At 29.5% G+C, this 281126-nt stretch overlaps 5 protein-coding genes and 1 pseudogene across 12 annotated transcripts; 3 read left to right on the plus strand and 3 right to left on the minus strand.

Annotated features, from left to right (window-relative positions):
* Positions 1-23091: 23091 nt before the first annotated feature.
* On the minus strand, positions 23092-85757 carry Gk2 (Glycerol kinase 2). Of its 4 annotated transcripts, XM_075305622.1 has the most exons (4): positions 85561-85757; positions 85114-85457; positions 29526-30224; positions 23092-24932 (listed from the first exon to the last, which is right to left on the minus strand). In XM_075305622.1, exons 3-4 carry the CDS (start codon positions 30160-30162, stop codon positions 23824-23826), a joined length of 1746 nt encoding a protein of 581 aa, XP_075161737.1. In that variant the 5' UTR covers positions 30163-30224; positions 85114-85457; positions 85561-85757; the 3' UTR covers positions 23092-23823. The 4 variants fall into 4 exon arrangements, with proteins under 4 accessions (XP_075161737.1, XP_075161736.1, XP_075161735.1 ...); XM_075305621.1 differs by having other exon boundaries at positions 85114-85757; XM_075305620.1 differs by lacking the exons at positions 85114-85457; positions 85561-85757 and adding an exon at positions 67354-67597.
* Positions 85758-87860: 2103 nt separating this feature from the next.
* On the plus strand, positions 87861-88930 carry LOC142233643 (cytochrome b5-like; annotated as a pseudogene).
* Positions 88931-96587: 7657 nt separating this feature from the next.
* On the plus strand, positions 96588-214122 carry drpr (multiple EGF like domains draper). 5 transcript variants are annotated; one of them, XM_075306554.1, is made up of 14 exons: positions 96588-96767; positions 97375-97520; positions 128697-128723; positions 167531-168229; positions 168296-168497; positions 172375-172538; positions 187994-188125; positions 194835-195081; positions 195220-196259; positions 201710-202249; positions 202318-202485; positions 205095-205394; positions 205461-205613; positions 210862-214122. In XM_075306554.1, the coding sequence occupies exons 5-14, from the start codon at positions 168373-168375 to the stop codon at positions 211137-211139; spliced, it is 3147 nt and encodes a 1048-aa protein (XP_075162669.1). In that variant the 5' UTR covers positions 96588-96767; positions 97375-97520; positions 128697-128723; positions 167531-168229; positions 168296-168372; the 3' UTR covers positions 211140-214122. The 5 variants fall into 5 exon arrangements, with proteins under 5 accessions (XP_075162669.1, XP_075162671.1, XP_075162670.1 ...); XM_075306555.1 differs by having other exon boundaries at positions 96589-96751; XM_075306556.1 differs by lacking the exon at positions 128697-128723.
* On the plus strand, positions 143147-160201 carry LOC142233980 (uncharacterized). Its single transcript, XM_075305042.1, has 6 exons — positions 143147-143324; positions 143486-146248; positions 150899-152176; positions 152250-152442; positions 159384-159641; positions 159710-160201. The coding sequence occupies exons 1-6, from the start codon at positions 143252-143254 to the stop codon at positions 159966-159968; spliced, it is 4824 nt and encodes a 1607-aa protein (XP_075161157.1). The 5' UTR covers positions 143147-143251; the 3' UTR covers positions 159969-160201.
* A 15942-nt stretch (positions 214123-230064) lies between the features above and the next one.
* On the minus strand, positions 230065-270227 carry LOC142235935 (uncharacterized). The gene is made up of 3 exons (XM_075307184.1): positions 270158-270227; positions 257893-259041; positions 230065-232598 (listed from the first exon to the last, which is right to left on the minus strand). Exons 1-3 carry the CDS (start codon positions 270225-270227, stop codon positions 230107-230109), a joined length of 3711 nt encoding a protein of 1236 aa, XP_075163299.1. The 3' UTR covers positions 230065-230106.
* Positions 245968-251941, minus strand: LOC142234771 (lipase 3-like). The gene is made up of 3 exons (XM_075305954.1): positions 251518-251941; positions 250725-251456; positions 245968-246421 (listed from the first exon to the last, which is right to left on the minus strand). Exons 1-3 carry the CDS (start codon positions 251602-251604, stop codon positions 245984-245986), a joined length of 1257 nt encoding a protein of 418 aa, XP_075162069.1. The 5' UTR covers positions 251605-251941; the 3' UTR covers positions 245968-245983.
* Positions 270228-281126: the final 10899 nt, after the last annotated feature.

The following is a 281126-nucleotide window of genomic DNA, read 5'->3' on the forward strand; positions in this document are numbered from 1 at the left end:
ATTTTATTTCTATAGAAAATTTTTTCAAAATTTTATTTCTATAGCACATTTTGTCAAAATTTTATTTCTATCCAAAAATTTTGTCAAAATTTTATTTCTATAGAAAATTTTGTCACAATTTTATTTCTACAAAAAATTTTGTCAAAATTTTATTTCTATAGAAAATTTTGTTAAAATTTTATTTTTATAGAAAATTTTGTCAAAATTTTATTTCTATAGAAAATTTTGTCGAAATTTTATTTCTATAAAAAATTTTGTCAAAATTTTATTTCTATAGAAAATTTTGTTCAACTTTTATTTCTATAGAAAATTTTGTCAAAAATTTATTTCTGTAGGAAATTTTGTCAAAATTTTATTTCTATAGAAAATTTTGTCAAAATTTTATTTCTATAGAAAATTTTGTCAAAATTTTATTTCTATAAAAAATTTTGTTCAACTTTTATTTCTATAGAAAATTTTGTCAAAATTTAATTTCTGTAGGAAATTTTGTCAAAATTTTATTTCTATAGAAAATTTTGTCAAAATTTTATTTCTATAGAAAATTTTGTCAAAATTTTATTTCTATAGAAAATTTTGTCAAAATTTTATTTCTATAGAAAATTTTGTCAAAATTTTATATCTATAGAAAATTTTTTCAAAACTTAATTTCTATAGAAAATTTTGTCGAAATTTTATTTCTATAGAAAATTTTGTCAAAATTTTATTTCTGTAGGAAATTTTTGTCAAAATTTTATTTCTGTAGAAAATTTTGTCAAAATTTTATTTCTATAGAAAATTTTATCAAAATTGTATTTCTATAGAACATTTTATTTCCATACAAAATTTTGTTAAAGTTTTATTTCTATAGAAAATATTGTCAAAATTTTATTTTTGTACAAAATTTCGTCAAAGTTTTATTTCTATCCAAAAATTTTGTCAAAATTTTATTTGTATAAAAAACTTTGTCAAAATTTTATTTCTATAGAAAATTTTGTCAAAATTTTATTTTTAAAGAAAATTTTGTCAAAATTTCATTTCTATAGAAAATTTTGTCAACATTTTATTTTAACAGAAAATTTTTACAAAATTTTATTTCTATAGAAATTTTTACCAAAATTTTATTTCTATAGAAAATTTTGTCAACATTTTATTTCTATAGAAAATTTTCTCAAAACTTAATTTCTATAGAAAATTTTGTCGAAATTTTATTTCTACGAAAATTTTGTCAAAATTTTATTTCTGTAGGAAATTTTGTCAAAATTTTATTTCTATAGAAAATTTTGTCAAAATTTTATTTCTATTAACAATTTTGTCAAAATTTTATTTCTATAGAAAATGTTGTCAAAATGTTATTTCTATTAACAATTTTGTCAAATTTTATTTCTATAGAAAACTTTGTCAAAATTTTATGTCTATAGAAAATTTTGTCAAAATTTTATTTCTATACAAAATTTTGTCAAAATTTTATTTCTATAGAAAATTTTTTCAAAATTTTATTTTTGTAGAAAATTTTGTTAACATTTTATTTTTATAGAAAATTTTGTCAAAATTTTATTTCTATAGAAAATTTTGTCGAAATTTTATTTCTATAAAAAATTTTGTCAAAATTTTATTTCTATAGAAAATTTTGTCAAAATTTTATTTCTATAGAAAATTTTGTTCAACTTTTATTTCTATAGAAAATTTTGTCAACATTTTATTTCTATAGAAAATTTTCTCAAAACTTAATTTCTATAGAAAATTTTGTCGAAATTTTATTTCTACGAAAATTTTGTCAACATTTTATTTCTATAGAAAATTTTGTTCAACTTTTATTTCTATTGAAAATTTTGTCCAAATTTTATTTCTGTAGGAAATTTTGTCCAAATTTTATTTCTATAGAAAATTTTGTCGACATTTTATTTCTACGAAAATTTTGTCAAAATTTTATTTCTGTAGGAAATTTTGTCAAAATTTTATTTCTATTTTATTTCTATTTATTTTGTCAAAATTTTATTTTTGTAGAAAATTTCGTCAAAGTTTTATTTCTATCCAAAAATTTTGTCAAAATTTTATTTCTATAGAAAATTTTGTCAAAATTTTATTTCTATAGAAAATATTGTCAAAATTTTATTTCTATAGAAAATTTTATCAAATCTTAATTTCTATAGAAAACTTTGTCACAATTTTATTTCTATAGAAAATTTTCTCAACATTTTATTTCTATTAAAAATTTTGTCAAAATTAAATTTCAACAGAAAATTTTTACAAAATTTTATTTCTATAGAAAATTTTGCCAAAATTTTATTTCTATAGAAAATTTTGTCGAAATTTTATTTCGACAGAAAATTTTGTCAAAATTTTATTTCTATCCAAAAATTTTGTCAAAATTTTATTTCTATACAAAATTTTATTTCTATAGAAAATTTTGTCAAAATTTTATTTCTATCGAAAATTTTGTTAAAATTTTGTTTCTATAGAACATTTTATTTCCATACACAATTTTGTCATTTATTGCTATCAAAATTTTGTGAAATGCCTCTTAGCAGGAGAGGAATAGTTTGCAAAATCTACCAAAACATCGAGAATTCTTCCAAACAGTAAAAAATCTACCATTTTTGGTAGAATTCTATTAACTGTGGCAACCGTGATTGGGACACTTTCGTTCCCAAAAATCCCAAATGTATGTTAAAATTCCCCACAAAAATCCCCTATAAGTTTTTGAAAGTGTTTTTAAAAAAAGTAAAGGAATAAATAAAGAGTCATCGAATTTTTATCGTCTTCTAAATGGACGAGAAATAAAAATGGGAGTCCAGTCAACATGTGTTGTATTAAGTTCTATTAATATGGCGTTTTTGGACCGATATGAACTTTATTCTCCAAATCCTTACGAAATAATTTCACAATGGTAAAACAATTTCTTACGAAAGCAGAGTAAATTGAAAGCTAGCACTTGGACCCCAAATAAATGCCATGGAATAAGAGGGAGAAGTTTTGTTTTGTATTTTGAAGATTCGCTGTAATTCTTTAAGCATGTAGAAGTAAAGAATTTCATATTAAATATAACTCTAAATCTGATTTAATATACCGAACAGATTTCCCACAAAAATTCCCACATTTCTGGAAAAATCCCATCAAATCCCCATGTCCCAAACTCAATTTCAATTTCGTCCCCATCCACGAAAAATATCCCAAATTTGGAGAAAAATCCCCAATTCTGGCAACACTGATGTTCATAGACTTTAACGCAATCTTACAAGTTTTGCCACTTCTAACCTCTGGAAAATCTTCTTCAGAGTTATTGAAGTTGCTACTTCGTTGGACTCCAACGTTTCATTGGTGAATTCTTCAATTTTCACTTCTTCTCAATCAACATCCAGATCCTGCTGAGCTTTTTCTGCAGACTTTGAGATCTAGCTATAGAAATACAATTTTCTGTAAAAATTAAATTTTGACAAAATTTTCTATAGAAATAAAATTTATACAAAATTTTCTACAATTTCGAAATAAAATTTTGACAAAATGTTCTATTGAAATAAAATTTTGACAAAATTTCCAATAGAAATAAAAGTTTGACAAAAATTTTTATAGAAATAAAATTTTGACAAAATTTTCTATAGAAATAAAATTTTGACAAAATTTTCTATAGAGATACAATTTTGACAAAATTTTGATAAAATTTTCTATTCAAATAAAATTTGGACAGAACTTTCTGCAAACATAAAATTTTGACTAAATCTTCTATAGAAATAAAATTTTGACAAAATTTTCTATAGAGATAAAATTTATACAAAATTTTCTACAATTTTGACAAAAATTTTCTATAGAAATAAAATCTTGATATAATTTTCTATAGGAATAAAATTTTGACAAAATTTTCTGTCGAAATAAAATTTCGACAAAGTTTTCTATAGAAATAAAATTTTGACAAAATTTTCTATCGAAATAAAATTTTGACAAAATTTTCTACAAAAATAAAATTTTGACCAAATTTTCTATAGAGTTACAATTTTGACAAAATTTTCTATAAAAATACAATTTTGACAAAATTTTCTACAAAAATAAAATTTTGACCAAATATTCTATAGAGATACAATTTTGACAAAATTTTCTATAGAAATAAAATTTGGACAAAATTTTCTACAAAAACAAAATTTTGACAAAATGTTCTATTGAAAAAAAATTTGGACAAAATTTTCTACAAAAATAAAATTTTGACAAAATCTTCTATAGAATAAAAATTGGACAAAATTTTCTATTGAAATAAAATTTGGATAAAATTTTCTACAAAAATAAAATTTTGACAAAATCTTCTATAGAAATAAAATCTTGACATAATTTTCTATAGGAATAAAATTTTGACAAATTTTTCTGTCGAAATAAAATTTTGACAAAGTTTTCTATAGAAATAAAATTTTGACAAAATTTTCTATTGAAATAAAATTTTGACAAAATTTTCTATAGAAATAAAATTTTGACAAAATTTTCTACAAATATAAAATTTTGACAAAATTTTCTATAGATACAATTTTGACAAAATTTTCTATAAAAATAAAATTTTTACAAAATTTTCTATAGAAATAAAATTTTGAAAAAATTTTCTATAAAAATAAAATTTTGACAAAATTTTCTACAAAAACAAAATTTTGACCAAATTTTCTATAGAGATACAATTTTGACAAAATTTTCTATAGAAATAAAATTTGGACAAAATTTTCTACAAAAACAAAATTTTGACAAAATGTTCTATTGAAAAAAAATTTGGACAAAATTTTCTACAAAAATAAAATTTTGACAAAATCTTCTATAGAATAAAAATTGGACAAAATTTTCTATTGAAATAAAATTTGGACAAAATTTTCTACAAAAATAAAATTTTGACAAAATTTTCTATAATTTTGACAAAAATGTTCTATAGAAATAAAATCTTGACATAATTTTCTATAGGAATAAAATTTTGACAAATTTTTCTGTCGAAATAAAATTGTGACAAAGTTTTCTATAGAAATAAAATTTTGATAAAATTTTCTATCGAAATAAAATTTCGACCAAATTTTCCATAGAAATAAAATTTTGACAAATTTTTCTACAAAAACAAAATTTTGACAAAATTTGCTATAGAAATAAAATTTGGACAAAATTTTCTACAAAAATAAAATTTTGACAAAATCTTCTATTGAAATAAAATTTAGACGGAATTTTCTACAAAAATAAAATTTTGACAAAATCTTCTATAAAAAATTTTCTATAGAGATAAAATTTATACAAAATTTTCTACAATTTTGACAAAAATTTTCTATAGAAATAAAATCTTGACATAATTTTCTATAGAAATAAAATCTTGATATAATTTTCTATAGGAATAAAACTTTGACAAAGTTTTCTATAGAAATAAAATTGTGAGAAAATTTTCTATGGAAATAAAATTTTGACAAAATTTCCAATAGAAATAAAATTTTGACAAAATTTTCTATAGAAATAAATTTTTGACAAAATTTTCTATAGAAATAAAAATTTAACAACATTTTCTACAAAAATAAAATTTTGATAAAATTTTCTATTCAAATAAAATTTGGACAAAATTTTCTATTCAAATAAAATTTGGACAAAATTTTCTACAAAAACAAAATTTTGACAAAATTTTCTATTGAAATAAAATTTGGACAAAATTTTCTACAAAAATAAAATTTTGACAAAATCTTCTATAGAGATAAAATTTATACAAAATTTTCTACAATTTTGACAAAAATGTTCTATAGAAATAAAATCTTGACATAATTTTCTATAGGAATAAAATTTTGAAAAAATTTTCTATAGAAATAAAATTTTGACATAATTTTCTATAGGAATAAAATTTTGAAAAAATTTTCTATAGAAATAAAATTTTGACAAAATTTTCTATAGAAATAAAATTTTAATAAATTTTCTATAGAAATAAAATTTTGACAAAATTTTCTATAGAAATAAAGTTTTGACAAACTTTTCTACAAAAATAAAATGTTGACAAAATCTTCTATAGAAATAAAATTTTGACAAAATTGTCTATAGAAATAATATTTTGACAAAATTTTTTATAGAAATAAAATGTTGACAAAATTTTCTAAAGAAATAAAATTTTTAGAAAATTTTCTATTGAAATAAAATTTGGGAAAAATTTTCCTTAGCAAGTAAATAGTTTTTTTCAGTGTACACACAGAGAAGGAATATGATCACCCCAAAACAAAGTGTTTCCTATTGTTTCTTTTGAAATGTTCATGGGAAATTCCAAATGTTCTACCAATTATATAATCCCAAATCGATTACTTGTCATAATCAATTAAATGTTTGTATGAAAATAAAAAGAAAGACACAAGTGAATGTCATACGAGCGCATGTCATTATGTCAATGGCAATTTAAAACATGGAGACCCAAAAAATAATTGCAGTGATTTCAAAATGCTTGCCTAGTCGATAAGAGAATCATTCAATTCCATTTTTGTTATGCATTTCTATATCAAATTATAAAAGCTAAGCAAATTAACAACAATTACAACAAAAATGCTAATATCAGGACAATCCTCAAAATCGCAAATAATGAACGAGTTGGGGCACATATCAATATAGAACTTTATTTGATACCATATCTCTGATATGATGAAGGGGGTGGTGGTACTGTGGTTAATTATTATATCATTTTTCAAAGAAATAAATACAAGAGGGTGTGGTCCGACCTCCACACAATCGACGATAATAAGCAAAACCATAAGTCCACCACAACTTAAAGATATTAGGTTAAGCAATTTATACACTGAAAAAAAAAACATTAAGATTGCGATTGCTAGATTTGTCAAAAAAAAAACATTAAACTAGTGACATGCTCCGTGGTCGGTAACAAGATCCTCAAGTCGCTTGACGGCAGCATTTGGGGTACGGACGACGAAACCTTACTTTTTGGTAGATTGGTATAATTCTTGATGTCAAATTTTCACCAGAAATTAAATTTTCACCAGAAATAAAATTTTGATAACATTTTCTATAGAAATAAAATTTTGACAAAATTTTCTATAGAAATAAAATTTTCACAAAATTTTCTATAAAAATAAAATTTCTACAAAATTTTCTATAGAAATAAAATTTTTACATAATTTTGAAATTGTAGAAAATATAGATATAAAATTTTGACAAAATTTTCTATAGAAATAATATTTTCACAAAATTTTGTAGAAATTTTATTTTTATTCATAGTAATAAAATTTCAAAATAAAATAGAAATTTTATTTCTATTTTATTTTGTATAGAAATAAAATTTCTACAAAATTTTCTATAGAAATAAAATTTTGACAAATTTTCTATAGAATTAAAATTTTTACAAATTTTTTTTTTAGAAATAAAATTTTTACAAAATTTTGAAATTGTAGAAAATATAGATATAAAATTTTTACAAAATTCTCTATAGAAATAACATTTTCATAAAATTTTGTATAGAAATAAAATCTTCACAAAATTTTCTATAGAAATAAAATTTTAACAAATTTTTTTACATAAATAAAATTTGGACAAAATTTTATATAGAAATAAATGTTTGCAATAATTCTCTATAGAAATAAAAATTTTCTATAGAACTAAAAATTTTCAACAAATTTCTACATAAATAAAATTTTGTCAGCATTTTCTACAGAAATAAAATTTTGTGAACATTTTCTATAGAAATTAAAGCTTGACAAAATTTTCTATTGAAATAAGTTTTTGCAAAAATAAAAATTTGTCAACATTTTCGATAGAAATAAAATTTTGAAAAATTTTGTAGAAAATATAGATATACAATTTTGGCAAAATTTTCTATAGAAATAAAATTTATACAAAATTTTCTACAATTTTGATAAAAATTTTCTACAGAAATAAAGTTTTGACATAATTTTCTATAGGAATACAATTTTGACGAAATTTTCTATCGAAATAAAATATTGACAAAATTTTCTATCGAAATAAAATTTTGACAAAATTTCCAATTGAAATAAAATTTTGACAAAATTTTCTATAGAAATAAAATTTATACAAAATTTTCTACAATTTTGACAATCATTTTCTATAGTAATAAAATTTTGACATAATTTTCTATAGGAATAAAATTTTGACAAAATTTTCTATCGAAATAAAATTTTGACAAAATTTTCTACGAAATAAAATTTTGACAAAATTTTCTACAAAAATAAAATTTTCTAAAAAAATAAAATTTTCTATAAAAATAAAATTTTGACCAAATTTCCCATAGAAATAAAATGTTGACAAAATTTTCTATAGAAATAAAATTTTGACAAAATTTTCTATAGAAATAAAATTTTGACAAAATTTTCGATAGAAATAAAAGCGTGACAACATTTTCCTATAGAAAAAAATGTTTGCATAAATAAAATTTTGACGAAATTTTTTTTTAGAAAAACGTTACACAATTTTCTACAGAAATAAAATTTTGACAAAATTTTCTATACAAAAATAATATCTTGACAAAGTTTTTGCAAAAATAAAATTTTGTCAACATTTTCGATAGAAATAAAATTTTGCAAAAATTTTCTATAGAAATAAAATTTTGCAAAAATTTTCTATAGAAATAAAATTTTGCAAAAATTTTCTATAGAAAATAAAATGTTCACGAAATTTTGTATATAAAAAAAAATTTGACAAAATTTTCTATAGAAATAAAGTTTTCACAATATTTTCTGTTGAACTAAAATTTTTCAAAAATTTTCTACATAAACAAAATTTTGTCAACATTTTCTATAGAAATTAACTTTTTTCAACTTTTTATCGAAATAAAATTTTGACAAAATTTTCTATAATAATAAAAGCTTGACACAATTTTCTATAGAAATAAAATTTTGACATAGGAATAAAATTTTGACATAGGAATAAAATTTTGACAAAATTTTCTATCGAAATAAAATGTTGACAAAACTTTCTATAAAAATAAAAGCTTAACAAAATTTTCTATAGAAAAAAGTTTTGAAATTTTTTTTGCAAAAATAAAATTTAATTTTTTTTTTTAGAAAAATGCTACACAATTTTTTACAGAAATAAAATTTTGACAACATTTTCTATACAAAAATAATATCTTGACAAAATTTTCTTAAGAAATAAAATTTTGTCAACATTTTCTATAGAAATAAAATTTTGCAAAAATTTTGAATAGAAATAAAATTTTGCAAAAATGTTCTATAGAAAATAAAATGTGCACAAAATTTTGTATACAAATAAAATTTTGACAAAATTTTCTATAGAAATAAAAGTTTGACAAAATTCTCTATAGAAACAAAAGTTTGACAAAATCCTCTATAGAAATAAAGTTTTCATAAAACTAAAATTTTCATAGAAATAAAATTCTATAGAACTAAAATTTTTCAACAACATTTTCTATAGAAATAAACTTTTTTCAACTTTTTTATAGAAATAAAATTTTGACAAAATTTTCTATAGAAATAAAATTTTGACAAAATTTTTTATAAAAATAAAAGCTTGACACAATTTTCTATAGAAATAAAATTTTGACAAAATTTTCTATAGAAACAATTTTGAAAAAATTTTTCATAAATAAAATTTTGACAAAAATTTTTTATAGAAAAATGCTACACAATTTTCTGCAGAAATAAAATTTCGACAATATTTTCTATACCAAAATAATATCTTGACAAAGTTTTGTATAGAAATAAAATTTTGTCAACATTTTCTATAGAAATAAAATTTTGACATAATTTTCTATAAAAATAACATTTTGACAAAAAAATTTTATAGAAATAAGTTTTTGCAAAAATTTGTACAAAATTTTGAAAATATAGATACAAACTTTTCTATACACAGAAAAAAATATCACCAAAATATTTCCATTTAAAAAGTTAATTGAAGTTGAAAATTTTTTCAATTATAAATTAATTGATACAATTAACTTTTTAATCATGATAGAAACATTAAGTTAATTAAGTCAATGATGGAAAATTTTAAAATTTTTAATTAAAAAAATAATTGATACAATTAACTTTTTAATCAAATTCGGAAGACTAATTCAGTTAAAACAAGTATATACGGCCGTAAGTTCGGCCAGGCCGAAGCTTACGTACCCTCCATCATGGATTGCGTAGAAACTTCTTCTAAGCACTGCCATCCACAATCGAATTACTTAAGTTGCGGTAACGCTTGCCGATGGCAAGGTATCTTAAAACCTCCTAACACCATCTTTTAAATTGTATGTAAGTTCATACGTGGTATATATTAAATCAAAAAAGATCGATCCAATACGCATATAATTCAGTTTGACAAAGTAGACATCAAATTTTGACAAAATTTTCTACAGAAATAAAATTTTAACAAAATTTTCTATAGAAATAAAATTTTCACAAAATTTTCTATAGAAATAAACTTTTGACAAAATTTTCTATAGAAATAAGATCTTGGTAGATTATTTTTGGTTCGAGTGGCAACCATGATTATGAACCGAATAAAATTTGAACAAAATTTTTATAGAAATAAAATTTTGACAATGATGAAAATTTTATTATGAACCGAATAAAATTTTAACAAAATTTTCCCTAGAAATAAAATTTTGACAAAATTTTCTATAGAAATAAAATTTTTACAAAATTTTCTATAGAAATAAAATTTTTGTAGACTATTTTTGGTTCTAGTGGCAACCATGATTATGAACCGATGTGGACCAATTTTTGTGTGATTGGATCAATTTTGGTATGGTTGTTAGCGACCATATACTAACATCACGTTCCTAATTTGAACCGGATCGGATGAATTTTGCTCCTCCAAGAGGCTCCGGAGGTCAAATCTGGAGAACGTTTTATATGGGGGCTATATATAATTATGGACCGATATGGCCCAATTCTGGCACGCTTGTTAAAGATCATATACTAACACCATGTTCCAAATTACAACCGGAATCGATGAAATTTGCTTCTCTTGGAGACTTCGCAAGCTAAATCTGGGGATCGGTTTATATGGGGGTTATATATAATTATGAACCGATGTGGACCAATTTTTGCATGGTTGTTAGAGACCATATACCAATATCATGTACCAAATTTCAGGCGGATCGGATGAAATTTGATTCTCTTTGGGGCTCCAGAACCCAAATCGGGGGATCTGTTTATATGGGCGCTATATATAATTATGGACCGATGTGGACCAATTTTTACACGGTTGTTAGAGACCATATACCAACACCATGTACCAAATTTCAGCCGGATCGGATGCAATTTGCTTCTCTTTGAGGCTTCGCAAGCTAAATCTGGAGATCGGTTTATATGGGGTCTACATATAATTATGGACCAATGTGGACCAATTTTTGCATGGTTGTTAGAGACCATATACCAACATCATGTACCAAATTTCAGCCGGATCGGATGCAATTTGCTTCTCTTTGAGGCTTCGCAAGCCAAATCTGGGGATCGGTTTATATGGGGGCTATATATAATTATGGACCGATGTGGACCAATTTTTGCATGATTGTTAGAGATCATATACCAACACCATGTACCAAATTTCAGCCGGATCGGATGAAATATGCTTCTCTTAGAGGCTCCACAAGCCAAATCTGGGGATCGGTTTATATGGGGGCTATATATAATTAAGGACCGATATGGACCAATTTTTGCATGGTTGTTAGAGACCATATACCAACATCATGTACCAAATTTCAGCCGGATCGGATGAAATTTTCTTCTCTTTGAGGCTCCGCAAGCCAAATCTGGGGATCAGTTTATATGGGGGCTATATATAATTATGGACCGATGTGGACCAATTTTTGCATGTTTGTTAGAGACCATATACTAACACCATGTACCAAATTTCAGCCGGATCGGATGAAATTTGCTTCTCTTTTAGGCTCCGCAAGCCAAATCTGGGGATCGGTTTATTTGGGGGCTATATATAATTATGGACCGATGTGGACCAATTTTTGCATGGTTGTTAGAGACCATATACCAACACGATGTACCAAATTTCAGCCGGATCGGATGAAATATGCTTCTGTTAGAGGCCCCACAAGCCAAATCTGAGGGTCCCTTTATATGGGGGCTATACGTAAAAGTGGACCGATATGGCCCATTTTCAATACCATCCGACCTACATCGATAACAACTACTTGTGCCAAGTTTCAAGTCGATAGCTTGTTTCGTTCGGAAGTTAGCGTGATTTCAACAGACGGACGGACGGACGGACGGACGGACGTGCTTAGATCGACTCAGAATTTCACCACGACCCAGAATATATATACTTTATGGGGTCTTAGAGCAATATTTCGATGTGTTACAAACGGAATGACAAAGTTAATATACCCCCATCCTATGATAGAGGGTATAAAAAGTGCTGATTTTTTTTTTAATTTTTAATTAAAAATGTATTTCAAACAATCATTTGTTAATCCAAATAAAAACTCTAAGCCAATTCAGAAAGTAATTAAAAATAGTTACCTTTTTTAATTGATAAATTAATTGAGTTTTGCAATCAACATCAATTAAATTTTTAATTGAATCAATTAAAAAATTAATTGAAATTTGCTGAAAAAATCAATAAATTTTTTAATCAAGAATTTTTTCTATGCCAAATTAAAACTGTGATTGATACTATCATTTTCGTGATTGAAGACATTTCAATTAAAAAATTAATTGGATCAATTAATTTGGTGATTGAATCAGAAAAATTTTTTTTGTGTGTAGAATAAAATTTTCACAAACTTTTGTGTAGAAATAAAATTTTGATAAAATTTTCTATAGAAATAAAATTTTGATAAAATTTTCAACAGAAATAACCCTACGGGAAATTGGTGCAAATTGCCACTGATGGACCTATCTCAGAACTGGTACCTATGCTCCAGTTAGTTGGTATTTTTAAGTAGTCGTAATTTATTTATTTCCGTAGTCGTTTGATATTAAAATTTTAGATCCATTAAGATTTTAATATCAAGCATTTTCCCATGTAGTGAAATTATCAGAATAATATTTCCAAAGTTTTTTTTTATATCCTGCGCCACACTGTGGAACAGGGTATTATAAGTTAGTGCATATGTTTGCAACACCCAGAAGGAGACGAGATAGATACATGGTATATATAGCCATGTCCGTCTGTCCGTGAACATATTTTTGTAATCAAAGTCTAGGTCGCAGTTTTAGTCCAATCGACTTCAAATTATCTCCCGGGTTGCTATCGCCGTGGCCATCCAAATCACCATCTTTTGGAGAGGAATGTAAGAGTTGACTTTACCTTCTAGAGGGCGAGATCCACGGTTACAAAAGATAAGGCCCCAGATCAAGGGAGCCACTGTGGTGCAATGTTTAGCATGCCTGCCTTGCATACATAGGGTCGTGGTTTCAACCCCAGTTTCGATCGAACACTAAAAAGTTTTTTTCAGCAGTGGATTACACCCTCTCAGTAATGCTGGTGACATTTGTAAATGTTTCAAAGTTTCTCTAAATAATTTCACCGCAATGTGGAACGCCATTCGGACTCGGCTATAAAAAAGAGGTCCTTTGTCATTAAGCTAAACATAGAATCGGCCAGCACTCAGGAATAAGAGAGAAGTTCACCACTGTGGTATCATAAAGGACCGAATAGTCTAAGTGACTCTGAAATTTCGGACTGCCTCTATACCTAACCTAGATCAGCCAGCATACCAGTCATGTATGAACACGGAGCTCGACCACCACCCATAACACCGGAGGAAAGAGACCTTCACACAGGAGACCAGCCTGGTTTTGGCCCAACTGAGATCAGGCAATCCTATCTATGTTATTAGTGACTGATAGCAGCGAAACTAACGTGTGTCCCACCTATAACCAAAAGCCAATCGTCCCCTTTACGCTCGTATGATAGTAATTTTTCTCTAAGTGTAATCTCAAGAGTATATTATAGTTTAATAATGATCATAAAATGGGAATGTGTTGTATTAGGTAAGTATATGAAAGTAGAATTTAAGGAATTTCTGTAGTTTAATGAGCTCAATAATTGACTGATAAATAATAGTGTCATAGAATTTATACTTTTCGGACATAGTAACTTGGGGGAGTGTTCCCCTTTAGAGATATACAAATACCGCCGCGTTAGATATAATAATAGTATACCCAGCAAAATGAATTACTAAGAATAATGGACTTTAAACTATAAAATGTCGAGTATTTTTCTCTTGATTAGAGTCCATTTTGATGGACACTTAAACAAAACTAAATGAAACAATTGCAAAACCATCCGAAAATCTGTCCAATCGAATTTAACCTAGAATTTAAGTTACGTTAAAAAGATGATTCAGGTTGATTTACACCCAAAAATTGTATAGAAAATTTTCTTAAAAAATTATTTCAATTTTTATCTATAGAAAACTATGCCAAAAATTTATTTCTATAGAAAATTGTATCAAAATTTTATTTCTATAGAAAAATTTGTCAAAATTTTATTTCTGTACAAAATTTTTGCAAAATTTTATTTCTATAGAAAATGTTGTCAAAATTGTAGAAAATTTTGTATAAATTTTATTTCTATAGAAAATTTTGTCAAAATTTTATTTCTATTGGAAATTTTGTCAAAATTTTATTTTGATAGAAAATTTTGTCCAAATTTTATTTCGATAGAAAATTTTGTCAAAATTTTATTTCTATTAAAAATTTTGTCAAAATTTTATTGCTATAGAAAATTTTGTCAAAATTTTATTTCTATAGAAAATTTTGTCAAAATTTTATTTCTATAGAAAATTTTGTCAAAATTTTATTTTATTTCTTTAGAAAATTTTGTCAAAATTTTATTTCTATAGAAAATTTTCTCATAATTTTATTTCTATAAAAAATGTTGTCGAAATTTTATTTCTATAAAAAATTTTGTCAAAATTTTATTTCTATAGAAAATTTTGTCAAAATTTTATTTTTGTAGAAAATTTTGTTAAAATTTTATTTTTATAGAAAATTTTGTCAAAATTTTATTTCTATAGAAAATTTTGTCGAAATTTTATTTCTATAGAAAATTTTGTCAAAATTTAATTTCTGTAGGAAATTTTGTCAAAATTTTATTTCTATAGAAAATTTTGTCAAAAATTTATTTCTGTAGGAAATTTTGTCAAAATTTTATTTCTATAGAAAATTTTGTCAAAATTTTATTTCTATAGAAAATTTTGTCAAAATTTTATTTCTGTAGAAAATTTTGTTAAAATATTATTTCCTAGAAAATTTTGTCGAAATTTTATTTCTATAGAAAATTTTGTCAAATTTTTATTTCTATTGAAAGTTGTGTCAAAATTTTATTTCTATAGAAAGTTTTGTCAATTTTTTTTTCTAAAGAAAATTTTGTCGAAATTTTATTTCTATAGAACATTTTGTCAAAGTTTTATTTTATAGAAAATTTTGTCAAAATTTTATTTCTATAGCAAATTTTGTCAAAATTTTATTTCTATAGAAAATTTTGTCAAAAAATTTTATTGCTATAGAAAATTTTGTCAAAATTTTATTTCTATAGAAAATTTTGTCAAAATTTTATTTCTATAGCAAATTTTGTCAAAATTTTATTTCTATAGAAAATTTTGTCAAAAAATTTTATTGCTATAGAAAATTTTGTCAAAATTTTATTTCTATAGAAAATTTTGTCAAAATTTTATTTCTATAGCAAATTTTGTCAAAATTTTATTTCTATAGAAAATTTTGTCAAAAAATTTTATTGCTATAGAAAATTTTGTCAAAATTTTATTTCTATAGAAAATTTTGTCAAAATTTTATTTCTATAGCAAATTTTGTCAAAATTTTATTTCTATAGAAAATTTTGTCAAAAAATTTTATTGCTATAGAAAATTTTGTCAAAATTTTATTTCTATAGAAAATTTTGTCAAAATTTTATTTCTATAGAAAACTATGCCAAAATTTTATTTCTATAGAAAATTGTATCAAAATTTTATTTCTATAGAAAATTTTGTCAAAATTTTATTTCTGTACAAAATTTTTATTTCTGTAGAAAATTTTGTTAAAATGTTATTTCTATAGAAAATTTTGTCGAAATTTTATTTCTATAGAAAATTTTGTCAAATTTTTATTTCTATAAAAATTTTGTCAAAATTTTATTTCTATAGAAAATTTTGTCAAAATTTTATTTCTATACATAGAAAGTTTTGTTAAAAGTTTATTTTTATAGACAGTTTGTTTAACATTTTATTTTTATAGAAATTTGGCAAAATTTTATTTCTACAGAAAATTTTGTCAAAATTTTATTTCTATAGAAAGTTTTGTCAAAATTTTATTTCCATAGAAAATTTTGGCAAAATTTTATTTCCATAGAAAATTTTGGCAAAATTTTATTTCCATAGAAAATTTTGCCAAAATTTTATTTCCATAGAAAATTTTGTTAAAATTTTATTTCCATAGAAAACTTTTTCAAAAATTTATTTCCATACAAAAATATGATTTCTGTAGAAATTTTTTGCAAAATTTTATTTCCATAGAAAATTTTGTCAAAATTTGATTTCTGTAGAAATTTTTTGCATAATTTTATTTCATTATTGTTGTTTTTGATTTCAGATTAAAACCATATGCATTGACTAAACTACAAGTGTAGCTTAACCAACAGAGGAAAAGTATGCTTGTTAAATTTATTTGGGCAAAGCCCTATAGACTGGAAGATGGTTGGATGTACCGCTGTTTCGGAATTACCACATTTCTCATCAGCATCCTCTACTTGCAGCAAAACTATCAACCAATTATCAGAATAAATTCAGGTAATTCACTCAACCCAAAGTGAACTACACTTGAACCTCCCGAAAAAAAGGGCTACTGCCTAAACAAATTTGCAAGCAAATTTCTTTTTCTTTGCCAAACTCAAATCATCGATTTGAATGCAGTTGTCTGGGTGGTTGTTTTTGATTTCAGCTTAAAACAATGCATTGACTAAACTACAAGTGGAGCTTAACCAACAGATCTATATCTATAAAAAATTTTGTCAAAATTTTATTTCTATAGCAAATTTTGTTAACTTTTAATTTCTATAGAAAATTTTGTCACAATTTTATTTCTATAGAAAATTTGGTCAAAATTTTATTTCTGTGGAAAATTTTGTCAAATTTTTATTTCTATAGAAAGTTTTGTCAAAAGTTTATTTTTATAGAACAGTTTGTTTAACATTTTATTTTTTTAGAAATTTTGCAAAATTTTATTTCTTTAGAAAATTTTGTCAAAGTTTTATTTCTATAGAAAATTTTGTCAAAATTTTATTTCTATAAAAAGTTTTGTTAAAATTTTATTTCTATGGAAAATTTTATCAAGATATTATTTCTATAGAAAATTTTGTTAACATTTTATTTCTATAGAAAATTTTGCTAAAATTTCATTTCGATAGAAAACAATTTTATTTCTATAGAAAGTTTTGTCAAAAGTTTATTTTTATAGAACAGTTTGTTTAACATTTTATTTTTTAAAAATTTGGCAAAATTTTATTTCTGTATAACAAATTTTGTCAACGTTTTATTTCTATGGAAAATTTTGTCAAAATTTTATTTCTATAGCAAGTTTTGTTAAAATTTTATTTCTATAGAAAAATTTATTTCTATAAATTTGTTTTTTTTTTTAATTTTATTTCTATATAAAATTTTGCTAAAATTTTATTTCTATAAAAATTTTGTCAAAATTTTATTTCTATAGAAAATTTTATCACAATTTTATTTCTATAGAAAATGTTGTCACAATTGTATTTCTATGGAAAATTTTGTTAACATTTTATTTCTATAGAAAATGTTGTTAACATTTTATTTCTATAGAAAATTTTGTCAAAATTTTATTTCCATAGAAAATTTTGTTAACATTTTATTTCTTTAGAAAATTTTGTTAACTTTATATTTCTATAGAAAATTTTGTCACAATTTTATTTCTATAGGAAATTTGGTCAAAATTTTATTTCTGTGGAAAATTTTGTCAAAATTTTATTTCTATAGAAAGTTTTGTCAAAAGTTTTTTTATAGAACAGTTTGTTTAACATTTTATTTTTTTTTTTAGAAATTTGGCAAAATTTACTTCTATAGAAAATTTTGTCAAAGTTTTATTTCTATAGAAAGTTTTGTTAAAAATTTATTTCTATGGAAAATTTTGTCAAGATGTTATTTCTATAGAAAGTTTTGTTAAAAGTTTATTTCTATATAAAAGTTTGTTAACATTTTATTTCTATAAAAATTTTGTCAAAATTTCATTTCTATAGAAAATTTTGTCAAAATTGTATTTCTATAGAAAATTTTGTCGAAGTTTTATTTCTACAGAAAATTTTGTCAAATTTTTATTTCTATAGAAATTTTGTCAAACTTTTATTCCTATAAAAATTTTTGTTAAAATTTTATATCTATAGAAAATTTTGATAATATTTTATTTCTATAGAAAATTTTGTTAACATTTTATTTCTATAGAAAATTTTGTCGAAATTTTATTTCTATAGAAAATTTTGTCAAATTTTTATTTCTATAGAAAGTTTTGTCAAAAGTTTATTTTTATAGAACAGTTTGTTTAACATTTTATTTTTTTAGAAATTTTGCAAAATTTTATTTCTATAGAAAATTTTGTCAAAGTTTTATTTCTATAGAAAATTTTGTCAAAATTTTATTTCTATAGAAAGTTTTGTTAAAATTTTATTTCTATGGAAAATTTTATCAAGATATTATTTCTATAGAAAGTTTTGTTAAAAGTTTATTTCTATAGAAAATTTTGTTAACATTTTATTTCTATAGAACATTTTGCTAAAATTTAATTTCGATAGAAAAAAATTTTATTTCTATAGAAAGTTTTGTCAAAAGTTTATTTGTATAGAACAGTTTGTTTAACATTTTATTTTTTTAAAAATTTGGCAAAATTTTATTTCTATATAACAAATTTTGTCAAAGTTTTATTTCTGTGGAAAATTTTGTCAAAATTTTATTTCTATAGAAAATTTTGCTAAAATTTTATTTCTATAGAAAATTTTGTCAAAATTTTATTTCTATAGAAAATTTTGTCACAATTTTATTTCTATAGAAAATGTTGTCACAATTGTATTTCTATGGAAAATTTTGTTAACATTTTCTTTCTATAGAAAATGTTGTTAACATTTTATTTCTATAGAAAATTTTGTCAAAATTTTATTTCCATAGAAAATTTTGTTAACATTTTATTTCTATAGAAAATTTTGTTAACTTTATATCTCTATAGAAAATTTTGTCACAATTTTATTTCTATAGGAAATTTGGTCAAAATTTTATTTCTGTGGAAAATTTTGTCAAATTTTTATTTCTATAGAAAGTTTTGTCAAAAGTTTTTTTTATAGAACAGTTTGTTTAACATTTTATTTTTTTAGAAATTTGGCAAAATTTACTTCTATAGAAAATTTTGTCAAAGTTTTATTTCTATAGAAAGTTTTGTTAAAAATTTATTTCTATGGAAAATTTTGTCAAGATGTTATTTCTATAGAAAGTTTTGTTAAAAGTTTATTTCTATATAAAAGTTTGTTAACATTTTATTTCTATAAAAATTTTGTCAAAATTTTATTTCTATAGAAAATTTTGTTAACATTTTATTTCTATAGAAAATTTTGTCAAAATTTTATTTCTATAGAAAATTTTGTCAAAATTTTATTTTTATAGAAAATTTTGTCAAAATTTTATTTCTATAATTTTTTAAAATTTTATTTCTATAGAAAATTTTGCTAAAATTGTATTTCTATATGAAAGTTTGTTAACATTTTATTTCTATAAAAATTTTGTCAAAATTTTATTTCTATATAAAAGTTTGTTAACATTTTATTTCTATAAACATTTTGTCAAAATTTTATTTCTATGAAAAATTTTGTCAAAATTTTATTTCTATAGAAAGTTTTGTCAAAATTTTATTTCTGTAGAAAATTTTGTTAAAATTTTATTTCTATGAAAAATTTTGTCAAAATTTTATTTCTATAGAAAATTTTGTCGAAATTTTATTTCTATAGAAAATTTTGTCGAAATTTTATTTCTATAGAAAATTTTGTCACAATTTTATTTCCATAGAAAGTTTTGTCAAAATTTTATTTCTATAGAAAGTTTTGTTAAAATTTTTTTTCTAACGAAAACATTGTCAAAATTTTATTTCTATAGAAAATTATGTCAACTTTTTATTTCTATAGCAAACTTTGTCAAAATTGTATTTCTATAGAAAATGTAAAAATTTTATTTCTATAGAAAATGTTGTCAAAGTTTTTTATTACATAAAATAAAACAAAGTTTGGTTCATTGATAGAAACTGTCAAGCTTTTAACTTTTATTTGTGTTCGATTTTAAATAACATAATTAATATTTTAAATATATGTATATACAATCTATATAAATATAGGTAACTATAACTATTTACAAAGTAACAAAATAGGAAACAAATGTAAGCATCAAAAGATAAAAAATTAAAATCTATTAAAAAAAAAAAACAATCATTATACAGTTGTATAATCTTTAGTCAAGGAAATATATAAAGAAAAAAAACCATGCGTAAAAATATTTTATCACATATGGAGAGACGATGGCAATTTTACAATAAAGGTAATACAAACAAAGCTATAATAACAAAGATAAAAATCAATAAAATAATAAACGAATAATAAAATAAAACGTATTATCATTAATTTACACAAAACACACAATGTAAAACTTTTATGTATGTATGACAAAAAAGTCTAAAAATAAAAAAAAAAATGACAAACTAATAAAATTTCTAAATGGCTTTCGTCTTTTCGATCTTAGAACTTTATAGAGTTTTAATTAATTGTAATTATCTCTTTAATAAAAATACTTTATAAGTACAATAAAGTTGCATTTAAGTGTGGCTAGCTATAGAAACATTTGTTTGGTTGTTTTTGGTTTTATCTGTGTTTATAGGTATTTAATGATTATACAATATCCTTTATGTAAAAAAGAAAAACTATAGAAAAATAATAATCCTTGTATGTTTTAACAAGTTTAAAAAGGATATTTATTTTTATCCTTAGGAAATTTGAAAAATGTCTATAATATTTCTTTCAAATAGTCGTTTCATTAGATGAATTTATGAGGTGTTTCTGGTATTTTTTTTATATATAGAATAATCTTAACCTAAAAAGATTATGACTTAATCATTTGTCAAATTCTATTAAAATACTTTAAAAGTAGAAAAACAACACACTAATTTGTATTTAGACTAGAAATGGATAGGTGGTAGATTTTTTCGAAACATTTGGCACAAATAAAAATATAATTGTGGGCCCTTAAGCATAAATCTATGAATAATCGTTATTGTTATGGACTTGTAGGTACACAGCAACATTTTCTGTGTATTGGCTTGATTCTATTGCTATCGAAATTAAAAATCCGATTTATATGATTTTTAATTTTTATTAATTTGGTAATGCAGACTCAATATGTTGACTTTTCGATCTCTTCAAAATTTATAAAAATCATTTCATCTAGAAGAAAGGTAATTGGGTATGAAAACATATTTTCTTAAAAATTTAATTGATGTATTTTGAAAATTTCAATTAATGTTTTGATTGATTCAATTAAAAATTTCTTTGATTAAAAAAAATATTTCATCAATAATTTTTTTAATTAAAGTCGAAAAAGATAATATCAATTAATTTCTCAATTAATGAATTGTTGATTGAAACGAGCTCGAGGTCTGTATTTTTTAATTTATTTTTTTATTCAATATTTCGTCTTTTCATTGAAAGACTTCATCGGGAAAATTATTGAAAACAACAAAAATATTACACCCACTATTGAGTAGAACCTAACGACACAGCGTCTGTTGTCATAATTTCTTTATTACAAATTAAAAAAAAAAAAAACTTTTTTAAACTGACTTAGTCTTCCGAATTTGTTTAAAAAGTTAATTGTATCAACTAGTTTTTTAATTGAAGGGTTTTAAGCTTCAATTAACTTTTTAATTGGAAATATTTTGGTCATATTTTTTCTGGGCTACCTACACACAAAAAAATTTTTCTCTGATTCAATCACCAAATTAATTGATCCAATTAATTTTTTAATTGAAATGTCTTCAATCACGAAAATGATAGTATCAATCACAGTTTTAATTGGGCATAGAAAAAATTCTTGATTAAAAAATTAATTGATGTCATTAGCAATTTTCAATTAATTTTTTAATTGATTCAATTAAAATTTTAATTGATTCAATTAAAATTTTAATTGATTTTGAATGCAAACCGCAATTAATTTTTTATTTAAAAAAGGTAACTATTTTCAATTTCTTTCTGAATTCTGAATCTGAAAATCGATTAGCCGATTTTGATTATTATCAAAAGTCGATTAAGAGATTTTAGCCAACATCAAAGTTCGATTACTCGATTTTATTCAATTTTTCAAATATATCGAAAGTCAAGTTGAAAGATTACAAATATCGACTTCGAGATTTTTGATTCGTAAATTTGATTTTCGATTAGTTGAATGAAATTTATTTAGTTGAGTGAAATTTATTTAAAACAATAACTAATTTTTAATTGAAAATTTATTTAAAACAATAAATTTTTCAATCAAACTAAAAAGTTTTGAAAAATAGTTCTAGAGAGTGATTGAAATATAGACACAAAAAAAAAATTTCGCGAAAATTTTTCCAATTAAAATTTTATTTGAGTTTTAAAAAATATTCAATTAAAAATTTAATTGATTCAAAAAATTTTTTAATTGAAACAAAAATCAATCACAAAAATAATAGTATCAATTAATTTTTTAATTGGATCAATTAACTTTTTAATTGACCTTCAATTAATTTTTTAATTGATACTATCATTTCTGTGATTGAAGACATTTCAATTAAACATTAATTTGATCAATTAATTTTGTGATTGAATCAGAAAAATTTTTTTTTGTGTGTAGTGATTAAAAATAGTTACATTTTATAATTAAGACATTAATTGAATTTAGTAATCAATGTCAATTAAATAAAATAAATGAAAAAAAAATAACTGAAATTTTCTAATGAAATCAATTAATTTTTTAATCAAGTTTTTCTTTTGTTTTGATGCCCAATTAAAACTGCAATTGATACTATCATTTTCGTGATTGAAGACATTTCAATTAATGAATTAATTGGATTAATTAATTGGATCAATTAATTTTTTGATTGAAAGATTACAAAATTTGATTGAATTGTATTTAAAAATAAATCAAGGTACGATCGGCCGAGTCGGAAGATTGCAATAAGTCGACGTTACCTTTTTTATCTAAAGTTGAAAAGTCGATTTTAGAGTATAGCCAAAAAATCCATTAGTGGATTATGGCTATTAACAAAAGTCTGATTTGATTGAATTCTTTTTAAAAATATAAAATCTAGGTACGATGGGCCGAGTTGGAAGATTGCAATAAGTCGACGTTACCTTTTGTTTTCTAAAGTTGAAAAGTCGATTTTATAGTATAGCCAAAAAGTTCATTAGTGGTTTATGACCATTAACAAAAGTCTATTAATCATTTTCGGCCCAAATGAAAGTTTATGTAAAGTTTGAGTTTAAAATAAATAGTCGAGTTGAAAAATTATAAAAGTCCACTTCGAATAAGTGGGTTGTCGAATCGGTCCATCTTCGAAATCTCTAATCAAACTAGACCCATTTTATCACTTGGGATGTTTTCACAAAGCAGATGGTTATCTTTTTGACCTTGTGACTCAATATCTATATATATAACAACTTGGAAATTGTTCTTGTTTAGCAAAGACATCCTCAGATCCTCAACTTTCGAACATCAAAGATTCACTATACAGTCGTGATAAATATATGCTTATTCTTCTTCGAAAATCTACACATATCCATTTCTAGTCATATGCCAGCTTTTGAAGATTTTCCTTATCTTTGTTCCTTTTCCAAGGAATAAGTCTTACGATCCTCCCTTTGCCGTCTTCTTTGGCTTTAAGAAGATTTCACATATCTCAGTGAATGGGCCAACATGGCAAATGTGGTAATTAGGAATAAACTAGCCGGTACAGATGATAGCATGCGATATCTTTCTTCAGTCATTTTCTTTTTGGGACCACGATCAACCCAATCGAAACTACGTTCTACAGCCTTTTTCCATTTGCCATAACGCTGTTGGCGTTCCTCATCGGTGCTGGTGGGCAGGAAGGTGTCATAGTAGATATTATCATAGTGTCTTTTGTCAGGATCAAATTTACACAATTCAATACCCTCGGCTTGAGCTGCACACATAGCCGCTCCAAAGGCAGTAGAGTCTAAAAGTTGAGAACGGAATACCGGCACCCCGGCAGTATCGGCTTGTAATTGCATTAGCAAATTATTGGACGACAGAGCTCCGTCGGCATGTAGTTTATTGAATTTAAAGCCGCCCTCTTTGTACATACATTCCAATATATCACGAGATTGAAAACATATGGCTTCTAGGGCTGCTCTCACTACATGATGTTTGGTGGAGAATTGCGTCAGACCTATAAGCATACCACGAGCATCTTTACGCCAATATGGTGCATAAAGACCTGTAAAGGCTGGCACAAAATACACATCTCCCGTTGTATGAACTGCTTCGGCAAATTTTTCCGCATCCGAGGCATTGGGCATTATGCGTACTTTATTTTGCAACCAATCCAAAGCATGACCGGCTACCGCCACTGCACCTTCTAGGGCATAAACTGGGGGAACTTTTGGTCCCAATTTATAGGCAACTGTTGTGAGAAGACCTCGTGAGGAAATTATGTGTGTGGGTCCAGTGTTACACAGCAAAAAACATCCAGATCTATAGGTATTTTTCGTTTGTCCTGGTTTTAAGCACATCTGACCCAATAGCGATGCCTGTTGATTGCCCAAAATTCCACTTATTGGTATACCTTTAAGTACAGAACGCTCATCACTAACTTTGCCATAGATTTCAGAGCAGCTGCGAATTTCTGGTAACATATCAACGTGTATCGAAAATGTTTTCAACAATACGGGATCCCATTCGAGATTTTCGATATTCATCAATAGGGTGCGGGAGGCATTTGTAACGTCGGTTATATGAAGAGAACCTAGAGGGGAAAGAAAAAAGAAGGCGTAACATTAGAGGAGTAAAACCTTAGATATAGCGGATAAAATAAATTTCAATATCAACATGGGATCAATAGGGTCTATATGGTAGACACGAATGACTGGTACATGGAATATATCAGGGGCCAAATCACCGCATTCGTCATCGAGTTCTGTTTCGTATCGAGAAACATTTCAATCGCTGTAAAATTTTGGATCACCGCATTCGATCGTAATTTATTTTGTCTACTACTTTTTTTTACATTGCTGTAATAAGTATGGTAATAAGAAATTGGAAGCAAAAGATGATTTCAAAATAACTTTTTGTGATCAAAATATGTATATGTGTAAAAATTATTATGAATCCATGTTTTTTTGTTTTCCTCGTCTTCGGATTCAGAGGATGAGTACAAAGTGGCATTAGTAAGGAAAAATATTCGAGACAAAATCAGTCGTTTGCCTGAGGTGCATTGCCTGTAAGTGATTCTATTTTGAAGTGAGTGCTTTTAACTAATTGTGTTTTTAACATCCATAGATTTAAAAGACTCTTTCGTCTGTCAAAAGAAGCTTTTAAATATGTTCTTGAAAAATGAGTTTTTTTTTCAAGCGGCTACTGAGCATTCCTTTCTTTGTTCCGTTTCCCTAAATGCAAGTAATATTATATTTTCTTAAATGTATTTTGCCAAAATATATAAATAATACATCCATTTTCACCAACTACTTGTTTCTTTTTGTTTACCTTTTTTCTGCTCAAAAATCACTACATATTTCGTTTTCGATAGCATGCTACCTATCGTGTTCAACTTCGAGTAGAAACAATTCGATAACGACTGCGGTGAGTCGCGTAAACTACATTACGACGACGAAGTACTCGATTTCGACTGAGGTGATTTGGCACCAGGTCCGGTACAAATAGAAATAAAATTTTGACCAAATTTTCTAGAGAAATTTTGACCAAATCTTCTAGAGAAATTTTGACCAAATTTTCTAGAGAAATTTTGACCAAATTTTCTAGAAAAATAAATATTTGACCAAATTTTCTAAAGAATTAAAATTTTGAAAAAATATTCTATCGAAATAAAATTTTGACAAAATTTTCTATAGAAATAAAATTTTTTGACACAATTTTCTATAGAAATAAAATTTTCTAGGGAAATAAAATTTTGACAAAATTGTCTATAGAAAAAAATTTTCTAGAGAAATAAAATTTTGACAAAATTTTCTATAGAAATAAAATTTTAAGAATTTTTTTTTTATAGAAATTAAATTTTGACACAACTTTCTAGAGAAATAAATTTTTGAAAAAATTTTCTATAGAAATAAAATTTTAACAAAATCTTCTTTAGAGATAAAATTTTCTATAGAAATAGAATTTTTACAAAATTTTCTATAGAAATAAAATGTTGACAAAATTTTCTATAGAAATAACATTTTGAGAAAATTTCCTATAGAAATAAATTTTTGAGAAAATTTTCTATAGAAATAAACCTTTGACAAAATTTTCTATAGAAATAAAATTTTAACAAAATCTTCTTTAGAGATAAAATTTTCTATAGAAATAAAATTTTGACAAAATTTTCTATAGAAATAAAATTTTAACAAAATCTTCCTTAGAGATAAAATTTTCAATAGAAATAAAATTTTGACAAAATTTTCTATAAAAAAACTAATTTTTATAGAAATAAAATTTTGACAAAATTTTCTATAGAAATAAAATTTTAACAAAATCTTCTTTAGAGATAAAATTTTCTATAGAAATAAAATTTTGACAAAATTTTCTATAGAAATAATTTTTTTTTGACAAAATTTTCTATAGAAATAATTTTTTTTTTGATAAAATTTTCTATAGAAATAAAATTTTGACAAAATTTTCTATACAAATAATATTTTGACAACATTTTGTATAGAAATAAAATTTTAACAAAATCTTCTTTAGAGATAAAAATTTCTATAGAAATACAATTTTCTATAGAAATAAAATTTTGACAAAATGTTCTAGAGAAATAATATTTTGACAAAATTTTGTATAGAAATAAAATTTTGACAAAATTTTCTACAGAAATAAAATTTTGACAAAATTTTCTACAGAAATAAAATTTTGACAAAATTTTCTACAGAAATAAAATTTTGACAAAATTTTCTACAGAAATAAAATTTTAAGAAAATTGTTTATAGAAATTAAATTTTGACAAAATCTTCTTTAGAGATAGAATTTTCTATAGAAATACAATTTTCTATAGAAATAAAATTTTGAGAAAATTTTCTATAGAAATAAATTGTTGACAAAATTTTCTAGAGAAATAAAATTTTGACAAAATTTTCTAGAAACATAAAATTTTGACAAAATTTTCTATAGAAATAAAATTTTAACAAAATCTTCTTTAGAGATAAAATTTTCTATAGAAATAAAATTTTGACAAAATTTTCTATAAAAAAACAAATTTTTATAGAAATAAAATTTTGACAAAATTTTCTATAGAAATAAAATTTTAACAAAATCTTCTTTAGAGATAAAATTTTCTATAGAAATAAAATTTTGACAAAATTTTCTATAGAAATAATTTTTTTTGACAAAATTTTCTATAGAAATAATTTTTTTTTTTGATAAAATTTTCTATAGTAATAAAATTTTGACAAAATTTTCTATACAAATAATATTTTGACAAAATTTTGTATAGAAATAAAATTTTAACAAAATCTTCTTTAGAGATAAAAATTTCTATAGAAATACAATTTTCTATAGAAATAAAATTTTGACAAAATGTTCTAGAGAAATAATATTTTGACAAAATTTTGTATAGAAATAAAATTTTGACAAAATTTTCTACAGAAATAAAATTTTGACAAAATTTTCTACAGAAATAAAATTTTGACAAAATTTTCTACAGAAATAAAATTTTGACAAAATTTTCTACAGAAATAAAATTTTAAGAAAATTGTTTATAGAAATTAAATTTTGACACAATTTTCTAGAGAAATAAATTTTTGACAAAATTTTCTATAGAAATAAAATTTTAAGAAAATTTTTTATAGAAATTAAATTTTGACACAATTTTCTAGAGAAATAAATTTTTGACAAAAATTATCTATAGAAATAAAATTTTAACAAAATCTTCTTTAGAGATAAAATTTTCTATAGAAATAAAATTTTGACAAAATTTTCTATAGAAATACAATTTTCTATAGAAATAAAATTTTGAGAAAATTTTCTATAGAAATAAAATTTTGACAAAATTTTCTAGAGAAATAAAATTTTGAAAAAAATTTTCTAGAAAAATAAAATTTTGACAAAACTTTCTATAGGAATAAAACTTTAAAAAAATTTTCTCAAAAACTAAAATTTTGACAAAAATTTTTAAAGAAATAAGTGGCAACAATAAAAAAAACATCACCATTGAATGACTACCCACCCCAAAATTTGGAAGTTCTTCTCAACGCACAACTTTAAAAGAACTTCCAAAAATGCCTTCCCAAAGATGTTCTTTATTTTAACTGCACAGGAAGTTCATTTGAGTCAATTTTTTTATAACCCGTTTTTTCATATTTTTAATGCGAAATTATTAAAAACATATGAAGAATTAATAAAATGGCACAAATTATTTAAATTTAGCCGAAAAAAAATTAAATCCTTTCTAGAAAAATTGCAAATTTTTGAAAATATTTGATCCAGACAAGCGGTTTAAAGCATTAAAAATCATAAAAAAAATTTTAAAAATTATTTATTTGTCAAAATATTACCAACAATTCTTAATTCACATCCAAAACCTTGAATTCACCTCACACCTTAAGAAGTGATGCAAATTTAGTGCAGCGGCTGTTGAAATGGTGGACATCCGTCCTATGACAAGTCCATGTTGAATTCATCGCTTCTGCGTCAATTTGGCACCACTTCCGGATCCAAAAAAGTAGTGAAATGTTCTTTTTGGATCCGGAAGTGGTGCCAAATTGCTGGGCAGCAAAAAAGCGTCGCCAAAAAAGTAGAGAACATGTTCTTTGTGGATCCGGAAGTGGTGCCAAATTGACGCAGAAGCGATGAATTTAACATGGGCTTGTCATAGGACAAAAGTCCTCCATTTCAACAGCCGTTGCACTGAATTTGCATCACTTCTTTAGGTGTGAGCCCAATTCCATGTTTTGGGTGTACATTAAAAAATTCTGTGATATTTTCTCAAATAAATAATTTTTATAATTTTTTATAATTTTTAATGGATTCTAACGCTTGTCGGAAACGTTTCACCTTAAATATTAAAAAAAAATCACAATTTTTTCAGATTGGATTTAGCATTTTTGTCGACAAAATTTAAATGATTTGTACCATTTTATGAATTCTTACTCTGTTTTTAACCTATTTGAAACAAAAAAAAAAGTTAAAATTATCCATTAAAAGTATGAAAAACCAAGTTATAAAAAATTTAATTAAAAGAACTTCCTGGGTAGGTAAACTAAAGAACATCATTGGGAGTACATCTTCTGGAAGTGCTTTTAAGTTGTGCCTTTGGAAGAACTTTCAAATTTTTTTGTTGGGTAGTTGTAAAACTACTCTCTGATATCCAACTAAACCCAATGTAATTTTTTTCGATTCCAGCTCTACATACCTTTCGTCAAATTCCATACAATCCAACTGTCTATGGTTCCAGCTTTACATCTCTTTTCACGACATGCCTTTCGTACCGCTGGTACATTATCCTTGAGCCAACGAATTTTCAAAGCGGAAAAATATGGTGATACTGGTAAACCAACAACATTTTTAAAATGATTCTTATTTTGATCGGGTATCCGTGCAAGAATTTGATCCACAGTCGTGGTGGTACGTATATCATTCCATACGATGGCATTGTACAAAGGTTTCCCCGTTACACTATCCCATACCACAGTGGTCTCTCGTTGATTAGTAATACCTATCGTAAAGATATCTTCTTTGCGATAACCTAGGGAGGGTAACATGCTCACGGCCACCTCGCAGCAGCGATAAATGTTATTGATAATGGCCACGGGGTCCTGTTCGAACCAACCCTCTTTTACTGTTATCATTTGTTTTTCAATACGATGTGCAGCGATTTCTTTGAATTCGGGTGTGGTGTAAATCGAAAAACTCACCACATTTGTACCCTCGTCTATCACACCCACCAAACGATTAAGACTTAGTGATGTTTTACGAAAATCATGACCACGACGAAAGGGCACTTCAGCACTGGAGCTGGGTGTCGTTGGAGGATTTTTTCCCTCAGTCATGTCGTCTGAATGGAAGTGTGGGTCGTGATGGGTTATGTGCTCAAGATCTTCGGTCGATGATTCTAAAAGAGAGAAAGAGAAAAAATGTGTTATTATTATCTATGGAATATGTTATTGGGTTTAATCCGGAAATTAATTAATCCAGTTATAATGGAATTCTAAAATCATATTACCAACCATATTTAAAAATCTAATTAATTGAATATTCAGTCTATTGTGATAAAACAGAGGTGAACTTCTGGAGATCTACAACTCGGACGACATCTATTGAAAAAATGCGAAAAGGCCTTTTTTTCGTATGGCTACCATTAAGATCTTAATTAAAATTTTAAAAAATAGTTTTCTCAACATTTTATTTCTATAGAATTTTTTTTGAAAACTTTATTTCTAAAGAAAATGTTGTCAACATTTTATTTCTCTAGAAAATTTTGTCAAAAATTTATTTCTCTAGAAAAATTTAGTCGAAATTTTATTTCTATAGAAAATTTTCTCAAAACTGTACTTCTATAGAATATTTTGTCAAAATGTTATTTCTATAGAAAATTTTGTCAAAATGTTAATTCTATAAAAAAAAAATGTCAAAATTTTATTTCTATAGAAAATTTTGTCACAATGTTATTTAGAAAATTTTGTCACAATTTTATTTCTATAGAAAAATTTTGTCGAAATTTTATTTCTATAGAAAATTTTGTCAAAATTTTATTTCTAAAGAAAATTTTGTTAAAATTTTATTTCTATAAAAACTTTAGTCAAAATATTATTGCGGTTAAAGGTCAACTATCAAACAACAACAAATATTACTCCTATAGAAAAATTTGTCAAAATTTTATTTCTTTAGAAAATGTTGTTAAAATTCTATTTCTGTAAAAAATTTTGTCAAAATTTTATTTCTATAGAAAACTTTGTCCAAATTCTATTTCTATAGAAAATTTTGTCAAAATTTTTTATAGACAATTTCGTCAAAATTTTATTTCTATAGAACATTTTGTCAAAATTGTATTTTTATAGAAAATTTTCTCAAATTTTTATTTCTATAGAAAATGTTCTCAAAATTTTATTTCTATAGAAAATTTTGTCAAATTTTATTTCTATAGAAAATTTTAGAAAAATTGTACTTCTATAGAAAGTTTTGTCAAAATTGTATTTCTATCGAAAATTTTGTCACAGTGTTATTTCTATAAAAAATTTTGTCAAATTTTATTTCTAAAGACAATTTTGCCAAAATTTTATTTCTATAGAAAATTTTGTCAATATTGTATTTTTATAGAAAATTTTGTCAAAATTTTATTTCTAGAGAAAATGTTGTCAAAATTTTATTTCTATATACAATTTTCTCACAATTGTATTTTTATAGAAACTTTTCTCAAAATTTTATTTCTATACAAAATTTTGTCAAAATTTTATTTCTATAGAATATTTTGTCAAAATTTTATTTCTATAGAAAATTTTGTCAAAATTTTATTTCTATAGAAAATTTTGTCAAAATTTTATTTCTATAGAAAATTTTAACAAAATTTTATTACTAAAGAAAAATTTGTCAAATTTTATTTCTATAGAAAATTTTGTCAATACTTAATTTCTATAGAATATTTTGTCAATATTTTTTTTCTATAGAAAATTTTCTCAAAATTTTATTTCTATAGAAAATTTTGTCAAATTTTATTTCTAAAGAAAATTTTGTCAAAATTTTATTTCTAGAGAAAATTTTGTCAAAATTTTATTTCTATAGAAAATTTTCTAAAAATTTTATTTCTATAGAAAATTTTTTCAAAATTTTATTTCTATAAAATTTTTTGTCAAAATTTTATTTCTATAGAAAATTTTCTCAAAATTTTATTTCTATAGAAATTTTGTCAAAATTTTATAGAAAATTTTGTAAAAATTTTATAGAAAATTTTGTAAAAATTTTATAGAAAATTTTGTCAAAATTTTATTTCTATAGAAAATTTTCACAAAACTGTACTTCTATAGAAAATTTTGTCAAAATTGTATTTCTATCGAATATTTTGTCAATTCTATAAAAAAATTGTCAAAATTTTATTTCTATAAAAAATTTATTTCTATAGAATAAAATATTTTGGTAAAATTGTATTTTTTATGGAAAATTTTTTCAAAATTTTATTTCTATAGAAGATTTTGTCAAAATGTTATTTCTATAGAAAATTTTATCAAAATGTTATTTCTATAGAAAATTTTATTTCTAAAGAATATTTTGTTAAAATTTTATTGCTATAGAAACTTTTGTCAAAATATTATTGCGGTTAAAGGTCAACTATCAAACAACAACAAATATTATTCCTATAGAAAAATTTGTCAAAATTTTATTTCTTTAGAAAAAGTTGCAAAAATGTATTTCTGTAAATTTTTTTTTCAAAATTTTATTTCTATAGAAAAATGTGTCAAAATTGTATTTCTATAGAAAATGTTGTCCAAATTTTTTCTAGAAAATTTTGTCAAAATTTTATTTCTATAAAAAATTTTGTCGAAATTTTATTTCTATAGAACATTTTGTCAAAATTGTATTTTTATAGAAAATTTTCTCAAAATTTAATTTCTATAAAAAATGTTCTCAAAATTTTATTTCTATAGAAAATTTTCGAAAAATTGTACTTTTATAAAAAATTTTGTCAAAATGTAATTTCTATAAAAAAATTTGTCACATTTTATTTCTAAAGACAATTTTGTCAAAATTTTATTTCTATAGAAAATTTTGTCAAAATTGTATTTTTATAGAAAATTTTCTCAAAATTTTATTTCTATAGAAAATTTTCTCAAAATTTTATTTCTATAGAAAATTTTGTTAACATTTTATTTCTATAGAAAATTTTCTCAAAATTTTATTTCTATAGAAAATTTTCTCAAAATGTTATTTCTATAAAAAATTTTGTCAAATTTTATTTCTAAAGAAAATTTTGTCATAATGTTATTTCTATAAAAAATTTTCTCAAAATTGTATTTCTATAAAAAATTTTCTCAAAATTGTATTTCTATAGAAAATTTTCCCAAAATTTTATTTCTATAGAAAATTTTGTCAAATTTTATTTCTATAGAAAATTTTGTCAAAATTTTATTTCTAGAGAAAATTTTGTCAAAAGTTTATTTCTATATACAATTTTCTCAAAATGTTATTTCTATAGAAAATTTTGTCAATATTTAATTTGTATAGAATATTTTGTCAATATTTTATTTCTATAGAAAATTTTGTCAAAATTTTATTTCTTTACAAAGATTTGCTAAAAGTTTGTTTTTACACAAAATTTTCACAAATTTTTATTTCGATAGAAAATTTTCTTAATTTTATTTTTATAGAAAATTTTCTCAATTTTATTTATATGTAAAATTTTGTTAAAATTTTATTTATATATAAAATTTTGTTAAAATTTTATTTATATATAAAATTTTGTTAAAATTTTATTTATATATAAAATTTTGTTAAAATTTTATTTATATATAAAATTTTGTTAAAATTTTATTTCTATAGAAAATTTTGCCAACATTTACCAAAAATAGGTTGTACTATAATTTCATTTGGAAAAATTAATTTTTTTGTTGTGTGTATGTACTAATAATGTGTGTGGGTAGACATATTTACGTGGTGTGTAGCTTATTTGACCTCATGGTCTGCAAATTCTCATAATTTTTTTTTCTTATTTAAATAAATCACAAATATTTGCAAAAAAACCTACTAATGAACGAGCCCCTTTTTCCAGATGGAGAAGACGAAACCTGTTTCTTTATCAGTTCAATATAAATGAGTAAGTTTCTGTATTGTCAAAACGTATGTCTGAAGAAGAGCTTCAAGTCGTCTATTAGTAAAACAAATGAAAATAAAAACAAAATGCCTGTTTGGTTTTTTGTTCCTAAAGTGTTTCCAAGTAAACAATTTATCATTTGTGTGAATACTTTAATGAGATTCAGTCCAAATATGGCACATTTAGTGGCTTTTATGGTGAAGCTGCTGCTAAGCCTAACCTAAGGTTATATGAAGGTGAGCTTAAGAGAGTATTTGAATATATGTTTTATTTATTTCTTTTTTTGTTTTTAATTTGACAAATATAATATTTTAATGTTACGGCCAGTTTCATAGAAATTAATCAACATTTATAGGCTTGCAGAGATTATATTATAGAACGACAGAATAAGTTATCATTTCAAAATATATAAGTATGTTAATACTTATGTTTCCATGGTAATAAATGAGAAAAAAAACATGGCTCATCCATTGGTCAAGCCCAATTTCATTTGTCATCCCAAATGAATTTACAATGATAGATTCTGAAAGGAACATAAGATTGCTGTCTTTTAACATGCGATATTGAAGGATACACAGACAAGAATATTTAGATTTTAGGAGGTACCGTAGGTCAGATCTGGGGGGCTATATACAACAAAATGTTGACAAAATTTCCTGGGGAAAAACTGTCTACAAAAATAAAATTTTGAGAAAATTTTCTAAAAACTTTTTCTACACGCACAGAAAAACCATGTTTGGACATGTTTGCCGCATCCAATTAATGCTTATCTAGAACATGTAACTGTCGCGAAAACCATGTATTTTGTCTTTGTAAAATAAAGTTTTCGAGCGGAGAAAAATGTATGGTGGCAATAAGCATCTGAATGGTTCTCAAATACCGCAAACATGTTCTATCATTTATATGATAGAATTTGAGACCATTAAATGGTCGGGACAATCATGTACCTGACCATTCAATTTTTTTACTTTTTTACAGGGAAAAAAGTATTTTCATAGGTTAAGTATAGACATGCCTAGAACCATTACATGGCCATAAAGACCATTTACATTTTTTTCGTGACCATTTAATTTTTTAACTTTTTTGCAGCGAAAAGAATTTTATAAAAAACATTGAGCAGGTACACACTATTTTCATTTTGCGCGTCAGTCGTGTGTTGATTGTTTCTTGGAATGGACGGAGAATACGGATTTACTGCGTTTTGTTAATTTATTTATTCAGAAGTGGCACGTGGTTTTATGTGAACACAAAAAAGGAAAGTGTAATTGAAAAAATGTACCTGTATGATGTAAATATGAAATAATTACTTATTGTTGAAATTGAAATAAAATAGAGTGTGTAAAAATATATGATGTTTGCTTGAACGGCATTATAAATACAAATAAACAATGAATTAGTTTATAACTAAATAAAAACAAACAAATAAAGTTAGTTTTGTGTTTTCTTTTCTCAAGTGGCGTCCTTTTGTCGACGATGAAAAAAGTTTTTTCATAAAGATCAAAACATTTTGGTTGTGATCATGTTCTTTTAACTAGGAGAAAAACATTTTTAATGAATACCATAACATTTTAAATTGTGACCATTGTCTTTTCATTCAAACAAAATTGTTTTTATCAATATAATAACATTTTAGATGAGGACAATTATATTTTTCTTAGAACCATGTTCACTGAGCCAACATGGTTGCAGGTTAAATGTTACATGGTCGCCGAAAAAATAGCTCCTATCATATTATTTTGCTCTTCGAATATGATTATGACAATCATGTTTCTTCTCTGCGTGTATAGAAACAAAATTTTAAGAAATTTTTCTATAGAAATAAATTTTGACAAAATATTCTATAGATAACAAATTTTGACAAAATTTATAGAAATAAAATTTTCACAAAACTTTCTATAGAAATAAAGTTTTGACAAATATTTCTCAAAAAAAAATTTGTTGCTGTTTTGATCTCAGCTTTAAAACCATTGTGTTGCCTAACTTCAACAGTAGCTTAACCAACAGAGGAAAAGAATGTTTGTCAAAATTATTTGGGCAAAGCCCTACAGACTGCAAGATGGTTGGATGGACGCACGTTTCGGGATTACCAAATTCCTCATCAGCATCCTCTACTTGCAGCAAAACTATCAACCAATTATCAGAATAAATTCAGGCAGTTCGCTGAACCCAAAGTGAACCACACTTGAATCTTCCGAAAAAAGGTTTATGATAGCCGGCTTATGCCGAAATAAATTCATACAAACATCTCTCTTTTCCTTTGCCACCATCAAATCATCGATTTGAGTGCAGTTGGCTGGGCTTATTTTGAGCGTTCTTCCTCTTACTTGACGAAAAAAATTTGCAAAATTTTCAAAAGGAATAAAATGTTGACAAAATTTTCTATACAATTAAAATTTTAGCAAAATTTTCTATAGAAATAATGTTTTGACAAAATTTTCCATAGAAATAAAATTCTGAGAAAACTTTCTAATGAATTTAGAAAATAGTAATAAAATTTTGACAAAATTTTCTTTAGTAATAAAATTTTAACAAAATTTTCTATAGAAATAAAATTTTGACAAAATTTTCTATAGAAATAAAATTTTGACAAAATTTTCTATAGAAATAAAATCTTGACAAAATTTTGTATAAAAATAAAATTTTGACAAAATTTTCTATAGTAATAAAATTTTGACAGAATTTTCTATAGTAATAAAATTTTTACAACATTTTCTATAGTAAAAAAAAATTTGACAAAATTTTCTATAGAAATTTTGGTAGATTATTTTTGGGGATCGGCTATATATAACCATAGACCGCTATGGACCAATTTTGGCATGGTTGTTAGCGGCTATATACTAGCGCAATGTACCAAATTTCACCACGTACCAAATTTCAAGCGGATCGGATGAATTTTGATCTTCCAAGAGCTCCAGAGGTGAAATCTGGGGATCGGTTTTTATGGAGGCCATATATAATTATGAACCGATGTGGACCAATTCCTGCATGGTTGTTAGAGACCATATACTAACATCATGTACCAAATTTCAATCGTATCGGATGAATTTTGCTCCTCCCAGAGACTCCGGAGTTCAAATCTGGGGATCGGTTTATATGGGGGCTATATATAATTATGCACCGATGTGGACCAATTCCTGCATGGTTGTTAGAGACCATATACTAACACCATGTATCAAATTTCAATCGTATCGGAAGAATTTTGCTCCTCCAAGAGGCTCCGGAGTTCAAATCTGGGGATCGGTTTATACGGGGGCTATACGTAAGAGTGGTCCGATATGGTCCATTTGCAATACCATCCGACCTACATCAATAACAACTATTTGTGCCAAGTTTCAAGTCGATAGCTTGTTTCGTTCGGAAGTTAGCGTGATTTCAACAGACGGACGGACGGACATGCTTAGATCGACTCGGAATTTCACCACGACTCAGAATATATATTTATGGTGTCTTAGAGCAATATTTCGATATATTAGAAACGTAATGACGAAGTTAATATACCCCCATCCTATGGTGGAGGGTATACAAATTGATTTGTTTTGAAGATTTCAATTAATTTGTTAATTGATTCTATTAACAAATTGATTGATTAAAAAAAGTATTGCATCAATTAAGTTTTTAATTAAAGCTGTAACTACTTGCAATCACTTTCTTTTTCAACAAAATCAATTATTTTATTATTATAGAAATAAAATTTTCTATAGAAATAAAGTTTTGAGACAATTTTCTACAAAAATTAAAAAAAAAAATTAAAATTTTGACAAAATTTTCTATAGATAGAAAAATTTGACAAAATTTTCTATAGATAAAAAATTTGACAAAATTTTCTATAAAAAAATCAAGATATTTGGAAAATGGTTCTGGAAAAATGTTGAATTGTATCGATTAATTTTTTAAATGAATAGGTTTCCAGCTTCAATTAACTTTTCAATTGGAAATATTTTGGGTGATATTTTTTTTCTGTGTATGTGTTATTAACTTAATGTTAAAGTTAGCACTATATATAACATAAGGGCATAAAAACGTTTTTTTTTCTGAAAGGAACAGGTTATCGGCAAGCCATTTTTACAACAAATATTAGCAAAGAAGAAATAAATACACGTCGTGTGTAAAAGATCAATTAGCTGTAATTAAACACAAGAAATATTTACAATATTTGCCACAGTCAAAGTGAAATTTTATTTTGAACAAAGTTCATTTGCCTCATCCACAGACATTTTGGGGGGGGGGGGGGGGGGTTTAAATTCCCCCATATACATAAATAAGGTTTTTTTATTAATTTTATAGATAAAAAAAAATGAACAAACCTATAACTCACTGTACATATGATATTTAATAGTTTATAAAGTTGACAGGTTAAGATTTCAAAATGAGTAACCACAATAATAATTTCAATACTTTTTTCCAAAAAAAAAAAAAAAACAAGTATATACGGCCGTAAGTTCTGTCAGGCCGAATCTTATGTACCAAATCTCCACATTGCAGTGAAACCACTTAGAGAAGCTTTGAAACCCTCAGAAATGTCACCAGCATTACTGAGGTGGGATAATCCACCGCTGAAAAACTTTTTGGTATTCGGTCGAAGCAGGAATCGAACCCACGACCTTGTGTATGCAAGGCGGGCATGCTAACCATTGCAACACGGTGGGGGCTATATATGATTATGGACTGATATGGACCACTTTTGGCATGGCCGTTAAATATCATATACTACCACCACGTACCAAATTTCAACCAGATCGGATGAATTTTGCTTCTCCAAAAGGTACCGGAGGTCAAATCTGGGGATCGGTTTATATGGAGGCTATATATAATTATGAACTGATATGAATGGTTGTTGGATAACATATACTAACACCACGTACCAAATTTCAACCGAATCGGATGAGTTTTGCTCTTCCAAGGGACTCCGGAGGTCAAATCTGGGGATCGGTTTATATGGGGGCTATATATAATTATGGACCGATTTCGACCAACTATTGCATGGGTGTTTGAGGCCATATATTAACACCACGTACCAAATTTGAACTGAATTAGATGAATTTTGGTCTTACAAGAGGCTTCGGAGGTCAAATCTGGTGATCGGTTTATATGGGGGCTATATATACTTATGGACCGATGTGGACCAATTTTTGCATGGTTGTTAGAGACCATATACTAACACCATGTACCAAATTTCAGCCGTGTCGGATGAAATTTGCTTCTCTTAGAGGCTCCGCAAGCCAAATTGGGTGATCGGTTTATATGGGGGCTGTATATAATTATGAACCGATGTGGACCAATTTTTGCATGGTTGTTAGAGATCATATGCTGACACCATGTACCAAATTTCAGCCGGATCGGATAAAATTTGCTTCTCTTATGGGCTCCTCAAGCAAAATCGGGGTATCGGTTTATATGGGGGCTATATATAATTATGGACCGATGTGGTTCAATTTTTGCATGGTTGTTAGAGATCATATGCGGACACCATGTACCAAATCTCAGCCCGATTGTATGAAATGTGCTCCTCTTAGAGGCTCCGCAATCCAAATCGGGGGATCGGTTTATATGGGGGCTATATATAATTATTGACCGATGTGGACCAATTTTTGCATAGTTGTTTGAGACCATACACTTACACCATGTACCAAAATTCAGCCGGATCGGATGAAATTTGCTTCTCTTAGAGGCTCCCCAAGCCAAATCGGGGGATCGGTTTATATGGGGGCTATATATAATTATGGACCGATGTGGACCAATTTTTGCATGGTTGTTAGAGATCATATGCTGACACCATGTACCAAATTTCAGCCGGATCGGATAAAATTTGCTTCTCTTATGGGCTCCTCAAGCAAAATCGGGGTATCGGTTTATATGGGGGCTATATATAATTATGGACCGATGTGGTTCGATTTTTGCATGGTTGTTAGAGATCATATGCGGACACCATGTACCAAATTTCAGCCGGATCGGATAAAATTTGTTTCTCTTAAAGGCTCCGTAAGCCAAATCGGGGGATCGGTTTATATGGGGGCTATATATAATTATGGACCGATGTGGACCAATTTTTGCATGGTTGTTAGAGATCATATGCTGACATCATGCACCAAATTTCAGGTGGATCGGATCGGATAAAATTTGCTTCTCTTATAGGTTCCTCAAGCCAAATCTGGTGATCGGTTTATATGGGGGCTATATATAATTATTGACCGATGTGGACCAATTTTTGCATAGTTGTTAGATACCATATACATACACCATGTACCAAATTTCAGCCGGATAGGATTAAATTTGCTTCTCTTAAAGGCTCCGTAAGCCAAATCGGGGGATCGGTTTATATGGGGGCTATATATAATTATTGACAATTTTTGCATGGTTGTTAGAGATCATATGCTGACACCATGTACCAAATTTCAGCAGGATCGGATAAAATTTGCTTCTCTTAGAGTCCCCGCAAGCCAAATCGGGGGATCGGTTTATATGGGGGCTATATATAATTATTGACCGATGTGGACCAATTTTTGCATAGTTGTTAGAGACCATGTACATACGCCATGTACCAAATTTCAGCCGGATCGGATGAAATTTGATTCTCTTAGAGGTTCCGCAAGCCAAATCGGGGGATCGGTTTATATGGGGGCTATATATAATTATTGACCGATTTCGACCAATTTTTGAATGGTTGTTAGAGATCATATCCTGACACCATGTACCAAATTTCAGCCGGATCGGATAAAATTTGTTTCTCTTAAAGGCTCCGTAAGCCAAATCGGGGGATCGGTTTATATGGGGGCTATATATAATTATGGACCGATGTGGACCAATTTTTGCATGGTTGTTAGAGATCATATGCTGACATCATGCACCAAATTTCAGGTGGATCGGATGAAATTTGCTTCTCTTAGAGGCTCCGCAAGCCAAATCGGGGGATCGGTTTATATGGGGGCTAATATAATTATGGACCGATGTGGACCAATTTTTGCATGGTTGTTAGAGATCATATGCGGATCGGATGAATTTTGCTCCTCCAAGAAATTCAGAGGTCAAATCTGGGGATCGTTTATATGGTGGCCATATATAATTATGCACCGATGTGGACCAATTCCTGCATGGTTGTTAGAGACCATATACTAATTTGGTCAATATAAACTTGACGTATTTCTTTCAATTTTGCATTTAAAAAACCTGAACACCTCACTCACTTTGAAGGTGTGTGTGTAGAATGTTGCTCCTATTTTGATTTTGGAATGCACTCTTCAGTTGTCAAAATGCCGTCCAAGCAAGAAGAGCAGCGTATCAAAATTTTGCTCGCGCATCGCGAAAATCCGAGCTACTCGCACGCAAAGCTGGCAAAATCGCTAAAAGTTGCCAAATCAACCGTTACAAATGTAATTAAAGTGTTTGGGGAACGTTTGTCGACAGCCAGGAAGTCTGTATCGGGGGGAAATCGAAAACCAGAAGCCGCTGAGACGACAAAGAGAGTTGCCGGTAGTTTCAAGCGAAACCTTAACCTCTCTCTCCGAGATGCCGCAAATAAGCTGGGTGTATCGTCCGTCTACAACCGTGCATCGAGCCAAAAAACGAGTCGGACTATCGACTTACAAGAAGGTAGTGACTCCAAATCGCGATGATAAACAAAATACGACGGCCAAAGCGCGATCCCGGAGGCTGTACACGACGATGCTGACGAAGTTTGACTGCGCCGACTACAAGCAGCTTCCGGGACAGGAGTTTTATACGGCAAAAGGAAGGGGAGAGGTAGCAGATATTTTCAAGCACATAAAACTGTCAAAGTTCGCAAAGAAATATCTGGTTTGGCAAGCCATCTGTACCTGTGGCTTGAAAAGCAGCATTTTCATAGCTTCCGGGACTGTCAACCAAGAAATTTACGTGAAAGAGTGTTTGAATAAACGTCTGCTGCCTTTCCTGAAGAAACACGGTTGTTCCGTACTGTTTTGGCCGGATTTGGCATCTTGCCATTACAGTAAAAAGGCCATGGAGTGGTACGCCGCCAACAACGTGCAGGTGGTTCCCAAGGACAAGAACCCTCCCAACACGCCAGAGCTCCGCCCAATTGATAAATACTGGGCTATTGTCAAGCGGAACCTAAAGAAGACCAAAAAAACTGCTAAGGACGAGCAGCAGTTCAAGGCAAACTGGCTTTCTGCGGCGAAGAAGGTGGACAAGGTTGGTGTACAAAATCTGATGGCAGGTGTCAAGCGTGAGGCCCGGCAATTCGGATTTGGAAAAGCGAAAGCCTAACTGAATATTTTTCCTGAATTTTATACTAATTGAACTTGAAAAAGAAATTTAATTTGATTTTTTAAATAAACGATTTCACAGATTTACACGCGTTTTCCCTTGACCAAATTTTGACCGTATCACACTTTAACACCATGTACCAAATTTCAATCGTATCGGATGAATTTTGCTCCTCCAAGAGGCTCCGGAGTTCAAATATGGGGATCGGTTTATATGGGGGCTATACGTAAAAGTGGACCGATATGGCCCATTTGCAATACCATCCGACCTAGATCAAAAACAACTAGTTGTGCCAAGTTTCAAGTCGATAGCTTGTTTCGTTCAGAAGTTAGCATAATTTCAACAGACGGACGGACGAACATGCTCAGATCGACTCAGAATTTCACCACGACCCACAATATATATACTTTATGGGGTCTTAGAGCAATATTTCGATGTGTTACAAACGGAATGACAAAATTAATATACCCCAATCCTATGGTGGAGGGTATAAAAAAAAATATATATGTATTTTTAATTACATGCATAATGTATGAAGGAGGTTATTTAAAATTGTGTAAATCATTGCATATCCAATGAACTGAGAATTAGTAAAAATTCAGAAGCATTACTTCCGAATTTTTCTATTGTTGTTTTGCTTCATTTAGAATAAAATGTTAAAACAAAAATCATAAAAAAAAATATGAAACCTACATTTAGCTTTTGTTTTCAAAACCAGATGTTAAGATCTTAATGATTTTCTGTTTAAATTTGTAAATAACTTGTTGTGGGTTTTATGTACTTTTTTGCTTTTTAGTTTTCTAGTAATTGTCGAAATAAATGAAAACTATTTTTAAATTCATCAACACCAGTTGTTCAATTTTTTTCCTTTAGTTTTTTTTTTTTCTTTTTTTTTATAAAAACAAACAACCAATTAATGCAAATATCTCGCACAAAAAAAAACACCGGTCCTATATAATATTGAAATTAATTTGTTTTCGATTCGTTTAACAAAACACTATACCACTATCTCAACTTTATAGTATCGTCTTCACATCCACTGTCATGTATTTCGATTTTGAATCAATTTTCAATTTTCCCCGAAAAAAAAACAAGAGGGAAAAACACGTCCGCGCCGTTGCAGAGTTATAGAGTATCTGTGTGAGCTATAGGAATAAACTGGACTTCAGACGCTTCAATGTTTCAATACGCTTACACTATATATATATATAGATTGACTAATAAATGAAAAAAAAAACGCCATAAAAAAACCGGCTACATTGACGAGTAGCCGCCAATTCATTTTGTAGTACATAACATTTGTTATCAAGCCGGTCAACGTTGGTATTAATTTTTTTTCATGAATTCTCCTTTCTTCCATTTTAGTTCTGAAACGAGCCTTCGATTCCGAAATGTTTTTTGTATGTACATTTATAATGGCCATATGTGGAGAAATCCAAAATGAACAGTACATTCCACAAGAATGTTGTTAAGCAAAGAGCTAAAAATTTTTTGTCATCAGAGTTTTTTTGTTTCTTTTTTTTTTTGCATCAATTACAGAAATGTTAATATCACCACCATAGACAATTAGAAAAATAATTGATCCAACTTAAACTTTAAATGACTCAATTACATTTTTTTATGGAGTTTTGTTTTGCTTAAAAAAAGAATTAGATCAATCAAAGTTTTAAATTAATATTTTTAGATTCAATTACGATATTAATTTATACACACAGAAAAAAAATTTCAAGAAAATTTTTCCAATTAAAGTCTTAATTGAGTTTTAAACAAGTAAGGAAAGTCCAAAGTCGGGCGGTGCCGACTATATTATACCCTGCACCACTTTGTAGATCTAAATTTTCGATACCATATCACACCCGTCAAATGTGTTGGGGGCTATATATAAAGGATTGTCCCAAATACATACATTTAAATATCACTCGATCTGGAAGAATTTGATAGACTTCTACAAAATCTATAGACTCGAAATTTAAGTTGGCTAATGCACTAGGGTGGAACACAATGTTAGTAAAAAAATATGGGAAACATTTAAATCTGAAGCAATTTTAAGGAATTTTCGCAAAAGTTTATTTATGATTTATCGCTCGATATATATGTATTAGAAGTTTAGGAAAATTAGAGCCATTTTTACAACTTTTCGACTAAGCAGTGGCGATTTTACAAGGAAAATGTTGGTATTTTGACCATTTTTGTCGAAATCAGAAAAACATATATATGGGAGCTATATCTAAATCTGAACCGATTTCAACCAAATTTGGCACGCATAGCAACAATGCTAATTCTACTCCCTGTACAAAATTTCAACTAAATCGGAGTTAAAAATTGGCCTCTGTGGTCATATGCGTGTAAATCGGGCGAAAGCTATATATGGGAGCTATATCTAAATCTGAACCGATTTCAACCAAATTTGGCACGCATTGCAACAATGCTAATTCTACTCCCTGTGCAAAATTTCAACTAAATCGGAGTTAAAAATTGGCCTCTGTGGTCATATGAGTGTAAATCGGGCGAAAGCTATATATGGGAGCTATATCTAAATCTGAACCGATTTCAACCAAATTTGGCACGCATAGCAACAATGCTAATTCTACTCCCTGTGCAAAATTTCAACTAAATCGGAGTTAAAAATTGGCCTATGTGGTCATATGAGTGTAAATCGGGCGAAAGCTATATATGGGAGCTATATCTAAATCTGAACCGATTTCAACAAAATTTGGCACGCATAGCTACAATGCTAATTCTACTACCTGTGCAAAATTTCAACTAAATCGGACCAAAAAATTGGCCTCTGTGGTCATATGAGTGTAAATCGGGCGAAAGCTATATATGGGAGCTATATCTAAATCTGAACCGATTTCAACAAAATTTGGCACGCATAGCTACATTGCTAATTCTACTCTCTGTGCAAAATTTCAACCAAATTGGGGTAAAACTCTGGCTTCTGGGACCGTATTAGTCCATATCGGGCGAAAGATATATATGGGAGCTATATCTAAATCTGAACCGATTTTAATAAAATTTGGCACATTTGATTATAGTACTAATTGTTCTTCTTGTGCAAAATTTTAAGTAAATTAGGGTAAAACTCTGGCTTCTGGGGCCATATAAGTCCATATCGGGTGAAATATATATATGGGAGCTATATCTAAATCTGAACCGATTTCTTCCAAAATCAACAGGGTTCTATTCTGAGCCAAAACACATACTGGTGCCAAATTTGAAGTCGATTTGACTAAAACTGCGATCTAGACTTTGATTACAAAGTCTAGATCGACTCAGGAGCCCACCCTGAGGATTTTTGCCAAAGACACCATGTGTCTATCTCGTCTCCTTCTGAGTGTTGCAAACATATGCACTAACTTATAATACCCTGTTACACAGTGTTGAGCAGGGTATAAAAAATTCAATTAAAAATGTAATTTATTCAACAATTTTTATACCCTCCACCATAGGATGGGGGGTATGTATATTAACTTTCAGTTCCGTTTGTAACACATCGAAATATTGCTATACGACCCCATAAAGTATATATTAGAGGTGTGTACGTGAGTAATAGTTTACTCACGCTCACACACACTCACGAAAAGAAAATGTGTACTCACGCACACTCACGAAAAGAAAATTTGTACTCACGCACAAAAACATCGTGACTCACGAATAATTTGATGATTAATTTACCTTACCGAAGTGTCTGAAAACATGAGCATTTTTAAAATTGAGAGTGTTATTAAACTCTTAACATCCCAGGTGTCACTAAAATTGTAATTGAATTTAACTCTTAAGCGTTTTATGTTGGTGAGCAGGAATATTTTCGTGAGTGTAATATTATAGATATTATTTTCGTGACTCACGCTCACGCACGACATTTTGGTTTGCTAATCACGCACACTCACGCTGTTGTCATGAGCGTGACTCACGCTCATGAGTCACGCTCATGACAACAGTGAGAGCCCTCTCGAACCCCGCTACAAGGGATGATGGGATTTCAGTTACCTTTGGCGATGTGACTGTGACTGATCCGAAGAGATGCGCCAAATACTTCAACCGACTGTTTGTCGAGCATCCCGAGAGTGATAGAGCGAAAAGGAGAGCCACTCGTGGTCTCCGAGCCGACGACACACCACAATTTACCGCAGCCGAAGTTACCAATGACATCAACAGCGCGAAACCATCTAATGCGCTGGGCCCCGACGGAATTTCAATGCTAATGCTGAAGCATCAGGGAATACTGGGAGTTGAGTACCTGAACAGACTCCTCAATTTGTCCTTGGAATCACTCATTATACCCGATGTCTGGAAGGTGGGAAGAGTGATTCCACTACTGAAGCCAGGCAAAGATTCGAGTAAAGGTGAATCGTACAGACCGATATCCCTTCTCTCGCCAGTAGCCAAGACACTTGAGGCACTACTCCTCCCCAGCCTTGGGGAGAATTTTCCAGCTGCCCACCATCAACATGGATTCCGTAAGGTACACAGTACGACGACAGCCTTACATGCCATTTCGACACATATCAATAGGGGACTTAATCAGCCCAAGCCGTGTCATAGGACGGTCCTCGTGGCGCTTGACCTATCGAAAGCGTTCGATACGTCAACCATGCCACATTATTCGAGGACATCGAGAACACGTCCATACCGGGAGGAACGAAGCGTTGGGTTCTGAATTATATGTGTGGACGCCAGTCGTACGTGGAATTCAGGCACAAGAAGTCAAAACCCCGTAGAGTTAAAGAGGGAGTTCCCCAAGGCGGGGTGATATCTCCGGCACTGTTTAACCTCTACCTGTCCTCGATTCCACCCCCTCCTGACGGCGTTGAGATTGTGTCTTATGCGGACGATTGCACAATCATGGCATCCGGGCCCATTATTGATGACATTTGCGATCGATTAAATGTCTACCTCGCTGATCTTACCAGTTATTTCACTGCAAGAAATTTGAGGATATCTCCCACCAAATCCTTAGCCACACTATTCACTACATGGACGGCGGAAGTACGCAGAGTCGATGTCGAAACAATTCCGACAACAAATTAACCCAAGATTCTCGGGGTCACATTCGACAGCCTTTATAAGTCATCCGCCCATGCCACTGCAATTTGTGATAAGCTCCGCGGTAGAAACAAGGTCCTCAAGTCGCTTGCCGGCAGCACTTGGGGTGTGGACAAAGAAATCTTGTTAACTACATATAAGGCAATTGGCCGGTCGGTGGTAAACTATGCAGCGCCAGTGTGGACACCTCAAACGAGCGATACGCAGTGGAATAACATACATACCTGTCAGAACGCTGCCCTTGGAACCGCAACAGGATGTCTCCGCAGTACACCCCTGGATCACCTTTATGCGGAGATCAAGATCATCCCAGTGCGTCGACACAACTACATGTTGTCTAAGCAGTACCTCTTGGGTTGCCATCGAAGTTGTCATCCGAATCACCATCTTGTGGATAGACAACCTCCACCCAGGAATGTAAGGGTTGATCTTCATCCAGCGTTACAAAAGAGAGCCTCTAGATCAGGCAGCATACCAGACAGGTCTGAACAGGATTCATGAGGACACTGTAGTTGAAGCGGTGAGAAGCTACAAGGTTAATCCTGTTTTCGGAGTCCGACCGCCGCCCATTGCACCGGAGGAGAGAAACCTCCCACGGCAGACAAGGGTAGTTTTGGCCCAACTAAGATCAGGCAAGTGCATCCACCTCAATTCATACTTATCAGTGATTGATAGCAGCGTAGCTGACGTGTGTCCCATATGTAATCAAGGGCCACATGACACTCGTCACCTTTTTGCTTGCCCAGCTAAGCCTATCCGTCTCACTACCAGATCACTCTGGACACACCCCATCCTTGTCGCAGAGTTCCTTGATCTGGCTACCAGCTGAACTACACAAGCATAGAACAAAATGGATGAAACTACATTAAAAACTGTTTTTCAACAACAACAACAACGACTCACGCACGAATCACGAAAATGTTCGTGAGTCACAACAATTTCGTGTCACGTGCACACCTCTGGTACATATATTCTGGGTCGTTGTGAAATTCTGAGTCGATCTAAGCATGTCCGTCCGTCCGTCTGTTGAAATCATGCTAACTTCCGAACGTAACAAGCTATCGACTTGAAACTTGGCACAAGTATGTCCGTCCGTCCGTCTGTTGAAATCATGCTAACTTCCGAACGAAACAAGCTATCGACTTGAAACTTGGCATTTGTTGGTATTTGTTATTGATGTAGGTCGGATGGTATTGCAAATGGGCCATATCGGTCCATAATTATATATATCCCCAGATTTGGCTTGCAGAGCCTCTAACAGAAGCATATTTCATCCGATTCGGCTGAAATTTGGTACATGGTGTTAGTATATGGTCTCTAACAACCATGCAAAAATTGAACCACATCGGTCCATAATTATATATAGCCCCCATATAAACCGATCCCCCGATTTGGCTTGAGGAGCCTATAAGAGAAGCAAATTTTATCCGATCCGGCTGAAATTTGGTACATGGTGTCAGCATATGATCTCTAACAACCATGCAAAAATTGGTCGACATCGGTCCATAATTATATATAGCCCCCATATAAACCGATCCCCCGATTTGGCTTGGGGAGCCTCTAAGAGAAGTAAATTTCATCCGATCCGGCTGAAATTTGGTACATGATGTAAGTGTATGGTCTCAAACAACTATGCAAAAATTGGTCCACATCGGTCAATAATAATATATAGCCCCCATATAAACCGATCCCCTGATTTGGCTTGCGGAGCCTCTAAGAGAAGCAAATTTCATCCAATTGGGCTGAAATTTGGTACATGATGTCAGCATATGATCTCTAACAACCATGCAAAAATTGGTCCACATCGGTTCATAATTATATACAGCCCCCATATAAACCGATCACCCGATTTGGCTTGCGGAGCCTCTAAGAGAAACAAATTTCATTCGATCCGGCTGAAATTTGGTACATGGTTTTAATATATGTTCTCTAATGACCATGCAAAAATTGGTCCACATCGGTCAATAATTATATATAGCCCTCATATGAACCGAACCCCCGATTTGGCTTGCGGAGCCTCTTAGAGAAGCAAATTTCATCCAATCGGGCTGAAATTTGGTACATGATGTCAGCATATGATCTCTAACAACCATGCAAAAATTGGTCCACATCGGTTCATAATTATATACAGCCCCCATATAAACCGATCACCCGATTTGGCTTGCGGAGCCTCTAAGAGAAGCAAATTTCATTCGATCCGGCTGAAATTTGGTACATGGTGTTAGTATATGGTCTCTAATGACCATGCAAACATTGGTCCACATCGGTCCATAATTATATGTAGCCCCCATATAAACCGATCACCAGATTTAACCTTCGGAGCCTCTTGGAAGACCAAAATTCAGTTGATTCAGTTGAAATGTGGAACGTGGTGTTAATATATGGCCTCAAACACCCATGCATAAATAGCTCGAAATCGGTCCATAATTATATATAGCCCCTATATAAACCAATCCCCAGATTTGACCTCCGGAGCCCCTTAGAAGAGCAAAATCCATCCGATTCGGTTGAAATTTGGTACGTGATGTTAGTATATGGTATCCAACAACCATGTAGGAATTGGTTCATTCAAAAAAAAAAATAAATAAATAAATAAAATAAATAAACCGATACCCAGATTTGACCTCCGGTGCCTTTTGGAGAAGCAAAATTCATCCGATCTGTTTGAAATTTTTTACGTGGTGGTGGTATATTATATTTAACAACCATGCCAAAAGTGGTCCATGTCAGTCCATAATCGTATATAGCCCCCATATAAACCGATCCCGAGATTTAGTTTTGGAGCCTCTTGGAGGAGCAAATTTCATCCGAGTCAGTTGAAATTTGGTACATTGTGCACAGAAAAAAATTTCACGAAATTTTTTCCAATTAAAATTTTAATTGAGTTTTAAAAAATATTCGATTAAAAATATAATTGAATCAACAAATTTTTAATTGAAACAAAAATCAATCACAAAAATTAATAGTATCAATTAATTTTTTAATTGGATCAATTAATTTTTTAATTGACCTTCAATTAATTTTTTAATTGATACTATCATTTCTGTGATTGAAGACATTTCAATTAAAAAATTAATTGGATCAATTAATTTCGTGATTGAATCAGAAAATTTTTTTTTTGTGTGGGTTAGTATATGGCCGTTAACAACCATGCCTAACTAGGTCCATATCGGTCTATAGTTATATATAGCCCTCAGATAAATCGATCACACAAAAATTGGTCCATATCAAGTTCATAATTGCACAGAAAAAAATTCACGAAAATTTTTCCAATTAAAATCTTAATTGAGTTTTAAAAAATATTCAATTAAAAATTTAATTGAATCAACACATTTTTTAATTGAAATAAAAATCAATCACATAAATTAATAGTATCAATTAAATTTTTAATTGAATCAATTAATTTTTAAATGACTGTCTATTAATTTTTTAATTGATACTATTTCTGTGATTGAAGACACTTCAATTAAAAAATTAATTGGATCAATTAATTACGTGATTGAATCAGAAAAAAAATTTTTTGTGTGTGTATATAGCCCCCATATAAGCGACCCCCATATTTCAATTCTGGCTCCCTACGTACCGTGCAAAAGTCCATACCGATTCGTAATTATTTGTAGACTTACCCCAATCACAAAAAATTGGTCCATATCAAGTTCATAATTGTATATAACCCCCATATAAGCGACCCCATATTTCAATTCTAGCTCTCTACCACGTATGGACTAATTCACAATTTAGAAAACAATGTTAAGAAGTTTTAAGATACCGCAACCCAAGTAATTCGATTGTGGATGACAGTCTTTTGTAGAAGTTTCTACGCAATCCATGATGGAGGGTACATAAGATTCGGCCTGGCCGAACTTACGGCCGTATATACTTGTTATTCTGTAGTATAGTGGTACATAAATATAGGAAAATGTTAACTAATATATGGAATGAATTCTGCCTAAATTCTAGGAATATCACATCGTGCAAACAAATAAAAATTTCTTTGGCGTTATACGAAGTTAAATTTTCTTCACAATGAGTTCATTTTTTTTTAACTTAAAGAAGGGATCACTTTTTTCTGTCTGCAGAAGTAGGAGTCTTCCTTTCTGAGGAACGGCATTTTAAACAAACGATTTTTTTTTTGAAGCAACAAAATTTTAATTAAAAGCAAATAAAACAGCTTATAAAATTATTAAATAAAACAATTATATGTTAATACATTCTTTTGAAGATATTTTTAATATTCTTTAGAGAAAACATGGCTTACAGAACGCACTGTAACCGATTGGACCCTGAACACAACATTTAGATACCGATAAACATTACCCATTTTCAAGATTAAAACATATTCTACGTAAATTGATAATAAGCGACAATATTATCAGACAGAAATGAAGTGTGTTTTGCTGAAGATAGGAGCACACAACACTCATTCTGTTTCCCATAATAGAAAAAAAAAACGAAAATCGATTCTATTTCGATTAACATTTTTTCAAATTTCACTTTTTTTTTCTACAGCTGATAAGACAACGACCGAAACAAAATGACGGAGATCTTTTTTCACTGATTTCAACTTCAAACAATGACAAACACAACAATGTATTGAACATATGAAAAAGAGAAAACCAGTGAGAGAGAGATACAGCGAGAAGGTGTGAGCAGGGCTGCCAATTTTGCCGATTTATTGACATTTTGACGATTTTTTGACTCTTTAAATAGCAGTTTCAGATTTTTGCCTCGAAAATGACGATATTTACACGGTTCAAAAATTTGGGAAAATCATACGAATTCGAAATCTGAACCGATTTTGATAAAATGTTGCTTACTTTAAGGGTTCCTAATTAGCTTGCATTAATTTTTGAAGAAGACCGTTTAGTAAATAGGCTTAACAAGACCCCATTGGTTGAAATGGGGCGATACATACATATAGGGGGGCCTTATCTAAATTTGATCCGATTTTTCTCCAAATTCAATAGCGCTAGTAGTTTCATCAAAAGAATTGGACCGGAATCCTGCGAACAATACATAGACAGTCCGACCGATGAACGGACGAATACGAATATATCGACTCAGAAGATGTCTCTGAGTCGATCAGTATGTTTTGTGGAGTCTAAAATCAATATTTCTGGTAGGCACATTTTTGTTCGGATCAAAGTTATTATACCCTAACTACTATGTGAGGTGGAATATAAAATCTGGATGCATTTATTGTTTTTAATATTTAGAAGCTGGAATTTAGAATATTCGAATAGTTACTGGATGGCGTTCGCGTACTTTTCGGCTATGCTTACTAAGAATGCGTAACCAAAACATATGTTTTATTTTAATATTATTTAAATTCCCGATTTGACGATTTTTAAAATGCAAGTGCCGATTATGACGAACAAGTGACGATTTTTCTTAAAATTTTATTGGCAGCCCTGGTTGTGAGCAATGGCGATAATATATGGCAGAAGAATGACGAATTATACTTCAATGTCAATATTGACATTTGTAGTGCGAAAACAAGAACCTGGATTTATGCGAATTGATAAGATTCGATTTGGAATAAATGCATGATGTATCTATGGTATATGGGTTGGCAGCACCGAGTAGTGAGAGATATGCCATTTGTGGGCCAAACAATGTAAATACCCACTATGAATTATGAAATAATCGTAAACATTTTTGCAAAAACAAATTTGTAATGGGAAAAAAATTTATAAATTGACAGCTTGAGTATTTTGGATTCCACCGGCATACTAATGTCCCAAAAACATCTAACTTGGGATGTTTATGTCCATTTATTAAAAGCACAAAGAATATCTAATTAAACTGGTATTTTGTATTTTATTTCTATAGAAAATTGTGTCAAAATTTTATTTCTATATATAAATAAAATTTTGTCAAAATTTTATTTCTGTTGTTGTTTTTTATTTAAAACCATACATTGACTAAACTACAAGTGTAGCTTAACCAACAGAGGAAAAGAATGGGCTTTGCCCAAATAAATTTGACAATGTATGGTTTTAAGCTGAAATAAAAAACAACAACAATGCTTAAAAAAATTTTATTTCTATAGAAAATTTTGTCAAAATTTTATTTCTATAGAAAATTTGGCAAAATTTTATTTTTATGGAAAATTTTGTCAAAATTTTATTTCTATTTTGTCAAAATTTTATTTCTATAGAAAATTTTACCAAAATTATATTTCTATGGAAAATGTTGTCAAAATTTTATTTCTATGGAAAATTTTATCAAAATTCTATTTCTATAAAAAATTTTGTCAAAATTTTATTTCTGTAGAAAATTTTGTCAAAATTTTATTTCTATGGAAAATTTTACCAAAATTATATTTCTATGGAAAATTTTACCAAAATTATATTTCTATGGAAAATGTTGTCAAAATTCTATTTCTATAAAAAATTTTGTCAAAATTTTATTTCTGTAGAAAATTTTGTGAAAATTTTATTTCTATGGAAAATTTTGTCAAAATTCTATTTCTATAAAAAATTTTGTCTGTAGAAAATTTTCTCAAAATTTTATTTCTATAGAAAATGTTGTCAAAATTATATTTCTATGGAAAATGATGTCAAAATTTTATTTGTATAAAAAATGTTGTCAAAATTTAATTTCTATAGAAAATTTCTAAATTTTGTCAAAATTTTATTTTTGTAGAAAATTTTGTTAAAGTTTTATTTCTGTAGAAAATTTTCTCAAAATTTTATTTCTATAGAAAATTTTGTCAAAATTATATTTCTATGGAAAATGATGTCAAAATTTTATTTCTATAGAAAATTTGTTAACATTTTATTTCAATAGAAAATTTTGTCAAAATTCTATTTCTATAGAAAATTTTACCAAAATTCTATTTCTATGGAAAATGTTGTCAAAATTGTATTTCTATAGAATATTTTGTCAAATTTTTATTTCCATAGACAATTTTGTCAAAATTTTATTTCCATAAAAAATTTTGTCAAAATTTTATTTCTATAGAATATTTTGTCAAATTTTTATTTCCATAGACAATTTTGTCAAAATTTTATTTCCATAGAAAATTTTGTCAAAATTTTATTTCCATAGAAAATTTTGTCAAAATTTTATTTCTATAGAAAATTTTGTCAAAATTTTATTTCTATAGAAAATTTTGTCAAAATTTTATTTCTATAGAAAATTTTGTCAAAATTTTATTTCTATAGAAAATTTTGTCAAAATTTTATTTCTATAGAAAATTTTACCAAAATTCTATTTCTATGGAAAATGTTATCAAAATTGTATTTCTATAGAATATTTTGTCAAAATTTTATTTCCATAGACAATTTAGTCACAATTTTATTTCCATAGAAAATTTTGTCAAAATTTTATTTTTGTAGAAAATTTTGTTAAAGTTTTATTTCTGTAGAAAATTTTCTCAAAATTTTAGTTCTATAGAAAATTTTGTCAAAATTATATTTCTATGGAAAATGATGTCAAAATTTTATTTCTATAGAAAATTTTGTCAAAATTCTATTTCTATAGAAAATTTTACCAAAATTCTATATCTATGGAAAATGTTGTCAAAATTGTATTTCTATAGAATATTTTGTCAAATTTTTATTTCCATAGACAATTTTGTCAAAATTTTATTTCTATAGAAAATTTTGTCAAAATTTTATTTCTATAGAAAATTTTGTCAAAATTTTATTTCTATAGAAAATTTTGTCAAAATTTTATTTCTATAGAAAATTTTGTCAAAATTTTATTTGTATAGAAAATTTTGTCAAAATTTTATTTCTATAGAAAATTTTGTCAAAATTTTATTTCTATAGAAAATTTTGTCAAAATTTTATTTCTATGGAAAATGTTGTCAAAATTGTATTTCTATAGAATATTTTGTCAAAATTTTATTTCCATAGACAATTTTGTCACAATTTTATTTCCATAGAAAATTTTGTCAAAATTTTATTTTTGTAGAAAATTTTGTTAAAGTTTTATTTCTGTAGAAAATTTTCTCAAAATTTTAGTTCTATAGAAAATTTTGTCAAAATTATATTTCTATGGAAAATGATGTCAAAATTTTATTTCTATAGAAAATTTTGTCAAAATTCTATTTCTATAGAAAATTTTACCAAAATTCTATTTCTATGGAAAATGTTGTCAAAATTGTATTTCTATAGAATATTTTGTCAAATTTTTATTTCCATAGACAATTTTGTCAACATTTTATTTCCATAAAAAATTTTGTCAAAATTGTATTTCTATAGAATATTTTGTCAAATTTTTATTTCCATAGACAATTTTGTCAAAATTTTATTTCCATAGAAAATTTTGTCAAAATTTTATTTCCATAGAAAATTTTGTCAAAATTTTATTTCTATAGAAAATTTTGTCAAAATTTTATTTCTATAGAAAATTTTGTCAAAATTTTATTTCTATAGAAAATTTTGTCAAAATTTTATTTCTATAGACAATTTTGTCAAAATTTTATTTCTATAGAAAATTTTACCAAAATTCTATTTCTATGGAAAATGTTATCAAAATTTTATTTCTATAGAATATTTTGTCAAAATTTTATTTCCATAGACAATTTAGTCACAATTTTATTTCCATAGAAAATTTTGTCAAAATTTTATTTTTGTAGAAAATTTTGTTAAAGTTTTATTTCTGTAGAAATTTTCTCAAAATTTTAGTTCTATAGAAAATTTTGTCAAAATTATATTTCTATGGAAAATGATGTCAAAATTTTATTTCTATAGAAAATTTTGTCAAAATTCTATTTCTATAGAAAATTTTACCAAAATTCTATTTCTATGGAAAATGTTGTCAAAATTGTATTTCTATAGAATATTTTGTCAAATTTTTATTTCCATAGACAATTTTGTCAAAATTTTATTTCCATAGAAAATTTTGTCAAAATTTTATTTCCATAGAAAATTTTGTCAAATTTTATTTCTATAGAAAATTTTGTCAAAATTTTATTTCTATAGAAAATTTTGTCAAAATTTTATTTCTATAGAAAATTTTGTCAAAATTTTATTTCTATAGAAAATTTTGTCAAAATTTTATTTCTATAGAAAATTTTACCAAAATTCTATTTCTATGGAAAATGTTATCAAAATTGTATTTCTATAGAATATTTTGTCAAAATTTTATTTCCATAGACAATTTAGTCACAATTTTATTTCCATAGAAAATTTTGTCAAAATTTTATTTTTGTAGAAAATTTTGTTAAAGTTTTATTTCTGTAGAAAATTTTCTCAAAATTTTAGTTCTATAGAAAATTTTGTCAAAATTATATTTCTATGGAAAATGATGTCAAAATTTTATTTCTATAGAAAATTTTGTCAAAATTCTATTTCTATAGAAAATTTTACCAAAATTCTATTTCTATGGAAAATGTTGTCAAAATTGTATTTCTATAGAATATTTTGTCAAATTTTTATTTCCATAGACAATTTTGTCAAAATTTTATTTCCATAAAAAATTTTGTCAAAATTGTATTTCTATAGAATATTTTGTCAAATTTTTATTTCCATAGACAATTTTGTCAAAATTTTATTTCTATAGAAAATTTTGTCAAAATTTTATTTCTATAGAAAATTTTGTCAAAATTTTATTTCTATAGAAAATTTTGTCAAAATTTTATTTCTATAGAAAATTTTGTCAAAATTTTATTTCTATAGAAAATTTTGTCAAAATTTTATTTCTATAGAAAATTTTGTCAAAATTTTATTTCTATAGAAAATTTTGTCAAAATTTTATTTCTATGGAAAATGTTGTCAAAATTGTATTTCTATAGAATATTTTGTCAAAATTTTATTTCCATAGACAATTTTGTCACAATTTTATTTCCATAGAAAATTTTGTCAAAATTTTATTTTTGTAGAAAATTTTGTTAAAGTTTTATTTCTGTAGAAAATTTTCTCAAAATTTTAGTTCTATAGAAAATTTTGTCAAAATTATATTTCTATGGAAAATGATGTCAAAATTTTATTTCTATAGAAAATTTTGTCAAAATTCTATTTCTATAGAAAATTTTACCAAAATTCTATTTCTATGGAAAATGTTGTCAAGATTGTATTTCTATAGAATATTTTGTCAAATTTTTATTTCCATATACAATTTTGTCAAAATTTTATTTCCATAAAAAATTTTGTCAAAATTGTATTTCTATAGAATATTTTGTCAAATTTTTATTTCCATAGACAATTGTGTCAAAATTTTATTTCCATAGAAAATTTTGTCAAAATTTTATTTCTATAGAAAATTTTGTCAAAATTTTATTTCTATAGAAAATTTTGTCAAAATTTTATTTCTATAGAAAATTTTGTCAAAATTTTATTTCTATAGAAAATTTTGTCAAAATTTTATTTCTATAGAAAATTTTGTCAAAATTTTATTTCTATAGAAAATTTTGTCAAAATTTTATTTCCATAGAAAATTTTGTCAACATTTTATTTCCATAGAAAATTTTGTCAAAATTTTATTTCTATAGAAAATTTTGTCAAAATTTTATTTCTATAGAAAATTTTGTCAAAATTTTATTTCTATAGAAAATTTTGTCAAATTTTATTTCTATAGAAAATTTTGTCAACATTTTATTTCTATAGAAAATTTTGTCAAAATTTTATTTCTATAGAAAATTTCTTCAAACTGAATTATATACGTATTTAATCGGCCTTTTTATACCCTCCACCATAGGATGGGGGTATATTAACTTTGTCATTCCGTTTGAAACACATCGAAATATTGCTCTAATACCCCATAAAGTATATATATTCTGGGTCGTGGTGAAATTCTGATTCGATCTGAGCATGTCCGTTCGTCCGTCCGTCTGTTGAAATCACGCTAACTTCCGAACGAAACAAGCTATCGACTTGAAACACAAGGCACAAGTAGTTGTTATTGATGTAGGTCGGATGGTATTGCAAATGGGCCATATCGGTCCACTTTTACATATAGCCCCCATATAAACGGACCCCCAAATTTGGCTTGCGATTGCTTTAAGAGAAGCAAATTTCATCCGATCCGGCTGAAATTTGGTACATGGTGTTAGTATATGGTCTCTAACAACCATGCAGAAATTGGTCCATATCGGTGCATAATTATATATAGCCCCCATATAAATCGATCCCCAGATTTGTCCTCCGTAGAGGTGTGCACGTGACACGAAATTGTCGTGACTCACGAAAATGTTCGTGATTCGTGCGTGAGTCGTGAGTCACACTCATGACAACAGCGTGAGTGTGCGTGAGCGTGATTAACAAAACAAAATGTCGTGCGTGAACGTGAGTCACGAAAATAATATCGTCGTGAGTGTGTGTGAGTAACGAATTACACTCACGACAATATTCCTGCTCACCAACATAAAACGCTTAAGAGTTAAATTCAATTACAATTCTAGTGACACCTGAGATGTTAAGAGTTTAATAACACTCTCGATTTTAATAATGCTCATGTTTTCAGACACTTCGTAAGGTAAATTAATTATAAAATTTTTCGTGAGTCACGATATTTTTCGTGATTCACGGTATTTTTCGTGAGTCACGGTATTTTTTGTGAGTCACGACGTTTTCGTGCGTGAGTGTCCGTGAATATAAATTTTCTTTTCGTGAGTGTGCGTGAGCGTGAGTCCTACCAAAAAATATCGTGCGTGAGTGTGCGTGAGTATGATTTTTCTGTCGTGAGTGTGCGTGAGCGTGAGTAAACTATTACTCACGTGCACACCTCTAGTCCTCCGGAGCCTCTTGGGGGAGCAAAATTCATCCGATACGGTTGAAATTTGGAACATGGTGTTAGAATGTGGTCTCTAACAAACATGCAAGAATTGGTCCATATCGGTTTATAATTATATATAGCCCTCATATAAACCGATCCCCCGATTTGGCTTGCGGAGCCTCTAAGAGAAGCAAATTTCATCCGATCCGGCTGAAATTTGGTACATGGTGTTAGTATATGGTCTCTAACAACCGTGCAAAAATTGGTCCACATCAGCCCATAATTGTATAAAGCCCCCATATAAACCGATCCCCAGATTAGACCTCCGGAGCCTCTTAGAGGAGCAACATTCATCCGATCCGGTTGAAATTTGGTACGTGCTGTTAGTATATGGTCTCTAACAACCATGCAAGAATTGGTCCATATCGGTCCATATCATCTCTATAGAAAATTTTGTCAAAATTTTATTTCTATAGAAAATTTTGTCAAAATTTTATTTCCATAGAAAATTTTGTCAAAATTTTATTTCTATAGAAAATTTTTTCCAAATTATACTTCTATAAAGTATGTTGTCAAAATTTTGTTTCTATAGGAACTTTAAACTTAATTATATACGTATTTAATCGGCCTTTTTTAGTTTAATATATACCACGTATGGACTATGTGGTATATATTACGGTGTTAGGAAGTTTTAAGATACCTTGCCATCGGCAAGTGTTACCGCAACCCAAGTAATTCGATTGTGGATGACAGTCTTCAGTAGAAGTTTCTACGCAATCCATGGTGGAGGGTACATAAGCTTCGGCCTGGCCAAACTTACGGCCGTATATACATGTTTTTGTTTATTATATACCACGTATGGACTAACTTACAATTAAGATGACGGTGTTAAGAAGTTTTAAGATACCTTGCCATAAGCAAGTGTTACCGCAACCCAAGTAATTCGATTGCGGATGACAGTCTTTAGTACAAGTTTCTATGCAATCCATGGCGGAGGGTACGTAAGATTCGGCCTGGCCGAACTTTGTGCTGTATATAGTTGTTTTTTATTAAAATTTGATTTGAAATAAAAAAAATTCTGAATCCATATTCTCGAATATTCTAATTTAAAATATCTTGCACAACAATATTTTTCGTTGCTTTTATCTATCAAATGATTTTCATAATTCATTTATTGATCTAAGGCGCGTGCAGGCGATAACTACATCGATATCTTTATGGAAACACTTTCCTCATATTTGTTAATATCACAAGATATACAAATACTTTGCAAATAGATTTAAATTTAACGATTTCGTAAAACCCCATACCAAACAATAACAAACAAATTTAAATTTATTGTTGAAGATAAAAAAAAAACAAAACAGAGAGAGAGAGCCTTTATTACATATCGGCACATACAACAATAATCAGAAAGACGATTAGCAATGTATGAATCGGTCAATTGCCATCAGTTACAATTAATTTTCTCACGTGTTTTTTGAATGGGATTTTTTGCAAGTCACACAATATACATGCATACAAAGTACATTCAATCATACAAATATTTTACTCTGTAATTCAATTGTAATACAATACGATCAAGAAAATCTAAATTCATATTTGATTTGGCGTTGTTGGTCTATATAGACCTGCATGGGTTAATGATGATTTCATGAGCTATTGAACCATGAAATAAAAGTCCATTTTCTAAGAAAGCGACGAACTTTAGTGTAACGAGAGAACCTTATAGAGAAAATACACACAAAAATAAAATAATTCATTTCTCCCAAACGAAATTTTCATTTCTTCCGTTACTGCTTTTGTCCCCAAAAAATTTAGTTTGTCCTGAAATAAATAACTTTAACAATAGAAGAAATCGTCGTTTCTCTAAAATTTCGTTTCCGAGAAGAGAAATTATTATTTTTTTTTTTTTGCATGTAAAGTGTTAGAAGCACGGTTGCCACAGTTGGTAGAATTCTACCAAATATGGAAGATATTTTCTATAGGACTACAATTTTAACAAAATTTTCTATACACATACAATTTTGACAAAATTTTCTATAGAAATAAAATTTTGACAAAATTTTCTATAGAAATAAAATTTTGACAAAATTTTCTATAGAAATAAAATTTTGACAAAATTTTCTATTCACATAAAATTTTGACAAAATTTTCTATAGAAATAAAATTTTGATAAAATTTTCTATTGAAATAAAATTTTGACAAAATTTTCTATAGAAATAAAATTTTGACAAAATTTTCTATAGAAATAAAATGTTGACAAAATTTTCTATAGAAATAAAATTTTGACAAAATTTTCTATAGAAATAAAATTTCGACAAAATTTTCTATAGAAATAAAATTTCGACAAAATTTTCTATAAAAATAAAATTTTGAAAAAATTTGCTATAGAAATAAAGTTCTGACAAAATTTTCTATAGAAATAAAATTTTGACAAAATTTTCTATAGAAATAAAATTTTGAAAAATTTTCTATAGAAATAAAATTTTGACAAAGTTTTCTAAAGAAATAAAATTTTGCAAAAAAATTCTATAGAAATAATATTTTAACAAAATTTTCTATAGAAATAAAATTTTCTTCTTCCAATTTCGCATAATCGAATATTTTGAGAGCCTCCTAAATTTTGCAGAATATCAGTCAAATCTGTTCAGATCCATATATAACTCCCATATCTAGCTATCGCCTAATTTACACTCCTATGTCCCCAGAGGCCAATATTTTGTGCCGATTTAAAATTTTCTATAACAATAAAATTTTGACAAAATTTTCTATATAAATAAAATTTTGAAAAAAAAAACAAGTATATACGGCTGTAAGTTCGGCCAGGCCGAAGCTTATGTACCCTCCACCATGGATTGCGTAGAAACCTCTTCTAAACACTGTCATCCACAATCGAATTACTTAAGTTGCGGCAACGCTTGCCGATGGCAAGGTATCTTAAAACCTCCTAACACCATCTTCTAAATTTTCCCTTTATGTAAGTCCATATATATAAAATCAAAAAAAAAACGATCAAATACGTATATAATTCAGTTTGACAAAATTTTCTATAGACATAAAATTTTGACAAAATTTTCTATAGAAATAAAATTTTAAAAAAATTTTCTACAGAAATAAAATTTAATTTTTTTTTTATAGAAATACAATTTTAACAAAATTTCTTAAGAAATAAAATTTTGACAAAATTTTCTACAGAAATAAAATTTTGACAAAATTTTCTACAGAAATAAAATTTTGACAAAATTTTCTACAGAAATAAAGTTTTAACAAAATTTTCAATAGAAATAAAATTTGAACAAAATTTTCTACCGAAATAAATTTTTAAAAATTTTCTATGGAAATAAAATTTTAACAAAATTTTCTATAGAAATAAAATTTTGACAAAATTTTCTATAGAAATAAAATTTTGGTAGATTCTATAGAAATAAAATTTGAACAAAATTTTCTACCGAAATAAATTTTTAAAAATTTTCTATGGAAATAAAATTTTAACAAAATTTTCTATAGAAATAAAATTTTGACAAAATTTTCTATAGAAATAAAATTTTGGTAGATTATTTTTGGCTCGAGTGGTAACCATGATTATGAACCGAATAAAATTTTAACAAAATTTTTTATAGAAATAAAATTTTGACAAAATTTTCTATTGAAATAAAATTTTGAAAAAAATTTCTATAGAAATAAAACTTTGGTAGATTATTTTTGGCTCGCGTGGCAACCATGATTATGAACCGATATGGACCAATTTTTGTGTGATTGGAGATCGGCTATATATAACTATAGACCGATATGGACCAATTTTGGTATGGTTGTTAGCGGCTATATACTAACACCACGTTCCAAATTTGAACCGGATCGAATGAATTTTGCTCCTCCTAGAGGCTCCGGAGGTCAAATCTGGGGATCGGTTTATATGGGTGCAATATATAATTATGGACCGATGTGGACCAATTTTTGCATGGTTGTTAGAGACCATATACCAACACCATGTACCAAATTTTAGCCGGATCGGATGGTTAGGTTAGGTTAGGTTATGTGGCAGCCCGATGTATCAGGCTCACTTAGACTATTCAGTCCATTGTGATACCACAGTGGTGAACTTCTCTCTTATCACTGAGTGCTGCCCGATTCCATGTTAAGCTCAATGACAAGGGACCTCCTTTTTATAGCCGAGTCCGAACGGCGTTCCACATTCCAATGAAACCACTTAGAGAAGCTTTGAAACCCTCAGAAATGTCACCAGCATTACTGAGGTGGGATAATCCACCGCTGAAAAATTTCTTGGTGTTCGGTCGTAGTAGGAATCGAACCCACGACCTTGTGTATGCAAGGCGGGCATGCTAACCATTGCACCACGGTGGCTCCGGATCGGATGAAATATGCTTCTGTTAGAGGCTCCACAAGCCAAATCTCAGGGTCCCTTTATATGGGGGCTATACGTAAAAGTGGACCGATATGGCCCATTTGCAATACCGTCCGACCTACATCAATAACAACTACTTGTGCCAATTTTCAAGTCGATAGCTTGTTTCGTTCGGAAGTTAGCGTGATTTCAACAGACGGACGGGAGATCGGTCTATATGGGGGCTATATCAAAACATGGACCGATACATCCCATTTTCGGCACACCTATTTATGGTCCTAGAATACCTCTAGATTTCCAATTTCAGGCAAATCGGATAGAAAATACACTTTCCAGACGCCCAATCAAGTATTTTTTCAAGTATTTTTTATGCCCAAATAAAATTATGATTGATTGACGACATTTCAATTAAAAACTGAATTGGATCAATTAATTTCGAGATTCAATCAGAAACAATTTGTTTTCTGTCCGTGTATGGGTGTGTCAAGATGAGCCAAATCCGATAATGCGAGCACAGAAAAACAAAATTCACCATTTTTTTTTTTAAATTAAAGTTTTAAAAACTATTCAATTAAAAATTTAATTGATTCAATACATTTTTTAATTGAAACAAAAATCAATAGTATCAATTAATTTTTTAATTTGATCAATTAATTTTTCAAATGGCTTTCAATCAATTTTTTTAATTGATACTATCATTTTTGAACACAAAAAAATTATGATTCAATCACGAACCCAGCAAAAAAATTTGGAAGTTCTTCCAAAGGCACACCGTTAAAAGCACTTCCAGAAGATGCACTCCCAATGATATTCTTTTTGTTACTACCCAGGAAGTTCTTTTAATTCAATTTTTTATAACTTGGTTTTTTCACACTTTTAATGGATATTTTAACTTTTTTTGTTTCAAATAGGTTAAAAGCAGAGTAAGAATTCATATTATGGTACAAATCATTTAAATTTTGTCGACAAAAATGCTATATCCAATCTGAAAAAATTGTGCATTTTTGAAAATATTTGAGGTCAAACGTTTCCGACAAGCGTTAGAATCCATTAAAAATTATAAAAAAAAATTTATTTTACAAAATATCACAGAATTTTTTAATTTTGCATCCATTGAATTCGGATCACACCTAAAGAAGTGATGCAAATTCAGTGCAACGGCTGTTGAAATGGAGGACTTCCGTCCTATGACAAGCCCATTTTAAATTCATCGCTTCTGCGTCAATTTTGCACCACTTCCGGATCGAAAAAGATCATTTTCATAACTTTTTTGGCGACGCTTGTTATACCCTCCACCATAGGATGGGGGTATATTAACTTTGTCATTCCGTTTGTAACACATCGAAATATTGCTCTAAGACCCCATAAAGTATATATATTCTGGGTGGTGGTGAAATTCTGAGTCGATCTGAGCATGTCCGTCCGTCCGTCTGTTGAAATCACGCTAACTTCCGAACGAAACAAGCTATCGACTTGAAACTTGGCACAAGTAGTTGTTATTGATGTAGGTCGGATGGTATTGCAAATGGGCCATATCGGTCCACTTTTACGTATAGCCCCCATATAAACGGACCCCCCAAATTTGGCTTGCGATTGCTCTTAAAGAAGCAAATTTCATCCGATCCAGCCGAAATTTGGTACATGGTGTTAGTATATGGTCTCTAACAACCATGTAAAAATTGGTCCATATCGGTCCACTTTTACGTATAGCCCCCATATAAACGGACCCCCAAATTTGGCTTGCGATTGCTCTAAAAGAAGCAAATTTCATCCGCTCAGGCTGAAATTTGGTACATAGTGTTATTATATGGTCTCTAACAACCATGCAAAAATTGGTCCATATCGGTCCACTTTTACGTATAGCCCCCATATAAACGGACCTCCAAATTTGGCTTGCGATTGCTCTAAGAGAAGCAAATTTCATCCGATCCGGATGAAATTTGGTACATGGTGTTAGTATATGGTCTCTAACAACCATGCAAAAATTGGTCCACATCGGTCCATAATTATATATAGCCCCCATATAAGCCGATCCCCAGATTTGACCTCCGGAGCCTCTTAGAGGAGCAAAATTCATCCGATCCGGTTGAAACTTGGTACGTGGTGTTAGTATATGGTCTCTAACAACCATGCAAGAATTGGTCCATATCGGTCCATAATTATATATAGCCCCCAGATAAACCGTTCCCCAGATTTGATCTCCGGAGCCTCTTGGAGGAGCAAAATTCATCCGATCCGGTTGAAATTTGCAACGTGGTGTTAGTATAAGGCCGCTAATAACCATGTCAAAATTGGTCCATATCGGTCTATAGTAATATATAGCCGATCCCCAATCACACAAAAATTGATCCATATCGGTTTATAATCATGGTTGCCACTCGAGCCAAAAATACCTACCAAAATTTTATTTTTATAGAAAACATTGTCAAAATATTATTTCTATAAGAAATTTTGTCAAAATATTATTTCTATAGACAATTTTGTAAAAATTTTATTTCGATAGAAAATTTTGACAAAATTTTATTTCTATAGAAAATGTTGACAAAATTTTATTTCTAAAGACAATTTTGTCAAAATTTTATTTCTATAGAAAATTTTGTCAAAATTTTACTTCTATAGAAAATGTTGTCAAAATTTTATTTCTATAGAAACTTTAAACTTAATTATATACGTATTTAATAGGCATTTTTTAGTTTAATATATACCATGTATGGACTATGTGGTATATATTACGGTGTTAGGAAGTTTTAAGATACCTTGCCATCGGCTTCAGTAGAAGTTTCTACGCAATCCTTGGTGGAGGGTACATAAGCTTCGGCCTGGCCGAACTTACGGCCGTATATACGTGTTTTTTGCTGGGAAATTAATTGATCCAATTAACTTTTTAATTGAAATATCTTCAATCATAGAAATGATAGTATCAATTAAAAAATTAATTGAAGGTCGATTAAAAAATTAATTGATCCAATTAAAAAAGTAATTGATACTATTAAGTTTTGTTTCAATTACAAAATTTGTTGAATCAATTAAAGTTTTAATTGAATATTTTTTAAAACTCAAACTTTTAATTTAAAATACTTTCGTGAAATTTTTTCTGTGTGTGATTGAATACATTTCCATTAAAAAATTAATTGGATCAATTAATTTCGTGATTGAACCAGATTTTTTTTAAGCTCGCCTCAACATTTTTTGGGCACTCGAAACATCAATTTGATGTGTCGCCTTTCGCCGTATAGTCCTGACTTGGCACAGAATGACTTCTTTTTATTCCAATACATAAAAAATAAAATGAGAGGTCTATGTTTTTCATCACCGAAACTGAGGCAACACCGAAGGAGTACTAACAAAATGGTATCAAAAAATTGGAAGGTCGTTATAATCGTTGTACCGCTCTTGAAGGGAACTATGTTGAATAATAAAAACGAATTTTGACAAAAAAAAAATGTGTTTTTCTTTATTAGACTGGGGACTTATCAGCCAACCTGTTAGATCTTAATGGGGAATATTAAAAGAAAAAACAATAAAGCGATTTTCGATTATTAATATTTGTTTTTGTTTTCTAATCCCGAAATATAATTAAAGGATATTCTTTCAGGACAAAAATATAACTTCGTTGGTGACAAATATGCCGCTATAGTTGCCATAAATTCAGGTTCACACCATGCACTTAGGGAATAATTGAAGAACATTTTGGCTATAATTTTTTTACGGAACAGTAGAACTTTGTTGCAATTTTTTTTTTTTTTTTTGTAAGATAACTTTTTTGTATTAAGAACATAATAAAATATTAGCAAACATTAATTATTCATGTTTTAAGCACATGTACGAATTTAGTTAAACAATCAATTTTCTCACATGGCAGTAGATAATTTCGAAAAAAAACTGAACTTAATAACCGGTTAAGCACATGCGGTATAGATATTTTTTGTAATAAATTATTATAATGATTTAATTAAAACAAATTTCAGGGGCATTTTGTTTTGCAAAAATTATGATAACAAGTTCAGTTGTTATAGAGCACTTAATGTACAACTCTGTTATGCAATTTTTTTTGGAAATTCAAATTTTTAATGATAAATGGGATGTTGAGGGGCTTAGCTTATAAGCCAAACTTACCCATTTTTCAAAATAAACGTTTTAAACACACAAAAACCAAATTGCACTAAATTAAATTTCAATATAGGATTTTATTTTTCTTTTTTTATGTCTTCGTCTTATTTCCTTTTTTTGCGATTTTTTTTACGATTTCCGCCCCGATTTGAATTATTTATTTCGGCGTTGGCTCAAGTTTACCAGGCAACGTTTTGAAAGCAACTGAACTCGAATCGACAGCGCCGTCAATGATCAGTGATCATTCGTTGCAGAATAACTTTTTTTATTTCGAAACGAAACCGAAATAAAAAACAGAAAAAATATTTAAACAGCCACGCCACCAATATAGACCAAAAGACGGCTATGTTATGGCAAAACCTTTTATATCAGGTGCCGGGGGCTATCTGTTAGGAGACCACCAAATAGCAGAACACAAAGTTGGCTGAGACTATATCAAGATCATGATTACGATCACACCGTTGTTGTGACTGTGATAATGATGATGATGATGACGATGATTGACAGTTAACCACCAATAGAAATTAGAAGAGAATTTAAAATTTAACTATTACAAAAAAATAATTCACTGTACTGCTGGACATGCGATAATAATCATTATTTTTTTTTCTAGGTAATGATGCCTGATTTCTAATGCTAAATTTCTCGGAACTTTATTTACATGGTGCGCCCCCAATCACAATAATCACGAGCACGATATTAGTGGTCATTGTCCTAATCATTGCACAGTGCTTTGATACCTTTCAAATGGGGACAAAATTTTCTATAGAAAAAAATTTTGAGAAAATATTCCATAGAAATACAATTTTCACAAAATTTTCAATAGACATAAAATTTTAACAAATTTTCTATAGAAATAAAATTTTAACAAAATGTTCTATAGAAATAAAATTTTGACAAAATTTTCAATAGAAATAAAATTTTGAAGAAAATTTCAATAGAAATGAAATTTTGAAGAAAATTTCAATAGAAATGAAATTTTGACAAAATTTTCCATAGAAATGAAATTTTGACAAAATTTTGTAAAGAAATAAAAATTGGCAAAATTTTCTATAGAAATAAAATTTTGAAGAAAATTTCAATAGAAATTAAATTTTGACAAAATTTTCTATAGAAATAAAATTTTCTATAGAAATAAACTTTTGACAACATTTTCTATAGAAATAAAATTTTGACAACATTTTCTATAGAAATAAAATTTTGACAAAATTTTCTAAAGAAATAAAATGTTGACAAAATTTGCTATAGAAATTAAATTTTAACAAAAATTTTTTAATACAAATAAAATTTTGACAAAATTTTCTATAGAAATAAAATTTTGACAAAATGTTCTACAGAAATAAAATTTTGACAAAATGTTCTATAGAAATAAAATTTTCTATAGAAATAAATTTTTGACAAAATTTTCAATAGAAATAAAATGTTGACAAAATTTTCTATAGAAATAAAATTTTGACAAAATTTTGTATAGAAATAAAATTTTGACAAAATGTTCTATAGAAATAAAATTTTGACAAAATTTGCTTTTTTGTATAGAAATAAAATTTTGACAAAATTTTCAATAGAAATAAAATTTTGACAAAATTTTCTATAGAAATAACATTTTGACAAAATTTTGTATAGAAATAACATTTTTTTCTATAGAAATAAAATTTTGACAAAATTTGCTATAGAAATAAAACTTTAACAAAATTTTTTTAATACAAATACAATTTTGACAAAATTTTCTATAGAAATAAAATTTTCTATAAAATAAAATGTTAACAAAATTTTCTATAGAAATAAAATTTTGACAATATTTTCTATAGAAATAAAATTTTGACAAAATTTTCTATAGAAATAAAATTTTGACAAAATTTTCTATAGAAATAAAATTTTAACAAAATTTTATATAGAAATAAAATTTTGACAACATTTTCTATAGAAATAAAATGTTGACAAAATGTTCTACAGAAATAAAATTTTGACAAAATGTTCTATAGAAATAAAATTTTGACAAAATTTTCAATAGAAATAAAATTTTGACAAAATTTTCTATAGAAATAAAATTTTGACAAAATTTTGTATAGAAATAACATTTTTTTCTATAGAAATAAAATTTTGACAAAATTTGCTATAGAAATAAAACTTTAACAAAATTTTTTTAATACAAATACAATTTTGACAAAATTTTCTATAGAAATAAAATTTTCTATAAAATAAAATGTTAACAAAATTTTCTATAGAAATAAAATTTTGACAATATTTTCTATAGAAATAAAATTTTGACAAAATTTTCTATAGAAATAAAATTTTGACAAAATTTTTTTAATGCAAATAAAATTTTGAGAAAATTTTCTATAGAAACAAAATTTTGACAAAATTTTCTATAGAAATAAACTTTTAACAATATTTTCTATAGAAATACAATTTTGACAAAATTTTCAATAGAAATAAAATTTTGACAAAATTTTCTATAGAAATAAAATTTTGACAAAACTTTTTAATACAAATAAAATGTTGACCACATTTTCTATAGAAATAAAATTTTCTAAAGAAATAAAATGTTGACATAATTTGCTATAGAAATAAAATTTTAACAAAATTTTTTTAATACAAATAAAATTTTGACAAAATTTTCTATACAAATAAAATGTTGACAAAATGTTCTATAGAAATAAAATTTTGACAAAATGTTCTATAGAAATAAAGTTTTGACAAAATGTTCTATAGAAATAAAATTTTGACAAAATGTTCTATAGAAATAAAATTTTGACAAAATTTTCTATAGAAATAAAATTTTGACAAAATGTGCTATAGAAATAAAATTTTGACAAAATGTGCTATAGAAATAAAATTTTGACAAAATGTTCTATAGAAATAAAATTTTGACAAAATGTTCGATAGAAATAAAATTTTGACAAAATTTTCTGTAGAAATAAAATTTTGAGAAAATTTTCTATAGAAATAAAATTTTGACAAAATTTTCAATAGAAATAAAATTTTGACAAAATTTTCAATAGAAATAAAATTTTGACAAAATTGTCTATAGAAATAAAATTTTGAAAAAATTTTGTATAGAAATAAAATTTTGACAAAACTTTTTAATACAAATAAAATGTTGACCACATTTTCTATAGAAATAAAATTTTGACAAAATTGTCTATAGAAATAAAATTTTGTATAGAAATAAAGTTTTGACGAAATGTTCTATAGAAAAAAAATTATATTATGGATGTTTTTATTATATTCGATCTGTATAGACTTTTCCCATTGATAGTTGTTGATAAAAACAGACCTCGACAATTATCAATTGGAAATAAAATGTTGACAAAATTTTCTATACAAATAAAATTTTGACAAAATTTTCTATAGAAATAAAATTTTGACAAAAAGTAACAATTTCATAAATATTAACTCAAGAAATTATTTGTGATTTTCTGGCTAATTTGAGGGTTCAGTCTATAGTACTAACTATGATGCTGAAGTTTGAGATATTAATTATGTGGATTAAACTATGGAAAACCGAACACTGTGCATTGTAGGGTTTACCTTTTTTGTGATAACCTCTCGAAAGGGTGAATTTTTGATTTTGCAAAATGAATGCAATGACAGCGGTAAATATTGCAGCACATTTGTCATCACGTTTTCTTTGCATTGTATTTGAGGAATTGCTTGCACTATTTGTTTATTGTTTTTCAATTTGGCTATCGTACAAAATTCCTGTTGATGATATAAATTCTTCTGTCAGGTATTTGACATTGCACTGTGGTGTGCAATGATTTAGTTTGTTATGTATTTTTTCGGGGCAAAGTGCCTTAAATATAAAATAAAATAATATTTTGCTCTTGAAACATGTTTGTAGTGATCATATTCCTTCCCTAAGCGTGTTTAATGGAGCGCTGTCCAGCAAAATGGACTCATAAGCAATGAATTTTATATGGGTTTTTCATAGGGTGGAAGTCATATTTTTAAAGATCCGTAGCATTTATTTCGCATTCGTTTTTCAAGAATTTCGAATTTCATTAAAAAAAAAATTGCAAAAATATACGAAAAACAAATTGACTGATATGGATCAGCACACGTTTCAAATATTTTTTTGTAAAATTTTGTCAACATTTTATTTTATAGAAAATTTTGTCAAAATTTTATTTTTATAGAAAATTTTCTCAACATTTTATTTCTATAGAAAATTTTGTCAACATTGTTTTTCTATTGAAAATTTTGTCAAAATTTTATTTCTATAGAAAATTTCCATAGAAATTTTTGTCAACATTTTATTTCAAAATTGTATTTCTAGTTATGAAGTTCCTCTTTGTTGGAGAGAAATGTTGTGTAAAATCTACTAAAACATCAAGAATTCTACCAATCTACCAAACAGTAAAACATCTACCATTTTTGTAGAATTCTATAAATTGTGGCTAACGTGATTACTATCCCTATTTAGGTTAGGCAAACAAAATTATCTACTTTAATAGCAAATAAAAGAAATTAGTTTTTTTCTTTCAGTGTAGGAAAGCGCATACATTTTATAGAATAGCGAATCTTCAAAGTATTTTTGTATACATTTATATTTGCCTAATCTGAAGGTATAAACCACAGAATGTCAAATATTAAATGACATTCATCACAAGTAACATAAAGTCAATCAAAATGGAATGATAGATATTCTCCACGAGTTCTAAGAATTCAGATTCAGTTTATGAGATAATTTGTACAACATTTTTTTTTCTCTCTTGATATTCAGAGTCACAATAATGCTTATCGAATATTTTTGGTTAATTTTAACAAAAACACTACAGTGCTTGTCAATCAATCGTACGAAATTTGATTAAAGGTAGACGATATAGGAGGCACTCGAACAAGTGTTTTTTTTTTTGTATCTTCGTATCTATTATTTGCAAAGTGTATATGTATGGGAGATGTCAATGGTTTCGTTGCTTTCTATAATCTAATGACGAGCCCACAATTTTCGTTTGCTGATTGGTTATTTCGATGTTAGAATAAATTTAAATGTGTTTGTGGAAAAAGATGCCAGACTTTGATAAAAAATAAAGTATGGGGAAAATATTTGTTATCAAAAAATTAATTAATTAATTTGGTAAATTAATTAAAATGTGCAGTAACATTCCAGAAGAATTTTAAACATAGGAAAATATGGCTTTTCGACGTTTTCAAAATTTGAAAAGCCGACATTTGACTTTTGCAAATGTCTTATTTGTAAAATTTTATTTCTACAGAAAAATTTGGCAAAATTTTATTTCTAAAGGGTGATACGGTCAAAATTTGGTCAAGGGAAAACGCGTGTAAATCGGTGAAATCGTTTATTTAAAAAATCAAATTAAATTTCTTTTTCAAGTTCAATTAGTATCAAATTCAGGAAAAATATTCAGTTAGGCTTTCGCTTTTCCAAATCCGAATTGCCGGGCCTCACGCTTGACACCTGCCATCAGATTTTGTACAGCCACACTGAAAAAAAAGCATACTCGATTCCAAAGATTTTGTCTTAACTTTAAAAAATGTTGTATTGATTCCGAGCCAAAGAAGCGGAGAATACAAGCAAGGATACTTTTAAGACACAATTTTCTTTTAAATTTAGGTTTTGTGTACTTGCTTGTAGGAAGCAAATTTTAATTTTTCGCTTTCTCAGTTTTTTTTTTCTTCATATGCTATCAAAGTCCTTTAAAAACGAGTTAAAGGCAACTTTATTTTCCAAATTAGGACTCGACTTCCAGTAGAAATCATGCTATGTTTGAAGTAAAAAACTTCTTTAAAATAAAGTTTTGAAAAACATGTCCTATATTTGAACGATTTTTTGCTTTGTAGTCAAGATGCAAAAAGACAAAAATTTAAAGACAATTTCATTAAATTTAAAGAATTTTTCTGAATTATTAAAGTCAAGTTGACCTTAGCCTATACATTTTTTCTTTCATGTTAAGATACCCATTTTTAAGTCAAATCACTTAATTATAAGTACAATACGACTTCATTGAAAAGTTTATCGACTTTTGGACAAGGAAAATAACTTTATTTTAGAGAAATGCGTCTTCTATGCTAAGTAAAATTTGTATTCGTATTTTAAACACATGAAATCTTTGACCTCACGACAATATTTTTTTCAGTGCACCTTGTCCACCTTCTTCGCCGCAGAAAGCCAGTTTGCCTTGAACTGCTGCTCGTCCTTAGCAGTTTTTTTGGTCTTCTTTAGGTTCCGCTTGACAATAGCCCAGTATTTATCAATTGGGCGGAGCTCTGGCGTGTTGGGAGGGTTCTTGTCCTTGGGAACCACCTGCACGTTGTTGGCGGCGTACCACTCCATGGCCTTTTTACCGTAATGGCAAGATGCCAAATCCGGCCAAAACAGTACGGAACAACCGTGTTTCTTCAGGAAAGGCAGCAGACGTTTATTCAAACATTCTTTCACGTAAATTTCTTGGTTGACAGTCCCGGAAGCTATGAAAATGCTGCTTTTTCAAGCCATAGGTACAGATGGCTTGCCAAACCAGATATTTCTTTGCGAACTTTGACAGTTTTATGTGCTTGAAAATATCTGCTACCTTTCCCCTTCCTTTTGCCGTATAAAACTCCTGTCCCGGAAGCTGCTTGTAGTCGGCTTTGACTTAGGTTTCGTCGTCCATTACCACGCAGTCAAACTACGTCAGCATCGTCGTGTACAGCCTCCGGGATCGCGCTTTGGCCGTCGTATTTTGTTTATCATCGCGATTTGGAGTCACTACCTTCTTGTAAGTCGATAGCCCGGCTTGTTTTTTGGCTCGATGCACGGTTATAGATGATACACCCAGCTTATTTGCGGCATCTCGGAGAGGTTAGGGTTTCGCTTGAAACTACCGGCAACTCTCTTTGTCGTCTCAGCGGCTTCCGGTTTTCGATTTCCCCCCGATCCAGACTTCCTGGCTGTCGACAAACGTTCCCCAAACACTTTAATTACATTTGTAACGGTAGATTTGGCAACTTTTAGCGATTTTGCCAGCTTTGCGTGCGAGTAGCTCGGATTTTCGCGATGCGCGAGCAAAATTTTGTCAAAATTTTATTTCTATAAAAAATTTTTTGAAAATTTTACTTCTATAGAATTTTACTTCTATTCAAAATTTTATTTTTATAGAAAATTATGTCAAAAATGTATTTCTATAAAAAAATTTGTCAAAATTTTATTTCTATAGATTTTTTTTTTCAAAATTTTATTTCTATAAAAAAATTTTGTCAAAATTTTATTTCTATAGAAAATTATGTCAAAATGTCCTCAAAATTTTATTTATAGAAATTGTTTTTCAAAATTTTATTTATATAGAAAACTTTATTAAAATGTTATTTCTATACAAAATTTTCTCAAAATTTTAGTTCTACAGAAAATTTTATTTCTATACAAAATTTTCTCAAAATTTCATTTCTATAGAAAATTTTCTCAAAATTTTATTTCTGTACAAAATTTTGCCAAAATTTTATTTCTGTAGAAAACTTTGTCAAATTTTTATTTAACCGGCTGACACATAGATGACGTCGTTAGTATTAAAGGCGTATTATTTTTATATAGTACCAACCTTCAAACGATTCGTGTCAAAATTTGACTTCTGTAAGTCAATTAGTTTGTGAGATAGAGCGTCTTTTGTGAAGCAACTTTTGTTATTTTGAAAAAAATGTAAAAAACAGGAATTTCGTGTTTTGATCAAATGCTGTTTTCTGAAGGGAAAAAATACGGTGGCAGCCAAAACTTGGCTTGATAATGAGTTTCCGGACTCTGCCCCAGGGAAATCAACAATAATTGATTGGTATGCAAAATTCAAGGGTAGTGAAATGAGCACGGAGGACGGTGAACGCAGTGGACGCCCGAAAGAGGTGGTTACCGACAAAAACATCAAAAAAATCCACAAAATGATTTTGAATGACCGTAAAATGAAGTTGATCGAGATAGCAGAGGCCTTAAAGATATCAAAGGCTCGTCTTGCGAGCTCACATTTGACCAAACACAACAACGTGTTGATGATTCTGAGCGGTGTTTGCAGCTCTTAACTCGTAATACACCCGAGTTTTTCCATCGATATGTGACAATGGATGAAACATGGCTCCATCACTACACTCCTGAGTCCAATCGACAGTCGGCTGAGTATACAGCGACCGGTGAACCGCCTCCGAAGAGTGGAAAGACTCAAAAGTCCGCTGGCAAAGTAATGGCCTCTGTTTTTTGGGATGCGCATGAAATAATTTTTATCGATTATCTTGAGAAGGGAAAAACCATCAACAGTGACTATTATATGGGGTTATTGGAGCGTTTGAAGGTCGAAATCGCGGCAAAACGGCCCCATATGAAGAAGAAAAAAGTGTTGTTACACCAAGACAACGCACCGTACCACAATCCCACGGCGGCGGGTTCTACGCACCGGATTGACCCGATGGATACCAGCCATCGGCCAGCGGCTGCCACCTCAGTGTACGTGTTGTCTCGTCCATTTTTTCGTGTTGGAGAAGGTGCATCCCGGGGAGCCTTCTCCGCCTGCTTTTGGTCCGAGCCGGGATAGAGGAAAACCCCGGACCATGGTACTGTGCCGTCTGCCGAAATCGAATTCACCATCGCTCGGTTTCGGTGAGGTGTAACCGGTGCATGGAATGGGTGCACTTCCGGAATTGCTCCGGCCTAACATCGCTGCGGGAGTATAGTCAAACTGACTTCGTGGCAGGATGCTGTGCCAATGACAGCAGCAGTGGGTCATCTGATTATGTGACCCCACCGACTTCTCCCGCACAACAATATTCTCCGCCGCAGCATCTTACACCGAATATTGTTGTACCAGTTCCGGAGAGTGCATCATTTTTGCAATTTAATTGCAACGGGCTCCGTGGTAAGATTAGTGAGATCGTAGACTTTATGAATCGGAAAAGGATAAGGGTCGCGGCGATCCAGGAAACAAAGCTGAATCCCACCTGCAGCCTACGACATTGTGATGGGTACAATGTCCTACGGAAGGATCGCACAAGAAATGGAGGTGGTGGCCTGGCTTTCATATTACACCGTTCCGTGCAGTATAGACCTATCACGCTTGTGCTAGACACTAATGACCCGTACATGGAATGTATGGGGGTAGCAGTTAAGTGTGGGGCTGCCGAGATAGAGCTATACAATGTGTACATACCGCCGGTTGGTAGCTGTGCTCCTGGTTATAGCCCAAACATTGAGTGGTTGTTGAGCGGGCATAACCGATTGGTTCTAGGAGATTTTAATGCCCACCATGAACTTTGGCATTCTCTCCTGGGTAATGACCAGAGGGGCATAGCTTTGGCAGAGCAGATAGACGACTCCACATTTTGCACGGTGAACGAAGAGGCCCCCACGAGAATTATGGGTGACTGCAGCAGTTCGCCAGACTTATCGTTAGCATCGCCTGGTCTGATAAATGACGTCTCCTGGCAACCCGTCATTTCATTGGGTTCGGACCACCTCCCCATAATTCTCACCATCAACCGACCCTCCGATTTCATAACCTCTGAACGCCGGACGTTTATTAATCAAAAGAAAGCCAACTGGGAAGGCTTCAGAGAATACACCGATCGCCGCTTCAGTGAGCTCCCGTCCCCCTCACATGTTCATGTTGCCCAGAGGGAGTTCCGGGACATCATCAACGCAGCAGCCGCTCGCTTCATACCCGCTGGTCGAATTGCCCAGGTGAGGCCCAACTTCCCAGCCGAAGCGGCGGGACTCGCAGACGAGCGTGATGAACGCCGTCGTGCTAACCCTGCTGATCCTAGAATCAGAGAACTAAATCTAGAGATTAGTAAGATAGTCGACGAGCACAAGCGGAACACTTGGTTAGAGCACCTGAAGCAATGTAACTTAGGAACAGGAACTGGTAAATTGTGGTCAACAGTTAGAGCCCTCTCGAACCCCTCCACAAGGGATGATGGGATTTCAGTCACATTTGGCGACGTGACTGTGACTGATCCGAAGAGGTGCGCCAAATACTTCAACCGACAGTTTGTCGAGCATCCCGAGAGTGATAGAGCGAAAAGGAGAGCCACCCGTCGTGTACGTGGTCTCCGAGCCGATGACACACCACAATTTACTGCAGTCGAAGTTACCAATGTCATCAACAGCGCGAAACCATCTAAGGCGCTGGGCCCTGACGGAATTTCAATGCTAATGCTGAAGCATCTGGGAATACTGGGAGTTGAGTACCTGACCAGACTCGTCAATTTGTCTTTGGAATCACACATTATACCCGATGTCTGGAAAATGGGAAGGGTGATTCCACTACTGAAACCGGGCAAAGATTCGAGCAAAGGTGAATCGTACAGACCGATATCCCTTCTGTCGCCAGTAGCCAAGACACTTGAGGCATTACTCCTCCCCAGCCTTGTGGAGAATTTTCCAGCTGCCCACCATCAACATGGATTCCGTAAGGTACATAGTACGACAACAGCCTTACATGCCATTTCGACACATATTAATAAGGGACTTAACCAGCCCAGGCCGTGTCACAGGACGGTCCTCGTGGCGCTTGACCTATCGAAAGCATTCGATACGGTCAACCATGCCACATTATTTGAGGACATCGAGAATACGTCCCTACCGGCAGGAGCGAAGCGTTGGGTGCTGAATTATATGTGTGGACGCCAGTCGTACGTGGAATTCAGGGACAGAAAGTCAAGACCGCGTAGAGTTAAACAGGGAGTTCCCCAAGGTGGGGTGATATCTCCGGCACTGTTTAACCTCTACATGTCCTCGATTCCACCCCCTCCTGACGGCGTCGAGATTGTATCATATGCGGATGACTGTACAATCTTGGCATCTGGGCCCAATGTTGATGACATTTGCGATCGGTTGAACGTCTACATAGCTAATCTTACCAGTTATTTCACTGCGAGAAACTTGAGGATATCCCCCACCAAATCCTCAGCCACACTATTTACTACATGGACGGCAGAAGTGCGCAGGCAGTTGAATATCAGAGTCGATGGAGTAATAATTCCGACCACAAATTACCCCAAGATTCTTGGGGTCACATTCGACAGCCTTTTTAGGTCATCTGCCCATGCCACTGCAATTTGTAATAAGCTCCGTGGTAGAAACAAGGTCCTCAAGTCACTAGCCGGCAGTACTTGGGGTGCGGACAAAGAAACCTTGCTAACTACTTATAAGGCAATTGGCCGGTCAGTGGTAAACTATGCAGCGCCAGTGTGGACACCGCAGACCAGTGATACGCAGTGGAATAACATACAAACCTGCCAGAACGCTGCTCTTAGAACTGCGACTGGGTGTCTCCGCAGCACACCCCTGGATCACCTTTATGTGGAGACAAAGATCATCCCTGTGCGAAGACACAACTACATGTTGTCAAAGCAGTATCTCCTGGGTTGTTATCGCAGTAATCATCCAAACCACCATCTTATGGATACACAACCACCACCCAGGAACGTAAGGGTTGATATACATAATCTAGAGCGCGAGATCCAGCGCTATAAAAGAGAGCCTCTAGATCAAGCAGCGTACCAGGCAGGTTTGAACAGGATTCATGAGGATACTGTAGCTGAAGCGGTGAGAAGCTACAAGGTTAATCCTGTTCTTGGAGTCCGACCACCGCCCATAGCACCGGAGGAAAGAGACCTCCCACGGCAGACTAGGGTAGTTTTGGCCCAATTAAGATCAGGCAAGTGCAGCCGCCTCAATTCCTACTTATCGGTGATTGATAGCAGCGTAGCTGACGTTTGTCCAATTTGCAACCAAGGGCCACACGACACGCGTCATCTTTTCTCTTGCCCAGCCAAACCAACCCGACTTACCACCAGATCACTCTGGACACACCCCATCTTAGTCGCAGAGTTCCTTGATCTGCCAACAAGCTGATGTACCAAGCGTATAACATGAAATGGATGAGATCACAATAAACTGTTACAACAACAACAACAACAACAACAACCGTACCACAAGTCTTATCAGCCTACCTGTTATATAAAAAATTTTATTAACATTTTATTTCTATAGAAAATTTTGTCCAAATTTTATTGCTCTAGAAAATTTTGTCAAAATGTTATTGCTACAGAAAATTTTGTCAAAATTTTATTGCTACAGAAAATTTTGTCAAAATTTTATTTCTATAGAAAATTTTGTCAAAATTTTATTTCTGTAGAAAATTTTGTCAAAATTTTATTTCTGTAGAAAATTTTGTCAAAATTTTATGTATATAAAAATTTTTATTAACATTTTATTTCGATAGAAAATTTCGTCAAAATTTTATTGCTATAGAAAATTTTGTCAAAATTTTATTTCTGTAGAAAATTTTGTCAAAATTTTATTAACATTTTATTTCTATAGAAAATTTTGTTAAAATTTTATTGCTATAGAAAATTTTGTCAAAATTTTATTTCTATAGAAAATGTTCTTAATAGTCTAGGTCATAAATTTCCTCCATTTTGACACAAGTTCCTATTTTGGATCAGAATATGACTCCGATTTGCTTAAAACTTTGCACAGCACGTAGAATTGCATTCATGCTATACATGCCAAATTTGGTGAAAATCGGTTTAGATTTAGATTCATTATTTATTTAATCAAGTCGATGATGGGATTTTTTAATTAATATCATCTTTTTAACACTCTATAGCACAAATATTTGCGATGTTAAGAAGTAGTTTTTCCCTACTAATTAAAAAAAAGATATTAGACTTTGATATGACTGTAGTTATAGATACTCTAAAGACTTTTTTATGAATTTGCATCACCAGAATGAAAATATGCAAAATTATTATTGTCCAAAATATTATATATAAATAAGCGTAAATTCTTTATATACATTATTTTAAAAAATTATATACATTTAAAATTAAATAAAAAATCTAACAACAATACACGCTCGTTTTACAATTATACCCCATAAAATTACATTAACCCCCATTTTCATGAAGCTCCGTTAGTGCTACGTTAGCTAACGAACTTTTAAACCGTGATATCTACATGTCCGTCATCTTGCGTATATATTCCATATGCCAGTTAGAAACTTAACTGCTGAAAATTTTTCAGTTAAAGTTAACCGGTGAAAATATATTTCCAGTTTTCTTTCTGTTAACTGCCAGTTAAAGCCTAACGGAGCTACATGAAAATGGCCGCAAGAATATTCATTGAATATTATAAACGCACAATCGACGACACAAAGAAGTGTAAACAATTCATTGACCTTGACTCTCGTCTATATATATGTATATATAAGTATGCTTTATTTTTTTTTATGATCGTCTATATATATGAAAAATGTTTTGTATTTTGGATCATTTAAAAAAAAATATTTCGGCAAATAAAATTCATGAGATATTCATATTTCCTGCATAAAGGCCGGCGGTGGGTACAAAAATCAGTTTATTAGTTTATTTCCGCAATTATTTTGTTCGAGTGGCAATTTCGATTGCAATAAAAAGTGTAGCATTTTCAAAATTGGTTCCAAAATATAAATGGCTTGGATAAAAATTTTGGGTTTAGAGTCTCTCACAATATGAAAAATTAGCAACAAGTTTAAAATCGCTCTAAATCGCCCTAAATAAAAAATATATATAACATATATATGAAGACAGGCGTATTCGTGTTAAAATATTTTCAAAATCTAAAGTTAAAATTTAAATGAATTTTATATAAAAAAAAAAATTACAAAATCGATAGTCTCATGTACAGTATTTGAAATATAGCGTCGTCAGATATCGGCTATATATAGCCCCGATATTGGATCGTTAATATATCGAAAACGGCTCTTGGTGAATTGACCAGACAAAATGCCAATGGGACATATTGACGACCACAAAAAATCAAAATTAAAAAATAAAAAGTCTGATGTACACAATTTGAGATATAGCGTTGTCAGATATCGGCTATATATAGCCCCGATATTGGATCGTTAAAATCTCAAAAACGGCTCTTGGTGAATTGATCAGACAAAATGCCAGTAATAGATATTGATGAGGACAAAAAATCAAAATTAAAAAATGAAAAGTCTCATGTACAGTATTTGAGATATAGCTTCGTCAGATATCGGCTACATATAGCCCCGATATTGGATCGTTAATATCTTGAAAACGGCTCTTGGTGAATTGACCAGACAAAATGCGAGTGGGACATATTGACGACCACAAAAAATCAAAATTAAAAAATAAAAAGTCTCATGTACAGTATTTGTAAACAATTGACGGTGTTTGCTAGTTTTTCCACCACAAAATCGCCTCTTTTTAAGAAAAAAAATGTGTTTTGGAATACGTTCCACAAGATGAATTCGTCCCACAAAGTTAAATTCGTTCCACAAATTTAAATTTGCTTAGCCGAGACACAATCCACGAATTTATCTTCACACCCTTCCTAACCTAATCTAACATTTTCTGGAATATTCTAAACAATCAATTATTTTTATAATTGCATTTCGGTAAATGTGTAGATCCGAGAGGTATTTATTATCAAAAGAATATAGAAATTAATAAATTATGGGACATTTAAAAAAGGTGCTCTAAATTTGAGCAGCAGTACCATTCTCGTAATAGGTCCGTCTGGAAAATTGTGCCCCAATATCCAGTAGGACTATTTCTCGCATTTAACTACGACCCATAGTCCGGGGAAGCATTACTTTCCCTCTATTTCTTCAACGTTGAGAAAACTTTCTAACATACCACCTGGTATCATCAAGATTCACGATTTTATTTGACGGTACTTTGAAAATGCTTTTATGTTACTTAAACCGTGTTTGCCGTTTAAAATTTTAGATATATTTCGTAGTTCTTCGACGCCATCTCGTATGGATTAATGCAGCCTTTTCAGATTCATTCATAAAATTACAAACTAATCCAATATGGAACAAATTTTGGATTTAATCATTAACATTTTCTTTGTCACTTTTTTCTTTTTTTTTTTTTGATTGGGCCTTCAATTTAGTTACTTTAATTAGGAAAAAAAAACTAGAAATGAGCCAAAAAAAAAAAACAAATTTGGAGCCAAAGTAAGAAAGATCCAGAAAATGACCAGCAGTTCAAAAAGAAACAAATTTGGCTCTTTGGAGCCAGCAACAGCAATGCTGCTCAACACCAGATCAGATACGAAGCTAACTAAATTAAGAAAAAACAAGTATGTACGGCCGTAAGTTCGGCCAGGCCGAAGCTTATGTACCCTCCACCATGGATTGCGTAGAAACTTCTTCTAAACACTGCCATCCACAATCGAATTACTTAAGTTGCGGTAACGCTCGCCGATGGCAATGTATCTTAAAACCTCCTAACACCGTCTTCTAAACTGTATGTAAGTCCATACGTGGTTATATTAAATCAAAAAAGATCGATCAAATACGTATGTAATGCAGTTTGAAAAAATTTTCTACAGACATAAAAAAAATTTAACAAAATTTTCTATAGAAATAAAATTTTCAGATAATTTTCTATAGAAAGAAAATTTTGACAAAATTTTCTACAGAAATAAAATTTTAACAAACTTTTCTATAGAAAAAAAATTTTAAAAAAATTTTCTATAGAAATAAAATTTTGACAAAATTTTCTATAGAAATAAAATTTTAACAAAAATTTTCTATAGAAATAAAATTTTTACAACATTTTCTATAGAAGTAAAATTTGGAAAAAAAACTCTATAGAAATAAAATTTGGGAAAAATTTTCTATAGAAATAAAATTTGGAAAAAATTTTCTATAGAAATAAAATTTTGACAAAATTTTCTATAGAAATAAAATTTTGACAAAATTTTCTATAGAAATAAAATTTTGACTAAATTTTCTATAGAAATAAAATTTTGACAAGATTTTCTATAGAAATAAAATTTTAACAAAAATTTTCTATAGAAATAAAATTTTAACAAAATTTTCTATAGAAATACAATTTTGGTAGATTATTTTTGGCTCGAGTGGCAACCATGATTATGAACCGTTATCATGTGCTGACACCACGTACCACATTTCAACCGGTTCGGATGAAATTTGCTTCTCTTAGAGGTTCCGCAAGCCAAATCTGGGGATCGATTTATATGGGGGCTATATATAATTATGGACCGATATGGACCAATTCCTGCATGGTTGTTGGATACCATATACTAACACCACGTACCAAATTTCAACCGGATCGGATGAATTTTACTCCTCAAGAGGCTCCGGAGGTCAAATCTGGGGATCGGCTTATATTATATGGGGGCTATATATAATTATGGATCGATATGGACCAATTTTGGCATGGTTGTTAGAGACCATATACTAACACCACGTGCCAAAATTCAATCGGATCGGATGACTTTTGTTCCTCTAAGAGGCTACGGAAGTCAAATCTGGGGATCGGTTTATATGGGGGCTATATATAGTTATGGGCCGATGTGGACCAATTTTTGGACGGTCATTAGAGAACATATACCAACACCATGTACCAAATTTCAGTCGGATCGGATGAAATTTGCTTCTCTTAGAGGCTCCGCAAGCCAAATCGGGGGATCGGTTTATATGGAGGCTATATATAATTATGAACCGATGTGGACCAATTTTTGCATGGTTGTTAGAGACTATATACTAACACCATGTGCCAAATTTCAGCCGGATTGGATGAAATTTGGTTTTCTTAGTGGCTCCGCAAGCCAAATCGGGGGATCGGTTTATATGGGGGCTATATGTAATTATGGACCGATATGGACCAATTTCTGCATGGTTGTTAGAGACCATATACTAACACCATGTACCAAATTTCAGCCGGATCGGATAAAATTTGCTTCTCTTAGAGCAATCGCAAGCCAAATTTGGGGGTCCGTTTATATGGGGGCTATACGTAAAAGTGGACCGATATGGACCAATTTTTGCATGGTTGTTAGAGACCATATACTAACACCATATACCAAATTTCAGCCGGATCGGATGAAATTTGCTTCTCTTAGAGCAATCGCAAGCCAAATTTGGGGGTCCGTTTATAGGGGGGGCTATACGTAAAAGTGGACCGATATGGCCCATTTGCAATACCATCCGACCTACATCAATAACAACTACTAGTGCCAAGTTTCAAGTCGATAGCTTGTTTCGTTCGGAAGTTAGCGTGATTTCAACAGACGGACGGACATGCTCAGATCGACTCAGAATTTCACCACGACCCAGAATATATATACTTTAGAGCAATATTTCGATGTGTTACAAACGGAATGACAAAGTTAATATACCCCCACCCTATGGTGGAGGGTATAAAAAACACTACACTGTCCCAATAACAAGAAAGTAGCAAATGTCAACACGTATAATAATATCATATATGACTCATATTGTCGCATAGGATGCCAAAAGTAAATCAACTCAAATTTCATGGAAAAGCAACGCAATACCAGAAGGCTAGTCAATGTGTAATACAATTCACAAAAAAATATATGTCAATACAGCTTACCTCAAATACTGTGATTTTCTACATGGCCTATAAAAGTCGAGAGGTAGCGATGTTTAGACGAAGCCTATAGGAGTTGTGTACTTTAGTCATACCATGTGGTTTCAGTTTTACACGTGGAATGGGGGCTTTTTCACTCTGTAATATATGCTGAACGACCTTCAGAATTAATAAACATGCTGTAAATACGACAGGCTTATCATCTTCACAAAAAAAAAAGTTTTCCTAATGTAATCATCATCTACTCCATCATCTACAGTTAAGATTCATATAAGTTCATTTTTTATATCCCATTAAATGTATACAATGAACACTACCCTCACTACTCATTCCATACATTGCATTGACTATGAATGATTTATAAATTAAAAAGCAAATAAGCAACAAAATTAATTATGGTCTTACCTCCACTTAAATATTCGAATCAATGGTTTTCGTTAGAGCGTGTGTGTGTCTGGTCGCTTGTTATTGCCCCCTTTATTATTTGTTTATATTTATTTTTTTTTTATTGTTTGTGTACTTTGATTTGTTTAATAATTTTGTTCATGCCGTTTTTCATTATCTACTCTTCCGACCTCTCGCTTTCCATAGTTCACTCTAACCTCCTTTTAGAGGTGTAATTGAATTTAAACAGTGGGTGTGTTATGCTCGTTCTCGTGTGTGGGGTAGGTTTCGAATGTTTCAGCTATGTTTGATTGTGTGATGCTGTTGTGACGTAATAGGACGAGCCCACCTTTTTCCCGGTGTATCTATAGAATATCGAATTTGGATAGTTATATTTTGTTTTTGTCGAATGAATGAACACGCCACTCGTTAACATTCCCCACTAAAATTTAAGGTCACCGTTGTTACCTTTTCACTTTGCTGTCATCGACCAGATTGAATAAAATAACTAAATGTTCTTTTCACTTTCACTTAAGATCATCTCGGTCGTTTTTATTGAAGAATTTGATGCGTTGTGTTGCTTATTTTAAGATTGCAATAAAACAAAAATAATATAAATTTCCGTCCACCAACAAAATTGTTGAGCACTCACACAGCCGCACGTGTAAGCAAGAAACAGCTGATTATACAATGATGGTGATGCCAGATGTTCAAATAACTTTATTGATTAAACTAAAAGGTAACGCAAGTTAATTATCAACATATAGTATCCTAGGGGTACAAATATCGAAAAAATCTATGTCGGCTTTGAACAATTTTCCAGTTCAACCAAACAAGAGGAGTTCATCACTGTGGTACCAGAATGGACTGAATAGTATATCAGCCTGAAATATCGGTGTTTTCGGTATAACTGACCTAATTTACTATCCTGCCAGCATTTCAAAGTTCCATTTCCTCCTCATCGCTACCACAGACTCGTAAATTTCACTACAACAATCGCCAACTGTGATGGGGGAAGCATATCAAAAAGTACAAAATGTACATGAAAGTATTTTGCCATCACAACTGTTAGAAGAGCCATTTTATATTTTTTGAAACGCCAAGCGCAACTAGCTTATTATAATTTATTTAAATAAAAACACAAATAAAGTGCTGAAAACATATAATGTGCACAATATATGGGATATGCTCGACACTAGCAGTGTCGTCCGGAATAACTGATAGTCTGTAAAGCGCATAACTTCGCGTGGTACAACTTCTCAATAGTGATGGCGCTTTTAAGACGAGTTTTGGATGTCGTATACTATTGTTTTCGACATAGTGGGGATTCTCAGAAACGCCGTCAAATTCGACTAAAATGCAACAGCTGATTTTTGGTTATAAATTCAGCTGTTTGTTTCCAAACTTTTTTGTAGTAACTTGGCGTGGTACAACTTCCCAATAGTGACGGCGCTTTTCCGAGGAGCTTTGGATATCGTATAATACTGTTTTCGACGTGGTGGGGATTCTCAGAAGCGAGGGCAATTTCAAAAAATTTTGACAGGGCATCGCTGTCACAGACTCGTAATGCGTCCAACAGAATATAAGTTTTTCCGTAAAGGCCGGTACTATGTTCATTCTTGCGAAAAATTTTTATGGAAACCATTATTTCGCACATAGAAAGCGGCGTTTTTTTAGGTAGCTTGGAGCGCTATTTTACAGGGAGCGATATTGGATTAAGTTGGTGGTTGTTGCTTGTTTTTACAAAATAACATTTTATTTTTCCTTGGGCAATTGATCTGCTATTCCTTTGATCCTTTGTATAGTTTCGGAATAAAAATATGGTCCGCGTTTGATTTATAAACCCGCACAAATATTTTTTAATAAATAAATTATTTCTTAATTCACATTGCAAATGGCGCCGTGCTATAAACGTCAGTTTTTCAACACGAAAAAACAAAGTATCACAAATGGAAAAAATTTCGCAAATTTTTCGCATTTTTTGGTTTTGTATGGAGTTTCAACGCGAAAACCGAACAGAGTACCGGCCTTAAGGAATGTCTGTGTTGGTAAAGAATCTTATGCGCTTTACATACTGTTACGTTTTTATATTTAGGCGTTTTTAATTACCCGACAATTAAAACACAGTTCTTTTAAATAACGACAATCTACAATTTATTTACTATGACTTCACACTTTACAATTCGTTCACACTGAAGTTATTCGTTTGACGCTTTAATTAAGACTGACTCGTTAGCAGCATGCGAGCGCTTTTATATATGACGGTGTGGCAATACGAGAACATTCTGGTAGCACTACAATATTCTAGCAACGCCAGAACATTCTTAGACAATGCTAGAAGGATCTACGACCATTAAGTAATTCGTCTGGTGGCTGCCAAACACATACACACTCACATAGATATATGCTCGCATTACTACAACAACAATGACAATAGACAATGAGATGAAATGAGAAAGCAAAATAACAAAGCAAAGGGGTTGTTATTCTATGAGAGAGTAAAAACTAACATTTCGGTAAGCAAACAAAAGAACATAAAAGAAATTCAGGAAAATACTAGAAAATGAATAGATGATTCCAACAAGTGATAGCGAAATTTTATCGTTACAATTTTAAATTTTAAATTAACGGAAACTAATTTAAATAAACTTATATCTATAATTATCAAATTCGTAACAATACTAGGGCTGTTTTCTTTTTGCACTGATAACCAGTGCTAAAATAAAACGCAAAAAAAAATTCAGTTCAAATTTCGATTTTGATTGGCAACACTTGGTCGTCAAATGTCAAAATCAAAGTTATTGTTTACAAATAAAAATAGGGGGTATACATTTAATAATCAATTTATAGAAATAAGTGTACCAAAAACGAAAGAGTGATTATTAATTTTAAAGGATTTGCTGCTTGCCTTTCAAAAACAAATGACTGCTGGCAACAGCTACGTGCGTGGAAACAGATTCAGTGCGTCATGTTTATCAACCAAACGCGTGGAAATATGGGAATTTGCTCAAGTGGTGGATTTACAAGTGGCTAATACCACAAGCATGTGTGGTATAGAAATGGATATGCCAATTGCATCAAAATCACAAAAGCCTAGTTAACGTAGAATTACAGACTTCGGCCAGCCATCACAAGAGGGAGAGAATATACAGGAAATATAATTCAACTTAATACCACAGGAAATATAATTCAACTTAATACCATGTCATCGCAAAATGTAAAATAATTTACCCACGCCGAAGTTGCCAAAAATATTACAAAAGAAAAGAATTGGTTCATAATCCACAACAACGTGTATGACGTGACCCCTTTTCTCAATGAGCATCCTGGTGGTGAAGAAGTCTTGATCGAACAAGCTGGTAAAGATGCTACAGAAAATTTCGAAGAAGTTGGTCACAGTTCATATGCCCGTGAAATGATGCAACAATACAAAATCGGTTAACTAGTTGCTGAAGAGCGTACAAATGTTCCAGAAAAATCCGAACCCACATGGAATACTGAGCAAAAGAACGAGGAATCGTAATGAAGTCATGGCTGATGCCTTTTGTCTTGGGTTTAATAGCCACCTTGGTTTATAAGTTTTTCTTTGGAACGAAATACCAATAATTGTAGGCAGAGAAAAACATCACCACCACCAGCCACAAACAAATATCGCAAGTTTATTTGTATATACAAGTCATACAAAAAACAAAAACAAAACATATACAGTGACTCACAAAAATATTCTTTTTTATATCTTGAAATCGCAAACCGCTTAACATTTATATGAAAAAGTTTTATTAAAATGTTTCCATGGATATACATAACAGCAAAACGTAAACAAAAATCGTGAAATTAATTTTATTGTATTATTTTTAATCATTAAATCAAAAAACTACAAAAAAAAGCTCACAAAAGTATTCGTCGTATCAGTAATCACATTGTATGATACATTATTTTGGTCCACTTAGTATTTGGAATAGTACCCTTTGTTAGCGCAAATGGCTTCCAGTCGTCTTGGCATCGACACGTTTCTTGAGAGATTTTGCCCCATTCTTCTTGTAACACTTTTTTTAAGGGCTGTCCAAGATGAAATTTGGTTTTGTCCGATCCACGGTTCCAAATGAGATCCTAGTTTTCAATGGGGTTGCTACCTGGGCTTTGTGGTTGCGTTTTGAGATATTTAGTGTTGTGAAGGAGCCATATTTTCACATCCCAGGCCGTGTGTTTGAGGTGTTTGCTCGTTGGAACAAGGAGTCTTTATCACGAAATCCCATTTTAGAGGCGCTGGAGTGAAGATTTTCTTTCAAAATTTTTAAATATGTTAAAAAACATTTAGGCGTTCATGGTTCCATCAATAAAAACTAAGTTTCATTACACTTGTTTTTACATTTTTTATTTTCAAGGTTTCCCTAAGCTTTCGCCGTGAAAATAAAAAATGTCGAAAAGTGTAAGACAAAAGTTTTTATTATTTTAAAATGTATTAAGAAAATGTAAGCATTAAAAAAATTAGGTTTATTTTAGTTATCGGAATTATTATTTCTTCAGCAAATTAACTTAACTTTATTCATTTTTGGATTATGTTTGTATAATTAACCCTCTAATGCCCCAATTTTTTGGCCATCTGAATAAATATTTAATGTTAACGACACAAAAGCAAGAAAACTAAACAAGAAAATTTTATAGCTAAAATTCAGTATATGCTGCAAAGCCTCTTGAACAGTTCCAACTGTTTTCTTTTTATTTTACCCATTTTTATTGTGTTAAGGTGTGTTTTACTAAAAGCTTCCTTATTTATTGAAGCCCGCATAAAGGCGGGATTGGGCATTGGAGGGTTAACTAAAGAATAGAAAAGTTATACACAAATGAAGCGTAAATATCTAAAAAATTCATGAAAATTTTAAATTTTACCGCAAAATCCAAACCAAAATCATACTGTCTTGGTGAATATTTTCTAAATAATGATGAAGAAGGCAATTTTATTATTATATACTATTCCAAATGCTATTTTTATACCCTCCACCATAAAATGGTGGTTTTTTAAGTTTGTCATTCCGTTTGTAACAGATCGAAAAATTGCTCTAAAACCCCATAAAGAATAGGGTGGTTAAATTTTCAAGGGCCGATGTTGATTTTGAATAAAACACAAACTATTTAGGACATTATTGTAATTTTATTTTATTATGATATATTCGTATTACCCAATTATGTATGGAACAAACTATAGGCCAAATAGACGCCGCGACCTCGGTGGCACACCTCCATCCGAAGGTCCAAATTTTCGATGACTCTGGGGCATAATTGAGGTTCTATGCCGTTAATGTGCCGAATTATCTCGTCCTTTAGCTATTGAATTGTTGCTGGCTTATCGACGTACACCTTGTCTTTCAAATAACCACAAAGAAAAAAGTCCAACGGTGTCAAATCACATGATCTTGGCGGTCAATTGACATTGCCATTACGTGAGATAACACGGACATTAAATTTGTTGCGCAAAAGAGCCATTGTTTCGTTAGCTGTGTGGCAAATTCGGGCCATACAAAGTTCGTTATCATCTTACGATAGCGAACACCATTCACAGTAACTGCCTGATCGGCCTCATTTTGGAAAAAATACGACCCGATGAAGGTCGGTCCGTCTGTTGAAATCACGCCAACTTCCGTTCGAAACAAGCTATCGACTTGAAACTTGGCACAAGAAGTTGTTATTGATATAGGTCGTATCTTATTGGAAAAGGGCCATATCGCATTACTTTACGTATAGCCCCCATATAAACCGATCCCCAGATTTGACCTTCGGAGACTCTTGGAGGGGCAAAATTCATCCGATACGGTTGAAATTTGGTACGTGGTGTTAGTATGTGGTTTCTAACAACCATACAAAAATTGGTCCATATCGGTATTGGGCGGGGCCGACTATATCATACCCTAAACCACCCCATGCGAATTAGTAAACATAAGCAAGGGTATCATTGGTATAGGTTTGGGAGATGAACCGAATTTCCTTATTTATGAAAATTATGCAGTATACACTCAAAAAAAGGCATGTCCTGTTACAAAGATTTTGTCTTTACTTTAAAAATTTACTTTTTCCCTTACCTTTTTTCCTATTTTTTAAAAAATCTGAGCCAAAGAAGCGGAGAATACTAGTAAGGATATTTTTAAGACACATTTTTTTTTAAAATTTCGGTTTTGTGTACTTCTTTCTAGGAAGCGAATTTTAAGTTTTCATTTTTTCAGCTTTTGTTCTCCATATGCTATTAAAATCCTTTAAAACGAGTTAACAACTTTATTTTCCAAATTCAGACTCGACTTCCAGTATACTCATAGAAAAAGTCTGCTAAAAACAGCAGTAGATGTCTGCTGTTATATTTTTGTACTTCACGGCCTAATGAACAATAATTTATAAAATTTTATGCGCCACACTGTTGAACAGGGTATTATAAGTTAGTGCATATGTTTGCAACACCCAAAAGGAGACGAGATAGACACATGGTGTCTTTGGCAAAAATGCTTAGGGTGGGCTCCTGAGTCGATATAGCCATGTCCGTCTGTCCGTGAACACATTTTTGTAATCAAAGTCTAGGTCGCAATTTAAGCCCAATCGACTTCAAATTTGGCACAAGTATGTGTTTTGGGTCAGAATAGAACCCTATTGATTTTGGAAGAAATCGGTTCAGATTTAGATATAGCTCCCATATATATCTTTCGTCCACTTATACGGCCCTAGAAGCCAGATTTTAACCCAAATTTGGTAGAAATTTTGCACTAGGAGTACAATTGGTAGTATAGTCAAATGTGCCAAATTTTATTGAAATCGGTTCAGATTTAGATATAGCTTCCATATATATCTTTCGTACGATATGCACTTATATGGATTCAGCCTGAGTTTTACCCTGATTTGGTTGAAATTTTGCTCAAACATAACGCTTGGCCATATAGTCACGAGTGCAAAATTTGATTGAAATCGGTTCAAATTTAGATATAGCACCTATATATATCTTTCGTCCGATTTAGACTCATATGACAACAGAGGCCAAAGTTTACTACCGATTTTCGTGAAGTTTTGCACAGAGAGTAGAATTAACATTCTAGCAATGCTTGGTAAATTTGATTGAAATCGATTCAGATTTAGGTGTCGTTATGTGTGTTAAATTTGGTTAAAATCTTTAATATTTTAGATATTTAAGTGTGTAAAGTTTGATCTGATTTGGTTCAGATTTAGATAAAACCGCCATATATTCGTGTTTCCAGTTATTACAAATATGACCAAAATTCCCACACTTTAGACAAAACTCTGTGATGATTTCCTCATATCTTAGTCATATCCTGTAGTGCCAGAATTTCCACAGAACAGTTGATTTTTAAATAAGGCTCCAAGTCGCTCGACATGACCAAATAATATGTTACAACCCACACTTGACCACATATCTTGGCGTGATCTACCAATATCCTTTTAAAATCGCCACTGGTGAGTAGCAAAAATTGCAAATATTACTAAAATTTTCCTATATTTGGTATACATATGTATCGCCTGATAAATCATAAATGTCCTTTTGTACACTTGCATTAAAATTTCTCTCGCTTCATATTTCCCATATTTTTTACTAACATTGTGTTTCATCCCATGGTGATAGCCGATTTTAATTCTAGTGTTTTGTACAAATATTCTCTTCATTATAAGTATTTGTATCTGGAAATGCAAACCTTTGCATAGCTCCCAGCAAATTTGAAGTAGTTAAGGTGGTAACACAAATGTTGGTATACATAGTGGTGAAGGGTATAATATAGTCGGCCCAGCCCGACTTTAGACTTTACTTACTTATTTTTTACTAACATTGTGTTCCACCCCAGGGCATTAGCCGACATAAATTTTAAGTCAATAGAATTTTGGTCTTAAATATATTGTCGGTTCAGATTTAAATGCATGTATATGGGAACATAAATCTTTATATATACCACTCAAAAAATTTGAAAGAATTCAGATGGTGTCGAAAATGTAGATCACAAAGTGGTGCAGGGTATAATATAGTCGGCCCTGTCCGACTATAGACTTTCCTTACTTGTTTTTCTATAGAAAAATTTGTCAAAATTTTATTTCTATAGAAAATTTTCTCAAAATTTAGCATATTTATTGAAAATGTATTTCTATAGTAAATTTTCATATAATGTTATTTCGTGCTGATGGTCACTGATTCTTAAAAAACCTCTAATATAAATCTTTCGACCGATTATAAATTCAATTTTGCGAAATTGCCTAAAAATGTATACCCTGCGTCGCACTCTTTATAGAAGTATTACAATATACATTGTCCAAATCGAGTGAGGCAAATAGCAACATAAACCTTTATACAAAGCACTCAACAAAATTGAAGGATTGAGATTTTATCAAAATGTGGATCTAAATACAAAGTTGTGTATATTATAGTCTGCCCCGCCAGACTTCAGATTTTCTTATTATTATTATTATTTTTTTTTTTGACTAAAATTATGTTTCGTCCCATAAAGTTAGATTCAAATATTAAGTACATAGATTTTGTTGAAGTGTATACAATTTTGTCTAAATCGGTGCAGATTCAAATTCATGCATATGGGAATATCAACCTTTATATAGCTCGCAACAAACTTGAGATGGTATCAATGAATTTGGTCCACAATGAAGGGTATAATACATTATTTTTTTATTAAACATAGGAACGACATTGGCCTGAATTCGAAACATAGAGTACAAGTACACACACTTTTTCATTAGAAATAAGTTGTTTTAGCACACTATACGAGTGCTGGAGATCATGATCGCACTGAATAATCCATGTAGACGGTATTTCCCGTGATTGTTATGGTAATATTACATGGGACAAACTGTTTTTGAAGATTTCCAAAAGCATAGTGCCCTCTATACTCTATAAATCGGAGCCATAACATGTCCAAAAAACGACCCCCAGACCATAATATTACCCCCACCATTATTGAAGGAACTGTTTTTATTTCTTGGATTAAGACTTTTCTTTGGACCTTCGTACTAAACTTCCACCACCCGAGCCATGCAATTTAAACTTTGATTTTTAGGAAAATAAAACACATTTCACTGATTCTCATGCCATTTAAGGTGTTTTTGTAAAAATTTAAGGCGCGGTTAAATTTTTTCGAACTCCATAATTATTGTGAGTCTCACGAAATACAGAGAAGGCCTTTGACGAAATGTCCAAATGAAATCGTCACTTCCGTCAGAGTTCCTTTATTGGAAGTTGTTAGAGACGCTACATTTAAAGTTGGGCCACTAGATATTTCTACATAATTCGATACATATTCCTGTTTTTGTTGCAGTGAAACAAAATTTAAACAAATACTTCTGTTTTGTTTATTTACATTTGCTTTTGTTTCTTCTTCTTTTCAGTATGTGACATTCACTTGAGATGTGTTCCTCCCCAGTATTTTAGTTAGTTGCCAATTCATATTTTGACAACTACAAAATTCGCATATAATGGTGACTCTGGTGCGACTTGCACTGATAGTTGCACTGGATAGAACACCAGTGCAACGATTGCCATACAAAAGTTCTATCCAGTGCAAAAAGAAAACAGCCCTACTATCAGTTATTCCGGACGACAGTGCTCGTGTCGAACACTGTCGTCCGGAATAACTGATAGTCTGTAAAGCGCATTTCAGATTATCAGTTATTCCGGACGACAGTGCTTGTGTCGAACATATCCCATATATTGTGCACATTATAACTTAAGTCCGATGGCATAATCGATACTGCTGCATGTTTATGGGATGTCGTCCGGAATAACAGACTATCAGTTATTCCGGACGACAGTGCTCGTGTCGAACATATCCCATATAAAGGGTGATTTGTTAAGAGCTTGATAACTTTTTTAAAAAAAAAACGCATAAAATTTGCAAAATCTCATCGGTTCTTTATTTGAAACGTTAGATTGGTCCATGACATTTACTTTTTGAAGATAATTTCATTTAAATGTTGACCGCGGCTGCGTCTTAGGTGGTCCATTAGGAAAGTCCAATTTTGGGCAACTTTTTCGAGCATTTCGGCCGGAATAGCCCGAATTTCTTCGGAAATGTTGTCTTCCAAAGCTGGAATAGTTGCTGGCTTATTTCTGTAGACTTTAGACTTGACGTAGCCCCACAAAAAATAGTCTAAAGGCGTCAAATCGCATGATCTTGGTGGCCAACTTACCGTTCCATTTCTTGAGATGAATTGTTCTCCGAAGTTTTCCCTCAAAATGGCCATAGAATCGCGAGCTGTGTGGCATGTAGCGCCATCTTGTTGAAACCACATGTCAACCAAGTTCAGTTCTTCCATTTTTGGCAACAAAAAGTTTGTTAGCATCGAACGATAGCGATCGCCATTCACCGTAACGTTGCGTCCAACAGCATCTTTGAAAAAATACGGTCCAATGATTCCACCAGCGTACAAACCACACCAAACAGTGCATTTTTCGGGATGCATGGGCAGTTCTTGAACGGCTTCTGGTTGCTCTTCACTCCAAATGCGGCAATTTTGCTTATTTACGTAGCCATTCAACCAGAAATGAGCCTCATCGCTGAACAAAATTTGTCGATAAAAAAGCGGATTTTCTGCCAACTTTTCTAGGGACCATTCACTGAAAATTCGACGTTGTGGCTCGTTAGTAAGTCTATTCATGATGAAATGTCAAAGCATACTGAGCATCTTTCTCTTTGACACCATGTCTGAAATCCCACGTGATCTGTCAAATACTAATGCATGAAAATCCTAACCTCAAAAGAATCACCCTTTATTATGCACATTATAAGTTAAGTCCGAAGGCATAATCGATACTGCTGCATGTTTATGGGATCGATAACACATTTACCGATTATTTAGTCATCGCCGACAAGCCGTATCGATCCGACACATTGTAAGATTCGGCGGCGGCTAACACTAAATTTTTGCCTCCGGCGGCGGCTTGACGGCTAAGCCGATAAAAAATTGTCTGTTCGGCGGCGCAAAAATATGTATTATAAAATCAATTTGAAGTTTTCCGAATTGTAGTGAGATTAGTTGTACAACCAATCTTACAATCAAATTTACATTTCATTAAAATTTTCTGAGCTAAATTTTTGTAAAACTATTATAGCAACTTGATACTAATTGATTGGAAGTGGAGAGTTCAAAATTTTGGCAAAAACTATAACAAATATTATTAAATTTTTCTGATATAAATCAATATTTTAGATTAATTGGCGGCTAAATTTGAGTCGAGATTCGAGATTCGGCGGCGTCGACTGCTAAAAACGAGTCGGCGACGGCTGAAATCGGCGGCGCGACTCGGCGGCTTCATTCTCTGTTCCTTTGTCTTCCTTATTTGGTTCGATCGATATATCTTTGAGTTACGACGATTTATCGTCAAATGTGAATGGTCTTCAAAGACTATTCAAATGGTCGTAAATACTAAATTGGGTAGAGTTTTGTGTAGGGTTACCAATGCCGCAAAACTTGCCAGCAAGACGGATAGAATGACAGCTATTCATATAGTATCTTTCATGTAGTGAACGCGAACAGTAAATTTCGGATGTGGTCTACAGTTTAGTGAATAAACATACCGAATTATTAGCAATAAATCGATTAAATTATATTATTAATAAATTGTGTGCTACATTAAATAAAATATATAGTGAATTATTTCAATTATTATATGGTATATCAATGAATCTGTAAGCATATCTCTCGGGCATTGAGTTGAATGATTAGCAAGTTAATTAAAGTCATTTAGTTGACGTTTTGGCCAGTTAAAGATTTTTTGCTTGTGTGCTTTATTGTTAGTCTATTATGATAATTTGAGTAAAATAAATTTTAAAAAATTTCACCAACAACTATATTTGTGTTGAAATTGTGAGTGTGTGTAACGTCATCGTTTGGAAAGCAAACAAAAATTTTGAGTTTTTGCCAAAAAAAAAGTTGCTATTTTTGCTATGATTGTTTTGGAAATTCTTAATTGATATTTGAATATGTGAATGGATGGATCAGTGTGTTTAAGATCTTCATGAATTAAAATTTTGTATATGGAATGGGTGTAGTTGTGGATAGTTTTCTTGTGAAAACGGAAATGTGTGTAAAAAATCGAGGTGTAAACGAAATGATCAAATTCAGTCATATATATACGCCATCTACTGGGATGCTGTAATCAACCAAAATAAATGAATGAAATTTGAAAAGAATAGAGTGAAGCAAGTTGCAATAGTTTTGCTTTTATGCATTAATAAATATTTAACAAATATTTTATTTATCTATAATTATTTTTTTGGTTTTTCCCCATTTTAGTGTGTTTCTGTACAAAAACAATAACAAACACAGAAAGAGTGAAGAAAATAAGCAATAAAGCTACAACAGCTAATAATTTAAAGCAATCTAATATATATTTATATATAAAGAGACCTATACATACATACATCAATCCAGCCATCGAGGTGAGTTCGGGCAAAAATTGCATTGCATTTTTCCAACAAAGCCATCATAAATTTATAAAACAACGTCATAGTATTCATTTGTGTTTTTTATACTATGTATGTATGTGTTTGTCATTGTTGTGCTGCGTCTTCGTTCAGGTTGTCGTTTTGTTTCTGCTTGAATTAATTTAACAATTTATTTTCTTTCCAAAACCTACGAATTAACCCAATTTTCGTTGTTGTTTTTGCTGAAACCATACTAAGAACGACTACACCGTAACAACTGAATGTCAATAAGGCTATGGTCACACTAGGCAAATATTTGACCGAAATGAGTGTCAAACATTTTTCCAGAACCATTTTCCAAATATCTGGATACGGTTTTTGGAAAATAACCCTACCATGATGTTATATGTCCAATATGAGCTAAATATGTTTTCTGGTTCGGCTGTGGCGACGGATTCTTTTTCGATTTCTGTCAAATATTTGCCCAGTGTGACCATAGCATAAGACTTTCATTTGATGACAATAACAAACAATTACGATTCATACAATGGTAAATTCCGTAGAGAAAAACGAACAGTCAACTATCTCAGTGGTGTTATTGTAATTGTAGACTAGAATTGTTTTTGTCTCAGAGTAAATAGTACTACAACAATAACTACTCCCAAAATATACCATCAACATCAAACATCACACGAACATATGATAGCAACAAGAACAACTACAAAAACAATCACAACAACCACTACGCCGCAATAAAAAGAATACTGATGAAATATCTTAACAGGTTTCTCTTTCTTATTTTGTTGTTGTTGTTTTCTCTTTGTATATTTCATTCTTTATATTTTTGTTGGTATTTTGTTTACTTTGAATATTTTACTTGATTATCATAGAGGGTCAATGTTTATGTATGTGTTCATGTCTTATATTGACTTTATGACAAGATTAACGAGTTTATCCAGTTTTATACTCGGAAAGGCCTATTTATACGGAAAATAGAAAATTTTGTCAACATTTATTTCTCTAGAAAATTTTGTCCAAATTTTATTTTTATAGAAAAATTTTGCAACATTTTTTTTCTTTAGAAAATTTTGTTAAAAATTGATTTCTATATAAAATTTTCTCAAATTTTTATTTCTATAGAAAATTTTCGCAAAATTTATTTTTATAGAAAATTTTCTCCAATTTTTATTTCTATAGAAAATTTTGTCAAAATTTTATTTCTATAGAAAATTTTGTCAAAATTTTATTTCTATAGAAAATTTTGTCAAAATTTTATTTCTATAGAAAATTTTGTCAAAATTTTATTCCTATAGAAAATTTTGTCAAAATTTTATTTCTATAGAAAATTTTGTCAAAATTTTATTCCTATAGAAAATTTTGTCAAAATTTTATTCCTGTCGAAAATTTTGTCACAATTTTATTTCTGTCGAAAATTTTGTCAAAATTTTATTTCTATAGAAAATTTTCGCAAAATTTTATTTTTATAGAAAATTTTCTCCAATTTTTATTTCTATAGAAAATTTTGTCAACATTTTATTTCTATAGAAAATTTTGTCAAAATGTTATTTCTATAGAAAATTTTATTTCTATAGAAAATTTTGTCAAAATTTTATTTCTATAGAAAATTTTGTCAAAATTTTATTCCTATAGAAAATTTTGTCAAAATTTTATTCCTGTCGAAAATGTTGTCACAATTTTATTTCTGTCGAAAACTTTGTCAAAATTTTATTTCTATAGAAAATTTTCGCAAAATTTTATTTTTATAGAAAATTTTCTCCAATTTTTATTTCTATAGAAAATTTTGTCAAAATTTTATTTCTATAGAAAATTTTGTCAAAATTTTATTTCTATAGAAAATTTTGTCAAAATTTTATTTCTATAGAAAATTTTGTCAAAATTTTATTTCTATAGAAAATTTTGTCAAAATTTTATTTCTATAGAAAATTTTGTCAAAATTTTATTCCTATAGAAAATATTGTCAAAATTTTATTCCTGTCGAAAATTTTGTCACAATTTTATTTCTATAGAAAATTTTGTCAAAATTTTATTTCTATAGAAAATTTTGTCAAAATTTTATTTCTATAGAAAATTTTGTCAAAATTTTATTTCTATAGAAAATTTTGTCAAAATTTTATTTCTATAGAAAATTTTGTCAATTCAGGCGAATACGGCCCGGATAATCTAAATATAAGAACAATCTAGAAAATCGATAGCAATGTCTTTAAGCCTCATTATAAACAGTAGATACAGTACATTCACAATCATATGAAATGAATGTTATCCATAAAAGACTGACAGCAATTGAATTTCATGTAAATACAGACAACAGTTTGGTGTACAACATCCATATAAATAAATTCCATTATCTACATATTTATAAAAATATATAAATACTTGAATATGTACCGCAGCTTTATTATCATTTAAGGGAATTATTATTAATTTTTTTGTATATGCCTTTATTTTTATTAAAATCATATTGATGAATGAAATCAAGCGACATCGTTCACCATAAAACACCCCAGAGAGAAATGTTTAATGAATGAATCCATTAAAATGCGTCGAGGGAATTGTGCACGTAAAACACAAAACCGCAGAGACCACGATAACGATTGTATGTCTGGGATTTTATTAACTCATCGAAAAAAAATAAATATAACACATTAATAATGCCTAAACTTCTGATCAATAAGATTTAATATTGATCAATAACCGTTTAAAAAAATAAAAATTTCTTTTAAAAAAATTTGTCAAAATTTTATTTTTATAGAAAATTTTGTCAAAATTTTATTTCTATAGAAAATTTTGTCAAAATTTTATTTCTATGGAAAATTTTGTCAAAATTTTTATTCTATAGAAAATTTTGTCAAAATTTTATTTCTATAGAAAATTTTGTCAAAATTTTATTTCTATAGAAAATTTTGTCAAAATTTTATTTTTATAGAAAATTTTGTCAAAATTTTATTTTTATCGAAAATTTTGTCAAAATTTTATTTTTATCGAAAATTTTGTCTACATTTTATTTCTATAGAAAATTTTGTCAAAATTTTATTTCTATAGAAAATTTTGTCAAAATTTTATTTCTATAGAAAATTTTGTGAAAATTTTATGTCTATAGAAAATTTTGTCAAAATTTTATTTCTATAGAAAATTTTGTCAAAATTTTATTTCTATAGAAAATGTTGTCTTAATTTTATATCTTTAGAAAATTTTGTCAAAATTGTATTTTTATAGACAATTCTGTCAAAAGTTTATTTCTGTAGAAAATTTTGTCAAAATTTATTTCTGTGGGAAATTTTGCCAAAATTTTATTTCTATAGAAAATTTTGTCAAAATTTTAGTCTATAAAAATTTTGTAATTATACCCTGCTCCACACTGTGGAACAGGGTATTATAAGTTAGTGCATATGTTTGCAACACCCAGAAGGAGACGAGATAGACACATGGTGTCTTTGGCAAAAATGCTCAGGGTGGGCTCTTGAGTCGATATAGCGATGTCCATCTGTTCAGATTAGATATAGCTCCCATATATATATTTCGCCCGATATGGACTTATATGGCCCCAGAAGCCAGAGTTTTACCTTAATTTGCTTAAAAATTTGCAAAAGAAGAACACTTAGTACTATAGTCAAGTGTGCCAAATTTTATTGAAATCGGTTCAGATTTAGCTCCCATATATATCTTTCGCCCTATATGGACTAATACCGTCCCAGTAGCCAGAGTTTTACCCCAATTTGGTTTAAATTTTGCACTAGGAGTACAATTAGTAGTGTATTTAAATGTGCCAAATTTTATTGAAATCGGTTCAGATTTAGATATAGCTCCCATATATAGCTTTCGCCCGATTTACACTCATATGACCACAGAGGCCAATTTTTTGCTCCGATTTATTTGAAATTTTGCACAGGGAGTAGGATTAGCATTGTAGCTATGTGTGCCAAATTTGGTTGAAATCGATTCAGGATTAGATATAGCTCTCATATATAGCTTTCGCCTGATTTATACTCATATGACCACAGAGGCCAATTTTTAACTCCGATTTAGTTGAAATTTTGAACAGGGAGTAGAATTAGCATTGTAGCTATGCGTGCCAAATTTGGTTGAAATCGGTTCAGATTTAGATGTAGCTCCCATATATATGTTTTTCTGATTTCGACAAAAATGGTCAAAATACCAACGTTTTCCTTGTAAAATCGCCACGGCTTAGTCGAAAAATTCTAAAAATGACTCTAATTTTCCTAAACTTGTAATACATATATATCGAGCGATAAATCATAAATAAACTTTTGCGAAGTTTCCTTAAAATTGCTTCAGATTTAAATGTTTCCCATATTTTTTTAACTAACATTGTGTTCCACCCTAGTGCATTAGCCAACTTAAATTTTGAGTCTATAGATTTTGTAAAAGTCTATCAAATTCTGTCCAAATCGAGTGATATTTAAATGTATGTATTTGGGACAAACCTTTATATATAGCACCCAACACATTTGACGGATGTGATATGGTATCGAAAATTTATATCTACAAAGTGGTGCAGGGTATAATATAGTCGGCCCCGCCCGACTTTAAGGTGGAATTACATACCATGCGGTCATGCGTGCGTACGTTGTATTCGAATGCGTTGACGAATACGATTCTTCAATTGAGTTACACAGCATGCGTCGGAGCACCAATGAATTTGCTGATTACATTCCTTGCCTCTGCGCTTTTTGTTATGTTTTTGTACTCCACGCACTTTTTATAGCATAGGAACTTATGTATTTTAACTTCAATCAATAATTTCTCGTCCATATTTTAGATAGTTTTTCCTTTCTTGATTTGTTTACATGCTTTCAACCCACCCGACGCATTGTACAATTAAAAGTTCGTCAACTTTATGCGTCATATGCATACGTTACTTTTGTCGTGTAACTCAAATAATTGTAGTTCCAACATTTTAACTTTTTTTGACAATAGCATATAACGTACGCACGCATGACCGCATGGTATGTAATTCCACCTTTAGACTTTCCTTACTTGTTTTTTTACTAACATTGTGTTCCACCCTAGTGCATTAGCCGACTTAAATTTTGAGTCTATAGATTTTGTAGAAGTCTATCAAATTCTGTCCAGATCGAGTGATATTTAAATGTATGTATTTGTGTTTGTATATAGCCCCCAACACATTTGACGGATGTGATATGGTATCGAAAATTTAGATCTGCAAAGTGGTGCAGGGTATAATATAGTCAGCGCCGCCCGACTTTAGGCCTTTCTTACTTGTTTTTTGTAGTTTTGTGGTAAAATTTTCTTCAAATTTTGGCAACTGTGATCACAGTTCCAAATATTTAGTCACGAACTTTTCTCATGAGTGCTATGGGACAGCCGGCTTTTATTGGTACTCACGCACAATCGGGCAATTGTCTTCCATCATTAGCTACAACAACGCACGAATAAATCACTAATTATGAGGCACCATAATTTTACTTGTCACACACTAATTACTGCTGCTACATAACATCAATCGTAAGGGATTACGATAGAAAATATATGGAATATCTGAATATCCCTATAAAAATCTTTTAGTTTTAGAATGGGATAACGCAGACAAATAGAAAAAATTAAAATGGAAAATAAAAACCATAGGTAAACGATCTAGTAAATATATTTTTTCTTACTTTGCAGCCTCTTTCAGTGGATAGCAGGAACATTTATTTTGGTGCACATTTTTTGTGCCTTTTCGTTTGCCTGAAATGATTTTCCATTATCATCAGGGCGTTCACTATCGAAAGGTGGGTAGAGGGCATGCGGGATGTGTGTGATATTAATGGTAATGACTTTTTTCGCTCTAACTTTTCCTATTGTTGTGTGTACAGAACGAACAGACAGAATGAATAAAAATGAAAAACAGATTTTCTGCTTTTACCATTGAAACTAAAATCGTTCACAGTTTGCCTTGACAAATGGAACAATAGAAGAAAAAGAACATATTCTAGGCTCTCCAGAAATATGCAAGGCCGAGAATTCATTTTGTAATCCTATGTGAGATTGTCATTACAGTTCCATAATTAAAAACATCCAAGCCAGACATTTTGGTATGAGAATAAGTAGATTGCGGTTTTTTGTTTTGCAATGATAACAAATACCGAGGAGGTAGTGATTTAAATGGTTATACACACTGGGGAAATTATTTGTTGGTGATAGAAATAATCATTAGAATAAATTTCTTAAACCTAAAAGTCGGCTTCTTGTGTTTTTCGAAAAAGTACCCTCTAAATTCTTAAATTTTTATTTTATTTTTCATAAAATACATATGATATGTGATTAAACATAAATGTGTGAATAATTTCCGTAAAGAACACAGTAAGTTCAACGTTTCGAAATAGTAAGCAAACAAAAAAAAAAAAAGAAGAAAAAATTGCCTCAATAACAGCAAAGTAATCGTTCATATCGTCAGCCAAGGTTGTTATTGTTAACATTCCGTCTGACTAAATGGGCTGGGTGTAACCTCACATTACAAAGAAAAATACTGACACCAGCAAAAATCCAGCAATATATCTTGAATTAATGTCTCGAATTAAAAAGAATTTTAATAATATTTTCAAAAACAGCTGAAATGGGGAATAATCTAAAAATATTTGAAATAAATACATTTTTAATAAATTCATTGTTCAACCATATCAGAAAAAACGCAACGTTTGGGGATTTATTTCAAATTCTGGAAAAAGCGTTTCACTCGAACCGGGGTCCGATTCGCCCGAATTGGTTCCGTGAGAATACAATAGAAATAAAATTTTGTCAAAATGTTCTATTGAAAAAACATTTTTCATTTGTAGAAGCAAAATGACAAAATTTTCTATAGAAATAAAATTTTGACAAAATTTTCTATAGAAATAAAATTTTGACAAAATTTTCTATAAAAATAAAATTTTGAAAAATTTTCTATAGAAATAAAATTTTCACAAAATTTTCTATAGAAATAAAATTTTGACAAAATTTTCTATAGAAATAAAATTTTGGTAAAATTTTCTATAGAAATAAAATTTTGACAAAATTTTCTACAGAAATAAAATTTTGACAAAATTTTCTACAGAAATAAAATTTTGACAAAATTTTCTATAGAAATAGAATATTGACAAAAATTTCTATAGAAATAAAATTTTGACAAAATTTTCTATAGAAATAAAATTTTGACAAAATTTTCTATAGAAATAAAATTTTAACAAAATTTTCTATAAAAATAAAATTTTGACAAAATTTTCTATAGAAATAAAATTTTGAAAAAATTTTCTATAGAAATAAAATTTTGACAAAATTTTCTATGGAAATAAAATTTGGACAAAATTTTCTATAGAAATAAAATTTTGACAAATTTATCTATAGAAACAAAATTTTAACAAAATTCTCTATAGAAATAAAATTTTAACAAAATTTTCTATAAAAATAAAATTTTGAAAAAATTTTCTATGGAAATAAAATTTTGAAAAAATTTTCTATAGAAATAAAATTTTAACAAAATTTTCTATAAAAATAAAATTTTGAAAAAAATTTTCTATAGAAATAAAATGTTGAAAAAATTTTCTATAGAAATAAAATTTTGAAAAAATTTTCTATAGAAATAAAATTTTGGTAAAATTTTCTATAGAAATAAAATTCGGGAAAATTTTCGTTAGAAATAAAATTTGAGAAAATTTTCTTTAGAAATAAAATTTTGACAAAATTTTCTTTAGAAATAAAATTTTGACAAAATTTTCTTTAGAAATAAAATTTTGACAAAATTTTCTTTAGAAATAAAATTTTGACAAAATTTTCTTTAGAAATAAAATTTTGACAAAATTTTCTTTAGAAATAAAATTTTGACAAAATTTTCTATAGAAATAAAATTTTGACAAAATTATCTATAGAAATAAAATTTTGACAAAATTACCTATAGAAATAAAATTTTAACAAAATTTTCTATAAAAATAAAATTTTGAAAAAATTTTCTATAGAAATATTTAAAATTTTGAAAAAATTTTCTATAGAAATAAAATTTTGACATAATTTTCTTTAGAAATAAAATTTTGACAAAATTTTCTATAGAACTAGAATTTTGACAAAATTTTCTTTAGAAATAAAATTTTGACAAAATTTTCTATAGAAATAGAATTTTGACAAAATTTTCTTTAGAAATAAAATTTTGACAAAATTTTCTTTAGAAATAAAATTTTGACAAAATTTTCTTTAGAAATAAAATTTTGAAAAAATTTTCTATAGAAATAAAATTTTGGTAAAATTTTCTATAGAAATAAAATTTTGAAAAAATTTTCTATAGAAATAAAATTTTGACAAAATTTCCTATAGAAATAAAATTTTGACAAAATTTTTTATAGAAATAAAATTTTGACAAAATTTTTTATAGAAATAAAATTTTGACAAAATTTTCTATAGAAATAAAATTCTGACAAAATTTTCTATAGAAATAAAATTTTGACAAAATTTCCTATAGAAATAAAATTTTGACAAAATTTCCTATAGAAATAAAATTTTGACAACATTTTTTTATAGAAATAAAATTTTGACAAAATTTTCTATAGAAATAAAATTTTGAAAAAATTTTCTATAGAAATAAAATTTTGACAAAATTTCCTATAGAAATAAAATTTTGACAAAATTGTTTATAGAAATAAAATTTTGACAAAATTTTTTATAGAAATAAAATTTTGACAAAATTTTTTATAGAAATAAAATTCTGACAAAATTTTCTATAGAAATAAAATTTGAGAAAATTTTCTTTAGAAATAAAATTTTGACAAAATTCTCTATAGAAATAAAATTTGAGAAAATTTTCTTTAGAAATAAAATTTGAGAAAATTTTCTTTAGAAATAAAATTTTGACAAAATTTTCTTTAGAAATAAAATTTTGACAAAATTTTCTATAGAAATAAAATTTTGACAAAATTTTCTTTAGAAATAAAATTTTGACAAAATTTTCTTTAGAAATAAAATTTTGACAAAATTTTCTTTAGAAATAAAATTTTGACAAAATTTTTTATAGAAATAAAATTTTAACTAAATTTTCTATAGAAACAAAATGTTGACAACATTTTCTTTAGAAATAAAATTTTGACAAAATTTTCTATAGAAATAAAATTTTGACAAAATCTTCTATAGAAATAAAAATTTGACAAAATTTTCTATAGAAATAGAATTTTGACAAAAATTTGTATAGAAATAAAATTTTGACAAAATTTTGTATAGAAATAAAATTTTGACAAAATTTTCTATAGAAATAAAATTTTGACAAAATTTTCTATAGAAATAAAATTTTGACAAAATTTTTTATAGAAATAAAATTTTAACAAAATTTTTTATAGAAATAAAATTTTGACAAAATTTTCTATAGAAATAAAATTTTGACAAAATTTTCTATAGAAATAAAATTTTCACAAAATTTTCTATAGAAATAAAATTTTGACAAAATTTTCTATAGAAATAAAATTTTGAAAAAATGTTCTATAGAAATAAAATTTTGACAAAATTGTCTATAGAAATAAAATTTTGACAAAATTTTTATAAAATTGTCTATAGCAATAAATTTTGACAAAATTGTCTATAGAAATATTTGTTTTTTAAATTTTCTATAGAAATAAAATTTGAGAAAAATTTTCTTTAGAAATAAGATTTTGACAAAATTTTCTATAGAAATAAAATGTTGACAAAATTTTCTATAGCAAGAAAGTGTTGACAAAATTTTCTATAGAAATAAAATTTGAGAAAATTTTCCATAGAAATAAAATTTTGACAAAATTTTCTATAAAAATAAAATTGTGACAAAATTTTCTATAGAAATAAAATTTTGACAAAATTTTCTTTAGAAATAAAATTTTGACAAAATTATCTATAGAAATAAAATTTTAACAAAATTTTCTATAAAAATAAAATTTTGACAAAATTTTCTATAGAAATAAAATTTTGACAAAATTTTCTATAGAATTAAATTTTTTAAATCATTATTGTTGTTGTTTTTTGATTTCAGTTTTAAACCATGTATTGACTAAACTACAAGTGTAGCTTAACTAACAGAGGAAAAGAATGTTTATCAAATTTATTTGGGCAAAGCCCTATAGACTGCAAGATGGTTGGATGGACGCACGTTTCGGATTTACCACATTTCTCTTCAGCATCCTCTACTTGCATCAAAAAAAATCTTAATTTTTCCATGTTAGGTGACTTTAATATTCCCCAGATATGAAGTATATATAAACTGAAGATTATGCCGGCGATAATAAAATAATAAAAATAGAAATAAAATTTTGACAAAATTTTCTATAGAAACGAAATTTTGACAAAATTTTCTATAGAAATAAAATGTTGAGAACGTTTTCCATAGAAATAAAATTTTGACAAAATTCTATAGAAATAAAATTTTGACAAAATTTTTTAAAGAAATAAAATTTTGAAAAAATTTTCTATAGCAATACATTTTGACAAAACTTTCTATAGAATTAAATTTTTTTAATCATTGTTATTGTTGTTTTTTGATTTCAGCTTAAAACCATGCATTGACTAAACTACAAGTGTAGCTTAACTAACAGAGGAAAAGAATGTTTGTCAAATTTATTTGGGCAAAGCCCTATAGACTGCAATATGGTTGGATGGACGCACGTTTCGGGATTACCACATTCCTCATCAGCATCCTCTTCTTGCAGCACAAAAAAAATTTAATTTTTCCATATTAGAAGACTTTAATATTCCCCAGATATGAAGTATATATAATTTTGAAAAAATTTTCTATAGAAACAAAATTTTGACAAAATTTTCTTTAGAAATAAAATTTTGAGAAAATTTTCTATAGAAACGAAATTTCGACAAAATTTTCTTTACAAATAAAATATTGATAAAATTTTCTATAGAAATAAAATATTGACAACGTTTTCTATAGAAATAAAATTTTGACAAAATCTTCTATAGAAATAAAATTTTGACAAACTTTTCTATAGAAATAAAATATTGACAACGTTTTCTATAGAAATAAAATTTTGACAAAATCTTCTATAGAAATAAAATGTTGACAAAATTTTCTATAGAAATGAAATTTTGACAACATTTTCAATAGAAATACAATTTTGACAACATTTTCAATAGAAATAAAATATTGACAAAATTTTCTATATAAATAAAATATCGACAAAATTTTTTATAGAAATAAAATTTTGAAAAAATTTCTATAGCAATAAATTTTGACAACATTTTCTATAGAAATAAAATTTTGACAACATTTTTTAAAGAAATAACATTTTGAAAAAAATTTCTATAGAAATAAAATTTTGACAAAATTTTCTATAAAATAAAAGTTTGACAAAATTTTTTGTAGAAATAAAATTTTGACAAAATTTTCTATAGCAATAAATTGTGACAAAAATTTTTATAGCTATAAATTTTGGCAAAATTTTCTATAGAATTAAATTTGTTCAATTTTTTTCATATTAGATGACTTTAATATTCTCCAGATATGAAGTATATATAAACTGAAGATTGTGCCGGCGATAATAAAACAACAACAACATGTGGTCATAACAAACTTTGATGATTAATGCCATATGCGACTGGGTTTTGAGAAGTATTCATTTATTTACCCCCTATCAAATCCCATTTAATCTGCTTCCAATTCAATGTTTTCTAAGTGGATTTTCAAATCGGAAATTCTTAGTTACAAAGCTATGTACATTCATATACAATTGCCCTTAAAAAGAATGCACTTGAAATTAAATGTATGTATGTTTGAGTGTGTGTGAATCCATATATGTAGTGTATTTATCCATTTGCTTTATTTGTTTACACTTATATTCCATTGAATGTGTGTATTTTTCAAATTTATTTATTATGATTTTTTGTCCGTCCGACGTCGTTGGGTATTCTCTGATTACATTGATATATTTAAAACACAAGATTGAAAATATTAAGTTGAATAAATTCCATAAGAATTCGACTGATATTTATAGAGAAATAAATGTTAAATAAAAATGTGAGATAAATCAAAATTAACAAATTTTTAACACAACGTAAGATAAAATGATTTGTATAAATTTTATAAGAAATATAGAGAAAAATTCGACTTTAATCTTCTGATATTGTATTTATGATTTTTGAAAATATTTCAAAGACATGTATCCCAATTATAATAAAAATATTTTTTAAACCAAAATTTAAAAATGTTTAATAAAATATATTCTTAATTTACTGTAAATGTTATAATGAAAATGTTCTTAAACAAAAATGTACTAAAAATAATGAAAATATAGACAAGTTTAACTTTAATCTGAGATTTCTATTCTCAGGAAGTACAATTGCAGACAAAGAAAGTTTTCTTTTGTCCGAAAGAAATCTGATTTATTTTTTGTTTTAAGTTCGGGTTATTTTCTTCTTTTTTATGGGAAAATGAAATTTCATGTGAGAAAATTTTCGTACCGGAGAAAAGTTTCCTTTTTTTTCGTTTAAATTCAATAATTTTTCATATCAACAAACTACATATTTTCTAAGTGTATTTTCCTCCATAAACGCAAAGAAGAAAAAAATCGTTTGGAAAACGTTTTTTGAATTTCTTCGAAAATTTTAAACTTTTATCACCAAAAAAAAAAAATTAGTTTGTTACAAAATTTTTATTTTTTCAATGAACAAAATTTTTTTGAACCAACTACACGGTCCATTTCGTTTATATCAAGCACTGTTCTTTTCTGACTTTAAGTCTTTAAAAAGACACATTTTACAGTCTCATAGTAAAAATTCATATATATAGTTGTAAGTAATGTTGAACATCTTTTCAGAATCTTCCGAACATATCTGGAATATATGTAAATAAAAAATAAACCTTTTGGTGTTCGGTGGAATCAGGGATCGAACCCACGACCCTTTGTATGCAAGGCGATCGTACTAACCATTGCTCCACGGTGCCCAACTAAATGTATGTATCTGTAAAATAAAGTTTATTTGCATAGTCTCGTGGGCGCCCATAACTATGCTATACAAATATAACTTTTTGACTGTTTGCTTTGCTTGTATGAGAAGAGTTCGTGACTATATTTTTGGAACTGTAATCATTCATGGCGAAAATAATCTACCAAAACTTGAAGAAAGTTTTACCACAAAACTACCAAAAAAAAAAACAAGTAAGGAAAGTCTAAAGTCGGGCGGGGCCGACTATATTATACCCTGCACCACTTTGTAGATCTAAATTTTCGATACCATATCACATCCGTCAAATGTGTTGGGGGCTATATATAAAGGTTTGTCCCAAATACATATATTTAAATATCACTCGATCTGGACAGAATTTGATAGACTTCTACAAAATCTATAGAGTCAAAATTTAAGTCGGCACTAGGGTGGAACACAATGTTAATATGGGAAACATTTAAATCTGAAGCAATTTTAAGGAAACTTCGTAAAAGTTTATTTATGATTTATCGCTCGATATATATGTATTAGAAGTTTAGGAAAATTAGAGTAATTTTTACAACTTTTCGACTAAGCAGTGGCGATTTTACAAGGAAAATGTTGGTATTATGACCATTTTTGTCGAAATCAGAATAACATATATATGGGAGCTATATCTAAATCTGAACCGATTTCAACCAAATTTGGCACGCATAGCTACAATGCTAATTCTACTCCCTGTGCAAAATTTCAATTAAATCGGAGTAAAAGATTGGCCACTGTGGTCATATGAGTGTAAATCGGGCGAACGATATATATGGGAGATATATCTAAATCTGAACCGATTTAAACCAAATTCGGCACGCATAGCTACAATGCTAATTCTACTCCCTGTGCGAAATTTCAACCAAATTGGGGTAAAACGATGGCTTCTGGGACCGTATTAGTCCATATCGGGCGAAAGACATATATGGGAGCTATATCTAAATCTGAACCGATTTCAATAAAATTTGGCACACTTGACTGCAGTACTAATTGTTCTTCTTGTGCAAAATTTTAAGCAAATTAGGGTAAAACTCTGGCTTCTGGGGCCATATAAGTCCATATCGGGCGAAATATATATATATGGGAGCTATATCTAAATCTGAACCGATTTCTTCCAATATCAATAGGGTTCTATTCTGTGTCATAGCACATACTTGTGCCAAATTTGAAGTCGATTAGACTAAAACTGCGACCTAGACTTTGATTACAAAAATGTGTTCACGGACAGACGGACATGGCTATATCGACTCAGGAGCCCACCCTGAGCATTTTTGCCAAAGACACCATGTGTCTAACAGGTTGGCTGATAAGTCCCCGGTCTGACACATAGATGGACACATAGTATTAAATGCATATTATTTTTATATAGTACCAACCTTCGAATGATTCGTGTCAAAATTTGACGTCTGTAAGTCAATTAGTTTGTGAGATAGAGCGTCTTTTGTGAAGCAACTTTCGTTATTGTGAAAAAAAATGAAAAAAAGGAATTTCGCGTTTTGATAAAATACTGTTTTCAGAAGGGGGAAAATACGGTGGAAGCAAAAACTTGGCTTGATAATGAGTTTCCGGACTCTGTCCCAGGGAAATCAACAATAATTGATTGGTATGCAAAATTCTAGCGTGAAATGGGAACGGAGGACGGTGAACGCAGTGGACGCCCGAAAGAGGTGGTTACCGACGAAAACATCAAAAAAATTCACAAAATGATTTTGAATGACCGTAAAATGAAGCTGATCGAGATAGCAGAGGCCTTAAAGATATCAAAGGAACGTGTTGGTCATATCATTCATCAATATTTGAATATGCGGAAGCTCTGTGCAAAATGGGTGCCGCGCGAGCTCACATTTGACCAAAAACAACAACGTGTTGACGATTCTGAGCGGTGTTTGCAGCTGTTAACTCCTAATACACCCGAGTTTTTCCCTCGATATGTGACAATAGATGAAACATGGCTCCATCACTACACTCCTGAGTCCAATCGACAGTTGGCTGAGTGGACAGCGACCGGTGAACCTTCTCCGAAGCGTGGAAAGACTCAAAAGTCCGCTGACAAAGTAATGGCGTCTGTTTTTTGGGATGCGCATGGAATAATTTTTATCGATTATCTTGAGAAGGGAAAAACCATCAACAGTGACTATTATATGGCGTTATTGGAGCGTTTGAAGGTCGAAATCGCGGCAAAACGGCCCCATGTGAAAAAGAAAAAAGTGTTCTTCCACCAAGACAACGCACCGTGCCACAAGTCATTGAGAACGATGGCAAAAATTCATGAATTGGGCTTCGAATTAGAGGTGTGCACGTGACACGAAATTGTCGTGACTCACGAAAATTTTCGTGACTCACGCGTGAGTGTGCGTGAGTAAGATTTTTCCATCGTGAGTGTGCGTGAGCGTGAGTAAAATACTACTCACGTGCACACCTCTACTTCGAATTGCTTCCCCACCCACCGTATTCTCCAGATCTGGACCCCAGCGACTTCTTCTTGTTCAGACTTCAAAAGGATGCTCGCAGGGAAAAAATTTGGATGCAATGAAGAGGTGATCGCCGAAACTGAGGCCTATTTTGAGGCAAAACCAAAGGAGTACTACCAAAATGGTATCAAAAAATTATCGCTCTTGAAGGGAACTATGTTGAATAATAAAAACGAATTTTGACAAAAAAATGTGTTTTTCTTTGTTAGACCGGGGACTTATCAGTCAACCTATTAATTCTACTCCCTGTGCAAAATCGGAGCAAAAAATTGGCCTCTGTGGTCATATGAGTGTAAATCGGGCGAAAGCTATATATGAGAGCTATATCTAAATCTGAACCGATTTCAACCAAATTTGGCACGCATAGCTACAATGCTAATTCTACTCCATGTGCAAAATTTCAACTAAATCGGAGCAAAAAATTGGCCTCTGTGGTCATATGAGTGTAAATCGGGCGAAAGCTATATATGGGAGCTATATCTAAATCTGAACCGATTTCAACCAAATTTGGTACGCATAGCTACAATGCTAATTCTACTCCCTGTGCAAAATTCTAACAAAATCGGATCAAAAAATTGGCCTCTGTGGTCATATGAGTGTAAATCGGGCGAAAGCCATATATAGGAGATATATCTAACTCTGAACCGATTTCAACCAAATTTGGCACGCATAGCTATAATGCTAATTCTACTCCCTGTGCAAAATTTCAACTAAATCGGAGCAAAAAATTGACCTCTGTGGTCATATGAGTGTAAATCGGACGAAAGCTATATATGGGAGCTATATCTAAATCTGAACCGATTTCAACCAAATTTGGCATGCATAGCAACAATGCTAATTTAACTCCCTGGGCAAAATTTCAACCAAATTGGGGTAAAACTCTGGCTTCTGGGACCGTATTAGTCCATATTGGGCGAACGATATATATGGGAGCTATATCTAAATCTGAACCGATTTCAATAAAATTTGGCACACTTGACTACACTACAAATTGTACTACTAGTGCAAAATTTCAACCAAATTGGGGTAAAACTCTGGCTTCTGGGACCGTATTAGTCCATATCGGGCGAAATATATATATATGGGAGCTATATCTAAATCTGAACCGATTTCTTTCAAAATCAATAGGGTTCTATTCTGTGCCAAAACACATGCTTGTGCCAAATTTAAAGTCGATTGGACTTAAACTGCGACCTAGACTTTGATTACAAAAAATGTGTTCACCGACAGACGGACAGACGGACATTGCTATATCGACTCAGGAGCCCACCCTGAGCATTTTTGCCAAAGACACCATGTGTCTATCTCGCCTCCTTCTGGATGTTGCAAACATATGCACTAACTTATAATATAAAGGGTTTTTGCTCGTGGAAAGTCTACAGCAACTTTAATTAATCAACCAATTTTTGTATACTTGAACTTGTTTTTAAGTAGGTTTATTTATTGATGAAATAGTTGAGTAAGCCATATCTAAGAAATTTAATAATTGTAATGAACTTTAAAAATGGCAAATAAAATTGAAATTGAATTGAAATTTCTTCTACATTGTTTGTATTACAGAAAATTATTCTAAGAACTAAAAAACCTCGTGGAAGTGAGACAGATGTGAGGGAAAATACAATTAGCCAGGAAATATTGTTTTTTTTTGGGTCTTTAGTCTTTATGAAATTGTTTTTACATCCTGGATAAGAATAAAAGTTTATCACAAAAAATATATACACATTTCTTCCAAATAAACTTACTTACAGCGAAAATCAAATGAGAAACGATCTTTGTTTGTCTAAAGTTTCGTTTGGTAGGAAAGAATTATTTTTTTTTGCGTGTACGAAGATGTACAATTTGCATTTTTTAAATTGAGAAACTTGACACGATTTTGTTGTAGATCTTACAACGAAGACTTTATATACACATTTTTGTGTATGCATATTTATTTTTGTGGTCATATGTATTTTTTTTTTGTCAATTACATTCTGTTTATATATTTATAATAATTTCAATTGTTTACGGTAATAAATAGTTCTTTGTGTGAAAAGATTTTCAATTTTTCAATGTAGAATCGAGTGTTTGACGAGAATTGTTTTATTGGCTTTATTACATTTTAATTGATGACGATCGGAATTTGCAAAAATGCAACTTTGACAAAAAAAAAAAACAATTCGTTGGTCCAAAATTTCTCAGAGCCAGCTCAACTGATTGTTTCTTGTCTCCTGACCATATTCATTTATAAATATTATGTGAATATTAATACTGAAATATATATTAAACAAATGAAAGGAATCACTCTTTATGTCCATTAATTAATCATCAATTTGTTTTCATTTGTATTATTTGCAAAGATTTTCATAGGGTTAAATTTGTTATCTGCTCACAACTTCAAAGGTCCATCTTTATCAGTTAAACAAATTAAATATTTCAATTAATTTCATAATGTGTAATAAATTATAAAAAAATGGATTGAATCATTCATCAGAATCAGAATACAAGACAAAAATTTCATCCCAATAAATTAATTTTATGAAGATGATTGTTAACGAATCACATCTCTCTCTCTGGGAAATTGTGTCGTTATTTAAATTATAGACTATGAAGTTGTCGTTCCTTAAAACTCCTTTCTCACACACTTTGTAATAAAAACTACCAAACTTCAAAAAATATTTCCATATAAAAATAGTTTCGGCAATACTCTTTTTCAGCCTAACCTAAGATATACACACACGAAAAATGTTTTTCTGATTCAATCACGAAATGAATTGATTCAATTAATTTTTTAATTGAAATGACTTCAATCACAGAGACTATAGCACCAATTAAAAAAATAATTGAATGTCAATTAAAAAAATAATTGAATGTCAATTAAAAAATTAATTGATCCAATTAAAAAATTAATTGATACTATTAATTTTTGTGATTAGTTTTTGCTTCAATTAAAAAATTTGTTGAATCAATTAATTTTTCAATTGAATATTTTTTAAGACTCAATTAAAACTTTAATTGGAACAATTTTTGCGTGTTTTTTTCCTGTGTAATAGCCTTATTTATTAACCGATCTTACTTTGGATTTTGTGATATCAAACAAACCTGCCAAATATCATCCAAATCGGTTCAGATTTAGATATAGATTCCATATATATGTTTCGTCCGATTTTGAAACATAATGTGTGTGAAGATAAATTCAAATTTGAAATTTGCAGCAAAAACTTAGCCGAGACACAAACCAGCACCAAAAATATTTTTCAAATTCGAATTTGGATTTTTAGTATTTGGCTTATTATTTAAAAACTAAGCCGCGTGCGATATAGAGACTAGGCTCATTGGAAAGGACTTGAGCTCAGCTTTCATAATCACAAAAGTCTTCATTAGAAAAGTATTTGTGAAAAGCAAAAATTTGAAAACAAAATTTTCATCAAATTTTTACAACGGGCCCACTGTGCCAAAACTAAGCCGCGTGCGATATAGAGACTAGGCTCATTGGAAAGGGCTTGAGCTCAGCTTTCATAATCACAAAAGTCTTCATTAGAAAAGTATTTGTGAAAAGCAAAAATTTGAAAACAAAATTTTCATCAAATTTTTACAACGGGCCCACTGTACCAAAACTATCGCACGCGGCTTAGTTTTTAAATAATAAGCCAAATACTAAAAATCCAAATTCGAATTTGAAATCCTAAATTCGAATTTGAAAAATATTTGTGGTGCTGGTTTGTGTCTCGGCTAAGCTTTTGCTGCAAATTTCAAATTCGAATTTATCTTCACACACATTGAAACATATCCCCCTAATATCCATATTTTTGACCATAACGGCCTCGTTTATTAACCGATCTTACACACAAAACAAGGAGCCACCGTGGTACAATGATTAGCATGCCCGCCTTGCATACACAAGGTCGTGGGTTCGATTCCTGCTTCGACCGAACACCAAAAAGTTTTTCAGCGGTGGATTATCCCACCTCAGTAATGCTGGTGACATTTCTGAGGGTTTCAAAGCTTCTCTAAGTGGTTTCACTGCAATGTGGAACGCCGTTCGGACTCGGCTATAAAAAGGAGGTCCCTTGTCATTGACCTTAACATGGAATTGGGCAGCATTCAGTGATAAGAGAGAAGTTCACCAATGTGGTATCACAATGGACTGAATAGTTTAAGTGAGCCTGATACATCGGGCTGCCACCTAACCTAACCTAACCTACACAATGTAATCTTCTGTAATATCAACCTAACCTTAAAAATATCATCCAAATCGGTTCAGATTTAGATGTTGCTCCAATATCGGGCAAAACGATTTTACAAAAAATTTCCCTTAATAACCTTACTTTTGACCCTAGAGACCTCATTTATTAACTGATCTTACTTAAATTTTGCATAAGGTAATTTTCTGTGTTATGCCAAAATTTTATTTCTATAGAAATGCTTCTCAAAAATTTATTTCTGTAGAAAATTTTCTCAACATTTTTTGTCTCTAGAAAATTTTCTCAAATTTTTATTTCTATAGAAAATTTTGTTAAATTTTTCTTTCTATAGAAAATTTTGTCAAAATTTTATTTCTATAGAAAATTTTGTCAAAATGTTATTTCTATAGAAAATTTTGTCAAAATGTTATTTCTATAGAAATTTATTTCAAAATTTTATTTCTATAGAAAATTTTGTCAAAATTTTATTTATGTAGAATATTTTGTCAAAACTTTATTGTCAAGATTTTCTTTCCATAGAAAAATTTTATGTCTCTGAAAATCTTTGTCAAAATTTTATTTCTATAGAAATTTTTGTCAAAATATTATTTTTATAGAAAAATATGTTAAAAATTTATTTCTATAGAAAAATTTGTCAAAATTGTATGTCTGTAGAAAATTTTGTCTCTAAAAAATTTTGTCAAAATTTTATTTCTGCAGAAAATTTTGTCAAAAATTTAATTTTTAATAGAAAATGTTGTCAAAATGTTATTTCTATAGAATGTATTGTAAAGACTTTATTTCTATAGAAAATTTTGTAAAAATTTTTATTTCTGTAGAAATTTTTTTATTTCTGTAGAAAATTTTGTCAAGATTTGATTTCTATAGAAAATTTTGTCAACATTTTATTTCTATAGACAATTTTGTCAATATTTTATTTCTATAGAAAATTTTGTCAAAATTTTATTTCTATAGAAAATTTTGTCAAAATTTTATTTCTATAGAAAATTTTGTCAAAATTTTCCGAAATAAATTCGTACAAACATATCTCTTTTCCGTTGCCACCGTCAAATCATCGAGAAGAGCAAGCACGCTCAAAATAAACCCAGGCAACTGCACTCAAATCGATGATTTGACGGTGACAACGGAAAAGAGATATGTTTGTACGAATTTATTTCGGCATAAGCCGGCTATCATGTAAAACCTTTTTCGGAAGGTTCAAGTGTGGTTCATTGTATGGTTTAATGAACTGCCTGAATTTATTCTGATAATTGGTTGATAGTTTTGCTGCAAGTAGAGGATGCTGATGAGGAATGTCTATAACATAGGGCTTTGCCCAAATAAATTTGACAAACATTCTTTTCCTCTGTTGGTTAAGCTACACTTGTAGTTTAGTCAATGCATGGTTTTAAGCTGAAATAAAAAAAAAACAACAACCAATTTTATTTCTGTAGAAAATTTTGTCAAAATTTTATTTCTATAGGAGATTTTGTCAAAATTTTATTTCTATAGAAAATTTTGTCAAAATTTTATTTCTATAGAAAATTTTGTCAAAATTTTATTTCTGTAGAAAATTTTGTCAAAATTTTATTTCTATAGAAAATTTTCTCAAAATGTTATTCTTATAAAAAAATTTCTAAAAATTTTATTTCTAGAGAAAATTTTTTCAAAATTTTATTTCTATAGAAAAAATTTTCAAGATTTTATTTAGTTGTATGTCTTATTTCTATAGAAAATTTGTGAAGTATCCCTTAGTTGGAGAGGAATATTTTTTGTTTATAAATTTGGATTTATTACCCACATTAATGAGCGATTTCCTCTTTTTATACCCTTCACCACTACTGTGGTACAGGGTATAATAAGTTTGTGCATTTGTATGTAACGCCAAGAAGGAAAAGTCTGAGATCCATCGTTTAGTATACCGATCGTCTTAGAATTAAATTATGAGTCGATTTAGCGATGTCCATCTGTCTGTCCGTCCGTCTGTCTGTATATGTAATTTTGTGTGCAAAGTACAGCTCGCAGTTTGAGTCTGATCGTCCTCAAATTTGGCACAGAGGTTTACATTGGCTCAAAGACAATCGCCATTGATTTTGAATAAAATCGGTTCAGATTTATATATAGCTGCCATATATATTTATCACCGATCTGGTCATAATTGACGTATTTATTAACGTATTTTCTCAAAATTTCGGGCAGCCAAATATTTTGGGGCTTTCGTAAGATATGCAAAATATCAGCCAAATCGGTTCAGATTTATATATAAAGGGTGATTCTTTTGAGGTTAGGATTTTCATGCATTAGTATTTGACAGATCACGTGGGATTTCAGACATGGTGTCAAAGAGAAAGATGCTCAGTATGCTTTGACATTTCATCATGAATAGACTTACTAACGAGCCACAACGTCGAATTTTCAGTGAATGGGCCCTAGAAAAGTTGGCAGAAAATCCGCTTTTTTATCGACAAATTTTGTTCAGCGATGAGGCTCATTTCTGGTTGAATGGCTACGTAAATAAGCAAAATTGCCGCATTTGGAGTGAAGAGCAACCAGAAGCCGTTCAAGAACTGCCCATGCATCCCGAAAAATGCACTGTTTGGTGTGGTTTGTACGCTGGTGGAATCATTGGACCGTATTTTTTTCAAAGATGCTGTTGGACGCAACGTTACGGTGAATGGCGATCGCTATCGTTCGATGCTAACAAACTTTTTGTTGCCAAAAATGGAAGAACTGAACTTGGTTGACATGTGGTTTCAACAAGATGGCGCTACATGCCACACAGCTCGCGATTCTATGGCCATTTTGAGGGAAAACTTCGGAGAACAATTCATCTCAAGAAATGGACCGGTAAGTTGGCCACCAAGATCATGCGATTTGACGCCTTTAGACTATTTTTTGTGGGGCTACGTCAAGTCTAAAGTCTACAGAAATAAGCCAGCAACTATTCCAGCTTTGGAAGACAACATTTCCGAAGAAATTCGGGCTATTCCGGCCGAAATGCTCGAAAAAGTTGCCCAAAATTGGACTTTCCGAATGGACCACCTAAGACGCAGCCGCGGTCAACATTTAAATGAAATTATCTTCAAAAAGTAAATGTCATGGACCAATCTAACGTTTCAAATAAAGAACCGATGAGATTTTGCAAATTTTATGCGTTTTTTTTAAAAAAAAAGTTATCAAGCTCTTAATAAATCACCCTTTAGCTCCCATATATATTTTTTGTCTGATTTTTACCTATATGGCAAAAAAAAGCCAGAGTTTTATTCTGATTTGCTTCAAATTTTCACAAGGAGTACGTTTAATAGTATCATTAAGTGTGCCAAATTTGGTTGAAATCGGTTCAGATTTAGATATAGCTCCCATATATATATCTTTCGCCCGATTTACACTCATATGATCACGGAGGCCAAAATTATTCTCCCATTTACGTTTTTTGCTGAGATAGCAGGATTATTATTCTAACTATGCATGCCAAATTTGGTCAAAATCGGTTCATATTTAGATATAGCTCCCATATATATGTACGCCAGAGTAGGGGAAATATGGTAGAATGTTTCATATTTTAAACCCATTTTCAATGGGAGTTTCCTCCAATTGACTCGATAGTTTCCACAGAGAATACATTTAATATGCTATTTAGGTGTGTCATCTTGATCAAATATGACCAAAATACCCACATTTTAAACAAAATTCTGTGATGATTTCCCCATATCGTTGTCATATTCAACACACTCTAATGCCAAACTTTTCCCAGAATGGTCGAATTTTAAATAAAGCTCCGACTTGTGGAAATATCACCCGAATTGGCCAAATAATATATCACAATCCACAATTGACCACATATCTTGGCGAGATTTGACCAATATCCTGGTAAAATCGCCACTGTTGAGTAGCAAAAATTTTAATATTACTCAAATTGTCTTATATCGGTGTGAGCCGATTTAATTTTTAATTCTAGCGATTTAGTAGAAGTACAAAAAATTGTCGTTCCAGATATAAATATTTATATATGGGAATATAAACCTTGATAATAGCTCCCAACTAATTTGAAAGAGTTGATATGGTAACTCAAATTTTGGTCTACATAATGGTGAAGGGTATAATATAGTCGGCCCCGCCCGACTTTAGACTTTAGGTTAGGTTAGCTTATGTGGCAGCCCGATGTATCAGGCTCACTTAGACTATTCATTCCATTGTGATACCACAGTGGTGAACTTCTCTCTTATCACTGAGTGCTGCCCGATTCCATGTTAAGCTCAATGACAAGGGACCTCCTTTTTATAGCCGAGTCCGAACGGCGTTCCACATTCCAGTGAAACCACTTAGAGAAGCTTTGAAACCCTCAGAAATGTCACCAGCATTACTGAGGTGGGATAATCCACCGCTGAAAAACTTTTTGTTTTTAATGTTTTTAAATATGGAAATGCGATTTATATCCCAAATCCATACAAATGAAACCCCACAAATGCTGATGAGGTAGCGGTGGTTTAGGGTATGATACAGTCGGCCTCGCCAGACTTTCTACTTTACTTACTTGTTTTGCTATAATCACAATTCCATGAATTTTTAATATAATATTTTTCCATTTAATGTTTCATTTCCATTTCCCTTTCATTTTTTACTTTTTTGGACGACATGACTGACTAATAGTATTTCCCTCATAAAATAAACAGCCACAGGTCTGGTTATTGTTGAAAAAAAAAAAATAATAAACTTATGTTCCAATAGAATATTCCAAAAAATATTGCCATAAATGCCAACAACTGTTTCAACAAAATTTATTTTTTTTTCTAATACATTTCGAAATGATTAAAAAATTCATTGTAAATACATAGACCAACAATACCTTAGTATCTAAATTCAATTTTCAATAGCAAAACAAAAATCAAAATTAAAAAAGAAAACCAAAAATATTTACTATACGTGTGGAAAAATCAAAAACAAGGGTAATTATCGTTTAATGAGTCACTCCTAGTGGAGATATTGTCAGTTGTTCACTTACATACTAAATTATTTCATTTTAATAACAACCTCAACGTATTGAAACTACACGTAATAATTTTCTTAATTCCAGTGAAACGATGACAATCACTTCCGCATTTTGTTCATGTCTTTTCAAATGTTCCATAGGGGTGGGAAAATAGACTGATATCTTAGAGATATCTTAAATTTCCAAATAGACATCTATAATAGGAAAACAAAAAGATACAAAATAAGATTTTCTTGATGTTCTTGTTGCTAAGGTTTACTGATGCGTTACAAAGAATCGAGTTCATTTAAAAAAAAAATCAACTTTTCCCCACTTCAGATGCATCCATGCACACTCATTTTGCCATGTCAGCGGCACTGATTCATTTTTCTCTGGTTTCTTCTTGAATTATTGATTTGTCGAAAATGGAAACTATTTTTAAAAATTTTATGAGACAACTTAAACAATTTAAAACCTAAGGTATGAAGTGTGTAATTTTGGTTTGGTTTTATGCTTAGGTTATGTGGGTAAATAATATACAAAAGTTATAAAATAAAATATTTTTTTCTTAAATTGATCTAAACTAAGAGGAAATAACTAAATGAGTTCATGTTAAAATATTTCATTTCGTATGCACAGAAAAAAAGTTAACCTTTTTTTATAGGAAGAATGAATTACCTCGTACGAAAATTAAACCGAATTGTACTCCATATTTTGAGATTTTCACAAAGCGTTGGTGTACTTTTTAACTGCCATTCATGAAATCATCATATCATAAACAAACAAGTAAGGAAAGTCTAAAGTCGGGCGGTGCCGACTATATTATACCCTGCACCACTTTGTAGATCTAAATTTTCGATATCATATCACATCCGTCAAATGTGTCGGGGGCTAACACGCAAAAAAATAATACTTTCCTCCTAAACGAAATTTTAGACAAACAAAGTTCATTTCTCATATGCTTTTCGCTGTAAGGAAGTGTATTTGGAAGAAAAGCATATACTTTTTGTGATAAACGTTTATTCTTTTCCAGGATATAAAAACATTTCATAAAGACAAACTCAAAAAAAAAAAAAAAAAAATTGTTTTCTTGCTAATTGCATTTTCCCTCACATCTGTATCACATCGTCGAGGTTTTTTAGTGCTTAACACCTTTTCCTGTAATACCAACAATGTAGAAGAAATTATACGATTTTATAAATTTTTAAAATTTGTTTACCTTTCGCCTGGACGGAGAATCGAACCGCGGACCATGCACTTTGTAAGCCAACACACTAACCACTGAGCTATGTACCTGTTATGGTCATCAATAGATAAATATCCATATAAGTTATATTTGTATAGCATAGCTTGCGGCGCCCACGAACCGAATAAACAAAGTTTATTTAACAGAAACAAGCATTTAGTTTGGCACCGTGGAGCAGTGGCTGCTTCGTCCGACTTGCATGCCAAGGGTCGTGGGTTCGATCCCTGCTTCGACGAATTTTTTTTTGTTTTTGTTTTTGTTTTTGTTTTTTTTTACATATATTCCAGATATGTTCGGAAGATTCCGAAAAAATGTTCAACATTACATTGTAGTATATTAAATTTTGAACTGTAAAATGTGTCTTATAAAAGAACAGTGTTTGATATAAACGAAATGGACTGTGTTGTTGTTTCAAAAATAACTTTTTTTATTGAAAAAATAAAAAATTTGTAACAAACGAATTTTTTTGGTGATAAAAGTTTAAAATTTTCGAAGCAATTCAAAAAACTCTTAACAAAAGAAAAACGTTTTCGGTACACGTTTTCCAAACGTTTTTTTTTTTCTTTGCGTGTATATTAAGGTTTGTCCCAAATACATACATTTAAATATCACTCGATCTGGACAGAATTTGATAGACTTCTACAAAATCTATAGACTCAAAATTTAAGTCGTCTAATGCACTAGGGTGGAACACAATGTTAGTAAAAAAAAAATATGGGAAACATTTAAATCTGAAGCAATTTTAAGGAAACTTCGCAAAAGTTTATTTATGATTTATCGCTCGATATATATGTATTAGAAGTTTAGGAAAATTAGAGTCATTTTTAGAACTTTTCGACTAAGCAGTGGCGATTTTACAAGGAAAATGTTGGTATTTTGACCATTTTGGTCGAAATCAGAAAAACATATATATGGGAGGTATATCTATATAATCTGAACCGATTTCACCCAAATTTGGCACGCATAGCTACAATGTTAATTCTACTCCCTGTGCAAAATTTCAATGAAATCGGAGCAAAAAAATGGCCTCTGTGGTCATATGAGTGTAAATCGGGCGAAAGCTATATATATATATATATATATATATATATATATATATATAGCTATATATCTAAATCTGAACCGATTTCGATCAAATTTTGCACACTTGACTATACTACTAATTGTACTCCTAGTGCAATATTTCAACCAAATTCGGCCAAAAATCTGGCTTCTGGGGCCATATAAGTCCATATCGGGTGAAAGATATATATGGGAGCTATATCTAAATCTGAACCGATTTCAATCAAATTTTGCACACTTGACTATACGACTAAGTGTTATGTTTATACAAAATTTCAAGCAAATCTGTATAAAACTCTGGCTGCTAGGTCCATATTAGTGCATATCGGGCGAAAGATATATATGGGAGCTATATCTAAATCTGAACCGATTTCTTCCAAAATCAATAGGGTTCTATTCTGACCCAAATTAGGGACATGTGCCAAATTTGAAGGCGATTGGACTTAAATTGCGACATAGACTTTGATCACAAAAATGTGTTCACAGACAGACGGACGGACGGACAGACGGACATGGTTATCTCGACTCAGGGACCCACCCTGAGCATTATTGCCAAAGACACCATGTGTCTATCTCGTCTCCTTCTGGGTGTTACAAACATATGCACTAACTTATAATACCCTGTTCCACAGTGTTTCGCAGTGTATAAAAATTTACAAAATTTTCTATCGAAATAAAATGTTGACAACATTTTCTATAGAAATACAATTTTGACAAAATTTTCTATAGAAATAAAATTTTGACAAAATTTTCTATAGAAATAAAATTTTGACAAAATTTCCTACAGAAAAAAATTTTTTTGACAAAATTTTATATAGAAATAACATTTTGACAAAAGTTTCTATAGAAATAAAATTTTTAGAAAATTTTTTAATAGAAATAAAATTTTGACAAAATTTTCTATAGAAATAAAATTTTGAGAAAATTTTTTAATAGAAATAAAATTTTGACAAAATTTTCTATAGAAATAAAATTTTGACAAAATTTTCTATAGAAATACAATTTTGACAAAATTTTCTATTTAAATAAAATTTTGAAAAAATTTTCTATAGAAATACAATTTTGACAAAATTTTCTACAGAAATAAAATTTTGACAAAATTTTCTATAGAAATTAAATTTTGACAAAATTTTCTATAGAAATAATATTTTGACAAAATTTTGTATAGGAATAAAATTTTGTCAAAATTTTCTATAGAAATAACATTTTGACAAAATTTTCTATAGAAATAAAATTTTGACAAAATTTTCTATAGTAATAAAATTTTGACAAAACTTCTATAGAAATAACATTTTGAAAAAATTTTCGATAGAAATAAATTTTTGACAAAATTTTCTATAGAAATACATTTTTGACAAAATTTTCTATACTCGTATAGCAAATTTTCTCCAAATTTTATTTCTATAGAAAATTTTGTTAAAATTGTATTTCTATAGAAAATGTTGTCAAAATTTTATTTTTATAGAAAATTTTATCCAAGGTTTGTTTATTTCTATAGAAAATGTTGTCAAAATGTTATTTCTATTTAAATTTTTTTTCAAAATTTTATTTAAATAGAAAATTTTGTCAAAATTGTATTTCTATAGAAAATTTTGTCAAAAATTTTATGTCTTTAAAAAATTTTCTTAAAATTTTATTTCAAAATTTATATTATAAAACTTTGACAAAATTTTCTATAGAAATAAATTTTTGACAAAATTTCCTACAGAAAAAAAATTTTGACAAAATTTTCTATAGAAATAACATTTTGACAAAATTTGTAATTAGAAATAAAATTTTGACAAAATTTTCTATAGAAATAAAATTTTGAGAAAATTTTTTAATAGAAATAAAATTTTGACAAAATTTTCTATAGAAATAAAATTTTGAGAAAATTTTTTAAAGAAATAAAATTTTTGACAAAATTTTCTATAGAAATACAATTTTGAAAAAATTTTCTATTTAAATAAAATTTTGAAAAACATTTCTATAGAAATAAACCTTGGATAAAATTTTCTATAGAAATAAAATTTTGACAAAATATTCTATAAAAATAAACATTGGATAAAATTTTCTATAGGAATAAACTAGAAATAAGATTTTGACAAAATTTTCTATAGAAATAAAATTTTGACAAAATTTTCTAAAGAAATAAAATTTTGACAAAATTTTCTATAGAAATATAATTTTGGCAAAATTTTCTATAGAAATAAAATTTTGACAAAATTTCCTACAGAAATAAAATTTTTACAAAATTTTCTATAGGAATACAATTTTGATAAAATTTTCTATAGAAATGAAATTTTGACAAATTTTGCCAAAAAAAAAATTTTTGACAAAATTTTCTATAGAAATAAAATGTTGACAAAATTTTCTATAGGAATAAAATTTTGACAAAATTTTCTATAGAAATAAAATTTTGACAAAATTTTATATAGGAATAAAATTTTGTCAAAATTTTCTATAGAAATAAAATTTTGACAAAATTTTCTATAGAAATAAAATTTTGACAAAATTTTCTATAGAAATAAAATTTTGACAAAATTTTCTATAGAAATACAATTTTGACAAAATTTTTTATAGAAATAAAATTTTGAAAAAATTTTCTATAGAAATAAAATTGTGACATTTTCTATAGAAATAAACTTTGGATAAAATTTTGTATAGAAATAAAATTTTGACAAAATTTTCTATAGAAATAAAATTTTGACAAAATTTTCTATAGGAATAAAATTTTGACAAAATTTTCTATAGAAATAAAATTTTGACAAAATTTTCTATAGAAATAAAATTTCGACAAAATTTTCTATAGAAATAAAATTTTGACAAAATTTTCTATAGAAATAAAATTTTGACAAAATTTTCTATAGAAATAAAATGTTGACAAAATTTTCTATAGAAATAAAATTTTGAAAAAATTTTCTATAGAAATAAAATTTTGACAAAATTATCGATAGAAAAACATTTTGACAACATTAATGATAGAAATAACATTTTGAAAAAATTTTCGATAAAAATAAATTTTTGACAAAATTTTCTATACTCGTATAGCAAATTTTCTCCAAAATTTATTTCTATAGAAAATTTTGTTAAAATTGTATTTCTATAGAAAATTTTGTTAAAATTGTATTTCTATAGAAAATTTTGTCAAAATTTTATTTCTATAGAAAATGTTGTTAAAATTTGATGTCTCTAGAAAATTTTGTCAAAATGTTATCTCTATAAAAAATTTTTCAAAATTATATGTCTTTGAAATTTTTGTCAAAATATTATTTCTGTAGAAAAGTTGTGAAGTACCACTTAGTTGGAGAGAAATATTTTGCAAAATCAACCAAAATATTAATATAGAACCTATAAATAATAAAATTTATCTACCTACAAATAATGTTTTTGCAATAAAAATAAATTATATTTATCGTTAGTTTAACTACGGACTTTTTTTTAAAGATTTTCATTTGTTTTTTAACAAATGATTGCAATCCATGTTAAGTGTATTTCCCTTCAATTTGATTCTTAATTTTTAAAACCTTGGTTCTATTGTAATTTCATATACAATTAAGTAATCCATATTCTTGAGTATCCATATTATGGATTCTAATAATAATATCTAATTCATCATCAATATCATCTTCTTTAGAAGGATAGTTTGTTGTCATTATAGGGAATCGAATTGCAAAAGTAAACATAGTGCAAGGTTAAAAGTATTAAAATATATATTTTTTTTGTAGTTTATTTATTTACTCATAAAAAGTCTTATTTTTATTCATTTCAAAATGCCATAAAAAACATAATACATACAATAATATCGCTCTATCGTTTGGACGCACGGATTTTTTTTACAGATAACTAAAGATCGGGCTAAGAAAAATTAAAAACGCGACGTATTAGTTTGTGGTTCTAAAAAAGGACACATCTCAATATGATCTACGTTAGTTTTACTTTTTTTTCAATTAAAGTCTTAATTGAGTTTTAAAAAATATTCAATTAAAAATTTAATGGATTCAATAAATTTTTTAATTAACAAAAATTTATAATGTCAAATAATTTTTAAATTGATACTATCATTACTGTGATTGAAGACATTTCAATTAAAAATTCATTGGATCAATTAATTTCGTGATTGAAAATATATTCAATTAAAAATTTAATGGGTTCAACAAATTTTTTAATTAAAAAAAATTAATATTATCCTTGTTACTATCATTTCTGTGATTGCAGACATTTCAATAAAAAAATTAATTGGATCAATTAGTTTCGTGATTGAAGACAGAAAAACATTTTTTTTGTGTGTGTGTATAAACTAAAATTTAAAAACATATTTTTATTTATTAAAAAATCGATAATGTTAATGTTATTTCTTTTCAGAATTTATATTTCATGTGCCAAATTTGGGTATGTTTTATATATTTTGTTTTTTAAATATGGAACTCATAACTAAAGAAGTAACATATATAATATATATATATAAAAATGTTCAAAGCCGATTACCAACAACGATCGGTAATTATTTTAACCCGTATTTTCATGAAGCTCCGTTAGTGCTACGACTCCCATAAATATGTTCCCCTTTATGTTCTTAAATATGAAAATGCAGTTTATCACCCAACCCAATACCATTGATACGCCACAAACAATGTTTACTAATTCAGTAGGGGTGGTTCAGGGTATGATATAGTCGGCCCCGCCCGACTTTCTGCTTTACTCACTTGTTTTAATTTACAATTAATTATTCGAGTTTTATGGACATAGAAGATTAAGGAACTTGAGTAACACTCGAGCTTAAAATCTACCAAAATTTGGAGAAAATTTTACCAAAGAAAAAATTTTATTTTGGAAACTATTATTTTATTTCTATAGAAAATTTTTTCAAAATTTTATTTCTATAGAAAATTTTTTCAAAATTTTATTTCAATAGAAAATTTTCTCAAAATTTTATTTCTATAGAAAATGTTCTCAAAATTTTATTTCTATAGAAAAATAGAAAATGTTCTCAAAATTTTATTTCTATAGAAAATGGGAAATGGGAAACGATCTTTGTTTGTCTAAAATTTCGTTTGGGAGGAAAGAATTATTTTTTTGTTTATAAATAAGTTTTTCGACTAACCTTTATCTCGTAGTAAGATACTTTTCTGCTTTTGCTTGTCATAACAAAAATCCATTTTTTGCCCCCAGTATTATTGAAAACTTTGGTAAATATTATAGTAATTAATGTTCATGGAAGGCGTAACATTTTACTAAATATTAACTCATAGTTCCGATATGATTAAAATGTTTTAAATATTAACGCCAAGTCACAATGAGTCATACGCGACAAGAAGTCTTTAGTTCGACACGCCATTTGATTACATATACAAATCAAAGTTCATTGTCTGCATCCCCAACCGATAAAGCACATGCTATCTTGGAAAATAGTATCTATTAAAAATTTAACAAAAAATCAACATTTTTAATTTGACCTTGACATTTCTGGTTTAACAATTTCGTTACACCACTAATGACATGGAGAGTTGAAAATTGTGATTATTTTTTACTATGCAATTATAACAATTTTAATAACAAAGTTTAAATATATGAACAACAATGGGAGAGAAGAATTGTATGATAAAAATATGACTTAAAAAAATATAGATTGATATGTCACACATGGAATCTCTGGACTATAAAAATTATTTAAACCTATTATTTAGGAAAATCTGTTTTTGCAATAAAAAAAAAACTGTACATGAATAAAAACACGCCATTATTAATAAATGATAGTTGTAATTGTTATTATTGAAGCCATAATTTTCACTTTATATTAACTGTAACAATATGGATTTTTTTCGTGATTCTATTGCCCACACTCAACAAAGAAAATTCATAATTGATAGAATATAAATTTTTCGTTTTAAATAAGAAAATCAATATGTTAAAATATTTAAGGATTTCTATAGAATTTTCTTTAGAAATAAAATTTTAACAAAATTTTCTATAGAAAAAACATTTTGACAAAATTTTCTATAAGAAATAAAATTTTGACAAAATTTTTTATAGAAATAACATTTTGACAAAATTTTCTGTAGAAATAAAAAATTTTGACTAAATTTTCTACAGAAATAAAATTTTCATAAAATTTTGGCAAAATTTTCTATGGAAATAAAATTTTGACAAAATTTTCCATAGAAATAAAATTTTGACAAAATTTTCTATAGAAATAAAATTTTGACAAAATTTTCTATAGAAATAAAATTTTGACAAAATTTTCTATAGAAATAAAATTTTGACAAAATTTTGTATTGTAAAAAAAATGTTTACAAAATTTTTTTATAGAAATAAAATTTTGACAAAATTTTCCATAGCAATAAAATTTTTACAAAATTTTCTATAGAAATAAAATTTTGACAAAATATTCTATAGAAATAAAATTTTGACATTTTCTATGGAAATAAAATTTTGACAAAATTTTCTATGGACATAATATTTTGACAAAATTTTCTATAGAAATAAAATTTTGACAAAATTTTCTATAAGAAATAAAATTTTGACAAAATTTTATATAGAAATAAAATTTTGACAAAATTTTCTATAGAAATAAAGTTTTGACAAAATTTTTCATAGAAATAAAATTTTGACAAAATTTTCCATAGAAATAAAATTTTGACAAAATGTTCTATAGAAATAAAAGTTTGACAAAATGTTCTATAGAAATAAAAGTTTGACAAAATTTTCTATCGAAATAAAATTTTGACAAAATTTTTCATAGAAATAAAATTTTGACAAAATTTTCCATAGAAATAAAATTTTGACAAAATTTTATATAGAAATAAAATTTTGACAAAATTTTCTATAGAAATAAAGTTTTGACAAAATTTTTCATAGAAATAAAATTTTGACAAAATTTTCCATAGAAATAAAATTTTGACAAAATTTTCTATAGAAATAAAAGTTTGACAAAATTTTCTATTGAAATAAAATTTTGACAAAATTTTCTATAGAAATAAAATTTTGACAAAATTTTCTATATAAATAAAATTTTGACAAAATTTTTTATAGAAATAAAATTTTGACAAAATTTTCTATAGAAATAAAATTTTGACAAATTTTTCTATAGAAATAAAATTTTGACAAAAATTTCTATAGAAATAAAATTTTGACAAAATATTCTATAGAAATAAAATTTTGACATTTTCTATGGAAATAAAATTTTGACAAAATTTTCTATGGACATAATATTTTGACAAAATTTTCTATAGAAATAAAATGTTGACAAAATTTTCTATAAGAAATAAAATTTATTATTATTATTAGTTTATTTAAAATCATAATAAATTATGAAAATAAATACAAAAAGATGAAGGTACTACTAACAACTAAGGTTTTCGACCTAAATTTATGTTAACATATTGATATGTAATTAAATAAGATGCCATATATTACAATGTGTTAAAATTTTGTGAACATTTTGGATATTAACTGGTGTTGTTGTCTTTAGAAGATCAGGGAGGCATTGTGAGCCAAAAATTGTAAGTTGAGCTTCGATTATCTTGGTACAACTGAAAACGATGTGTTTAATGTCCACTTGCTGCAAGCCGCACGCAGGACACAATTCCGCAGGTTTACTATTGAAGATATGTTGGTGGGTTAGCGAGGTGTGGCCAAGTCGAAGACGTATGAATTTTTTAATCCATAATCTAGATACTGAATTAGGGAAAATTGGTGTAGTTTTATATGTGTTAAATTGTTTGTAGTAGTGTTCGTAGTCATCCCATTCTAAGTTTTCTTGTTGCTTTAGGTATTCGTAGGCAAGTCTTTTCAAGTCATTCCGGTTGGGTACAATATATCGCAAGATAGGTGCATAGGGAGCCACCGTGGTGCAATGGTTAGCATGCCCGCCTTGCATACACAAGGTCGTGGGTTCGATTCCTGCTACGACCGAACACCAAAAAGTTTTTCAGCGGTGGATTATCTCACCTCAGTAATGCTGGTGACATTTCTGAGGGTTTCAAAGCTTCTCTAAGTGGTTTCACTGCAATGTGGAACGCCGTTCGGACTCGGCTATAAAAAGGAGGTCCCTTGTCATTGAGCTTAACATGGAATCGGGCAGCACTCAGTGATAAGTGAGAAGTTCACCACTGTGGTATCACAATGGACTGAATAGTCTAAGTGAGCCTGATACATCGGGCTGCCACATAACCTAACCTAACCTAAGATAGGTGCATTTGAGGCAAATTTTGCTGCTTCGTCCGCTAATGTATTTCCTAAGATACCCGCGTGTCCCGGGATCCACATTATTTTAAATTTTGTATGGTATTTAATTAATATGTCCCTTATTTTTGATACTATGACACTGCGATTGTTAATGTTTTGAATTGCCTTGATCGCTGATTGCGAATCTGAACATAATATAAATTTTCCACGTACGTTTTTGTATTTGTTGAGTGTCCAATATATAGCGGCTGATTCGGCGGTGAAGATTGACGTATTTTCATCCAGGATAGCCATGAAATCTGTTTGAAGTTTATGGTTAATCACTGCACAAGCAGTTGCAGTTTGTGTTTTAGAGCCATCTGTGAACAATAAGTTTCATTTTTTATTTGTAAAGGAAGAAGAAATTTCTTAGAATAAGGAGCAGAATTCCACAAGAGGTGTGTGTTTTTTCCCCAAGTCGATAAGGTTTACAACGAAAACCTTTTTGTTTAAATTCCATGGTGGTTCAGTGGGGAAATAAGCTTTATGTGGTTTGGGATCTATGCCCAATTTTGTAGCTAGCTTCATGGCTAGTAATAAGGAGGATGGTCGTTTTAGGGTAGTTAAAGTTTGTATAGATGATATACGTTTAATAAGATGTGCTTCTGAGGGAAACTTGATTTGGGTGATTAAGTTAACTAAAAGTCTGTTGAAATAAATTTTTGACAAAATTTCCTACAGAAAAAAAATTTTTGACAAAATTTTCTATAGAAATAACATTTTGACAAAATTTTTAATTAGAAATAAAATTTTGACAAAATTTTCTATAGAAATAAAATTTTGACAAAATTTTCTATAGAAATAAAATTTTGACAAAATTTTCTATAGAAATAAAATTTTGACAATATTTTCTATAAGAAATAAAATTTTGACAAAATTTTCCATAGAAATAAAATTTTGACAAAATGTTCTATAGAAATAAAAGTTTGACAAAATTTTCTATCGAAATAAAATTTTGACAAAATTTTTCATAGAAATAAAATTTTGACAAAATTTTCCATAAAAATAAAATTTTGACAAAATTTTATATAGAAATAAAATTTTGACAAAATTTTCTATGGAAATAATATTTTGACAAAATTTTCTATAGAAATAAAATTTTGACAAAATTTTGTATAGAAATAAAATTTTGACAAAATTTTCTATAGAAATAAAATTTTGACAAAATTTTCTATGGAAATAATATTTTGACAAAATTTTCTATAGAAATAAAATTTAGGCAAAATTTTCTATAGAAATAAAATTTTGACAAAATTTTCTATAGAAATAAAATTTTGACAAAATTTTCTATTGAAATAAAATTTTGACAAAATTTTCTATAGAAATAAAATTTTGTCACATTTTCTATTGAAATAAAATTTTGATAAAATTTTCGTTAGCAATATTTTGCAAAATAAGACTATTGTTTTGTAATATTTCCTCCAATTTCTGGTAGATTATTTTCAGCTCTGGTGGAATGTCTTTAGCGCTATACGTAAGTTCGCACTATATATAAGTTCAAGACAGACAGAAGAGTAAAATTTAATAATGAAAGGTGTAAAATTCACTTATTTTAGAAATATATGAAATAATTTTTTAGCATTTCGAATTTAGTAACATTGTGTACTTCATTTTGAGTTCATGTCGTTATGGTAAGCAAACAATAATTAAATTTAGGAAATTTTTCTCACATTGGAAAAATTTAACCGAAATCTACTAATTCTAATTAACTAAAGCAAAGTTACATCGGCTATAGATATTTCCGTTGACAATTTCCGTTTGCATTTCCAGGTAGTTTGATTATACTTGAGTTGTCCCCCGTCCTTCCCTATTCAATGACCGAACACTGTCAGCAAGACACCAACTGAGCATGTGGAATGCAAGTGTGGGGTATACACTCGTACTACATGAGTTCATAATTGAAAGCATTCATTTATCATATGACCACCACTACCGGTACTCCATATAGAACTATACACTATAAAAGTTTACATGGACAGACCATTACCATACACGATGCTGCTGGCCAATTTTCATTTCGTTTTTCGAGTGATGACTAGCTAATGATAACAAAAAAACAATTTTTTTTAATAAAATCTAAGAAAAATCTGATGATACACATACTCGTTTTCGCATACACACCCACATCCAGAATGGGAAGCAGGGTGAAAGATCGCGTAGTTGATGTAGCCGACAGAGAATGAAGCCGCCGAGTCGCGCCGCCGATTTTAGCCGTCGCCGACCCGTTTTTAGCAGTCGACGCCGCCGCCGAATATGTCGACTCATCTCGACTCAAATTTAGCCGCCAATTAATCTAAAATATTGATTTATATCAGAAAAATTTAATAATATTTGTTATAGTTTTTGCCAAAATTTTGAACTTTCCACTTTTAATCAATTAGTATCAAGTTGCTATAATAGTTTTACAAAAATTTAGCTCAAAAAATTTTAATGAAATGTAAAATTGATTGTAAGATTGGTTGTACAACTAATCACATTACAATTGGGAAAACTTCAAATTGATTTTATAATAGATAATTTTGCTCCGCCGAACAGACAATTTTTTATCGGCTTAGCCGTCAAGCCGCCGCCGCCGGAGGCAAAAATTTAGTGTTAGCCGCCGCCGACAAAAATGGGTCGGCTTCATTCTCTGGTAGCCGATTGTCTTGATAGTTGGGCTAACCGTTACAAAACGAAGAAAACAAAAATAATTCTTTACTGCGAAACGAAATTTAAGAACAATAAAATTTTTTTTTATTTGCGAAAGAAACAACTTGTAAAAGGTGATTCTTTTGAGGTTAGGATTTTCATGCATTAGTATTTGACAGATCACGTGGGATTTCAGACATGGTGTCAAAGAGAAAGATGCTCAGTATGCTTTGACATTTCATCATGAATAGCCGAACGATCTGCCACAACGTCGAATTTTCAGTGAATGGGCCCTAGAAAAGTTGGCAGAAAATCCGCTTTTTTATCGACAAATTTTGTTCAGCGATGAGGCTCATTTCTGGTTGAATGGCTACGTAAATAAGCAAAATTGCCGCATTTGGAGTGAAGAGCAACCAGAAGCCGTTCAAGAACTGCCCATGCATCCCGAAAAATGCACTGTTTGGTGTGGTTTGTACGCTGGTGGAATCATTGGACCGTATTTTTTCAAAGATGCTGTTGGACGCAACGTTACGGTGAATGGCGATCACTATCGTTCGATGCTAACAAACTTTTTGTTGCCAAAAATGGAAGAACTGAACTTGGTTGACATGTGGCTTCAACAAGATGGCGCTACATGCCACACAGCTCGCGATTCTATGGCCATTTTGAGGGAAAACTTCGGAGAACAATTCATCTCAAGAAATGGACCGGTAAGTTGGCCACCAAGATCATGCGATTTGACGCCTTTAGACTATTTTTTGTGGGGCTACGTCAAGTCTAAAGTCTACAGAAATAAGCCAGCAACTATTCCAGCTTTGGAAGACAACATTTCCGAAGAAATTCGGGCTATTCCGGCCGAAATGCTCGAAAAAGTTGCCCAAAATTGGACTTTCCGAATGGACCACCTAAGACGCAGCCGCGGTCAACATTTAAATGAAATTATCTTCAAAAAGTAAATGTCATGGACCAATCTAACGTTTCAAATAAAGAACCGATGAGATTTTGCAAATTTTATGCGTTTTATTTTTAAAAAAAAGTTATCAAGCTCTTAACAAATCACCCTATAACAACAAAAGAAATTTATCGAAAATTTCCTTTCCCAAAATATTTCTATAGAAAATTTTGTCAAAATTTTATTTCTATAGAAAATTTTGTCAAAATTTTAATTCTATAGAAAATTTTGTCAAAATTTTATTTCTATAGAAAATTTTGTGAAAATTTTATTTCTATAGAAAATTTTGTCAAAATTGTATTTCGATAGAATATTTTATTTCTATAGAAAATTTTGTGAAAATCTTATTTCTATAGAAAATTTTCTCAAAATTTTATTTCTATAGAAAATTTTGTCAAAATCTTATTTCTATAGAAAATTTTGTCAAAATTGTATTTCGATAGAAAATATTGTCAAAATTTTGTTTCTATAGAAAATTTTGTCAAAATTTTATTTCTTTAGAATATTTTGTCAAAATTTTATTTCTAAAGCATATTTTGGGAAAATTTTATTTCTATAGAAAATTTTGTCAAAATTTTATTTATTTAGAAAATTTTGTCAACATTTTATTTCTATAGAAAATGTTGTCAAAATCTTATTTCTATAGAAAATTTTCTCAAAATTTTATTTCTATAGAAGATTTTATCAAAATTTTATTTCTATAGAAAATTTTGTAAAAATTGTATTTCTATAGAAAACTTTGTCAAAATTTTATTTCTATAGAAAATTTTGTCAAAATTTTATTTCTTTAGCAAATTTTGTGATAACTTTATTTCTATAGCAAATTTTGTCTAAATCTTATTTCTATAGAAAGTTTTGTCAAAATTGTATTTCGATAGAAAATATTGTCAAAATTTCATTCCTATAGAAAAATTTCTCAAAATATAATTTCTTTAGAAAATGTTGTCAAAAATGTATTTCGATAGAAAATATTGTCAAAATTTTATTTAAATAAAATTGAGTTATCTCTCCCAGCCAGATCTATACTAAAGGGTGTGGAAAGGTTCATTCGTCCGAACCGAAACATGTACAGTCCAGGCGTGTATAGATTTGTATCTGGCGTTTTCTTTTCAATGGCTCTATTAACCATGTTCCTTAATCTATATCTGTCCATAAAGCTCGAAAAATAATTGTACAATTAGATATAATGCATTTGGACGTCAATTGCCTGTTTCGGTATCAGGCTAACATGAAATATAAAAATGTTATTTCTTTAGAAAATTTGCTAAAATCGTATTTCTATAGAAAATTTTGTCAAAATTGTATTTCGATAGAAAATATTGTCAAAATTTTATTCCTATAGCAATTTTCTCAAAATATTATTTCTATAGAAAATTTTGTCAAAATTTTATTTCTTTAGAATATTTTGTCAAAATTTTATTTCTATCGCAAAATTTGCGAAAATTTTATTTCTATAGAAAATTTTGTCAAAATTGTATTTCGATATAAAATATTGTCAACATTTTATTTCTATAGAAAATTTTGTCAAAATTTTATTTCTATATAAATTGAGTCAAAATTATATTTCTATAGAAAATTTTGTTAAAATGTTAGTTCTTTAGAAAATTTTGTTAAAATCTTATTTCTATAGAAAATTTTGTCAAAATTGTATTACGATAGAAAATATTGTCAAAATTTTATTTCTATAGAAAACTTTGTCAAAATTTTATTTCTTTATAATATTTTGTCAAAATTTTATTTCTATAGCAAATTTTGCAAGAATTTTATTTCTATAGAAATTTTTGTGAAAACTTTATTTCTATAGAAAATTTTGTGAAAATTTTATTTTTATAGAAAATTTTGTCAACATTTTATTTCTATAGAAAACTTTGTCAAAATTTTATTTCTTTATAATATTTTGTCAAAATTTTATTTCTATAGCAAATTTTGCGAAAATTTTATTTCTATAGAAATTTTTGTGAAAATTTTATTTCTATAGAAAATTTTGTCAACATTTTATTTCTATAGAAAATATTGTCAAAATTTTGTTTCTATAGAAAATTTTGTTTATAGAAAATTTTGTTAAAATGTTATTTCTTTAGAAAATTTGTCAAAATCTTATTTCTATAGAAAATTTTGTCAAAATTGTATTACGATAGAAAATATTGTCAAAATTTTATTTCTATAGAAAACTTTGTCAAAATTTTATTTCTTTATAATATTTTGTCAAAATTTTATTTCTATAGCAAATTTTGCGAAAATTTTATTTCTATAGAAATTTCTGTGAAAACTTTATTTCTATAGAAAATTTTGTGAAAATTTTATTTTTATAGAAAATTGTGTCAACATTTTATTTCTATAGAAAATTTTGTCAAAATTTTATTTCTTTAGAATATTTTGCCAAAATTTTATTTCTATAGAACATTTTGCGAAAATTTTATTTCTATAGAAAATTTTGTGAAAATTTTATTTCTATAGAAAATTTTGTCAACATTTTATTTCTATAGAAAATTTTGTCAAAATTTTATTTCTTTATAATATTTTGTCAAAATTTTATTTCTATACAAAATTTTGTGAAAATTTTATTTCTATAGAAAATATTGTCAAAATGTTATTTCTTTAGAGTATTTTGTCAAAATTTTATTTCTATAGCAAATTTTGGGAAAATTTTATTTCTATAAAAAAATTTGTGAACATTTTATTTCTATAGAAAATTTTGTGAAAATTTTATTTCTATAGAAAATTTTGTCAAAATTTTATTTCTATAGAAAATTTTGCGAAAAGTTTATTTCTATAGAAAATTTTGTGAAAATTTTATTTCTATAGAAAATTTTGTCAAAATTTTATTTCTATAGAAAATATTGTCAAAATGTTATTTCTTTAGAGTATTTTGTCAAAATTTTATTTCTATAGCAAATTTTGGGAAAATTTTATTTCTATAAAAAATTTTGTGAACATTTTATTTCTATAGAAAATTTTGTGAAAATTTTATTTCTATAGAAAATTTTGTCAAAATTTTATTTCTATAGAAAATTTTGTCAAAATTGTATTTCCATAGAAAATATTGTCAAAATTTTATTTCTATAGAAAATTTTGTCAAAATTTTCTTTGTATAGAAAATTTTGTCAAAATTTTATTTCTATATTTGTTATTTCTTTATAAAATTTTGTCAAAATGTTATTTCTATATTTGTTATTTCTTTATGAAATTTTTTATCAAAATTTTATTTCTATAGAATATTTTTTCAAAATTTTATTTCTATTGACCATTTTAATCATACAGTAGCAGTTCATTCTGACTCTTATAATTCAATTTTAAAGGTATTATAATATCTTGACCAGTGGCTATATATACCTACTCTCATTTCTACTTTGCCATATATAAATTGAATTTATGTCCGTCCCAATTTAAAGCAGACAATGAGTGAATGCGTTACTGTTTTTGTCGTTATTGTTTTTTTTTTTTTTTTTGTGAAGAGCGGATTTTATTAATCATGCTGTAAATGCAAATAAACATACACAACCATTTTTCCACTTTAGTCTTTCCCATATATTCTTTATATATTGAGTGTGTTTGTTGTAGTTGTATTTTTTGATAAATGAAAAAATACTGCTGTGTAAGTAAATTTCTAACTTCTTAAGTTACATTTAAATAGTCATTTCAAATTTAATTATGATAATTACTATGGCCGAATATTCTTCTATATGTTGCATATGTTGCATATAAGGACAGTTCTCAAAAATTCGCAGCGGCTAAGAAATTACATTGAAATATTTTTCTTTCTTTTTTTATGGTCTTATCATTTCGATTTTGTAATTATGTTCAACTGTGCATATGCGTTTCTTTTTGTTTCTGTTGAAATTAAATTGCTATACATCGCAAATGAAATTAAATATATTTAAATTTGTTTAATGATTGTTGCATAAAATTTCCGGAACGGGCAAGGTACACGCAGAGAAGGAACATGATGGCTGTGATCACATTTGAAAGTCAGAGTGAATGTAAAGAGAACCTCTAATAATTAGCGCCACCTATTGTTGAGTAGGTGAACTTAAATGAATACCGCATAAATAAGGTGGTTTCGTTTGCCAAGCCGATACATCGATATATTTGATCCAGCTATCAGCGTTGCCACAATGAATTTTTATTTTGGACCAACATTTTTCAAAAATTGGATCAAAATTCGTACCAGCGGACGACCACTTTTCCATATTAAATTAATATCATTTAAAATTTTTCCAAAATTTTACTTCGATACAAAATATTGACAAATTTTTATTTCTATAGAAAACTTTGTCAAAATTTTATTTCTATAGAAAACTTTGTCAAAATTTTATTTCTATAGAAAATGTAGTCAAAATTTGATTTCTATAGAAAATTTTGACAAAAATTTTGGCCCGATCGGACCAAAATGGCAACCCTGCCAGCTATGTTCAAAATTTTGATTCTGTTTTCAAAACCACTGTCTTAAAGTCTCTATGGGGACGATTGTCTCCTTATTCGACTTGATATTTGAACTTTTTTTTATAGTTTGCAAGTAAGAAAAAAAAGGACGGAGTCAAATCAGAAGAATACGGTGGTTGAGCTAGAAGTCCTTAGTTCAGTTCAACCGTGAAAAGACGGATGGAGTTAGCCTTAAACTTATTTGCCCAGTAGAATTATTTTATCTTCATGATTCAGCATTGAAATGACAGACCTTTTGATTGTTGTGAGTTACACCTTTCGAGTCCCATAAAACGGTAGCTATTCCCTTTTCCCGAGAGGATGACACAGTCTTCGCCGTTTTTGTAGTACATTCGCTGAAGTTCACTTCCACGATTTCCACGGTGTCTTGGTCTGTGGTAAGTCACAGCCACAAAATGAGCGCTTTACTTTACTGAAGCCCGAAACGAATGACCGACCGGTGGAAAGTCATACTCATGCATGCTCACACACGAACAAAGTTTAAACCCTCACGCTCATGCCCGATTCACTACAACTTTCGTGACTCACGACAATTCTCATGATTCACAAAATATTTTGTGATACACAATTTTTGTAATAGACAAAATTTTTTGTGAATCACGAGAATTGTCGTGAATCACAAAAGTTGTAGTGAATCGGGCATGAGCGTGAGGTTTTAAACTTTGTTCGTGTGTGAGCATACATGAGTATTACTTTCCACCGGTCGGTCATTCGATTCGGGCTTCAGTAAAGTAAAGCGCTCATTTTGTGGCTGTGATACATATGACTTACCACAGACCAAGGCACCGTGGAAATCGTGGAAGTGAACTTCAGCGAATGTACTACAAAAAAAATGCGAAGACTGCGTTTAAACTTTGTTCGTGTGTGAGCAGGCATGAGTATGACTTTCCATTTCGTAATTGTGAGTGAGTGCAAATTTCAACCCACTTGCAGGGTTGCCAATAAAATTTTTGTGATACACAAAAATTCCTGTGACACGACGAGTATTTGTTCGTGTGTTAGATTTTTTCCATATGCCTGTATATATTATCATGAGTGTGTATTTTATCGTGCATGTGAATTTTTTCGTTAGCGTGGAATTTGATCGTAGACGTAAATTTTTATCGTTGGTGTGAATTTAATCAGGGACGGGGTTTTTTATTATCCTGAGCGTGATTTTTAAGTATTTTTATTCACGCATATTCAAAAACAAATTTTAATTTTCACTCACGCTCATGCACGACGCATGTTTGTTTAGTCCCATTCACGCAAGATTTAGTTTAAATTTCATTCACGATCACGTGACTTATGCGTGTCGCGTGTACAACTCTAGTAAGTACACACTGATGCTTATGCGGAAAACTTAATTAAAGCGAGAGAAGTAGTGCGACAACTGTCTAACCGATCGGTTTCTCTAAGGATTTGACAAAAATTGTGGGTTCAAAACCCCGTGTTTAATTTAAATTTATTTCTGCTAAGTAAGCAGCTTAAAGTAAAAAAATAAAATTAAACATTTTTAAAAATTATATTAAAGAAAATATTATTATAATTACAAACAAAAAAATATATAAAAAAAAATAAATTAATAAAATCTATTTTTTATATAATTTTTTTTTTAATTTTAATATTTTTTTTATTGCTTTAATTATTGTGTATTCTTTTTTGTTTCAAATTCTGTTAGTCAGTTATTAATACTATTTACGTTGCTTTTTTTCTATTTTTAAGCTCGTGTACATTTTTTTTTATAATTTGTGATTGTTGTTATATTTTTGTAGATTTGGAATCCGTATATGGCTTTGCGGCATTGATTCGTGAAGAAAGAATAAATAAAATAAAATAAAATAATATAAAATAAAATAAAATATATAAAAGTAAGTATACAATAATATTTCTTAAGATAGGTATAATATAAAATAAAATATATAGAAATAAGTATACAATAATATTTCTTAAGATAGGTACCTAATTCGATTTCCGCGTAAAATGTCAGCTAATTTTCACGATTCAATTCACTTATCTCATACCCAAACGCTATGCCTAAGGGCCAGTTTCTCAATGTCTTGTTATTATTTATCGTGTCGATAAAACAGCTGATCCCATACAAAAATTTTACTAACCGGAGGTTTATCCTCCGTTTAAAATTAATCGGAGGATGAGAAACTGGCCATAAGTCTTTTATATTTTGCAAACAATTTCGAAAATTTTGCACTTTTTGCAATTGCAATTAGAAACACAATAGTTTACGCATAAAATGCTCGAAATCCATAATTTAAGATTAAGATTCGATAAAATAATATACATTTTGTACTTTTAATTTCATGTTTTCATAAAAATATGTGAATTAGACCTTAATTTTAAAAAATTTAAATTTTCGGTTCTTTATTATTTTTCATTGTTGATTGACTGGGTGGTGATTTCAAATCTGAATAAACATTACCCAAATTAATGTAAAGAAATGCAACCCTGCTACATAATGCGTTGGGTTCATTTAATCTCAGCCTAAAGATATGCAACGATCTTTAGTAAGTGAATACATTACTGTCAAATAGAATAAGAAAAACTATAATGGCAACTCTAGGTGTCATGGCGTTCTTTGTTATTTTTTGAAAAGCGTCTTATATTTATTTCTTGTCAACATTTTGTTTTCTGTGTTATGTGAGTGTATAATTAATTATCAACGAGAGTAAGCATCATGAATGAAGAACCAGTATATAGCTTGCTACAAGCCATTGATCCTTCAAAAATTCGAGTTCCAATAAGTGAGAGTAAGTATGGCAACTAAAAAGAAGAAGGTCCTATGGGCAATTACTCGATTGGGAATCATATCCGCCACCACTACTGTGAAGTTTATGAAATTGAGTAGTCTACTGCAAAGACTTCCTTCATTGCTTCTTCACCATAATTAAGTTATGATTTGGTTTTTTAGGATTTTCCAAATTGACTTTATCATCGAACAAAAAGAATAGAAAACCCGAAGTTGACGATGTAGAAGATGGCCATCCATTGATAGCCCCAGAAGATCGTAGAAAACGTGAAAGTGCTAGTCGCAATTTATTACAGCAATTGTCACAGGAGGAAGAAATTGAATCATCATCTGCAATTACAAATCCCTTGTTACGCAGTAATTCACCTATTGACGATCAATGTGAAGATACCCATAATCATACCGAATCACAACCTTATACGGACACTATGGATCCTTTGAATGTAACCGAAGATGAAACGACATCAGATAATGATTGTCCATTGCCAAATTTGGATGTTGATGTTTTATCGCAAAAAATCTCTACTATGGAAATAATATCTCGGCCCATTTCGGTATCATCCACATGTTCTAGCTCGGTGGAGATATTAAATGAAGTCACCCAGTTGGTATCGACTGAAAGTCAAAGATCTAGCATGGGAGAGATTAAAGCTCACCGCAAGAATCTGATTGAGGATGTGTCAGTGAAGAAAGTCTTTAAAAAGGAAGTGATTTCCATAACACCAAATTCCAAAGTAAAACATTGTCAAACCAGAAATGATTATGAAATGACAGATGATGATGAAGACGAAGACGAAGAAGATGAAGCCATTACTATATCGGATAGTTCAGTAAGTAATTTGGCCGAAGAAAATGGGACACAAGTGGAAATAGGAGAAACAGAAGATTCTACTCAAACACAAGATCCTTCTCAAATGGCAATGTCCACCTTAAATCAGTTAAGGGGTACTTTGGGTCTAAGCCCTGACAAAATGGAAAGAATGGCTGTATTTTTAAGAGACGTCTCGCTGGAGCAAAGAAATCTAGAGGAATATGGTCGTCAAAGTTTAGATGACTTTGAAGAAGTGGACATAGTGGCAAGGGCAAGAAGAATTGCCACAGCTGATACAGAATCGGTAACACCTGATGGAGATGATGACGATGTAGAAGATATTGCCACGAAATCTTTGAGAGAAAGACAGAACAGATTAAAGGCCATAGATGGTAGTTCAGAAAACACGGAAGAGCAAAACAATTCCAAACGTTTGGCCAATGAGGAAACCCAAGAAAATTCATTAATAGAACATTTACAATTTAGTCCCACACAAAACAATGAAATAATTATACAGGAGGAGAAGACCCCACTACAGAATAAAGCACACAGAATAGCAAGTGCAGAGACACAAAATAATTCCATTATATACGATGAAGAGCCTATAGAAAAATCTCCCTTAAGTAATGACGGCAACAAACAAAGTCCTTCCATACTAAGGAAAAGACTGGCTAGTGCTGAAACTCAAGATAACACAATAATGAGTGAAATTAGTGAACCGACACCCGCTGATGAGACTCATTTGGGAGGGTCTCCACTTACACCAACCAATTATGACGATCGTAAAACGCTACGAAATTTGGCAAGTGCCGAAACCGAAGACAATACCATAATGACAGATCCTAAGAAGAATTTTAATACACCAACGAATAAAGATGGAGCTAACATGCCCTTACGGAAAATAGCCAGTGCTGAAACCATAGAAAATACTATAATGACGGCGATGAGTCTAACAGAATATCCTAAAACAATTGCTTTGGCCGAGACTGAAGAAAACACTCGCATGGATTTATCCATATCTTCTTGTGGCGAAGAGCCACAGCCATTGGTTAAAAAATCTACAAAAAATATGGCCAATGATGAGACGGAACTCAATACTTCAGCATCAGAACCCGATGACATTGTTAATAAAAGCCTGCACGATGACTCTATTCTAATTCCTTCAAGTCCTGAAAACTCCACATACGATAAGCAAAGAATGGACAATTCTTATGATTCCATTAAAAGTCCATTACATGGCGACACATCAGCTCCTGATCATTCTATTACCATATTGGAAACAGAAGATGAAAATGAATCAATGACTAGTCGTAAATCCAGTGACAATAACAATAAACTTTCGAATAGTTTCCAGACTCAGGATAAAAGTAGTATTTATGAAGATAGCGATGACAGTGGTAGTTCCATACAGCATAAAATTTCGCAAATACAAATGTCCATGGCCAATATAAATATATCGGCTAAGATTAATATAAAAATTCATATACCAGATTCCACAGAAACAAGTGAGGATGAGCAGCAGGAGGAGGAGACGTCTTCTGATCAAAATCATCAAAGTCATCATACTAGGCGTATGACTATTGAATCCGCTCCCGAAGAAATACATAATAAGCAACAGCTTTCAATAAGTAGGAGACGTAATTTCACCACACCATCAAAACCACAACATAATGAATCCCACGATCTTTCTGCAAAGGACAATTCTGTTATTGATCAAAACGAATCATCGAAATCTCAAAGTCCTCCAATAGAAAATAAAGAAATTTCAAGTCGGTCTCAAAAATCTTTGGCTCCAATTGACATCGATGATGACGACGACGGCGGCGATGATGTTGATGATGGTGGTAATGCAAATTTAGAATTTGCCATGGCCCAAAAACTTTTAAATGAAATTTATGGCAATTCTTGGCAAACACCAGATGTTATACGAACGCTTAAACGAACCTCTGGTAGTGGTGGTAAAAATTGTTCCAAAGTTACCAATAGCATTTCAAAGATCTCCACTACTACTACTACTACTACTACTCAAAAGAAGGAAAAGGCCATGACAAAAAATGATAGCAAATGTAACAGTGTCTTGGCGGAGGATAGCGTTTTAGGAGACTTTAGCATGTGTAAGTCAATATTTGTGAGAAAAATATTCAGTTGATTGTGGCAATTTTAACCCAAATCAGTTAAGGTGTAGTCTTCTTCCTTTTAATATTGGGGTTCTCTTGCACAGTTTCCACTTAATACAAAAATAATGAAAAAAAAATATTTTGAATTTTATTTCTATAGAAAATTTTGTCAAAATTTCACATCTATAGAAAATTTGTCAAAATTTTATTTCTATAGAAAATTTTGTCAAAAATTTATTTCTCTAGAAAATTTTGTCAAAATTTTATTTCTATAGAAAATTTTGTAAAATTTTACATCTATAGAAGATTTTATCAACATTTTATTTCTATAGAAAATTTTGTCAAAATTTTATTTCTATAGAAAATTTTGTCAAAATTGTATTTCTATAGAAAATTTTGTCAAAATTGTATTTCTATAGAAAATTTTGTCAAAATTTTATTTCTATAGAAAATTTTGTCAATATTTTATTTCTATAGAAAATTTTGTCAAAATTTTATTTCTATAGAAAATTTTGTCAAAAATTTATTTCTCTAGCAAATTTTGTCAAAATTTTATTTCTATAGAAAATTTTGTCAACATTTTATTTCTATAGAAAACTTTGTCAAAATTTTATTTCTATAGAAAACTTTGTCAAAATTTTATTTCTATAGAAAACTTTGTCAAAATTTTATTTCTATAGAAAATTTTATTTCTGTAGAAAATTTTGTCAAAATTTTTTTTCTATAGAAAATTTTGTCAGAATTTTATTTCTATAGAAAATTTTGTCAAAATTTTATTTCTATAGAAATTTTTCTCAAAATTTTATTTCTATAGAAAATTTGGAAAAATTCTATTTCTACAGAAAATTTTGTCCAAATTTTATTTCTATAGAAGATTTTATCAACATATTTATTTCTATAGAAAATTTTGTCAAAATTTTATTTCTATAGAAAATTTTGTCAAAATTTTATTTCTATAAAAAATGTTGTCAAAATTTTATTTCTATAAAATTTTTTTTCAAAATTTTATTTCTATTTTTAGTCAAAATTTTATTTCTATAGAAAATTTAGTCAAAATTTTATTTCTATAGAAAATTTTGTAAAAATTTTATTTCTATAGAAAATTTTGTCAAAATTTTATTTCTATAGAAAATTTTGTCAAAATTTTATTTCTATAGAAAATTTTGTCAAAATTTTATTTCTATAGAAAATTTTGTCAAAATTTTATTTCTATAGAAAATTTTGTCAAAATTTTATCCCCCATATGCAAAAAAGCTAAAGAAAACTTCAAGCCTACTTTTACCATATAAATTCATTCGATAAACTGTCAATAAATTGTTTTGCATATAAGCATATTTCTATAGAAAATTTAGTCAAAATTTTATTTCTATAGAAAATTTTGTCAAAATTTTATTTCTATAGAAAATTTTGTCAAAATTTTATTTCTATAGAAAATTTTGTCAAAATTTTATTTCTATAGAAAATTTTGTCAAAATTTTATTGCTATAGAAAATTTTGTCAAAATTTTATTTCTATAGAAAATTTTGTCAAAATTTTATTTCTATAGAAAATTTTGTCAAAATATTATTTCTATAGAAAATTTTGTCAAAATTCTATTTCTATAGAAAATTTTGTCAAAATTCTATTTCTATAGAAAATTTTGTCAAAATTTTATTTCTATAGAAAATTTTGTCAAAATTTTATTTCTATAGAAAATTTTGTCAAAATTTTATTTCTATAGAAAATTTTGTCAAAATTTTATTTCTATAGAAAATTTTGTCAAAATTTTATTTCTATAGAAAATTTTGTCAAAATTTTATTTCTATAGAAAATTTTGTCAAAATTTTATTTCTATAGAAAATTTTCTCAAAATTTTATTTCTATAGAAAATTTTGTCAAAATTTTATTTCTATAGAAAATTTTGTCAAAATTTTATTTCTATAGAAAATTTTGTCAAAATTTTATTTCTATAGAAAATTTTGTCAAAATTTTATTTCTATAGAAAATTTTGTCAAAATTTTATTTCTATAGAAAATTTTGTCAGAATTTTATTTCTATAGAAAATTTAGTCAAAATTTTATTTCTATAGAAAATTTAGTCATAATTTTATTTCTATAGAAAATTTTGTGAACATTTTATTTCTATAGAAAATTTTGTCAAAATTTTATTTCTATAGAAAATGTTGTCAAAATTTTATTTCTATAGAAAATTTTGTCAAAATTTTTATTTCTATAGAAAATGTTGTCAAAATTTTTATTTCTATAGAAAATGTTGTCATAATTTTATATCTATAGAAAATTTTGTCAACATTTTATTTCTATAGAAAATTTTGTCAAAATTGTATTTCTATAGAAAATTTTGTCAAAATTGTATTTCTATAGAAAATTTTGTCAAAATTTTATTTCTATAGAAAATTTTGTCAATATTTTATTTCTATAGAAAATTTTGTCAAAATTTTATTTCTATAGAAAATTTTGTCAAAAATTTATTTCTCTAGCAAATTTTGTCAAAATTTTATTTCTATAGAAAATTTTGTCAACATTTTATTTCTATAGAAAATTTTGTCAAAATTTTATTTCTATAGAAAACTTTGTCAAAATTTTATTTCTATAGAAAACTTTGTCAAAATTTTATTTCTATAGAAAATTTTATTTCTGTAGAAAATTTTGTCAAAATTTTTTTTCTATAGAAAATTTTGTCAGAATTTTATTTCTATAGAAAATTTTGTCAAAATTTTATTTCTATAGAAATTTTTCTCAAAATTTTATTTCTATAGAAAATTTGGAAAAATTCTATTTCTACAGAAAATTTTGTCCAAATTTTATTTCTATAGAAGATTTTATCAACATTTTATTTCTATAGAAAATTTTGTCAAAATTTTATTTCTATAGAAAATTTTGTCAAAATTTTATTTCTATAAAAAATGTTGTCAAAATTTTATTTCTATAAAATTTTTTTTCAAAATTTTATTTCTATTTTTAGTCAAAATTTTATTTCTATAGAAAATTAAAATTTTATTTCTATAGAAAATTTAGTCAAAATTTTATTTCTATAGAAAATTTTGTCAAAATTTTATTTCTATAGAAAATTTTGTCAAAATTTTATTTCTATAGAAAATTTTGTCAAAATTTTATTTCTATAGAAAATTTTGTCAAAATTTTATTTCTATAGAAAATTTTGTCAAAATTTTATTTCTATAGAAAATTTTGTCAAAATTTTATCCCCCATATGCAAAAAAGCTAAAGAAAACTTCAAGCCTACTTTTACCATATAAATTCATTCGATAAACTGTCAATAAATTGTTTTGCATATAAGCATATTTCTATAGAAAATTTAGTCAAAATTTTATTTCTATAGAAAATTTTGTCAAAATTTTATTTCTATAGAAAATTTTGTCAAAATTTTATTTCTATAGAAAATTTTGTCAAAATTTTATTTCTATAGAAAATTTTGTCAAAATTTTATTTCTATAGAAAATTTTGTCAAAATTTTATTGCTATAGAAAATTTTGTCAAAATTTTATTTCTATAGAAAATTTTGTCAAAATTTTATTTCTATAGAAAATTTTGTCAAAATATTATTTCTATAGAAAATTTTGTCAAAATTCTATTTCTATAGAAAATTTTGTCAAAATTCTATTTCTATAGAAAATTTTGTCAAAATTTTATTTCTATAGAAAATTTTGTCAAAATTTTATTTCTATAGAAAATTTTGTCAAAATTTTATTTCTATAGAAAATTTTGTCAAAATTTTATTTCTATAGAAAATTTTGTCAAAATTTTATTTCTATAGAAAATTTTGTCAAAATTTTATTTCTATAGAAAATTTTGTCAAAATTTTATTTCTATAGAAAATTTTGTCAAAATTTTATTTCTATAGAAAATTTTGTCAAAATTTTATTTCTATAGAAAATTTTGTCAAAATTTTATGTCTATAGAAAATTTTGTAAAAATTTTATTTCTATAGAAAATTTTGTCAAAATTTTATTTCTATAGAAAATTTTGTCAAAATTTTATTTCTATAGAAAATTTTGTCAGAATTTTATTTCTATAGAAAATTTAGTCAAAATTTTATTTCTATAGAAAATTTAGTCATAATTTTATTTCTATAGAAAATTTTGTGAACATTTTATTTCTATAGAAAATTTTGTCAAAATTTTATTTCTATAGAAAATGTTGTCAAAATTTTATTTCTATAGAAAATTTTGTCAAAATTTTTATTTCTATAGAAAATGTTGTCAAAATTTTTATTTCTATAGAAAATGTTGTCATAATTTTATATCTATAGAAAATTTTGTCAACATTTTATTTCTATAGAAAATTTTGTCAAAATTGTATTTCTATAGAAAATTTTGTCAAAATTGTATTTCTATAGAAAATTTTGTCAAAATTTTATTTCTATAGAAAATTTTGTCAAAATTTTATATTTTAAGATTTTTTTTTGATGTTATTTCTTTAGGATATTTTGTCAAAATTTTATTTCCATAGACATTATTTTTTTCAAAATTTTATTTCAGTAGATTTTTTTTTTTTCAAAATTTGGTATATGCTTTTGTCGGTCTGCTATTCGTATCAAATGCGAAATTAGGGGTTAAAATTTCCACAATCAACAACCATTACAGCGAAGTAACTTACAATTCATAATCATGACATTGTTTTTACTAAACAGTTCGTAGAAATATTGTTAAGACTAATTTGGACTCAACGCGGCTGGTTACGCCAAAATCCAAATCTAAAACGAATTCAATAAAAATAAAATCAAATTGTCAGACTGAACCGAGAAATAATCGCAAACAACCACAATTGGATGTGCGTAATGAAGATAATGCCCAATTTAAAATTCCCCAAACTGAAATACGAAAAAAGAATTGTCCAGGAACTCCAGCTATAGCTAAAATTACAGCAAATCAAATAAAATCACAAAATGAACGCTGGCGTCAATTAATCGATGATAGTGAATCGGATGAAGATGGTAATAATGCTTCCGATGATGATGATGCTGATAACTCAGAGGCCGAGGAGTCTGTAGATGATGTGGACAATAAAAGTGAAACCGAAAATAAAGGAAGAGTATCTAGAAAAGAGCCTGTTGCTTCAACAAAAAAGTCAACAACAAAGAAAAAATTTGGGAAAAATAAAGAAACACCTCATGCCTCAGGCGATGATAGTGATGGTGATCAACAATCAGATACTTCCTGGAAAATCGATGACTCATTGACGGATGAAGATAGCGATTATGAAATTAAAACCAAAACCCAAACTGGTACGAGACGTAGGCGGGCAAATACCACGAAAAAGTCAAATGCGACTATAAAGCCAGGTTCTAAAAAAGACAAATCCCAAGATGATATTGTTTATTTGGATTTATCCAAGGAAGAGGTTTCCATATTGGAAGATATACCAGCAAGTCCTCCGGCTAATCATGATGAAAATTTTGCCTCACGTTTAAATGATATCCTGAAGACTTGCCGTCATGAGGACAAGCCTAAGTTACCATCATCGGCTCAATCGACAAAAACTAAACGCAAACTATTTACCCCAATGTTTGGTGATGAAATGGAGGGTGCTGATTATATAGCCGTAATAAATAAGATAGAAAAGGAGAATAAGAAAATCTTATCCGAAGAAAATGAAAGCATTATCTTAGATGTAGCCACTTGTCCATTTGATTCTCTAGGTAGACCGAAGCGTTTAGAAATTATCAATAAACAATTGGATGTGGTAAAATCGGGAAAGCCCATATTCCAGTTAACACCTTCTCCAAAGAAAACGACAAAAACACCTCTAACACCCAGGACCCAAGAAAAGGTTGATCAAACGCCTAAAGCGAAAACGGATAATAAAAGCAAACCAACAACCGGCTCTACTCGAAAAGCCGAACCAAAAAAATTACAAGAACTTAGTTCAACTCCAAACTATAAATACAACTTCCTAAAATCTTTAGATGGTAATAATATAATATTATTTTTTAAAAATTAAAAATTAATTCGTATTTCCTTCTATTTTCCTTATTAACAAAGTAACTGTCAGTAAAAGCTTTTGCCATCCCGATGCTCTCTATTATCGTGATAACTATCGCACGAAAAAAGAAGATCTTGCCCATATACTCTATGAAATGTATAATCAAAAACTCTTTAATAACAAACTGGATGTGCCAATAACGTGGAACAAAAAACTATTAAACACTGCAGGTCGATGTTTGAATAAGAAAAAGTAAGAACTTTTGAATGCGTATGTATGTCCACTTGGGACTTTCTGTGCCAATTGATATTTATAATTTTCTGTATTATTTCAAGTTTTCAAATATCTACTTCACTAAGCTAGAAGATAAAAAGCGCTACCAGTTCAAACTAGGAATACAGAAAGCGAAATTCGAACTTTTCAAAATTCCATTTTTAGTCAAATAAAAATCAAATCAAGTACTCAAATTTGACTATTGGTATGAAATCGAAAATCGTTTTATATATAAAGGGTGATTTGTTAAGAGCTTGATAACTTTTTTTTAAAAAAAAACGCATAAAATTTGCAAAATCTCATCGGTTCTTTATTTGAAACGTTAGATTGGTCCATGACATTTACTTTTTGAAGATAATTTCATTTAAATGTTGACCGCGGCTGCGTCTTAGGTGGTCCATTCGGAAAGTCCAATTTTGGGCAACTTTTTCGAGCATTTCAACCGGAATAGCCCGAATTTCTTCGGAAATGTTGTCTTCCAAAGCTGGAATAGTTGCTGGCTTATTTCTGTAGACTTTAGACTTGACGTAGCCCCACAAAAAATAGTCTAAAGGCGTCAAATCGCATGATCTTGGTGGCCAACTTACCGGTCCATTTCTTGAGATGAATTGTTCTCCGAAGTTTTCCCTCAAAATGGCCATAGAATCGCGAGCTGTGTGGCATGTAGCGCCATCTTGTTGAAACCACATGTCAACCAAGTTCAGTTCTTCCATTTTTGGCAACAAAAAGTTTGTTAGCATCGAACGATAGCGATCGCCATTCACCGTAACGTTGCGTCCAACAGCATCTTTGAAAAAATACGGTCCAATGATTCCACCAGCGTACAAACCACACCAAACAGTGCATTTTTCGGGATGCATGGGCAGTTCTTGAACGGCTTCTGGTTGCTCTTCACTCCAAATGCGGCAATTTTGCTTATTTACGTAGCCATTCAACCAGAAATGAGCCTCATCGCTGAACAAAATTTGTCGATAAACACATTTCGAACCGAACACTGATTTTGGTAATAAAATTCAATGATTTGCAAGCGTTGCTCGTTAGTAAGTCTATTCATGATGAAATGTCAAAGCATACTGAGCATCTTTCTCTTTGACACCATGTCTGAAATCCCACGTGATCTGTCAAATACTAATGCATGAAAATCCTAACCTCAAAAGAATCACCCTTTATATATATAGAAAATTTTATCAAAATTTTATTTCTATAGAAAATTTTGTCAAAAATTTATTTCTATAGAAAATTTTGTCAAAATTTTATTTCTATAGAAATTTTTGTGAAAATTTTTATTTCTATAGAAAATTTTGTCAAAATTTTATTTCTATAGAAAATTTTGTCAAAATTTTATTTCTATAGAAAATTTTGTAAAAATGTTATTTCTATAGAAAATTTTGTCAAAATTTTATTACTATAGAAAATTTTGTCAAAATTGTATTTCTTTAGAAAATTTTGTCAAAATTTTATTTCTATAGAAAATTTTGTCAAAATTTTATTTCTATAGAAAATTTTGTCAAACTTTTATTTCTATAGAAAATTTTGTCAAAGTTTTATTTCTATAGGAAATTTTGTCAAAATTTTATTTCTATAGAAAATTTTGTCAAAATTTTATTTCTATAGAAAATTTTGTCAAAATTTTATTTCTATAGAAAATTTTGTCAAAATTTTATTTCTATAGAAAATTTTGTCAAAATTTTATTTCTATAGAAAATTTTGTCAAAATTTTATTTCTATAGAAAATTTTGTCAAAATTTTATTTCTATAGAAAATTTTGTCAAAATTTTATTTCTATTGAAAATTTTGTCAAAATTTTATTTCTATTGAAAATTTTGTCAAAATTTTATTTCTATTGAAAATTTTGTAAACATTCTATTTCAAAATTTTATTTCTATAGAAAATTTTGTAAAAATTTTATTTCTATAGAAAATTTTGTAAAAATTCTATTTCTATAGAAAATTTTGTCAAATTTCTATTTCTATAGAAATTTGGTCAAAAATTGTTTGTAAAGAAACTTTTTTCAAAATTTTATTTCTGTAGAAAATTTTATTTCTATAGAAATTTTTGTCAAAATTTTATTTCTATAGAAAATTTTGTCAAAATTTTATTTCTATAGAAAATTTCGTCAAAATTTTATTTCGATAGAAAATTTTGTCAAAATTTTATTTCTATAGAAAATTTTTTCAAAATTTTTATTCTATAGAAATTTATGTAAAAATTCTATTTCTATAGAAAATTTTCTCAAAATTTTATTTCTGTAGAAAATTTTGTCGAAATTTTATTTCTATAGAAAATTTTGTCAAAATTTTATTTCTATCGAAAATTTTGTCAAAATTTTATTTCTATCGAAAATTTTGTCAAAATTTTATAGAACATTTTGTCCAAATTTTATAGAAAATTTTGTCAAAATTTTATTTGTATAGAAAATTTTATTTCTGCAGAAAATTTTGTCAAAATTTTATTTCTATAGAAAATTTTGTTAAAATTTTATTTCTATAGAAATTTTTGTCAAGATTTTATATAGAAAATTTTGTAAAAATTCTATTTCTGTAGAAAATTTTATATCTATAGAAAATTTTGTCAAAATTTTATTTCTATAGAAAATTTTGTAAAAATCTTATTTCTACAGAAAATTTTGCAAAAATTTTATTTCTATAGAAAATTTTGTCAACATTTTATTTCTATAGAAAAGTTTGTCATTTTATTTTATATTCCGAAACGTGCGTCCATCCAAACCATCTTGCAGTCTATAGGGCTTTGCCTAAATAGATTTGACAAACATTCTTTTCCTCTGTTGGTTAAGCTACACTTGTAGTTTAGTCAATGTATGGTTTTAAGCTGCAATAAAAAACAACAAAAATTTTATTTCTACAGAAAATTTTGTCAAAATTTTATTTGAATAGAAAATTTTGTCAAAATTTTATTTGTCAAAATTTTATTTCTATAGAAAATTTTGTCAAAATTTTATTTCTATAGAAAATTTTGTCAAAATTTTATTTCTATCGAAGTTTTTGTCAAAATTTTATTTCTATAGAAAATTTTGTAAAAATTCTATTTCTATAGAAAATTTTGTCAAAATTTTATTTCTATAGAAAATTTTGTCAAAATTTTATTTCTATAGAAAATTTTGTCAAAATTTTATTTTTATAGAAAATTTGGTCAAAATTTTGTTTCTATAGAAAATTTTGTAAAAATTCTATTTCTATAGAAAATTTTGTCAAAATTTTATTTCTATAGAAAATTTTGTCAAAATTTTATTTCTATAGAAAATTTTGTCACAATTTTATTTCTATAGAAAATTTTGTCAAAATTTTATTTCTATAGAAAATTTTGTCAAAATTTAATTTCTATAGAAAATTTTGTCAAAATTTTATTTCTATATAATTTTTTTTTTAAATTTTATTTCTATAGAAAATTTTGTCAACATTTTATTTCTATTTGTCAAAATTTTATTTCTATAGAAAATTTTATCAAAATTTTATTTCTATATAGAATTTTGTCAAAATTCTATTTCTATAGACAATTTTGTCAACATTTTATTTCTATAGAAAAGTTTGTCATTTTATTTTATATTCCGAAACGTGCGTCCATCCAAACCATCTTGCAGTCTATAGGGCTTTGCCTAAATAGATTTGACAAACATTCTTTTCCTCTGTTGGTTAAGCTACACTTGTAGTTTAGTCAATGTATGGTTTTAAGCTGCAATAAAAAACAACAAAAATTTTATTTCTACAGAAAATTTTGTCAAAATTTTATTTGAATAGAAAATTTTGTCAAAATTTTATTTCTATAGAAAATTTTCAAAAATTTTATTTCTGTAGAAAATTTTGTCAAAATTTTATTTCTATAGAAAATTTTGTCAAAATTTTATTTCTATAGAAAATTTTGTCAAAATTTTATTTCTATAGAAAATTTTGTCAAAATTTTATTTCTATCGAAGTTTTTGTCAAAATTTTATTTCTATAGAAAATTTTGTAAAAATTCTATTTCTATAGAAAATTTTGTCAAAATTTTATTTCTATAGAAAATTTTGTCAAAATTTTATTTCTATAGAAAATTTTGTCAAAATTTTATTTTTATAGAAAATTTGGTCAAAATTTTGTTTCTATAGAAAATTTTGTAAAAATTCTATTTCTATAGAAAATTTTGTCAAAATTTTATTTCTATAGAAAATTTTGTCAAAATTTTATTTCTATAGAAAATTTTGTCACAATTTTATTTCTATAGAAAATTTTGTCAAAATTTTATTTCTATAGAAAATTTTGTCAAAATTTAATTTCTATAGAAAATTTTGTCAAAATTTTATTTCTATATAATTTTTATACCCACCACCATAGAATGGTGACGGGGGTATAATAAGTTTGTCATTCCGTTTGTAACGCATCGAAATATCGATTTCCGACTATATAAAGTATATATATTCTTGATCAGGGAGAAATTCTAAGACGATATAACGATGTCCGTCTGTCCGTCTGTCTGTCTGTCTGTCTGTCTGTCTGTCTGTCTGTCTGTCTGTCTGTTGTAATCACGCTACAGACTTCAATAATGAAGCAATCGTGCTGAAATTTTGCACAAGCTCGTCTTTTGTCTGCAGGCAGGTCAAGTTCGAAGATGGGCTATATCGGTCCAGGTTTTGATATAGTCCCCATATAAACCGACCTCCCGATTTGGGGTCTTGGGCTTATAGAAATCGTAATTTTTATCCAATTTGCCTGAAATTTGAAATCTGGAGGTATTTTATGACCATAAAGAGATGTGCCAAAAATGGTGAGTATCGGTCCACGTTTTGGTATAGCCCCCATATAGACCGATCTCCCGATTTTACTTCTTGGGCTTATAGAAACCGCAGTTTTTATTCAATTTACCTGAAATTTGAAATCTAGAGGTATTGTAGGACCACAAATACGTGTGCCAAAAATTGTGAGTATCGGTAAATATTTTGGTATAGCCTCCATATAGACCGATCTCCCGATTTTACTTCTTGGGCTTATAGAAAACGCAGTTTTTATTCAATTTACCTGAAATTGGAAATCTAGAGGTATTGTAGGACCACAAATACGTGTGCCAAAAATTGTGAGTATCGGTCCATATTTTGGTATAGCCCCCATATAGACCGATCTCCCGATTTTACTTCTTGGGCTTATAGAAACCGCAGTTTTTATTCAATTTATCTGAAATTGGAAATCTAGAGGTATTGTAGAACCACAAATATGTGTGCCAAAAATTGTGAGTATCGGTCCATATTTTGGTATAGCCCCCATATAGACCGATCTCCCGATTTTACTTCTTGGGCTTATAGAAACCGCCGTTTTTATTCAATTTACCTGAAATTGGAAATCTAGAGGTATTGTAGGACCACAAATACGTGTGCCAAAAATTGTGAGTATCGGTCCATATTTTGGGATAGCCCCCATATAGACCGATCTCCCGATTTGGGGTCTTGGGAAACCGTAGTTTTTATCCAATTTGTCTGAAATTGGAAATCTAGAGGTATTTTAGGACGATAAAGAGGTGTGCCGAAAATGGTGAGTATCGATCCATATTTTGGTATAGCCCCCATATAGACCGGGCTTCTAGAATCCGAAGTTTTTATCCTATTTGCCTGAAATTGGAAATCTAGAGGTATTTTCGGGTCACAAAGAGGTGTGCCGAAAATGGTGCGTATCGGTCCATATTTTAGTATAGCCCCCATAAGAACGATCTCCCGATTTAACTCCTTGGGTTTCTAGAAACCGTAGTTTTTATCTGATATGCCTGAAATTGTAAATATTCTGGTATTTTAGGCTCACAAAAACGTGTATCGGATTAAGTTTTTATCGGTCCATTTGGTAATGCCTCCATATAGACCGACTTCACTTCTTGAGGGTGTAGAAGGCGCACTGATCATGAAAATTGTTTGAAACTCAATGTAAAATTTCCAGATTTTACTTCTACAGATTTAAGATTTCAAATCAAGACGTTATTTTATAATTTTCTTGCACACTTACAAGAGATGTTAATGATTCCTCTAAACCTCAAACAAAAATGGTTCTTATAAATCCAGAATCTGATATAGTCCTCATAGGTGAAATCTTTAAATTTATCTTCGGGTTGTGTCCTCAAGTCCTCAAGCCCTCCTGAAATTTCAAAGGAAACCCTAATATTTGGTTCATGGTGGTGGGTATTTAAGATTCGGCCCGGCCGAACTTACTGCTGTATGTACTTGTTTTTTTAAATTTTATTTCTATAGAAAATTTTGTCAACATTTTATTTCTATTTGTCAAAATTTTATTTCTATAGAAAATTTTATCAAAATTTTATTTCTATATAGAATTTTGTCAAAATTCTATTTCTATAGACAATTTTGTCAAAAGTTTATTTGTATAGAAAATTTTCTCAGAATTTTATTCCTATAGAAAATTTTGTCAAAATGTTATTTCTGTAGAAAATTTTGTCAAAATTTTATTTCTATAGAAAATTTTGTCAACATTTTATTTCTATAGAAAATTTCGTCAGGATTTTATTTCTATAGAAAATTTTGTCAAAATTTTATTTCTATAGAAAATTTTGTCAAAATTTTATTTCTATAGAAAATTTTGTCAAAATGCTATTTATATAGAACATTTTGTCAAAAGTTTATTTCTGTAAAAAAATTCAAGTAGCTTTTAGTTGAAGAGGAATATTTTGGAAAATCTACCAAATCATCTAGAGTTCTACCAATTTAACAAACAGTAAAAAAATATACCATTTTTGGTAGAATTCTACCAACTGCGGCAACCGTGGTTACCATCCAGTCAGAGCTAACTTAGTGAATTAGTGGATAACTGGAAAAATGAAAAACAAAGAATTACAAATAAATGAGCAATTGGCCTCGATCCTAAATATTAATGGAATTTGAGAATAGTTAGACTTTGAAAAAACTTTCCTCGTACATTTTTCTGTTTCTTTAGACTTGGTATACGTTCCAGTGCCATCGAATTAAGTGAAAAAGTCTTGACTAGCGCAGATCGTTTGCGCTGTACACTAATCCATGAATTATGTCATGCCGCAACATGGATATTTCAAGGTGAGGGTGGTCATGGTCGAACATGGAAAGAATGGGCAGCTCGAGCTAATGCAACATTCCCTGAAATACCAAAAATCGGAGTTTGCCATCAATATGAAATAGAATATAAATACACCTACAAATGTACTCTATGTGCAGCTAAGTATGATGAACATGTCTAGATATGTGAAAGAAAACAAATTAATATTTAAACATTTGTCTGCTATTTAGATCTTATGCCCATTCCAAATCGAAGAAAGTGGAGAATATACGCTGTTCCTATTGTCATGGAGCCATTGAAATATTTCTTAATAAGAAAGATAAGGAGGGTAATATTATTCCCACACCGGTGAAGGAACCCACTGGCTTTGCTAAATTTGTCAAGGACAATTATAAGAAACATAAGGGAACCGATACAAAACATGCCGATATTATGAAAATCTTAAGCAATGAATTTGCCGCACTAAAAGTGACTAAAAATGGCAATTAATAAAAAAAAACAGAGTTCTTTTCTTTTCTTTTCGTTTTTAGTTCTTTTTTGGTTTTTAAAAAAGAAAGCTTTTGCTTTTTTGCATATATTCTAGTTTTATCTTAACTTATTTTTAATTGTATTCTTATTGTTTTGTATTGTGTATTTTTCTTACGGACGTTTCAATCACATCATTCGAATATATAAGTACTGTGTTCTAATTGTTTTTAATAAAAACTAAAAATATTTGTGAATATCTTTGTTTATTGAATTAAATGACAAATGTTGGAATGATGGGTTGATCTAATTTTCAGAAAACATTAACTTTGGCTCGATATGATGGCTATAAATAATATGCATGTATTTGTAAAGGGTGATACGGTCAAAATTTGGTCAATATAAACTTGACGTATTTCTTTCAATTTTGCATTTAAAAACACTGAACACCCCTCATTTTGAAGGTGTGTGTGTGTGTAGAATGTTGCTCCTATTTTGATTTTGGAATTCACTCTTCAGTTGTCAAAATGCCGTCCAAGCAAGAAGAGCAGCGTATCAAAATTTTGCTCGCGCATCGCGAAAATCCGAGCTACTCGCACGCAAAGCTGGAAAAATCGCTAAAAGTTGCCAAATCAACCGTTACAAATGTAATTGAAGTGGGGAACGTTTGTCGACAGCCAGGAAGTCTGGATCGGGGGGAAATCGAAAACCGGAAGCCGCTGAGACGACAAAGAGAGTTGCCGGTAGTTTCAAGCGAAACCCTAACCTCTCTCTCCGAGATGCCGCAAATAAGCTGGGTGTATCGTCTACAACCGTGCATCGAGCCAAAAATGATGATAAACAAAATACGACGGCCAAAGCGCGATCCCGGAGGCTGTACACGACGATGCTGACGAAGTTTGACTGCGTGGTAATGGACGACGAAATCTACGTCAAAGCCGACTACAAGCAGTTTCCGGGATAGGAGTTTTATACAGCAAAAGGAAGGGGAATGGTAGCAGATATTTTCAAGCACATAAAACTGTCAAAGTTCGCAAAGAAATATCTGGTTTGGCAAGCCATCTGTACCTGTGGCTTGAAAAGCAGCATTTTCATAGCTTCCGGTACTGTCAACCAAGAAATTTACGTGAAAGAGTGTTTGAATAAACGTCTGCTGCCTTTCCTGAAGAAACGCGGTTGTTCCGTACTGTTTTGGCCGGATTTGACATCTTGCCATTACGGTAAAAAGGCCATGGAGTGGTACGCCGCCAACAACGTGCAGGTGGTTCCCAAGGACAAGAACCCTCCCAACACGCCAGAGCTCCGCCCAATTGAGAAATACTGGGCTATTGTCAAGCGGAACCTAAAGAAGACCAAAAAACTGCTAAGGACGAGCAGCAGTTCAAGGCAAACTGGCTTTTTGCGGCGAAGAAAGTGGACAAGGTGGCTGTACAAAATCTGATGGCAGGTGTCAACCGTGAGGCCCGGCAATTCGGATTTGCAAAAGCGAAAGCCTAACTGAATATTTTTCCTGAATTTTATACTAATTGAACTTGAAAAAGAAATTTAATTTGATTTTTTAAATAAACGATTTCACCGATTTACACGCGTTTTCCCTTGACCAAATTTTGACCGTATCACCCTTTAATCGAGTCCGATCGGCATTTCACGTTGCGTTGAAAATACTAAAACAATATAAAAAGGACTACTAAGGGGGGGGGTAGCCCTTTATGAGTTACTCATGTAAAAACTTGTTATACAATTTTAAATTTACACACTTGTTATTTTATGTATCTTTACTTAGGCTTTAGTCATGTAATACATTTATTATTTGGCCTCATTGGCTTTGTAATACGAAATAAATGGAAATTGAAATAAAATTTTGACAAAATTTTCTATAGCAATAAAATTTTGACAAAATTTCCTATAGAAATAACATTTTGACAACATTTTCTATAGAAATAAAATAAAATTTTGGCAAAATTTTCTATAGAAATAAAATCTTGACAAAATTATCTATAGAAATAAAATTTTGACAAAATTTTCTATAGAAATAAAATTTTGACAAAATTTTCTATAGAAATAAAATTTTGACAAAATTTTCTATAGAAATAAAATTTTGACAAAATTTTCTATAGAAATAAAATTTTGACAAAATTTTCTATAGACATAAAATTTTGACAAAATTTTCTATAGACATAAAATTTTGACAAAATTTTCTATAGAAATAAAATTTTGACAAAATTTTCTATAGAAATAAAATTTTGACAAAATTTTCTGTAGAAATAAAATTTTGACAACATTTTCTATAAAAATAAAATTTTGACAAAATTTTCTATAGAAATAAAATTTTGACAAAATTTTCTATAGAAATAAAATTTTGACAAAATTTTCTATAGAAATAAAATTTTGACAAAATTTTCTATAGAAATAAAATTTTGACAAAATCTTCTATAGAAATAAAATTTTGATAAACTTCTATAGAAATAAAATTTTGACAAAATTTTCTATAGAAATAAAATTTTGACAAAATTTTCTATAGAAATAAAAAATTTTGACAAAATTTTCTATAGAAATAAAATTTTGACAAAATTTTCTATATAAATAAAATTTTGACAAAATTTTCTATATAAATAAAATTTTGACAAAATTTTCTATAGAAATAAAATTTTGACAAAATTTTCTATAGAAATAAAATTTTGACAAAATTTTCTATAGAAATAAAATAAAATTTTGGCAAAATTTTTTTTAGAAATAAAATTTTGAGAAAAATTTTCTATAGAAATAAAATTTTGAGAAAAATTTTCTATAGAAATAAAATTTTGAGAAAAATTTTCTATAGAAATAAAATTTTGACAAAATTTTCTATAGAAATAAAATTTTGACAAAATTTTCTTAGAAATAAAATCTTGACAAAATTTTCTTAGAAATAAAATTTTGACAAAATTTGCTATAGAAATAAAATTTTGACAAAATTTTCTATAGAAATAAAATAAAATTTTGACAAAATTTTCTATAGAAATAAAATAAAATTTTGGCAAAATTTTCTATAGAAATACAATTTTGAGAAAAATTTTCTATAGAAATTAAATTTTGACTAAATTTTCTATAGAAATAAAATTTTGGCAAAATTTTCTATAGAAATAAAATTTTCTATAGAAATAAAATTTTGACAAAATTTTCTATAGAAATAAAATTTTGACAAAAGTTTCTATAGAAATAAAATTTTGACAAAATTTTCTATAGAAATAAAATTTTGACAACATTTTCTATAGAAATAAAATTTTGACAAAATTTTCTATTGAAATAAAATTTTGACAAAATTTTTTATAGAAATAAAATTTTGACAAAATTTTCTATAGAAATAAAATTTTCACAAAATTTTCTATAGAAATAAAATTTTGACAAGATTTTCTATAGAAATAAAATTTTTAGAAAATCTATATATATAAAATTCAATTTATGTTTGTTTGTTTTTTTATTTGTATGTTCCGAGTTGGCTCCGAAACGGCTGAACCGATTTACTTGAAACTTTCAGAGATCGTAGGGGGCGTTCATGTGGTGAAAATAGGGTACCTCATTTTTTGACACCTTGGTGCGGAGGGGGACCTCCCCTTCGTCGGACTTTTTGAAAATTGGACCAAAGTTGACCGATTTGCTTGAAATTTTCATTGAAGATTGGGGTTGGCATCTAGACAAAGATCCGCTACTCCCTTTGTTCGACTTTTTATACCCACCACCATAGAATGGTGACGGGGGTATAATAAGTTTGTCATTCCGTTTGTAACACATCGAAATATCGATTTCCGACTATATAAAGTATATATATTCTCTATCAGGGAGAAATTCTAAGACGATATAACGATGTCCGTCTGTCCGTCTGTCTGTCTGTCTGTCTGTCTGTCTGTTGTAAGCACGCTACAGTCTTCAATAATGAAGCAATCGTGCTGAAATTTTGCACAAACTCGTCTTTTGTCTGCAGGCAGGTCAAGTTCGAAGATGGGCTATATCGGTCCAGGTTTTGATATAGTCCCCATATAAACCGACCTCCCGATTTGGGGTCTTGGGCTTATAGAAATCGTTGTTTTTATCCAATTTGCCTGAAATTTGAAATCTAGAGGTATTTTATGACCATAAAGAGGTGTGCCAAAAGTTGAGAGTATCGGTCAATGTTTTGGTATAGCCCCCATATAGACCGATATCCCGATTTTACTTCTTGGGCTTATAGAAACCGCAGTTTTTGTTCAATTTACCTGAAATTGGAAATCTAGAGGTATTGTAGGACCACAAATACGTGTGCCAAAAATTGTGAGTATCGGTCCATGTTTTGGTATGTTCCCCATATAAAACGACCTCCCGATTTGGGGTCTTGGGCTTATAGAATCCGTAGTTTTTATCCAATTTGCCTGAAATTGGAAATCTAGAGGTATTTTAGAACCATAAAGAGGTGTGCCGAAAATGGTGAGTATTGGTCCATATTTTGGTATAGCCCCCCATATAGACCGATCTCCCGATTTTACATCTTAGGCTTATATAGAAACCGCAGTTCTTATTCAATTTACTTGAAATTGGATATCTAGAGGTATTGTAGGACCACAAATACGTGTGCCAAAAATTGTGAGTATCGGTCCATGTTTTGGTATGGTCCCCATATAAAACGCCCTCCCGATTTGTGGTCTTGGGCTTATAGAAACCGTAGTTTTTATCCAATTTGTCTGAAATTTCCAATCTAGAGGTATTTTAGGACCATAAAGAGGTGTGCCGAAAATGGTGAGTATCGGTCCATATTTTGGTATAGCCCCATATAGACCCATTTCCCGATTTTACTTCTTGGGCTTCTAGAATCCGAAGTTTTTATCCTACTTGCCTGAAATTGGAAATCTAGAGGTATTTTCGGGTCATAAAGAGGTGTGCCGAAAACGGTGAGCATCGGTCCATACTTTAGTATAGCCCCCATAAGAACGATCTCCCGATTTAACTCCTTGGGTTTCTAGAAACCGTAGTTTTTATCTGATTTGCCTGAAATTGTAAATATTCTGGTATTTTAGGCTCACAAAAGCGAGTATCGGATTAAGTTTTTATCGGTCCATGTGGTAATGCCTCCATATGGACCGACTTAACTTTTTAAGGGTGTAGAAGGCGCACTGATCATGAAAATTGCTTGAAACTCAATGTAAAATTTCCAGATTTTACTTCTACAGATTTAAGATTTCAAATCAAGACGTTATTTTATAATTTTCTTGCATACTTACAAGAGATGTTAATGATTCCTCTATAACTCAAACAAAAATGGTTCTTATAAATCCAGAATCTGATATAGTCCTCATAGGTGAAATCTTTAAATTTATCTTCGAGAAGTGTCCTCAAGTCCTCCTGAAATTTCAAAGGAAACCCTAATATTTGGTTCATGGTGGTGGGTATTTAAGATTCGGCCCGGCCGAACTTAGTGCTGTATATACTTGTTTTTAAGTACAGTGAAAAAACTAAAATTCTCTAAATTATCTGAGATTTACAGAGAACATGTGGTGAGGTTATGGAATTAATATGGGGTACCCGATGATTTCATATGTGGATGGGGAGGGGGACCTCCCCCTTGCCCTGCTTTTTGAAAATTTGGAACAAAATTATGCTATTTGCTTGAAATTTTCATTGAATGTTGGGGTTGGCATCTAGACAAAAATCCGCTACATTAGGCATAGGGCATAGGGAGACATCCGCTTCTCTTAAGTACGTACAGAGAAACAAACTTTTACCGAGTTACTTGAAATTTACAGAGGACTGGGGAGAGGTTACGATATTAATAGTTGATACCTGATTTTGTGATATTTGGATGGAAGAGAGACCGCCCTTTTAGGCTTATAATTTGCTTGACATTTTCTGGGACGTTTACAAAAGATACGCTACATCACTTTTCGATATTTATTCGGGGAGGAGGTCCTCCTCTAAAACTGCAAAAAAAAAACAACAATTCTTAAGTTTTCTTGAAATTTACATAGGCAGTGGGGGAAGGTTATGAACGAAGAGGCAACCTTTCTTGCCCCACACTTGAAGGAAAGTTTCAAGAATTTTCAGGGGAGGTTAGGGGTGCTATTCACTACGGTGTTTGTCGATATTGTATCGGGGAAAGTGACGTCCCTTTAAAACAATAGAGCAAAATTTAAACATCGCCGTTCTACTTGAAATTTACAGGGAACGTGGGAGGAGGTGATTAAATTTCTACATGATTTTAAAATTAGTATATGATTTTTCGATATCTGGTTGGGGAAGGGGAAAATTGAAATAAACTTGGTCGATTTACTTCGATAGAATTTATAGGGACCATTGAGTAGTTGCGAAATTAATATAGGGTACGTGACAGTCCGATATCAGGTCGGAGTGGAGCGAAGGTGGGGGTGGGTTCCCTTTTGTCCGTTTTTTTTTTTCTTAAATTGAAAGTAGAGGGTTGTCCGTAAATGGCAACTCGGTACATAATTTTATGATTTTTGCACAGGCTTCTGCCAGACTTATTTTTAGTAAAGAACTTAAATTTACATGAAATTGGCAGCTAACGTAGAGGGTGCATCATTTTCCAACGTTTTAGAAAATGTTAATGTGGTACAATTTTTTACTATTTGTGCTTTTTCCGATTTATTGGATGGGAAACAGTAATTCTTTGTATGTTATTATAATATAGTGCTTAATTTTCAGATATATTGAGGAGAAGGATACCTTTCCTTGACAAACCACACTTAAAATTCACAAGAAATATAGAAGAAGGTACACCCTCTCCCGCCGTATTTGTACCTATAAACGAAAAATCAAGTATTCCGATTTGTTTAAAAGAATTCAAATCTTTTCGAATTTGTTTTCAGCACGAAGGATATAGTTGACTAAGTTAACGCAAAATATTCCTCCAAATATGCTTCGGAAGGCGCGGCGAAGCGGGCCGGGTTACGCTAGTTTTCTATAGAAATAAAAAATTTTGACAAAATAGCACAGCAAAAGATTGTTGAGATTATGCGTTGCTTCTCATGTAGATGGTTGGAATGTTCTCATCAAGAAGGCCACCACACACTGACAGAGTTGATTGTGACTAGAGCTGGTTAGTGGGTGCTGACTGTGACAAACTAGTGATAAAATTAAGCGGATAAACCAGAGCAAAAAATACAACAAAAAATACTACGTCAAAGTAAAACTAAAAGCAATAATAAATAAACAAATTGTAATAACATACAGAGGACTGAAGCTGTGGAGCCATAATGAAATTTTCACAAAATTTCGGGATTCTATTCCACATTCTTCATTAGCATACAATATTTGCTAAGAAACTACCAACCTATACTGAGAATAAATTCGGTGAATTCAGAAAACATTTTGCTAAGGAAGCAAAATTTTGATTAAAGAATTATGATAAAATACAATTTTGATAAAAGCGTTCAACATAATTATATTTTTCGTAAAAAGTTCTATTAGAAATGAAATAAAATTTTAATTAAATTTTGATAAAATTTCATATATTTCTTTTTTATTATTTTTCACAGCGAAATATTTTCTATGGCTTAATAAAGGAAAAAAATCTATGCTCGAATTATCTTAATCGATTCTCTTTTTATTTTCTTTCTTTGCAGAATTTTCGCCTTTGAAATAGAAAAATAGCACAGCAAAAGATTGCTGAGATTATGCGTTGCTTCTCATATAGATGGTTGGAATGTTCTCATCAAGAAGGCCACCACACACTGACAGAGTTGATTGTGACTAGAGCTGGTGACAAACTAGTGATAAAATTAAGCGGATAAACCAGAGCAAAAAATACAACAAAAAATACTACGTCAAAATAAAACTAAAAGCAATAATAAATAAACAAATTGTTATAACATACAGAGGACTGAAGCTGTGGAGCCATAACAAAAAGTAGCAACTAAAAATTACATATAATCATTCCGCAAAAAAACGAAATCAAATAAACAAAGCCAGGCGGGAGTTGAGATCTCACCACAGATCCCAAGCCCCAGCAGTAACAGTAGCCAGCCAAAACCGTAGCTTCATATACAAAAAACGCACTGTCGGACTGACTGAATCATCAATAGCGGCAACAGCAGCAGTATCAACATTCATATCCCATTCATCAACAATAAGAGTGCTACATAATAATATAGCTTAGACAGCACAATTCAATATTAACAAAATTCCATTCCATAGAAAAGGAATCAAAGGGAGGAAGTTCCGGCCAAAAATTCATAAATCAAAAGGGAGAAATTGAAATATGTATCAAAATCATCGACAGAATCAATTTTGTTGATCATTAATTGATTTTGCCGATCTCAGCAGTAAGTTTGCCATTTCATTTGATATTTGTTTTCGTTATTATTATTAACGTCTATTGTTCTTTTCAGATTGCTTTCGTTTGAAAGTTATCATTTGGGGTTTAGTTTTCATTGATTGTTCAAAAGTTACACTGTCGCACAAAATTATGGCGCATACACGAATATTTCTATTCTACTGCAGTTGCCTCATAGTGTTGGCCTATGCTCGGACCGAGCATCTCTATGATCAAGACAATAGGAGAGATTTGAATTTGTGTAAAACAAAAGTAACGTAAGTACCAAAAATTATCTAAAAATCATAAATTTCTTGGAGTGAGGAAGGTATGGGATTTAATTGATTTGAGAATTTCGTTTGCAAACACAAAACAAAATCGATATTTCTAAATATTGGCTGTGTGCTAATCAGTAATGCTGGATTGAAACTATATGACGTAGTTCGGGATATATGCAACAGACAATACTGAAAGTATATTCATGTATGTGTCATTTGCCCGGAATGTAAACAACATAGTTATTTTTTGGTTTTTAATATGTAAAGTTTCGTGCCCACTAAAAAGCATTTGCAGGAAGCTTGTAGCTGTTCCCAAGGCAACAAAGGAAAAGTCTTTGTTTTTTTCATCGCATATTTATTGGTCGATTCGCGGATTGAGTCAAATGAAATGTTGCCTGAAAAATGAGAAAAACTTTGTAATTTGTGTTAAATTGTCCACCTGAGGCTTCGAATTACAAAATAAAGTCAAATTAAATAAAATAAAAGAGAAAGTATTATCTACCATCGGGCACTTCTTCCAAAACTCAGTCTGTTACAATTTTTTTTTCGGAATAAATTCTCAAACATCTAAAAAAAATATCCCGCATTTTTAATTTGTGCTCCCAATACTAAAATTGGTTTTCGGACTTCTAGGAGAAGCGAGAGACAAAGCCATCCAGTTCGATTTCAGAAGAGATTTACAATCACCTGATCGGCGATTATAGTGATGAAGGAATGAGAGCGACATACATAGAAATAATATTTTGAGAAAATTTTCTTGCAGACAACAAAATTGACAAAATTTTCTATAGAAATCAATTTAGACAAAATTTTCTATAGAAATAAAATTTCGAAAAAAAATTCTATAGAAATAAAATTTCGACAAAATTTTCTATAGAAATAAAATTTTGACAAAATTTTCTATAGAAATAAAATTTTGACAAACTTTTCTATATAGAAATAAAATTTTAACAAAATTTTCTATAGAAATAAAATTTCGTCGAAATTTTCTATAGAAATAAAATGTTGACAAAATTTTCTATAGAAATAAACTTTGGACAAAATTTTTCATAGAAATAAAATTTTGACAAAATTTTCTATAAAAATAAAATTTTGACAAAATTTTCTATAGAAATAAAATGTTCTATAGAAATAAAATTTTGATAAAATTGTCTATAGAAATAAAATTTTGATAAAATTGTCTATAGAAATAAAATTTTGACAAAATTTTCTATAGAAATAAAATTTTGACAAAATTTTCTATAGAAATAAAATTTTGACAAAATTTTCTATAGAAATAAAATTTTGACAAAATTTTCTATAGAAATAAAATTTTGACAAAATTTTCTATAGAAATAAAATTTTGACAAAATTTTCTATAGAAATAAAATTTTGACAAAATTTTCTATAGAAATAAAATTTCGACGAATTTTTCTATAGAAATAAAATGTTGACAAAATTTTCTATAGTAATATAATTTTGACAAAATTTTCTATAGAATTAAAATTTTGACAAAATTTTCTATAGAATTAAAATTTTGACAAAATTTTCTATAGAAAAAAAATTTCGACAAAATTTTCTATAGAAATATAATTTTGATAACATTTTCTATAGAAATATAATTTTGACAAAATTTTCTATAGAAATAAAATTTTGACAAAATTGTCTATAGAAATAAAATTTTGATAAAAATTGTTTATAGAAATAAAATTTAGACACAATTTTATATAGAAATATAATTTTTACAAAATTTTCTATAGAAATATAATTTTGACAATCACTGTAGAAATTTAGGCGGCTGCACTTGCCTGATCTTAATTGCGCTAAAACCACCCTGGTCTGCCGTGGGAGGTCTCTTTCCTCCGGTGCTATGGGCGGTGGTCGGACTCCGAGAACAGGATTAACCTTGTAGCTTCTCACCGCTTCAGTTACAGTATCCTCATGAATCTTGTTCAGACCTGTCTGATATGCTGTCTGATCTAGAGGCTCACTTTTGTAACGCCGGATCTCGCGCTCTAGAAGGTGAAGATCAACCCCTACATTCCTGGTTCGATAGCAACCCAAGAGGTACTGCTTTGACAACATGTAATTGTGTCGACGCACCGGGATGATCTTGGTCTCCGCATAAAGGTGATACAGGGGTGTACTGCGGAGACATCCTGTTGCAGTTCTAAGGACAGCGTTCTGACAGGTCTGGATGTTATTCCACTGCATGTCGCTTGTCTGACATATCCATACTGGCGCTGCATAGTTTACCACTGACCGGCCAATTGCCTTATAGGTAGTCAACAAGGTATCATTGTCCGCATCCCAAGTGCTGCCGGCAAGTGACCTTGTTTCTATCGCGGAACTTGTTACAAATTGCAGTGGCATGGGCAGACGGCTTAAACAGGCTGTCTAATCTTACCCCGAGTATTTTGGGGGTAGTTTACTGTCGGAATTATTTCGCCATCGACTCTAACATTCAACTGCTTACGTACTTCCGCCGTCCATGTAGTGAACAGTGTGGCTGAGGATGAGATATTCTCAAATTTCTAGCAGTGAAATATATGGTAAGATAAACAATGTAGACGTTTAAACGATCGCATATGTCATCACCGTGGATATAGTTGTGTTCGACGGATTGAGTACATTACGCTTTGCAAACACAGTGGTTATGCTAACGATGTGAAAATGTATTGATTATGTTGTTGGCACAAAACTCACGAAGAATCAATGGAAAATCAAGATTTATTGGCCCATAATTCCGTCCTCTTTTTTACGAAGGGTTTAATGTGATATTTGACTATATAGCACTGTCAGTCCTACCACACAAATCCGTACAAAAATTAAATTATATATTTTGCCCACTATGGATGGCTGGATATCTAGAATTTGAAAGAAAAACAAGTATATACGGCCGTAAGTTCGGCCATTCCGAATCTTATGTTCCCTCCACCATGGATTGCATAGAAACTTCTACTACAGACTAACATCCACAATCAAATTACTTGGGTTGCGGTAACACTTGCCGATGGCAAGGTATCTTAAAACTTCCTAACACCGTCTTCTCAAAAAAAGGCCGATTAGGTATGTATATAATTCAGTTTGACAAACATTTTCTATAGAAATAAAATTTCAACAAAATTTTCTATATCAATAAAATTTTGACAAAATTTTCTATAGAAATAACATTTTGACAAAATTTTCTATAGAAATAAAATCTTGAAAAAATTTTGACAAAATTTTCTATAGAAATAAAATATTGGTAGATTATTCTTGGGGATCGGCTATATATAACTATAGACCGATATGGACCAATTTTGACATGGTTGTTAGAGACCATAAACTACCAAATTTCAACCGAATCAGATGAATTTTGCTCATACCTGAGGCTACGGAGGTCAAATCTGGAGATCGGTTTATATGGGGCTATATATAATTATGGACCGATGTGGACCAATTTTTGCATGGTTGTTAGAGACCATATACCAACACCATGTACCAAATGTCAGCCGGATCGCATGAAATTTGTTTCTCTTTGAGGCTCCGCAAGCCAAATCTGCGGATCGGTTTATATGGGGGCTATACGTAAAAGTAGACCGATATGGCCCATTTGCAATACCATCCGACCTACATCAATAACAACTACTTGTAACAAGTCGATAGCTTGTTTCGTTCGGAAGATAGCGTGTTTTCAACAGACGGACGGACATACTTAGATCGACTCAGAATTTCACCACGACCCAGAATATATATACTTTATGGGGTCTTAGAGCAATATTTCGATGTGTTACAAACGGAATGACAAAGTTAATATACCCCCCCCACCCTATGGTGGAGGGTATAAAAAAAAACAAAATCCAATAGTACACAAAAATTATTTATGTCATACTAATATAAAATTCCTCACTTACAGATATCCCGTTGAAGTTGTTACTACAGAGTTGCAAAACTATCAAGTACGTAGTTCCAGTTGGTGTTTTAATGTCCCACCCAGATGTTCAACATACAAACTTCAAACACGTGTGGTAAATAAAACGTCCATATTGATGAAGGAACGTTTCGAAACGCAATGTTGTGGTAAGTCTTACACACACACACACACAAATGTTTTTCTGATTCAATCACGAAATTAATTGATCCAATTAATTTTTTAATTGAAATGTCTTCAATCACGAAAATTATAATATCAATCGCAGTTTTAATTGGACATTACGAAAATACTTGGTTAAAAAATTAATTGATTTCATTAGCAAATGTGAATTAATTTTTTAAGTGATACAATTAAAAATTAAATTGATGTTGATTGCAAAACTCTATTAATGTTTTCCATAAAAAGGTAACTATTTTCAATTGTTTGAAATAAATGTTTAGTTTCCATCACTTTTTATACCCTGCGCCACACTTTGGAACAGGGTATTATAAGTTAGTGCATATGTTTGCAACACCCAGAAGAAGACGAGATAGGCACATGGTGTCTTTGGCAAAAATGCTCAGGGTGGGCTCCTGAGTCGATATAGCAATGTCCGTCTGTCCGTGAACACATTTTTGTAATCAAAGTCTTGGTCGCAGTTTTAGTCCAATCGGCACAAGTATGTGTTTTGGCTAAGAATAGAACCCTATTGATTTTGGAAGAAATCGGTTCAGATTTAGATATAGCTCCCATATATATATTTCGCCCGATATGTACTTATATGGCCCCAGAAGCCAGAGTTTTACCCTAATATGCTTAAAATTTTGCACAAGAAGAACAATTAGTACTATAGTCAAGTGTTTTTTATTGAAAGCGGTTCAGATTTAGATATAGCTTCCATATATATCTTTCGCCCGATATGGACTAATACGGTCCCAGAAGCCAGAGTTTTACCCCAATTTGGTTGAAATTATGCACTAGGAGTACAATTAGTAGTGTAGTCAAGTGTGCCAAATTTTATTGAAATCGGTTCAGATTTAGATATAGCTCCCATATATATCGTTCGCCCGATTTACACTCATATGACCACAGTGGCCAATCTTTTACTCCGATTTAATTGAAAGTTTGCACAGGGAGTAGAATTAGCATTGTAGCTATGCGTGCCAAATTTGGTTGAAATCGGTTCAGATTTAGATATAGCTCCCATATATGGCTTTCGCCCGATTTACACTCATATGACCACAGAGGCCAATTTTTAACTCCGATTTAGTTGAAATTTTGCACAGGGAGTAGAATTAGCATTGTAGCTATGCGTGCCAAATTTGGTTGAAATCGGTTCAGATTTAGATATAGCTCCCATATATATGTTTTTCTGATTTCGACAAAAATGGTCAAATCGCCACTGCTTAGTCGAAAAGTTGTAAAAATGACTCTAATTTTCCTAAACTTACATATATATCGAGCGATAAATCATAAATAAACTTTTACGAAGTTTCCTTAAAATTGCTTTAGATTTAAATGTTTCCCATATTTTTTATACCCTTCAGCACTACTGTGGTACAGGGTATAATAAGTTTGTGCATTTGTATGTAACGCCAAGAAATAGTGGTCATAGTATGACCGCAGAGGCCAAAGGTTACTACCAATTTTCGTGAAATTTTGCATAAAGAGTAGAATTGACATTCTACCAATGCTTGATAAATTTGATTCAAATCGGTTCAGATTTAGATATAGCTCCCATATATATCTCTCGTCCGATGTAGACTCATATGACCACAGAGGCCAAAGTTTACTACCGATTTACGTGAAATTTTGCATAAAAAGTAGAATTGACATTCTCCCAATGCACTATGGGCGGAAAATGAAAATTTGCGGCAAAAATTATTTACAATCAATCTAGTATCGCCAAACATGGTATATCGATATATCTTATCAAAATGTTACCAACAAAAAGGGCGTCAATCCCCCTTATTCCAGGTGCGTTACTATAGAGGGGTCGAAATTGTAATTCCACTTGGAATACTATAGAATATACTCTTAGATGGAGTTTAATTTATATTTGCTTATTTTCCTTATTAAGAAAGTGCCTTATCCCCAGAACTTGATGTAAATAGTACAAACCAATTGTCATTTTATTAAATTAATTTTATTAATTAAAATTAAAAAAATATTAACCATCAAAATCACATTCTTCGGTATCTAATTCTAATTCCGATAATTAACCGATTTTGATAAAATTTGGTACAACATGTTTTCTTGGTCAAAGGAAAAACACGGTTGAATTTGGAAAAAAATGGATCAAAGTTACATATAGCCCCCATATATATATGTATCGCCCGATTTCGACAAATTAGACCATACTGCGCTTATTTACCACCCGATTGTCTTCAAATTTAACACAAAGTAATTTTTTATAGTACCCTTAAAGTGTGCAAAATTTCATCAAATTCGGTTCAGATTTAGATATAGCTACCATATATATGTATCGCCCATAATCGGTTCAGATTATATATAGCTCCCGTTATATGTACACCAGAGTTGGGAAAATATGGTAGACTATTTCATATTTTAGACCCATTTTCCTCCAATTGACTGCATAGTTTCCACGGAGAATATATTTGATATGATATTTAAGTGTGTCAAGTTTGATCTAATTTGGTTCAGAATTAGATAAAGCCTCCATATATTCGTTTTTCCGGTTTATACAAATATGGCCAAAATTCCCACACACAAAATTCTGTGATAATTTCCCCATATCTTAGTCATATCCTACACACTGTAATGCCAGACTTTCCTCAGAACGGTTGAGTTTTAAATAAGGCTCCAAGTCGCCCGACTTGACCAAGTAATATATCACACCTGTAACGGATCGCTTTCATTGTGTTTCATAAAAACGTAAAGATCCCACGCATCGTATCGCGCAGACATATTAATTCGCAAACGCATTTGATGACTTCTTAGATATGACAACTTGCTCATGTCTACACATACAAGGACACACGATACCGAAAGCAATCTAGAAAATTCCGAGAAAGCTTGGCGCAAAATTGATTTTTGTTACCTTTGGGTTTCTTTCGACGTCAATCGCCATACAATCGTCCTCAGTGAGGTGTAGATAGGCATTTGCCTCGTGCTTAATTTACATTACAACTCACGGGTATTGCTTTAAAAATATTAGTAATCTTTTTTTTTGACAAACCTGCTTATAAGTGAATTATTTTAAGAAAGTGCCGATATTTAGCAATATAATCTGTTCGACATCACAGCCTGAGTTGAGCTTATTTTGTTTTAAAATCTACTTTCCCCTTCGGGGACGTCACGTAGGTAAGCAAGTGTTTTCAGAAATTTATTGCAGGCGTGCATTACAATTATTTCCAAATTTCACGTAGGAAACTGCAAACACGTTGCACCAATAGACGGAGGAACAGAGTCCACACCGGCAAAGTAACCGTAGATCGTTGTCGCTCAAGCGAGGACTCCCACGCTGACTCCACAAAATTGGTGATAATTGAGGTTAACTACGCATGTCACAGGTCAATTCTTCGACATTGTATAGGCATTTCAAAATCTTAAGTGGCCCTGGAAGAGGTGAACATTTCTGCTTGCGATTCCAGTTGAATGCAGATCACCACCATAGTGTAGATTCACGCAAGGAAAAGTCATCAAAGTCATCGTATCAACCAATCCAGCCCTAAGTCGCCATTGGCGCAAATTGTGTTTTTTATTTTTAAATCGTGTGGATAGTTGCGGCTACCACACGTCCCAGCGTCCGGAGTCCCAACCTCCGTTGCAAATTGGAAATAACTATATCAACTCGGGTGATGTATAAATGAAGTACCAAAGCATGAAACAGTGAAAAGTCATAAAATTAGTTAAGAAATTATGCACACGCATATATACGTACATGTATGTAGGTGCATTTAGATATAACATATTTCGTCTGTTTTTGTTTACACATAAGTAAAACTAACTACTCATGTGTATTATGATCTAGCTTTGCTTAACATTCATATATTTAATTTTGATTACACAAGTAAGGCATAACTTATGTATTTTAGAATCTAGCGCTCTCGTACATGCACATACATACGTACACATTGAAGTAAATTTAACCAACAAAAAAAGAGAACTTAACGAAAAATGAATAACATACGTATGTGAGTGCATATATGAGACAGCATACTCTACACAATTTTATTGTCGATAAAGAGAAAAGTACATTCTGATTTGTCCGCGAGACAGCATTAATATTGCTAAACGTTGTTCTTTTCTCAAATTTTCTTTAACTCAACTAAACAGAAATGTGTATGTGTCCCTATGGAGTAATAGTAGAGAGAATTTGGTCCCAGCAACAACGAGCTCGTTAGGCAGGTTTGACATAATCTTAAACCCAACATTAGGGTGACCATATGACTTTATTTCTCTGTTTTGATGGGTTAAGTGCAGACAGTCATTTTTCTTACACTTTTATACCATGAATTATATACGTTTCGACTACTCATATTACTGCTTAAGCATTTTCACAATATTCTAAGGTTATTTCAGAAATTTTCAATTATACTATTTGGAATTACCTAACTATTATACTATTTGAATTATTTAAATAAGTATATAGTTATGTACTGAGTATATTAAACCAAAAATAGTATTATAATTAAATTCATGCTCTCTTCAGAACTTTTGTATAATTATTTAAAACTGTTTAAAGGCGTATTAAAGCATTTAGAGGTTTTATTTGATTCAAAATCGATCTCAAACATTTACGACATAGAATTATTCCATATTCATAATTATCCTATCTATACGTAAGAATTTAACCATGTACTTATTATTTTCCGAAATATATCAAAACGAATTTTTGTAAGTCTACAATGAAATTCTAAAACCTTTTTTCTTTTGAGGGATGCTGAGTGTAATAGTCATGTGAGTTTGTAGTGTGGTCATAATAGGGACAGCTTTTAAAATTAGGTACTTGGCTGTCATAGGCGTTATGGGAGGGTTAGATGTACCTCAATATGGCACACCACACGGATGAAAAAGACTGTTTTTCATATGTTTGGCTATAAACATTATATGTTTGGAACACAAATTTTTAAACACAATATTTTTGAGTGCAAGCATATAATGTTCATAAACTAGCATAACATGTTTGGGACATATATGTTAATATGCTAGAACATATTATGTTTGGGACATAAAATGTTTGTAAATATAATATGCTTGGATGCAAACATATATTAATTTAGAAATAGCCTATAAACATATATGTGTTTAGTAGCTTGGAGCGCTATTTAACAGGGAGCGATATTGAATTAAGTTGGTGGTTGTTGCTTGTTATTACAAAATTAACATTTTATTTTTCCTTGGGCAATTGATCAGCTACTTCTTTGATCCTTACAAACTGTGTGGTCCGCTGTTCGAATCCCCGTCCGGCAAAAGGTAAAATTAAAATAAAAAAAATCATACAATTGAATAATTTCTTCTACAATGTTTGTATTACAGAAAAAGGTGCTAAGAACTAAAAAATCTCGTGGAAGTGAGAAAGATGTGGGGGAATATACAATTGGGCAGAAACAAAATTTTGAGCATTCAGGTCGAAAACCTATGTTGTCAGCACCTATATTACCTGTTTATTTTCATAATTCATTATGATTGTAAATATATAAATAAATAAATAAAATTTTGAGAATTTTTTTAAGCATATAATAATTTTGGGTGCAAAATGCTTCCAAACATATTATATGTTCATATAATAACATATTGTTGTTTTGGAAGACAACATTATTGAATTTGGATGCAAAAATACAAAATGTTTGGAACTTAGACTACCCAAACATATATTGTTTAGACCAATATGCTTTCAAACATATTATATATTGGAAGAGATCAAACATATAAATGTTTGGGCAATACCCAAAAATGTATATGCTTGAAGCAAAATATGTTTGGGAGTATATGTTACAGAAGCGATTTTTTGTGAGCGTGCACCTAGCCATATCACACAATGTAATAAGTTGGATAATTATTGTACAACCAAACAACATGATCGGATTTTTTTTTGGAAATATATATATTTAGACGGCATCGATATTTCTTTATATGCTACGCACTTAGAGCTCCGGGTCAAGAACCATCTATACCACCTGAGCTGGTCGGGAGATTTTTTCAGCTTGCCATGCCAAATTGACTCACAGGATGTAGTTCTAGAAAAATTTTGTTTTTAATGCGATTTTTGGCTGAGCCAATGTATCCAGTGCGTAACATATATGGCGCCCAACGCAAAGCCAAGGTTTGTCCTTAAACCTTGCCCTTATTCCGATTCTAACGACCACCACAACTCAACTTATTGTACTGTACCTCTATATAATCGAATGTTCACATATGCGAAGGTAAAACCATGGGATCTAATTTTTTGAGTTTCTTTAGTTTTATAACTGAAATTTATTGCAATGGCTATTGCTTTCGCATCATGTAAATATTTTAAAAGCTGCAATTTCATTTTGACATCTTCAACTTGTACTCTTTTTGCGTTGAAATTTTTTTAGTCCAACCTGATCGCCACCAGCAGATCAACGTTGTTGCAACAAATGTTCAATTCAAAGGATTGCTTGGGATATTCAGTCATATTGGCACAAGTCAATGCTCGTATTGTTTTAAATCGTGCATTAGGGGTGTAAATTTGTTTTGGATATAGGTAGAATGTTTTATAACATTAATAAAATGCAGCTTTGCTCATATTAATTTCATTTTCATATTATTTGCTTGAGACAGGGCATGGAATCTCTCAATTAGCAGAGACTGCACTTGCCAAGTGAAAAAGGGAGAAGTCAGTGTATGTTGATACCTTGCACTCCGTTATTTTGACCATGCCCAGATTCATTTTGACTATAATGCTTAGCATCCCTCTAGGAACACATGATTTTATTGTTTTTTTTTTTATTTTTATTATTTTTGTTTTTTTTCCTGTGAATTTACACAGGAAAAATAGATTTGCTAAAGATTTTAAAAGTATTTGAATTACAACATCCAGAATTGGAAATCTAATTGATTCGATATTTTGTTTTAATGTATGGGTCAATCACGAATACGAAAGTATCAATACAATCCTTTTATTGACATTGGTGTTTAATGCTGTTATTTCGGAGATCGAAATTAAGAAAAAAATAATACCGCTTCTCCTGTGTACTCTTATTGGTTTTAATTGCTGTGCGTTTATTTTGAACTCTTATACATTTTGCTTATGGACTTTGGAACATATGGCATAATTGAGAAAGATCTATTTTGGTTATTTTGAGGAATGGAAACCCGTTCCAAAACACGATCTATTTCATACCCACCAGTTGCAAAACAAGACCAACGTAATTCTACTACTGCAGATCTAATTAAGAAAGGAGATACAGAGAGTTTATCTTCTGCAGTTTCTTCGAGCAGTATTATCGGTAGAGGTAAACCTATCAAAGTGACAGAACGTTCGGTTACATCATCTGACTTGAATATTTCGATTACGCGAGGAAGAGGTAGAGGTGTTACTCCTCGTGGCAACAAATTAGATTTTTCATCATCCATAGAGGCACTGAAAGGGTCTCTACTTAATTTTTCTTTGAACAGTTCCGGAGATTCCGCCAAAACTATTATTGACGTACCCGTTGTTGACAACGATTCATTTTCTGATACGTCACATTTGGGTGTTTCTGACAGCGTTGAGGAAACTTATTCGGTTGACCAAGCTATTGTATTTAGAATCGACAGTCAAATGGAGGGGCAGAGTGATTTGAACGATCCTCCCCCATTAACTTCCAGACCACCTGGTGATAACCCAGATATGAATTCATTGCATTCTTTAGTCCTATGCTTACAGCAATCATTATCGAATACTCAGGCAGAGATCAGGTCTATCAGGGATACTATCAGTCAACAGCGTGATAATCAATTTTCATCCTCAAGTATAGATAATGGTCGATCTCCTTCCAATCAAATGAGCACTTCAAGTAGCGTGCCTCATCAGGCAATAAAACTTAAGGATTGGAATGTTTCTTTTAGCGGGGAAGGTAGTGTTTCCGATTTTATTTTCAAGATTGACACTTTATCAAAAAGGTCTCATTGTTCCGTAGATTATTTGATGGACAATTTTCAAATCTTCTTGACTAATAAGGCAGAGACGTGGTATTGGCGATATATCAGACAGCATCCCAGATCCACTTTTGACCAACTCAAGAATGCATTGAACAAGGAATTTGGCAGTCTGGAGAGTGATAATGAAGTAAAGCTTCGCATTTCGACTCGTCGCCAGCATAATAAGGAATCGTATGATGATTATCATACAGCTATTATGCAAATGAATCAGAGATTGAGGTGTCCATTATCCGATAGTACACTGATAGAAATTATGAGGGAGAATGTTAACAGTTAACTTAGGCTTATGCTTTTTGGGCGGGATTTTGGAGATGTTGACGAACTTCGCGAAATTGCAAGGAGAGCCGAGAGGATCATTAAAGAGAATAAATCTCCATCCAATCAAATCACAACTCGACAACGCCACATTAATGAACTTCGTTTCGAAGATCCAACTGACGAATCAGAGGGCGAAAACGATCCACAAATTGAGGTATTGAAAATTAATAAGCCCAATAACAAGAATGATTATTCTAGAATAAAATGTTGGAATTGCCTCAACATGGGACATAGTTTTATATATTGTCCTGAGACTGTTAGACACGTTTTTTGTTATAAGTGCGGTGAGAGAAATGTTACTACACTTCAGTGTAGCAATGCTCACAAGGGAAACCTTCGCAGGAGCGAGATGGCCACCGGGGACTCTCGTTCCTCAAATTAAACCCCGAGTCGCACTCGAGGACAGAGGAAGGTCTTCCACAGGAAGGTTTTCCTCCAATTCCGACACAATTGACCAGAGATGAATTTAATGACCAGTTTGCGGAGAAATACAGACCTTCATCGCGGATATTGAAATGTAGGGCTCGTTATAAGAAAAGGCTATATTTTAGGAAAGCTATCGAATCGACACATTTGTCCAATGCGGATGATGGTAGGCCATATGCCAAAATTAAAATATACGATCATGAGTTTATGTGTCTTTTAGATTCGGGTGCCAATGTCTCGGTCTTGGGGAAAGGTAGCCTGGATTTTGTCAACGAAAATAATGTCGAACTTAAGAATTTCAAGAGCAAGGTGTCAACTGCAGATGGTTCGGAAAATGTGATAGTAGGATATTGTTCTTTGCCTGTAGCATTCAGGGGTGTAACGAGAGTTGTGACATTTTATATAGTGCCAACTTTGACGCAACAGGGGTATTTAGGTGTAGATTTTTGGAGGCTGTATGGTATAGCTCCTCAAGTTATACCTCAGGTTGCAAGTATAGAGAAGACGTCGTCTTCTGATACACCTTTCCACAACCTAAGCCCAGAAGAGAAACTCCGTTTGGATATGACTGTTTCGAAATTTCCTTCATACGAAAAGTTGGGCCTCGGATGCACCCAACTAATTGAACACCGAATCGATACTGGAGTCTCTACTCCAGTGAAATCACGACACTACCCACTGTCTCCACCCAGACAGGCAGAGGTATACGAGGAATTGGATCGTTTGCTGGCTCTAGGAGTCATAGAGGAATCCAACTCCCCGTGGTGCAGCCCAATAGTCACCATTCGCAAACCCGGAAAGATTAGGCTGTGCCTGGACTGCCGTAAGATTAATGCCTTGACCAAGAAAGATTCTTATCCGTTGCCCCACATCAACGGACTCTTAAGCCGACTGAAAGACACCCATTTCATCACGGGCATTGATCTGAAGGATGCCTTTTTCCAGATAAAACTGTCAGATGACTCAAAAGAAAAGACGGCTTTTGCCGTACCAGGCAGACCCCTATACCAATACAGAGTCATGCCTTTCGGGGTTTGCAATGGTCCCCAGACCATGAGTCGTTTGATGGATAAGGCCATTCCTTCACGACTAAGAGACTCTGTTTTCATTTATCTGGACGATTTACTCGTTTGCAGCCATGATTTCGATAGCCACATAAAACTTCTCGAGGAGGTTGCCCAATGCCTCAAGTCCGCCGGACTCACCATTAATGTCGGCAAAAGCCGCTTTTGCCAGAAGGAAATACCCTATTTGGGATACATTATAGGGGGGGGTACACTACGGGTTAATCCTGAGAAAGTTGCCGCCATTGTACAATTTCCCATACCGAAGACCCCTAGGCAAGTTAGGCGTTTTGTTGGCATGGCCAACTGGTACAGGACTTTTATACCTAACTTTTCCAATTTATCTGGCCCTCTTACCGATTGTCTCAGCAAGTCGAACAAACCTTTTAAGTTGTCTAATGAAGCCGTAGAATCCTTTTCTGCTTTAAAAGATGCACTGTCGCGTGCACCGGTTCTTGCGGAACCAGATTTTGAACGGCCATTCGTGATTCAGTGTGACGCATCGCGCGTTGGGGTAGGTGGCGTTCTGTATCAGTTAGACGACTCGGGAAGGGAACGCCCAATAGCTTACGTTTCACAGAAGCTCAACAAGGCCCAGCGCAATTATACGGTAACTGAGCTAGAGTGCCTTGCAGCGATTGTAAGTGTAGAGCGTTTTCGGCAATACGTGGACGGGGTTCCCTTCACGATAGTCACGGACCACTCCAGCCTACGCTGGCTAATGAGCCTTAAGAATCTTTCCGGAAGACTGGCTCGATGGAGTCTAAAACTCCAAGCCTATGACTTCGTCATGGAGCACAGAAAGGGTTCATTGAACGTAGTACCGGATGCTCTTTCTAGATTCGATGTTGACGAGTTGCAAGTGACCCCTGCCTTACCTGAAGTTGATCTTTCCTCAAACGCTTTTAGTGAACCTGAATACATTGATTTGATAAATAGGGTCAAACGGAATAATGAGGCTTTACCTGATTTGAGTGTTGTTAATGATATTGTTTATAAAAGAGTCAAATTTCGTAATGGTATCGATAATGAAGACGAGCTATGGAAAATATGGTTACCTAGATCTCTTGTGGATGAGGTGATTGCAAAGTATCATGCAATTGGTTGCCATGGCGGTTGCCATAAGACATTGTGTCGAATAAGACAAAAATATTTTTGGCCCATGATGGCGAACGATGTTAGGAATTACATTAAGAGCTGCGATGATTGTAAAACCATTAAGCCTCAGAATCAAATGTCACGCCCACCCATGGGTAATCAGTTTCGCACAGTAAGACCATTTCAAAGATTATACTGCGACTTTTTGGGCCCATACCCATTAAGTAAGTCAAAGAATACGCAATTACTTATCGTTGTCGACCATATGACCAAATTTGTTTTTCTGAAACCGCTTCGGGCAGCTACTTCTGTAAGCGTAATTGATTTCTTGCGGAATGAAATTTTCTCCACTTTTGGGGTACCCCAGTTTGTCCATACGGACAACGCCAAACAATTTGTTTCGAAGGAGATTGAGGAGTTTTTCCTCGTTTATGGGATCTCCCATATCACCACGGGATTTTATTCTCCCCAAGCCAACTGCTCCGAAAGGGTGAACCGTGAAATTGTCTCAAAGATAAGGTATTATTTGAAGGATGACGCAGATCATACCAACTGGGATAGAGATTTGACAAATATACTTACGATATTGCGAAGCGATTTTCACTCCGCAATTCATTGTTCTCCCTACTACGCCGCCTTCGGGCAGAACATGATTTTGCATGCCACAACTTATGACATACTCGACAAACTTAACATCTTGACAGACGATACCGTTGTAGAGCATACTGACAGGCTTCAGAATATTCGCGAGAAGATATCTCGTAATTTGGAAATGGCACACCGAAAGTCGGACCTACAATACCAGATCAAGACCCGTGTCATTTATAGTGGGACAAGAGGTATTTAGGAAAAATCGCTCACAGAGCGATTTTAAAAAAGCGATCAACGCAAAATTCAACCCAAAATTTATCAAGTGCAGAATTCGGAACAAAAAAGGCAATAATCTCTATGATATAGAGGATATGCGTGGAAATTATGTCGGAAAGTATCACGCGTCGGATCTTCGCCCATAATGTTGATCGGCATTCGTTAATTGGCCCGGCTTCGTGGGTCGAGCCACACGCTAAGATGTTTAGGCAAATCACACCTTTTGCCCGGCTTCGAGGGTCGAGCCCCACCTGAGCTATCCTGCCTGTCCGTTCTTCAGTCGAGGACCTCGATACGGAGCAGGTTTGTAACGGATCGCTTTCATTGTGTTTCATAAAAACGTAAAGATCCCACGCATCGTATCGCGCAGACATATTAATTCGCAAACGCATTTGATGACTTCTTAGATATGGCAACTTGCTCATGTCTACACATACAAGGACACACGATACCGAAAGCAATCTAGAAAATTCCGAGAAAGCTTGGCGCAAAATTGATTTTTGTTACCTTTGGGTTTCTTTCGACGTCAATCGCCATACAATCGTCCTCAGTGAGGTGTAGATAGGCATTTGCCTCGTGCTTAATTTACATTACAACTCACGGGTATTGCTTTAAAAATATTAGTAATCTTTTTTTTTGACAAACCTGCTTATAAGTGAATTATTTTAAGAAAGTGCCGATATTTAGCAATATAATCTGTTCGACATCACAGCCTGAGTTGAGCTTATTTTGTTTTAAAATCTACTTTCCCCTTCGGGGACGTCACGTAGGTAAGCAAGTGTTTTCAGAAATTTATTGCAGGCGTGCATTACAATTATTTCCAAATTTCACGTAGGAAACTGCAAACACGTTGCACCAATAGACGGAGGAACAGAGTCCACACCGGCAAAGTAACCGTAGATCGTTGTCGCTCAAGCGAGGACTCCCACGCTGACTCCACAAAATTGGTGATAATTGAGGTTAACTACGCATGTCACAGGTCAATTCTTCGACATTGTATAGGCATTTCAAAATCTTAAGTGGCCCTGGAAGAGGTGAACATTTCTGCTTGCGATTCCAGTTGAATGCAGATCACCACCATAGTGTAGATTCACGCAAGGAAAAGTCATCAAAGTCATCGTATCAACCAATCCAGCCCTAAGTCGCCATTGGCGCAAATTGTGTTTTTTATTTTTAAATCGTGTGGATAGTTGCGGCTACCACACGTCCCAGCGTCCGGAGTCCCAACCTCCGTTGCAAATTGGAAATAACTATATCAACTCGGGTGATGTATAAATGAAGTACCAAAGCATGAAACAGTGAAAAGTCATAAAATTAGTTAAGAAATTATGCACACGCATATATACGTACATGTATGTAGGTGCATTTAGATATAACATATTTCGTCTGTTTTTGTTTACACATAAGTAAAACTAACTACTCATGTGTATTATGATCTAGCTTTGCTTAACATTCATATATTTAATTTTGATTACACAAGTAAGGCATAACTTATGTATTTTAGAATCTAGCGCTCTCGTACATGCACATACATACGTACACATTGAAGTAAATTTAACCAACAAAAAAAGAGATCTTAACGAAAAATGAATAACATACGTATGTGAGTGCATATATGAGACAGCATACTCTACACAATTTTATTGTCGATAAAGAGAAAAGTACATTCTGATTTGTCCGCGAGACAGCATTAATATTGCTAAACGTTGTTCTTTTCTCAAATTTTCTTTAACTCAACTAAACAGAAATGTGTATGTGTCCCTATGGAGTAATAGTAGAGAGAATTTGGTCCCAGCAACAACGAGCTCGTTAGGCAGGTTTGACATAATCTTAAACCCAACATTAGGGTGACCATATGACTTTATTTCTCTGTTTTGATGGGTTAAGTGCAGACAGTCATTTTTCTTACACTTTTATACCATGAATTATATACGTTTCGACTACTCATATTACTGCTTAAGCATTTTCACAATATTCTAAGGTTATTTCAGAAATTTTCAATTATACTATTTGGAATTACCTAACTATTATACTATTTGAATTATTTAAATAAGTATATAGTTATGTACTGAGTATATTAAACCAAAAATAGTATTATAATTAAATTCATGCTCTCTTCAGAACTTTTGTATAATTATTTAAAACTGTTTAAAGGCGTATTAAAGCATTTAGAGGTTTTATTTGATTCAAAATCGATCTCAAACATTTACGACATAGAATTATTCCATATTCATAATTATCCTATCTATACGTAAGAATTTAACCATGTACTTATTATTTTCCGAAATATATCAAAACGAATTTTTGTAAGTCTACAATGAAATTCTAAAACCTTTTTTCTTTTGAGGGATGCTGAGTGTAATAGTCATGTGAGTTTGTAGTGTGGTCATAATAGGGACAGCTTTTAAAATTAGGTACTTGGCTGTCATAGGCGTTATGGGAGGGTTAGATGTACCTCAATATGGCACACCACCTAGCCATATCACACAATGTAATAAGTTGGATAATTATTGTACAACCAAACAACATGATCGGATTTTTTTTTGGAAATATATATATTTAGACGGCATCGATATTTCTTTATATGCTACGCACTTAGAGCTCCGGGTCAAGAACCATCTATACCACCTGAGCTGGTCGGGAGATTTTTTCAGCTTGCCATGCCAAATTGACTCACAGGATGTAGTTCTAGAAAAATTTTGTTTTTAATGCGATTTTTGGCTGAGCCAATGTATCCAGTGCGTAACACACCCCACACTTGACCACATATCTTGGCGAGATCTAACCAATATCCTTGTAAAATCGCCACTGCTGAGTAGCAAAAATTGTAAATGTTACTCAAATTGTCTTGTATCTCGAATACATAAGTATCGCCTGATAAATCGCAAATGCTCTTTTGTACAATTGTCTCAAAATGTCTCTCGCTTCATATTTCCCATATTTTTTTATTAACATTGTGTTTCATTCCAGGGCGTTAGCCGATTTCAATTTTAATTCTAGAGATTTTGTAGAAGTACAAAAAATTGTCTCCATTATAAGTATTTGTATCTGGAAATGCAAACCTTTATATAGCTCCCAGCAAATTTGAAGTAGTTGAGATGGTAACACAAATGTTGGTCTACATGGTGGTGAAGGGTATAATATAGTCGGCCCCGCCCGACTTTAGACTTTACTTTCTTATTTTTTACTAAAATTGTGTTCCACCCTAGTGCATTAGCCGATTTAATTTTTGAGTCTATAGATTTTGTAGAAGTCTATCTAATCCTGTCCAGATCGAGCGATATTTAAGTGTGTGTATTTGGGACAAACCTTTATATATAGCACCCAACACATTTGACGGATGACGGATGATCGAAAATTTAGATCTACAAAGTGGTGCAGGGTATAATATAGTCGGACCCGCCCGACTTTAGACTTTCCTTAGTGATTTTAATTGACTTAATCTTTTGTCATTAACAATTTAAAATTTTTCAATCATTGACTTCATTAACTTAATGTTTTCATCTCGATTAAAAAGTTAATTGTATTAATTAATTTATTAATTTGAAGAAAATTTCAACTTTAATCAACTTTTTAATTGGAAATATTTTGGTGATATTTTTTTCTGTGATATATAGTGAATTACCAGGGATTACAAAAAATCCAATGTAAAGCTATTTTTTAATTTTTTTAATTTACCGTTAATATTTTAATCCACAATTTTTTTTTCATTGCAGAGGGTTATAAACGTAGTCCTGTGGACGATAGCTGTATACCTGAATGCAAGGAAAAATGTGTCCATGGAGTTTGTATTGCACCCAATAAGTGTAAATGTGAACATGGCTATGGAGGACCTTCATGCGATATAAGTTCGTTAAATGTTTCTTTTTTATTTTAACGTTTTTTTACATATTATTTGTAGCACACTTGAAAGCCTTCAGTGTTTTGTGTAGTACTATTGACCATGGGAAATTGAACTTTGTTTCGAGAAAAGTGAATTTTACTGAAAACTGAACATAAATTCGTTCTCATATTTAGGAGAGACCAAATCAATCAAATCACATTAGTACTGTGACCTAAAACTAACTACGGTGAATTAGTTTGTACAATTAGCCATCTTTATTTATTCAAAGTAATCAATTGTTTCCAATCTACGTAATATGCGGAATATTTCCCTTCAGGTATATCCATCAGTAGGGAGTAGTTGACTATGGATAAGTCAACTTTTTGTCAAAAAGGTCGACTCTTTGCCATCTTCCAAATCGACTACTTGACTTTTTTGAAAATGGTGTCATAATCGACTTTTTACGAAAACAATTAGAATTTGAAAGTGATATAGATCTTTTTATACTGCAATTGCAGAATCAAGGTTGGGTTAAGTATAGTCGCAGACTGATATTTCAGGTTCACTTAGACTATTCAGTCCATTGTGATACCAAAGTGGCAAACTTCTTTCTTGTTACGGAGTGCTCAATGACATGGGACCTCATTGCACCACGGTGGCCCCAACTGGAGATCCAGGGAGTATACCACATACAGAGGAGTTTCACAAAACCATCTCTACCTAATACCATCTCTACAAGGCTGATGACTGTCTAGAGACCAGATGAATGGTATGTGAGGTACGACCTCGATTCTTCAAATTCCCATTTTAGTTCTGAAACCGACTAATAACGAAGAATACCGAAGTGTTGTCATTCGCTTCAAATCACAAGGATGTTGTCTTATCATACGAAGTATTTATTTCTCACCAAGAAGTACACGTCTTCGAACCTAACCCATTTTGAGCAAATTTTACCAGATTCTACCAACTGCAAGCGTAGCTTAACCATCAGAGGAAAAAATATTTTTTTAAGGAATTATGTAAAGAAAATTATTTGTATAGAATTTGTTGTCAAAATTTTATTTCTATAGAGAATTTTGTCAAAATTTTATTTCTATAGAAAATTTTGTCAAAATTTTATTTCTATAGAAAATTTTGTCAAAATTTTATTTCCATAGACAATTTTGTCACAAGTTTAGTTCTATAGAAACTTTCCTCAAAATTTGATTTCAATATAGAAAATAGAAAATGTTGTCAAAAGTTTTTTTTATAGAAAAATTTGTCAAAATTTTATTTCTATACAGAATTATGCCAAAATTTGCAACGGGAGCCACCGTGGTGCAATGGTTAGCATGCCCGCCTTGGTCGGGCATGCTAACCATCGTGGGTTCGATTCCTGCTTCGACCGAACACCAAAAAGTTTTTCAGCGGTGGATTATCCCACCTCAGTAATGCTGGTGACATTTCTGAGGGTTTCAAAGCTTCTCTAAGTGGTTTCACTGCAATGTGGAACGCCGTTCGGACTCGGCTATAAAAAGGAGGTCCCTTGTCATTGAGCTTAACATGGAATCGGGCAGCACTCAGTGCTAAGAGAGAAGTTCACCAATGTGGTATCACAATGGGCTGAATAGTCTAAGTGAGCCTGATACATCGGGCTGCCACCTGACTTAACCTAACCTATGTCAAAATTTTATTTCTATACGAAAATTTTGTCAAAATGTTTTTCTATAGAAAATTTTGTCAACATTTTATTTCCATAGAATTTGTCACAAGTTTAGTTCTATAGAAACTTTTCTGAAAATTTGATTTCAATAAAATTTGTTTCTCGAAATTTTATTTCTATAGAAAATTTTGTCAACATTTTATTTTATAGGAAAATTTGTCAAAATTTTATTTCTATACGAAAGTTTTCTCAAAATATTATTTCTATAGAAATTTTTGTCAACAATTTATATTTATTGAAAATTTTGTCAAAATTTTATATCTATAGAAAATTTTGTCAAAATTTTATTTCTATAGAAATTTTTGTCAAAATTTTATTTCTCTAGAAAATTTTGTCAAACTTTTACTTCTATAGAAAATTTTGTCAAAATTTTATTTCTATAGAAAATGTTGTCAAAATTTTATTTCTATAGAAAATTTTGTCAAAATTTTATTTCTATAAAAAATTTTTCTATAGAAACTTTTCTGAAAATTTGATTTCAATAAAATTTTTTTTCTCAAAATTTTATTTCTATAGAAAATTTTGTCGACATTTTATTTTATAGGAAAATTTGTCAAAATTTTATTTCTATAGAGAATTATGTCAAAATTTTATTTCTATAGAGAATTTTGTCAACCTTTTATTTCTATACGAAAATTTTGTCAAAATTTTATTTGTATACAAATTTCTTTCAAAATATTATATCTACAGAAATTTTTGCCAAAATTTTATTTCTATAGAAAATTTTGTCAAAATTGTATTCCTATAGAAAATTTTGTACACATTTTATTTCTATAGAAAATTTTGTCAAAATTTTATTTCTATAGAAAATTTTGTCAAAATTTTATTTCTATAGAAAATTTTGTCCAAATTTTATTTCTATAGAAAATTTTGTCAAATTTTTATTTCTATAGAAAATTTTGTCAAATTTTTATTTCTATAGAAAATTTTGTCAAAATGTTATTTTATAGAAAATTTTGTCAAAGTTTTATTTCTTTAGAAAATTTTGTCAAAATTTTATTTCTATAGAAAATTTTGTCAAAATTTTATTTCTATAAAAAATTTTGTCAAAATTTTATTTCTATAGAAAATTTTGTCACTATTTTATTTCTATAGAAAATTTTGTAAAAATTTTATTTCTATAGAAAATTTTGTCAAAATTTTATTTCTATAGAAAATTTTGACAAAATTTTATTTCTATAGAAAATTTTGTCAAAATTTTATTTCTATAGAAAATGTTGTCAAAATTTTATTTCTATAGAAAATTTTGTCAAATTTTTATTTCTATAGAAAATTTTGTCAAAATTTTATTTCTATAGAAAATTTTGTCTAGTTTTTATTTCTATAGAAAATTTTGTCAAGTTTTTATTTCTATAGAAAATTTTGTCAAAATGTTACTTTATAGAAAATTTTGTCAAATTTTTATTTCTTTAGACAATTTTGTCAAATTTTTTTTCTACAGAAAATTTTGTCAAAATTTTATTTCTATAGAAAATTTTGTCAAAATTTTTTTCTATAAAAATGTTTTTCAAAATTTTATTTCTATACAAAATTTTGTACAAATTTTATATCTATAGAAAATTTTGTCAAAATTTTATTTCTATGGAAAATTTTGTCTAGTTTTTATTTCTATAGAAAATTTTGTCAAGTTTTTATTTCTATAGAAAATTTTGTCAAAATGTTACTTTATAGAAAATTTTGTCAAATTTTTATTTCTTTAGAAAATTTTGTCAAAATTTTTTTTCTGCAGAAAATTTTTTCAAAATTTTATTTCTATAGAAAATTTTGCCAACATTTTATTTCTATAGAAAATTTTGTCAAAATTTTATTTCTATAGAAATTTTGTCAAATTTTTATTTCTATATAAAATTTTGTCAAAATTTTATTTCTATAGAAAATTTTGTCAAACTTTTATTTCTATAGAAAATTTTGTCAAAATTTTATATCTATAGAAAATTTTGAAATAAAAACTTGACAAAATTTTCTATAGAAATAAAATTTTCTATAGAAATAAAATATTAATAATAAAATATTGACAGAATTTTCTATAGAAAAAATTTCTAGAGAAGTAAACTACTGAGAAAAAATTTATATAAAAATAAAATTTTGAGAAAATTTTCTATAGATATAAAATTTTGACAAAATTTTCTAAAGAAATAAAATCTTGACAAAATTTTGTATCTATAGATAATTTTCTCAAAATTTTATTTCTATATAAATTTTTTCTCAGTAGTGTACTTCTCTAGACATTTTTTCTCAAAAGTTTATTGCTCTAGAATTTTTTCTCATAATTTTATTTCTATAGAAAATTTTTGTCAAAATTTTATTTCTATAAAAATGTTTTTCAAAATTTTATTTCTATACAAAATTTTGTACAAATTTTATATCTATAGAAAATTTTGTCAAAATTTTATTTCTATGGAAAATTTTGTCTAGTTTTTATTTCTATAGAAAATTTTGTCAAGTTTTTATTTCTATAGAAAATTTTGTCAAAATGTTACTTTATAGAAAATTTTGTCAAATTTTTATTTCTTTAGAAAATTTTGTCAAAATTTTTTTTCTACAGAAAATTTTGTCAAAATTTTATTTCTGTTTTTTTTTTTTTTTTTTTTTTTTTTTTTTTTTTTTTTATTTCAGCTTAAAACCATACATTGACTAAACTACAAGAGTAGCTTAACCAACAGAGGAAAAGAATGTTTGTCAAATTTATTTGGGCAAAGCCCTATAGACTGCAAGATGGTTGGATGGACGCACGTTTCGGAATTACCACATTCCTCATCAGCATCCTCTACTTGCAGCAAAACTATCAACCAATTATCAGAATAAATTCAGGCAGTTTATTAAACCCAACAAAAACCACACTTGAACCCTCCGAAAAAAGGTTTTACATTGATAGCCGGCTTATGCCGAAATAAATTCGAAACAAACATATCTCTTTTCCTATGCCACTGTCAAATCATCGATTTGAATTCACATGGCTGGGTTTATTTTGAGCGTGCCTCCTCTTCTTTTTCATTTGTTTTGTTTTGTTATTGTTGGTTTTGTTCTTTAAGCATTGTTGTTGTTTTTTTTTTTTTATTTCAGCTTAAAACCATACATTGACTAAACTACAAGAGTAGCTTAACCAACAGAGGAAAAGAATGTTTGTCAAATTTATTTGGGCAAAGCCCTATAGACTGCAAGATGGTTGGATGGACGCACGTTTCGGAATTACCACATTCCTCATCAGCATCCTCTACTTGCAGCAAAACTATCAACCAATTATCAGAATAAATTCAGGCAGTTTATTAAACCCAACAAAAACCACACTTCGAATTTATTTCGGCATAAGCCGGCTATCAATGTAAAACCTTTTTTCGGAGGGTTCAAGTGTGGTTTTTGTGGTAATTCCGAAACGTGCGTCCATCCAACCATCTTGCAGTCTATAGGGCTTTGCCCAAATAAATTTGACAAACATTCTTTTCCTATGTTGGTTAAGCTACTCTTGTAGTTTAGTCAATGTATGGTTTTAAGCTGAAATAAAAAAAAAAAAAAAAAAAAACAACAACAACAATGCTTAAAGAACAAAACCAACAATAACAAAACAAAACAAATGAAAAAAAAAAAAAAAATTCTTTCTATAGAAAATTTTGCCAACATTCTATTTCTATAGAAAATTTTGTCAAAATTTTATTTCTATAGAAATTCTGTCAAATTTTTATTTCTATAGAAAATTTTGTCAAAATTTTATTTCTATAGAAAATTTTGTCAAAATTTTATTTCTATAGAAAATTTTGTCAAAATTTTATATCTATAGAAAATTTTGAAATAAAAACTTGACAAAATTTTCTATAGAAATAAAATTTTCTATAGAAATAAAATATTAATAATAAAATATTGACAGAATTTTCTATAGAAAAAATTTCTAGAGAAGTAAACTACTGAGAAAAAATTTATATAAAAATAAAATTTTGAGAAAATTTTCTATAGATATAAAATTTTGACAAAATTTTCTAAAGAAATAAAATTTTGACAAAATTTTGTATCTATAGATAATTTTCTCAAAATTTTATTTCTATATAAATTTTTTCTCAGTAGTGTACTTCTCTAGACATTTTTTCTCAAAAGTTTATTGCTCTAGAATTTTTTCTCATAATTTTATTTCTATAGAAAATTTTTGTCAAAATTTTATTTCTATAGAAAATTTTTGTCAACATTTTATTTCTATAGAAAAATTTCTCGAAATTTTATTCCTATTAAAAGTTTATTGCTCTAGATTTTTTTTCTCAAAATTTTATTTCTATAGAAAATTTTGTTAAAATGTTATTTCTATAGAAAATGTTCTCAAAATTTTTTTTCTATAGAAAATTTTGTCAAAATTTTGTTTCTATACAAAATCTCGTTTCAACGACTGTCTAGGGAGACAAGGTCGGTATTATCTCAGTTACAATTTGTTAGCTCTAGGTATTTGAATAGCAATTTCTCAGTTCTAAACCGAGTTTTGCAAATTAATATCCGTTTTGTGGCTATGTCATACATCACCGTGAATACAAAACAGAAAATAATGCTGCAAAAATAAATCTCAAAGTTCAATTTCCCTTTTATGAAAGTTTGATATATTATTATTGTAGTGCTTTAGCTTTGCTTTTATTAACGTTAAACTATTGGATAATTTTGCTTTATAATGATTCTGAATTCGTTTTTGATTCCCATCCACCCACCCAACTCTTGAGAAACTATACTCTAACACAAATGCTAAACACCACAGCACAGTAATACGGCTCCAAAAAAATATTTTTTAGTATTGTTTCCTATTCCTACACCCAAAAAACACAAGCACTTACACTACACCCACAGAAAAACAAAAAATCGTCCCGCTTACATAAAGAAATTTAAGTGTTCTCCGTGTCTACATGAATTGTCTTGTCTTCAGTATACAAAATAATCTGTTGGGCTATAGCAAAGTATTAACATAAATTAACATGGCAAATTAAAAAGAAAAATCTAAGAATCCTACTTGGGCTTATACAAAAATTTTCTCCTTATTTCCCTCCTACCACACCAACTAAAATAGATTGTCCCACCGGTTATTGGGGACGCGATTGTAAGAAGCAATGTGATTGCTACAATAATGCCACCTGTGAACCCTATACGGGTGCCTGCCAATGTGACAAAGGATATACGGGTGAAAAATGCAAAGATACATGTCCCCAAGGCTACTATGGGGCCGATTGTATGGAGGAGTGTCGTTGTGAAAATGATGGAAAATGTCATCATGTCTCAGGTGAATGCATATGTGCTCCAGGCTATACGGGACCATTGTAAGTTAATGAGAAAAAAAAAAAACACAGAAGATTAAGAAATCGAGGATGTTATTCCCCCCCCAAAAAAAAAGAAACAGTCTCACTAATTGTTGTTGTTGTTTTGTTTTTTGTTGCTCATCTCTATTCCCAACAAAGATGTGAAGATCAATGTCCAGATGGCAAACATGGTGCCCAATGTACACAGGATTGTCGTTGTCAAAATGATGGTAAATGTGACCCGCAGACAGGAGAGTGTATGTGTCCTCCCGGTTGGACGGGAGATGTTTGTGCCAATAAATGTCCCACTGGGACCTATGGACCGAATTGTGAAAAGCCTTGTGAATGTTTTAAGGGAGCCCCCTGTCATCATATCACTGGGAAATGTGAATGTCCCCCAGGCTATATGGGTGATAGATGTTTCGATGAATGCCCCAGTAATACGTACGGATTGAATTGTACCCAAGAATGTCAATGTCTCAATGATGCCAGCTGTGATAAGGCTTCGGGTGTATGTAATTGCCGTCCTGGCTGGTCTGGCGATGATTGTGGCACACGTATATGTCCTGCCAATGAATATGGTGTTAACTGTACCAAATCCTGCGAATGTGAAATGCAATACACCGAACTTTGTCATCCCGAAACGGGTCGCTGTCATTGCCAAATCGGTTGGAGTGGAGCCTTGTGTAATCGGCCCTGTGCCTTCTTGAAATACGGACCAAATTGTGAATTGAATTGTAATTGTAAAAATAATGCCAAATGTAATCCCATCAATGGTACATGTATATGTGCTCCTGGCTACAAAGGCGATACCTGTGAAGAGGTATGCGATGAGGGCTATTATGGTCAAGATTGTATGCACAAATGTGATTGTCAAAATGGTGCCAAATGCGCCCCAGAAACGGGTCAATGTTTCTGTACACCCGGCTGGAAGAATATCAAATGTGATCGTCCTTGTGATTTGAATCATTTTGGCCAGGATTGTTTGAGTCTATGCGATTGCAAGAATAATGCTGCCTGTAATCCCACAAATGGTGGATGTACATGTGCTGCCGGCTACAAGGGTACCAAATGTGAACAAAAATGTGATAATGGCACTTTTGGTCAGGACTGTGCCCAACAATGTGAATGTGATTTCAACAATACCATAGCCTGTGAGAGTTCCGATGGCAAATGTATATGCAAGCAGGGTTGGGGAGGTATACATATATATGAAAAAAATATTGCAATTGTAGATATAAGGCATACTCTTCTCTAGGTTCATATACAGTTTCTATAGAAAAAAAATCATAATTTTGATGGTTAAAGAAAAACACATTTCCCAAATTCCCTAACTGGTTTTCAAACTTGATTTTGAGTTCAGAATTTAACCTAAATTTTTAACGGAATATCCTTGGCGGAAGTATCTCGTTGAATCATAATCAGTTTGAATCAGTTTCATAAAACCTTATCCTGTCATATTCATGTATACACTCACTCATACACGCATACACATTAATTGATTTCCATACTTTCCCCCTATATTTTTTGCATGATTTTAGAATTAATTGCATGCCCTAATTTGTAGTTCATTTAATAGAAAACAAGTTTTGGAAGAGAATATGTACAGAAACAAATTTTATATAGAAATAAAATTTTCACCAAATGTCTATAGAAATAAAATTTGTACAAAAATTTCTGTAGAAATAAAATTTTGACATAATTTTCTATAGAAATAAAATTGTGACAAAATTTTCTATAGAAATAAAATTGTGTATAGAAATAAATTTTTGACACAATTTTTTATAGAAATAAAATTTTGACAAAATTTTCTATGGACATAAAATTTTGACAAAATTTTCTATAGAAATAAAAATTTTGACAAAATTTTCTATGGAAATAACATTTTGACAAAATTTTCTATGGAAATAAAATTTTGACAAAATTTTCTATAGAAAAAATTTTGACAAAATTTTCTATAGAAATAAAATTTTGACAAAATTTTCTATAGAAATAAAATTTTGACAAAATTTTCTATAGAAATAAAATTTTGACAAAATTTTCTATAGAAATAAAATTTTGACAAAATTTTATATAGAAATAACATTTTGACAAAGTTTTCTATAGAAATAAAATTGTGTATAGAAATAAATTTTTGACACAATTTTTTATAGAAATAAAATTTTGACAAAATTTTCTATGGACATAAAATTTTGACAAAATTTTCTATAGAAATAAAAATTTTGACAAAATTTTCTATGGAAATAAAATTTTGACAAAATTTTCTATAGAAATAAAATTTTGACAAAATTTTCTATAGAAATAAAATTTTGACAAAATTTTCTATAGAAATAAAATTTTGACAAAATTTTCTATAGAAATAAAATTTTGACAACATTTTCTATAGAAATAAAATTTTGACAAAATTTTCTATAGAAATAAAATTTTGACAAAATTTTCTATAGAAATAAAATTTTGACAAAATTTTCTATAGAAATAAAATTTTGACAAAATTTTCTATAGAAATAAAATTTTGACAAAATTTTCTATAGAAATAAAATTTTGACAAAATTTTCTATGGAAATAAAATTTTGACAAAATTTTCTATAGAAAAAAATTTTGACAAAACTTTCTAAAGAAAAAAAGTGCCAAAATTTTCTATGGAAATAAAATTTTGACAAAATTTTCTATAGAAATAAAATTTTGACAAAATTTTCTATAGAAATAAAATTTTGACAAAATTTTCTATAGAAATAAAATTTTGACAAAATTTTCTATAGAAATAAAATTTTGACAAAATTTTCTATGGAAATAAAATTTTGACAAAATTTTCTATAGAAAAAAATTTTGACAAAACTTTCTAAAGAAAAAAAGTGCCAAAATTTTCTATGGAAATAAAATTTTGACAAAATTTTCTATAGAAATAAAATTTTGACAAAATTTTCTATAGAAATAAAATTTTGAAAAAATTTTCTATAAAAATAAAATTTTGACCAAATATTATATTGAAATAAAATTTTGACAAAATTTTCTATAAAAACAATTTTTACAAAATTTTCTACAGAAAAGGAATTTTTCTATAAAAATAAGATTTTGACAAAATTTTCTTGAAAAAAATGTTGATAAATTCAAAAAAAAATTGACAAATTTTTCTATTGAAAAACGATTTTTTTCTATGGAATAAATTTTTGACATTATTTTCTATAGAATTAAAATTATGGTAAACTTTTCTATAGAAATAAAATTTTGACAAAATTTTCTATAGAAATAAAATTTTGACAAAATTTTCTATAGAAATAAAATTTTGACAACATTTTCTATAGAAATAAAATTTTGACAAAATTTTCTATAGAAATAAAAATTTTGACAAAATTTTCTATGGAAATAACATTTTGACAAAATTTTCTATGGAAATAAAATTTTGACAAAATTTTCTATAGAAAAAATTTTGACAAAATTTTCTATAGAAATAAAATTTTGACAAAATTTTCTATAGAAATAAAATTTTGACAAAATTTTCTATAGAAATAAAATTTTGACAAAATTTTCTATAGAAATAAAATTTTGACAAAATTTTATATAGAAATAACATTTTGACAAAGTTTTCTATAGAAATAAAATTGTGTATAGAAATAAATTTTTGACACAATTTTTTATAGAAATAAAATTTTGACAAAATTTTCTATGGACATAAAATTTTGACAAAATTTTCTATAGAAATAAAAATTTTGACAAAATTTTCTATGGAAATAAAATTTTGACAAAATTTTCTATAGAAATAAAATTTTGACAAAATTTTCTATAGAAATAAAATTTTGACAAAATTTTCTATAGAAATAAAATTTTGACAAAATTTTCTATAGAAATAAAATTTTGACAACATTTTCTATAGAAATAAAATTTTGACAAAATTTTCTATAGAAATAAAATTTTGACAAAATTTTCTATAGAAATAAAATTTTGACAAAATTTTCTATAGAAATAAAATTTTGACAAAATTTTCTATAGAAATAAAATTTTGACAAAATTTTCTATAGAAATAAAATTTTGACAAAATTTTCTATAGAAATAAAATTTTGACAAAATTTTCTATGGAAATAAAATTTTGACAAAATTTTCTATAGAAAAAAATTTTGACAAAACTTTCTAAAGAAAAAAAGTGCCAAAATTTTCTATGGAAATAAAATTTTGACAAAATTTTCTATAGAAATAAAATTTGACAAAATTTTCTATAGAAATAAAATTTTGACAAAATTTTCTATAGAAATAAAATTTTGACAAAATTTTCTATGGAAATAAAATTTTGACAAAATTTTCTATAGAAAAAAATTTTGACAAAACTTTCTAAAGAAAAAAAGTGCCAAAATTTTCTATGGAAATAAAATTTTGACAAAATTTTCTATAGAAATAAAATTTTGACAAAATTTTCTATAGAAATAAAATTTTGAAAAAATTTTCTATAAAAATAAAATTTTGACCAAATATTATATTGAAATAAAATTTTGACAAAATTTTCTATAAAAACAATTTTTACAAAATTTTCTACAGAAAAGGAATTTTTCTATAAAAATAAGATTTTGACAAAATTTTCTTGAAAAAAATGTTGATAAATTCAAAAAAAAATTGACAAATTTTTCTATTGAAAAACGATTTTTTTCTATGGAATAAATTTTTGACATTATTTTCTATAGAATTAAAATTATGGTAAACTTTTCTATAGAAATAAAATTTTGACAAAATTTTTTAGAAAAAAAATTTGACAACATTTTCTATAGAAAAATTAGTTTTTATTCTATGGAAATAAAATTTTAACACAATTTTCTATAGAAATAAAATTTAAACACAATTTTCTACACAAAAATAAAATTTAGACACAATTTTCTATTGAAAAAACATTTTGACTAAATTTTATACAGAAATAAAATGTTCTATAAATTCAATATAAAAAAACATTTCTTTCGAATAAAATAATTATTGTACTAAAAATTATTACAATATTTATTCGAGCTTATTGGACAGGAAGATTAAGGGAATTGACATCATTAAGTTACTGAAAAGAAAATTCCAGATACCCATCTCGCAAGCCTGACTATACATATATGTTTCAGTGTTGGCCACTACACATTTCCATAGTCTTTAGCGAGATCTGGCCGGGTGAGATGATTCAATTTGGTTCTTTTATGTTAATTTCTTATGAAATTTACATACGAGAATTATTCTTCCCAAATTTAACCATTTTTCACCCGCACTGTGCATCATCTTTTCGTATAACTTTACAATCCCTTAATCTTATTTTTTTAGATTTCGATCTGTCCAATAAGCTCGAATAAATATTGTAATAATTTCTAGTTTAAATGATTTGGACATTGAACCAGCCTGCACTGATATCAGGCTAACATAAAAATAGTAAGCTACGAGGAGCCCGTCGTAAATAAGGAAAAAACATTACTAATATTGTCGTTAGAATTGTTGTTGTGTCCTTAGAAACCAGTTTCATAAAGTTATCACAGTAATTGTTGTTGACTAGAAACAAGACATTGTGTGATCGTTCGACAATCAGGTGAATTCAGCAATGTCTTTAAAAAAAGATTTCGATTTGTTGGTACATTAGTGTAGTAACAAATCGAAATCTAAACAAATAAGATTAAGGGATTGTAAAGTTATACGAAAAGATGATGCACAGTGCGGGTGAAAAATGGTTAATTTTGGGAAGAGTAATTCTCGTATGTAAATTTCATATGAAATTAACATAAAAAGAAACAAATTTAATCATCTCACCCGGCCAGATCTCGCTAAAGACTATGGAAATGTGTAGTGGCCAACACTGAAACATATATGTATAGTCAGGCTTGCGAGATGGGTATCTGGCATTTTCTTTTCAGTAACTTAATGATGTCAATTCCCTTAATCTTCCTGTCCAATAAGCTCGAATAAATATTGTAATAATTTCTAGTTTAAATGATTTGGACATTGAACCAGCCTGCATTGATATCAGGCTAACATAAAAATATTATTGTACTAACCTCAGTAATGCTGGTGACATTTCTGAGGGTTTCAAAGCTTCTCTAAGTGGTTTCACTGCAATGTGGAACGCCGTTCGGACTCGGCTATAAAAAGGAGGTTCCTTGTCATTGAGCTTAACATGGAATCGGGCAGCGCTCAGTGATAAGAGAGAAGTTCACCAATGTGGTATCACAATGGACTGAATAGTCTAAGTGAGCCTGATACATCGGGCTGCCACCTAACCTAACCTAACCTAACCTAACCACAAAAATTTGATCAAAATAAGTTTTTGTTTTAATTTGGTAGATTTTTTGTAAAATTTTCTTCAAATTTTGGTAGATTATTTTTGGCAAGAGTGGCAACCGTGGTTATGCCTTTTATTATGTCTCATTTTCCACTGGATTCGAAATTCTCCTTTGATTTGTTTGTGTTTTTTAATATCTAAATCCAAAACTTGTATTGAAGCATGAACTCTTAGTATTTAATTGATGAAAAAATTCTTAATTTAAAAATTATATCAAAAATTTTGTTCGTTTTTTTTTGCTTTTTTTCCGTGCCTGCTGTGTGTTGGGATTTTTTATTTTTGTAATTTGATTACGTTGCGTTCGTTTTGAATATTCTTTCGATCGATCGACCGATCGATAAATTACAAACAAAACACTTGAAGGCGTTCATTGTGAGACAAATTGTGATCCTGGTTATTATGGGGAAAATTGTGATCAAGTTTGCAGATGTAAAAATAATTCCTCCTGTGATCCCGATACTGGACGTTGTATCTGTTCGGCCGGCTGGACCGGTGAGGAGTGCTCGGAACCTTGTGAACGTGGATTCTATGGAAATGGATGCAAAGAGAAGTGTCCCACCATTGTACATGGCAATAAGAGCTGTGATCATATTACTGGAGAAATTCGTTGCCGTGACGGTTATATTGGTTTGACTTGTGAACATCCATGCCCGACTGGGTACTATGGTCCTGGTTGTACCAAGAAATGTAATTGTCATCATGGCGGTGAATGTAATCACATCACTGGCATATGTCAATGTATGCCCGGTTGGACGGGCTTAAGCTGTAACATGACTTGCCCTGAGGGTTTTTATGGTCAAAATTGTTCGCAGGAATGTCATTGTCAAAATGATAATGGTTGTCGTAAAAATGATGGTTTGTGTCTTTGCAAACCCGGCTGGATGGGAACGAGATGTGATGAAGGTATGATGAATTTTGAAATTGGTGAATTATTTCTTAAATTTATTCCCTGTTTCGTTTTACTCTTTTAGTTTGTCCCGAAGGTTTCTATGGTGAACATTGCATGAAATCATGCCAATGTGCCTCACCGAATTTTGTGTGCCAGGCCACTGATGGCTGTGTGTGCCGTAAAGGTTTTACTGGAGAGAATTGTGATTTGTCAAAAGCCGAACAACACATTCAAGAAGCTGAACGAGATAGTAAGTATTGATGGGAAAGGGAATAAGAAAAAAGGGGCTACATTCGGATTAGCCGAAGAGTGTATTTGATAGACCAGGTCAACTTTTTCTAATCGAATTTTGATCGACTTTTCGTAGTGTGAAGAAAGAACAATTTTATATCTATAGCAAATGTTGTCACAATTTTATTTCTATAGAAAAATGTTCTCAAAAATATTATTTCTGTAGAAAATTTTGTCAAAATATTATTTCTATGGAAATTTTTGTCAAAATTTTATTTTATAGAAATTTTTGTCAAAATTTTATTTCTATAGAAATTTTTGTCAAAATTTTATTACTATAGAAAATTTTGACAAATTTTTATTTCTATAGAAAATTTTGTCAAAATATTATTTCTATAGAAAATTTTTCTCAAAAATATTATTTCTATAGAAAATTTTGTCAAAATTTTATTTCTATAGAAAATATTGTCAAAATTTTATTTCTATAGAAAATTTTGTCAAAATTTTATTTCTATAGAAAATGTTTCTCAAAAATATTATTTCTATAGAAAATTTTGTAAAAATATTATTTCTATAGAAAATTTTGTCAAAATTTTATTTCTATAGAAAATTTTGTCAAAATTTTATTTCTATAGAAAATTTTGTTAAAATTTCATTTCTATAGAAAATGTTGTCAACACTTTATTTCTATAGAAAATTTATTTCTATAGAAATTTTTGTCAAAATTTTATTTCTATAGAATATTTTGTTAAAATTTTATTTCTATAGAATATTTTGTTAATATTTTATTTCTATAGAAAATTTTGTTAAAATTTCATTTCTATAGAAAATTTTGTCAAAACTTTATTTCTATAGAAAATTTTGTCAAAACTTTATTTCTATAGAAAATTTTGTCAAAATTTTATTTCTATAGAAAATTTTGTTAAAATTTTATTTTTATAGAAAATTTTGTCAAATTTTATTTCTATAGAAAATTTTGTCAAAATTTTATTTCTATAGAATATTTTGTCAAAATTTTATTTCTATAGAAAATTTTGTCAAAATTTTATTTCTATAGAAAATTTTGTCAAAATTTTATTTCTATAGAAAATTTTGTCAAAATTTTATTTCTATAGAATATTTTGTTAAAATTTCATTTCTATAGAAAATTTTGTCAAAATTTTATTTCTAAAGAAAATTTTGTTAAAATTTTATTTCTATAGAACATTTTGTTAAAATTTGATTTCTATAGAAAATTTTGTTAAAATTTTATTTTTATAGAAAATTTTGTCAAAATTTGATTTCTATAGAAAATTTTGTCAAAATATTATTTCTATGGAAAATTTTGTCAAACTTTGATTTCTATAGAAAATTTTGTCAAAATATTATTTCTATAGAAAATTTTTCTCAAAAATATTATTTCTATAGAAAATTTTGTGGAAATATTATTTCTATAGAAAATTTTGTCAAAATATTATTTCTATAGAAAATTTTTCTCAAAAATATTATTTCTATAGAAAATTTTGTCAAAATTTTATTTCTATAGAAGATTTTGTCAAAATTTTATTTCTATAGAAAATTTTGTCAACTTTTTATTTCTATCGAAAATTTTGTTAAAATTTTATATCTATAGAAAATTTTGTCAAAATATTATGTCTATAGAAAATTTTTCTCAAAAATATTATTTCTATAGAAAATTTGTCAAAATATTATTTCTGTGGAAAATTTTGTCAAACTTTGATTTCTATAGAAAATTTTGTCAAAATTTTATCTCTATAGAAAAATGTTGTCAAAATTTTATTTCTATAGAAAATTTTGTCAAAATATTATTTCTATGGAAAATTTTGTCAAAATTTTATTTCTATAGAAAATTTTGACAAAATATTATTTCTACAGAAAATTTTTCTCAAAAATATTATTTCTATAGAAAATTCTGTCAAAATATTATTTCTATGGAAAATTTTGTCAAAATTTTATTTCTTTAGAAAATTTTGACAAAATATTATTTCTATAGAAAATTTTTCTCAAAAATATTATTTCTATAGAAAATTCTGTCAAAATATTATTTCTATGGAAAACTTTGTCAAAATTTTATTTCTATAGAAAATTTTGTCAAAATATTATTTCTTTGGAAAATTTTGTCAAAATTTTATTTCTATAGAAAATTTTGTCAAAATTTTATTTCTATAGAAAATTTTGTCAAAATTTTATTTCTATAGAAAATTTTGTCAAAATTTTATATCTATAGCAAAATTTGGTCAAAATATTATATCTATAGAAAATTTTGCTCAAAAATATAATTTCTAAAGAAAATTTTGTCAAAATATTATTTCTATGGAAAATTTTGTCAAACTTTGATTTCTATAGAAAATTTTGTCAAAAATTTATTTCTATAAAAAATTTTTCTCAAAAATATTTCTATAGAAAATTTTGTCAAAATTTTATTTCTATAGAAATTATTGTCAAAATTTTATTTCTATAGAAATTTTTGTCAAAATTTTATTTCTATAGAAATTTTCAGATTTGTAAAAAATTGGAAAGTGAACAATTTTTGAAAAAGTCGAAAAATTTGTTTTTGTAATGATTCGCTCTCCAAAATTTCCTCAAGATAAATTTTTCATAAACTTTCTTTTACGTTCTCTATTCTAGGTGGTCGTGCTGGTTTAGCATGGGGTCTATCATTGGCCATTCTATTTGTGGCTGTCATTGTTGCAGTTATCTTCTACTATAGACGTCGAGTTTCCAATCTCAAAACTGAAATTGCTCATGTTCAATATATCAGTGATCCCACCCAAGGTTGGCCGGATCGCCATAACTTTGATAATCCCGTCTACGGAATGCAGGCGAATAATTCGGAAACTCGCCTTTTAAATAATCTCAAACCAAAAATTAATAATCTCAATCGTGGTGGTGAAATGTATGCTGATGATTCCAATGCCAGTAGTAGAGGTTTGTAGTTTCTCCTAATTGATAAAAAAAATTAAATCTATATTTTCCTATTTTTCTTCGTCACAGCTGGTACCTATTCCATTAACTATAATCATGATATGTTCGCTAAAAATTTCAATGCTGATTTGACAAATCCCACAGTATACAATTCATTAGAGGGGTTGAAAGAGGAACACGTTTATGATGAAATTAAACAAAAGGAAGGTTACAAGGATCCTGGTAAGTTGAGATGATTTTTCTAATTTTCATTTCGTATATTCATCCATTTCATGGGATTTTTATCTTCTCTGGTCTTTGTGTACTCTTGATCTTTGCCTTTTTACAGTTAAGAATTATACTAAAGAATTATTTCCTGTGGGTAAGAATAAGTCAATATTTTAGTGAAATATAAAAAGCACAGCAAAAAGAATTCACTATATTCCTGTTTATTTCTTGTTGTTTTCTTCTTGTAAATTATTTTTGTGATATATTCATTTATTTGTAGTGGTAAATTAGTTATTTTGGTTCAGTTAATGAGTTCACAAAGTACTTTAATTTATTTTGCGATTTTAAGGGATTTTACACTAAACATTCCAGTAAGACTGGTCTCAGACTTTACATTACATATTCTGTTGAACTTTGATTTACTTGCCTTACTGATCTAGCCCGCGCTGTCCGTCCACGTGTCTACCTGATATTTGAAATAAAATTTAAAATTTTTTTATATAAATAAAGTTTTGACAAAATCTTCTATATAAATAAACTTTTGACAAAACTTAATAATTTTCTATATAAATAAAATTTTGACAAAATTTTCTATACAAATAAAATTTTGATAAAATTTTCTATAGAAATAAAATTTTGACAAAATTTTCTATAGAAATAAAATTTTGACCAAATTTTCCATAGAAATAAAATTTGTGACCAAATTTTCTTTAGAAATAAAAATTTTGACAAAATTTTCTATAGAAATAACATTTTTAAAATTTTTTAATAGAAATGAAATTATGACAAAATTTTCCATAGAAATAAAATTTTGAAAAAATTTTCTATAGAAAAAACTTTGGATACAATTTTCTATAGAAATAAAATTTTGACAAAATTTTCTATAGGAATAAAATTTTGACAAAATTTTCTATAGAAATAAAATTTTGACAACATTTTCTATAGAAATAAAATTTTGAAAAAATTTCCCATAGAAATAAAATTTAAAAAAAAAAATCTATAGAAATAAAATTTTGACAAAATTTTCTATAGAAATAAAATTTTGACAACATTTTCTGTAAAAATAAAATTTTGACATAATTTTCTATAGAAATAAAATTTTTTAAAAATATTTTTGAGTGTTGTTGACCTATTTTATGTTTATTCTGATTATTAATTTTGTTCGGCTTGAGGTCATAGAAACAATCGATTATTGATTTGTTTTAATATTTATTTCCAATATTTCGGTTAGTGCCACTAACCATCTTCTGGGATTTTGTATCTACATAAAATACAAAAATTAAATTACATTTAATGTTCACAAAAATCACAATTGTTATTGAAAATATATTTTATCGAAAAATAACTAACTTGAGTTCTTGTGCTGCTGTTTGTTTCGCAATTCACCTTACACTAAACTTCGTTTGTGTCCATGCTTGTTTATAATATGTCGATACATTCTGGCGCATTCTTCCGTGTCTTTTTTGAAATTCATTCTTTTGTCAGGAGAGAGATCTATTATATTGAGCATCTCAAGAGTGTATCTTCGTCTATGATTATTCTCTTGAGCAAGTATCTCGACGTCTGTGAAGTTGGGCTTGTGTCCTATTGTTGCACAGTGAGCTGCAAGTGCTGTTTTTTGCTCTACTGATTTGTCTACAGCTTTAAGGTCTGATTTATGCGACGAAAGTCTTGTCTTAAGTTTGGTCATTGTAGTGCCAACATATGCCATTGGGCATATGTTGGACTTGTCTCCATTACATTTAATTTTGTACACTATGTTACTCCTGTCCTCATTCTTTATTTTTGACTTTGTGTTGCTGAATAATTCCTTTACTGTTCTCGATGTGCGTGAAGCAATTTGAATCTTGTCCTTGTTATATACGTCCGATTTGAAAAAACGCTCTGAGAATCCTTCAACGTAAGTCATGGGTTTGTATGACATATCCTTATTATGGTCCGGCTCTTCAATAATCTTAGTTTTAATGTTTTCGTCAAGTGTTTTATTTTTAACGCGATTTATTAGTCTGCTTATTATTCTATTTGGAAAATCGTTTGTGGTCAATATTTGTCTTATCTTTATTTCATTCTCCTTGTGGAATTCTGCATCACTTATCCTTAAGATTCGATCTATAAAATTGATTGCTGTCATATGGATTATACTTTTATTGTGTTTTGAATTATAATTTATTAGCCGTCCAGTTGCTGTTGGTTTTTGATACCAATTCAGCCTCAAACAATTATCATCTCTCAGTATGTTACAGTCTAAATATGGTAGCTTGTTATCCTTCTCTAACTCCATTGTAAATTGTATTTGACTGTGGAATGAGTTTAATGCGTCAAGAGTACTTTCCACGTCGGTTTTCTTTACTATCGCAAATATGTCGTCCACATATTTTGCTTCACGCACATCGAGAACAGTAAAGGAATTATTCAGCAACACAAAGTCAAAAATAAAGAATGAGGACAGGAGTAACATAGTGTACAAAATTAAATGTAATGGAGACAAGTCCAACATATGCCCAATGGCATATGTTGGCACTACAATGACCAAACTTAAGACAAGACTTTCGTCGCATAAATCAGACCTTAAAGCTGTAGACAAATCAGTAGAGCATAAAACACCACTTGCAGCTCACTGTGCAACAACAGGACACAAGCCCAACTTCACAGACGTCGAGATACTTGCTCAAGAGAATAATCATAGACGAAGATACACTCTTGAGATGCTCAATATAATAGATCTCTCTCCTGACAAAAGAATGAATTTCAAAAAAGACACGGAAGAATGCGCCAGAATGTATCGACATATTAAAGGGTGATTTGTTAAGAGCTTGATAACTTTTTTTTAAAAAAAAAACGCATAAAATTTGCAAAATCTCATCGGTTCTTTATTTGAAACGTTAGATTGGTCCATGACATTTACTTTTTGAAGATAATTTCATTTAAATGTTGACCGCGGCTGCGTCTTAGGTGGTCCATTCGGAAAGTCCAATTTTGGGCAACTTTTTCGAGCATTTCGGCCGGAATAGCCCGAATTTCTTCGGAAATGTTGTCTTCCAAAGCTGGAATAGTTGCTGGCTTATTTCTGTAGACTTTAGACTTGACGTAGCCCCACAAAAAATAGTCTAAAGGCGTCAAATCGCATGATCTTGGTGGCCAACTTACCGGTCCATTTCTTGAGATGAATTGTTCTCCGAAGTTTTCCCTCAAAATGGCCATAGAATCGCGAGCTGTGTGGCATGTAGCGCCATCTTGTTGAAACCACATGTCAACCAAGTTCAGTTCTTCCATTTTTGGCAACAAAAAGTTTGTTAGCATCGAACGATAGCGATCGCCATTCACCGTAACGTTGCGTCCAACAGCATCTTTGAAAAAATACGGTCCAATGATTCCACCAGCGTACAAACCACACCAAACAGTGCATTTTTCGGGATGCATGGACAGTTCTTGAACGGCTTCTGGTTGCTCTTCACTCCAAATGCGGCAATTTTGCTTATTTACGTAGCCATTCAACCAGAAATGAGCCTCATCGCTGAACAAAATTTGTCGATAAAAAAGCGGATTTTCTGCCACTGATTTTGGTAATAAAATTCAATGATTTGCAAGCGTTGCTCGTTAGTAAGTCTATTCATGATGAAATGTCAAAGCATACTGAGCATCTTTCTCTTTGACACCATGTCTGAAATCCCACGTGATCTGTCAAATACTAATGCATGAAAATCCTAACCTCAAAAGAATCACCCTTTATAAACAAGCATCGACACAAACGAAGTTTAGTGTAAGGTGAATTGCGAAACAAACAGCAGCACAAGAACTCAAGTTAGTTATTTTTCGATAAAATATATTTTCAATAACAATTGTGATTTTTGTGAACATTAAATGTAATTTAATTTTTGTATTTTATGTAGATACAAAATCCCAGAAGATGGTTAGTGGCACTAACCGAAATATTGGAAATAAATATTAAAACAAATCAATAATCGATTGTTTCTATGACCTCAAGCCGAACAAAATTAATAATAAAATTTTGACAAAATGTTCTATAGAAATAAAATTTTGAAAAAATTTTCTATAGAAATAAACTTTGGATAAAATTTTCTATAGAAATAAAATTTTGATAAAAATTGTTTATAGAAATAACATTTTGAAAAAATTTTCTATAGAAATAAAATTTTGACAAAATGTTCTATAGAAATAAAATTTTGAAAAAAATTTCTATAGAAATAAAATTTTGAAAAAATTTTCTATAGAAATAAATAATTAAATAATAAAATAATTTTCTATAGAATATATAGAAATAAACTTTGGATAAAATTTTCTATAGAAATAAAATTTTGACAAAATTTTCTATAGACAAAATTTTTACAAAATTTTCTATAGACATAAAATTTTTACAAAATTTTCTATAGAAATAAACTTTGGATAAAATTTTCTATAGAAATAAACTTTGGATAAAATTTTCTATACGAATAAAATTTTCTATAAAAATAAAATTTTGACAAAATTTTCTATAGGAATAAAATTTTGAGAAACTTTTTTAATAGAAATAAAATTTTGACAAAATTTTCTATAAAAATAAAATTTTAACAATAATTTCTATAGAAATAAAATTTTGATAAAATTTTCTATAGAAATAAAATTTTGACAACATTTTCTATAGAAAAAAAATGTTGACAAAATTTTCTATAGAAATAAAATGTTGATAAATTTTCTATAGAAATAAAATTTTGACAAAATTTTCTATAGAAATAAAGTTTTGACAAAGTTTTCTAAGGAATAAAATTTTGACAAAATTTTTTTATAAATTTTCTATAGAAATAAAGTTTTGACAAAACTTTCTATAGAAGTAAAATTAAAAAAAAAATTATAGACGTAAAATTTTGACAAAATTTTCTATAGAAATAAAATTTTTACAAAACTCTATAGAAATAAAATTTTGACAAAATTTTCTATAGAAATAACGATAAAATTTTCTATTTTAAATTATTTGGAAGAAACGAATTTTTTAACTAACCACAAAAAGTTGATGAATATTTTAATTGTTTTCAATTTGGTAGATTTGTGGTATTGGTCGCACTAGAGGCAACCGTGATTATAACCCACCCTACAATTCCCTATGACTTTTCTTACTCCACCATACTATGACATTATTTATCATGTAATTTTTCGATTTTTTCGTATTTGTTTTTATTTTTCATTTACTTTTTTTGATTTTTCTTTTCGTAGAAAAAATTGAATTTTTGTTATTTACTCAATTCTCTTTTTTATTTATTTTTATTAGATGAATATGATCATTTGGATTACTCAAGACCGAGTACCTCTCAAAAACCCCACTATCACCGGATGAATGATAATATGCTCAATATAAATCGTGATGAAGAAAAACCCAGTAATCTAAAAGCCATGGATGTTTTACTAAAGAAATGTCTACCTCCTACAGATACAGGAGATGATACTGAAAATGAAGATAATAATGCAGCTTGTAATCTTAGTACAGTTGGTGATGAGGATAATGCATCGACGGCAACACCATCAACTAGCTCCGAACATATCAAATAAATATGACAAATATTTATTGTTTTCTTATCCAAATAAGTCTGTTTATGAGGAAAAACAAAATATTTTGCTCAAGTTATTGTCGACGACAAAAAAAAAACGTATTTCTTCTATATAGAAAGCAATAGCGATAGGATATTATATTGTAAGTGTCATAATTTCAGAGAAAGAAAAACAAAGGACAATATTTTTAGGTATTCATATAAAACACAAAAGAAAACAAAATTAAGAAGAAAAACAAAAACAAATAAAAATAACTCACTCAATGGTTATAAAGCATTAATTAAACATTAAATAATAGTTATAATAATAAAAACTAAATATAGAGGATTTTGATCTCTGTTGGAAGTATGCAACATATCTTTTACCAGAGTTCCTTTTTGTATGATTTTTTTTTTCAATTTCATTATTTTTTGTAAGATTTATTTTTTTAAGGTTTCCGTTTTTTCTTTTGTATTACCCATTTTATAAAAAAAATACCTTGTCATTATTGTGTAAAATAAAATTATCTATTATATATTTTATTTATAATATTTAATTTCCATGGTTTTGTATATACATTTTGTGTGTTATACAATCAGGATTTATTAGTATTTCAATACACACCCACTTTATTACAATTTATTGTTTATACTTATATTTATAGTATATGTATTTTATAAGCAGTGCTTTTTTTAATGTGGCTATATGATTTGTATAAATTTATTTGTATGTATTTGTTTGTAATTTCTTTTTGTTTGATTTTCAATTACTGCTCAATTATAAACGAATTTTATTTTATAAAAATTGCTCAATAGAATTTTTTTACACTTGTTTTTATTTATATAGATATATGTTTGGCAATTAATTATTTTTTTGATAAAAAAAAAAACAAAAACAGAAAATACAAAATATAAATAATGGAGATAGAAATTTTTTAAATAAAATTTAGAGGTGCTCTAATTCAAAAATTAAGGGTTTTTGCTAATATTTATATTTTTAGATGATTTATTGATAAGAAAAAATATGCAAATAATATCAGTCGATGTTTTCAAACTATTCACCCTAAGAATTTGTTTAGTAGATACACGAGAAAAGTTAAAAAAAACCATCTGAGAAAAGGAAAACGGTCGCTGTTTGTTGAAATAGGAAAGATTGTCTGCTATTTTTTCGAAAATCTACTTTTTGACTAATAAATAAATATACCGAAAATTTAAAATTCATATATGTTTATAATAAAAGGACCTTACCACAAGCTTTTGATGTTTCCAGAATCGAGTGGACAACTTTTGATCTTGGCCACATCTATTAACCCTTATACTACGTTGGGGTCATTTGATGACCCATATGGTATTTTTCAACACCGCATATCCTACTGTTCGAATATAATTAACAATTTCTATCACTCACTGCATTAATTGGTAACATATGCTGAATTTATACTGAGTAGTAAGTAAGAACTTTTAATTATAATTCAAAAGTAAAAAATTCGGTGATGAAAAATACGACCTAATACCCAACGTAGTATAAGGGTTAAATGCATTTCCATAGTAATAAAAATTAAAATTGAATTTCAACTATGGATACAAAAGTCCAAAATTTTCATTTTTAATTAAATGAATTTTTATGGAATATTTTTTGAAACTTTAAAATCTACTTTTTGTACTCTCTCAACGACTTGTGAGTGTATTTGTTTTTTTTTTTTCTCAAAATTCATCTCATCGACTATCCTATTTTTATGTTGATCATATTAGTCTTTTGGCCAATCGACTTTAAACTATCCAGCGAACAATTTGGAAATGTTTTTCTAAGTCATTGCAATTAATCTACATTCATAATGGTTCTTCTAGAGATGGAATTAATTTTCGCCTTACAAGAAGTCCTTTTGAGGTGATATATGAAATCATTTGTATCAAATAATAAAAGGAAGTTCGCATAAAATTAAATTATCTAATAAAATCATTTGTTATATGCAATTTTTGCATTACATTTAAATTTTCAAAATTCCTCCCGGAATTAAACTCAGTTAACATAGAAACAAATATCTCCCAAAATATTGCCAATTAAAAGTCAATTAGGAAAATCATTGGAAATTTATTTTTAATTAATTAGAATAGTACATTGTAATTCGTTAAATTTGCCCTTTACGGCCATTTTCATGTAGCTTCGTTAGGCTTTAACTGCCAGCTAACAGAAAGTAAATTGCAAATATCTTCTCTCCAGTTAATTTTAACTGAAAAATTTTCGTCATTTAAGTTCCTAACTGGCATATGGAATATATATGCAAGATGACAGCTTCTTCCATAATACAGTTTAAAAATTGGTTAGTTAACGGAACACTAACGGAGCTTTATGAAAATGGGGGTTTAAGGCTTTGAATTGCTTAAATAAATAAATAAAATAAAAATAATTATTTTGATTAAAAAAATTTAATTACAAAAAAAAATAACTATTACAATTAACTTTTAACCAAATGAAATAAATAAGACAATTAAAGAAATGTTTAATTAAAATATTAATTATCTCTATTAAAATTTTAATTATATTAAAAAATATTGCCAAAATAAAAAATATGTATTTGAAAACTTCTCTTCAGAAATAATTAGCTTCTATATGCATACTAGAATCATTAAAGTTTTTGGCTCATATCCAAAGAAAATTAAAAACAAATCATAAAAAAAAACTAAACTGTATGAAAATTACTTCTTCTAAAGGTGGGTTCGAGTTTAGCCGCTAAAGTTCGAGTTTAGCCGCTAAAGTGAAAACTAAATCAGTAAAAAAAAGGCATAAAATTATACATATTTGTTGCAAATGTTATTATAACTTGATGGGGAATATCCCAAAGCAAATTTTCACAAAGTTTGTACTCCTTAAAATGGATTATTAAAGAAAAGTAATCGTGAAAAAATTACGCTTTTATCGGCTAAACTCGAACTTAATACCCACCTTAAAGGTAAAATAATTACACTAGTTTACAAATAAAAATTTCATGTACACTTGATGAAAATCAACTTTTCTTATGTATTTTGAGCTGTTGAATTCGAAAAAAAATTTTAAAATTTTGTTTGAGATATCCCGTTATTTTGAAATTTTCGCTCTTTTTTTCACTAAACACAATATATCTCGAGTTAGAAATATCCGATTATAAGGTTGTTGGTACTTAAATGAAAGGTAATAAGATGACGAATAATCGTGTGTAATTGGATCTGTGATAAGTTAAGTGGTTCAATATATCATATATTCAAATATCAATGCGAAAAGTCAAAATTAAAAAAAAAAAATCGTATTTTACAATGGACCTTTTCCACCAGAAAAGTATAAACCATTTAAAATTTTTTTTCTCTTCACGGTCGTATAGACGATACTCTAACCTAAGTAATAAGACCAACTAGAAGAAAAACGACCGAAAAATGACAAAGTTATAATGCAATTGAGTGAACAAATCCGATGGCAAATCATGCCAAATATGAGCCAATCACCCCCACAAAAATTTTTTTTGGCCACAGAGAAATTCATTTTTGTTTAGGTGAGTGGCTCATATTTGAATGATTTCACATCATTCAATTGCTTATAGTTTTGTCGTCTTTCGCTAAAATGTCACTACTTCGGATCGCCAGGAAGTTTTCTGGTAGTAAAATCTCAAGCACAATAACAATAAAAACAACTATAGCGTGGGGTGTTTCCGTTTCGAAACAAATTCGACTCTAACAGCGATCAAAAATCTAAATATAGACTCCATACATCGACATATCTAATTTTTCAATAGCGCCTCTTTGAGAGTACATGTGTGTAAACAGCCACTATCAACCAATGAGCGTGGGCAGTGTTGCCAGTATTTTCCGAGCTCTTGTCCCCAAAATGGATCGCTTTTATCCCCAAAAATCCCCAATTTAATTTAAAATTCCCCATAAAAATCCCCAAGAAATGTTTGGCAAGTTTTTTGAAAAAAAAGTAAACGAATAGACTCTGCTGTAGAAAATCCGTACAAAATTAAAAAAAAGAACATTTTAAATAAAATAAAAATGTGCAATTGAATGAAGATTTCAAAACACAAAACCAGGAGACGGGTGCTCAAAATATCATCCGATACCAGCCCCCATCAGAGTTAATTATACCCACCACCATAGGATGGGGGGTATATTAACTTTGTCATTCCGTTTGTAACACATCGAAATATTGCTCTAAGACCCCATAAAGTATATATATTCTGGGTCGTGGTGAAATTCTGAGTCGATCTGAGCATGTCCGTCCGTCCGTCCGTCCGTCCGTCCGTCCGTCTGTTGAAATCACGCTAACTTCCGAACGAAACAAGCTATCGACTTGAAACTTGGCACAAGTAGTTGTTATTGATGTAGGTCGGATGGTATTGCAAATGGGCCATATCGGTCCACTTTTACGTATAGCCCCCATATAAACGGACCCCAAAATTTGGCTTGCGAGGCCTCTAAGAGTAGCAAATTTCATCCGATCCGGCTGAAATTTGGTACATGGTGTTAGTATATGGTCTCTAACAACCATGCAAAAATTGGTCCACATCGGTCCATAATTATATATAGCCCCCATATAAACCGATCCCCCGATTTGGCTTGCGAGGCCCCTAAGAGAAGCAAATTTCATCCGATCCGGCTGAAATTTGGTACATGGTGTTAGTATATGGTCTCTAACAACCATGCAAAAATTGGTCCACATCGGTCCATAATTATATATAGCCCCCATATAAACCGATCCCCCGATTTGGCTTGCGAGGCCCCTAAGAGAAGCAAATTTCATCCGATCCGGCTGAAATTTGGTACATGGTGTCAGTATATGGTCTCTAACAACCATGCAAAAATTGGTCCACATCGGTCCATAATTATATATAGCTCCCATATAAACCGATCCCCCGATTTGGCTTGCGAGGCCCCTAAGAGAAGCAAATTTCATCCGATCCGGCTGAAATTTGGTACATGGTGTCAGTATATGGTCTCTAACAACCATGCAAAAATTGGTCCACATCGGTCCATAATTATATATAGCCCCCATATAAACCGATCCCCCGATTTGGCTTGCGAGGCCTCTAAGAGAAGCAAATTTCATCCGATCCGGCTGAAATTTGGTACATGGTGTTAGTATATGGTCTCGAACAACCATGCAAAAATTGGTCCACATCGGTCCATAATTATATATAGCCCCCATATAAACCGATCCCCCGATTTGGCTTGCGAGGCCTCTAAGAGAAGCAAATTTCATCCGATATGGCTGAAATTTGGTACGTGATGTTAGTATATGGTCTCTAACAACCATGCAAAAATTGGTCCACATCGGCTCATAATTATATATAGCCCCCATATAAACCGATCACCAGATTTGACCTCCGGAACCTCTTGGAAGACCAAAATTCATCTGATTCAGTTGAAATTTGGTACGTGGTGTTAATATATGGCCTCAAACTCCCATGCAAAAATTGGTCGATATCGGTCCATAATTATATATAGGCCCCATATAAACCGATCCCCAGATTTGACCTCCAGAGCCCCTTGGAAGAGCAAAATACTTCCCATTCGGTTGAAATTTGGTACGTGATGTTAGTATATGGTATCCAACAACCATGCAGGAATAAGAAGTTTTAAGATACCACAACCCAAGTAATTCGATTGTGGATGACAGTCTTTCGTAGAAGTTTCTACGCAATCCATGGTGGTGGGTACATAAGATTCGGCCTGGCCGAACTTGCGGCCGTATATACTTGTTATTGGTATAAAGAGTCATCGAGTCATCTTATGCAAATCCTCGCTCGAAAAGTAAAAATGGGAGTTCGGTCAACATATAGCCAAGAAATAAAATTGACTTATCGATCAAAATGCGTAGCTGTCCCCATATGAACTCTACTTTGTGTGTGCGGGATATGGGATACATGTTCAAAATCAGTGATGTACGCATATGAGTCCTTACGAAATAATTTCACAATAGTAAAAAATTTCTTAGGAAAAAGAGTAAATTGTAAAGAGGCTCTTGGGCCACCAAAATAAATTCCGTGGAATAAAGAGGAGGAAATTTTTTTTTATTTTTTTTTGAGAATCTCTGTACTTCTTTAAGCCTTTTTTTTAAAGCATGTAAAGAATTTCATATAAACCATAGTTCTTACTGTGATAATTACTCGTATACTGAACAAATATCGAAAATTCCCCACAAAAATCCCCAAATTTGTGGAAATTCCCCACCAAATCCCCAAGTCCCCAACTCAAAAATTTTGTCCCCATCCACGAAAAAATATCCCCGATTTGGGGAAAAACCCCCAATACTGGCAACACTGAGCGTGGTAGCACAGAGGGAGAGCTTCTGACTTGAAAACCAAAGGGTTTCGAGTTCAACGCTCGGTGCAGCCGATTTTTTATTTTTTTTTTTATTTTTTAAAAAATAACTATCGCTTTTTTGACTTCTTTTAGTCACTGGTTCGATTCCCCGAGAACACTATCGCGTAGTGGGACATTCGTTCCCGAACGGGGACACTAAATCGATAAGAAAATTTTTTCGCCTTTGAAAGTTTTATCTTCCGGGGCGAAGTAGTTTCGCCCTTTCGATAGAAAATGTTTGCAGGGAACTTTGTCATTTTTCGGTCGTTTTTCTTCTAGTTGGTCTTATTTTTTACGTTAGAGTATCGTCTATACGACCATGAAGATAATTTTTCTTTAATGGTTTATACTTTTCTGGCGGAAAAGGTCCATTGTAAAATACGATTTTTTTTTTTTTGAAAATTTTGAATTTTCGCATTGAACCAATTACACACGATTATTCGCCATCTTATTACTTTTCATTTAAGTACCAACAACATTATAATCGGACATTTCTAACTCGAGATATATTCCCTGCCAACATTTGGGTGATAGTTTTATCCCTTTCGCTAAGATGTCACTATTTCGGATCGCCAGGAAGTTTTCTGGTAGTAAAATCTCAAGCACAGCAACAATAAAAACAACTATCGCGTGGGGTGTTTCCGTTTCGAAACAAATTCGACTCTAACAGCGATCAAGAATCTAAATATAGACTCCATACATCGACATATCTAATTTTTCAATAGCGCCTCTCTGAGAGTACATCTGTGTAAAAAGCCACTATCAACCAACGAGCGTGGGTGGCACAGAGGGAGAGCCTCTGACTTGAAAACGAAAGGTTCCGAGTTCAATGCTCGGTGCATACGATCATCATTTTTATTTTTTAAAAAATAACTATCGCTTTTCTAACTTCTTTTAGTCACTGGTTCGAGTCCCCGAGAACATTATCGCATAGTGGGACATTTGTTCCCGAACGGGGACCCTAATTCGATAAGAAGATGATATCGCCTGCGAAAGTTTTATCTTCCGCGGCGAAACTACTTCGATACACTTTCGATAGAAAATGTTTGCAGGGTTGTGTTTAGTGAAAAAAGAGCGAAAATTTCAAAATAACGGGATATCTCAAAAACTGTTCCATAAAAAATTAAAAAAAAAATTCGAATTCAGCAGCTCAAAATACATAAGAAACGTTGATTTTCATCAAGTGTACATTTTGAGTGTAAACTACACCCAAAGAAATTTGTTAGTAGGGACAGCAGAAAAGTCTGCTGAAAAAGGGACAGCAGTCATTGTTTGCTGAAATAGCAAACATTTCCTGCTATTTTTGAAGCTCGATTACACTAAAACATGTTTTATTTTGGCTAAAACAAATAAAAATGTCAACTTAGGAGCTATCCTAACATAATTAACACAATATTTTATGAATATCTATAGTATTTGACCAAAAATCTGAATATTTATCGAATTGAGGGCATAACAGCAAACAAAATGTTTGCTGATCGTATTTAGGAGCTTGTAAGTATATTACAGTGCAAAAATATATCAAAAACTACTTTTGGTTCTTAAATAGACTTTGGCGAAAATTTTATAACCTAAAAATTTTATAAATTGTTGTTCATTACGCCCTGAAGTACAAAAATATAACAGCAGACATCGACTGCTGTTTTTAGCAGACTTTTTTCTATGAGTGTAGTGTTATTAACCCCTGAATGCGCACTGGTGTGTGAAATATTGTGGTACTCCTTAAATACGCAATGAACATTTTTTAAAATAACATTTTAGATTTTTTTAGATTTTTTCGATTTTTGTTTTTGGTTTTTAATTATAAATCCATTTTATTGAATTAGAGCACCTACATAAATTAATTTTTAGGCTATAGATAGATATTAAGTGAAAAGTACCTACCTTAATTAATATACCTTCTTCCTCTCTTCCCATTTTTTATACATACAAAAATATACATATATATATATAAATTCATATCATCAAAACAAAACAAAAAACAATCCATACATATTTGAGAATTGAATTTTAAAATAATTTTAATCGAATAACTAAAATATACAATATACATTTAGATCATAAGTTTGAGTGAGAAAAATAATAATATTCAATATAATGAAATTATTACGAAATTATTAAAGCAATTTATTAAATATAAAACAAAATACATATATAAAAAATAATGCTATTTTTATTAAAAATCATTTATGTACGACAGAAAATTCGGCCAGGCCTAATCTTATGTAACTTCGACAATGGATTGCGTACAAAGTTCCACTAAAGATTGTCATCTTAAGGGTGATACGGTCAAAATTTGGTCAAGGGAAAACGCGTGTAAATCGGGGAAATCGTTTATTTAAAAAATCAAATTAAATTTCTTTTTCAAGTTCAATTAGTATAAAATTCAGGAAAACTATTCAGTTAGGCTTTCGCTTTTCCAAATCCGAATTGCCGGGCCTCACGCTTGACACCTGCCATCAGATTTTGTACAGCCACCTTGTCCACCTTCTTCGCCGCAGAAAGCCAGTTTGCCTTGAACTGCTGCTCGTCCTTAGCAGTTTTTTTGGTCTTCTTTAGGTTCCGCTTGACAATAGCCCAGTATTTCTCAATTGGGCGGAGCTCTGGCGTGTTGGGAGGGTTCTTGTCCTTGGGAACCACCTGCACGTTGTTGGCGGCGTACCACTCCATGGCCTTTTTACCGTAATGGCAAAATGCCAAATCCGGCTAAACCGGTACGGAACAACCGTGTTTCTTCAGGAAAGGCCACAGACGTTTATTCAAACACTCTTTCACGTAAATTTCTTGGTTGACAGTCCCGGAAGCTATGAAAATGCTGCTTTTCAAGCCACAGATACAGATGCCTTGCCAAACCAGATATTTCTTTCCGAACTTTGACAGTTTTATGTGCTTGAAAATATCTAACTTTCCCCTTCCTTTTGCCGTATAAAACTCCTGTCCCGGAAGCTGCTTGTAGTCGGCTTTGACGTATGTTTCGTCGTCCATTACCACGCAGTCAAACTTCGTCAGCATCGTCGTGTACAGCCTCCGGGATCGCGCTTTGGCCGTCGTATTTTGTTTATCATCGCGATTTGGAGTCACTACCTTCTTGTAAGTCGATAGTCCGGCTCGTTTTTTGGCTCGATGCACGGTTGTAGACGATACACCCAGCTTATTTGCGGCATCTCGGAGAGAGAGGTTAGGGTTTCGCTTGAAACTACCGGCAACCCTCTTTGTCGTCTCAGCGGCTTCCGGTTTTCGATTTCCCCCCGATCCAGACTTCCTGGCTGTCGACAAACGTTCCCTAAACACTTTAATTACATTTGTAACGGTTGATTTGGCAACTTTTAGCGATTTTGCCAGCTTTGCGTGCGAGTAGCTCGGATTTTCGCGATGCGCGATCAAAATTTTGATACGCTGCTCTTCTTGCTTGGACGGCATTTTGACAACTGAAGAGTGAATTCCAAAATCAAAATAGGAGCAACATTCTACACACACACACCTTCAAAATGAGGTGTGTTCTGCTTTTTTTAAATGCAAAATTGAAAGAAATACGTCAAGTTTATATTGACCAAATTTTGACCGTATCACCCTTTATGTACCTTACGGAATCCATGTTGATGGTGGGCAGCTGGTAAATTCTCTACAAGGCTGGGGAGGAGTAGTGCCTCATGTGTCTTGGCTACTGGCGAGAGAAGGGATATCGGTCTGTACGATTCACCTTTACTCGAATCTTTGGCTGGCTTCAGTGGTGGAATCACCCTACCCATTCTCCAGACATCGGGTATAATGAGTGATTTCAAGGACAAATTGAGGAGTGTGGTCAGGCACTCAACTCCCAGAATTCCTAGGTGCTTCAGCATTAGCATTGAAATTCCGCCGGTGCCCAGCGCCTTAGAAGGTTTCGCGCTGTTGATGACATTGGTAACTTCAGCTGTGGTAAATTATGGTGTGTCATCGGCTCGGAGACCATGTATGCGACCAGTGGCTCTCCTTTTCGCTCTATTACTCTCTGGGGGCTCGACAAACTGTCGGTTGAAGTATTTAGCGCATCTCTTCGGATCAGTCACGTAGCCAAAGGTGACTGAAATCCCATCATCCCTCGTAGCGGGGTTCGAGAGGGCTTTCCCTGTTGACCACAATTTACCTGTTCCTGTGCCTAGGTTACATTGCTTCAGGTGCTCTAACCATGTGTTCCGCTTGTGCTCGTTGACTATCTTACTAATCTCTAGATTAAGTTCCCTGATTCTAGGGTCAGCAGCGTTAGCACGACGGCGTTAATCACGCTCGTCTGTGAGTCCCGCCGCTTCAGTTGGAAAGTTAGGCCTCACTTGGGCAATACGACCAGGTGGAATGAAGCGAGCGGCTGCTGCGTTGATGATGTTCCGGTACGCCTTCTGGGCAACATGAACATGACAGGGGGACGGGAGCTCACTGAAGCGGTGATCTGTATATTCTCTGAAGCCTTCCCAGTTGGCTTTCTTTTGGTTTATAAACGTCGGTTAATGGTGAGAATTATGGGGAGGTGGTCTGATTCCAATGAAATGACGGGTTACCAGGAAACGTCATTTAGCAGACCAGGCGATGCTAAGGATAAATCTGGCGAACTGCTGTAATCACCCATAATTCTCGTGGGGGCCTCTTCGTTCACCTTGCAAAATGTGGAGTCATCTATCTGCTCTGCCAAAGCTATGCCTCTCTAGTCATTACCCAGGAGAGAATGCCAAAGTTCGTGGTGGGCATTAAAGTTCCCTAGAACCAATCGGTTATGCCCGCACAATAGCCACTCAATGTTTGGGCTATAACCTGGAGCACAGCTACCAGCCGGCGGTATATACACATTGTATAGCTCTATCTCGGCGGCCCCAGACTTGACTGCTACCCCCATACATTCCATGTAGGGGTCACTAGTGATTGGCACAAGCGGGATAGGCCTATACACATTGTATAACTCTATCTCGGCAGCCCCAGACTTGACTGCTACACCCATACAATCCATGTAGGGGTCACTAGTGTTTGGCACAAGCGGGATAGGCCTATACTGCACGGAACGGTGTAATATGAAAGCCATGCCACCACCTTCATTTCTGGTGCTATCCTTACGCAGCACATTGTACCCATCACAATGACGCAAGCTACAGGTCTCATTTAGCTTCGTCTCTTGGATTGCCGCGATTCTGATACTCTTCCGATTCATAAAAACTACTTTCTCGCTAATCTTACCTCGTAGCCCGTTGCAATTAAATTGCAAAAATGATGCACTTTCCGGAACTGGTACAACAATATTCGGTGTTAGATGCTGCGGCGGAGAACATTGTTTTGCGGGAGATGTCGGGGGGTCGCATAGTCTGATGACCCACTGCTGCTATCATTGGCACAGCATCCTGCCACGTAATCAGTATGACTATACTCCCGCAGCGATGTTAAGCCGGAACAATTCCGGAAGTGCACCCATTCCAAGCACCGGTCACACCTCACCGAAACCGAACGATGGGGAGTTTGGTTTCGGTAGACCGAACAGTACCATGGTCCGGAGTTCTCCTCTATCCCGCCTCGGACCAAAAGCAAACGGAGAAGGTTCCCCGGGATGCACCTCTTCCAACACGTAACGACGGACGAAACAACACGTACACTGATGTGGCAGCCTCTGGCCGATGAGTTTGACCCATCGGGTCAATCCAGTGCAGAGAATCCGCCGCTGTGGGATTGTACTTGGGCTGTGGTAACCGTTGCCGATGGGAATGCATCTTAAAACTTCTTAACCGTTAAAATCACACTGTATCTTTTAAGATACAACCAAACAAGGAATCGTCAACCTTGTGCATTTAAATGAATTAAAAATTTTAGTTGATTTAATTTTCTAATCGTTTGGCACGAATACTTACCATTTTCCCGATATATACCAAAAAATAATCTAATGCATATTTATATTTTTGTTTTTGTTTTTTTTTTTCAAATTTCTTTCTTTAGTGGATTTATTTGTGTTTTAATGATGACTTATTTATTGCGTGTGGTTAAGATTTTTTTTATGTTTTTCTTTATTTTCATTTTCTTATAAATTAATTTTAATTTTATTTTATTCTATATCAACATAAATAATTATATTAAAAAAAACTTTTATAATAGTCAAACATTTTAAGTTACGATTAAAGAGAGTTATATAATATTATATCTATTTGTATTTATTTGTTAATTTTTTTTACGTAATTTAATTATATATTCGGTAACTACAATATTAAGCGACTTGATTCATTGCTAGGCAAAATAGAATATAAAAAATTATATTTTATTTGTAATAAGATTATTACTATTTTTTATAATTACAAAAATTTCCAAATATAAGAATGAACAATTATTTGGCAGGTTAACCATTATTTCTTGATATATATGTATTTTTTTTTTAATTTAAAAAACATTTTTTTTTAATTATAATAACATTTTAACTCTTGAGAGATTTCTTTGTTTTGTTGTGTTCTGAGTAAATTTAATTCATAAATTCGAATTGATGTGTTAAAGAGAAAACATTTTTTTTTTAATTTTTTATCAAACATGTATGGGTTTTACTTATAAATCTTATCTAATTTTTGTATATTTATTACGTTTTGATGTGTATTTTGAAATTTTTAAAAAATTTCAAATTTAAGAAGAAAAATAATTTTTCTATCATTTCTGGGAATGTGAAATTTTTCAGGGGCGGTTTTTCAATATCTCAATATTGAATATCTTTACTCAAGAAAAGAGAATCCAGTGTGGTTAACTTCAATTGGGGATTAAAAACGAAAATTTATTGGTTTTCCATATTTCCTGACTGTGGTCTTTAATAGAGATTGTAACGAGAATCGACAAGTCGTCGGAGATTTTTTGACTTTTTCAAAAGAGGCAACGGTTGACTTTCCACTATTTGCAATTACGTGTGTATGGCTCAGTAAATGCAGTGCAGTGTTTTAAATCCTAAACTTGAACTTACGACCAGTGTTGCCAATATTTTTCTGGATCTTGTCTCCAAAAGTCAAACGCCCCAATTTTAATTAAAATACCCCACAAAAATTCCCAAAAAGTTTTGAAAAAACTTAACTGTAGAAAATCAGTAGTAATTTAAAAATTTATGAAAATATAAAATTTTTGTTATACCAGCTTGAGGGAGCTGTGATAGACTTCCAAATGCTCAAGAATTGGGAGTTCAATCGCAACGTACGAGTATATATGAACGACAATTTACATTCAAATAAAAAATATTTTTTATATTCTTCTTTTATTTTTGTCAAAATTTTATTCCTTAAAATTTTGTCCTAATTTTATTTCCATAGAAAATTTTGTCAAAATTTTATTTCTATCGAAAATTTTGTCAACATTTTATTTCTATAGAAAATTTGGTCAAAATTTTATTTCTATAGAAAATTTTGTTAAAATTTTATTTCTATAGAAAAATTGGCCAACATTTTATTACAGAAAATTTTATAGAAAATTTAAGGTCTTGAAAAAAACATGAATTTATTATTTTGGAAAAAGTTTCTATAGAAATAAAATGTTGACAAAATTTTCGATAGAAATAAAATTTTGACAAAATTTTCTATGGAAATAAAATTTTGAGAAAATTTTCCATAGATATACAATTTTGAAAAAATTTTCTATAGATATAGAATTTTGATAAAATTTTCTATAGAAATAAAAATTTTGAGAAAATTTTCTATAGAAATAAAAATTTTGAGAAAATTTTCTATAGAAATAAAATTTTGACCAAATTTTCCATACAAATAAAATTTTGACCAAATTTTCTATAGATATAAAATTTTGATAAAATCTTCTATAGAAATAAAATTTTTGACCAAATTTTCTATAGAAATAAAATTTTGAGAAATTTTATTAATAGAAATAAAATTTTGACCAAATTTTCCATAGCAATAGAATTTGTGACCAAATTTTCTTTAGAAATAAAATTGTAACAAAATTTTCTATAGAAATAAAATTTTGACAAAATTTTCTATAGAAATACAATTTTTGACCAAATTTTCTATAGAAATAAAATTTTGACCAAATTTTCTATAGAAATAAATTTTTTGAGAAAAAAATCTAAAACAATAAAATTTTATTTTTATAGAAAATTTTATTGTTTTAGATTTTTTTGAGAAAAAAATTTAAAAAAAATAAAATTTTCTATAGAAATAAAATTTTCACAAAACTTCTATAGAAATAATATTTTGACAAAATTTTCTATAGAAAAAAAATTTCGACAGAATTCCTATCGAAATATTTTGACAACATTTTCTATAGAAATACAATTTTGACAAAATTTTCTATAGAAATAAAATTTTTGACCAAATTGATAAAATTTTTTATAGAAATAGAAATAAAATTTTTGACCAAATTTTCTATAGAAATAAAATTTTTGAGAAAATTTTCTATAGAAATAAAATTTTGACCAACTTTTCCAAAACTTATCTAAAAATAATATTTTGACAAAATTTTCTATAGAATTTTGACCAAATTTTCCATAGAAATAAAATTTGTGACCAAATTTTCTTTAGAAATAAAATTTTGACAAAATTTTCTATAAAAATAAAATTTTGAGAAATTTTATTAATAGAAATAAAATTTTGACCAAATTGCAATAAAATTTGTGACCAAATTTTCTTTAGAAATAAAATTTTGACAAAATTTTCTATAGAAATAAAATTTTGACAAAATTTTCTATAGAAATAAAATTTTGAGAAATTTTATTAATAGAAATAAAATTTTGACAAAATTTTCCATAGCAATAAAATTTGTGACCAAATTTTCTTTAGAAATAAAATTTTAACAAAATTTTCTATAGAAATAAAATTTTGACAAAATTTTCTATAGAAATAAAATTTTGACAAAATTTTCTATAGAAATAAAATTTTGAGAAAATTTTCTATAGAAATAAAATTTTGAGAAAATTTTCTATAGAAATAAAATGTTGACAAAATTTTCCATAGAAATAAAATTTTTGGCCAAATTTTCTATAGAAATTAAATTTTGACCAAATTTTCTATAGAAATAAAATTTTGACCAAATTTTCTATAGAAATAAAATTTTGACCAAATTTTCTATAGAAATAAAATTTTGAGAAAATTTTCTATAGAAATAAAATTTTTACAAAATTGCTATAGAAATAATATTTTGACAAAATTGCTATAGAAATAATATTTTGACAAAATTTTCTATAGAAATAAAAATTTGACAAAATTTTCCATAGAAATAAAATTTTTGAGAAAAAAAAATCTACAAAAATAAAATTTTCTATAGAAATAAAATTTTTGAGAAAAAAATCTAAAAAAATAAAATTTTCTATAGTAATAAAAATTTGACAAAAGTTCTATAGAAATAAAATTTTTGAGAAAATCTTCTATAGAAATAAAATTTTGACAAAATTTCTATAGAAATAAAATGTTGACCAAATTTTTTATAGAAATACAATTTTAAAAAAATTTTCAATAGAAATAAAATTTTGAAAAAGTCTATTACTCGAACAAAAAGGTCGATTTTTGTTAGAATAGTAATTGCACCAAACTCAGAAATGTCAAAAGTATTGCAGAGAGAGGACAAACCACCACCAGAGAATGAAGCCGCCGAGTCGCGCAGCCGATTTCAGTCGCCGCCGGCAATTTTTTGCCAGTCGACGCCGCCGACGAATATGTCGGCTCATCTCGACTCAAATTTAGCCGCCAATTAATCAAAAATATTAGTTTAAATCCAAAAACTTTATTAATAATTGTAGTAATTTTAGTCAAAATTTTGAGCCTTTCACCCCCAATCAATCTATTTCAAAGTGTTATAATAATTTTGTAAAAATTTACCTCAGAAAATTTGAATGAAATATAAATTTGATTGTAAGATTGGTTGTACAACTAATCTCATTACCATTCGAATAACTTCAAATTGATTTTATAATGGATAATTGTCCGCCGCCGAAGAGACTTATTTATATCGGCTTAGCCGTCAGGCCGCCGCCGCCGGATGCAAAAATTTAATGTCAGCCGCCGCCGGCAAAAATGGGTCGGCTTCATTCTCTGACCACCACTGTCGAAACTGGGATTGAACCGATGACTCTTTGTATGCAAGGCGGCCATATTAATCATTGCACTATGGTGGCTCCCAACTGAAATTATTAACCGGGAATGATCTGGGTTTCACATGAAAGACTTGCGGAGAATTTTTCCCGTAGGGATTGTTCTTTGAACTACTTTTGCCCTCACAGACGGGAAAAGTTTTCACGGAGTTTTTAATGGAATATTTTTTATTTCAAAAAAGAAGGATTTGAAATCGAAGTAAATCTTTTATTTTCAATTTTTCATATGCTTTCTATATGGTAGATAAAATAACACGAAAGCCCTTTAAAAACAAGATTTAAAAATATACCACATTTTGTCCAAGATTCCCCTTTCACTTGTTCCAAAACAATGTTGGTTGCTTAAAAGCAGCTGATTTTATGTATGTTCGAAACGACAGTGTTGCAAGATTTTATGAAAACGCATTGAAACTTTTGTAATTGAAAGTATGTATGTTAATGCTTTTTAGATTACAACGAAGTGTGTAACAGGTTGGCTGATAAGTGCCCGGTCTGACACATAGATGGCGTCGCTAGTATTAAATGCATATTATTTTTATATAGTACCAACCTTCAAATGATTAGTGTCAAAATTTAACGTCTGTAAGTCAATTAGTTTGTGAGATAGAGCGTCTTTTGTGAAGCAACTTTTGTTATTGTGAAAAAATGGAAAAAAATGAATTTCGTGTTTTGATAAAATACTGTTTTCTCAAGGGGAAAAATACGGTGGAAGCAAAAACTTGGCTTGATAATGAGTTTCCGGACTCTGCTCCAGTGAAATCAACAATAATTGATTGGTATGCAAAATTCAAGCGTGGTGAAATGAGCACGGAGGACGGTGAACGCAGTGGACGCCCGAAAGAGGTGGTTACCGACGAAAACATCAAAAAATCCACAAAATGATTTTGAATGACCGTAAAATGAAGTTGATCGAGATATCAGAGGCCTTAAAGATATCAAAGGAACGTGTTGGTCATATCATTCATAAATATTTGAATATGCGGAAGCTCTGTGCAAAATGGGTGCCGCGCGAGCTCACATTTGACCAAAAACAACAACGTGTTGATGATTCTGAGCGGTGTTTGCAGCTTTGAACTCGTAATACACCCGAGTTTATCCGTCGATATGTGACAATGGATGAAACATGGCTCCATCACTACACTCCTGAGTCCAATCGACAGTCGGCTGAGTGGACAGCGAACGGTGAACCGTCTCCGAAGCGTGGAAAGACTCAAAAGTCCTCTGGCAAAGTAATGGCCTCTGTTTTTTGGGATGCGCATGGAATAATTTTTATCGATTATCTTGAGAAGGGAAAAACCATCAACAGTGACTATTATATGGCGTTATTGGAGCGTTTGAATGTCGAAATCGCGGCCAAACGGCCCCATATGAAGAAGAAAAAAGTGTTGTTCCACCAAGACAACGCACCATGCCACACGTCATTGAGAACGATGGCAAAAATTCATGAATTGAGCTTCGAATTGCTTCCCCACCCACCGTATTCTCCAGATATGGCCCCCAGCGACGTTTTCTTGTTCTCAGACCTCAAAAGGATGCTCGCAGGGAAAAAATTTGGCAGCAATGGTATCAAAAAATTGGAAGGTCGTTATAATCGTTGTATCGCTCTTGAAGGGAACTATGTTGAATAATAAAAACGAATTTTGACAAAAAAAATGTGTTTTTCTTTGTTAGACCGGGGACTTGTCAGCCAACCTGTTACCAATATGATCATGCTTATATTTTAAATAAAAACAAACACATTTTTGAACCAGATAAGATCAATTAAAACAATATTTTTGATCACAAAATTGTTATAAACGATTGGTTAACTTAACTTCTGCAAAGCGTCGCACGCAAGAGTCAGTCATTTATAATAAACTGCGTTAATAATTGTCGCCGTCGAGAAAAAGATGTGTACTTCGGAAAATTATTTGTTTTAACTTATTCATAGAAGCACAAAATACAAAATAATATGCAATTTTGGATTTTTAGACTATGGAAATTCATAAATTACTCTTGCAATATATTTAAGTGCGAATATCAATTTTTTTCTAAAGGCGTTAAATTTTTTGCGTGCGGTCGTAGTTCCTCAAATTTGGAGCTTGGCTCTGAACTCTTGAATAGTAAACAAACGATAATTGGCCAAAAATGTAAGAACGATTTCATGTTTCAATTCAGTAGTTTTTTTTTAGATTGCAGCACATGAGTTTCTTCGCATTTCCATAGCATTTTGCCACAAACTTAGAAATAAATGAATTGTACCGCAATGTGATTATATATGTTTACATTTTCTTCTCCAAAATCATATGATTTGCAGACTTTCAATTTTCGGCAAGCGATTTCGAAAAATTTTGTTTCACGGGAAACCAAGAACAATCAAAAAATTTTTGGGGGAAATCAAAGTGGAAGGTGAAATCGATTTGAAGGGAAATCCAGAACATACCCGAACAATTCACGCCATAGGTCTACTTATAGAGATCGAATTTGTTAGTCCATGGTGGTCAAGATGCCCATGCCTATGAAAATGGATAAATCTTCCTTCCCCTCCCCCCAATTGAAAAACCATTCATCATTCCTCACCATTTTCATTATCTCACCTCTCTTATACACTTTACAAATACCCATGACCAGCCACTTCAGCCGGTATATAACCCTGACGACCATCACGTGTCTTAACATAGAACCATTGTCGGTGATCTTTGGTCTCACGGCACTCACATAACGTAACAATATCACCTTTTTGCAGTGTCAAACCATCGGCCGTTGTATAATCGATGGTTATGGCCACCAGTGTCTGTCGTTGACCACAATGGGCTGAAGAGCGGCGTATTGCATTCAATATGGAACGTGGAGCCACAGTGGTTGTGGTCTGGCCCATCATTGTTGTATTGATAGGATGATGTAAAGATAATGCCGTTGCTGTTGCGGTTGTTGTTGTCGTTGATGGCGATGATTGGTGATGATGATGCGGATGATGGAGATTTGTTGACGTTTGATGTTGTTGTCTGTGATTGGCGGTGGTGCTGGTGGTGGTTTGTTGCTGCACCAATGGTTGATGATGTCCATAGGTGCTTATGTTTATTGTTCCATTCTTGAGTCTGGTGCAATTATTAACCACAGCAGTGGCTGAGGCAGACACTGTCGCTGTTGCTGACTGTGTCATTTTCATATCTTTGGGATGTAAATGTTGGCCATTGTGGCCATTGGTGATGAAGGTTCGAGTGATGTAGGTCTTTTGTGCCGGCACATGATGGATATGGTGTTTCTGCATGGATTTCTGTTGCTGGTGCTGCTGCTGCTGTAGGGTCACATACTCATCATTCAGCTGGGCCGTGGTAGCCTTACTGGATGAGGTTACCGATGCTGCTGAGGAATTTTGCCTTATGATCTTCAATTGGGCATAGGAAGTCTTCTCGGAGAGTTTGGGTTGTGAGGCTGCTCTCAAATAGAGTTGATCCACTTGTTGCTCTCCATAGATCGAGGAGGTATTGCCATTAAGACAATCGGTGTTGTCGGTATTCATGGAAATCACTGTGACCGTATCGGTAGTGTCTGTGGTTGGATTTTTCTGATGAGGTGTTCGGGCCCCTTCACTACGACTACGCACTCCCACCCTCAAATGGATTTCCTTTTCGGAATCGGTCATATTTCCACATGGTTTGGGAAAAACATCACCTATGGTCTCCCAACAGGCCTTGGTCTTCGAGTTCGAAGCTGAAGTCTCCGGTTTGCCACCAGCACCTTCTTTCCTAGCCTCGGCCGGTAATATGCCCAGAGGAAGACAGGTGGTGTAATTCACATAACCCTCCTCGGCATGAGGTGTCTGGACATAGAGCCAATTTTGGTTTTTGAATACTGCATTAACCACCATGCCCAGCGGCAAAGAGATCTCAGTTTGATAACCTCCCGGTCGGGTTTGGTAGAGAATACATGAGGTAGACAAGACCATGGGAATATTGGCTGGTGTGGCCAGTGAACACTTGGTGAGAAATTCGTCAACATTCTTAATGTCATAGCCGAATTTGGGTGGGCGATTTCGGTCTCTTCGCTTGCGGTGACGATGCCTACGGGCATTACCCTCGGAGGCTGCAATTAGACTAGGTTCGGAATAGGATCCCGATTTCAGAGATGTCTTCGCCGTTGTCGCCTCTTTCTTGGCTGGGGCATGTATACTGCCATTCATCGCTTGTGTCTCTGCCCGAAATTGGGCCATCTTTGCCGCCAATTTCTTGCGTATCTCATTACGTTTCTTAACCAAGACCAAGGCTTCTGTGGATCCACCAAATCCATCTGGCAAACGTTGCGGGGTACACACAAACAGGAGATCTTTGGATGGTGGCTTTGTGGCATTCTCATCTTTATGATATTCCAATAGATTTTGATTGCTAAAGAATTTCTGAGAACCCAAAGCCGTTGAGGCATTCGTATAGCTGGTAGGTGTGGTGGCATAACCATTAAGAGGTTCCACATTCTCCGTACTGCTCTTCTTCAAACGATAACGTTTCTTCTCCACCAATGTGGTGCTAGTGGTTGTGGTGTTGCCTTGACTCTGTTTAACCTCAATGTTGTTGTGAACCACCTTCCCATTAACTTGGTTGTTGTTAGTGTTGGCCGATTTATCATTGGCGCTGTTACTCTTGTTGGAATCCTCTGATTGTTGCACTTGCTGTTGTTGTTGTTGGTGTTGTTCACGTAAAACCCATGTAAGAGATATCCTTGGCCTTCTTATGCTTAAAGTTTGACCCATTTCCTGTCTTAAGTTATTTTGTAATCTTTGGTTTTCTTCTTCGTCTTCTTTTGTTTGTCCTTTATAGTGACGGCTATTTGCTTTAGATAGATTTGTGGTTGCAGTTGTCTGTTGTCCAACTTCGGTAATCAGTCTTCGATTCGTTGCTTCATCTGGTCTATGCTGGAGTGCAGTGTGATGCTGTTGAGGTCGATGACGATAGAATCTTTGATTTGGAATTTCTTCATCATTATCACTGGACGAATCATTTTCTCCTTCGGCTGGTGTATCGGTGAAACTGCCTACTGTTGAATCGCTTGTCTGCTGTTGCAAGAGAATCAAGGAACAGGCATTCAACAAGTCGGGACAATAGGCATCTGAAAGAGAGAGAGAGAGAGAAATACATGAATATGAGAGAGAATACATGAATAGGCTAAATTACAAATCACCAAATTATTAAGGGTACACAACAAATGATAAATGCTTTCAACTTATCTCTTCTCTATTTCCTCTCTTTTATAAAGAAGAAGGCTTAGGTAGTGAAGACTAAGCTTTGCTCTGGCAAGACCTTTGCTCTTCATCAAAGATAGGCTTAGAGAATTTGAATGTAAAGAGTTGTATTAAACAGCTCTTGATCAAGAAGGCTCAACCAGCGAGTGAAAGGTTTTCAAGTACTCAAAGAGAGGATAAGAGAATTATCACCATTGATGTAACTTAGAGTTTCTCGTCAAATCAGGTTGGTTTATTAGTTTTGAGGATCCAAATTAACGAAGAGAGGTGAATAATTTTGGCTTCAAATGCTTTTCTTTCATTTATAAATTAGCTTTTGATCAAGAAGGTTTCATACCTTGCTCTGGAAAGGCCTGCATGTTATACTAATTTTAATAGATATAAAATTTTGATAAGAATAGATATACAATTTTGACAACATTTTCTATAGAAATAAAATTTTGAGAAAATTTTCGCGAGAAATACAATTTTGACAATTTTTTTTTGGAGAAATAAAATTTTGGTAAAATTTTCCACAGAAATAAAATTTTGATAAAATTTTCTAAAGAACTAAAACTTGATAAAATTTTCATTAGGAATACAATTTTGAGAAAAATTTTCGATAAAAATATAATTTTGAGAAAATTTTCGATAAAAATAAAATTTTGAGAAAATTTTCGATAAAAATATAATTTTAAGAAAATTTTCTACCGAATAAAATGTTGACAAAATTTTCGATAGAAATTTTCTATAGAAATTTTGACAACACATTCTATAAAAATAAAATTTTCACAAAATTTTCCATAGAAATAAAATTTTGAAAAAAAAATTCTATAGAAATGAACTTTTGACATTTTCCATAGAAATAAAATTTTGACAAAATTTTCTATACAAATAAAATTGTGACAATATTTTCTATAGAAAGAAAGAAATAAAACTAGATAAAATTTTCAATAAGAATAAAATTTTGAGAAAACTTTTCGATAAAAATATAATTTTGAGAACATTTTCGATAAAAATAAAATTTTGAGACAATTTTCGATAAAAATAAAATTTTGATAAAATTTTCTATCGAAAAAAATTTTGACAACATTTTCGACAGAAATAAAATTTTGACAACACATTCTAGAAATAAAATTTTCCATAGAAATAAAATTTTGAAAAAAATTTATATAGAAATGAAATTTTGACAAAATTTTCTATAGAAATAATATTTTGACAAAATTTTCTATAGTAATACAATATTCACAAAATTTTCCATAGAAATAAAATTTTGAAAAAATTTTCTATAGAAATAAAATTTTGACAACATTTTCTATAGAAATAAAATTTTGACAAAATTTTCTACAGAAATAAAATTGTGACAACATATTCTATAGAAATAATATTTTGACAAAATTTTCTATAGTAATACAATTTTCACAAAATTTTCCATAGAAATGAAATTTTGAAAAAATTTTCTATAGGAATACAATTTTGACAACATTTTCTATAGAAATAAAATTTTGACAAAATTTTCTATAGAAATAAAATTTTCACAAAATTTTCCATAGAAATAAAATTTTGAAAAAATTTTCTATAGAAATGAAATTTTGACATTTTCTATAGAAATAAAATTTTGACAAAATTTTCTATACAATAAAATTGTGACAATATTTTCTATAGAAAGAAAGAAATAAAACTTGAAAAAATTTTCAATAAGAATAAAATTTTGAGAACATTTTCGATAAAAATAAAATTTTGAGAAAATTTTCTATCGAAAAAAATTTTTACAACATTTTCGATAGAAATTTTCTATAGAAATAGAATTTTTACAACACATTCCAGAAATAAAATTTTCACAAAATTTTCCATAGAAATAAAATTTTGAAAAAATTTCTATAGAAATGAACTTTTGACATTTTCCATAGAAATAAAATTTTCACAAAATTTTCTATACAAATAATATTGTGACAATATTTTCTATAGAAAGAAAGAAATAAAACTAGATAAAATTTTCAATAAGAATAAAATTTTGAGAAAACTTTTCGATAAAAATATAATTTTGAGAACATTTTCGATAAAAAATAAAATTTTGAGACAATTTTCGATAAAAATAAAATTTTGATAAAATTTTCTATCGAAAAAAAATTTGACAACATTTTCGATAGAAATTTTCTATAGAAATAAAATTTTGACAACACATTCTAGAAATAAAATTTTGAAAAAAATTTATATAGAAATGAAATTTTGACAAAATTTCCAATAGAAATAATATTTTGACAAAATTTTCTATAGTAATACAATTTTCACAAAATTTTCCATAGAAATAAAATTTTGACAACACATTCTATAAAAATAAAATTTTGACAACATTTTCTATAGAAATAAAATTTTGACAAAATTTTCTACAGAAATAAAATTGTGACAACATTTTCTATAGAAATAAAATTTTGACAAAATTTTCTATAGAAATAAAATTTTCACAAAATTTTCCATAGAAATAAAATTTTGAAAAAAATTTCTATAGGAATACAATTTTGACAACATTTTCTATAGAAATAAAATTTTGACAAAATTTTCTATAGAAATAAAATTTTCACAAAATTTTCCATAGAAATAAAATTTTGAAAAAAATTTCTATAGGAATACAATTTTGACAACATTTTCTATAGAAATAAAATTTTGACAAAATTTTCTATACAATAAAATTGTGACAATATTTTCTATAGAAAGAAAGAAATAAAACTTGAAAAAATTTTCAATAAGAATACAATTTTGAGAACATTTTCGATAAAAATAAAATTTTGAGAAAATTTTCGATAAAAATAAAATTTTGATAAAATTTTCTATCGAAAAAAATTTTTACAACATTTTCGATAGAAATTTTCTATAGAAATAAAATTTTTACAACACATTCCAGAAAAAAAATTTTCACAAAATTTTCCATAGAAATAAAATTTTGAAAAAAATTTCTATAGAAATGAAATTTTGACAAAATTTTCTATAGAAATAAAATTTTGACAAAATTTTCTATAGAAATACAATTTTCACAAAACTTTCTATAGAAATAAAATTTTTAAAAAATTTTCTATAGAAATAAAATTTTTAAAAAATTTTCTATAGAAATAAAATTGTTACAAAATTTTCTACAGAAATAAACTTGTGACAACATTTTCTATAGAAATAAAATTTTGACAAACTTTTCTATAGAAATAAAACTTTGAAAAAATTTTCTATAGAAATAAAATGTTAACAAAATTTTCTATAGAAATAAAATGTTGACAAAATTTTCTATAGAAATAAGATTTTCACAAAATTTTCTATGGAAATAAAATTTTAACAAAAAAAAAAACAAAACGACTGAACAAAAACAATGGAAACAGGCAGCATACGGCCATCGAATGTCATTGCATGGCATTCAATCTCCAGTAAATCAGTTGCCGACGGCAACATACTGGAGTGGTGTAATTGGAAGGTGAAAATGTTTTCTACTGCATTTCTTTTTTTGGACATGTTGGATTGGCTTAAGCTCGTTCTTTGCAATATAAGAATGACTTACCAACATAGTCTAATAATTGAGATCAGTAGATCGTCCAATAAAGGGAACTGTTGAGGATGTGGAAATCCGAAACAGCTGTCTTCCCAACCATTTTGGACAACATTTTCACGTTTCCATACACCATAAAAATAAACGGTAATGATAGGCTAATAAATAATGCCATTATATCATTACATGTACTACGGTACACTATGTGTACTTCGTACAGACAATCAGTCTAAATGCGCATCACAGATGATATATGCATTTAATTTTCTATAGAAATAAAATTTTGACAAAATTTTCTATAGAAATACAATTTTGACAAAATTTTCTATAGAAATATAATTTTGACAAAATTTTCTATAGAAATACAATTTTGACAAAAGATCATAATGTAAAATAAATATACAAAAACTGACTTTTTTTATTTTATTAATATTATTTGTTATTCTATTAAAAACTTTACAATTATGTTAAGGCCTCAGCGCCTTAGGCATTTTTGAGGCAAGTTGGCAAATATGTGACAAAGATAAATGTTTTTAATATATTATAATTTTAAAAATATAAGTACGAAATTAAAAAAATCAAAAAGAAAGAGAAAAAAATAATAAAATGAAATTACAAAAATTAATCCATACCATACCATAAATTTTGAATGTAATTTCAAGCAAATATTTCTTAAGTTTGGTCTTAAACAGCGATATATTAGATGCATGCTTCAAATCATGGGGTAATGCATTAAATAGGGAAGTACCAATGAACTCAATTCTCTGTTTGGTAATTTCCAATCTACACCTCACTACCCTTAAAGATGTTTTGTTTCTAGTGTTAAAAGCAGATTGATTCCTGGAAAATTTTAACGTAGAATAGCCGATATTTTTCTCAGTCTTATAAATATATAGCAACAACTGATATCTATACAAACCATGTACAGGCAAAATATTTTTAGAAATTTCCGCGTATAGTGGTATCGTTGAAAACCTCATGGGCAAGTTAAAGACGGCCTTGAGGGCTTTATTCTGAATGCGTTGTAAGGAACGTAGAGCTGAGGTATTCTTCCATGCAAAAATGACTGCCAAATAACCAAGATGACTCTGCACCAATGACTGATATAGCATCATCTTAGTTTTGGAGTCCAAAAGGTACCTCATCTTAAAAAGAATTCCTAACGCTGGAGCTACTTTGTTCTTCAGACTAGATATATGAGAGTCCCAAGATAAATTATGCTGAAGTAATATACCTAAATATTTCACTTCCTTGACTTCGTTAACTACAACACCATTGATGGATATTGAAAACTCACTAACAGCTTGGTTCGAAGTCGGTCTAAAACGCACCAACTTCTACAATATACGAATAAAACATCGAAGAAAAAACATTTTGGTCATAATAACACCAAAAATTTGTTCAAAACAAACATTTTTATACCATCCACCATAGGATGGGGGTATATTAACTTTGTCATTCCGTTTGTAACACATCGAAATATTGCTCTAAGACCCCATAAAGTATATATATTCTGGGTCGTGGTGAAATTTTGAGTCGATCTAAGCATGTCCGTCCGTCTGGGCCATATCGGTCCACTTTTACGTATAGCCCCCATTTTGGGTCGTGGTGAAATTTTGAGTCGATCTAAGCATGTCCGTCCGTCTGTTGAAATCAAGCTAACTTCCGAACGAAACAAGCTATCGAAACTTGGCACAAGTAGTTGTTATTGATGAAGGTCGGATGGTATTGCAAATGGGCCATATCGGTCCACTTTTACGTATAGCCCCCATATAAATGGACCCCTAAATTTGGCTTGCCGATCCTCTAAGAGAATCACATTTCATCCGATCCGGCTGAAATTTGGTACATTGTGTTAGTATATGGTTTCTAACAAACATGCAAAAATTGGTTCACATCGGTTCATAATTATATATAGCCCCCATATAAACCGATCCCCAGATTTGGCTTGCGGAGTCTCTAAGAGAAGCAAATTTCATCCAATCCGGTTGAAATTTGGAACATGGTGTTGGTATATGGTCTCTATAAAACTTGTTAAAATTGGTCCACAACGGTCTATAATTGTATATAGCCCCCATATAAACCGATCCCAGAGAAGAGAAACAAATTTCATCCAATTCGCCTGAAATTTGGTACGTGATGTTGGTATATCGTCTCTAACAAACATGCAAAAAGTGGTTCACATCGGTCCATAATTATATATAGCCCCCATATAAACCGATCCCCAGATTTGGCTTGCGGAGTCTCTAAGAGAAGCAAATTTCATCCAATCCGGTTGAAATTTAGAACATGGTGTTAGTATATGATCTCTAACAACCGTGCCAGAATTGGTCCACATCGGTTCACAATTATATATAGCCCCCATATAAACCGATCCCCAGATTTGCCTTGCCGAGCCTCAAAGAGAAGAAAATTTCATCCGATCCGGCTGAAATTTGGTACATGATGTTGGTATATGGTCTCTAACAACCATGCAAAAATTGGTCCACATCGGTCCATAATTATATATAGCGCCCATATAAACCGATCCCCAGATTTGGGTTGCGGAGCCTCAAAGAGAAGCAAATTTCATCCGATCCGCCTGAAATTTGGTACATGATATTGGTATATGGTCTCTAACAACCATGCAAAAATTGGTCCACATCCGTTCATAATTATATATAGCCCCCATATAAACCGATCCCCAGATTTGGCTTGCGAAGTCTCCAAGAGTAGCAAATTTCATCCAATCCGGTTGTAATTTGGAACATGGTGTTAGTATATGATCTTTAACAACTGTGCCAGAATTGGTCCACATCGGTTCACTATTATATATAGCCCCATATAAACAGTTCTCCAAATTTGACCTCCGGAGCCTGTTGGAGGAGCAAAATTCATCCGATCCCGTTCAAATTTGGAACGTCGTGTTAGTATATGGCCGCTAATAACCATACCAAAATTGGTCCATATCGGTCTATAGTTATATATAGCCGATCTCCAATCACACAAAAATTGGTCCATATCAGTTCATAATCATGGTTGCCACTCGAGCCACAAATAATTTACTAAAATTTTATTTCTATAGAAAATTTTGTCAAAACTTTATTTCTATAGAAAATTTAGTCAAAATTTTATTTCTATAGAAAATTTTGTTAAAATTTTATTTGTATAGAAAATTTTGTCAAAATTTTATTTTTATATAAAATTTTTTCAAACTGAATTATATACATATTTAATCGATCTTTTTATACCCTCCATTATAGGATGGGGCAGCGTTGCCAATTTAGCTTTTTTCCCGCTAGATTTGGCTTTTTTTGAAGACGTTTAGCGGAGAAAAAATGTATTTAGCTTTTAGCTTTTTTTCTGGCTTTTTTTTTCATGACCCTTTTAGCTATTTTTGGCTTTTTTTATTTTCGACATGTTCCTATAGAAATATGGATAAAACTTCGTTTTTTGTCTAAGTCTTGCTGCCAGAATAAGGTTTTCCACATATTTCAAAGCTCAATTGAAGCCTTAATAATTATTCCAGCCATTATGCGGGCATTTTTGCAGCAAATACACCTTCTTGTAAAGTTTTTTCCTCGTTATCGTAAACTTTAAATCTACTATTACCATACAAATTGCTTATATAAACTGTCAGTAAATTATTAGGAATAATAGCATTTGGCTCGTTTATCCTTTTTATGTTATTATAATACGGATTCTAAAGTTATTATGATATTACTAAATTAAAATAGTAGATGTGAATTGCTTTGTACACTGTCTGTAAACTGCTTTGTTCATGTCTTTAAAATACGGACGCGAATTTTGGTTATAATAGCATTTGTGTATTTCTCTTATATAAACTGTTTTCATTGTCCATAAGCCGATAAAATTGTTTTGTCCTTATAGTTAAGTGATTCAACTTAAAAATGGGTATCCTTTCATGAAAGAAGGCTAGGGTCAATTCTACAAAATTCTTAAAATTAATTAAATAGTCTTTAAATTTGTGGAGTTTTTGTATGTTGACCACAAACCAAAATAGCGTTCAAAAATAGAAGAGGTTTTTCATTTTATTTTGAAAACGTATACACAGAATAATTTCTACTTAAAGTCGAGTCGGAATTTGGAAATTTAAGTTGTCGTTAGCACGTTTTTAAAGCACTGTGATAGCTCATGAAGAAAAAGCTGAAAAAAAACGAATAAATTCAAATTTGACTCGGAATCAATACCAAAATCATTAGTGTACAAAATATTTGGAACCGAACATAGAAATAATTAAAGAAATAAAGTTTTGAATGTGGTATTATTTTTTAACATCAAAAAAAAAAAAAAAATGCAATAAAAAAAATCGTAGTGATAGGATCAAAACAAATCTGCTATTTATTAATGGAATGGATTTACATTTACGAAAATTGGACAACAATAGGTTTGTATGGGAAGTTTTCCAATAAAAGTTATTCAGTATAAACTTGCAAGACAGAATGGGTTTTATTCTCTTAATAATATTAGGAGAAGTGTACACGTTCACGAATTTATCATTAATTCAGTTAAAACGAAATATATTGATATTTCTAATGCAGTTCTATGAGACATTGGACTTGTTGATGATTAACCAGCTGATAATTGCAAGTTTACTGGGAAAAAAGTTTTTACTAGGAAATATAAATGAAGGAATTCCAGTAAAAATTTGTGATAGTAATCAAAATGTATCGAGTACGCACACAGAGCTAATATGACTTAGATTTTCCTACAGTCTCACAGAAATAGAAGTAAAATGAATACAATTAAAATAATATGCATTTTTAGATGAAATAAAGCCTTTAAGTTTCGAACGAACTTTGAAAACAACGATCCACTTCGCCATCTTTGTAAAGAATTCAATAAATTTTATTATTATCTTGATTTGTCAGAAGAGAAATACAATGTAAAGAAAAAGATAACATTATTATTAAATACTTGATATATTAACAAACGATATGTATATAATGTAATATATTACTGTTAGTCTGTAAGGGTTTAATCCATAGATGAAAATAATAATAAAACAAGTATATACGGCTGTAAGTTCGGCCAGGCCGAATCTTATGTACCCTCCACCATGGATTGCGTAGGAACTTATACTAAAGGCTGTCATCCACAATCGAATTACTTGGGTTGCGATAACACTTGCCTATGGCAAGGTATCGTAAAACTTTTTAACACTGTCTTCTAAATTGTAAGTTAGCCCATACGGGGTATATATTAAACAAAAAAAGGCCGATTAAATACGTATATAATCTAGTTTGACAAAATTTTCTATAGAAATAAAATTTTGACAAAATTTTCTATAGAAATGAAACCTTGACAAAATTTTCTATAGAAATAAAATTTTGACAAAATTTTCTATAGAAATAAAAATTTGACAAAATTTTCTATAGAAATAAAATGTTGACAAAATTTTGTGTAGAAATAAAATTTTGACAAAGTTTTGTATAGAAATAAAATGTTGACAAAATTTTCTACAGAAATAAATTTTTTACAAAATTTTCTATAGAAATAAAATTTTGACAAACATTTCTATAGAAATAAACTTTTGACAAAACTTTCTATAGAAATGAAATTTTAACAAAACTTTCTATAGTAATAAAATTTGACAAAATTTTCTATAGATATAGTGTTTTGATAGATTACAAAATTTTCTATAGAAATAAAATTTTGACAAAATTTTCTATGGAAATAAAATTTTGACAAACATTTGTATAGAAATAAACTTTTGACAAAACTTTCTATAGAAATGAAATTTTGACAAAACATTCTATAGTAATAAAATTTGACAAAATTTTCTATGGAAATAAAGTTTTGGTAGATTATTTTTGGCGATATGGACCAATTTTTTTGTAATAAGCCATCGGCTATATATAACTAAAGACCGATATGGACCAATTTTTACATGGCTGTTAGAGGCCATATATTGACAAAATGTACCAAATTTCAACCGTATCGGATGACTTTTGCTCCTCCAAGAGGTTCCGGACGTCAAATCTGGGGACGGTTTATATGGAACTATATATAATTATGGACCGATATGGACCAATTTTTGCATGGTTATTAGAGGCCGTAAATTAACATCAGGTACCAAATTTCAACCGGATCGGATGAATTTTGCCCCTCCAAGAGGCTCCGGAGGTCAAATCTGGGGATCGATTTATATGGGGGCTATATATAATCATGGACCGATATGGACCAATTTTTGCATGGTTGTTTAAAACCGTATACTAAGACCACGTACTAAATTTCAACCGGATAGGATGAATTTTGCTCCTCCAAGAGGCTCCGGTGGTCAAATCTGGGGATCGGTTTATATGGGGGCTATATATAATTATGGACCGATATGGACCAATTTTTGCATGGTTGTTAGAGGCCGTATACTAACATCAGGTACCAAATTTCAACCGGATCGGATGAATTTTGCTCCTCCAAGAGGCTCCGGTGGTCAAATCTGGGGATCGGTTTATATGGGGGCTATATATAATTATGGACCGATATGGACCAATTTTTGCATGGTTGTTAGAGACCATATACTAACATCAGGTACCAAATTTCAATCGGATCGGATGAATTTTGCCCCTCCAAGAGGCTCCGGAGGTCAAATCTGGGGATCGGTTTATATGGGGGCTATATATAATTATGGACCGATATGGACCAATTTTTGCATGGTTGTTAGAGACCGTATACTAAGACCACGTACCAAATTTCAACCGGATCGGATGAATTTTGCTGCTCCGGGAGGCTCCCCAAGCCAAATTTGGGGATCGGTTTATATGGGGGCTATACGTAAACGTGGTCCGATATGGCCCATTTTCAATACCATCCGACCTACATCAATAACAACTACTTGTGCCAAGTTTCAAGTCGATAGCTTGTTTCGTTCGGAAGTTAGCGTGATTTCCACGGACGGACGGACAGCCGGACAGACGGACAGACGGACGGACATGCTTAGATCGACTCAGAATTTCACCACGACCCAGAATATATATACTTTATGGGGTCTTAGAGCCATATTTCGATGTGTTACAAACGGAATGACAAAGTTAATATACCCCCATCCTATGGTGGAGGGTATAAAAAAAAAAAGTTTGTTAAATTTCAATCAAAAATGTGACTTTTGATACAAAAAAAATTTAGCTTTTTTCTAGCTATTTTTTAACATTTTTTAGCTTTTTTTGGCTAGTTTTTTGGACAAATCTAGCGGTTTTTTGTGAAACAATTCTGGCAACGCTGGGATGGGGGTATATTAACTTTGTCATTCCGTTTGTAACACATCGAAATATTGCTCTAAGACCCCATAAAGTATATATATTCTGGGTCGTGGTGAAATTCTGAGTCGATCTAAGCATGTCCGTCCGTCCGTCTGTTGAAATCACGCTAACTTCCGAACGAAACAAGCTATCGACTTGAAACTTGGCACAAGTAGTTGTTATCAATGTAGGTCGGATGGTATTGAAAATGGGCCATATCGGTCCACTTTTACGTATAGCCCCCATATAAAGGGACCCTCAGATTTGGCTTGTGGAGCCTCTAACAGAAGCATATTTCATCCGATCCGGCTGAAATTTGGTATATGGTGTTGGTATATGATCTCTAACAACCATGCAAAAATTGGTCCACATCGGTCCATAATTATATATAGCCCCCATATAAACCGATCCCCAGATTTGGCTTGCGGAGCCTAAAAGAGAAGCAAATTTCATCCGATCCGGCTGAAATTTGGTACATGATATTGGTATATGGTCTCTAACAATCATGGACAAATTGGTCCATATCGGTCCTTAATTATATATAGCCCCCATATAAACCGATCCCCAGATTTGGCTTGTGGAGCCTCTAAGAGAAGCATATTTCATCCGATCCGGCTGAAATTTGGTACATGGTGTTGGTATATGGTCTCTAACAATCGTGCAAAAATTGGTCCACATCGGTCCATAATTATATACAGCCCCCATATAAACCGATCCCCAGATTTGGATTGCGGAGCCTCAAAGAGAAGTAAATTTCATCCGATCCGGCTGAAATTTGGTACATGATGTTGGTATATGGTCTCTAAACACCATGCAAAAAATGGTCCACATCGGTCCATAATTATATATAGCCCCCATATAAACCGATCCCCAGATTTGGGTTGCGGAGCCTCTAAGAGAAGCATATTTCATCCGATCCGGCTGAAATTTGGTACATGGTGTTGGTATATGGTCTCTAACAATCATGCAAAAATTGGTCCACATCGGTCCATAATTATATACAGCCCCCATATAAACCGATCCCCAGATTTGGATTGCGGAGCCTCAAAGAGAAGTAAATTTCATCCGATCCGGCTGAAATTTGGTACATGATGTTGGTATATGGTCTCTAACAACCATGCAAAAATTGGTCCACATCGGTCCATAATTATATATGGCGCTCATATAAACCGATCCCCAGATTTGGGTTGCGGAGCCTCAAAGAGAAGTAAATTTCATCCAATCCGGTTGTAATTTGGAACATGGTGTTAGTATATGATCTTTAACAACTGTGCCAGAATTGGTCCATATCGGTCCATAATTATATATAGCCCCCATATAAAACATTCTCCAGATTTGACCTCCGGAGCCTCTTGGAGGAGCAAAATTCATCCGATCCGGTTCAAATTAGGCACGTGGTGTTAGTATATGGTCGCTAACAACCATACCATAATTGGTCCAATCACACAAAAATTGGTCCATATCGGTTCATAATCATGGTTGCCACTAGAGCCAAAAATAATCTACCAAAATTTTATTTCTATAGAAAATTTTGTCAAAATTTTATTTCAATAGAAAATTTTGTCAAAATTTTATTTCTAGAGAAAATTTTTTTAAAATTTTATTCGGTTCATAATAAAATTTTCATCATTGTCAAAATTTTATTTCTATAGAAAATTTTATCAAAATTTTATTTCTATAGAAAATTTTGTTCAAATTTTATTCGTTTCATAATCATGGTTGCCACTCGAGCCAAAATTAACCTACCAAGATTTTATTTCTATAGAAAATTTTGTCAAAAGTTTATTTCTATAGAAAATTTTGTGAACATTTTATTTCTATAGGAAATTTTGTTAAAATTATATTTCTGTAGAAAATTTTGTCAAAATTTTATATCTACTTTATCAAACTGAATTATATATGTATTGGATCGATCTTTTTTGATTTAATATATACCACGTATGGACTTACATACAATTTAGAAGATGGTGTTAGGAGGTTTTAAGATACCTTGCCATCGGCAAGCGTTACCGCAACTTAAGTAATTCGATTGTGGACGGCAGTGTTTAGATGAAGTTTCTACGCAATCCATGATGGAGGGTACATAAGCTTCGGCCTGGCCGAACTTACGGCCGTATATACTTGTTTGATTTAATATATACCACGTATGGACTTACATACAATTTAGAAGACGGTGTTAGGAGGTTTTAAGATACCTTGACATCGGCTAGCGTTACTTAAGTAATTCGATTGTGAATGGCAGTGTTTACAAGAAGTTTCTACGCAATCCATGGTGGAGGGTATATAAGTTTCGGCCTGGCCGAACTTACGGCCGTATATACTTCTTTTTTTAATTTTGGTAGATTTAAACACTAGTGGTCAACACTAAGTCGACTGCAACTTTTTTTCACAAAAAATCGATTATTTTATTTTTGACTTTTGTATTCCTTTCCTCCATTTGTATCACTAGTGTCTTTCCAACTGTTTCTACCCTCATGCCAATAAAACAAATTTCTTTGGAGATTTTCTAAAAGGGTTTATCTTTAAAATTATTACAAAAACTACCATTAAATGATATTTTCTCATATTTTTGCATTTTATCCACAACACAATCGTTAATTACCGATTTCACATTTTCGGCTAGAATAAAATCAAAATGATTATACTTTGTTAGCTTGAGACGATGTGGAATGACTTGAGATCCCATGATTTCGGCTAAATTCTGGATATCTTCAACAGTGGCTAGATAATCGTTTTCACTGAAATACAATTCAATTGGAGTTTGAAGTTTGATATTTGCCAATTTGTATGATGGTGGTGATGCTCGGCCATATTTCAGCATATTACGTTCATAACCAAAATCGAAAGCTTGAAATTTACACGATTCAGTCAGTTGCAGAAAATGTAGAGTGAGACGTGGTGACGAGCCGGCTGGTGTGGTGGCAAAGAAATCCGGTAAGAGGGTCTGTGGGTGATGAGAAGGAATTGAATAGGCGATGATTAACTAAATGTTTAGAAACTAAAGGGGTCTCCAATAGGAGGTGTTATATTCAAGGTAGGTCCCATGTTTTGAGATAAAAAAAATTCGATATATAGTTCCTTATAAAAAAAAAGGGCACTTAATAACGAAAACAGTATCAGCCAAATGGCTTCCACGACCATGCTAATACAACTATATAGTTTTCATGAAATTTTGCATAAGCAAATTCTAGAGAAGGATTATGATCTCTGCAAACATTATTTTCTTTTGAATTTTTATACCCTGCGTCACACTGTGGCACAGGGTATTATAAGTTAGTGCATACGTTTGCAACACCCAGAAGGAGACGAGGGTGGGCTCCTGAGTCGATATAGCCATGTCCGTCTGTCCGTGAACACATTTTTGTAATCAATTTCATCTTTTAAAATTAAATGATTCAAATAGAAACCGGTCCGAAACCGAATATAATACCGATTTTTACATAGCCACCCAGGTGGAAATGGGTCATTCCAGTCAAGATGATTTTTTAATTTCAAAATTTTTATCATTTTTGTAATGATTTTTTTTCGATTTCAATGCGATGTTGAAGTGTTTATATATCCCTTGTTGGTAATGGTCTAATTTGTAAACGTAACAGGAACCGAAATACAGGGTAATTCATAATAACACCTCTTGTTGGAAAACCCTATATTTTAGTGGGGAGAAAAAAATGTTTTGATCAATTAATCTTTGAATTTGAAATTACATATATTGAATTTTTCAATTAAAAAAATGTTTTAAAATTAATTTTTAGTTATTTTTTTTAATTAAAAACAAAGTTTTAAAATGTTGTAAAAAAATAGCATACATTTAATTAATTAAACTTTGAATTTGAAATTACATACATGAAAATTTTAAAAAACAAAATTTATTTTTAATTTTTTTTTTATTTATAAAAATGATTTCAAATTTAATTAAAAATTTATTTAAAAAATTGATTTTAAATATTTTTTTTTTAATTAAAATTTAGCATACATTTAATCAATGTATGGAAATTTTAATAAAAAAATTATTTTTAATTATTTTTTTATTTAAATATATCTAAAAAATGATTTCAAATTTAATTAAAAAATAATTTTTTGCAATTAAAATTTAGCATATAATTAATCAACTAAACTTTGGATTTGAAATTAGATAATAAACAAAATTTACTTGTAATTATTTTTTTTTATTTAAAAAAATATTTTCAAATTTAATTAAAAAAATGATTTTAAATTATTTTTTTTTAAATTAAAATCTAGCATACATTTTTTAAATTTTAATAAAAAAATTAATTTTAATTATTTTTAATTAAAATGTATCTAAAAAACTGATTTCAAATTTAATTAAAAAAAATTAATAAAAATTTAAAAAAAATTAAATTAAAATTTATAATTAATCAACTAAACTTTGGATTTGAAATTAGATAATAAACAAAATTTACTTGTAATTATTTTTTTTTATTTAAAAAAATATTTTCAAATTTAATTAAAAAAATGATTTTAAATTATTTTTTTTAATTAAAATTTAGCATACATTTAATCAATTAAACTTTGAATTTGAAATTATATACATGGAAATTTAAAAAAAAAAATTATTTTTAATTTAAATGTATCTAAAAAAATTACTTCAAATTTAATTTAAAAAAATAAATTTTTAAATTAAAATTTAGCATATAATTAATCAATTAAATTTTGGATTTGAAATTAGATAATAAAAAAAATTTACTTTTAATTATTGTTTTTATTAAAAAAAATATTTTCAAATTTAATTAAAAAAAATGTTTAATTAATTTAAATGTTTCTAAAAAAAAAATGATTTCAAATTTAATTAAAAAAAAATTAATTTTTTAAATTAAAATTTAGCATATAATTAATAAATTAAACTTTGGATTTGAAATTAGATAAAAAACAAAATTTACTTGTAATTATTTTTTTTATTTAAAAAATATTTCCAAATTTAATTTAAAAAAATGTTTAATTAAAAAAATGATTTTAAATAATTTTTTTTAAATTAAAATTTAGCATATAATTAATTAATTAAACATTGGATTTGAAATTAGATAATAAACAAAATTTACTTGTAATTATTATTTTTTATTTAAAAAAATATTTTCAAATTTTATTTAAAAAAATGATTTTAAATGTTTAATTAAAAAAATGATTTAGATAAAAAACAAAATTTACTTGTAATTATTTTTTTTTATTTAAAAAAATATTTTCAAATTTAATTAAAAAAATGTTTAATTAAAAAAATGATTTTAGATAATTTTTTTAAATTAAAATTTAGCATATAATTAATCAATTAAACTTTGGATTTGAAATTAGATAATAAACAAAATTTACTTGTAATTATTATTTTTTATTTAAAAAAATTTTTTCAAACTTAATTAAAAAAGTGTTAAATTAAAAAAATGATTTTAAATTATTTTTTTTTTATTAAAATTCAGCATACATTTAATCAATTAAACTTTGAATTTGAAATTATATACATGGAAATTTTAATAAAAAATTATTTTTAATTATTTTTAATTTAAATGTATCTAAATAAAAGGACTTCAAATTTAATTAAAAAAAATAAATTTTTTAAATTAAAATTTAGCATATAATTAATCGATTAGATTTTGGATTTGAAATTAGATAATAAACAAAATTTACTTGTAATTATTATTTTTTTTTTATTTAAAAAAATATTTTCAAATTTAATTAAAAAAAATTTTAATTAAAAAAATGATTTTAAATTATTTTTTTAAATTAAAATTTAGCATACATTTAATCAATTAAACTTTGAATTTGAAATTACATAAATGGAAATTTTAATAAAAAAATTATTTTTAATTATTTTTAATTTAAATGTATCTACAAAAAAAATGATTTCAAATTTAATTAATTTTTTTTTAATTAAAATTTAGCATATAATTAATCAATTAAACTTTGGATTTGAAATTAGATAATAAACAAAATTTACTTGTAATTATTTTGTTTATTTAAAAAAATATTTTCAAATTTAATTTAAAAAAAATGTTTAATTTAAAAAATTTTTTTAATTATTTTTTTTATTAAAATTTAGCATACATTTAATCAATTAAACTTTGAATTTTAAATTACATACATGGAAATTTTAATAAAAAAAAAATTATTTTTAATTATTTTTTTATTTAAATGTATCTAAAAAAATGATTTCAAATTTAATTAAAAAATAAATTTTTAAAATTAAAATTTAGCATATAATTAATCAATTAAACTTTGGATTTTAAATTAGATAATAAACAAAATTTACTTGTAATTATTTTGTTTATTTAAAAAAATATTTTCAAATTTAATTTAAAAAAATGTTTAATTAAAAAAATGATTTTATATTATGTTTTTTTTAATTAAAATTTTGCATACATTTAGTCAATTAAACTTTGAATTTGAAATTACATACATGGAAATTTTAATAAAAAAATATGTTTAATTATTTTTAATTCAAATGTATCTAAAAAAATGATTTAAAATTTAATTTAAAAAAAAATAAATTTTTTAAATTAAAATTTAGCATATAATTAATCAATTAAACTTTGGATTTGAAATTAGATAATAAACAAAATTTACTTGTAATTATTGTTTTATATAAAAAAATATTTTCAAATTTAATTAAAAAAATGTTTAATTAAGAAAATGGGTTGAAATTATTTTTTTTAATTAAAATTTAGCATACATTTAATCAATTAAATTTCGATTTTGAAATTACCTACATGGAAATTTTAATAAAAAAAATAATTTTAATTATTTTCAATTTAAATGTATCTAAATAAACAAAATTTACTTGTAATTATTTCTTTTATTTAAAAAACTATTTTCAAATTTAATTAAAAAAATGATTTTAAATTATTTTTTTTTAATTAAAATTTAAATTTCAATTAAATTTCAATTTTGAAATTACCTACATGGAAATTTTAATAAAAAATAAATTTTAATTATTTTTTTTTAGTTGAAAAAGGGTTTAAATGTATTTTTAATTGATTTTTTCAATTAAAAAAAAATGGTTTAAAATTAATTTTTAATTATAATTTAATGTTTAAATTGCTCTTCAATTAACAAAAAAAAAATATTTATGTGATGAAACCAAAATAAAAATAATAATTGCCAAAGTAACTGAGATTAAATTTGTGTAATTGTATCAATTAATTTTTTAATTGAAACATTCATGTATATAATTTTCAAAGTTTAAATAAAAAATTAATTGAACTAATTGGTATTTGATTATTAGTATTCGCGCTTAAACTTACCCGATTTATATATGGTGAATCTCTACCCACCATCGACTGTAAGGCCGTTATACATATATCTTCAAATGAGGGCTGCCGGCAAAAATCAGGTGCCAAGGATCTAAGTAATTCTCCAAAGCTATTACTCGATATGGAACCAAAGAAACTGGACAAAGCATTTGGTCTACCCAAATAAGGAGCCAATAATGCAGGCAATTGGGAGCGTACATGACACAGAAACACTCCGGGTCCCAACATATGAGATGATTTTATTTTCTGATTATATTTCGGTTTGCTCGAGAGTAAAATCATGAAAATTCTGGTGCCCTGTGAAAATCCCACATAATGAAGACTCTTTTGGCTCGTCTTCTCGAGTATATAATCAATTTTTGCTGGAACATCCATTTGACCAATTTCATCCCATGAGTAATCCATAAATTCCCTCGAAGATGGCGAAAGATTTGTGTGATTTCTTGAATACAAATTGCCACGAACATTACCCAGCCATACATCGAAACCACCATCGGCTAACATAAAGGGTAAACCATCATTGGGTCCATTAAGGACCCACATATCAGATGAGCATTGAGTACCATGCATTAGAAGTACGGCAGGTCTATTCGACTCTAACTGTGCGGTCTTTTGCAAAGACCGATGCGATTTCGGTATACGAAACATGGTCAAAATATAACCATCACTGGTTGTCACTTTATGATCTTCACATGGATAGCCATGTCGGGTAATGCGATCACACTGGAAACACCATAGAGTTTACATAGTTACCAAATTTTTAAGGGCACCTTTGTTTACTTACTGTGGTGGTCAAGGCCAAGGTTTTTGGTATGGGTTCAATAACCACTGCCATTACCCATAATGCTGCAAACCAACGAAATGACTGCATTTCTTTGAATTTAAATTACGCGTCCCCTTTATTTTCCAGGGGCAATTTTTGGAACGTGATTTGAAATTTTGTTTGTTTTTGATGGGTGTTTTTGCCGCAAAAGCACCAAGTCCAAGACAGTCTTCTACGACAGTTGAAACAGCTTTGTTTTGGTTAATCTATGCTCTGGCCCCATACAAAGCATGCAATCTCCACACATGAGCCAAAACATTAATATTGGAGTAACCGGTTTGTTTTGTTTTTTTTTTCTTTCCGAAAACCATTAAAAGCCCCACTTCCGATTCAATCAAATTAACTTGCTATCACGACTGTCATTCGTATTACAGAAAGTCTTAAACCATAGAAACAACATGAATGAATGACGCTTAAAAAACAAAAACAAAAATCACCAAGTTTATGCTCTTTGACAGGTTTTGTATGCTGTTACTCACAGCCTCTGAGCGTTTTAATTTATCTCTAATTGATCTCTTCACTCATCTCACAACTCCAACTCTCTCTCTCTCTCTATTAGCAGAGATTAATGCAGGGCTGCCAATAAAATTTGAAAAATAATCGTCACATTTTTTGGGAAAAAATCGTCAAAAAATCGGCAATTTAAATAATATTAAAATAAAACGTTTGTTTTGGTTAAAAACAAAAAAGTATTTATTTCGGATAAACAAAACGGAAAGTTAACACGCCCAACTATGCATTTCAATAAAAAAAGCACAATAAAAAAACACAAAACAAAAAACATTTAGAATCACCCCCAAAGTTGATCCATTCCTTGGTTTCTGTCCCTGTATTTGTTGTTCGTAGTTAACCAATTTTGATGAAATTTGATTCAGTGCGTTTTTGCCACGAACGCTATTGAATTTGCATCGGCTCAAGTTTAGATATGTTCCCATATTTAACAGGTTGGCTGATAAGTCCCCGGTCTGACACATAGATGGCGTCGCTTGTATTAAATGCAATTTGACGTCTGTAAAGGGTGATACGGTCAAAATTTGGTCAAGGGAAAACGCGTGTAAATCGGTGAAATCGTTTATTTAAAAAATCAAATTAAATTTCTTTTTCAAGTTCAATTAGTATAAAATTCAGGAAAAATATTCAGTTAGGCTTTCGCTTTTCCAAATCCGAATTGCCGGGCCTCACGCTTGACATCTGCCATCAGATTTTGTACAGCCACCTTGTCCACCTTCTTCGCCGCAGAAAGCCAGCTTGCCTTGAACTGCTGCTCGTCCTTAGCAGTTTTTTTGGTCTTCTTTAGGTTCCGCTTGACAATAGTCCAGTATATCTCAATTGGGCGGAGCTCTGGCGTGTTGGGAGGGTTCTTGTCCTTGGGAACCACCTGCACGTTGTTTGCGGCGTACCACTCCATGGCCTTTTTACCGTAATGGCAAGATGCCAAATCCGGCCAAAACAGTACGGAACAACCGTGTTTCTTCAGGAAAGGCAGCAGACGTTTATTCAAACACTCTTTCACGTAAATTTCTTGGTTGACAGTCCCGGAAGCTTTGAAAATGCTGCTTTTCAATCCACAGGTACAGATGGCTTGCCAAACCAGATATTTCTTTGCGAACTTTGACAGTTTTATGTGCTTGAAAATATCTGCTACGTTTCCCTTCCTGTCCCGGAAGCTGCTTGTAGTCGGCTTTGACGTAGGTTTTGTCGTCCATTACCATGCAGTCAAACTTCGTCAGCATCGTCGTGTACAGCCTCCGGGATTGCGCTTTGGCCGTCGTATTTTGTTTATCATCGCGATTTGGAGTCACTACCTTCTTGTAAGTCGATAGTCCGGCTCGTTTTTTGGCTCGATGCACGGTTGTAGACGATACACCCAGCTTATTTGCGGCATCTCGGAGAGAGAGGTTAGGGTTTCGCTTGAAACTACCGGCAACTCTCTTTGTCGTCTCAGCGGCTTCCGGTTTTCGATTTCCCCCCGATCCAGACTTCCTGGCTTTCGACAAACGTTCCCCAAACACTTTAATTACATTTGTAACGGTTGATTTGGCAACTTTTAGCGATTTTGCCAGCTTTGCAAAATCGCGATGAGCGAGCAAAATTTTGATACGCTGCTCTTCTTGCTTGGACGGTATTTTGACAACTGAAGAGTGAATTCCAAAATAAAAATAGGAGCAACATTCTACACACACACACACCTTCAAAATGAGGGGTGTTCAGGTTTTTTATATGCAAAATTGAAAGAAATACGTCAAGTTGTTATTGACCAAATTTTGACCGTATCACCCTTTAAGTCAATTAGTTTGTGAGATGGAGCGCCTTTTGTGAAGCAACTTTTGTTATTGTGAAAAAGAAATGGAAAAAGGAATTACGTGTTTTGATAAAATACTGTTTTCTGAAGGGAAAAAATACGGTGGAAGCAAAAACTTGGCTTGATAATGAGTTTCCGGACTCTGCCCCAGGGAAATCAACAATAATTGATTGGTATGCAAAATTCAAGCGTGGTGAAATGAGCACGGAGGACGGTGAACGCAGTGGACGCCCGAAAGAGGTGGTTACCGAAGAAAACATCAAAAAAATCCACAAAATGATTTTGAATGACCGTAAAATCAAGTTGATCGAGATATCAGAGGCCTTAAAGATATCAAAGGAACGTGTTGGTCATATCATTCATCAATATTTGGATATGCGGAAGCTCTGTGCAAAATGGGTACCGCGCGAGCTCACATTTGACCAAAAACAACAACGTGTTGATGATTCTGAGCGGTGTTTGCAGCTGTTAACTCGTAATACACTCGAGTTTTTCCGTCGATATGTGACAATGGATGAAACATGGCTCCATCGCTACACTCCTGAGTCCAATCGACAGTCGGCTGAGTGGACACCGACCGGTGAACCGTCTCCAAAGCGTGGAAAGACTCAAAAGTCCGCTGGCAAAGTAATGGCCTCTGTTTTTTGCGATGCGCATGGAATAATTTTTATCGATTATCTTGAGAAGGGAAAAACCATCAACAGTGACTATTATATGGCGTTATTGGAGCGTTTGAAGGTCGAAATCGCGGTAAAACGGCCCCATATGAAGAAGAAAAAAGTGTTGTTCCACCAAGACAACGCACCGTGTCACAAGTCATTGAGAACGATAACAAAAATTCATGAATTAGACTTCGAATTGCTTCCCCACCCACCGTATTCTCCAGATCTGGCCCCCAGTGACTTTTCTTGTTCTCAGACCTCAAAAGCATGCTCGCAGTTAAAAAATTTGGCAGCAATGAAGAGGTGATAGCCGAAACTGAGGCCTATTTTGAGGCAAAACCGAAGGAGTACTACCAAAATGGTATCAAAAAATTGGAAGGTCGTTATAATCGTTGTATCGCTCTTGAAGGGAACTATGTTAGACCAGGGACTTATCTGCCAACCTGTTATCCAGGTCGCAGTCACTTTCGATCTTCACGATCTCATTGACTTTGTCCCCAATTTGACATCTGTTCAAGGTCACCGGTTTACATTGTACCACGTGTTTCCTCTGCATCAAAGACGAATAGGCCACAGTCCATTTAACTTGTGTACTTATCCAGGTCGCAGTCACTCCAGATCTACACGATCCCATTGTCTCTGCCCTTCATTTGGCTTGTGTACTTACCCAGGTCGCAGTCACTCCAAATCTACACGATCCCATTGTCTCTGCCCTTCATTTGGCTTGTGTACTTACCCAGGTCGCAGTCACTCCAGATCTACACGATCCCATTGCCTCTGCCCTTCATTTGGCTTGCGTACTTACCCAGGTCGCAGTCACTCCAGATCTACACTATCCCATTGTCTCTGCCCTTCATTTGGCTTGTGTACTTACCCAGGTCGCAGTCACTCCAGATCTACACGATCCCATTAACGCTGTACTTACCAAGGTCACCATTCCTAGTATCGTCGCATATATACACTCCGCCTTCCCGGGTCTCTAGTTCGTTCTAGGGCACTGTTCGTTCGTTATTCCTCGTCGCTTAGTATTATTCTAGTTCTACTCGCTCCACATCAGGTTTCACAGGATCACCTTTGACTCACCACTGTCTCGTTTACATACGTCGCACCGGATTTATGGGGCGTACTTAACTAGGTCGCCATTTAATCGCCCAGTCCTTCAGAGCGTACTTAACCAGGTCGCCATTTAATCGCCCAGTCTTTCAGAGCGTACTTAGCCAGGTCGCCAGTCAATCACACACATTCGCCAACGCATGTTTCCGCCTGGACTTCGAGAGCGTATTTAGTCAAGTCGCCATTTCACCACCCAAATTCGCCAGTGCAAGATCCTGCCCAGATCTCTTACCAAGATACGACGCAAGTCAGCTCACCTCTACCGTCCATCAGACCAAATCCGTGGTTAGTCTAGTCCGGTGTGCTTAACCAGGCCACCATATCAAGCCTCGTCGAAGCAGTACCCTGTACTCACATCATCCGCAGCCCAACCAATTATATACTACTCTAACGATTTACCATAAATAAAACTTAAATATCGACATAAAACACCGTCTTTTCCTTTCTCGGTCACTACACAAACAAATTTTTGTGAGGGAAAATTCCCCCGCGAGCAATACCCCAGCGACCGGAGGAAACTCGTCGTTACAAGAATATTTTGTGAAAATTTTATTTCTATAGAAAATTTTCTCAAAATTTTATTTCTATAGAAAATTTTGTGAAAATTTTATCTCTATAGAAAATTTTGCCAACATTTATTTCTATAGAAAATTTTGTCAACATTTTATTTCTATATAAAATTTTGTGAACATTTTATTTCTATAGAAAATTTTGCCATAATTTTATTTCTATAGAAAATTTTGTCAAAATTTTATTTCTATAGAAAATTTTGTCAAAATTTTATATCTATGGAAAAATTTGTCAAAACTTTATTTCTATAGAAAATTTTGTAAAAATTTTATTTCTATAGAAAATTTTGTCAAAATTTTATTTCTATAGAAAATTTTGCCAAAATTTGATTTCTATAGAAAATTTTGTCAAAATTTGATTTCCATAGGAAATTTTGTCAAAATTTTATTTCTATGGAAAATTTTGCCAAATTTTATTTCTAAAGAAAATTTTGTCAAAATTTTATTTCTATAGAAAATGTTGTCAAAATTTTATTTCTATGGAAAATTTTGTCAAAATTTTATTTCTATAGAAAATTTTGTGAAAATTTTATTTCTATAGAAAATTTTGTGAAAATTTTATTTCTATAGAAAATTTTGTGAAAATTTTATTTCTATAGAAAATTTTGCCAACATTTTATTTCTATAGAAAATTTTGTCAAAATTTTATTTCTATAGAAAATTTCGTCAAAATTTTATTTCTACAGAAAATTTTGTGAAAATTTTATTTCTATAGAAAATTTTGCCAAAATTTTATTTCTATAGAAAATATTGCCAAATTGTATTTCTATAGAAAATTTTATTTCTATAGAAAATTTTGTCAAAATTTTATTTCTATAGAAAATTTTTTCGAAATTTTATTTCTATAGAAAATTTTGTCAAAAATTTATTTCTATAGAAAATTTTTTCGAAATTTTATTTCTATAGAAAATTTTGTCAAAATTTTATTTCTATAGAAAATTTTGTCAAAATTTTATTTCTATAGAAAATTTTGTCAAAATTTGATTTCTATAGAAAATTTTGTCAAAATTTGATTTCCATAGGAAATTTTGTCAAAATTTTATTTCTATGGAAAATTTTGTCAAAATTTTATTTCTAAAGAAAATTTTGTCAAAATTTTATTTCTATAGAAAATTTTGTCAAAATTTTATTTCTATGGAAAATTTTGTCAAAATTTTATTTCTATAGAAAATTTTGTGAAAATTTTATTTCTATAGAAAATTTTGTGAAAATTTTATTTCTATAGAAAATTTTGCCAACATTTTATTTCTATAGAAAATTTTGTCAAAATTTTATTTCTATAGAAAATTTCGTCAAAATTTTATTTCTACAGAAAATTTAGTGAAAATTTTATTTCTATAGAAAATTTTGCCAAAATTTTATTTCTATAGAAAATATTGTCAAAATTTTATTTCTATAGAAAATTTTGTCAAAATTTTATTTCTATAGAAAATTTTGTCAAAATTTTATTTCTATAGAAAATTTTGTCAAAATTTGATTTCTATAGAAAATTTTGTCAAAATTTGATTTCCATAGGAAATTTTGTCAAAATTTTATATCGATGGAAAAATTTGTCTACATTGTATTTCTATTGAAAATTTTTTCAAAATGTTATTTCTATATATCGAAAATTGGTTTGGAATTGGTTTGAAATTGGCATCATAGAAAATTCTCAAGAAGCTTTCAATTCTATTACACGTACTCCACTTACCTCTTAATTTTAATAACCGCTGGCGACGGCGTCTCCTTTGATCTCGATTACTTCCCACAATCGAACTTTCCTCGCCATTGAAAATATCATTGGAATCGCTAAGACTTGAGGTATTATCTGAGGAATCTGTTGCAATGGTGGCAATGTTGTGGCTGTTATTGAGACTAATGAGGGGAGTATTTGAAGAAGGATGACTCTGGGATAGATGATGGTGGTGTTGTTGTTGTTGTTGTTGCAGTAAATGTAATTTTCGTCGTCGTTGTTTTCGGCGTCTTTGCTGAAGTTGCTGTTGCTGTTGTTGTTGTTGTTGTGCTGGGATGTGACAATGCAAGGAATTTTGTCTTTGCGGCCCAAACACTGTTGCCACATTTCTCGTTGGATACCTTCCATTAGTCCCCAACCCACCAGATCTCTCTTGGTCATATAGCACCGGCGTCGATATTCCACTTAAAACGGCTTGTGATGATTGAGCTATGATGCAGGATGCAGGACGTCGTCTTTGTCCACCACCATTTACTAGAATATAATCTTCATCAGTCGCATTTATACCATCATTGATAGAGGCAGGAACTTCCGGTACTTGATAAGGCCTTAAAGGTTGTGGTGTTTGTGGTTGATATCCATGTAACGGACGTGGATGACGATATTCCTGATACTGATGGCTGACTGGTGCTGCTGCTGCATCATCACCATCAATGACATTGCCAGAGACATTGAGAAGATCTCTAGAATTTGATGGTGATGGTAATAATTCCAAACGACTGTATGATGGTGGTGTATAACTGGGTGGTGGTGTCACTGGCAAAGAATTGTAATTCGGTGGTGGTGTACGACACAAAAAGAAGGGTCGTCGTTGTTCTTGCTCTTCACTGATTGGATTTAGCAAGAAATGGTCTTCTCTGTTCTCATATTCTTCTTCTCCTTCGACAATGTTGTCCTCACTATTGCCATTAATGCAATTCAATGTGGCAAAACGTGGCTGATGTCGAAGATTTTGTATTACTGCCGCTCCCGCTCCTGTCGTCACCGCTACCGCTGCCGCTGATGATGTTACTTCTACTTCACTCCTACTTCTCCGCCTTGTAGCACTTGAGTTTACTTCAAGCGATGAATTATTAAAGGATGCTGAAGTATTAATACCACTGTGTCCTGGAAAAGGAAGGAATGGAGAAGAAAACAAATCTGATGATATTGAAAGAGCAATGATATGCCATGAAGGAAATGAAACAAAAGTAAAAGAAATACAATGGAAAAAAAACAAAATTCTGCAATGAATACAATACAGCACTCGAAGGATTATTTACAAATACAAATGCAAGTGGAACATAAACCAAGATATGACATAGTACACCGAAAAAAAAAGTGAACTGTTTTATAGGAAGAATGAACTACCACACACGAAAATTGAACTAAATTTTACTCTACCTTTTTAAGATTTCCACAAAGCGTTGTTAAAACCAGGAAATTTTTATGTCCTGTTGTACTTTTTAACTGCAGTTCACGAAATTACATCATCTCATAGAATAAACAAGTATATACGGCCGTAAGTTAGGCCAGACCGAAGCTTATATACCCTCCAACATGGATTGCGTAGAAACTTCTACTGAAGTCGATGACAAGGTATCTTAAATCTTCCCAACAACGTAATATATACCACATAGTCCATACGTGGTCCATAAACTACAAAAGGGTCGATTAAATACGTATGTAATTAAGTTTCCATAGAAATAACATTTTGACAAAATAAAATTTTGACAACATTTTCTATAGAAGTACAATTTTGACAAAATTTTCTATAGAAATAAAATTTTGAAAAAATTTTCTATAAAAATAACATTTTGAAAATGTTTTCTATAAAAATAAAATTTTGGTAGATTATTTTTGGCTCGAGTGGCAACCATGATTATGAACCGATATGGACCAATTTTTGTGTGATTGGGGATCGGCTATATATACTATAGACCGATATGGACCAATTTTGGCATGGTTAATTGCGGCCTTATACTAACACCACGTTGCACATTTCAACCGGATCGGATGAATTTTGCTCCTCCAAGAGGCTCCGGAGATCAAATCTGGGGAACGGTTTATATGGGGGCTATATATAATTATGGACCGATATAGACCGATATGGACCGATATGGACCAATTCTTGCGTGTTTGTTAGAGACCACATTCTAACACCATGTTCAAAATTTCAACTGGATCGGATGAATTTTGCTCCTGCAAGAGGCTCCGGAGGACAAATCTGGGGATCGATTTATATGGGGGCTATATATAATTATGGACCGATGTGGACCAATTTTTGCTTGGTCATTAGAGAACATATACCAACACCATGTACCGAATTTCAGCCGAATCGGATGAAATTTGCTTCTCTTAGAGGCTCCGCCAGCCAAATCGGGGGATGGGTTTATATGGGGGCTATATATAATTATGGACCGATTTGGACCAATTTTTGCATGGTTGTTAGAGACCATATACTAACACCATGTACCAAATTTCAGCCGGATCGGATGAAATTTGGTTCTCTTAGAGCAATCGCAAGCCAAATTTGGGGGTCCGTTTATATGGGGGCTATACGTAAAAGTGGACCGCTATGGACCAATTTTTACATGGTTGTTAGAGACCATATACTAACGTCAGGTACCAAATTTCAGCCGGATCGGATGAAATTTGCTTCTCTTAGAGCAATCGCAAGCCAAATTTTGGGGGTCCGTTTATATGGGGGCTATACGTAAAAGTGGACCGATATGGACCAGTTTTTGCATGGTTATTAGAGATCATATACTAACACCATGTACCAAATTTCAGCCTGATCGGATGAAATGTGCTTCTCTTAGAGCAATCGCAAGCCAAATATGGGGGTCCGTTTATATGGGGGCTATACGTAAAAGTGGACAGATACGGACCAATTTTTACATGGTTGTTAGAGACCATATACTAACACCATGTACCAAATTTCGGCTGGATCGGATGAAATTTGCTTCTCTTAGAGCAATCGCAAGCCAAATTTGGGGGTCCGTTTATTAGGGGGGCTATACGTAAAAGTGGACCGATATGGCCCATTTTCAATACCATCCGACCTACATCAATAACAACTGCTTGTGCCAAGTTTCACGTCGATAGCTTGTTTCATTCGGAAGTTAGCGTGATTTCAAAAGACGGACGGACGGACATGCTCAGATCGACTCAGAATTTCACCACGACCCAGAATATATATACTTTATGGGGTCTTAGAGCAATATTTCGATGTGTTACAACCGGAATGACAAAGTTAATATACCCCCATCCTATGGTGGAGGGTATAAAAATTAACTAAAAGTAAAGAAGAAAGTCATTGGCGCCAAATCATGACCATTTTAACCATACATTAGTTCATTCTTACTATTTTTGAGAATCGTACGAAAATTTTCATTTGTTTTAGTTCACATTGAACTTATGTGTACGTCATTGACCTTTCTACTCACGTTTAGTTCATAAAATTGTTGAGACATACTTAAAAACAGTAAGATTTCAGTAAGCTGTGGAAAATTTTGCTAAAAATTTTTTATAGAAATAAAATTTTGACAAAAAATTTTTTTGTTATAGAAATAAAATTTTGACAAATTTTCTTTAAAAATAAAATTTTGACAAAATTTTCTATAGAAATAAAATTTTAAAAAATTTTTCCATAGAAATAAAATTTTGACAATATTTTCTATAGAAATAAAATTTTTACAAAATTTTCTATATAAATAAAATTTTTTACAAAATTTTCTATAGAAATAAAATATTGACAAAATTTTCTATTGAAATAAAATTTTGACAATATTTTCTATAGAAATAAAATTTTGAGAAAATTTTCTATAGCAATAAAATTTTGAGAATATTTTCTATAAAAACAAAATTTTGAGAAAATTTTCTGTAGAAATAAAATTTTGACAAAATTTTCTATAGAAATACATTTTTGACAAAATTTTCTATAGAAATTATATTTTGACAATTTTCTAAAGAAATGAAATGTTGACAAAATGTTCTATAGAAATAAAATTTTGAGAAAATTTTCTATAGAAATCAAATTTGGACAACATTTTTTTTTATAGAAATAACATTTTGTTGTTGTTTTGATCTCAGCTTTAAAACCATTGTGTTGACTAAACTACAAGGGTATCTTAACCAACAGGGGAGAATAATGTTTTTCCTCTGTTGGTTAAGCTACTCTCGTAGTTTAGCCAACACAATGGTTTTAAAGCTGAGATCAAAACAACAAATATGATTAGAGTACAAACCAACAATAAAAAAAAAAAAACAAAACACGAATGAAGTAAGAGGAAGCACGCTCAAAATAAACCCAGCCAACTGCACTCAAGGGAGCCACCGTGGTGCAATGGTTAGCATGCCCGCCTTGCATACATAAGGTCGTGGGTTCGATTCCTGCTTCGACCGAACACCAAAAAGTTTTTCAGCGGTGGATTATCCCACCTCAGTAATGCTGGTGACATTTCTGAGGGTTTCAAAGCTTCTCTAAGTGGTTTCACTGCAATGTGGAAAGCCGTTCGGACTCGGCTATAAAAATGAGGTCCCTTGTCATTGAGCTTAACATGGAATCGGGCAGCACTCAGTGATAAGAGAGAAGTTCACCACTGTGGTATCACAATGGACTGAATAGTTTAAGTGAGCCTGATACATCGGGCTGCCACCTAACCTAACCTAACTGCACTCAACTCGATGATTTGATGGTGGCAAAGGAAAAGAGAGATGTTCGTATGAATTTATTTCGGCATAAGCCGGCTATCATAAACCTTGTTTCGGAAGGTTCAAGCGGTGTTCACTTTGGGTTTGGCGAACTGCCTGAATTTATTCTGATAATTGGTTGATAGTTTTATTGTAAGTAGAGGATGCTGATGAGGAATGTGGTAATTCCGAAACCTGCGTCCATCCAACCATCTTGCAGTCTATAGGGCTTTGCCCAAATAAATTTGACAAAAATTCTTTTCCTCTGTTGGTTAATCTACTCTTGTAGTTTAGTCAACACAATGGTTTTAAAGCTGAGATTAAAACAACAAATATGATTACAGTACAAACTAACAATAAAAAAAACAAAACACGAAAGAAATAAAATTTTTACAAAATTTTCTATAAAAAAAAAATTTTGACAAAATTTATTATAGAAATAAAATTTGACAAAATTTTCTATAGAAATAAAATTTTGATAAAATTTTCTATAGATATAAAATTTTAACAAAAATTTTTATAGAAACAACATTTTTGACAAAAAACTTTATAGACATAAAATTTTCACAAAATTTTCTATAGAAATAAAATTTTCACAATATTTTCTATAGAAACAAAGTTTTGACAATATTTTCTATAGAAATAAAGTTTTGAGAAAATTTTCTGTATAAATAAAATTTTGAGAAAATTTTCTATATAAATAAAATTTTGAGAAAATTTTCTATAGAAATAAAATTTTGAGAAAATTTATTATATAAATAAAATTTTGTCAAAATTTTCCATAAAAATAAAATTTTGACAAAATTTTCTATAGACATAAAATGCTAACAAGAATTTCTATAGAAACAAAATTTTGACCATGTTTTCTGTAGAAATAACATTTTGACCATATTTTCTATAGAAATAAAATTTTGAGAAAATTTTCTATAGAAATAAAATTTTGACAAAATTTTCTACAGAAATACATTTTTGACAAAATTTTCTATAGAAATAAATTTTTCTAACGAAATAAATTTTTGACAACATTTTCTATAGATATAAAATTTTGACAAAATTTTCTATAGAAATAAAATTTTGGCAAAATTTTCTATAGAAATAAATTTTGACAAAATTTTCTATAGAAATAAAATTTTGGCAAAATTTTCTATAGAAATAAAATTTGACAAAATTTTCTATAGAAATAAAATTTGACAAAATTTTCTATAGAAATAAATGTTTTACATAATTTTCTGTAGAAATAAAATTTTGGCAAAATTTTCTATAGAAATAAAATTTGACAAAATTTTCTATACAAGTAAAATTTTGACAAAATTTTCTATAGAAATAAAATTTTGATAAAATTTTCTATAGAAATAAATTTTTGACAAAATTCTCTATAGAAATAAACTTTTGACAAAATTTTCTATAGAAATAAACTTTTGACAAAATTTTCTATAGAAATAAAATTTTGTACTTCCGTAATGTATCATTAAAATTGAGCTAACCAAATAAATTCGTAAATATAACGAATTTTTTCATTATAATAACAAATTTTGTGTTAAACAAAGACACATTTCATCGTATTCACGTAAATGTTCATTGTTTTAATGAAAATGTTTCGTATCAATGGAAAATGTATTTGACCCGATTTTAATGAAATGTTCCTTTTGTATAGCAGAATCAACGCAATCCATGGTGGAGGGTATACAAGCTTCCGTCTGACCGAACTTATAGACTTCTAAGTGTGTTTATTTTTCCAAGTGTATTACAACAAACTAACGTAGGGACAATCTCCACAGCACACATTTGATTTTCAGGTTAAGGCTATAACAAATGGAGGTCTTTACTACTACTTTTCAAAAAGAGGTGGTGGTACATTGAACCATGTCTTATTGTTTACCTTCACTGAAGCCTTAATAGTTGTCGTCGCCTTGTTGGTTGTTGTCGGTTGATGTTTGCTGGTGAATCGCAAATCGAAATAAAGCTTCTGTTGTCGCTAGCTCTTGTGGCAACATTGTTGATGAGAATAAGGAAGAAAATGTACGACAATTAAATTATATAAGTAAATCATCAAGGATGGGGGTGGAGGGGTTATTGATTTAGGTTAAGGGTAAGTCTTCATACATCAACATAAGGATCAATGATACCAGTGCAACTTCATATGCAATTTGCAGCAAAGGCTTTCTATAGAAAACAGGGAAGGAATGTTATCGTTTTGGAAACTTTGTACAAAGTTGCATGCAATCTTTTTCAAGTACATATAGGCATGGAAGGGATGCATTATAAGCAAGCGTTTTTTTTTTGTTGTTGTATTTTTTGTTATATCCTCCCCCAGTTTGAATTTTGCATCTTTTTATTTCTCAATTTCTCGGTGAATGAGGATATGCTTGGTATGTTTGGGCTATACTATATGAATGATTGGAATGTGGAACCATATATCCTTGTGTATAAAATTGATTAATGTTGCAAATGTTTTTGCCTTTAGTTTAAAGTAAGAGCATTTTCATTGCAAATGAAACCTTTTAATTTGATTAAATTAATACTTTTATAAACCAAATCAATTTTCTATATAAATAAAATTTTGAGAAATTTTTCTACAGCAATAAATATTTGTAAAAATTTTCTTTGGAAATAAAATTTTGTGAAAATTTCCTATAGAAATAAAATTTTGAAAATGTTATCAACTGAAATAAAATTTTGACAAAATTTTCTACAGATATAAAATTTTGCGTGTTTTTGTTGGTTTTTTTCGATCTTTATTTTCAAATAAAAGCTTCTTAAGATGTCAAGCTCGAAACAACAGAAAAAAAACTTCTAAATAAATAAAATTTTGATCAAATTTTCTATAGAAATAAAATTTTGAGAAAATTTTCCATAGAAAAAAATTGACAAAATTTTCTATAGAAACAAAATTTTGAGAAAATTTTCTACAGAAATAAGAAAATTGAGAAAGTTTTCGATATAAATACATATTTGAGAAAATTTTCTTTAGAAATACATACTTGAGAAAATTTTCTATAGAAATAAAATTTATACAAAATTTTCAAAACTTTTAAATAAGTAACATTTTGATCAAATTTTCTATAGAAATAAAATTTTGAGAAAATTTTCCATAGAAAAAAAAAAATTGACAAATTTTACTATAGAAATAACATTTTGAGAAAAATTTCTACAGAAATAAGAAAATTAAGAAAGTTTTCGATATAAATACATATTAGAAATAAAATTTTGAGAACTTTTAAATAAATAAAATTTTGATCAAATTTTCTATAGAAAAAAAATTTTGAGAAAATGTTCTATAGAAATAAAATTTTAAGAAAATTTTCTACAGAAATAAGAAAATTAATAAAGTTTTCGATATAAATACATATTTGAGAAGATTTTCTTTAGAAATACATATTTGAGAAAATTTTCTATAGAAATAAAATTTTTAAAAAATTTTCTATAGAAATAAAATCTTGAAAAAATTTTCTATAGAAATAAAATGTTGACAAAATTTTCTATAGAAATAGGAAAATTAAGAAAATTTTCGATATAAATACATATTTGAGAAAATTTTCTATAGAAATAAAATTTTGAGAACATTTTCTACAGAAATAAAATATTGGAAAAATTTTCCATAGAAAAAAATTTAACAAAATTTTCTATAGAAATAAAATTTTGAGAAAATTTTCTACAGAAATAGGAAAATTAAGAACATTTTCGATATAAATACATATTTGAGAAAATTTTCTATAGAAATAAAATTTTGAGAACATTTTCTACAGAAATGAAATTTTGGAAAAAATTTCTATAGAAAAAAATTTGACAAAATTTTCTATAGAAATAAAATTTTGACAAAATTTTCTATAGAAATAAAATTTTGAGAAAATTTTCTACAGAAATAAGAAAATTAAGAAAGTTTTCGATATAAATACATATTTGAGAAAATTTTCAAAACTTAAATAAGTAACATTTTGATCAAATTTTCTATAGAAATAAAATTTTGAAAAAATTTTCCATAGAAAAAAAGACAAAATTTTACTATAGAAATAAAATTTTGAGAAAAAATTCTACAGAAATAAGAAAATTAAGAAAGTTTTCGATATAAATACATATTTGAGAAAATTTTCTACAGAAATTAAATTTTGAAAACATCTTCTGTAGAAATAAAATCTTGAAAAAATTTCTATAGAAATAAAATTTTGAAAAAAAATTGACAAAATTTTCTATAGAAATAAAATTTAGAGAAAATTTTCTACAGAAAAAAGAAAATTAAGAATGTTTTCGATATAAATACATATTTGAGAATTTTTTTTTTTTTTTAGAAATACATATTTGAGAAAATTTTCTATAGAAATAAAATTTTGAAAAAAATTTCTATAGAAATAAAATCTTGAAAAAATTTTCTATAGAAATAAAATTTGGAGAATTTAAATAAATAAAATTTTGACCAAATTTTCTATAGAAATAAAATTTTCTATAGAAATAAAATTTTGACAAAATATTCTTCAGAAATAAGAAAATTAAGAAAGTTTTCGATATAAATACATATTTGAGAAAATTTTCTATAGAAATAAAATTTTGAAAAAATTTTCTATAGAAATAAAATTTTGAGAGCTTTTAAATAAATAAAATGTTGATCAAATTTTCTATAGAAATAAAATTTTGGAAAAAATTTCTATAGAAAAAAATTTGACAAAATTGTCTATAGAAATAAAATTTTGAGAAAATTTTTTACAGAAATAAGAAAATTAAGAAAGTTTTCGATTAAATACATATTTGAGAAATTTTTTTTAGAAATACATATTCGAGAAAAATTTTCTATAGAAATAAATGTTTAAAAAAATTTTCTATAGAAATAAAATCTTGAAAAAAATTTCTTTAGGAATAAAATTTTGAGAACTTTTAAATAAATAAAATTTTGATCAAATTTTCTATAGAAATAAAATTTTGATCAAATTTATTGTAGAAATAAAATTTTGAGAAAATTTTCTATAGAAATAAAATTTTGATCAAATTTTTTATAGAAATAAAATTTTGAGAAAATTTTCTATATAAATAAGATTTTGAAAACATTTTATATAGAAATAAAATCTTGAAAAAATTTTCTATAAAAATAAAATTTTGAGACCATTTTGTAAATATTATATTTCTATAGAAAATTTTGTCAAAATTTTATTTCTATAGAAAATTTTGTCAAAATTTTGTTTCTAAAGAAAATTTTGTCAAAATTTCATTTCTATATAAAATTTTGTCAAAATTTTATTTCTATAGAAAATTTTTTCAAAATTTTATTTCTATAAAAAATTTTCTCAAAGTGTTATTTCTATAGAAAATTTTGTCAAAACTTTATTTCTAAGAACATTTTGTCAATATTTTATTTCTAATGAAAATTTTGTCAATATTTTATTTCTATAGAAAATTCTGTCAATATTTTATTTCTATAGAAAATTTTGTAAAAAATTTTATTTCTATAGAACATTTTGTCAAAATTTTATGTCTTTAGAAAATTTTGTCACAATTTTATTTCTATAGAAAATTTTGTTAAAATTTTATATCTTTTTATGTTAGCCTGATATCAATGTTAGCCTGATCAATATTGTAATAATTTCTAGTTTAAAATTTTATATCTATAGAAAATTTTGTCAAAATTTCATTTCTATACAAAAGTTGTCAAAATTTTATATCTATAGAAAATTTTCTCAAAGTGTTATTTCTATAGAAAAATTTGTCAAAACTTTATTTCTATAGAAAATTTTGTAAAGATTTTATTTCAATAGAAAATTTTGTTAATATTTTATTTCTATGGAAAATATTGTAAAAAATTTTATACCTATAGAAAATTTTGTCAAAATTTAATTCCATAGAAAATGTTGTCAAAATTTTATGTCTTTAGAAAATTTTGTCACAATTTTATTTCTATAGAAAATTTTGTTAAAATTTTATATCTATAGAAAATTTTGTCAAAATTTCATTTCTATACAAAAGTTTGTCAAAATGTCATTTCAATAGAAAAATTTGTCAAAATTTTATATCTATAAAAATTTTCTCAAAGTGTTATTTCTATAGAAAATTTTGTCAAAATTTTATTTCAATAGAAAATTTTGTAAAAAATTTTATTTCTATAGAAACTTTTGTCAAAATTTAATTCCATAGAAAATTTTGTCAAAATTTTATGTCTTTAGAATATTTTGTCACAATTTTATTCCTATAGAAAATTTTGCTAAAATTTTATATCTATAGAAAATTTTGTCAAAATTTCATTTCTATAGAAAATTTTGTCAAAATGTTATTTCAATAGAAAAATTTGTCAAAATTTTATATCTATAAAAAATGTTCTCAAAGTGTTAGTTCTATAGAAAATTTTGTCAAAACTTTATTTCTAAGAACATTTTGTCAATATTTTATTTCTAATGATAATTTTGTCAATATTTTATTTCTATAGAAAATTTTGTAAAAAATTTTATTTCTATAGAAAATTTTGTCAAAATTTTATTTCTATAGAAAATTTTGTCAAAATTTTATTTCTATAGAAAATTTTGTCAAAATTTTATTTCTATAGAAAATTTTGTTAAAATTTTATATCTATAAAAATTTTCTCAAAGTGTTATTTCTATAGAAAATTTTGTCAAAACTTTATTTCAATAGAAAATTTTGTCAAAATATTATTTCAATAGAAAATTTTGTCAAAATTTTATTTCAATAGAAAATTTTGCCAAAATTTTATTTCTATAGAAAATTTTGTCAAAATTTTATTTCTTTAGAAAATTTTGTCACAATTTTATTTCCATAGAAAATTTTGTCAAAATTTTATATCTATAAAAAATTTACTCAAAGTGCTATTTCTATAGAAAATTTTGTCAAAACTTTATTTCTATAGAAAATTTTCTCAAAATTTTATTTCAATAGAAATTTTTGTCAATATTTCATTTCTATAGAAAATTTTGTCAAAATTTAATTCCATAGAAAATTTTGTCAAAATTTTATATCTATAGAAAATTTTGTCAAAATGTTATTTCTATAGAAAATTTTGTCAAAATGATATTTCCATAGAAAAATTTGTCAAAATTTTATATCTATAAAAAATTTTCTCAAAGTGTTATTTCTATAGAAAATTTTGTCAAAACTTTATTTCTATAGAAAATTTTGTCAAAATATTATTTCTTTAGAAAATTTTGTCACAATTATATTTCTATAGAAAATTTTGTTAAAATTTTATTTCTATAGAAAATTTTGTCAAAATTTCATTTCTATAGAAAATTTTGTCAAAATGTTATTTCCATAGAAAAATTTGTCAAAATTTTATTTCTATAGAAAATTTTTGAAAAATTTAATTCTATAGAAAATTTTACTAAAATTTTATTTTTATTTAATCTTTGCTATACCAAAATCTTCAGTATGTTGTTTTATTGTGTGTGAAAACCAATTATCTTCAACCTATTGAGTTGTAATAAAAAATGCCCTGGATTTCTTAAGAAAACTCGAATGAGGTCTTAACAAACGGAACCTGTTACTAAACCTACGATAGATGTGGCAAGAAATTCTAAGAAAAACAAAAAGGAAATACAAAATTATTCCATATAAAAACCCAATCTCAGTAGGATATCAGCAATCATAGTGGCATAAGAGAGGCCACAAATGGCCAAGCAGTCAGTCATAGTGCATGCTGTCAATGTTGCAACTATTATTTGATGTTGCTGAGAAATAAACGTGGTTACTCAAGTGTAATTATTTAAATTCCATTGTCCAACTAATCCACCCAATTGATTTTTAACTCTAAACATCTTTACTTATTTTCTGTTAGCTACGATCATTCCAAGCTCACTTCCCAGTTAGTAATTCACTCATACTATAAAACGACGAGATGGTGAAATCCTTCCATGTTTTCAAATCATATTGCCAGCAAAAGATACTACAAACCAAATCCAGGCCTTTCTCAATCATTCTGGATTCTGGCTGTAGTAATGCTATGGAGAGCGTGTCCAATAAAATTCCTTGAGATAACATGGCCCTGCGTATCTACCAACTTTTTTCTTTCAAAGTCAAATAAAATGGCTAAAACGTGACGATATTTCAAATAAAATAAAAACAACATGAGCAACAGCAACATCAGTTGCAGCAACATGGTCCATGTAACCATGTCAGCAACATGAACTAAATGCCGATATTTTTTGTTGTAGTTGTCCATTAGTATTCGCATTGTCCAGATCAGTTCCTGTTACTTAGGGTATGGTCACACTAGACAATTTTTGAGAAAATTTCCTATAGAAATGAAATCTTGACAAAATTTCCTATAGAAACGGACTGTTGAGAAAATTTCCTATAGGAATGACATTTTGACAAAATTTCCTATAGCAATGAAATTTTGACAAAATTTCCTATAGAAATGAAATGTTTGGAAAATTTCCTATAGAAACGAAATGTTTAGAAAATTTTCTATATGAATGACATTTTGACAAAATTTCCTCTAGAAATGAAATTTTGACAAAATTTCCTATAGCAATGAAATTTTGACAAATTTTCTTTTAGAAATGAAATTGTGAAAAAATTTTCTCTAGAAATGAAATTCTGACAAAATTTCTTATAGAAATGAAATTGTGACAAAATTTCCTATAGAAATGAAATGTTTAGAAACGAAATGTTGAAAAAATTTCCTATTGGAATGACATTTTGACAAATTTTCTTATGGAAATGAAATTGTGACAAAATTTCCTATAGAAATGCAATCTTGACAAAATTTCCTATAAAACAGAAATTTTGACAAAATTTCTTATAAAAGTGAAATAACATTTTGACAAATTTCCTTTAAAAATAAAATGTTGACAAATTTTCCTATAGCAATGAAATTTGGACAATATTTCCTATAGAAATGAAATTTTTGGAAAATTTTCTATAGAAATAAAATTCTGAGAAAATTTCTCATCGAAAAGAATTTTTGACAAAATTTCCTATGCATGTAAAATATATTGAACAAATTTCCTTTAAAAATAAAATTTTGAGAAAATTTTCTTATAAAAATGAAGTTTGGGCAAAATTTCCTATAGAAAAGAAATTTTTAGAAAATTTCCTATAGAAATAAATTGTGAGAAAACTTATTATCAAAAAATAAAATTTTAAGAAATTTTTCTTATAAAAATGAAGTTTGGGCAAATTTTCCTATAGAAATGAAATTTTGACAACATTTCCTATAGAAATGAAATTTTCACCAAATTGCCTAAAGAAATGAAATTTTGGGAAAATTTCCATTGAAATGAAAGTTTAACAAAATTTCCTATAGAAATGAAATTTTGACAAAATGTCCTATAAAATGAAATTTTGAAAAAAATTTTCAATAGAAATAAAATTTTGACAAAATTTCCTATAGAAATGAAATTTTGACAAAATTTCCTATAGAAATGAAATTTTGACAAAATTTTATATAAAAATTACATTTTGGGAAAATTTCCTATAGAAATTAAATTTTGAAAAAATTTCCTATAGAAACGAACTGTTGACAAAATTTCCTGTAGAAGTGAAGATTTGGGAAAATTTCCTATAGAAATGAAATTTTGAAAAATTTCCTATAGACATAAAATTTTGACAATATGAAATTGTGTGTCCTAAAGTAATGAAATTTTGAGAGAATTTCCTATTGTAATGTAATTTTGAGAGAATTTCCAATAGTAATGAAATTTTGATAAAATTTCCTATAGAAATGAAATTTTGATAAATTTCTTATAGAAATGAAATTTTGATAAACTATTCTATAGAAATGAATTTTTGACAAAATTTCCTATAGAAATGAAAAGCTGAGAAATTTCCTAAAGAAATGAAATTTTGATAAAATTTCCAATAGAAATGAAATTTTGATAAAATTAAAGTGTGACAAAATTTTCAATAGAAATAAAATGTTGATAAAATTTCTTATAAAAATGAAATTTTGACAAAATATTATATAAAAATGAAATTTTGGGAAAATTTCCATTAGAAATTAAATTGTGACAAAATTTCCTATAGAACTTAAATTTTGACAAAATTTCCTATAGAAATGAACTGTTGACAAAATTTCCTATAGAAATTAAATTTTGACAAAATTTCATATGGCAATGAAGATTTGGGAAAATTTCCTATAGAAATGAAATTTTGATAAAATTTCCAATAGATATGAAATCTTGACAAAATGAAATTGTGACAAAATTTTCAATAGAAATAAAATTTTGACAAAATTTCCTATCAAAATGAAATTTTCACAAAATTTTCTATAAAAATTATATTTTGGGAAAATTTCCTATAGAAATTAAGTTTTGAAAAAATTTCCTATAGAAACGAACTGTTGACAAAATTTCCTGTAGAAGTGAAGATTTGGGAAAATTTCCTATAGAAATGAAATTTTGACAAAATTTCCTATAGACATAAAATTTTGACAATATGAAATTGTGACAAAATTTTCAATAGAAATACAATTTTGACAAAATTTCCTATAAAAATAAAATTTTATCAAAATTGTCTATAAAAATGAAATTTTGGGAAAATTTCCTATAGAAATTAAATTTTGACAAAATTTCCTATAGAAAGTAAATTTTGACAAAATTTCACAGAAAAAAATATCACCAAAATATTTCCAATTAAAAAGTTAATTGAAGTTGAAAATTTTTTCAATTAATAAATTAATTGATACAATTAACTTTTTAATCATGATAGAAACATTAAGTTAATTAAGTCAATGATTGAAATTTTTAAAATGTTTAATTAAAAAATTAATTGATACAATTAACTTTTTAATCAAATTCGGAAGACTAATTCAGTTAAAAAGTGCTGATTTTTTTTACTTTTTTAATTAAAAATGTATTTCAAACAATCATTTGTTAATCCAAATAAAAACTCTAAGCCAATCTAACTAAGTAATTAAAAATAGTTACCTTTTTAAAAATAGTTACCTTAATAAATTAATTGCGTTTTGCAATCAACATCAATTAAATTTTTAAATGAATCAATTAAAAAATTAATTGAATTTTGCTGAAAAAATCAATAAATTTTTTAATCAAGAATTTTTTCTATGCCTAATTAAAACTGTGATTAATACTATCATTTTCGTGATTGAAGACATTTCAATTAAAAAATTAATTGGATCAATTAATTTGGTTCAATCACCAGAGAAAAAATTTTTTGTGTGTTCCTATAGAAATGAACTGTTGACAAAATTTCCTGTAGAAGTGAAGATTTGGGAAAATTTCCTATAGGAATGGAATTTTGACAAAATTTCCTATAGAAATGAACTGTTGACAAAATTTCCTGTAGAAGTGAAGATATGGGAAAATTTCCTATAGAAATGAAATGTTGAGAAAATTTCCTATAGGAATGACATTTTGACAAAATTTCTTATAGAAATGAAATTGTGATAAAATTTCCTATAGAAATGAAATCTTGACAAAATTTCTTATAAAACAGAAATTTTGACAAAATTTCTTATAAAAGTGAAATAACATTTTGACAAATTTCCTTTAAAAATAAAATGTTGACAAATTTTCCTATAGCAATGAAATTTGGACAATATTTCCTATAGAAATGAAATTTTTGGAAAATTTTCTATAGAAATAAAATTCTGAGAAAATTTCTCATCGAAAAGAAATTTTGACAAAATTTCCTATGCAAGTAAAATATAATGAACAAAGTTCCTTTAAAAATAAAATTTTGAGAAAATTTTCTTATAAAAATGAAGTTTGGGCAAAATTTCCTATAGAAAAGAAATTTTTAGAAAATTTCCTATAGAAAAGAAATTTTTAGAAAATTTCCTATAGAAATAAATTCTGAGAAAACTTATTATCAAAAACAAAGTTTGACAAAATTTCCTATGGAAGTGAAATATATTGACAAAATTTCCTTTAAAAATAAAATTTTAAGAAAATTTTCTTATAAAGATGAAGTGGGTAAATTTTCCTATAGGAATGAAATTTTGACAAAATTCCTAAAGAAATGAAATTTTGACAAAATTTCCTAAAGAAATGAAATTTTGACAAAATTTTAAATAGAAATAAAATTTTGACAAAATTTTCAATAGAAATAAAATTTTGACAAAATTTTATATAGAAATTAATTTTTGAAAAAATGTCCTATAGTAATGAAATTTTGAGGAGAATTTCCTATAGTAATGTAATTTTGAGAGAATTTCCTATAGTAATGAAATTTTGATTAAAATTTCCTATAGAAATGAAATTTTTGAAAAATTTCTTATAGAAATGAAATTTTCATAAACTATTCTATAGAAATTAATTTTTGACAAAATTTCCCTATAGAAATGAAAAGCTGAGAAATTTCCTAAAGAAATGAAATTTTGATAAAATTTCCAATAGAAATGAAATTTTGACAAAATTTTTTCAAAATTTTCAATAGAAATAAAATGTTGACAAAATGTCCTATAAAAATGAAATTTTCACAAAATTTTATATAAAAATGAAATTTTGGAAAAATTTCCAATAGGAATTAAATTTTGACAAAATTTCCCATAGAAATTAACTGTTGACAAAACATCCTGTAGAAGTGAAGATTTGGGAAAATTTTCTATAGAAATGAAATGTTGACAAAATTTTTCAATTGAAATAAAATTTTGACCAAATTTCCTATAGAAATGATATTTTGACAAAATTTCCTATAGAAACTAAATTCTTTTGGAAATGAAATTTTAACAAAATTTTCTATAGAAATAACATTTAGACAAAATTTTCTGTAGAAATAAAATTTATGGAAAATTCTCCATAGTAATTTGCTATAGAAATGAAATTTTGAGAAAATTTGTTATAGAAATGAAATTTTTACAAAATTTCCTATAGCAATGAAAATTTGACAAAATTTCTTATAGAAATGAAATTTTGATAAAATTTCCGAAAGCACTGAAATTTTGACAAAATTTCCTATAAAAAAGAAATTCGTTATGTTTGTTATTGTAGGTTTCTCTTCATCATTATTGTTGTTTTGATTTCAGCTTAAAACCATGCATTGACTAAACTACAAGTGTAGCTTAACCAACAGAGGAAAAGTATGCTTGTCAAATTTATTTGGGGCCTATAGGGCATTGCCCAAATAAATTTGTCAAGCATACTTTTCAAGATGCAAGATGGTTGGATGTACAGCTGTTTCGGAATTACCACATTCCCATCAGCATCCTCTACTTGCAGCAAAACTATCAACCAATTATCAGAATAAATTCGGGTAATTCCCTCAACCAAAAGTGAACTACACTTGAACCTTCCAAAAAAGGTTTGATAGTCGGCTACTGCCCAAACAAATTTGCAAGCATATCTCTTTTCCTTTGCCAAACTCAAATCATCGATTTGAATGTAGTTGGCTGGTTTTGTTTTTGAGAATTACCCGAATTTATTCTGATAAAATTTCCTATAGAAATTTTGAGCAAACTTCCCATAGAAATGAAACTTTGAACATTTTTAGAAATGAAATTTTGACAAAATTTATTTTAAAATTAAAATTTTGTCTAAATTTCCTTATATAAATGAAATTTTGAAAAAATTTCCTATATAAAGAAAATTTTGACAAAAATTTCCAATATAATTTTTAATTTGGGTTTTAACCAAATTTTTAGTAATAACATATTTTTTTGGTCTACCATTATGTTTTATACCCAATTTGAGCTTATTTTTTTATTTTCACAGTTATGAATAATTCCTTGTTTTTAATTTCCCAAATATTTGCCAAGTGTAACCATGCCATTGGTCTCCAGCCATCGTCACATTAGTAGTAGCAATCATTGGTGTCCACTGCACTGGTGCGTGGTAGGTAGTTCCATCGAAGAATCATTATTTCCTCCAATGATCCAATCCAATGTTGGACGACGATGCTGGAGATCATGCCACAGGATTAATTTTAAATATTCCTCATGTTCTTTCAATTCCCAAGCGTTGCTTTTCATTTCATTCTTTCGTTGATTGTATTTCGAGCCTTTGTTTTCTTGATTTCTTATGGCATTAAGAAATTTTCATTCCCAATTCTAGCGTTGGCGTGATATTGATGGTCTTTGGTTTACCGTCTGTCCACCATCAGCAGTCATATTCTATTGGATCCAAGATGATGGACAGAGTTCAATCAAAAGAGAAAAAAACGAAAACCTTGCTACAACTTTGTTGCAACAACATTTAGTGTTACATTGTAATACTATTTCACAACAAATCAGCCATAAGACTGAAATGGCATTTTTTTTTGGTGGAGAGGGAACGGGGCGGTTGACACATAGATTAGGGGATATGGAATAAGGACAGAAGTTAAAAATCAGTTGTATCACAAGATTACCAGAGCCACCATCATTGTCAGCAGTAAATTAACCCACCTTGTGGCCTTTTCAATAGGCTATTGCATCAATGTTTCATGATTGCCAATAAATTCATGGATATTTGCAATACCCTACACGCAAAAAAATAATTCTTTCCTCCCAAACGAAATTTTAGACAAACAAAGTTCGTTTCTCATTTGCTGTTCGTTGAAAGAAGTTTATTTGGAAGAAAAGTATATACTTTTTGTGATAAACGTTTATCCTTTTCCAGGATGTAAAAACAATTTCATAAAGACTAACTCAAAAAAAATTTTTTCTGGCTAATTGCATTTTCCCTCACATCTTTCTCACTTCCACGAAGTTTTTTAGTTCTTAGCACCTTTTTCTGTAATACAAACAATGTAGAAGAAATTATACGATTTTATACATTGTTAAAATTTTTTTTACCTTTCGCCTGGACGGAGAATCGAACCGCGGACCATGCAATTTGTAAGCCAACACACTATCCACTGAGCTATGTAGCCGTTATTGTCATCAATAGATAATTATCCATATAAGTTATATTTATATAGCATAGCTTGCGGCGCCCAACGAGCCGATTAAACAAAGTTTATTTCACAGAAAAATACATTTAGTTGGGCACCATGGAGCAGTGGTTGCTACGTCTGACTTGCATGCCAAGGGTCGTGGGTTCGATCCCTGCTTCGACCAAAGTTTTTTTTTGTTTTTTTTTTTTTTACATATATTCCAGATATGTTAGGAAGATTCCGAAAAAATGTTCAACATTACATTGTAGTATATTAAATTTTGAACTGTAAAATGTGTCTTATTAAAAACCTAAAGTCAGAAAAGAACAGTGTTTGATATAAACGAAATGGACTGTGTTGTTGGTTCAAAAATAACTTTTTTATTAAAAAAATTAACACTTTGTAACAAAGAATTTTTTGGTGATAAAAGTGTATACTTTTCGAAGCAATTCAAAAACACTAACAAAAGAAAAACGTTTTCGGTACACGTTTTCCAAACGTTTTTTTCTTTGCGTGTATACCAACTCATTTCAACAATTTGGGAAAGGCAATAAAGACAAAACATTATAGGGAACCAAAATTTGATTAAATAAAAAAGAATAAAATTGTTATTTTCCATTTAGTTTTTATTTTATTGTTTTACCCTCCACCATAGAATGGGGGTATATTAACTTTGTCATTCCGTTTGTAACACATCGAAATATTGCTCTAAGATCCCATAAAGTATATATATATATAAAATATATATATATATATATATATAATATATATATATATATTATATATATATATATATATAATATATATATATATATATATATATATATATATATATATATATATATATATATATATATATATATATATATATATATATATATATATATATATATATATATATATATATATATATATATATATATATATATATTATATATATATATATATATATATATATATATATATATATATATATATATAATTCTGGGTGATGGTGAAATTCTGAGTCGATCTAAGCATGTCCGTCCCTCCGTCCGTCCGTCCGTCTGTTGAAATCACGCTAATTACCGAACGAAACAAGCTATCGACTTGAAACTTGGCACAAGTAGTTGTTATTGATGTAGGTCGGATGGTATATGGTAAAATGGGCCATATCGGTTTTACGTATAGCCCCCATATAAACCGATGCTTAGATTTGGCTTGCGGAGCCTTTGGGAGGAGCAAAATTCATCGGATCCGGTTGAAATTTGGTACATTGTGTTAGTATATGGTCTCTAACAACCATGCAAAAATTGGTCCACATCGGTCCATAATTATATATAGCCCCCATATAAACCGATTCCCCAATTTGGCTTGCGGAGCCTCTAAGAGAAGCAAATTTCATCCGATCCGGCTGAAATTTGGTACATGGTGTTAGTATATGGTCTCTAATAACCAGGCAAAAATTGGTCCAAATCGGTCCATAATTATATATAGCCCCCATATAAACCGATCCCCCAATTTGGCTTGCGGAGCCTATAAGAGGAGCAAATTTCATCCGATCCGCTGAAATTTGGTACATGGTGTTAGTATATGGTCTCTAATAACCATGCAAAAAATTGGTTCAAATCGGTCTATAGTTATATATAGCCGACCCCCAAAAATAATCTACCAAAATTGTATTTCTATAGAAAGTTTTGTCAAAATTTTATTACTATAGCAAATTTTATTATTATACAACATTTTGTCAAGATTTTATTTTTATAGAAAATTTTGACAAAATTTAATTTCTATCGAAAAATTTTATTATTGTACAAAATTTTATCAAGATTTTATTTCTATCGAAAATTTTGTCAAAATTTTATTTCTATAGAAACGGACGGAGGGACGGACATGCTTAGATCGACTCAGAATTTCACCATCACCCAGAATATATATATATATATATATATATATATATATATATATATATATATATATATATATATATATATATATATATATATATATATATATATATATATATATATATATATATATATATATATATATATATATACATATATATATATATATATATATATATATATATATATATATATATATATATATATATATATATATATATATATATATATATATATATATATATTCTGGGTGATGGTGAAATTCTGAGTCGATCTAAGCATGTCCGTCCCTCCGTCCGTCCGTCCGTCTGTTGAAATCACGCTAATTACCGAACGAAACAAGCTATCGACTTGAAACTTGGCACAAGTAGTTGTTATTGATGTAGGTCGGATGGTATATGGTAAAATGGGCCATATCGGTTTTACGTATAGCCCCCATATAAACCGATGCTTAGATTTGGCTTGCGGAGCCTTTGGGAGGAGCAAAATTCATCGGATCCGGTTGAAATTTGGTACATTGTGTTAGTATATGGTCTCTAACAACCATGCAAAAATTGGTCCACATCGGTCCATAATTATATATAGCCCCCATATAAACCGATTCCCCAATTTGGCTTGCGGAGCCTCTAAGAGAAGCAAATTTCATCCGATCCGGCTGAAATTTGGTACATGGTGTTAGTATATGGTCTCTAATAACCAGGCAAAAATTGGTCCAAATCGGTCCATAATTATATATAGCCCCCATATAAACCGATCCCCCAATTTGGCTTGCGGAGCCTATAAGAGGAGCAAATTTCATCCGATCCGGCTGAAATTTGGTACATGGTGTTAGTATATGGTCTCTAATAACCATGCAAAAATTGGTTCAAATCGGTCTATAGTTATATATAGCCGACCCCCAAAAATAATCTACCAAAATTGTATTTCTATAGAAAGTTTTGTCAAAATTTTATTACTATAGCAAATTTTATTATTATACAACATTTTGTCAAGATTTTATTTTTATAGAAAATTTTGACAAAATTTAATTTCTATCGAAAATTTTATTATTGTACAAAATTTTATCAAGATTTTATTTCTATCGAAAATTTTGTCAAAATTTTATTTCTATAGAAAATTTTGTTAAAATTTTCGTCCTTTTTTGTTTAATATATACCCCGTATGGACTAACTTACAATTGTGAATACGGTGTTAAGAAGTTTTAAGATACCTTGCCATCAGCAAGTGTTACGGCAACCCAAGTAATTCGATTCTGAATGAAAGTTTTTAGTACAAGTTTCCATGCAATCCATGGTGGAGGGTACATAATAGAGGTGCGCAAGTGAGTAGTAGTTTACTCACGCTCACGCACACTCACGACTGAAAAATCATACTCACGCACGATATTTTTGGTAGGACTCACGCACACTCACGGAAAGAAAATTTTTACTCACGTACGAAAACGTCGTAACTCATGAAAAATACCGTGACGCCCAAAAAATATCGTGACTCACGACAAATATCGTGACTTACGAATAATTTTATGATTAATTCCCTTACCGAAGTGTCTGAAAACATGAGCACTATTAAAATCGAGAGTGTTATTAAACTCTCAACATCCCAGGTGTCACTAAAATTGTAATTGAATTTAACTCTTAAGCGTTTAATATTTGTGAGCAGGAATATTTTCGTGAGTGTAATTCGTTACTCACGAAGATATTATTTTCGTCACTCATGCTCACGCACGACATTTTGGTTTGTTAATCACGCTCACGCTCACGCACACTCACGCTGTTGTCATGAGCGTCACTCACGACTCACGCACGAATCACGACAATTTTCGTGAGTCACGACAATTTCGTGTCACGTGCACACCTCTAGTACATAAGATTCGGCCTGGCCGAACTT

This window comes from Haematobia irritans, chromosome 4, assembly GCF_050003625.1.
Source record: "Haematobia irritans isolate KBUSLIRL chromosome 4, ASM5000362v1, whole genome shotgun sequence".
Classification (NCBI taxonomy): domain Eukaryota; kingdom Metazoa; phylum Arthropoda; class Insecta; order Diptera; family Muscidae; genus Haematobia; species Haematobia irritans.

Bases quoted from the DNA above. Each gene is read 5' to 3' on its own strand.
- Gk2 (XM_075305620.1), bottom strand. The intron at 24,933-29,525 runs GTATGTAGAGCT...TTTCCCCTCTAG, and splicing joins TGTATGGAATTTGACGAAAG to GTTCTCTTCATATAACCGAC.
- LOC142233980 (XM_075305042.1), top strand. From the start codon at position 143,252: ATGAATGAAGAACCAGTATATAGCTTGCTACAAGCCATTGATCCTTCA. The intron at 143,325-143,485 runs GTAAGTATGGCA...TTGGTTTTTTAG, and splicing joins TCGAGTTCCAATAAGTGAGA to GATTTTCCAAATTGACTTTA. The intron at 152,177-152,249 runs GTAATAATATAA...TTATTAACAAAG, and splicing joins CTTCCTAAAATCTTTAGATG to TAACTGTCAGTAAAAGCTTT.
- drpr (XM_075306554.1), top strand. From the start codon at position 168,373: ATGGCGCATACACGAATATTTCTATTCTACTGCAGTTGCCTCATAGTG. The intron at 202,486-205,094 runs GTAAGTATTGAT...TCTCTATTCTAG, and splicing joins TCAAGAAGCTGAACGAGATA to GTGGTCGTGCTGGTTTAGCA. The intron at 205,395-205,460 runs GTTTGTAGTTTC...TCTTCGTCACAG, and splicing joins TTCCAATGCCAGTAGTAGAG to CTGGTACCTATTCCATTAAC.
- LOC142234771 (XM_075305954.1), bottom strand. From the start codon at position 251,604: ATGCAGTCATTTCGTTGGTTTGCAGCATTATGGGTAATGGCAGTGGTT. The intron at 251,457-251,517 runs GTAAGTAAACAA...TGGTGTTTCCAG, and splicing joins CCTTGGCCTTGACCACCACA to TGTGATCGCATTACCCGACA. The intron at 246,422-250,724 runs GTAAGTTTAAGC...CATCACCCACAG, and splicing joins ATTCACCATATATAAATCGG to ACCCTCTTACCGGATTTCTT.
- LOC142235935 (XM_075307184.1), bottom strand. From the start codon at position 270,227: ATGACTGACTGCTTGGCCATTTGTGGCCTCTCTTATGCCACTATGATT. The intron at 259,042-270,157 runs GTTTTTATATGG...TTCCTTTTCCAG, and splicing joins TGATATCCTACTGAGATTGG to GACACAGTGGTATTAATACT. The intron at 232,599-257,892 runs GTAAGTGGAGTA...TCTCTCTTTCAG, and splicing joins GCGGTTATTAAAATTAAGAG to ATGCCTATTGTCCCGACTTG.